Here is a 234,678-nt window from a genome sequence, read left to right as displayed (position 1 = left end):
TTCCCTGGTGGTCCAGTGGGTAAGACTCCACACTCCCAATGCAGGGGGCCCAGGTTCGATCCTGCATCTAGTTGGAGAACTAGATCCCACACGCATGCCGCAACTAAGTTCGCCTGCTGCAGCTAAGACCCGGCGCAGCCAAAATAAATAAATAAATGTTAAAAAAAAAAAAAAAAAGATTGGTGGTTTCTACTACATCTTCCTTCAACACACATATCTGGTTTGTGCAGGAGACAAATGGATTGTGGGAAATGACAGTGGATTATCATAAACTTAAGTGATGATACCAGTTGCAACTGCTGCTCCAGATGTGTGTGTTTTTGCTGGAACAAATCAACACATTCCCTGCCACCTGGTATAAAGCTACTGATATGGTGAACACTTTCTTTCTCTAGACCTGATAGTAAAGACTGTATGAAATAGTTGGTTTTCAGCAGGCAGGACCAGCAACACACTTTATTGGTCTGTGTCAGGGCTCTATCACCTCTCTAGCTGGTCTACAGAGACGGATCATCACTGAATTCTACAGGCTATCATCACTCTGGCCCACTACATTACAGCAGGATACGGCATCTACCTTGGATACTTTGGTAAAATTCAAGCATGCCAGAGGATAGGAAATAGATGCCACCAAAAAATCATGGACCTGCCCGCCCCAGTGAAATCCTAGGGGTCCAATAAACTGGGGCATGTTGCAATATCCCTTTCTAGGTAAAGGGCAGATTGCCACATCTGGCTCCTTCTACCACTAAGAAAGAGATACAATGCCTAGTGGGCCTCTTTGCATTTTGAAGGCAATATATACTTTATTTGGGTGTATTACTTCAAGTCGTTTGCTGAGAAATCTGAAGTTTTGTCTTTTTTAACAATGGCCCAGAACAAGAGAAGGCCCTGTGCAGTACAGTTTGCTCTGACACTGGGGCCTTACGATCCAGCAGATCCAATGATCTCAAAGTGTCTGTGGCAGATAGACTTGTACAGAGCTTTGGGCAGCCTCCTATAGGTGAATGACAGCACAGACGTTTAGGATTTTGAGAAAAGCTATGCTATCTTCTGCAGAAAACTATTCCCCTTTTGAAAAACAGCTTCTGTGGACTTCCCTGGTGGCACAGTGGTTAAGAAGCCACCTGCCAATGCAGGGGACACAGGTTCAATCCCTGGTCCGGGAAGATCCCACATGCCGCGGAGCAACTAAGCCCATGTGCCACGACTACTGAGCCTGCGCTCTAGAGTCCGCATGCCACAGCTACTGAGCCCACGTGCCTAGATCCCATGCTCTGCAACAAGAGAAGCCACAGCAATGAGAAGCCCGTGCACCGCAACAAAGAGTAGCCCCTGCTCGCCACAACTAGAGAAAAGCCTGCGCTCAGCAACGAAGACCCAATGCAGCCAAAAATAAATAAATTTATAGAAAACAAAACAAAAAAACAGCTTCTGGCTTGCTCTTGGGCCTTAGTAGAAACTGAACTCTTGACCACCAGGCATTACCAAGTCACCGTGCAACCTGAGTTACCCTTGGACATTGCCTGACTCATCAAGTCATAAGGCAACTTTGGGTTCTGCTGGCCCAGAGGTCTTAATTCCCAAGAGAGAAATGCTTCCTCCAGAGAACTCAGCAGAAGTTCTATTAAACTCTAAAGTGAGCCTGCCACACCAGGCTTCTGTCCACTTTGGGCTTCTCATGCTAACCAACCATTGGGCAGCTTTGTGACTATTGATCCTAATTTGAAAGGGGCAATTGGGTTGTGATTACACAAAGAGGTAAGTAAGACTTTGTCTGGAGTGCAGTAGATCTCCTGGGGCTGCTCTTAATACTACCATATAAAGTGATAAAAGTTAATGGAAAACTACAACAATTTAGTGCAGGCTGGATTAGTAATAGTCCAGACTCTTCAGGAATGAAGGTTTGGGTCATTCCATCAGGCAAGGAATCAGGACTCTCCAAGGTACTTGCAGAGGGCAAAGGAAATATGGAATGGGTAGTGGAAGAAGGAAGAAGGAATTTATAGATAACATTTATGGTCACATGACTAGTTGTAGAAATGAGGACTATAACAGTTATGAGTATTTCTTCCTTATTTTATTATAAATCTGTCAGGTATGTATCAACTAGTTCTTCTCTTTTTTTCTCATCTCATTCTCCTACTGTCTAAGATAAGATGTATTATAGATATCAAAGAGGGTTTTGACCCACTAGAAAAGGCTTGAACATCACCTGAAAATAAAGTGACATATAGGAATGTGTATCCTCTTTTGGGAGATGATTAGCATGCTTTTAATTTTTTGATGGACAGGAGTATGTTAATCAGATGCATGATTTTGCAGATTTTTTACTTTGGAAGTTAAATATGCTGTAAAAGAGGTGTGACTGAATGTCATATTAACATGGGATGAAATGTTGTGGGCTTTTTAATTGTCCATTTAGCTAATCTGGAGCTACATTTCCTAGAATCTCCTGTCTTGTTAAGTTGACTTTGGTAGATTTGTAGTGTATTAACTTGACTAAGCTAAAATTAAATTTCCCACAATCCCCTTCCCTGTTTGGCTCAGGATCAGAGTTGGCCACAAGAAAATTTGCACAAGATTTGGGAGGTGAAACTGAAGCAGCAGGCATTACAATCTGAAGGTCATCATGGTCAGAGGTGAGGAGAGACAGAGAGATGCCAGAAAGGTCCAGTTTTCCCTTGCTCTTTTTTTTGCTGCACATCCTTGTTCTTGCTCTATGTCCAGCTCTTTTTCTTTATTGCTAGCTCTGCTGACCAATAGCAGCCCAGACCTATTGCCAGACCACTCGGCTGTGAATTCACAGAGCGTAGCTATGAAGAGACAACAGCCTTCCATGGTCTTCTATCCCAGTTCCCTGTGTGATCCCGTTCAAGCAGCTGATGTGTCTCACTTCCAGACTTCCCTGAAAGCACTAACTAGTTCACCCAAACTAGTGATTAAGAAAGCCCAATTAGTGATTTTTCCCCTGGTTTTTTAACACCCTCATTTGGACCATTACTTCCCCAGTCTCTCCTCCAATTATGTTAAGCAGTGGCTCTCAAACTTCAACAGGCATCTCGATTACCTAGAGGGTTTACTGAAACCAACTTTCTGAGTCTTACCCCCAGAGCTTCTAGGTCTGTGGTGGGGCCTAGATATTTGCATTTCTAACAGATCCCCAGGTAATGCTGATGCTTGATGCAGTTGGTCCAGGGAGCATACACTGGGAACCACTGGAGTAAAGCCTAATTCCTCTAATAATTCGTCATTCTGTAATATCCATTGTAGTTCTGCTTCCTTGATTGAACTCTGGCTAATATAGGGCCATAGACCATATAGGGGAAGAAAAATTAAAAGCTATAAACATGCAATTAGGAACTTGCCAGTGGGGGTGGGAGAAGAGGACTTCTGCCTTTCACTTCCTGCCAATACAGAGTAATGGTGGCCAAATCTACTCCCTTTCCTAAAGCAGCCAACAATGGACAATATATGAAGCAACAGTTTAAGACACTAGACACCAGGCAATGAAAGACAGTGAAACCTGAAAATGAGAAAGACAAGATGAGCCCTATGATTACGATCACCCAACTTGCTGCCTTGAGAGAGTTTTCCAGCCACGATGCAGGGAAGGGAACCCAAGTGGAGCCCAGCAAACTACCTGAGTTGAGGAAACAGAGCTGAGATTCTGAGAAGAGCAAGAGGATGGAGACCACAGGACAGAGTGCCAGAGAGGAGAGAGCTGCACAGAAAGAGAACTCCAGGGATGTGCAGAGGGTCCCCCTCAAGTATTTAGCTGAGTATTGATTTGCCCAAGCATGCGCAGGAACTACTTGAGACCAGGGAAAGAACCACCCAAAAGGATTAGTGGGAACAGTGCCCAGAGCTCACACAGGGTTGGGAACACTGCCTGTGCCCACCAGGCAGACTGGAATACCTCATGATTCATGAGGTATTGGGTAGAGTACTCAGAAAGGTCTTGCCTCAGTAATGGGTAATAATTAGACTTAGAAATAGTACTGATATGCTCCCACGTAACACACCTTAAAAAACAAGACCCAAAAGGATCAAACTCTTTCCAAATAACTGCTTCCCAGAAAAAAAGTTCAATAATATTTATAAAATGTCGGGCTTCCCTGGTGGCACAGTGGTTGAGAGTCCGCCTGCCGAAGCAGGGGACGCGGGCTCGTGCCCCGGTCCAGGAAGATCCCACATGCCGTGGAGTGGCTGGGCCCGTGAGCCATGGCCGCTGAGCCTGCGCGTCCGGAGCCTGTGCTCCGCAACGGGAGAGGCCACAACAGTGAGAGGGCCGTGTACCACACACACACACACACACACACACACACTATATATATATATATATATATATATATATATATATATATATATATATATATATAAAATCCAGCACCCAAAGTAAAATTCATGTCTGGCAGCTTATTAATAACAAGAAAGCACGCAAAGAAGCAGGAAAAATAAGACCCATAATATAGAGAATAATCAATAAGTCAGAACTGACCCAGATATTAGAATTAGCTAGACAATAACATTTTTTAAAAATCAAATTAAACTTCTAGAGATGAAAACTACAATGACTGAGATGAAAAACATACTGGAGGGGATTGATGGCAGATTTGAAAGATTAATAAACTTGAAGATATAGCAATAGAAACTATCCAAAATGCAAAAATATTTTAATGAACAGAGTTTCAGTGAGCTCTAGGACAATTTCAAGTGACCTAATATCTGTGTAGCAGGTGTCTCCAAAGGAGATGAGGAGAGAGGGATGGAAAAATTTTTTGAAGAAATAATGGTCCCCAAACCTTTAATTTGATTAAAACTATAAACCCACAGATTCAAGAAGCTTAATGAACTCTGAGCACAAGAAATATGAAGAAAACTACAGGGTATATCATAATCAAATTGCTCAAAACCGATGATAAATAGAAAATCTTAAAAGCAACCAGAAAAAACGACACATTATGTACAGGGCAACAAAGCTAAAAATGATGTAGATTTCTTAGTAGAAAGAATTGTTAACAGAAGACAATAGGGCAACACCTTTAAAGCACTGAAAGAAAAAAAAACGTCAATCTAGAATTCTATACTCATTAAAATACATTTCAAAAATAAAGGCTTAAGAAATTTTCATACATAAAAAACTGAAAGAATTCATCACCATCAGACCCACATTGTAGGAAATGTTAAAGGGAAAAGCCAAAATGAAATGATATCATGTGGAAATATGGATCTACACAAAGGAAATAAAAAGTACTGAAAAGGGTAATTACATGGGTAAACATATAAGATATTTTAATTTGTATTTTAATACTTTTAAAAGGTAATTGATTGTTAAACAAAGATACTAAAAATGTAGTGTGGGATTTATAACACATGTAAAAGGAAAATATATGCTAATGATAGCAGAAAGTCAGAACAGAAGGAATGGAGGCATACTATTGTAAGATTCTTATTCAATACTTACAGTGGTATAATATCACTTGAAAGAAGACTGTGATCATTTTAATGATGCATGCTGTAAACACTAAAGCAGCCACTAAAATAACCAAAGCGTTATAGCTAATCAGCCAAAAAAAGAAATAAAATGGAATCATAAATAAGACTCAGTTCATTCAAAAGAAGGCTGAAAATTTTTTAAATGTACAAAAGTACAGATGGAACAATAGAAAATATGTAGCAAAATGACAGGTGTAAACCTAACATTTTCATTAATCACATTAAATGTGTTACTACTACACATCTATTAGAATGACTAATATTAATATCTAAAAGACAGTTAGAACTCTCTTACACTGCTTGTGGGAATGTATAGTTGTACAACTATTTAAGAAATTGCCAGTCTGTTTTCAAAAATAGTTAAACATACACCTACCATATGATCCAGCCATTTTACTCTTACATGTTTACACAAGGAAAACAAAAGTGTTTGTCCATATGAAGTCTTGTATGTGAATGTTCACAGCAGCTTTATTGGTAATAGCCAAAAAGTGGGAACAACCTAACTATTCATCGATGGGTAAATAGATAAACAAATTGTGATATACCCAAACAATGGAATACTTTTCAGCAATAAAAATGAATTATTGATACACAAAACAACCTGAACAAATCTCAAAATAGCAGTGATGAGTAAAAGTAGCTAGACAAAAAGAGTACATACTGTATCATCCATATAAAAAATAAAATTCTGAAGATACCACAATAAAGAAAATTACAGGCCAATATCACTGATGAACATAGATTCAAAAATTCTTCACAAAATATTAGCAAATCAAATTCAACAATACATTAAAAGGATCAAACACCATGATCAAGTGGGATTTATCCCAGGATGCAAGCATGGTTCAAAATCTGCAAATCGGGGGGAGGGATAAATTAGGAGTTTGAGATTAACATATACACACTATTATACATAAAATAGATAACCAACAAGGTCCTACTGTATAGCACAGGGAACTATACTCAATATTTTGTAATAACCTATAAGAGAAAAGAATCTGAAAAAGGATAGACATACATATATATGTGTAACTGAATCACTTTGCTGAACACCCGAAACTAATGCAACATTGTAAATCAACTATACTTCAGTTAAAAAAAACCCAAAATCTGCAGATCAATCCATGTGATACACCACATTAAGAAACTGAAGAATAAAAATCATACGATCATCTCAATAGGGCAGAAAAAGCTTTTGACAAAATTCAACATCTATTTATGATAAAAACCCTCAACAAAGTGGGTATAGAAGGAATACATCTCAACATAATAAATGCCATATATGACAAACCCACATCCAACGTCATACTTAATGGTCATTTCCTCTAAAATCAGTAACAAGACAAAGATGCCCACTCTCGCCAATTTTATTCAACATGGTATTGGAAGTCATAGCCACAGCAATCACACAAGAAATAAAAGGAATCCAAGTCAGAAAGGAAGAAGTAAAATTGTCACTGTTTGCAGGTGACAAGACATAGAAAATCCTCAAGATGCTATCAAAAAACTATTAGAACAAAAATGAATTTGGTAAAGTTGCAGGATACAAAATTATACAGAAAGCTGTTGTAGTTCTATACACTAATAATGTACTATCAGAAAGAGAAATTAAGGGACTTCCCCCGTGGTCCAGTGGTTAAGAATTCTCCTTCCAATGCAGGGGTTGCAGATTCAATCCCTAGTGGGGGAACTAGCTGCCCCGCAGCATGTGGGATATTAAGTCCATGCACTGCAATGAGAAGCCCACAGGCCACAACTAGAGAAGCCCATGCACCACAACTAGAGAGCAGCCCTCGTACTGCAACTAGAGAGAAGACTGCACGCCACAATGAAGACCCAGTGCGGCCAAAAAAAAAAGAAAGGAAGAGAAATTAAGAAAACAGCCCCATTTATAGTTGCATCATAAAGAATGAAGTACCTAGGAATAAATCTAACTCTGAAAACTGTAAGATGTTGATGAAAGAAAGTGAAGAGGATGCAAACAGAGGGAAAAATATACTTTGCTCGTGGATTGGAAGATTTAATACTGTTAAAATGATCATACTACACAAGGCAATCTACAGATTCAATGCAATCCCTATCAAATTACCAAAGACATTTTTCACAGAACTAGAATAATTCTAAAATTTGTATGGAAACACAAAAGATCCCTAATATCCAAATTAATCTTGAGAAAGAATAACAAAGCTAGAGGTATTATCTCTCTGATTTCAAACTATACTACTACAAAGCTACAGTAATCAAAACAGTATGGTACTGGCACAAAAGCAGATCAATGGAACAGAATAGAGAGCCTGGAAATAAACCCACGATTATATGGTCAATCTATGACAAAGGAGGTAAGAATATAGAGTGGGGGAAAAGCCTCTTTAATCAATGGTGTTGGGAAAACTGGACAGCTATATGCAAAAGAATCAAACTGGACTACTTTCTTAAGCCATATACAAAAATAAACTCAAAATGGATTAAAGACTTAAATGTAAGATCTGAAAGCATAAAAATCCTAGAAGGAAACACAGGTAGTATGCTTTTTGATGTAGGTCTTAACATTTTTTTGGATCTGTCTCCTCAGGCACGGGAAACAAAAACAAAAATAAGCAAATGACACTACATCATACTAGGGTTTTGCATAGCGAAGGAAACTATCAACAAAATGAAAAGGTCGCCTACTGAATGGGAGAAGATATTTGCAAATAATATATCTAATAAGGGGTTAATATCCAAACCATACAAAGAACCCAGACAACATCAAAAAGCAAACAACCTGATTAAAAAATGGGCATGGGGCTTCCCTGGTGGTGCAGTGGTTGAGAGTCTGCCTGCCGATGCAGGGGACACGGGTTCGTGCCCCGGTCCGGGAAGATCCCACATGCCGCAGAGCGGCTGGGCCCGTGAGCCATGGCCACTGAGCCTGCACGTCCGGAGCCTGTGCTCCGCAACGGGAGAGGCCACAACAGTGAGAGGCCCGCATACCGCAAAAAAAAAAAAAAAAAAGCATGGACTTCCTGGTGGTCCAGTGGTAAAGAATCCACCTTACAATGCAAGGGGTGTGGGTTCGATCCCTGGTCAGGGAACTAAGATCCCACATGCCACAGGGCAGCTAAGCCCACACGCCACAACTACTGATCTTGCGCGCCTCAACTAGAGAGCCTGCATGCCGCAAACTAGAGCCCTCGCACTTTGGAGCCTGCACACCACAACTAGAGAGAAAACCCGCACGCCACAACTAGAGAGAACCCCGTGCGCCACCATGAAGAGCCCACGCGCTGCAACAAAACATCCCTCACACTTCAATGAAGATCCCACGTGCCGCAACTAAGACCCCATGCAGCCAAAAATAAAAAATTTTTTTAAATTTTTAAATGAGCAGAGGACCTGAATAGACACTTCTCCAAAGAAGACACAGATGGCCAGAACAGACACCCAAAAAGATGCTCAACATCACTAATCACCAGGGAAATGCAAATCAAAACCACAATAAGACACCACCTCACACCTGCCAGAATGGCTATCATCAAAAAGACAACGAATAACAATTGTTGGCGAGGATGTGGAGAAAAGGGAACTTTTGTGCACTGTTGGTGGGATTTTAAATTGGTGCAGCCTCTGTGGAAAACAGTATGGGGTTTCCCCCCAAATTTTAAAACTAGAACCACCACATGATCCAGCAATTTCACTTCTGGATAATTTACCCAAAGAAAACAAAAACACTAATTCAAAACAATATATGCACACCAATGTTCATTGCCACATTATTTACAATAACCAAGATACGGAAGCAACTTAAGTGTCCGTCAATAGAAGAATGGATAAACATGTGGTGAATGGGATATTCCTCAACCAGAAAAACATCTTGCCATTTGTACAACATGGATGGATCTGGAGGATATTATGCTAACTGAAATAAGTCAGACAGAGAAAGACAAATACTGTATGATCTCACTTATATGTGGAATCTAAAAAACAAAACAAAATGGAAACAGACTCATAGGTACAGAGGACAAACTGGTGGTTGCCAGAGGGGAAGGTGGTAAGGGTGAAATAGGTGAAGGGAAGTAAGTGATACAACTCTTTACTTATAAAATAAATAAGCCATGGGATGGAATATACAGCATAAGGAATATGGTCAATAATATTGTAATTACATTGTATGGGGACAGATGGTTACTAGACACAATGGTGATCATTTCCTAATGTATGCAAATGTCAGATAATCATGTAGTATACATGAGACTAACAATATTGTACATCAACTATATTTTAATTTTTAAAAAATAATAAAATAAACAATAAAATTCTGGAAAATGCACTCTTACAGGGACAAGAAGCAGGTCAGTGGTTGCCTATTGGGGAAGAGGTGGGAAGGAGGGGAAGGTTATAAAGTTACATGAGGAAACTTCTGGGAGTGATAGATGTGTTCATTATCTTGATTGTGATGATGGTTTCACAGGTGTATACATGTTAAAATATTAAATTAAGCACCCTAAATATGTGCAATTTATTGTAGGTCAGTTATACCTAAGTAAAGCTCTTAAGAAAAAATAGAGCATGCAGAGAGAAGCAGAGGGCCTTAAGGGAAGCTTTGAAGGAGTCATATGTAGTCATAGGGCACAAACAGCTGAAGACCAAGACCTGGGTCTGACGGTAAGGATTATAGAGCCACAGCACCAGCTGGAATGTACAACCTACCAGGTCTCTCACATTACAGAAAACTGGTAGGGAGGGAGGAGCCCCTGAGATATGGGATGGGGCATTTGGGCATACATAAACCAGGCTAGAAACCTTGAACCTTCTCCACTCTTCTACGTGTGGGCTCTACATAGTGACTTCTTTCCAAAGAGGACATTATGGAAAGGGGAGAGGAAAAGAATCGCTTGATGGCAGAGAAACCTGACAAACATGACTCAGCCGGGTGATCCTGGTCAGGATCAACAGTAAAAAGCCATGATGACATATGTGTCCTTGATATGATGTAATGAGAACAGCACTTTACCTCTGTGGTCTTCCTCCTCCAAATCCACAACTCCAATATAACCATGAGAAGAACATCAGACACCCCAAATTGAGGGACATTCTAAAAATGTCTGGCCAATACGCCTCAAAACTACCAAGGGCCTCAAAAACAAGAAAAGTCTGAGAAACTGTCACAGCCAAGAGGAGCCTAAGGAGGTGTTACAACTAAATGCAATGTGGGCTCGTGGAACAAAGAAGGGCATAAGTGAAAAACTGAGGAAATCTTTTAGTAACTAAAGGGTGGACTTTAGTTACTAATAATGTATCAATGTTGGTTCATCAGTTACAAATGTATTGGGTTGGCCAAAAAGTTCGATTGGGTTTTTCTGCAAGGGGAAAACCCGAATGAACTTTTTGGCCAACACAATAAGCTATTAATTATAGGGGAAACTGGGTGTGGGGTGCATGAAAACTCTTTGTACTACCTTTGCAACTTTTCTGTAAATCTAAAACTATTCTAGGGAATTCCCTGGCAGTCCAGTGGTTAGGACTCCACGCTTCCACAGCAGAGGGCCTGGGTTCGATCCCTGGTCTGGGAACTAAGATCCTGCATGCCGTGCAGCATAGGTAAAGAACTAACTACATCTATTCTAAAGTAAAAAGTTTGTTTTATGGCCCGGCAGGATGGCTCCTGCAAAGAAGGGTGACAAGAAGAAGAAGGGCCGGTCCACCATCAACAAGGTGGTAACCAGAGAATACACTATCAACGTTCACAAGCACGTCCACGGAGTGGGTTTCAAGAAGGATGCCCCTCCGGCACTCAAAGAAATCTGGAAGGCGATGGGAACTCCACATGTACGCATTGACGTCAGGCTCAAAGCTGTCTGGACCAAAGGAATAAGGAATGTCCCATACCTTACCCGTGTGCGGTTGTCGAGAAAATGTAATGAAGATTCAAACAAGCTCTATACATTGGTACCTATGTACCTGTCACCACTTTCAAAAATCTACAGTTAATGTGGATGAGAACTAATTGCTGATTGTCCAATAAAATTATAGAATGGTAAAAACATTAGTTTCATTTATTGAAACTAATGTCTCTCTTGGAATTAGGTTGGGCTGGGGACATTTGCAGATTCTAATGTTGTAGGGTGAATAAAGTTTCTTCGTGTCTGAAGTAAACCTCTGAGGCTCCAAATTCCCCTCAATACATCACCTCCAACTTTCCCAACCCTGCTCAATCCCCCCTACCAAGGAGGAAACTTTTCTCTGTGTAAAGTCTGTAAGATGGCTGTATCCGCAATAGCTGATTGTCTCACAAGCTGTCTCTTCAGGCACCACCTCTCTTCGCCTCCAGGCCCAAGATGAGACCCTAAGGTAACCCACTCAGAGAGGAACAGCCCTATATACATCAAAGAGTTACAAGATCTTGCTAATCTATATTAGCAAGAACCTAGGGGGATACACATGGGAGTGAATTACCAACACGTAGGACTAGAAGGGATGGAATAGAAGGCTTGATCGAGTCAAACTCCACCACATGGGTGCGGTCACCTAATATTTTGGCTGAAACAAACTCGAGTAGCACTGATCGTTTGTTAAATTGCCTAATTAAAGCCTGGACTTATTGGTGACCTACAGCAGGGGTTCTTAAGAACTTCCCTGGAAGTTCTTAGAATTGCAGATTCTCAAACCCCAACTGAGACCTCCTGAATCAGAAACTAAGGGGGCAAGGGCCCAGCAATTTGTGTTTTACAAAACCTTCAGTTGATTGTGAGAACCACCTGCCTACAATTAATGAGGTCGAAATGCCAGGTCTTCCCCGGGCATAAGGTCATCAATAAAGGAATCCGAAGGATCCAGGAAATGAATGAATTAGAATGGATCTGTTAGATGCAACCTGCTCAGCCTTCCCTACCTGTACCACCTGTGAAGGCTAAAAGACACGCCTTTCACTAAGGTATTAAGAAATGAATTGGTGAGATGAGACAAGCATCCTTGAACTCCATCACAGCTGCTGGAGAAGACAGTGGGGGTGTTGGAATTGGGTTCCCTAAATTCAGTGGAAATAATGGAGACTGAGTGGCAAAGGACAGGTGTTTAACCTTCAGAGACAGGTAGGTGCAGTTACCACAGTGAGTCACAGAGCCTAAAAGTCATCCAGTGTTTCGAACCATGTGGATCTGGGGCCACAGCTAGATGATCACAGGGTCTCTACTAAGTTACTGCAACCTTTTAAAGTGCTGCCTACATAGACCTATGGCCTCAGGGAGTTCCTCATGACCTGGTAATGGAGGACTGTGCCTGTGTCGTAAAGGTCAATTCCAATAGGCCTGGAATCGGCCTGAGGTGTTTAGTGTCCTTTGCATGGCACTGATCCTTGGTCGAACCATGGAACAATGACTGCAGACAAAAATATTTTGCCTGCCATTTCAGTAAACAATGAACATTGCCCACCCACAAGCCATCAGCCACTATAGCTGGCCTGACCATGTGCCCTGAAGGGAATTCAGGGTGGAGAAAGACAGGATACTGGCCTGCTGGGCTGCACCCCACAGGCCTGCAAGGCTTGTAGTTGCCCAGCCTCGAGACCAAAGAAAGAACCTGGAGACAATGACAGAGACATCAATGGTTTATGGGATGGGGGCTCTTACACGTCTGAAGCAAAAGGTCCTTGAGCAACACTCCACTGCGAACCGCAGGCAGAGGGCGGAAAAGAGGCTACCATTTATAAGGGAAATTGACGTAATGTCGGCTAGTCAGTTACCAGGGAAACCAGCACCTGGGGCAGGCGGCAAGCATGTAGATAGTTGTTACTGATTAAGCCCTATGATTAAGAGAATTGGATAGTCACCTGAGTGAAGCAGGGCCTGGTTGAGCAGGGGATGTACAGAGAGCAAGAGAACAGCCATCCTGAATGGCCTGACCGTACATTCCACCCCTACACACCCTGGCTGACCCTTACGATCTTGGTTCCCCCTCTCCTGCGATGTTCCTGGGGTCAGGTATGTAGGGGGCACTGCAACCAGATACCACAAAGGCAGTACAGACACCAGCAGCTAAAGAGTACAAAGAGGAAGCCATGCACTTATTGGGTTAGTTTTTCATGGAAGTCCAAAAGCAGATGACAATGGCATCTTGCTGTAGACCCAGCAACCGAACTCATTTCTCAGTGAAGCCACTGTCACCCAGTCCATGAACAGATTCCCTCTGCTCAGACGAGGGACAAAATGTAAGATGTTTAACAGGCACAATACAGGGACGATCATGACCATTAAGCAAAATCCAAGCAGTAACAGCACCCTGAGATAACACCATCCCTGCCGGTGGTTTTCGTCCTGGCCTGCAGTACCACACCGCCTGTCCGCCCTCAGTCCCCACGGCCAGTGCCAAGTGGAGAGATGCTATAACAACAGACCCCAGGCTTACTGTAATGGTGCCTTTCTCCCTTAGGGGGCCCGGGTTAATTACCTTCGTAGCCTTAGGTGGGGCCAGGAAGAAGACAGGTGTAAGTGCCTTTCTAACCCTAGTCCCCACAGCGCAGCAAGTCCAAACTCCTAGGGACTTACCTGCCAGTTCCAGGGTCATTTTGTAATGTGTTCTCCTGGGGGTAGATCTTGTAGCAAGGACAAAAGGGAGTGATTGTCCTGATGCATGTTTGACAGCAGCCCTTCGGTGGTCAGCAGCTGAACCTGGGCTGTGCTGACTCGTTGCCTCCAGGTTAACATAGAGTAAGCACTGGGATGTCCAGTTGTAGTCTGTAGGGCTTGAGTTAGCCTCTGGTCCGCATGTTGAGAGTATGCATCTCAGTGGTTGACTAAGTAGTCCATTCGTCCTTTCAATTAGCCCGGCAACAGTGGGGTTGTAGGGCAGGTGGAAAAGCCAGTGTTCGGCATTTATATCAGCCCATTCCTGAACCTCATGGCCGGTAAAGTGGATTCCTTTGTCGCGATTGATGTCCATGGGGGTCCTGTATGTCGCACACAGCCATTCTAGAGCAGAATAGTGGTTTTCTGCATTGCTCGACAACTCGAGTAGCCTTTTGTAAGATCTTCTACCTGTTGTGCTGCACTGTAGACGGCCATCTCTGTTGTTCCATCACACTGTATCATTGCTCTGCCCCCGTCCATAGCTGGGACCAGAAGCCCAAGGGTACTCTTATTATTTTGCCATTGCAACAGGCCCCAGCCAAACCCTTCTGGGTAACTGGCCATGTCCAACTTACAAACCCGTACCTGAGCTAATATCACTAAAGCCTGTGTCTGTAATTGTTTAGGGGTGGTGGGTTGGGAGTATGCTTGTATTTTGTAAATAATCCGGGTCCTTGCCAGCCATCCACATGCAGTCAGATGAACCAGCAGCATGCGGCTGCTACTTTAAAACTAGAGTCTGAGCTTAACAGGATATCATCCATATAATGGAAGAGAAAGACATCTCCCATGGTAGTCAGCTGCCACAGGGCACCATGTACTAGTGGATGGGATTGTCCCTGCAACTTTCCGTTCCCCGTCCCTATTTCCTGACATCTCAGTGCTCAAGGGAGTTTCCTCGGCCTCCAGGCTGACTTGCCAATTGTTGGGCTCCACACTGCAGGCTTGCAAGCCTTGTAGTCGCCCAGCCTGGAGACCGAAGAAAGAACCCGGAGACAGCGACAGAGACATCAATGGTTTATTGGATAAGGGATCTTACACGTTTGAAGCAAAAGTCCTGGAGTGACACCCTACTGTGTACGGCAGGCAGGCAGGAGGCAGGCAGGAGGCAGGCAGGAGGCAGGCAGGAGGCAGGCAGGAGGCAGGCAGGAGGCAGGCAGGAGGCAGGCCATAGCTGTAATCCTCAACACTCGGGGGAGAAGGAGGCTACCATTTATAAGGGGAATTGACGTAAGATTGGCTCGTCAGTTACCAGGGAAACCAGAGGCTGGGGCAGGGGGCAAGCATGTAGACACTTACTGATTAAGCCCTATAATTAATAGGATTGGATAGTCATGTGAGTGAAGCAGGGACTGGTCGAGTAGGAGATGTACAGAGAGCAAGAGAAGAGCCATACATGAATGGCCTGACCCTACATGACCTTAGATAGTTAAGATGCATAAGTAAGGAATAATTTCCATGAGTCCAGACTCTTGCATCTTCCCATATAGAGAAAAGCACTAAAATCATTGAGATGGCTGTTTTCTGTGATTAACAGTAATATTTTGGGGGGTTTGTTTTGTTTTGTTTTGTTTTTTGCGGTACGCAGGCCTCTCACTGTTGTGGCCTCTCCCGTTGCGGAGCACAGGCTCTGGACGCGCAAGCTCAGCGGCCATGGCTCGCGGGCCCAGCCGCTCCGTGGCATGTGGGATCTTCCCGGACCAGGGCACGAACCCGTGTCTCCTGCATCGGCAGGCGGACTCTCAACCGCTGCGCCACCAGGGAAGCCCAACAGTAATATTTTTATATTCAACTACATGCTGTTGTTGTTGTCTTTTCAGCAAACATGCCTATATCTCCCTCATCTCTTCGGAGCAGCTCCTCCAAGCTATCTGAAAGGCTATAGCCCTCAATAAGGTCCCCGAATAAAACATATCTTGCAACTTTTGGGTTGTGCATTTTTCTTCCTTGACATGATTAATTGTGTTGCTTTATGACCATGGTTCTGATGACTTTCAGGAAGGTTTGCACTGACTGCCAGCCTTGTTTATTGATTACAGTGAGATTCATGATTTGCACCTGGTCTCATTGAGCACCCTGGAAGAGTCTGCCTTGATAAGATGGTGGAATTATCTGCTGAGAGACAGCATCCTCCAAGAGTAGGATGCCATCCTGCAAGATACAGTATATGCCTTAAACTTGTGGCCAATATATGGTGCCATTTCCCTGTAGGCAAGATGCGTGGGTCTAAGAACCAAGGGTGGATGTGAGAACGGCCCCTTCCACTATTATTTTTTTTGGCTTCACCGTGTGGCATGTGGGATCTTAGTTCCCCTACCAGGGGTCGAACCCATGCCCCCTGCATTGGGAGCATGGAGTCTTAACCACTGGACCGCCAGGGAATTCCCCCTTTTTTTTTCCCTTTCACTATTATTCCTAATAACCCACTAGAAAAATGTTTGCTTCCTGTCTCCCCACAACCTTGAGATTGGTGAGCCTGGTACCCAGAGAAGAAAAGCCATTACCAGGGAACACAGTCATGATTCTGATGAATCAGAGACTGAAACCACCCCATCTCATCTGGGGCTTCACATGCCACTGAACCAACAGGCAAGAAAGTGGTCACAGTACTGGGTGGAGTGATTGATCCTGGCTACTGGGGTGAAATGGAGTGGCTGCTACTGAATCGGGGCAGGGAGGACAGTGTCTGGAATGAGAGGCACCACTGAAGGACCCCTTCATCCAATAGTCCTAGTCAATGGAAAACTGTGGCAACCCCCAAAATAAGGTAGCCAGGGACTCAGAATCTGCAAGAATGAAGATTTCGGTCATCACATCAGGTAAAGAACCCTGTCAAGAAAGGTGCCAGCAGAGGTTAAGGAAAACAGAGAATGGAAGGTGTAAGAACGTAGCTAAGATTACCTTGGCCTTGGGGTCAGCTATAGAGATAGGGAGGTAGCAGGACATTTGATGAACCTCAATTGTTTCTTTTTCTTACCTTATCTGAAGAACACCAGTGATTTCAGCTACAGCATGACTAGCTGGCGTCATCCCATGATGATACAGTAGCTGGTGGGACTTTATGAGTCCCTTGTGTTGGAGAGACAAGCCTTTCCCATGAACAAAGGTCTAGAGTGGATGCTAAGGGCCAAAAGGGTGGACTGTGACATTTACCTTTTGTTTGCTCATCCAGAACCCCCTACCCACCCCCTGACATTGCCTCTGGCCCAGGAGGCTGACCTGTGTGGTCCACATCCTGTGTCTTGAGTGTCCTGGTGGAGGCCCACAGGAGATCAGAGAGAGAGAGAGAGGAGCTGAGGTCAGGTTATTTATTTCCTCTCTGTGAGCTGGCTGTGTTCCGCAACCAATGACCACGTCTCCTCTCCCCGGGGCCCTGAGGCACAGCTCTCTCCCTGTGGACGCCAGCAGCTATTCCCCCCCAACCTCCCTTCCAGTCTCGATGGCAATACTTGGCTGCCGCTAAACTTGGGTTACTGCCCTATCCTTGTGGTTCCCCAACACCCATGTCTTTTTTTTGTAAATAAACCCTCCTCAAATTATCCTATTTTGAATGTGCCATCTGTTTCCTGTTGGGAGACTGACTGGTGCAGTGGGTTTTATGCCAAAATTTCTCTGCTAACAGTTTCACGGTTGAACTTCAACTTGTGGTGTCCTGGCATCTTTTCCCTTTAAATAGGAGCTGCTCTGAGCCCCCTAGGAGTGTCTGCACCATGGCAGGCAAAAGGGTGAAATAAGACAATGTAATCACCTAGAACAGTGATTGGTACAGGCTCAATAAATGCTAGAAGAATCCCTCTCCCCTCCCACTGCCCCTTCACCCTCCCCATCACACCAGACTCTGCACTGCAAACAAGGCTAGTGGGGTTTGAAAAACTTTTGTGCTCCTGCCATGCATGTGAGTGATTTGAGCAGAGAAGGGTTAAACTAGAGAAATTTTGCCCCCAATGACTATTTTATTGAAGTCCTGCTCAATTCTTAAATTTCAATACACCTACAAAAGGCAAGAAAGAAACATGTCTCATTTAAGATGTTTGGAAATAAACAAAACTGGACTCCAGGCAGGGCAAACCTAGTCGTGGTCAGCAGCAGTAGATTTCCTGCCAAGTCAATGACATGTTACCCCAGGGCCCTTCAACAGCTCTGCACCTAGCTTTGTATTCATAATTTGATTTTTTTTCTTAAAGAAGGACTCCAAATTGTTTAAGCTTCAGGCCCCACAAAATCTGGGGACCCAGCCTGCTGGGAAGTTATTACATTTGGGCTCCTCTCTGGGACAGGTGGAATGCTCTTTGGGGCACCTTCCAGGTCAGCTCGCACCACTGGAAGTCACATGCATTCTGGGTGAATATAGACAAACCAGGGGCCTCGGGCAGATGTGAAGTGTGCTGGGGACAGTGGCGCAGCTGCAGCTGTTGCCACCAAGAGCTCTCAGTCTCAGCTTCGCCCACAATCAAGACATGTGAATGTGTGAGACCGTAGACACAAACCCTTCCCCAGCTTCTATGAGGCAGGTCGTGCAACCACAAGCACACACTTTCCAGAGCGTGGGCATTATTTGACTTTCAAGTGAGAACGAGTACCTCACCCAGGCCATTACCACCACTAACCACTGCTGCTTCACTTTACAGCATGGGAATTGTCCTCTGCTATACAGAAGGTGAGTTCATTGGTATCAAAAGCCTAACCTTTTGTGAATTCTTTGACCCTCCGATTCCATGTTGAGGAATTTATTCTGAGGAAAGAATACTACTGTTTATAAGGATATCAGTACAAAGGTGCTCTCTCTAGCATTGTTTGTTATAAAAAAAAAAAGAATGAATTTAAATGTTTATGTTTATTAAGTGTCTGGTGATAAAGCATTGGTTAAATAAGTTATGGTACATCCATATAATAGAATGTGGCGGGGCTGTTAACATAACTTGGAAGTAGAATACATAATGACATGGAAAGATAAACACATTGTGGTGGACAGACCCTAGGGTGGGCCTCATGATTCCTACCCCCTGATGTTCGCACCCTGTGTAATCCGCTCCCCTTGACTAGGTCCTGTGATTGTAGCCAATAGAATGTGACAAAGGTGAAGGGATTTTGCAGATGTAATTAAGGTCCCAAATCAGTTGGTTTTGAAGTAGTCCAAAGGGAAGTTATTGTGGATGGATGGGCCTGGCCAAACCAGTTGAAAGCCTTCGAAAGAGGGTCTAGGCCATCTCAGGGTTGGAGACTCTCTCTCTAGTGCTGGTTTTGAAGCTTCCATGTTGTGAAAGGGCCATGTGGCAAGGACTACCCGGACTCTCGAGGAGCTGACTGCCACCTGGCTGACAACCAGCAAAAAATGGGGACCCTACAACCATCAGCCAACAACCTGAGGGAGCTTAGAAGGGAATGTTTCTCCAGTTGAGCCTCTGATGGGACCACAGCCCCAGCCAACACCTGAAACAGAGAACCCGGGTAAGCTGTGTCCAAACTTATGACTTACAGAAACTATGAGCTAATGTGTGTTGTTTTAAGCCACGAACTTTGTGGTGCTTTATTACACAGCAGTAGAAAACTAACACATGTCACATGTTGTTACATGAAAAAAAAAGCAGATTATAAAATAATGAGATCTTGATATCTGCTTAGAAAAAAGCCTGAAAGAACAAATAACAAAACATTGCCTCAAGATAGAAGTATGATTATAGCATATTTTCATTTTGTTTATTTAAGTGTTTCTAAATTTCCTACAATGAACATGTAAGGAGTTATTTTTAAAGAGAAGAAGAATATCAGTAAATGAAATTAATATTTTTCATTACTTTTTAAAAATGGAATGATAGACAATGGAGTAAAAAACAATCTAGACTTCTGTTTCTGAAAATATCAAAAACACTCCCACAGGGCTTCCCTGGTGGCGCAGTGGTTGAGAGTCCGCCTGCCGATGCAGGGGACACGGGTTCATGCCCCGGTCTGGGAAGATCCCACATGCTGCGCAGCGGCTGGGCCCGTGAGCCATGGCCGCTGAGCCTGCGCGTCCGGAGCCTGTGCTCCACAACGGGAGAGGCCACAACAGTGAGAGGCCCGTGTACCGCAAAAAAAAAAAAAAAACTCCCACAACAATTGCCTAAAGCTTTGGATAAAATGTAACAAGGATCCTTTTTTTTTTCCTCTTGTGATGAGAACTTATAAGATCTACACTCTTAGCAACTTTTAGATATACAGTATTATTAACTATAGTCACTGTGCTATACATTACATCCCCATGACTTATTTATTTTATAACTGGAAGTTCGTACTTTTTTTTTTTTTTTTTTTTTTTTGCGGTACGCGCGCTTCTCACTGTTGTGGCCTCTCCCGTTGCGCAGCACAGGCTCCGGATGCGCAGGCTCAGCGGCCATGGCTCACGGGCAGAGCCGCTCCGTGGCATGTGGGATCCTCCCGGACTGGGTCACGAACCCGTGTCCCCTGCATCGGCAGGCGGACTCTCAACCACTGCGCCACCAGGGAAGCCCCCAGTTCGTACTTTTCTATCCCTTTCACTGATTCTGCCCAGTGCCCCTCATCAGATCCTACAGGTTAAGGGTTCAGTCCCACAAGACTGCCCCTACCACACACACACACACACACACACACACACACTTCAGAGGCAAGTGCTTCCAACCAACTGGCTATAGATATGAGGTTCCAATGACCACCCCCCTTGGGTTTAATTAATTTGCTAAAGAACCTCCCAGTGTGTCCACCAACTGGAAGCTCTCCAAGCCCCCTACTATTGGGATTTTATGGAGGAATACTCATGTAGGAATGATCAACTATTAACTTCATTTCCAGCCCCTGTCTCCTTTCTGGAGGATGATGGTGGGCCGAAAATTCCAAGCTTCTAATCATTGATTGGTCTTTCTGATGACCAACCCCCATCCAGGAGCTTCCAGGAACCCATCCAGAGGCATTTCAATAGAACAAAAGATGCTTCTAGTGCTGTTAGCACTTAGGAAATTACAAAGGTTTTAGGAGCCATGTGCCAAGAACTGGGGCAGAGATCAATATATAAATTTTCCATGATCTCACAGTGAGGTTTTTGTTTTTGTTTTTAGATTCCACATATAAATGCAAAGATCCTTTTAAATATATACCCGATCTCATGAGAAAGGAGGATTCACCAAGGGACAGAAACAAAATTATCCTGCAGGGTAGTAATCAATACTACCCAAGGGCTGTGAAGTAGAAAGGTGCAGGTGAGTCCTCACCTAGATCCAGAATCCTCAGAGAGTTACAGCCTCAGTGAAAAGGTGACCTAGGGAAGCATCTTTTCCCTAGCCCAGGAAAATTGCAAAGAAGTATGTCTCAGCTTGGGCTCTGGGTAGAAAACGAAATTCTCCCTTTTAGAATTTTGAAACACAGTTCTGTGCTTCATGTTTGGGACTTGAATTTACACTACTATCATCGTTATTTAAATGGGATCCAGCAGCAAGGGAATAACATAAAAAAACTTTTCATAGTGTGTGATACTGTTGGGGTCCTTGAAAGAAGCAATCACAAAATAACTTTGGAATATCATGCTCTCAACCCAGATCACATGGGATTCCAAAGGATAAAGCCCTACTGAACATAAGCTTGCCATCCATAGTTACAAAAAAATAAAGAAAAGGAGAAAGGGAGGAAAGAAAGGAAAGAAAGAAAGAAAGAAAGAAAGAAAGAAAAGAAGAAAGGAAGGAAGGAAGGAAGGAAGAAGGGAGGGAGGGAGGAAGGAAGGAAGGAAGGAAGGAAGAAAGAAAGAAAGAAAGAAAGAAAGAAAGAAAGAAAGAAAGAAAGAAAGAAAGATAGAAAGATAGAAAAGAAGAGGGAGGGAGGAAAAGAGAGAAAGAAAGGAAGGAAGAAAAGAAGGAGGGAGGGAGGGAGAGAGAGAGAGAGAAAGAAAGAAAGAAAGAAAGAAAGAGAAAGAAAGAAAGAAAAGAAAAGACAGACAGAAAGAAAGAAAGAAAAGGAGGGAGGAAGGAAGGAAGGAAGGAGGAAATAAGCCATCATTATGAGCAAGAGTTAGCAAACTTAACCTCAAAATTAGACTCCCTCCCAAGAACTTCAGATGTTATATGAAGACTCTAAAGATATTGTAGAATAGATATGATTAAAATGCCTGGATGGGGGCTTCCCTGGTGGCGCAGTGGTTGAGAGTCCGCCTGCCGATGCAGGGGACACCGGTTCGTGCCCCGGTCCGGGAAGATCCCACGTGCCGCGGAGCGGCTGGGCCCGTGAGCCATGGCCGCTGAGCCTGCGCGTCCGGAGACTGTGCTCCGCAACGGGAGAGGCCACAACAGTGAGAGGCCTGTGTACCGCAAAAAAAAAAAAAAAAAAGCCTGGATGCATGTAAGGCACTGAAAGCATAAGAAAAGAATAAAATACTATGAATAGACATGTGTGACATGTGAAAAAGACATGTGAAAAAGACATGTGAAAAAGAACCAAACAGAACTTCTAAAAATGAAAAAATGGTAACTGAAATGTAAAGTTCAAAAAAACAAAAGGCTAAACAGCAGATTCAACACAAATGAAGAGAGAAATAGTGAACTGGAACACTGATCTAAGAAAATTACCCAGAGAAAGAAGAAATAGAAATTACAAAAAACAGGTTAAGTGACACAAAGAATAAGATGAGAAGATCCACCATTTGTCTAACAGCAATTTCAGAAGAGAGAATGGCTGAGGCACTATTGAGAGATAACGGTTGAGAATTTTTCAAAATTAATGAAAGATATGCCTCTTCAGGTTTAAAGCATAGTAACACTTCTAAATTATGTTACTTTGTGTTTTATCCATCTTTGTAAATGGTCTTAAATCTTTTTTGGAACAAGATCAAATAGAAACAAAAAATTAAATGAATTAATTTTAAAATAAACTAAATGAAGGTATGAATGTAAAGTTTCACAGACATCTATGTCAGGCTGGGCTGGGATACATATCAGTTGGTACCATTTCACTTGTAAATGACATAAAAATCCATTTAAAACTGTCTTAAGAAACAAGGAGCAATCATTGCTAACATTACTGAAAATATAACGAGTAGGGTTGCTTTTAGGTGGGGCATGATGCAGGTTTCAGCCATGCATTCAGGATCTGCTTTTCCCGAAGCTCATCTCTGCTTTTCTGTATGCTAGCTTCATTCTCACGCTCTGTCCCTCACTTAAAAGGGGGACATAGCCTCCCCGTGAGGATAGAGTCTCTTTTTTGTTCACTGTTTAGTCCCCGACCCTTAGAATAGTATTTAGCACATAAGAGGCACTCAAAAAATATTTGTAGGAGTAAAAAGGAGGAGAAGGCAGAAGTAGTATCAGCACAATTTCTGAGCAGGAAAAAGAAAAAGGAACCTATACCAGATATGTTTTAGAGAAACTGCAGAACAGTAAAGACAAACAGATTATCTTAAAAGTTACCTGACAGATTACCTACAAAGGAAAACAATTCGTAGCTGACTTCTCACCAGCAGCCACAGAAGAAAGAAGTTAGAGGCATTCTACATTCAAAGTGCTGACAAAAAACTAACTCACCCTAGAGTTCAAACTCCCATAAAATACCACTCAGGAGGGCTCCAGTTACCTATTGCTGCGTAACAAACCTCTCCAAAATGTAGTGGCTTAAAGCAACCACCACCGTATATTTGCTCACAGTTCTGTAATTTGGCGGGGCTGAGTGGGGACAGCTCATTTACGTTCTGTGTGGTGTTGGCTGGGATGGCTCATCTGGGACTGGAGGAAACAAGGTAGCTTCACTCACATGCGTGATCCTCAGCAGAAAGGACGGGAATGGCAGGTGGCTGGTGGGCCTCTCTTGCCCTTGGTCATCTTTCATCCTCCAGGCCCCCTCTTCCTCTGTCCAGTGGGCAACTGAACTTAGTTTCACGGTGGCTGGACCCAACTGGGTGAAAGTGGAATCAGTCAGGCTTCTTAAGACCTAAGGCTGGACCTGGCACAGGGTCACTTCCACATTCTACAGATCAAAGCAAGTCACGAGGCCAGCCCGCATTTAAGGGAAGGGAAAATAAACTCCATCTCTATGGGAGGAGTGACATGTGCCTCACAGGGATGGACAGAACTGTTGGTGGCCACCTTTGCTGACAATCCAACACAACAAGTGAAAGTGAAATAAAGACCATTTCAGATGAAAACTGAAAAGAGCTCACCATAACATCACTGGCGTTAGAGCTGTTAACACATCTATTTTAAGAGAAAGGAAATTGAACTCAGACGGTGTGAGATGTGTGTGTGTGTGTGTGTGTGTGTGTGTGTGTGTGTATCTGAATCACTCTGGTGTACACTTGAAACTAACACAACATTATAAATTAACTATACTTCAATTTTTAAAAAAAGCAATGAAGAGCAAACACACTGGAAACCTGTGGGTAAATGGATATAAGCACCAACTGAGGAAAACTGCAACAGTGATGGTGATGAATTGGAGGCGTAGAAACTAAGGCAGACCCGCAATGCTGGATGGGATTATGGAAGGTGGAGGTAATCGGAGTTAAAGTATTCCAAAGGCCCTGCCTCCGTCAGGGGATAATCAGATTTCTGATTAATTTTAGAGTTGGTGTACATGTGAAAAGAAGGGGAGAGAAGCCCTTAAGAATAGGAATGAAATCTATAATTTACAAGAAAACAAATGAATGAAGGAAGGAATGAATACAAGTAGAAAAAATAATAAAAGAGGCTCGGACTTCCCTGGTGGTCCAGTGCTTAAGACTCCGTGCTTCCACTGCAGGGGGCATGGGTTCAATCCCTGGTCGGGGAACTGAGATCCCACATGTCACGCAGCATGGCTAAATAAATAAATAAATAAATAAATAAAAGAGGCTCACTAAATTTGATAAACATAGGAAACAAAAGAAAAAGTAAAAAGAAAAAACCATGAGGAAATTAAGGAGCACAGAATAAGATGGTAAAAATAGGTTCAAATAATGATAACACTTAAACTTGTAAGTTAAAAGATACAGATTCTCAGATTAGATCTATGTACTAACATGGTGGAATCTCAGAAACATACTAGCACCACAAAAAAAAAAAAAGCATCAAATTGCCAAATGATACAATACAAATACTCCCCATATACAGTACGTAAGATTTTAAAACATTCAGAGCAGTACAGGGGTTCCTGAAACAATTAAACATAGAATTCCCATATGCACCATATGATCCAGCAATTCCACTTTTGTGTACATCCCCAAAAGAACTGAAAGCACATACTTGAACGCATACTTACACACCCACGTTCACTGCAGCATCATTCACAAAAGCCAAAAGGTGGAAAGAACCCAAATGTCCATCAACGGATGAATGAATAAGGGAAACGTGGCGTACATATGCAGTGGAATATTATTCAGCCTTTAAAAGGAAAGAAATTCTGACAACAACATTGAGGAAATATGTTGTTAAACCAATTCAAGGAACCTTGAAGATACTATGCTAAGTGAGATAAATCAGACACAAAAGGACAAATATTCTATGACTCTATTTACACAAAGAACCATAAATTCAGAGAGATAGAAAGTACAATGGTGGTTTCCAGGAGTTGTGGGGTAGGATGGACTAGGGAAGTTATTGACTAATGAGCACAGAGTTTCAGTTTTGGAAGATTAAACGTTTCTAGAGATTGGCAGTGGTGATGGTTACGCAACAAGGTGAATGTACTCAGTGCCCCTGAACAGTACAATAAAAAATGGTGAAAACGTTAAATGGGAAATTTTATGTTATGTGTGTTTTACCACAATAAAAAAGAGCATGCAAAGCAATACTACACGTAGTTTGTAGATATATACAGCAAAAGTGAAGGCGCACATGAGAGTAGGAAACTGCAAATTCAGGAGAGCAGCTACGCCTCTGAGGGTCAGGAATACAAGCGGGGATCTGTTATGTTTCAGTACTAAAAACAAAATCTGAAGAAAATAGGACAAAGTCAGGTCGTAGGCATATGCATGCTTCTTACCATTACACTCTAAGCTTTTCAACACGCTTTGAGTTTCCCGTAATCTGAAGGACTAGGTACGAGGAACGCCTGCTAAGGAGGAGTCGTGACGCAGCCCCATCCCCTCTTCGGAGACTCAACCCTAAGAATAGGCTCCTCCCTCCTCGTGTCCAGAGCAGCCTCCACTGATTTGCCAAGTGTGGAGCAGAGCCTAGAACTTTCTTTTTTAATTGAAGTATAGTTGATTTACAATGCTGTGCCAATCTCTGCTGTGTTGCAAAGTGACTTATAGACTTATATACATTCTTTTCTAAATATTCTTTTCCATTATGGCTTATCCCAGGAGATTGGATATAGTTCCCTGTGCTGTACAGTAGGACCTTGTTGTTTACCCATGCTAAATGTGATAGTTTGCATCTAGCAACCCCAAATTCCCAGTTCATCCCTCTCCCTCCCTCCCTCCCCCTTGGTAACCACAAGTCCGATCTCTACGTCTGTGAGTCTGTTTCTGTTTTGTAGAGTTTCCTTTGTTCCATATTTTAGATTCCACATATAAGTGATATCATCTGGTATTTGTCTTTCTCTGACTTTCTTCACTTAGTATGATAATCTCTAGTTGCATGCATGTTGCTACAAATGGCATTATTTTGTTCTTTTTTATGGCTGAGTAGTATTCCATTGTATATATATGTACCACATCTTCTTTATCCATTCATCTGTCAGTGAACATTTAGCTTGTTTCCTTGTTTTGGCTATTGTGAATAGTGCTGCTATGAATATAGGAGTGCATGTATCTTTTTGAATTATAGTTTTGTCTGGGATGCCCAGGAGTGGGTGGGATTGCTGGGTCATATGGTAATTCTATTTTTAGTTTTCTGAGGAACCTCCATACTGTCTTCCATAGTGGTTGCACCCACTTACATTGCCACCAACAGTGCAGGAGGGTTCCCCTTTCTCCACACCCTCTCCAGCATTTGTTATTTGTAGACTTTTTGACCGGCCATTCTGACCGGTGTGAGGTGGTACCTCACTGTAGTTTTGATTTGCATTTCTCTAATAATTAGTGATGTTGAGCATCTTTTCATGTGCCTACTGGCCATCTGTATGTCTTCTTTGGTAGAGCCTGGAAACTTCGACGTCAGAAGATCCTTCCAGGCCCATCCTCTCCAGGCTGACCAAACCACGTCCTTCTTGCAGAAAACCCTAGGAGTGGAGGGGCAGAGAGATGGTCTGAGGAATGGAGCTATTAACAAGCCATGCACCTGGACTGTGGGTGTTGCAGGCGGCCTTCTGTAGGGAATCTGGAAGCTTTCCAGTCCCGGGTCTCCACTGCCCCGTGCTGAGCTGCAGGCCGCTGTGGATGGCTGGCTCTCAGCAGCCTCTCTCGCCCCGCTTCACTCCACCCAGACTGTGGCGAGGCCCCCAGGACAGTCCTCTTCTGTTGCCTGGAGGCCAGTCTTTGCTTGTCAGACCACCAGTTATTCTTGGAATAAGGCTCAGCTGGGCGTCTGCTACCCTCCCTCCAGCTGCAGATTTGTGTCATACAAGACACAAATCTCAGAGCAGGAGGGTCTGGAAGGACAGCCTCGTGGTGAGTGGCTGACAAGGAGGTCCTCCCAGGGAGGCCTGACGGTACCTTAACCAAGACCTCGGGGACGCTGTCATCCAAGTGGCGTGAGGCGGAGGGAACCGTCCTGCTCCAGCCCCCCAGCTGCTGGAATGGACTCAACCAGCGCGTCTCTACCCACTAGCAAAGCAGCCGCTGCCCTTAGCTGACTCTCTGTGTACCTTGAAACACACCACGTCTAATTTCTTACAACAAGCCTCCAGGAGAGATAATAGCCCCAACTTCACAAGTGAGGACACTGGGGCTCAAAGTGATCGCCTGACTTGCCTGTACTCGTGGAGACCGTGTACGACCGAGACTGCCCCCAGAGGCAGGCATGGACCCGCGGGCCTGGGAGCTGAGCGGGGCTGCAAGTCACAGGCGCGGTGCTCGGGCCCGAGCCCCGAGGCCCCACACGTATGAGCAGTACTGACTGAGGAAGGTGTGTGGGCCGTGACACACAGTGGCAGGCGACTCAGTGCAGCATGTTAGAGGAGAGCGTGCTCCTTGCCTGCCCTTTCATTTGTTTTTTCAACTTCTCACCACAATAGAAACTGCTGATCTGCAGGTGTGCAGCTATTCTAAGAGAATGAATGGCTCGTGTTAGAGTCCACGGACGGCACGGGGCCTGCCCCCCCCGCCCTGCCCGTCGCAGGTGCCATCATGCTCTGGCTCGTCAGGCTGCTGCGGCCGTCTGGCCTCCCCTCCTGTCCAAATGAGCCAAACCAAGCAGGCTGATGGACTCCGGAAACTTCAGATGATTTTATAATGAACGAGGGTGCAACACAGGAACGTCCATAAAATATGTATGACAGTTGAACAGATCATTGTAGAGCAAACACCTTGTAATGGATCATGCAATAGAACATCACCAGCACCCCAGGAGCTGCAAATGTCACCTTCCATCTACAGTCACTCACCATCCTGGCTTCACTGCCCGTGAGGATGCCAGGAGCTGTTGGCACAAGTGCTGATGGGGACTCTGGGGCTCTGGAGTTGGTTTCCAAAGCTGTGAGGAAGGTGGACCAGGCACCTGATCCAGATAGATGGGTCGATCTGCCTCTGACACCCAGAGCCGGACTGAGGTTAGGCCAGGATCACTGCAACATTGCTGGGACATTAGGACACTGTGCTGGGAATGAAGGAAAAGGTACTGACCAGAAGGCCTCAGAAGAAGGACCTGCCAGAGACTCCGTTCACCCAAAAGGGACAGAAATCTGAACACCAGTGGCTTAAACAACTAAGGGGTTTGTTTTTCTCATAAAAGGGGAGCCCAGGGCTGTGTGACTCACGGTACCATCGAGGGGCCAGTCTCTCTTTCTGCTCTGCCATCTTAAGCCTGTGGTTTTCAGCCTTGGGTTCATTGCTTTGTGGTTGCAAGGTGGCTTCTGCAGATCCAAGCACTTCATCTGTGCTCAAGGCAAGAAGGAGGGGGAAGGGCAAAGGGCCAAGAGCAAAGCCGGCTGAGTCCTCCCCCTCCTAAGGAGTTTTCCCAGGAGCCTCTTCCAGTGGCTTTCACTTATAGGTGTCAGAACTGGGTCCCCAGCTAACCCTGACTGCAGGGGAGCCTGGAAAATCAACCTTTTAAGAAAGCTGGTCATGGGCTTCCCTGGTGGCGCAGTGGTTGAGAGTCCGCCTGCCGATGCAGGGGACACGGGTTCGTGCCCCGGTCCGGGAAGATCCCACATGCCGCGGAGCGGCTGGGCCCGTGAGCCATGGCCGCTGAGCCTGCGCGTCCGGAGCCTGTGCTCCGCAACGGGAGAGGCCACAACAGTGAGAGGCCCGGGTACTGCAAAATAAATAAATAAATAAATAAAAATTAAAAATAAAAAAGCTGGTCACATTGCTACCCTGAGAACAGACGCTGAGAAGGAAACCAGTAGTTCTTCCTCAAAGAAATACTTTGGGTCAAGGCAAGGAGACCCCTCCTCCTCCCACTCAGCCCCATCCCCGCCAGCTACCTTCTAAGGATGGGGGATCCAGCAGGTCTTTTACCGAGGGTGTAAGTGCGGGCTAGAGCTGACTTACTGAGGACTAAGAGAAGGCTGGGCTGCCTCTCGGGGTCCCCCTCTCAGTCCTTCCCCCACAGAGCTGATTTCACAGCTTCACCACGAAACCAAAGCTGAATAAATATTTTAAAGTATTATTGAATATTTTTCCCACCAGTGACACATCTGCTTGTAAATGTGCTAAGAAAGACTAGGCAGACAAGCTAAGTGGTGAGACTTGGGTGAGAACATCTAAGAAAGTCGGGGCACAGACATCCTGAGGCAGGGGGAGCTGTGTCCTTGTGGGCTGAGGCCCAATCCAGATCCAGAAGAAGAACAAACAGAGCATTATATCTATCGACCATCCATAGTTAGCCTGTAGAGTTTTCCCAAGCATGACAATATGATTTTTCCTTTTTGATTTGTAAGAGATCTTTACATATTAAGGATCTCAATATGTACAGAGTATCTCACTGTAAAGGGCACCACGTGACTAGGAGTCAGCACCCAGGCTGAGGGCTCATTCAAGGGTGGGGCGCTGGACACTGTGGGGAGAAGGGGGCTCTGCAGTGGGGTCAGGTCTCCTCCTCCCCACTCCCCACTCATACACAGGCATCACTCCTAGATGTACATTCAGAATTTGGGACATTGAGACACTTAACAATTAGGATACTTCACGTAAAAATATGGATCTCTGCCTACGTTGAAAAGTTGGAAGATCTAGCAAACAAGGACCCCACATTCCCTTACATCAGCCAGCTTCTGCAGCAGAGACCCCAGTTCCACAAGAATGTGCTTCCCGGTCACCCCAGATCCCACCAAGCATCTTCCCCCTTGCATGGTTAGTTTCCTTATTCTCAACTACGTCCCTCAGTTGCGTCCTGGAATTTGAGTTTGCAACCCCTAACAGCCTGCAAAGCCTTCAACTGATAGACAGATTACCTGGAATGGCAGGGGGAGCTGCCCAGGAGCCCACGGCCTCTAATGGCCTCCATCAGTGGCTCCTGGGACCCAGTTCTGATTGAAATCCTCTCTCATGGAGATTTACAAACATTGCTAACGCCATTAATTACAGGGTCTGGATGGGAGAAAGGGTGTGTGACTTGAGTTGAGGTCACCTGGGAGCCTGTGACTTTTGCTGATCCTGGGCTGTGGCCCTGGAACTCCTGGCCAGGCAGGGAGATGCCCAGTCTCCTGGGTGTGGTGGAAACCCATGTTCTCACGGGGAGAGGAAGCCACCACAGTGGGTGAGGTGAGAACAAGAGGTTGGGCATCCTGGGTGGGCAGATGTGGCTACAGGTAGCTGCCGCAGGCTGGTGCCTGGCCCAGATGCATCCTCTACGCCCTTTCTGCAAAAACTGCTGTCATGTGCAGAAATGTGCAAAGTCTGAGAGTGGGTGCTCAGAAGTCCCCCCACCATGTGTGTGCAGGCAGTCCTCGAGTCTCAGCCCCAGGCCCAGCCATGTACATCTTTCAGGCAACTGAGGATTTTAAAAAAGAGGTGTTTTTGATCTCCAGGTGGCTGTGGTTTGAGCAGGGTGGCGGGAGGGGACTTGAGGCTCTCTTGTCTTGCTCCAGGCCTGGCCAGGGAGCTGGGCCTGTCTGGGAGGAAGGGACAGTGCTGTGGTGCGCAGGCTGGTGGCCAAGCTGCAAAGGAGCAAGTGCTACAGGGTCTGCCCTCCCGCTGCGGGTCCCTCCTCTCCTGCTGCCGGGACAGAGCTCCCCACATCTCCCCTCATAGCAGCCCCCATCCCCAACCTCAGTGGTGTTCTGCCTGTTCCCTTGGCCCTCTGGGGTGTCTCCTGCCCCAGGGATGGCCCAAAACAGGGCCTGGACCAGTAGGAGAGGAAGGTGCATGACGGGGCACCCTGGCCGATATGACACAGCCCCCGGAGCACAGACTGGCACCCCTGTCCTGGGAACACAGGCCCCCATGCCCTCAGGATCACCATCTGAGAGGTGGGGCTACGTCACTGGCACTCTTGGCAAGAGGACGAGAGGGGGCCTGGCACTGAGAGGCTCGAGGCCTGCCGTGACCAGGCAGGAGGCGGAGCCATGCTGGCTCAGCTGCCCTGGGGCCCACAGCGCTGGACTGCCCAGAGCTATCAGATCACTAACTGAGAGGTGGGACCCTCCTGCCCAGGGGAGTCCTGACACTCCCCATCAGAGCAAACACACAAGAGATTGAGAGGCTGGCCGGGCACGCCCTCACCTGGGTCCCCTGTAAAGGATATATCAATGCAGGACGTAGCTCTTTCCCCTGGAGCTCACAGAGATGTTCCTGTTCTTAGTCCAAAAGTCCAACTCCAAGGCCAGGGTCTCAATGTTGTCCCCGGGGTGGAGCCAAGCACCACCTCCCGCGCAGGCACCCTTCCCAAGCCCCGTCCTGGGAGGTCTCAGGAACGGGGATGCAGGGCAGCACGGGGAGGGGTGCCCACCGTAGGAAGGTGGTTCTGCAGCGTGCCCTTCAGCATCTGGGGCATCTCAGAGAGGAACAGACCCTCCATCAGCCAGTAGGAGTCCCTGGGAGAAGGACAGCTCAGGCATCACACCACCCCACGCAGGACGCCCCGCGGGCCCCGGGCTCCCCCCGCACATGCCCTGCTCCCTGCCCCGAAGCCCCCGGCCGCTCCCCAGTAGTAGAACTCAACAAAGCGCCCACCGGTCACAACGAAGGGGTGTCTTGAGTAGATCAGAGAGAAATGCTCAGGGTGGCTGAGGACCTCTGGCCTCACCTGGAGTCAGGGGAGAGGGCACAGGGAGCCTGGGACCCACGTGGAGTGGGGGCTGGAGGAGGCTGGGAAGCTGGAGGCCCTGGCAGCCGTGGGCTTTGGAGCCAGGCAGCCCGGGCTTGGGTTCTGGCTCTGGGGCTGCTCAGCCGTGTGGCCTTGGTCAAGGTCTGGGCCGTGGGGAGTCTGGTCTGCTGGTCCCCACATGCTGGCCTCTGGCATCCCAGCAAGAGCACGACGGTGTGCAGGAGCCTGGACCGCTCAGCCCAGTGCCCCCCGAATCTCGGTTGCCACTGTGAAGCCAGGCCCAGAGGATCAGGGCCCCCCAATTCTGGCCCAGGTGTGGATGAAACCCCAGTACCTTTTCCCAGTGAGGCGGATGTGGATGGACATGGCCAAGGGAGAGCACAGTAGGACCAGAGTGGGGCTTGCTGTGTCCACATCAGGTGTTTTCTCTGTCCATCCTCTCCCAGTTCTACACCCGTGAGGTGGCTTTAGTGGGAGAGAGTCAGCCCGTCAGGGATTTGGCGGGGAGGAGCAGAAGGGGCTCGGGTTTGCTCCCACTGGGTGAGGGGCTGGTGAGGAAGTGGGCCAAGCTGGCACACGACCCTGGGGCACTGCCCTGTGCCAGTGGGTGCCAGGGCCCTGGGGTCAGGCTGGAGGAGAGGTGCTGTGCAGCTAGGGGCAAATTGCTGCCCTCTCTGAGCCTCAGACAAAGGAGAGAAAGTGCGCGATAGTGTGCTGAGCACAGGGCTGGGCCAGGATCAGCAGTAGCAATTATCATTCCTGAGCAGAGGCCTCACCAGAGGAGCTCAGGGACCAGGGAGTCCCGCAGGGGAGTGAACAGTCACCGTGTGGTGTAAAGGGCAGGACGGGGCAGCCTGGGGGTGGAGGACAGGCTCGGTTTGCCTGGGGGAGGCTGGGGAGGGCAGAAGGTGAGGAGTTAGAAGTAGATGTTTCCGACCTCCCCCTCAGTTCTTTCTAGAGAGTCCTGTAGGGCCCGAGTAGGGGTTCTGGTTACTCCTAAACCCAGTGCCCCCTGGGAGAATGACTCCCAAGCTGTGAGGTACTAAAATTTGCAGAAACCAAGCTAGGCCGCGCTGAAGGCTGGCCTGTGAGACAAGGAGGAAGGTGGCTGGTCAAGTATGGCCTTCAGCATAAAAGATCTGGAAGTTCACCCCATTTACCACACTCCTCTTGGGGCCGTGACCCGGGCAACGTGGACAAGGCTCTGAAATACCTGGAGGCGAGGGGGCAGCAGGGCGGGCTGCTACACTGGGGACAGGGCCACCCGTCACTCCCTGACTCTGACCTGTGACCTCTGGCAAGTGGCAGCCACACCCCACTCCGCCCAGGGCCTTAGCCTGAGGGTCCCACTTCTGCCACCAGGGGGCAGCTGTGAGCCAAGGAGAGAAGGCCCCCAAAGGGGACATCTGGCTTCGGGAGGGCCCAGCCTCTTGGCTCCCTGTCCAGCCCCCACCTACACTCATGGTAACGTCTGGAACCTTCTAGGACAGCCAGATCCTCACCTACCAGAAGACAGGCCAGCAGTGGGACTTCTCCAATGCCTGGGCCCCCTGCAGGACCTGCTCATCAGAGGTGAGGAGGCAGGGATGGGGCCTCTCCCAGGGCCTCAGCCCACGGAGGTAGAGGGTCCGCCTGCCTGGTTCTGGGGAGGCATGAACAAATGAGGCAGAGGCCCTTCTCTGGCTCGTCTGCTCTCTTCGCCTCTCACTCAGCAAACACTTACACCTACCTCCACCTGTCAGGGTAATCGGCCCTCCTCTCTCCACACCCAGGCCTGGATGGGAGCAGGTTAGCCCCCGGCTCCAGGAGGGAGGCCTTAGCGCCCGGGGCCTCTTTCCCTCCTTGAGGAGAATAAGGCTCAGGCCTCTGCTCCCCCTGGGATGGGGGCTCTGGAGATTCAGGGTCCTACCTGGGGTGGGGTCCAGGTCTGGCCAAGTCTCCTTCAGCCAGAGCCCAGAAAGTAGCTTTCCAGCTGGCCCAGAATTGCATCCGAACCAACTGTGACATATACTCCAAAAAGTCAGCCATGTATGAGAAGGTGAGCCGCCCCTGAGCCCAGTCCCTCGAGGTCCTCCTCCCCACGGTGAGATGGAGGAATGGTCAGGCTGTGCAAAGCCCAGGTCCACACAGCTGGGGACAGTGGCGGCACCTGGTGGCCATTCTTGGGCACTGCAGGGGTCAGAGCTGCAGGCCAGAGCAGCTTCTCCCTAAGGGGCTCCCATTTCTGGCTTCCCTAGAGGCCTGGCGTTGCGGGGCTGGGGTAGGGCCTGACCTTAGAGCCCATCCTCCTGTCCCCAGTATGATGTCAGCAACAGTGGACAACCAGGTGGTGGAGGGGAGTATGAAGTTCAGGTGAGTGGGCCACAGCCTCCAGGGAACTTCGGGGCTCTGCCGTCCCTGCAACTGACCATGACCTCCCCTCTCCGGACCTGTTTTTTCCATGGAGGTGGGTCCCAGGGAAGGGCCTGACTGGTGCTCCCTGGTACCCCTGGGGCTATGCAGGGCCAGAGCCTCTAGGTGGGGACCCATATACCCCATAAAAGGACGTGGGGGCCTTCCCCAGAGATCTTGCCCCACTGACCTTACCTCTCTCCAGGAGGGGTTTGGCTGGACCACTATGGTGACCGGCTGAGCTCGGGGACCCACACAGCTTTCCTGGAGCCCCACTGCCTTGCAGCTGCCCTTCTGCTTAGCCTCCTGCCTCAGGGATGGGCCTTCACGCCCTCATCTGGCTCCAGCTCCTGCCAATTAAACCTCCACATGAGTCCCTGCGTTCTCCTGCCTCTCGATCCTTTATCCCTGGAGAGCCCACCCCCCACCCCCAGGCCGGTCCTTGGTCACAGTGGAGTGGAGGCAGGGTAGGGACCTGGAGGTCACGGTTGGGCCCTGGGTCCCTGGAACATCTAATAAGGTGGAAATGCTGCATTGTGGGGAGACCTAGCTTTCCTAACCCACGTATCCCAACCCCATGTCCCCCACCACCAGGCCTCCCAAAGACATAGTCCAAATGCTTTATTGTTCTGCTGAGATGCTTACAAATACTGAAAAACATCCAGCCTGGACCCAGCAACCATGGCCCAGGGCTGGGAAGGGGGACAGGGAGGTGGGCTTAGTGTTAAGGCGGAAAGGGCTGAGCACAGACAGCTGGAGGCCTGGTCCTCTGCTCTCCATTTCATCCCCCTTCTGAGGCTGCAGGGAGGGCAACCAGACCTCAGGGCACCCCCCTCTGCTGCTTCCTCTCCTGCTCAGGACTTCCATCAGGGAGAATCTGAACAACCCTGTGTCAGAAACTCAGCCCTATAACAGAACCCCAAAGACAGCCTTCTAGCTTCTTCTCCCATCCAATGGCTCCTCCTCTGGTCTATAGTTCCCAGCTTCACCCCTTCTGGCTCTCAGCAAGGCACGAGTGGAAGGGGGAGGGCTGGACAGGGGAGCCAGCAGGCTGTGTATCAGGGCCTGGAGACGCAGGCAGGGGGCAGGGAGAAGGTGTTCAGTCCCTTCCCCTCCGCAGGAGATGCCCAAGGGCCTGGGCTGGAGAGAACATGGCACATATCCTCAGACGGGCCCACCGCCGAAGCAGTGGGCTGAGCCACAGAGCCACGGCAATTAGTATGTAACCATGGCGATGAAGCCGTCACTGTGGTGACCATGGTGATGGGTCTGTAAAAAGGTGATAGAGCTGGGACCTCAAGGATGACACTTCCGGTCTCTGGCCCTTCAGCAAAGTAATAAAAAATATAAACGCAGGACAACAACGGGGTAGAGCGGGGTTTGAGAAGTACACCGCCTGAGCTGTTACCCCACTCTGAATGTGGCTCTGCTCAGCCCCCAAGGCCCCTGCAAAGGGGGCTGAGGCAAGAGGGGATCTTTGGCAGCTTCTGGTACCATAATTAGTCCTTTACAAAAGAGAACACAGGCTGGGGAGCACAGGTGCCAGGTCAGAGCGGAGGGGCCCCTCTGTGACAGCTCCTCAGCCTGGCTGGGCCTGGGGCAGGACCCTGAAGGGTTATTGCAAGTTCTGGGCTCCCAGGAGGCAGCAAAGCCCCCTCCCCAACTTTTATCTCCTGGCTGGTTCTTTAGGGGGCCGGAGCTCAGAAACTCACAGGACGAGCTCCTTACAGAACATTACAAAGTCACTTCTTGTACAAAACCCCAGTCATGCTCCGCCCTCCAGGGCCTCTGGGAGCACTTGTGTGAGGCCTGAGGCCCAGGGCGTGACTGTCTCCAGGGGCGAGTGGAGCAGCAGGCAGTTGGGCCTGGGTCCTGGGCCGGCCTGAGGGTCCACGAGGCCCATTCGGTCAGTTCATGAACTGGGTGTAGCCCTCCGCCCCGGTGACGATGACATCCATCCAGATGCGCATGGCCTCTGCGGACGGGGCCACCATGTAGTACAGCCGGTCGTGGGTCTTCACACAGAAGGTGAGGGCCGGGTTTGGGCTCTGCCGAGGGAGAGAGGAAGGTCTAAGCCAGGGCCCACCCCCAAAGGCCAGGAGCATCTTGCATCTGCCTCGCCGTCTGCCCTTCCTCTCTCTGGCTCCAGGATGCCCTGGAGCTCGAGGCTGAGTCCTAAATAGGCCCAGAGCCCAATCTCCACCACCAGGTGGGCCCCAAGCTGAGACAGTCCCCTCCTCTCAGCTGGGCAGTCCTTGGACCCTGGCAGGGACAGACGCTGCCAGGCGGGGGCCCTGCTCCTTGGTACCCGCAGGCACAAAAGGGAAAGACTCAGTCTCAAAGGGCTGCTCCAGTGAGGACCAGAGTCTCTTCTCAGCAAAAGAGGAACAGATGGAAAAAGCTACAAGTGGGATGCTGGGCCCCAGGACCCCAGAAGGGCAGAAGATCAGGGATAGAGTGGGCATCTGAGGCTTGGCGGGAGGGAGGCTGACCTGCATGAAGGCAGATGGTCCCAGCCTCAAACGTCTCCTGTTCACCAATCCTCTTGACCAGATCTAGTCTCTGGGGACTCCCTACTCCCCTTGTAGCCATCCCTTCTGCACTGCCCACCCCCACGGAGGGACACATCCTACCGTCACCCCAGGATTGGGAGGCAAGCAAGCGTACTCACGCCCACAGGGGCTTCCTGCTCTCTGCAACCCCCCTGGCTCCCCCCTCAGGCCTGGGGGAAGGGGGGGTACTTAGGGGAGAGTCAAGGGTCAGGGGCGAGAAGGGTACAGGAGGCATTAATATGCAGTAGTTCTGGTTACAGGCATATGGGGAGGGGTACCTCAGACACCATAGTGAAGCTGAGAAACCTCTTCTGGGAAAGGGAGAGGGAGAGAGGAAGAGAAAGTTTAGAAAGAGAACAAGAGATGGGTCCGAGCCTCTGAAGAGGGCAGGCTGGAGGCCTTTGCTCACAGGGCCCTGCTGGGCCCACCCCTTCCCCAGGGCTGTCCCTCTGCCCCTCACCTTGGCTGCACTGCGCAGGTGGTCATAGTACACTTCCTCGATGGCCTGGAAATAGATGACCCCTTTCAGCTTCGTCTCATGCTTGTCTGCAAAGGAATAAGGGCCAGGCTCGTGGACGTGGAGCGTCCTCACGTGGGAAATGGAGTGATTCCCAGGACTCCAAAACAGAGCCCAGCAGGGAGCCCGGAAGACATGGTCAGTGTTCAGCCTCACTCAGAATTATGGAGAATGCAAATTAGAACTCCACCGAGATACCACTTCTAACCTATCGGAACGGCAAAAATACACCCCAAGTACACAGCACACTTTTGGTAAGTCTGTGGAGAAACAGGCGGTGTAATAAATCTGACAGGTGGGAACTGGTAAACCCTTAGGAATGGTTTGGCTGCATCGACCAAAGTTAGAAAGGTGTTTGCCCCTCAAGCCAATTTTTACACTTCACGAAAATTTATCTTACACATTATTTACACATGTACAAAATAACAAATTTACAAGCTTCACCATAGCAGTACCTACAGTCATGAAAGATTAGAAACAAGCCAGGTATCCATCAAGTGGAGACGGCTAAGCAAATTAGAGTGTGCCACGTGAGGGAATACATCCAGCTGTTTAACAGAATGACAGAGAAATATCTGATATAGATACAGATTCAGAAATAAATCTAAGGACTTCCCTGGTGGCACAGTGGTCCGGGAAGATCCCACATGCCACGAAGCAACTAAGCCCGTGAGCCACAACTACTGAGCCTGCACTCTAGGGCCCGTGTGCCACAACTACTGAGCCCACGTGCTGCAACTACTGAAACCCACGTAGCTGGATCCCGTGCTTTGCAACGAGACAAGCCACCACAATAAGAAGCCCGCACACCGCAACAAAGAGTAGTCCCTGCTCACCACAAGAGAAAGCCCACTCACAGCAACAAAGACCCAATGCAGCCAAAAAATAAATAAAAGTAAAAAAATTTAAGAAAAAAAAAGTATCCGCCTGCCAATGCACGGGACACGGGTTCGAGCCCTGATCTCTGGTCCAGGAAGATCCCACATGCCGCGGAGCAACTAAGCCCATGTGCCACAACTACTGAGCCTGCGCTCTAGAGCCTGCGAGCCACAACTACCGAAGCCCACGCGCCTACAGCCCGTGCTCCGCAACAAGAGAAGCCCGCGCACCGCAAGAAAGAGTAGCCCCCGCTCGATGCAACTAGAGCCGCGTGCAGCAACGAAGACCCAATGCAGCCAAAAATAATTAATTAAAAAAAAAAGAAGTCTATAAAATATTCCCAGATATCAATATCTAGATATAGATATATTTGAGATAGAAAGATCTCTAAGATACATTAGCAGGAAAACAAGGAATGTATTGGGTGCTACCTTTTGTGTAAGAAAAGGGGTAAGAATACATGTTTGCATTTGTTTATATGCCCCTAAAGATACTCTAGAAGGATACACAAGAGATTTAAAGGTGGTTACCTGTAGTGAGAGGGGGCGTAATGCTCAATTTAAACCTTTTTATGTGTCTTGAGTTTTGAACTATATGAATGCATTTATCTATTGAACTCCAACAGTAAAAACTGGAAGGAAGCATACAGCATCTGGAGGCAGGGGTGGCAGGAAGGAGGTGGGCAAACCCGCAGAGCAGATGACTGCTCGGGTGGCAGGGACAGGGCGCTGGCAGGAGAAAGCACAGGGCCCGGGCCATCCCGTCTTGGGGCAGACACCGAGCAGGCACCTCCACTGACGTCCTGGGCACTGAGCCCAAGTCACAAAGGAAAGGCCACAAGATCACTAAACTCAGACTGTGATGGCTGGCACCTTCCCCCACCCCCAGTGTTGTTTCAGGCCCAGGTATCGATCCCAGATCATTGCTACAGCCTCCTAATGTGCCCCTGCCCCGCCCCCTGCCCCTCAACTCACTGGCCCTGATGCCGAGGGGGGAGCTTCCGGAAGCAAATCGAATCCTGCTGCCTCACTGGACATTGCTGCCTCCTTGGCTGGGCAAAGGTCCCTGACAGGCTGGTGCCTATGCGCCCCTCTGGCCTTGCCTCACATCCCTCCCCTGCACCAACTGCAAGTTCTCTCCGGCCAGATTGAGCTTCTCACGGTCCCCTAACAGTACGCTCTGCCGACACTGGAATGGTCTCCAGCCCATTCCCTTGGCAAACTCCTATGTCATCTTCAAGACCCATTGCAATTGTCACCACTGGCGTGCACGGTTGTGCTCTCCCGTGCCCCTACAGCACGGATGGTCCTCTGTTCAGATCTCACGGTGCTGAATCTGAACCCTCCTTTATCTGTTCGTAGGTCTAGCTCTCCAACACTGACTGCTATATCCTAGCACACGGCAGGTGCTCAATCAATGTTGAATAAATGAGCCCGAGGCACTGGGATCCAAAGAAGTCAGAGACCCTTCTCTTAGGAGCCCACAATTCGGGGGAAAGGAAAGCAGACACACGGCCGCTTATCAGCTGTGTGACCTGGGCATGGTTAGGACTCCAAGAGAACGCCTACAGGTCACTGGCAGTCACGAGTGCTGAGTGAGAGGACACACTCCGACTGTTCAGCACAGCGTCTGGCACAATGCACGTGGCATCTGTCATGACATCATTACGCCCCAGGGCTGGTACCACATGGCAGAGGGACCCTGTATAACACAGGAGTTAACAGCGGAGGGCAGGAACCGCTCCCAGTGACGCGGGACCAGGAAAGGCTTCCCCAGAGGTGGCTTCTGATCCGGACCCTGTAGAATGGAGGGGTTTCATGGAGTAGGTGGGAGGAGGGTCCAGACAAGGGCAGGGAGGATGTCAGCTTCGAGGAGCAGGCCAGGCACACCCAGGGCCCTGATCCAGCCACAGGCCCGCCTCCACCCGGCACTTCCTCCTCGGAACAGGGACCCAGCCCCATCCTGGCCCCTGGGCCTGGCCTTCCCTCCAGCCTCTGTTCTCTCCCATCTCTTCCTTTACTGGAAATAGTGCCGCATTCCTGCCTCTGCTTCCTTACCTCCCACCTACCCTTGACGGATCACGTGCAATCTGGCTCCCACCCCGGTACGTGGTGGAAACCATCCTCTAGTCAAGACCCAACCCCGAATCAAATGGCCTCTGGGTCCACACCACTCTTGGCCTTTCTGCAGCCTCCATCATCGCTGGTGACATCCCCTGCCTGCACATGTCTGCTCCCTTGGCTGGCTTCCTTCTCCATTTCCGCCCTGCCCTCCCCCTCCCCTGTCTGATTGGGTCTCCTTTTGTTTCACAGACATTAAGGAAGGTCACACGCGCCAGGCACCAGCCCAGCACCTGGCATGTGGCTTCCTGCCTCCTGCCCCTTTCGCTTTGCTGGTGCCTCCTTCCTCACAAGGGTGGACCTGCCCCAGAGTGCAGCTCTGTTTCTCCCTCTTCTCTGCTCTAAAGTCTAACTGCCCAAGATCAGTCTTAGCTCTGCCTCTTAGCAGCTGAGAGACCTTGGACAAGTTACTTAACCTCTCTGTGCCTGATTTTCCTCATCTGTAAAATGAGTGTAAAAACAGCGCTTACCTCACAAGACCACTGTGAAGATTAAATGAGATGAGGCACGTAGAGTGCTTAGCACGGCATCTGGCTCATACAAGTGTTCAGTAAGTGTGATCTGCTATCATTAGTATTATCGTTATTATTATCATTCCAACAGCTTCAACTTTCACTCTGCCTCTAACCCTGACCTTTCTCGTAACCCTAGATGCCCCAGGGGCACTTCAACCTCAACGTGCCTAAGATGGAGCTGTCCTCCCGGGCCTGTTCCTCTCAATCCTGACAAAGTCCCTTCCCAGCCTAGGTGGAAACATGGGGACACGCGTGTCTCTGCCTCCCCGTTCCCAGGGCCCAGGTGGCCAGGGAGGGCTTCTTGGAAGGGATGGCACTTGGTTGGGGACCAGGTCAGGGGGGAAGCAGGGTGCTCCAGGCCTGAGCGACTCCAGCACCAAACCCTCCGGCCCTCTCCTTCCAGGCTCCCAGCAGGACCGCTCCTCCCGGCTTTGTGGTTGGGTGGGGCCGGGTGACTGGCTGAACAGACCCCAGCTGGGGCATTTAACGCCAGTGCCAACCCAATCAGGCTTTTCTTTACCCTCTGCCGCTGCAGCCAGCAACATTCTAGAAAGGCATGTTCTGAAGCAAAGAGAACGCTGACGCAGAGCAGAGCCCCCGCCAACCCACGACGTACATGGACACGTACCAGGAGTAAGTAGGGAAACGCGGGTTTTGAGCCACTGGGATCTTAAGACAGGTCGCTTCCGCGGCACAGCCTAGGCTATCCTGACCAGGATGTGATACAGCGTCCCACGCTCCACGTGGGAGCTGTCCAGAGGGAGTTGCAGGGATGGGAAACTAAGCTGGAGGCTGGGTGCAGAGGGCGGAGGGAGCAGGATGGGCCAGGGGGCTGTCCTCAGGGCTGCCCTGAGCGTCCCGGGCACCGCTCGGCTGCTGGTGCTGGTGCCTTTGCAGGAACTTGCCCGAGGGGGAATCCACAGGACTCCACGCGCCCACAGCATCTGGGGCCCCCTACAGCACTCCCATCATTCTTTGCTCACTATCTGCCTCCCTGACAAAAGGCTCCAAGGGAGAGAGAGCTGTGGCCACCTTGCTTATCACCAGAGCCGAGAATAGTGCCTGTAACTTATTAGATGCTCAGTAATACTGCTGAAAAAATGAATGAGTGAACAAATCAATGGAGGTGAACCAGGTATACTCTGTACATTTTCAGAGAGGGGAGGACAAGACCCAGCCCAAGCCCCTGGACCCCACTTGGAAGCTTCCAGAAGACCCGCTGTCCTGGGTGACAGAGCTCAGGGGTCCTGGCTCTGGGGCAGTCTTGGGGGAACTCACCCACATAATAGGAAAGGGTGCGCTTGAGTCGATCGAAGACAAACCAGCGCTTCTTCCATGATTTAATCTTGCCACCCATCTTGACCAAGTAGCCACGGCAGACCTGGTGGAATGCAGGGGTGAGGAAAGACCCAAATGTGCAGCCCCTAAACCTTTATTCCCTGAGCAGCAATGTCAGTGCCATCGCCTGTGCCTGTATTTGTCGGGGGGCTGTCCCCAACATCTCTTCAGGCCAGCACACCCGGTCCTGGGACAGAGACCGCTGGTGTTAGGGCAGGAACTAAGGCCACTATTCCGAGGACCCAGGAGGTGCCTCTGAACGTGGGGTCCCCACCACGACACGCACCCCGTGCCCCGGGGCCATGCGTGCCTGTACCTTGCTGCTGAGCACCACATGCAGGCAGGTATCCACACCGTGGCCTGAGGACTCAATGTGGGTCTTCAGGTCAAAGTCCTCCTTCCGGATCGGCAGGTAGCGGGTCAGGGGTCGTGCCTGGGAGCAGAGGATAGGATCAGTAGGGGCCCCGCTCTTCCCCTGTCATTCCCTTGCCCGGGCCCCTTGGCTTCAGTCCCGAACCCCCGAAAGCCTGCCATCACTCCCTCCCCACCCTCCTGGCTGTCACTCTGGTTTCATGGGGCTTTGGCCAAAGCAGGGACCTGGCACGCCTGTGCTGACTCCACCCAGGTCTGGGCAAACTGCTGAACGGCTCTACGCCTCAGTTTCCCAGACACAGCTGTCCTTGTCCTGTTCCTGCCCCTCCTCTCCCTCCTGGGCTGAATGGAACAAAGCAAAGGACCAGATGTGAACATGCTCTTGGAAGAAAAGCCCAATAAGAAGCCTGGTCTTGGGGGCTTCCCTGGTGGCGCAGTGGTTGAGAGTCCGCCTGCCGATGCAGGGGACACAGGTTCGTGCCCCGGCCCGGGAAGATCCCACATGCCGCGGAGCAGCTAGACCCGTGAGCCGTGGCCGCTGAGCCTGCGCGTCCAGAGCCTGTGCTCCGCAACGGGAGAGGCCACAACAGTGAGAGGCCCGCGTACCGCAAAAAAAAAAAAGAAGCCTGGTCTCTAACTTCCTGTGGGGCCTTGTTTGGGTCACAGTCCCTCTCTGGGCCTCCGTCTCCTTATATGTAAACAAGGGCTTTGAACTAGAGAATCTCTAAGGTCTGTTCCACCTCAAAATTTCTGATACTTAACTAGAATTCTCAGTCAACTGGAATTTTTTTCTCCTCTTTATTTCAAGGAAGAATGTTAGAATGACATGAAAAGGAAACATTACAAATTATTTAAAGAAGAAACAGGGACTTCCCTGGTGGTGCAGTGGTTAGGAATCTGCCTGCCAATGCGGGGGACACGGGTTCGAGCCCTGGCCCGGGAGGATCCCACATGCTGTGGAGCAGCTAAGCCCCTGCACCACAACTGCTGAGCAACCCCCGCTCGCCACAACTAGAGAAAGCCCGCACACAGCAACGAAGACCCAATGCAGCCAAAAATAAATAAATAAAAATAAATTTATTTAAAAAAAAAGAAGAAACAAAACGCTCAACTTCCCGGAGGTGCCCCAAAGATGAGCTGACGCCATCCACCTCCTCAAAGCTGGTGGCCCCTGCAGCCATTCCTGAGCCCTGGCGCAGGGGGATAGAGAAGAGTCCCAAAGAGACCACTGACAGAGACAGGAAAGGGGAACTAGGCATTTAGCCAAAGATTCCAAGCACAGAGATAAAAGTCACACACAGAGTTTCTTAATCATTTCTAAATTCCCGAGCCAACCTACCCCTTAGAATCCATGTTGCAGCAACATCAGGAAATCATGGAGCTATGATCGCCAGTCACTGCTGGGTAGGACCTCCACGCTGGGGAGGCCTATGGAAACCCCCAGAGGAAGGGACAACCTGTCTGAATCTCACAGGTTCTCCCAGGGGCCCAGGGTCTGGGACCAGACACATGAGTCGATTTCCCTGCCCAACCTAATTTCTCCCTCTCCCTTCAACTGCTCTGCTCAAGTCTCCTGTAGAAGGAAAAAGCCCAGGGTTGGCTTTTGTGTAAGGATGGATTCTTGTCCCAAGGAGAAACTAGTACGTTCTCTTTTGGAGATGTAAACCGAAAGTCAGAGTGAGGCCAGCTGCTGGTGGTGGGGCCTAGAGCCAAAAGGTCTGGTGGAGTGAGGCTAGGACAGCCACAAAGCACCAGAAGCAGGAGGGCATCAGGGACCGGGAAGGAGGTGCAGTGCAGACTCGTGAGGCCCCTGCGAGAGGCCAAGGGTAGCCACCCTGATTCTGACTCAGCTCCCATCACTGGAAGGCCTGTCCAGACCCTCTTCTCTAAAAGGTGGCCTGCCGCAACCCCACAACCCAATCAACACACACACACACACACACACACACACACACACACACACAGAGCGGGTCCCTGTTCCTTGGGGCCAAACAAGTCCCAGGTAGAATTCTGCTTGTGCAATCCTTTCTGGAGAGAACAGGCTCTACAGCCCAGCAGGGGTAGTACCCTGGGATATCCCGACCCCTCGTCAGCCCTACCCTTAAGCCCACCACCCACTCACCTGCGAGAACTGCTTCTCCCGCATCTTGACCTCCTTCTCCACGAGCTGATGCCTCCGGGTGCTCTCGCCCTGCAGCCTCCGTTCCACCTGCTCCCGCCGCCTCCGCTCCTCCTCCAGGGCCTGCCGCCTCAGCTCCATCTCCCGCTCCTGTCCCCAAAGCCAAGGCTCAGTGCCCACCACTGCCCTCTTCCCCCCCAAGTCCCTGCCACCCCTCCTCAGGCCGGGGCAGAGCCACAGGAGGCACCCACCTCAGAGGGCAGCCTGGCATGAGGGGCCATCATCCTCCAAGCCCACCCTCTCTAAGGACCTGGCTGACAAGGGTAAATGCTTTAAAGTGAGACCAACCTGGCTTCAAATCCTGGCTCTACCACCACTCTGAGCTCTGGACCCTGACAAACTCCCTAAGCCTCAGTTGCCTAATCTGTAAAATGGGACCAACTCCAGCCTACTCCTGGGATTGTAGCGAAAATTAAATGAGATCATGTGAGTAAATGCCCATCACTAACTCTGGCAGGAAGGAAGCACTCAATAAAAAAATGGGGCTTTTATAATTTTATCTGAATTCCTAGGACATGGATTGTCTAAACAACCTAATCGATAAGTGAAGGCCCTCTGAAACTCCAAATGAGAAACATTTATGGTTGAACTTCAGATTTTATGGGAAAAAAATGAACTTATGAAAGCCATTATCAAAAGATTTTCAGTCATTAAAACAAATCATTAAATACACAGCATGTGGGTGATGTTTTGTATGTCTTCATCAATGATAACAACCTTCATATTATTAACTCCCATCCGTCATTTCTTCCCAGCTCAACACTCAGCAGAACCTCCTTTTTCTCCTTTTGTCAAGAGATGTTTGTAAATCGGCCCTCCTCTGAAGTAAATAAGACTAAGAGGCCTTCTTTTCTGGTTGATCTCCTGCTCCCCGGGTTCCACTCTTAACTCCAGACATGCAGAATGCCCGGATGATAGAGACAGACGAGCTTCTGCAGACTCTCTATTTCACCTCCTCCCCAGGCACAGTTTCCTCAGCCTGGCTGCGCCCACGATGAACCCCTGGCCCCTCTGCTATGTCCCAGGCCCATCGGTAGGCAACGTGAGGCCCCCGCAGCCAACACCTCTGCTCTGGCTTGGACATCTGCCTTCTCTCTGTCCCCATCCTTCAACCCCAGGTCCTAGCCATCCCCAAGAGGAGTGACCTGGCACTCAGGTAGACAGGAATCAAAATTTCTGTGGTGGCCAAACGTCCACAGAGGTGAACACACAAAGACTGGACGCTCCCATACGGGAAGTTCACCGTTGGACACTGGGTGCTGCCTCCCCTTTTCCTAAGAGATGTGAAACTGGTCATCTCGCCAAGCCTCCGCATCCCCCACTTGAGGAACACAGGCTTTGAAAGCACTCTTCCTCAAGGGACTGCTGTGAGGACAATGTGGGTGAAGGGGCCTGGGGAGGAGCGGAGGCCCTTGGCGGGCGGAGGGCAGCCCCGGGGCCTCGCACCTCCTCCCGCCTCCCATGGCCCAGATCTGCCTCACCCTCGACTCCATGAGCCGGCTCTTCTCCGCATGGGCTTCTTTCAGCATCTTCTCCATTTCTTCCGTCTTCCCCACATCCAGGCCGCTGGCACTGGGGAGGCAAGGGGAGGAGGCACACGGTGGAGGCGGCGGCCCTGGTGTGGGCAGGACGGCGGCGGGCCGTCGGGTGGCGGCCGGGGCACGGGTACCTGGACATGGTGTCGGGGGAGCAGGCCGAGTTGCCCCCCGTAGAGATGCTGGTCTCCATGCTGTCTGAGCTCTCCAGGCTCAGCGTGTCGTAGGCATGCTCGCCCTCCTCCCCTCGCTCCCTGGACACCGGCAGGTGGTGCAGGATGGAGTGATGCAGGAGCTGCGGGAAGCCCGAGGGTCCTGCCGGGAAGGGCGCGGCCCCGTGCAGGGCGTCCCACTGGCACTGCGCCTCGGCCGCCGCCTTCTGCTTCAGCTCAGCCAACCGCCGCCGCTGCTCCTCAATCACCTGCTGCCCTGCAGGAGCGACAGGCGGGAGTCACGGGGGGCACCCCACCTCCCCAGGGAGGATGCCGGCTGCATCACAGACGGAGGGAGGAGGCGAGCAGGGAGAAGGGAACACGGGGCAGCCCCCTTGCCCCCCACCAGCTTCCCTGAAGCCCCCGCAGCTCCAGGTCCGGCTGCCCTGGCAACGCTTTGTCACCTGCACAACTGGCCACAGCCATGCAGCCTGACTTCAGCGCTCCCACTGTGTCCTGAGCCCACACGCGGCACCGAACCTGCCCAGGTGGGGCCCCGGCAGCACGACGGCCAGGTGGCTCCAGCTCACAACCATGGCCTGAATAGGTGGGCAGGGCACATGCACCTACCCTGCTGCTGGGGAAGGGTGATGCAAGAGATGCTGGGAGCCCCATGAGCACCCACATCAATGCAGACCCCGCGGCGATGCAGAAGCAGGAGTGCCAGTGGCAGGAAAGGAGGAAGGGGAGACGAGGCGGAGCACAGCTGAGGCAGGAGAGAGCTCAGCTGGCGGGGTGAGGCCAGCCCAACACCCCAACCCAACTCAGCCTGGGAGTCTGCCTGCGGGCAGTGGGGGCCTGGGCAGAATACATCATGCGGATGCCCGGGCAGGGGCTGCCTGGCCAAAGCAATGCCCTCAATGACCAACGTTCTACCTGCTGGGTCGTCAGTTGGGAGGGGCTCGGCAGGAAGCGACTCGACTGGTAGGGGGGCCCCGGGTAGAGACACAGAGGGGATGAGAGGGGAGAAAGGCAAGGACTTGGACTTTCAAAACAAACAAAACGCACACGAGCAACCAGGACTCCTGGGTCCCTAGAGACAATATCTTAGGGAAGCATTTGTGGAGGTCATCAAGTCCAACCCCCTGCCTCCAGACAGGATAACATCTATCTCTACTCAGGTCAACAAGCATTTCCCTTATTTGCTGCGGTCTCTAGGAAAGATCGCACAGCCACCAACCCCCCACCCCCCCACCGCCCCCCCACCCCCCCACCGCCCCCCCCCACCCCGCCCTGCCGACCCTTAGTCCCCTGCCCTTAGTCTTTTGATGAATAGCCAGGAATCTCTTCTTTAGGTATCTAATCCAAATCCTTTTTGCTCTTGCCTAGATCCCAATTAAAGGAAAAACATCCTGGGAAAGGCGTGGGCATGGATGAAGTAGTGGTGGGGAGTGCGTGGCAGATGTCCAGGGCCCCCAGGAGAGCAGGTGGGCTGGCGTTGCAGCCACTCACCCTTCTGCTGGAGGGCCAGCTGGCGCTTGGTCTCAATGTCCTGCAGCGTGGCTGCCAGGTTGCGAGGAAGGCTGCTTGTGCCATTCTGGGCGAGTAGAGTGCTCTGCGGAGGGAAACGGAGCATTGGGACCCGAGGCTCACAAGGCACCTCCTCCCACCCTCAAGGCCCTCATGGGAGGCTGTGACCTCTCTCCAGTGTGGCTGTCTCCATCCCCCACCATCACCACCCTGCCACGCACACAGCCCTCCCACTGTCCTCAGACCTTTGGGGAGGGGCTACGGCCCAAGGTAGCCACGCTGAGCTGGGAGGAGGAGGAGGAAGAGCCAGAGGAAGAGGGGAGGGGGCCGCTGCGGGTCCGGGGCAAGGGGCTAGTGGCCTCACCATCCATCTTGGAGCGGTAAACCTGGAGGGAAGAGACACTGTCTGGTATCCCCAGCTCCCCCACTGGCCACCATCCCCATGGCATCTAGGTGGCTGTGATCCAAGGTGCTGCCCCAGCTCCCGAGGCCTCTGTCTCTAGCTGACATCAGCACTGAGCCTCCTGGGCCAGCCCAACGGACAGATGCTATTGGCGGCCGCCAAGCCTCGTTTCCAGGCCGCTCCTCCTTGGGCCAATCCCTGGTCCAACACTGCATCTTAGAAGGGACCTTGTAAATCAACCCATGTGAGGAGTTAACACCAACGGGCAGAGCTGTACGGGAGACTGACTGGAGGCCGGGGCTCCCTCTGGTCCCAGCTCTGCTGCTAAGGGGCTGTGACCTTGGGCCATGCACCTCCCCACTCTGGGCCTTGGCTTCCTTATCTGCAAAAGGAGGGGGTAGGGCTAGATAAAATAATCGCCAAGCTCCCTCACAGCACTAATGTTCGGTGAATATGGTCTTTGGAGTCAAGAACCCTGGCCCTCAGTGTAGCCTCTGCTACTTCCTAGTTGTGTGACCTCGGAGAGATTACTTATCTTCTTGGGGCGGGGTGGGGGGGGCGCGCAGTGTTTGATCTGTAAAACGAGAGTTATCGTTATCTATCTCAAAGGCCTGTGGTAGTGATTAAATGAATCAAAACATGTAAAAATCTCAAACCAGCTGGGCACAATATAGAAATGTCACACAAACTACTTCCAAAGGAAATACGGAATTTTAGCTGAGATCACAGTCTTAGAGATGCAATGTCTTCACTCAAAGAATGAATCTTGAATGGGGCGTTGGGGGGTTGGGGGGTTCAGGCCCTCCAGCCGGTCAGTGGAGCAACACTTGGGGCAGAAGGCTGCCCGAATACTCTTCCCCCACCCCGAGGGCAGCAGCTTGCCACAGGCTCGAGCACGGCCACGCCCCCAATGGCAACTAGGAGGAGTCTTGGGCATGTCCTCAGGGCTATCACTTCAGAGCCTTTGTCCCATTCTGTCCTGCCTCCAAGTGTCACCCCTGGGGAGACCAGGAGAACAAAATACTGGCAACTCTCCTAGGACACACAAGTTCCAGAGACAACAGGCTCAAGAGTGCGTCAGGACAAGACCGAGTGAGAAGCTCTGGGGGTGAGGGCCACCGAGGACAGCATGAGGCACCGCCGCTCCAGAGCCTCCTTGCGTTGGACAGCCAAGCACGTCGAGCCCCGGACTCAGGAGGCTGGCCCTCCACGCCCGGAGTGCCAGGATGGCTGCCCAAGAGGAGACCCTCACTCCCCTCTCAGGGTCCAGAGGCCCCTGTTGCCCCAGCTGGATTAACCCCCCACCACCTAAGGCAGCACTGTGGGGTTGATGGATCGGCAAGGAGGGGTTACCTGCAGCTGACGGGAAGCTTTGGCGGGCAGAGGCGGGGGGGAGGAACGAGGGGAGGCTGCAGCGGGGCCGGTCCCCAGCCCGGCCATCAGCTCCTGGTACCACTGCTCTAAGTCTACAGCAGGGAGCAGCAGCTTCTCCATCTGGAGGGGGCACGGGGAGGAGGACAGGGGACAGGAGGGGAAGGATGGAGAGGAAAGGTCAAGGAGTGAGGGGAAAGGAAAGGAAAGGGGAGGAAAAAGGAAGAAAAGGGCAAAGAAAGGGGAAGGTTGGAGGAAGGGTAAAGGAAGACCATTATCAGGGAAACAGACAGGAAGGGAAAACAGGAACGAAGGAAGGGAGAAAGGAGAGCGTAAAGAGAAGAAAACACAGTGAGAAAACAGTTGCTGCGAACGTGCTAAGGGCAAAGAGAAACAGGGCACAACTCCCAGACCACAGACACGTGCTGCGCCAACCACGATGCCGGCCAGCCGGAGCACCGCCCCCCCGGCAGGCAGCGCTCCCCCCCGGGGGCCGGCTGAGGGCTGAGACGCCACTGTGCACGGGCAAAGCACACACAGACAGAGCCACGCCACTAGTGGGCTGCGGGTGGCAGGAACACACAGACCACCAACCTGGGCTGAAGGCGGGATAGAAGCGAAGGAGGAGGAAGAGGGCAGCGCGGGAAGAAGGCAGGTGGTGGGAACCAGGTCCTGGGAGGCAGGGGCCCAGGGAGGCAGGCCTGGCGCGGGTGCTGCGGGCACAGGCGAGGTGCCCCACATGGCCTTTAGCTGCTCAAGCGTCACGTACTTGGGGGAAGGCCAGACACAGGAGGGAATACAAGAGGTTAATGGGACGGGAACCCAAGAGATGGCCCTGCCCACGGGCAAGGGGAGGGTAAGAGGAGGACACAGAGAGCAGAGTAGGCTTGTAGAGCCCGGGAAAGCCAGGGTCCTCTCCGCAGGCTGCCCTCACGCTGGAGCAGAAGGCCTTCCCTCCTTGAGCCATCAGGAGCTGAAGGAAGATCCCGAAGCCCCAGGCAAGAGAGGGAACCACTCCCAAGCCCCGTGACGCCAGCTGCCCTTCTCCCTCACTGCTGAAGACAGACCCTGCTGCCCCCCCAACCCAGGCCTGAGGGGCAATCGAGAGCATCCATGAGGAGGCCCTTGGGCATAGGTGGGCTCACTCGGTGGCTGGTACCTCACTGTCAGGCAGGGGCTGGGCGAGCGCGCTGGGGGAGGTGGCAGAAGCATAGGGGTCCAAGCAGGAGCACAGCTGGAGAACCTCTGCCAGGCTCACATACTCCTAGGGTGCCCGGTGGGAGGGGGAAGGGTGGGCAGAGAACAGGTTAACAGGATTCAACCAGGTACCTGACATCCACACTCCATGCCAAAGGGCCATCACTCCATTCAATACAAAATCCACAGCAGGGGTGCGTGGGGAACTCAGCTGCCCACGGTGGCCTCAGCTGGCTGCCGGGCAGTGGGGTGGGGGGCAGAAAAGGGCCGGCAGAACTGACTGTCTGAAGGCTCTTCTTAACCTTCACTCTTGAGGTTGCCTTGGCATCCGGGCCCTGCCACGGGCAGACCCTGAAAGCCCATTCCTGGGTTTGCCCTGGGCTAGGGGCAGGTGAAGGAGCCCGAGGAAGGTCTTCCAAGAGTCCACCAGGGACCAGGACCCACCTCCCAGAGAGCCTTTCTGTCTCCAACACCTTGGGCCTCCCCAGTGAGGCACACACAGGTATCACCAAGCGCCAGTCACAGCATTCCCACGGGTCCCCTCACACCCCATCTGCTGGAGCCGGAGCCGGAAGGAACAGGAACCGGAGGCACCACTAGGGCCTGAGCAACACAGGCCCTGAGAAAGAAGCCTTAGCAGGGAGTGGCCAAAAGCCCAGATAGAAAAACCAGCCCACTGCCCGAAGGTTAGGACTTGGAAAGATGCTCACACGCCAGATTGTGGGTTGGGAAATCAGGGACTGTTGTATTCTCTGAGCAAATCCTTAGAATTCTGAGCTTATCTAGGTGCTGGGGACATGGTAGGCATCCAAAATGCATGCAGAATCAAAGTACAGGATCCTAAGCCTGCCCTATCCAGGGGAGCCCACCCTGACCTAGCTCCAGAGGGGGACCCTCCTCAGGGGTCACAGAAAAGGAAAATGAGCTAGCAGGTCCAGTGTGTCGTGAGGACGGATGGATGGCATGCAGAATATATGCAAATTTATATGCAAATTAATGCTCTGATTTTGCATGGACTGCCCAGGCACCTATGGAACAAACTCTGGCCAGACAAAGGATTACTGCCACGCGCCCTTCAGCTGGGCCATTGGGAGGAGCTGAGCACAGCTCAGCAAGCAGGCAGACAGGCAGTGAGTACAGCAGAGCAGGCAGTTAGCTGCGATTACCTCTTGTGCTTTGGGGCAGAGCTGAGTGGAAGCAGGTGGGGTTAAGGGACCAGAGGAGGCCCCAGCCTGAGAAGACCCTGGGAAGGGACTCAGAGCCGCCATCCCCGGCCCCACCTCTGAGGACTCGGAGATGAGCAGTTCAGCCTACAGAGAGGGTACGTGTGAGGGGCCTCACCCCTCACACTCAGCCCAGCCACCCCACCCCAGGCCCAAATTGTTTGCACAATGAGGCAGGAAACTTGGCACGTCCTGGTTGGACCTCACACACCAGGCAGGCAGAGACTCAGGAAAGAATGAGCCCCAATGCCCACTTCTGAGCCTGTAGCCTAGTTGCAGACAGAAGCCCAGGGAGCTCCAAGATCAGGACCCCTAGATCCTTATGCTGCCCCTTGAGCTGAGTCCACCCAGCCCTAGCCCTTACCAAACCTCTGAGCTGCCATCCTCCCCACCCATGCCTCCTGAATCCCCCAGATGTATTCAGTCACCCGAAATGGTAAGATCGGTGGGCTCCTGGGGCCCAGAAAGGCAGCTGAAAAGAAGCAGCTGGTAGCCATAGAGCATCCAATCCCAGACCTCAGAGCCATCCCTACTCAAATTTCTCCGGTTCAGGAAAATGCCCCCATATTCAACCTCAGCTGTTGGGGTGAAGGCCCCATGTGTTGCTCCAGAGCCTCCCAGGAGACCCCTTGGGCCTGAGGCTGGGGCCCAAACCAACCATGTTACCTCTTTGAGGGTCGACGTGGTCTTCGGGAAAGCCCTGCCCCCTGTGAGAGAGTGGTATCTTCTTTCCAACATAGCCAGTTTCTCCTTCTCCTGCAAGCCCAAAGCGGCAGAATCAGAAAGGAGTGGGAGTGGGGCAAGGGGCCCCAAGTAAAGGGGGATCCCACCTGGCTGGCCAGTCTCCACCCCAGCCCTTCTGCACTCACCTCCCACTCGCCCAGCCCCTCGCCAGCCCTCATCCCCCGCCCAACCTGACTGGGGCTACCTTCTGCAGCAGCTGCAGGGAGGCATTCTTATCCCGGGCTAGGCGTTCTGACTCTTGCACAGCCTGGGACCGGATCTGCCCAGCCTGACTGTCCAGGACCGCCAGGCGCTCCTGGAGGAGATGGGGGGTAGTGGGTCAGACCCTGGAGAGACAGGGCTGAGCCCAAGGTGAGGCTTGGCCATCTCTGCTGCCCAGAGACCCTGGGCTTGGGTGAAGGGAATCAACTAGCCCTTCTGTTCGGCCTCATCTCACCCAAGGAAAACGCAGGCTGCTGTGGTCGGCTCCCTCACCCCTCCCTCGACCAGTGACCCCATGCCACCAGGCACACCAGCCAGAACTCAAGTTCCCAAATCTCTCTCCCCGCCCGCCCCAGTCAACGTGTCCGGAATCCCAGACATGCTGAAACATTCTCCACCTGCCCCCGTGCTTCCATCCCACTGCCACCACCCCAACCCAGGCCCTCTGTTTCCTGGCCTGGACTTCTTCACCAGCCTCCTGCTTCCACTCTCTCAACTTTCTGATCCACCCCTACACGGCCACAGATAGCTTCCTAAAATGGACTTTGAGGTTTGTTTTCGTTTGCTTGCTTGTTTGAATTTTCTCATCTTTTTAGAATGTATATTACTTGAATAATTTTTTTTTTAATCCACGAGTAAGGGTCATCAGTCCTCTTCTCAGCAACTCCTCATTATTCACAGGATAAAGCACAAATCCCTCAGCCAGCACTCAAGGGCTCCTGGAACTGGGCCTCCACTTTCCACCCTCCCTCCTACCCTGAGCCCTCGGCGGCGTGCACTCAGCTCGGCCCTATTGTAATGTCAGCGGTGCAGGTGTACACTCCCAGGCCTTTCTTATACGGTTCTCCTTGCCAGGAATGCTGCCCTGTCTTCTCCACCCATCAAGAGCTTATTTATCCTCCAAGACCAGACCCAATGCTATCTTCTCTCCAACATCTTCCTTGATCACCACTCAATTCCTTTGCTCCTTGCTCTGTGCTCAAATTATTCCATATCACCATTTGCCTTGTATTGCTGTTACTTGTGAATATATGTCTCCATCACCACCACCCCGCCCAAGCTGTCCGATCCAAGGGCCGGGCCAGTTTCTTTTTTGTCTCCATATCCCCAGTAGGGCTTAGCGCAATGCCTGGCTCAACAATCATGTGCTAAAAGGAAACGAAAAGATAATAAGTGAGAGAGAAGGAGAGGGGCTCCAGGAAAATGGGCTGGGTTTATCCAAGGAGGGCTTCCTGAAAGAGGAGGCCTTAAACTATCACCATGAAGAGCAAGACATAGGAGAGAAGGGAGGGAAGAAGGGAGCTGTACTAAATCTGGGGTCAGCCCAAGCAGACTGAAGCAGACCAGGTGGTAATCCTCACAACAAGATCTGCAATTTACTGAGAACCTGTCAGGACCCAAGAACTCTGCTAAATGCTTTGCACGTGTTACCTCACTTAACTCTCTTACGAGGCAGATGCCTTTATGCCCATTTCACTGATAGGCAGATGCATTTGTAAGGCAGAGCAGCTCAGGGAGAGAAGCAAGGGATCTGGACTCAGGGGGAAGTCCAGTGGCTCCCCACTTACCACCAAACTAGCCCCACTTTTTGATACCCCTCCCCAAGCTCACTGCCCTCACCTCCCACCCACTCACTCCAGCCTGGCAAAGTGCACATGCATGCATATGTGTGCACGGACACTCAACTCTCAGCCACAGGTGTGTGGGCCGCCTGGCTCCTCCCCCTTCTCCTCACCCACACCTTCCTAACCCTTGCTTAACACAAGGCTCCTCCCAACTTTACATCCCCGCCCCAATACCCTGTCCTGGTCTGGCTGAGATCAGGAGACATCAGAGCATCTGGAGCTCCAGAACCAGCCAGGATGCGATACCAAATCCCCTTGTTTTACGGCTCAGCTGAGCCAGGGCTGGGCCAAGGCTGGAACCCAGGTGATGCCTTTCTAGTACCCCTGGCAGGCTCTAATATCCAGATCTCTGGTCTTTGTATGTGTCCCAGCACTTCCATCAGAGAGCTCTACAAGGGCAGGAGCAAGTCTCCTCTTCAGCGCCCTCCTCCATCTCCGTTTCTCCCTGCCCTGCCCAGCCAGGGCCCAGCTCTGAATGTGAGCCCAATCCACTTTCCAAGGGAGGACTGGGGGGAGTCAGAGCTTAATAACAATAGTTATTGTTCACCGAGTGCTTACTATGATCATGTCCTATGCTGTCTTCACACACATCATCTCCTTTATCGCTCACAACAGCCTGTTATTGTTCTTGTTTTACAGATGAGGAAACCGAGGCTCAGCAAGGTGAAGTCAAGCCGGCACTGCGGGCCTCGCGGCAGGGATGGGGGCCGGGGGGGCGCACCTTCCTCTTGGCGATGCTCCGGAGCAGCTCGGCCTTGCTCCGGAGCAGCCCTTGGCCAGCCAGCTCGCGCTCCTCCTCCACGCGGCTCTCCCGCTCCAGCTGCTGGAACTCCAAGTCTTCAAAGAGCTTTGTCTCAGTCTCCAGGGCTTCTGCCTCCTTGAACGACAGTGACAAAGGGGATCGGGTGGTGCTCACGATACCACTCTGCGCCTGGAAGGCCAGTTCACAGAGGTGAGACTTCTGGGGGCTGGACCCGGGGAAACGGAGGAAGGGACCTGCCCCCACCCCGCCCCCTTTCCTCCGCTCGGCTCTGCCCCTTTGCCGCGCAGCGCTGCCTGCAGTAGCAGAAAGGAGAACCTCCACCCCCACCCCAACCCTTCCCTGTCCCCTCCAAGCCACAACACGGACCCTGTCGTCCGGCAGGTACTGCAGGGCCCAGGCGGTCCCGGCCCACCGCTCCTCTCTTCCGGGCGGGCGGCCCTCGGGGGCGGGGAGGGGGCGGGGGCTGGTGAAACTGACCCTTCTCAGCTGCTCCTGTAACTGTTCCCGCACTGACTCGGGGCAGTTATCGAGCTGCGTCTGGAGCTCGGCGTAGAGCGCCTGGCGGGCCTCCAGGTGCCTCCGTCCCGCGGCCAGCTCCGCCCTCTCCTGGTCGCCGGAGGGGGAGGGGGCGGGCACAGGGGAGAAACAGAACACACACTCCTCAACTCCGGCCCGGGGCAGCGGCGGCGCGGGGCGGGGCGCAGGGAAGGGGGGTGGGGTGCGGGGAAAAGAGAAAGAAGGCGGGGAATGAAAGGAGTTTAACCAGGAGAGGAGAGAGCAAACAGGAGAAAGTGAAATAAGGAGGAAGAGGTGCAGGGTGGGAAAGGCAAAGAGCTGGGGTGTGAGACAGGACTGGAGGTGCAGGCGATGGTGTCACAGGCAGGGGTGTGGGTCCCAGGCAGAAATGTTGGTCTCTTGGAGTCCCTTGAACTAGAAAGGTTTGGGCAAGTCCTAGGAAGAGGCCCTCTGTTTTCTCTCCAAACCAGTCAAAGACAAAGCTGGTTCCACATCACAAACACGGAGCCTCTAGCTGCTGTTCCTCCCCCTCTTCCGCTTCCCAGAGACCAAAATTTAACCCTGGGAAAAGGGTAGAGTTGGTGGGGATTAAATCCAGGGGTTGGGTGTGAATTGGGAGCCGAGGATGTTAAAGCTACAGCCGTGCAGTGGAGGGGACCCCAACCCAACCCCCTTGGCCTCCCCACCTCCTGCCCAGGATGGGGGTGGGGTGCTGGCACTGCAGGCTGAACTTCAGTAGGATGAGGGTTGCAATTAGTTCGGCCCGTTGCCATGGTAATAGGAGCCCCAGGAGTGGGTACAGAGAGGAGGTGGATGGCTCTGTCTGGGGCGAGATGACACCTCTGAGGGTGGGAAGGGGGGATGCAGGGAGGAGCTGGTGAGTCACCCCTCCGAAGGACAGGCAGAGGAGAAACTGTGATTACTGATCTCAAAGCCAGAATGGGGCCATGGGCTGGGCGCTGGGGAGGGAAGCTGAGGGAACCTTCCCCACTGCCACCACCACCGTGGCCACCACCATCACCACCTCCACCTCAAATAACTGGGCCCAGAGAGAAGGCAAAGTCCATGCCTCCAGGCAATGCCAGGTCAAGGAGAAATGAGGTTAGACAGGTTCCTGCTGAAATGCTGAGCTTCACCCTGGAGTCCCTGTGCTGAACCCTGCCTCTGTCCCCCCTCCACCCCACGCCCCCATCCTCATCCAGGAGAGGAGGACCTGATCAGTCCAGTTTCTGAGGTCCAAGCACTTCCCCATGCTTGGACTCAGCCTTTGCAATACCCTATGTTCTGAATGGATCAGGGGTGGGAGTGGGGAGAGACCTACCCCTTCCCACCCTCTGGTTGGAGTATCTGAAATTGGGAAGCCCCAGAGGAAAGCTAGGAAGGGTAGCCACTGTGTGGCAGAGAGCCCCTGTCCGTGCCCTCCCCAGGCCATGCCACCACCACTGGACCTCCTCGTCCCTCCACTCAGGAGGGAAGACAGGTGACGACAGCCCGCCTCTCCTCTGTGCAGGAAACTGCAAACAGTCTGTGGAGGCCGCACCCTGGCTTTTCCAAATGAGAGGAGCTCTTTGGACCGAGAGGCTCCTCGGCCAAGCATTTCCCCCAATTTTGTACCCCTCCTGCCAATGCCCCACTGAGCAAAGTGGAGCTGTGCCCCCTGCCCATTCCTTTCTGATCAAAACCCTGGGGTCCCACACCAAGAACGGAAGGAGGCAACATTAGAGGGGAGGGGCCAAGGGCACAGGGGTGCCCGTGGAGTTAGTGCAAAAGCAGGCACGGCTCAGCCCTGCCTGGGTGGCACTGGCAGTTAGGGACATGCAGAGAGCCCAGGACAGTGATTAGAGGGGGCGTTAGTGCAGGCCTGGTTGGTAAGCATGGAGTTAATTTGGCACAGAATTTGGGAGTGTGGTTTTGGGGTCCAGAGCCAAAGCTCCAAAAAACAGGGTGGGAGGGTCACAGAATTGTTAAGAGCTTCAAAACTGAGGGGCCGGAGGAAGACACTCTCAAAAAATCCAGAAGGAGAATTAATTCTTGGAAAAATACTGTCAAGTCCAGAAATAGGTGGCCCCTCTCCACTTCGGAGCTTTTGGCACGTTGTTGGACATCTTGGGCGTGGCTGACACGGCCCCTGTGGGATGGAGCGGCCCCAGCAGGCTGGCACGAAATCTGAAAGGGCCAGGGGCAGGAGCTGGGACCATCTGGGATGGGAGGCTGCAGATCCTGAAGGCTCAAGGGAAACAGAGACCTGAGGGCCATCTCCCAAAGACCACATCCTGAGCACCGGAGCCACGCTTGGAGGCGGATGTCCTCCAGATGCAGACACCCAGACCTGAATCACTCCCCAGCACCAGTGCCTTGGGCCGTGCTCACCGCCCAAGAAGGGGCTTCGGCACTTCCTAGAAGGGGCACGAAGGGCCTAGAATGGCAGGCACCCAGGCACCCAGATGTAGAACAGAGACCCAGGCAGAGGAGACCCCAGACACCAGCCCAGACCCTGGCAGCGCCCTCCAAGCTGGTACTTTCCACGGAGAATAAGGCCCCCTGCCCCAGAAGGGGCCCAGAGACCAGCCGGGCTGCAGGATGAACAATGAGGTAAGAGGTTAGGGGCCCCAGAGAAGGCATCTCTCCTCTTCTCCCAGGCCACAGGCGCCCGGCACTGAGCCAGGCCTGGGGTGGGTTACCTTGTCCCTCTCCTTTTGGATGCCCGTCTCCAAGGTCACCAGCTTCTCCTGCAGCTGGTCCAGCGCCTTCTGCTCCTTCTGCAGCAGCGCGCGCTCTGCTTCCCTCTCCCCCTGCAGCAGTGCCCGCTCCATTTCAGCCTGGAGGCAACAGCAGGGTCCACGTCAAGGCCACTCAAGGCAGCTGGACTCGGGCCACTCTGGGGCCATCACTGTGCCCGGGGAGGAGCCCAGCCAGGGCCCTCGCTCTCACCTCTCGGGCCGACTCCTGCAGCTGCTGCTCCAACTCCTTCACCCGGACTTTCAGCTGCCCCACTCGCCCCAGCACCTGAGCCCGCTCCTCTTCCAGGGCCAGCACCTCTCCCTGGAGCTTGGCACTGGGTGCATCTTCGTGCTGGAGGGGAGGGGAGCCATCAGCTAGGGAAGCCTCTAGAGCCTTCCAGGATGAGACTACGGAAACGGATCCGCATTTCTCAGGGTGCTTGGAAGGGGCAGCTGGACTGAGATAGGAGGAAGCTCCCCTCCCCGCACAGGGAGCAATACAGCTTGGCTGAAAGTAACAGACTCACCACCGGGTGCCAGGCCCGGGTGGGGCTCCAAGGAAAGCCAGGTCGTAAAGCATATTTATAGCTTGGGAAACTCATCAACACCTCCCCCTCTTCCTTGCCTCCTCTTTTTTTTTTGGCCCTGCTACTGGATACGCGGGACCTTAGTTTCCGGAGCAGAGATCGTGGAACCCACACGCCCTGCGCGGAGTCTTAACCAGTGGACTGCCAGGGGAGTCCCACCTCCTCATTTCTACACCCTGATGTCGGCCCAAACTTCATATACTTCCCCCTCGCTGGGCCTTGGCATCCACCACACACGCGTGCCTCCTCGGCCTGCGGCAGGCTGGCCTGCGGCAGGCCACCCCGCGTCCCACCTCCTGCTGGGTCCCACCTCCTGCTGGGTCCCACCTCCTGCTGGGTCCCTGCTGGGTCCCACCTCCTGCTGGGTGCTCTCCGTGCTACTGCACTCCTCCTTGAGATTCTCCTCATCCGAGCGCTCCACAGTCTCCCACAGGCGTTGGGTGGCACCTCCAGGCTCCTCGTTGCTCCGCGCAGAGGCCCCAGTGCCCCCCACAAGGCCTCGTGAGGGCCTCCGGCCGGCCAGAGCCAAGGCTGCGGCGGCCTCCCCGATGCTGGGCAGCTCCCCGGCCTCAGGTCCCCCGTCGGCCCGGCTGTACTCGGCGCATAAATTCAGGATGGTCTCCAGGCGCTGTCGTTCCTGGGGAGGGTGGACAGAGCAGGGCGTAAGGGGAGGAGGCTGGGTCCCAGGAGGGCTAGAGCCAGGCATGGTGTCCCGTCAGGAGAGAGGACTAGGACACTAGGGGCTCGGCGTCAGAATCAAGTCAGGAGAGCCCAGAGCCCAAGGTCTGGGGAGGCAGAGGGAAGGAGGGCGGGTGCCCCAGAGGCGGGCAGGAGGAACCGGGCTGTCGTGCCACCTGCCCACGCGGCCAGCCCCTCCCGTCTTCCTGTTTCCTCTCCCTTCTCATTCTGTCCCAGGGTGGGCTTCCTCGTGAACACACAGGGACACACCCAGACGCACCCAGAAACACATGCTGGTAGGCAGGTAAAGAACACAATGAGACACAGATAAACACGCAGGTGTTCATGCTGACATGGATACACGTAGATCCAAAGACACCTGGGCCCACAGAGACACCGCCGCATATCAGCACTGACACACAAAGACACAACACGTACCCCGGGCCTGTATTAACAGGCAGCTACGCACAAACACACCAGTCCTGACATGCACAAACGCACACTGGCACACACACAGATAAACACAGTCTAGCACACAGACAGGTGGGCACCGACCCACACAGGCAGGGCCGGAGCACAGACCCAGGGGCCCACAGGGACCTGACACAGGTTTACACAAAGATGTGCTTAGCATGTATACACCCTGCCCGAGAGGCCTGGGCCACAGCCCTCCTCATGCCCATCTCAGCTCCAGTCACCCTCTGGCAGCCCCTGGCTCCTTCCCAGCAGGCCGCGCAGCTGCCAGCACTTGAACGCCTGGGCCCAGGTGTCAGTGCTCTGTGGCCCGGCTGCTGCATCCGCCCCCTTCCCACACAGCCCACCCAGATACCTCCCAGGGGCCTAAGAAGGTGAAGGAGGGATAGTACTCCAGACTTGGGGCTTCCCCCAGACTCTCTCTGTGGTCCCTCAACCTCTGGTGTCTCTCACCAGTTTGGCCAGGACCCCCCAGACACTTACCCAGCTTCCCTCCTGCTGCTTACCCAGTTCCATAGCAAGAAAACCAGGAACAGAGTCTCAGCACCCAGGAGGCTGGGCCAGTGCCCCCGCCCCTGCCCCAGGACCAAGATAAGCAGCCAGCCCGGTGGAGGTGGGAGGGGCAGGGCAGGCAGCCTCCAAGATTTAAAGTGACAGGTGGGGCAGGTAAGGGCTGGGGAGGCACGTGGCGCGGGGCAGGGGAGGGGGCGGGAAGGCTGAATGGAGTTGAGGGAGGCTGGCCCCACCACTCTGCCTGTGCCAGGTTCACTGCCCCCTCTCCAGGATGAGACCCCAGCGGGGGGCAAGCACTCTTGTCCAGGCCAGGCAAAAACAGAAGATATAGTAACTTACAAGACTGGGGGTCCTGCCTCATCCCTCCCAGACCCAACACAGACACAAGGTCCCACACCCTCACCTCACCCAAAGCTGTCCCAACCTCTTCTGAAAGGGCTCCAGGCAAACCTCCTCAGTTCCGATTCTCCTCCTCAAACCAATCCCAGTGTCCCTGGGCCCCCAGGAACCCCGTTCTTCTGCTCGCAAGGGAAAGAGGGCAGAACCTATTTTCCTGTGCACGTGCTACAGCGTGGACACACCAGCCAGCGCCCCTCAAGCTCCCTGCTCTATCTGGGGAATCCCAGCCCCCACCCAGCTCAGATGCCATCTCCAGGACAGCTGCCCAGAACTACACCCAGCCCCCAAACGCACCCACATGTGTGCGTATGCACACACACACACCAGCACACAAAATCACTATCACACAGACTGACCTGGATCAGCCAGGGGCTGCCCATCCTGTTCTCTTCTTCTCCCCCTGCCACCCCCATTTCCAGATGATCCAGCATGGGCCAGGATGAGCAGCTCCCACCCATTTATAGAGGCCAAAGAGAAGCAAGAAAGAAGGACCAGAGGCTTTTCTAAAGAATAAGCCTTGGAGAGACAGGAGACGTGGGTTCCAATTCCAGCTCTGCCAGCACTTGCTGTGTGACCTTGCACAAACCCATTCCCCTCTCTGGGCTTCAGCCTTCTAATCACTGAGACCTGCTTCTCAAACTGAGACGTACAAAGCTTCATCATAAACGTGCTATGTTTTCCTAGAGCTTCATTGTGTTCAGGTACATAACGTGAAACTTCTTTTATACATGAAAACAAACACTGTGTTATGGAATAAATGCAAAGTGAGCTTGAATTTGAAATAAGGCCTTAGAGACGTCAAAGAAAGTTCTTGTTCAGGGCACCAGAGCCTTGAGATACTGGTCACTACGGTGTATCCCGGAAGTGGAGAAGCTTGGGAAGCCCAGGCCCTGTCCATGGGCCCCTCCCTCCCTGCCAGCTGGCCCGCCCACACCCTGGCAGAGCCCCTGTCATGGATGCCAGCGGCCTCCCTGGCATCCGCTCACCAGCCTCTCCATCTCCTGCTCCCGAAGCCGCTCTTGGCGCTGCCGCCGGTGGTACTCCAGGAGGTCATCCTCGTTGTCACTGATCTCTGTGATGCTATTTTTCCGCTCCCGAGTGACAGGCACCCGCAAGTCCCCGCTGGAGAGCTTCCTCTGGGCACGGGGGCTCTGGTGGGGTGAAGCCCCAGTCAACGAGCCCAGACTATAAGCCGGGCTCAGCCTGCCACTGAAGCTGCCCTTGCGGGGTGCCAGGGACTCCCCTAGTGTGGGTGAGGGGCTCCGTGTCCTACGGCCCCGCGCCCCCAGCGTCACAGAGAAGTCCTCTGGTGAAGCCCCATGGGCTGCCCAGCGCCGGGGTCGGGGACTCTCTGCCACTTCCCTGGTTAGTTTGGGATCTGGGGTGGTCCGAGCGGGCATGGGGGAGAGAGCCCTTCGGGACAGAGATGGACTCAAGGGAGGCAGTTCTCTCATACTGTCCAGGCCCCGCCGGCCTAGGCGGGGGCTCTCGGGAGGTTGCAGCGTGCGGGTAGCGGACCCATCGGAAAATGTTCGGCCCACCAGCTGGCGTGAGGGGCTGGTTGTCAACACCCGCTCAGTGCCCGGCAGCTCCCGGAAAGGGCTGGGAGGGCGGTCCTGGAGCGTGCCAATCTTGTTTCGAGGAGCAGGGACTGGTGGCTGGAATTTGGGGCTGCCAGGAATGCTGGTGGGTTGGCCACGGGCACCGGAAGCCTGGTATTCACTCAGGCCAATCGCCACCAGGGGCAACTGCCCCCCCGCCCGGGGGCTCTCGGTGGCTCTGCAGGCCACTGCCAAGACAGTGGCTGCAGGGCTGTCTGTCCGCAGACCTCGGAGGCCAGGGCTGGGCGGCCTCTCGTGACCCCCCTTCCTGCCCAGCCGGGGGCTCTCAGAGGGGCGAGCACCACTGGGTCGGGACTGTGAGGGCTGCAGGGCCAAATGGTAGCTAGAGGACCGGGCAGGCACCAGGGGGGGCATGGAAGGGGCTGGCTCCTGCCCACTGGGGGAGTGGCTGGCACAGCTCCCACTGCTGGCTGGTGAGGAGAGCGGAGAGAAGGCTGGAGAGGTGTTCTCATAGCTGGAGCCCACGGACATGGCGCCAGGGCTGGTCGGGGGGGACAGCAGGTAGCGGCCACCATTGGCCATCGGTGACAGTGGGGAAGTGGCGGCAGGCTTCTTGCCAGCAGCTCCAGGCTCCTCGAGCACCAGTGAGTCCATGATCTCCTGCAGGTCCTTCTCAATAGAGCTCACCAGGGAACTGTGGCTGCCACAGGCTGAGGGTCCCTGGGTTGCAGGCTGTGGGGTGTGGTTCCCGTTCACCAAGCTTTGTGATTCTGCTGAAGGAAAACGCAAAGAGGCCTCAGGACCTGGTCGGCGTCCCCTAGGCCCTAGGGAGCTGCATATGCACAAGAGCGAGCACTCCCACGTCCTGCCAGCAGAACAGGGCTAGAAAGGCTCTGGAGAAGCAGCCAGGAGATCTGGGTCCCAGCGCCAGCTCAGCCACTAACCTGCTGTGCAACTTCCCCAAGTCACTTGCCCTTGGTTTTGCCGTCTGTGAAGGAAGAGGGCTCTCCTGGCTCTGACATTTTATGACTTAGGATAGAGTCGGCAACACGGCCAGGCACTCACCCTAAGACTAGGTTCCTCCCTGCCTTGGTTTCCTCAACCTCCTCAAGCTCCACTTCAGGAAGGGCAGGTGGACCTTCTGCAAAGGGCATGGGGGCACGCTGGGGAGCGGGCCAGAAGTTCCGGGGAGGAGGTGGTCCCAGTCCAATAGGACATCAGGGCCTCCCAACACAGCAGCCGAGACCCAGGAAAACACACACACAGATCCTCCAGGGCTGGGCGAGGGGTGTGTGCAGCACCACTTTATCCAGTCAGAGGCAAGGGAGGGGCCTGGCCCTAAAGGCCAGTTCCTGGAAGCCAGGCTGGGCAGCAACTAGGTGCAGCTCAGTGCCTCCAATTAGCCCGTTAAGCCATGCCAGCAAGAGCCTGCCTTTGCCCTGCCCCAGCCCTTGTCAACCAACCAGGAGTCTCTGAAACCACTGCCCCAAACAGCTGAGGGAGTGGCGTGACAAGGCCAGGGTGGGAGCAGGGTAAAGCTACCCAGGGAGTGGACTGGGAACCCAAGCTTCTGAGCCTCCAAGGGCCTAGAAAGGAGAAGAAAAAGGCTTTGCAAGACTGAGTCTGGGTCCAAAATTATGGGGACTGTGTGGGACCAAAGGCAGAGGGGTTGCCGTGGATACTGGTGATCCTAGGGACCACCCATCTTTCCTCAGATCCCCAAATGATCCATTGAAGCCACTGATGCCACCCTGCTAGGTGCACCTGACATACATGTCCACCTGTCCCAGTAGCACGCTGACACCTGTCATCCTACAGCCATCTGAATACCCGTGAAAAGTCTGGGGTGGCAGGCCTATAGGCAGCCTCCTGATCTGCACCCAGCCCCCTAGGCAGCTGGGCTGAGGGGGGCTGTGCTGGCTCCCTGGGACAATCACCCAACTCTCCTCTGGGGATCAATAATTCACACACAAACTGCAGCTGCTCCACTGAGACATCAGCTGGCATGGCATGGCCTGGGGGTGGGGCAGGGCCCAAAGACATGATCACAAGCAGGTGGGACCCCCCCTCCCCGCCCCAGAGCTTACAGCAGCTCAATTGGATGCTTCCTTCTGCCCCCACAGGCCACCCTCAAGGGTGAGGCTCCCTGGTAGTGACATAAGAGGGTCAGGGTCCCAGACACCAAGGTGGCACCTTCCAGGGCAGTGGGACACAGGCCGGCACAGCCCCCCATCCCTCAGGCACATGATTCCCCAATTCCAGCCAAGCAGCACTTCTTGGATCTCTTCCAGTGGTCAGACTGCCTGGCACTCTCCACCAGTGGCCCATGGCAGGTGGCAGCAAGCCCAGATCATGGGTGTTGTCCTGCCCTGACACTGCAAGTGTGGCTGGAGGCTGGAATGGGCAAGAAGGAGGACTGTCCACGGGGTGCCGCCAAACTAGCCACGTGCCCCAAGTGGGTACCTACCCGGGCCAGGACTGTAGGTGGGTCCAGGGGCCCGGCCCCCTGCCGGAATCATGCTCTTCATCCACTTGGCTTCAGCCGGGTGGTTAAAGCGGAGGAAGGTGGACTGACCCAGGCACAACATGCAGCCTGCAGAGAAACCAAACGCTCGGAAGGGCAGGCAGAGCTGAGGCAGCCCTCACCCCGCAGCACAGCAGGCTCAGCCCGGGCTCCGAAGAGTCATCCCCACCTGCACTCAGCGGCACCCACTGGCTCCACACCTGACTCCCCCCGTGCCGGAGGCCCCAGCCCAGCTCCACAGCACAGGGCCGAGGGGAAAGAGCTCTGGTTTGTAAGTCCTAGTCCTAAATTTCCTTCATACTACCTGTGAGATCTTCAGGTAAAGTCACTTCACCTCCTGAGTCTAGTTCTCTCATCAGAAAAATGAGGACAAAACCACTGACCTTGCAGAGTTAGAAAGACAGTGCATGCCAGTGCTCTGTAAGCGGAGAAGGCTCTCCAGAGAACACAGACACCCATGTGCCTCCCATCAAGATCCACCTATCTGCCACCTGGGTGGAAGGGTCAGTTTGAGAGGCAGCAACTTCCAGGATCACACAAAAGCTCTGAGACAGGGGACAGGGAAACACCATGGATCGGTCAGATGCCCCTGCGGGGACCAGAATTCGCTTCCTTAAGAGAGCTGCCCCCCTTTCTGACAGCCAGGAGCGACCGCTACCCTCCTTCTCTCTGTCAAAGCGCTCTCTGGCCTGACATCGTCCTGCTCCTTGGTCTCCCCTGGAAGGCAGCCAAGCCTAGGCCAGTGGGCCCAGCCTCAACCAAGCACATTCCCAGGCAGTAGACACAAGCCCAGTCCTGCCCAGGAAGTGTGAGTGCATGGAGGGGGGAGGGCAGGTGGGAGCCAGAAAATGTAGCCAGGGGCACCGGGAGTGTGCACGGTGACAGGTGTGCGCACCGCGCCTAAGCCTGTCTGGCAGAACTCCTCCTCCCGGCCACACCAGGTGCTAGAGGGCTTCTGCACAAGATGCTCTGTTGGGAGAAGCCAGAGACCTGGTGGTCTCTACCACCCACTCTTCCAATTTGTCCATGTCCTTGGCCCCTGGCCCCAGGCTCCTCTGTACCCTATCTGGTGCCACTTGGCACCCCAAGCTTCATGCCAGTCTGAGCTAAGACTGGCAGGGAAGTCTACATTCCTGGACGCTGAGACAGTTCAGCTCAGGCAGGCCACAAGGGCATGGGGCATCCCAGACCACGTGGGTACCTTGGCCGCCCACTGAGGCGCTCAGGAGCCTGTTGGGGGGCCCTGGGCATTGCCACGGAGGGGGGGCTAGCAAGCTGAGAAGCCCATAGCAGACAACATAGTAGACAAAACCACCCACTTCTCTGGCAAACCCACGGGCCCTCCCAGGCAGGCACCAACAATTCTAAAGGCTGATGGGTGGTTAGGAAAGGAGGGAGCCTTCCCTGCCAAGCCACCAATCAGAGGCGCTGATCACAGAGTAATCATAACCGGAATAAATAAGAGCCAGCCACACTGTCCACCTAATTACAGCCACAGCTGTTTCAGAAAGAACCCTGCATTCCCCGCCCCCTCCTTTCAGCCATTTAACAAGCTAATTAATGATGAGTTTGCAGGGTCTAGACAGACCCACTCAACCCTAGGTTGATGGGGGGCAGGGAGGGGGGGCGGGGCAGATCGGGAGCCTGACCACATAGTCCAGACTGGGAAGGAGGTGGGGAGTCTGGGTGGATTCCAGCCCATCAGTGCCAGGCCCACCCAAGGAGGCTGTGGGCACCTACAGACCCCGGCCCTGGCCCCTATAGCTGTGAGTTCCCTGCCCCTCACCCTCCTCTATACAAGGGGTGTGGCTATGCTGCCTCTGGGGCTATAAATAGGTGATGCCAGGCAGCAGAGCTGGATCTGTATTAATAGAGCGGGCAGGAGGGCAGCGGGACTGACTGCAGCTCAGCTCCTGCCCAAATTAACTTTCTATTTGCACTCAGGGGCCCCAGGCATGGCCCCAACTCTGGTCCCATGCCCCCAGGGGCCTGGCAAGCCTGTTTCTGGGAAGAAACCTCCTCTCTGCCCACTCCTGCCCCACACCTCCAAAGGTCAGCCCACTCACGAAACCCAAGAACCCCTTCTCATCCAGGCAAAGTTGTGTTTGTGCCCCTCCTCCCCAAAGGGGCTCAGGGCCGAGCTGTGTGCAGGTGGGTGCACATCTGGAGGGAAAAAAACAAACGGGGCAAAAGAGAGGGTGGATCCTATCTCTGAGAGATGCAGGGGGGAAACACTACACACAAACACACTCTCATCCCGGCTCACACACATACACACTCAGAAACACACAGACACACAGATATAGGCAGACAGCCTCACACTCAGAGCGACAGTCACTGCCCTGCTGGCCACACAAATAGAATGAACTGGCCAAAAGGAGGCTGGGGCGAAGGGAAGATGGGAGGAGGGGCCTTGGCTCCTTCCATCCGAGACCCCTCTGAGCCGTAACACAGGCTCCGCTCATCCTAACCAGGACCCCTCAACCCCGTAGAGAGGCAGGTCCCACGAAGGGGACCGCCTAGTGCTGGGGAAAATGAAGTCTGCCCAGCTGAGGAGTGGCCCCAGCCCAGGCGCCCCACTTAGATATGTTCAGGGCTCACACACACGATCGAGCCTCACGGCCTCAAGCTCCCAAGCGGGGCCAGGGACCCGATCCCCCTCCTCGCATGCTTCCCCACCCCCTCCACGCCCCTCCCAGCCCGAGCTGCTCCGCGCCCTGCTGCCGGGGCTGCGGCCGCCGGGGGCTGAGGACTCACCACCGAATCCGGACCTCCGGACCGCTCGCCCCTGCTAGCTCGAGCCTTCCAGGTCCCCGGCCCGCCCCGGGCCTTTGGAGAGGCGGGCCGACCTCCCGCGCCGCCGGCTCCGGGCTCGGAGCAGCGAGCGGCGAGGCAGCGAGCAGCCACCAATGCCCGGGGAGGGGCGGGCCGGCCACTGGCGGCGGGGGAAGGGAGCCCGGGAGGGAGGGACAAAGGAGAGGAGGAGGGGAAGAGGAAGTGATGGAGGAGAGGAGAGGAGAGGAGAGGAGAGGAGAGGGGAGCGGGATGGAGAGGGCGGGGCGGGGCGGGGCGGGGCGGGGGAGATGCGGGGAGGGAGCCAGCTCAGAAGTCCTGAGCCCGGGTCAGGAGTAGAAGTGGGGCAAGGAGGAAAGGTTCCAGGGAGATGACAGAGAGAAGGACAGGTGAGAGGTAGATACAAAGGCCAGAGGGTGAAGAGCCAGGAGGCAGAAGTAAGGGGAACTGGGGTCTCACTGAGACCCCTCTGTGGCCAGAAGCCACCAGAGGCCTAGGAGGGGGCCGGCCCAGCCCCTGGCTGGTCACTTTGGGCCAGTCACACCCTCTGGCCTCGGGTTCCTTATCAACAGAGTGAGGAGGCTGGCTTGATGACAGCAGAGGTTAAGCTCTGACAGTCCATGGCTCCATATATTAGAGAGAAGAGTGAAACTCCTGGGAATCCAGCTAAGTCACTGGGTCCAGCTCTGGCCCTCAGTCTGCCACCCTGACAAGTGCAGGCCAAGGCAGTGCTGTGTGCAGTGTGCGCAGCACTGAGCCCGGCCCCTGTCTCCACCCTAAACACCTCCTCCTTTGCCCCCCTTACCCCCACCCTCCCAGCAGTTCACCTCGCCCCATGACCCACACTGGACCAAGGCCCTGCCTCTTCCAAGCCAGCCCACTTCCCTGGGGCTCCAGAAGCCAACCCACCTCCTTCCAACCACAACCACCGGTCGTGCTAGCCCCGTAAAGAGCTCTTTCACCCCAGGGAGGTACCCTTCCCATCTGCAAACAGTGCCAGCCGCCTCTGGAGCCCCCAGGACCAGGCTGAGGTTCTGGGCCAGCCAAGTACCTACCACCCAGCCTGGGTCCCAGAAAGTTCCTCTCATTCCAGGGACTGGCCTCTGGACACCAGAACCTTAAGGGACACACTGTGTTCTCTCAGACGTCTTCTGTATGCTCAGTGCTCACGTAGCCCCACACACTTTCTCCCAGGTACACACCAACACCTGCTCAGTCACACAGACACCACTCGGCCGTGCATACTCTAAATCACACAGACACCCCAGTTAAACACACATTTATTCTCAAACACACCACCCCTCAGGCACCAGCCCCTCTCTTGGTTATACCCTCACTCAGGCACAGATAACCTTTCACTCAGTCCCCAGAGAGACTCTGAAGTCAAAAGTCAGCCTCCTTAGAGGAACAGTCAAACAATTTTTCCACCCTCACTGAACTCCTACCCACCCAGCCATACTACACACACACACACACACACACACACACACACACACACACACACACGCACGCACGCACGCAAGCACGCACGCGCGCACGCCCCCGCGCACTCATATACTCACATACAGCTTACTCCCCTTCTGAAGGAAAAAGGAAAACCATATAGGGTCAAATGCAAAATAGGGGGAGGGTTTAAAAAAAAAAAATCTCCTCAGGAAATGTGATTCATCAGTCTGGAAACTGTGACGGCCAGCTGGACAGACCCAGACGGACACAGAGGATACTGCCAGGGAGAAATGGGGCAGGAGGCAGACACAAAGAAGTGGGGAGCTAGGAGCATTTGCTTTTTCTCTCCTTCCTTTGAGCTTTATTAGTCAAGATCTTTATCAGTCTTATAACAGAGGACAGTTGGAGGCGTCACTCCCATTTTACAGAAGGAATAACTGACAGCTGTGTGGAAGAGGAAGAGGCTCAGTGTCCTGGATCCCAGAGGGAGGCAGCTGGATAACTCAGGAATCCTGGCTCGCCAGCCACATTCCAGGGAGCCTCCCTGCTGGCCCTCAGAGAAGCCCCTGCCCACCAAGGAGGCGCCTGGGGAGTGAAGGAGACTCCAACGAAGGGCTGGCAGTGAATGCTGGGAGAGGATGAGGACCTTCTGTCTAGACAGCCTGGTCCCTGAGCTTCATGGCTTTCCGGGCCCTTCCCTACTTGGTCCCCTCCCAGATCTTTCATGTGGTCTGGCGATGTGGTCTCGGGGCGGGACAGCCTAGACCCAGATATGATATTCCTCCTCATTTCCTTGGTCCTCTTCCTAGCTCCACCTCTTGTTCTGTAGAGAGAGGGCAGCGTGGGATGTCCCGGGATACCCGGGGATAGGACTGAAAGCAGGATCTTCCTGGCCCCCATGTCCATAGCTCTAGCTAAAGGTTGGCATCTGTTTTCTGCCTGCTTCCCCCCACCCCCTGGCCAGGCATATTCCTGCTGGAAGAGCCTGTCACTGCCACCCTGCTCGTGATGACGTGTGCCTCTCCAATTGCCTATGGCTGGGCCCAGTGCCCAGAATGATGCATCCAAAGCCCGGCCCAGCCAGAGAGGGCTCCTTGTTATTTCTAGGGTAGCCCTCTGTTTTTCAAAGAGGGGGGTCCCCCCTACAAGGCTGGATCGGGGAAACAAGACAGGGAAAATGATCCTCTTGCATATACGCCCACAGATAGGCACGTGGCCAGTGAGTTCTCATATCCTCACAGGCGCACACACGGACTTCGTTACCATCAGCCCTGAGTTCACCCCTGCCCCCAACTTGAACACTCTGATCCATAAACACAAGGAAAGACACAAACACAAAGATACACAAGCCCAGAGGCACAAACACATCCGGAGATACATAAACACACTCCAGTTACACAGACACATAGAGATAGCACATGCACCCCCGAGCCACCCAGTTTCCAGGGAAACGCGCTCCCAAGAATGTCCGGAGTGGGGCCAGGCAGGGCTGGGCTTGGTGCCTTGCTCCAGAGATGAGACAAGGAAACCCTCAGCTCCTGGAGCCCAGGGGAGGGGTAGTGCTGGGGAGAAGAACACCCGTTCCTTTGTGCCTCTGCCTACCCCTCCCCAGGCTGCCAAGCTTCTGAGACAGGCGAGCCTAGACAAGGCAGCTATGGGGGTGGAAGGGAGCGAAAGGGAAGGGGGTTTAGGGTCAGGAGAGAGTGGGAGGGTACATAGTTGGCAGGGTGGGCTTTTGCCTGGGCAAGAGTTGGGGGTCACTTGGGCCACAGGAAATGCCTAAGAATTCCATCTTGGCCCAGGCCCTCCCTCTTCTCAGGGAGCTAAATGCTGCCCTGGGAAGACCAGGCAAGAGAGGCCTACAGAGCATCGGTTCCTCCACCCTGCTCACAACGCACAGGGGAAGAAAATTCTTGCTCATGAACGTGAGGGATTTGGGGCTGGGCTCTTTCTCCAGCCTTCTTTGAACTCTGCCTCTGCCTCTCCTTGCTGTTCTACTATCTCACTTCCACGTACCCAAATCTTGGGGAAGATGCTCTCTTTGAGATGGAAGAGTACGGTCAGGAGCCAGATGGCATCACAGCCAAAGCCTCAATTTATGGGGGTTCCTCCTCTATCTGGAGTCAGAGAAGCCCTGGAGGAGATGAGGGCCTGTCTGCTGCTGCTCCTGGCAGACCTGTCTCCCTGGAGTCAGTTGTCCCCCTGACACTCCCAAAGGCAGGAAGGTTGGGTCTCCTGGGTCAGCCCTGAAGGGAGAGACCCCAAGAGGTGTGAAGAGAAGGAGAGAGGGAAACAGTGGAGTGGGTGGGATTTCCACTACAAAGGAGCTTCCAGGCAGTAGGAGGTAAGAGTCCCAAGAAAACACTGCCAGGACACGGGTCCTCCTACTTAGAGCCAGGCTTAGTCCAAAGCTCCATCCTCTACCCCCCACCCAAATCCACTTTTGTCATCCCCCTAATACGGTGCTTCACTCTATACATTGATGTCCAGGGCAAACACACCTGGTTTATCAGAGTGCTACCTGGCCAACCCCTTACCTGCCTGGTCACCATAGTAACCGGAGGCCCAGTTTTTAGAGCTCCCTTACACAACAGAATGGCCTGTTGCTTTGGGAAACAGGGTGGTAACCATATTCATGACCCAAAAGCTACTGTCAACAGTGTTTTAACAGGAGTGAGCGTGTCCTCAGATTCTGCCATCAGATTTTGCCCTTGTCCCATCGCCATTGTCCTCAGCAGCTCCCCAGCCTCAACAGCCTTTCAGAACAACTCCCTCCTGGCACCATGGAGCCATGTGCCACTTTCCCCTCGCTGCTGCTCCAACTGCTCTCCCCTAACGACCACGAGTGACCACTGCACCACTCCCCATGCCCTCTGAGAGCAGGAAGCTGGCCCTCTTCTCTCCCCATGGTGGCAGGGTGGGGGTGACCAGAGAAAAGCAGGTTGAAGACAAGTCTGGATGCTGGAGGGGTTTCGAAATGCACCCGATCCAGATGCACCTGAGCACCCCACCCCCAACTTGGCCACTCAGGCGGTTACCATGGCAACCAACACAGCAGGCTTCCCCTGCACCTGTCATGCACAAGCTTTTAAACAGCTCCCTAGGTTCCGGGCTGTCAGAACTTACCCTGAGTGAGTCGGGTGGGCTGCCGGACCAGGAGCCCATCAATAGTGCAGGCATTGCCGCAGGGGTAGAGGGTGAGGGTGCCCCGCAGGTTCTCGATGTAGCAGTGCTCTGGAGCCAGGCCTGGACCCTGCAGTGAGATGTCCCTGGCTGCAGAGCCAATCACTGTCCTCCCTGAAGACAGGAGGCAAACTGAGTCAGAGGGGTAGTCCAGGCTGAGCTGGCAGAGAGGGGCAAGGAGGGCCACACTGGAAATCTACTGCCACCTCCTACTCCAGGGAGAATCACGGGCCACATCTTTGGGACCCCTGAGCCTGGTCGAGACAGTAAGGGGTAGAAGCTCTTCTCAGACCCAGAGATGAAGGCCCGAAGGGCACAGTGGATCCACAGATAGAGTAGGGAAGGGGGACTTTTCTGCAGACCTTCCCTTTGTCCACCCAGTCCTCCCTCCCTAAGACCTTTTTCTCCTTCCCCATTCTCCCCCATCTTTTCCTCAAACTCTCTCAGCGTCCTTCTTCTCTCCCTCCCTTCTGCCACCTGCAACCCTTGCCCTCCCTCACTCCCCTCTCTTCAGTTCAACTCTCCCCGGGCTTCCGCAGACACAGCCCCTCCCCCTGGCAGAGCCCCTGGGACCGGTATTTGGAGAATGTGGGGAATGTAGTATCACCCAGGCAACAAGTGCAACCTCGAGAGCAGAGAGGAAGGGCAGAAGCCGCAAGGTGGAAGGGGCTGTGCCAGGGCCTAACTAGGAGGTCTGCCCCCACTGCCATCTCTCCATCTCCACCAGCACCTTCTCCCATGTCAGGCACTGCCCTGGAGGGGGCCCCCTTTCTTCTTGGCCACAGCGGTTGCCAAGGGCCATGTGCTCTCCTGTTTCAGTGCCCTCCTCCTGATTTCTAAGCTGACCTTTAATCCCAGTCACGGAGCCAGATTAGTCTGGGCAGGCAGAGACAAGGGAAGCAAACTGGTGGGGTAGGTGGCACAGCCTCCCATCTGGGGGAGGTGAACACTGCCAGCAGGTATCAAGAGGGCCCCAGCACATGCCAGGATCCCAGGGCAGGAATGTCTACGGGGATGGAGGGGTGGCAGGTCAGATGCCCCCCAGACTCACCTTCCTCCAGCGGCAGAAGAGTGATGGCCGTGCTGAGCCGCCCACTGCCCAGGCTCACCAGATGGGGTTTGTCCGTTTGCACTTTCAGCCCTTTGCCTGTTTCGATCAGGTCCAAGGGTCCTTTCTGCAGGTAGTGGAGGTGGGGGAGGAGCATCCTGAGACTCCTGGCCGGCACCTTACCACCCTAGTCCCCGTCCTCACACCAGCACTCTCTCCAGCACCTGCGCTCTCCAAAGGGCTCTGAGGGTGTAGTGCAAAATCTTGCACAGAGCAGTATTCCACTAAATTGTAATTAGATCTGAATCTAGGCCACTAACTCGTCCCACTGGATTTATCTCAAGTCTTGGTTTAACTGCCCTTTTGTCTGTTAGGACAGAAACAGGAGAAAGGGGAGTGGGGAAGTGCTTGGTAAGAGGAGGGGGTACTGGTAGAGGGGACCGATCAAGACTTGTCCCTGTAGACCTGTCCGTGGCAATCCACTTGGCCATTGTTTGCCCCTGTTAAACTAAATTACAAGAGAGGGCAGGGCCTGGATCGAGGAGAGAGATACAGCTCAGGGTCAATCTGTAAAACACTTCCTGACTTTCAAAGGGTATTTTCTGGGTGAACCAATTAACCTAATTCAGCTAAAGACTTAGCTGTTAATAGGCTTGGGACCTGGGGAAGAGCAGAGGTAGTACCACTGTCATCCTTGGGCTGGGACCACAGGTAGGTAGAGGAGTCAGCTCATCCTCACCAACAGCCCGCTTGCCCCGCCCCCAACCACACTCACCTGCACCATAGCTGGGGTCTTGCTTCCAGGGCCCACTTGGTTCCTATTGATCGTGTCCATTGTCCTGGGGCTCCAGAGCTCCTGCGGACACAGCAGAAAACAGGTGAGGTGGGGAGGCCAGGGTAGAAAAGGGCAAGGAGTAGGCTCTGTAGCAAGGTTCTCAGGGAAGGCGCAGGCCCGTGTCACCGTGGTTTCCAGCATGCTCCTGCTGAGGGAGAAGTCGAGGCAGCTCAGGAGCTTCCTGGGGGAAGGCGATGCCACATCTTCAGCTGTGGCGTGGATACCACACCACACCGGTCCTGGCCCTTGCCACACACAGGAAGCCCAAAAAGTCCTATAGGGCCCAACCTGTACTGCTGTACTTTCTTGCCTCTGACACCCAGGGCTCAGGCCTTGACAGCTGAGGACCCTCACACAACTGGAGCCGTAAGCAGGGTGGGGGAAATCTACCTTAGCGGGAGAAGCAAGTCCAAGGAAGCCCCTCCAGGGACACTGGTAGACAGGGGGCCCCAGGTGGGTGGCAGGGCTGAGCAGGAGCTCCCTCCCACAGCCTTTCCCTCTCCTTCTTCTCCCTTTGTCTCTTTTCCCAGGGGTCTCAGAAGGATGTTTTCTTAAAGGAGATACACGGGAAAAACAACTATTCCTGCCATCTCTTTGTCTCAATTCCTGCACCCTCTCTTCCCCAGAAAGCAATCTTACCCCCAAACAGTCAGCAAAAAAATAGAAACCCTCCATGGTGACTAGCACTGGGAATATAGGACTCTGGGGATCTTCACCTGATTTGGTGCTGTAGGAAGCTGAGGTCCTTAGAACCAGAGGTAAAATACTGATAGATTCCAGAGCCAGAACCTGAACTCTTCCTCACTCAACCCTTTCTCCCTGGCTCACGGTTTTGGTACCTGCAAACTCTGAGGAAGGACCTTTGTGTACTAATATGTACCTACATGCCCATCCTTGGCCAACTTGCTAAGGTTCATCTGCTGCTGAACAATGTTTCTGGGGAAGCTGAAAAGAGTGTAACTGAATGTAGGGAGGGAGACATAGGAAAGCAGGGTGCCCCTCCACTTTCTCTTCCAGCCATCTTCCAAGGGACTTGGAGAAGAAGTCGGGGGAGGAGCCAGCATTCCAAGTAATGTCTGACCCTGGCAGTGGGGCCCAAAGGCCTTAGCCGTAGTTACTAATTTTACCCTCCCAGCTTCCACCCTTCCGGACCTGGACTGCATCGTCTCCGTCACCATTTCCACCCAAGCTGGCGGAAGAGAGGCTGGAACAGGGCCTGGGGCCCGCCCCAAGTCTGCCTGGGAAGAGGGAAGGCAAAGGCCATTAACCTACACCAAAGCTCAAGGTGGCCTGGCACCTCCCCAGGAGACCTGGCCAGGGGGAAGAATTTCCAGGGACAGAGACTGCTGTACTCAGGGAAATCCCTCAGCATTCTCTGAGGGAGGAGAGGCAAGAGAGTGGGTTGGGGATGGAGAGTTTATATAAAAGAGGGAGTAAGAAAAACAAAACGATAAACAATGGTGAAAGAAAGGCATCATCACTTAGTGGAAAGAGCTTTAGACTGGGGTACAAGAGCTTTAAATTTTATTTTATTTTATTTTATTTTTTAGAGCCTAAATTTTAATCCTGACTTTATTATTTATTAGCTGAGAGATCTTGGGCAAGTTACTTAACTTCTCTGAGTGTCAGATCATTCTCTATAAAACTGGAATAATGATTTAAAGAAAAAACACCCACTACTTGCCTGGGGCTAGGGGTGAAACAGGGAGTGACCATAAGTGGGCAGATTTGAGGGGGGTGATAGAAATGTTCTAAAACTTACTTGTGATGACGGTTGCACAGATCTGTAAATATACTAAAAATCACTGAATGTACATTGAAATTAAGTGAATTTTATGGTATGAACATCATACCTCAATAAAACTATTAGGTTTTTTTTTTTTTAAAGATGATTGTCTGGAGATTCAGGTATTATATGAAATGACACTGTGAAGTGCAAAGCACTATAAACATGCCAGTTATCAGTATGAGCTTCATGATCTCGAACAAGTCACTTCACCTATCTGGGCTTCAGTTTCTTCATCTGTCAAGTTGTCATTATCACTCTGTGAGGTGGCAGTGGGTGTGCTCTTTTATTTACACCAAGGATTTCAAGTGCAGATAAAGATTGTAAAGGAATGAGGTTGATGGGGAACAAGAGTGATTGGAGGGGAGGAGAGAAGGGAATAAGGAGGTGAAAGAAGAAGGAGAGATAAGGAGAGAGGTGTAGGGAGAGACAGAGAAGATAAGAAAAGATGTAGAGATTGGGAGGCGCGGGGCTGTGGCCCCAGCTCCGAAACCTAATCCAGGTGAAGTGGAAAGGTACACCAGACCGGCGCGTCCCAGCACGCGGGCGGCGCTCTGACCCAGGGGCTGCGCAGCGGCCGGGAGAGCAGCCACGGGGTGGGGGGCGTGGGGGACGGGTCGGGGCGGGGGCGCCTTCTCCTCCCACCCCACCCCCGGCAGGGAGTGCCAAGCGGGCTGCTCCGGGGCGCCTCCCACCGGCCGACCTGCTCCCGTCCCACCGGGCTGCCCACTACCCGGGGGCTGTAATTACCCACCCCGCTCGCCCAGCCCGGCCTCCGCGGCCGCTTTGGGAAACCCCGCCCCGCCCGCTGCCAAAAAAAGGCCCCTGCGGTGCGAGTCCAGCTCTCGGGAAGGAGGGACTGGGGGAAGCGCCGCGGTCTGCCTCGGCTCTCAGTAGCCCTCCTGCGCCGCGAGCAGAGATGCCCAAGCTCCTCCTCGGGCTCAGGGTGGCAGAGGCCTGGGTGTCTGGAGGGCCCCTTGTGGGGCGACGCCGGAGCTCCGGCAGGTGACCCCGCTCCGGCCCCTCCGGCCTCTCGGCCCAGCGCGAACGCCCGGGCATCCAGGCCACGGGGGATCAGCAGCCCTACCCGGTCCCCAGCTCTCTGCGCCTCGTGGGGCGCCCAGAGTCACCGCTTCGGGGGTCTCGGCACCTTAGCCAGGGCGGTGGGGGCCCAGGGAGCGGCCGGAAAGGTCTGGAACCGACAGGCACTGGAGGAAGTCCAGACTCCAAATTAGGCACCAGAAGAAAGGTCCGAGGCTGGCCCCGGAGCGAAAGCGGTCCCGGCGGAGCCCCCGCACGGGTGCTTCCGCTCCGGCCTCACCTGTGGCCCCGGCGGCCAGCCCAGGCCTCGTCCTGGGCGTCGCATGGCTGTGGCCCGAGGCCTCCGGGGTTAGAGCTGGGATCCTCTCGACCCGCCGCCACCGCCTTCGCCCGTCCGGCGCACATCCGCCCTCGAGGAAGGGCCGCCGGCGGAGGAAGGAGCCGGGAAGGGAAGGAAACTGAGGCTGGGAGCCCAGCGGGCGGGGCGCCGGAGCCGGGCGAGGGCGGGGGAGGGCGTGGGGGAAAGCCAGGGACGAAGGGAACTTCGGGAGAAGGAAAACGAGGGGTCTGCGGAGGGACGGGGCGGGTGGGAAGACGAAGGGATTTGGAGGGAAATAAAGAGGGAGACTGAGGGATGAGGGAAAAGGAGGGCTGGGGAGGGAAGACTGAGGGCAGAGGATGGGGAGGAGGGGAAGGAGGTGGGAAACCGGATAGAGTCCAGGGGACGCAGAGGTGGGGGGAGACGGGGACGGAAAGGTAGAGGGACTGGGGAACGAAGGAGATGGGGGAGACTGGGGACAGAGAAGTCCTCAAGGAAAGGGGGTGACGGACCGGGGGAGCAGTCGAAGGTACCCAGGGCCGTGGAGGGGGAGACCGGGGGTGTGGTGGGAGGCGGGGCCCTGGAGTAAAAGAGGGGGCCGGAGGGCAGGCCGGGGGACCCAGGAGTGGGGAGAGACCGTAGGCGGGCAGCCGGGGCTGGAGGAGGCGGCGGGACAAGGCGAGAGTGTAGTTCAGGGGTGTGATTTTACTTGTGTGCGGGGTGGAGGTGGGGTGCCGGAAAAGGGCGGCTCTCCGAGGCCGGGGAGGCCGGGGGACTGAGTTGGGTTTCCGCACGGAGGGCTCCCTGCTGCCCCTCGCCGCCCTCCCCAGGGCCGCCAGGTGGGACAAGGCCGCAGTGTTGGGCCGCCTGCCGGGCCGCCCCGCCCGCCGCTGACGCTGGACAAGCGGCCTTTCTTTGGCCGGGCGGGGAGAAGGGGCCGCTTGTTTGCCCGGCGGGCGAAAGGGGCGGCCCCCAGACACCGCCGGCTCCCCGCGGGCGGCGGCGGGAGGGGGGCCGCGTGTGCAGCATTTGTGTGTGTGTGTGGGGGGTGAGTGTGTAACAGTCGGCCTGTGTGAGGACTGAGTGCGTGATGGGTGTGTGTGAACGGCGGGGCCGCGTGTGTCGGGGTGCGTGGGCCCGGGGAAGGGCGTGAGCGCTAGGGGCCGCAGGTGTGAATGTGGGCTTCCTGGGAGGGCTGCGGGTGCTTGGCGTGTGTGTGGAGTCCTAGGTGTACGCTGGGTCCCACACTTGTCACGGCGGAGAGAGACGCAGCTGTCCGCGTGGCGTGTGCGGTGGGAAGGGTGCGTGGGTGACGCCGGGTGGGGCGCCGAGTGTGTCTGCGCGTGGGATGCCTGACGTGGTGGGGAGGTTGGCTTTGTGTGTGACCGGTTCGATGAGTCAGACTCCGGGACGGCTGAGCTAACGGGCCCAGTATGCAGCCCCGCCCCGGCGCCCTGGGTCCCCCGTCGGACCGCTCGGTCTCCCGGCCCAGGCTCCCCTCTTGCCCGCCTCGGCGGAAGCGTCCGCGGGCGCCTCGGCCACCCAGCTGCCCCAGCCCCCCGCCGCCCCCGGGCGCCCGCGCTTCCGTATCCCGGAGGAGCCCGGAGGACCTGGCTCAGCCCCGGCACCAGGGAACTCCGCAAGGGATTCGAATATGGACCGTGCGGGCGTGGCAAGAGCGGAGACTCACTGCCCCCAGCTTCCCCCCTCTGGCCTCCCAGACCCCTAAAGACGCGGGGTCTTGGAGAGGGCCGGGGAAGCCTCAGATGTGCCACCCATCTCCTGAACACACGCAAAAGTCCCTCCCGGACACCACTGCTTCCAAGCCGGACTCCGCAGCCCTTTCCTGTCCGCCAAGGCGGCCCGGCCCGGGACTGGAGCTGAGATGCCCCGGGAGACACCTCCGGTCCTGGTGCAGGGCTCTCAGTCCTTCTGTCGGCGAGAGAGGGGAGGTGTGGGGAGCAGGCGGACGAGACCTCCCGAGTGTCGCCCAGATGTCTGGGTGCCTGAAGGAGGGTCTTGGGACAAGGATCCGCGTTCCCCCCGGGGGGAGAGCGCAAGGGCCCCCTCTGGCGGCGGCGCGGGCGGCGGCTCGGGAGGGCAGGAGCAAGCAGCTCTCGGGAAAGCAGCGGAGCCCACTCCGCACAAAGCCTCTCGCGCCCCCACGCACTCACCTGTGGACCCCCTCCTCCCCTACCGGTTTCTTCCGGGCTCTTCCAGCCCAGAGCTGATCTGAGGGCTCCCTCCAGGTCCCTGGGACTTCCTCTTATCCAGTCCCAGCCGCGCAGCTAGCAGGACCCGCAGGCGTAGTGGGGGAGAGCGTTCTTACCTCGGGGGGAAAGGGGGACACTGGTTCCTTCGCCTGGCTCGGCCGCCGCGGCCCCAGGCTCAGAAGGACACTCTTGCTTTTCCCTGGGAGCCCGCTGAGTAGGAGGAGAGCGAGCGGGTCCCGCCTCCCTACCCCACCCCCCCGCTAGTCCCCGCCCCCGTCCCCCGTCCCGTCCGCCAGGCCAGCCGGAGGAGACGCCCTTGTGGGACCGGAGCCCAAGATCCCCCCACCCACCCTTTCCCATAGCAGCACCTCCCCCCCACCCCCGGCCTGCACAGCGCCCGCTTTGTTCATCTCTCTGCAGCTGGGCTCTCCACTACCACCACCACGTACACACCCCTATCCCCACTCACCCTCCCCTTCGGACTCTCCTAGACCACCCTCCACCCCTAGGCTTTAAGGCTCTTCTGAGAGGGTGTTTTTGACAGTTTTTCTCTAAACAACCCCCCCACCTTTTTTTTTTTCTCACTTTAGGTGCCTGAATCCTCCATGAGCTCCCAATGAACTTCATGGTCGCAGCCCTGCAACATATTCTCATCACCTCCAAATATCTGTTGAGGGTATCCAGGTCTACTCTCTGTTGCCCCTTCTCCTCATCCTACTCCAAGCCCCTCCACCATGACGACCTGTAAATGGGGTGGATAACTCTGCATATAGGGTGTCACAGGTTTTTCTAAGGATAGGTATACGGAGGCATGGTAAAGTGCCATGCAAACTGTAAAGCACAGGAAAGCTGAATGGAATTATCGTCTTACCCCGTGTAGCTCCACCCTCACCACAACCTGCAGGATTACACTCGGGAGACAAGCTGTAGGTTTACTGTTGAGCACACCATCCTACAGCAGTCTGGGTCTCTGTAGGAGCGAGCGAGGGGTTAATAAGGAAGAAGAGGGGGGCACCGAAAACCTAAGGTGAAGCCTAGAAACTGAGCCTGGTTGAAAGTCATTCTCGCCACCCGAAATCCAAGCTGACAGAGGATCCTTACCTTGCAAAGCCAGCTCTCGCCCCAGGAGACTGACAGGGGAGGCCCTAGGGAGCTGAACGCAGCTAGACTGGACCTCTTTAACCAGCACTGGAGGGACCCCTGAGACTCTTCCTCCCTGAAGGAGAGGAAGGAGAAATCCCCCAAGGCTGGCATAAATTCCAGTGAGGGAAGGATAGCAGAAAATAATTTGTCCTCTTTGGGATGGACAAATCTTGCTCTGATTCAGTGACTTTAGTATGTACCCTCCCTGCCTAACCCAGGAACAGCAGAAGGTTGAACTGCAGGAATCTTTGGTCACTCATTGACAGGGCCAGCATTAGCAGGGGGACCCCCCATGTCTGGAGGCTGGAGCTGACCGGACTAGAAGCAGGAGGGGGTGGGACGCTCTCTGCAGCTACCTGCTCTAGCTAATAGAGGTCAAACTATCAGGCTTCAGCATGTGCTGTGGGCACCAGGAAGCCCCAGGATTTGGCCTGGGGTGGAGGAGCGGTGTTGGGGGTGGAAGCCTCTTATTCTTTCTTTCTTCACACTGTTTGAGGCTCATAAAAGTATTTTAACTCTGACCACCTTTTTATGAGGCAGATCACAACAGTAATTTTCAGGCTATTCTGTTTAAAAAAGAAAAGAAAGAAAATGAAACAAACCCCAAACTTGTTGTATCTTATGTGCCAAGACCCAGAGTTTGAGGGAAGAGGCTCAGATTGGGGTACCGCAAAGACTTTTCACATAACTCTGTTTCACAATTCCAGCTCTTCCTTACCGTCTTGGTCAGGAGGAATTTCAGGGAATAATCAAGGCTGCCACGGAGGCGGCTGATGCTGAGGCAGGGGGTTGAAACATCACCCAACTGCTCTCTGTCCTCCCAGCCCAGCGGTCAGCTGACCCCATGATAAAGGTTCTGTGCAATGTGTCCTCGCTCCTGCTGTGTCGGGGCCCTATGTTCCCACACTTAGAGCACTCAGGGGACTTCAGACCTACCATCCCCACCCCGCTCCACATCTGGAGCCCATCAACAAACTCAGTGCTCTCTCACAGTTACGCAAGAGGTTGAGCAGCTGGGAGCTCAGAAAGGGGGAGGAAGAAAGAAGAAAGCAGAAAACAGCTTTCCAAGCATGCTTCAGACTTTCCGAAGTGGAAGCAGGGGGAGAGGGCAAAGGCTGGGTGTGGAAGGAAGAGTGGATTTTTTAAGGCCTTCTGCCTTGGCTATGAACGTCAGGAGTGGACTTCCACACCCAGCCTGCCTTTGCCACGGCACATTTCCCAGCTCTGTCCGTCCTCTGAAATTGTACACCCTCCAGCCCCAGAAAGAAGTGATTATTGCTCATTACAGCAAGCAATCCCTGTAGATGCACACCCTATCCCAGGAAGCTAACCTTTCTGGCCTCTTTGGATCCTGAACTCAGCATCATTAGTGTCGGTGTGGTGGCAGCAATGATGCCAAGTAACTCCTCACTGCATCCAACTTGAAGAAAAAGTTCAAACCTTTCTTCACTAGCTGCAAAAGAGCAGAAGCTGTCTTCTCAGTTTGTCTTTGAAGCTGCACAATTCACACTTCCACCCACAGGTACGTCCAAGCTGAGTGGGAAATTTGGGTAGGACAGAAGACTGGTCTTATTTACCTTCCGTGGCTCAGGACCTTCCTATGAGCTGAAAAGAACAAGCATTCATTCGGGCAAAAGAATGGGAAACAAGACCTATTTCCATTTCTCTCATTGCTTCGAATTGGTAACACTTCTTTTTCAAAAAGCCCGTTAACCTGATCTCAGATTTACATCTATGGGAACTTCCCAGAATTGGACTAAGCCTTAAATAACCACATAACCCCTGCCCTATGAACAGCAAGGCAAAAAACTTTCCTTTTTGACCACTGAGGGTAGAGGTAGGGGAGTGGCCCAAGCTTCTGAAAACCGCCTGGTTGCTTGACTCTTGTGTTTGAGAGGCGGCAACAGATCAGTTTGGAAAAGTAGTCTAAACTTCCTAAAGGCCTGCCTCCACATCAGTCACTAACTCCCCAGGGGGAGATGTGAAACTGACTCTTGTAGACATGCTGTCTGCTCTTGGGTCAGGAGCAATACACAGCAACCAACCTACTTGTGGATCTTCTAGGAGTTTCAAAGAAGCTCTACAGCTGCAAATATATTTACCAAATGGGGCAAAAAGAGGGAATGAAGGGAGAGGATGGTTACAGTGAGAGATGTGCATAGTACAAGGGAGTCAATTCTGAGTTTTTGCTTCCTTTTGAGCGATTCCTCTAAAACCTACCAGACCAAAGCTCTATTCCTCACCCTCATTGAGACCCATGTTGAGTATCACTAGTTGCAGTTGACCCCGACCTACCTTAGCAAGAAAGCTTTGTAAGGAGGTACAGCCGTTGCTTCCAGTTCGACTTCAATCTTCCTGAGGATGGGGACTCTTCCTATTTTCCTCCTCTCCTCCTCCAATGAGCCCTGCAGATGTAAACTTTTTTTTTGGCCCCGCCTCGCAGCATGCAGGATCTTAGTTCCCTGACCAGGGATCAAACGTGCACTCCCTGCAGTGGAAGCGCAGTCTTAACAACTGGACCTCCAGGGAAGTCCCATAAACTTTTAAGAAAAGCTATTCTCTATCAACCCTGGAAATCTCTGAGAGCCTACCCAGTGTGAACGTTAAATTAATTGGAGGGCAAAGTTTCCTGTAGAGATGCATGGGTTGATAGATTTGGGGTTTGATACTGTGAGTAGATGAATGACAGACCTTTTTTTTTAAAAAGGAACTCACCTACCTCCCTACCTCCTCTGTGTGGAATTAATTAACCCAGAGCAGGAACCACAGACCTCCTACATTAAACAGAATGCCCAGTCAGATCTAATTATTTTGTTAGTTTCCCTCACAAGAGGCCAACAAAAACTCCCCTTGATGCTGTGGAAGGATCAGCTGCCAGTCAGAGGGTGTGGCGTGGTTTTGGTGTGCTTCATTTCACTGGATTAACGTTACAGCCTCAGAGATCCAAGCCACACTTCAGCAACATTAAAGATACTTGCAATTTCTCTTGCAATTTCTCAAAATCTTGGCTTTCACCATTAAAATAAAAACTTATTCATTCCAGAAACTTACTATTCATCAGAGATTTGCCTTCCAAACAATTTGGTGACATTCAATAATTTTTCAAGTTAAATAAAAAGGAAGTAAGGAAGAAGCCTTTTCTGAGGGAGTTATCAACTTCCAAGGAAGGCCTTCATCACTCATGCCTGCATCACTTACTTCTTACCACTGTTTGTCTAATGGGGAAGAGAATGCTCCAAGATATCACCAACTATGGTTATTCTTTAAAGATGAAGCCTCATTTTTCTGACTCTACAACTGGCTCTGACAAAATTAAGATCAAAAGCCCATAAGTGGCATCAAATTCAAAAGCTACACTGTCAGGAGTGCATGTGTATGTGTATATGCTCAAATGTAGAAAAATACACAAGACACAATACCTGTAATAGGGAGAAAAGGCAATGAATACTCTCAGATAGAGATTATTTCCTCTTAAAGAAACATATCATTAATTTTTAATCTTAGATCCTGTTACAGCATTCTGAAGACACCAGAGAAGACACCAAAGTATGAGAGTCAACAGTCTAAAAAACATTCATTTTATAATACTTTTTATTTGATTAAAGAATTTGCCTTCTTTGTGTACAATGGAATGTTATATTCCCTATGTATTTTACAGGGTTACAAAACTTCTCTCATTTTAAATATTACCCCAAAAGTAATTTTAGAAAAAAAAGTTTTTGTGAAACTAAACTTCACTTTAAAAAAATCATATGGACAAGCAACTCTCAAACAAAACTGAATTAATAAGATTTCTTGTCTACTTAACTACATGACAGATTTTTTTGTTCCAGTCCCCTTCCTCAAAAAAACCTTATGTGGAAACCAAGCTAGAGATAAGGATTCTTCCCTGATGCAGTTAAGGGAAAGGGAAAGGCCAGAAATTTCTTTGGCAAACAATTCCATCCATGGCCATTCGTGTGTGACTGCTCTGCTTCAATTACAGTACACTCTTTGCAGGGAAGGTCAGATGTTGTTCAGAGTGGGAGTCGTACTCTCCAACCAGCTGAAAGTGCAGGAAGTCATCTACTGTCATCTGTCTCTTCCCCCTGTCTGTGGCTGCAGCCTGGCAGCAACTCCACCAACTCCCAGTGCAATACTGGGTTAAAAGCCAACGCTGGGCTGGCTGATGTAGTCTTCTCCATTGAAGAAGTAATGGATGAGATGGGGCTGAGAAACAAGGGCTGAGAAACAACCATTACATGATGACACTAAACAGAAAAGGCTTAGGGGAGAAAAAGGAAGGATTTCAGACACAGGAACAGAAAGGCTGCTGAAAAAATGCTGGGCAGGCTAGAATGGAATATATCGATGCCTACACAGCAATATAATCAGCTGAATCTTGAAATGCTAAAAACTTGGTGGTGAAAAGGGAGGCTCCTTGATAGTTCAGGACCAATGGGATTGGCACAAAGACTCACTGAACCTACAGCCTCCAAAATCATAACCTCATGTCTGATAGAAAGGAAAAAACTGATGACACAGAGAACATTCAGAAAGAGGGAGGTGGTGAATCTCAGGAATGTGAATGGATTACAAAGACCATTAGCTATCATGTTTTAGCTGAAGTACCCAAAATATGGAGAATGGAAGGCTGGGTAGCACCAGCAGCAGACATGATTACCTGTGGGTGTGAAATCCCTAACTGGACATGACCATTCTCCTCCCAGACACCTTGAAGTGGGGGCTATACCATTTGAAAGCTGCTTCTCAGCTGTCTTTAATATTGACACAAGTGGGATTCACACTAGTGTTCTAAACCAGAGCAACAAGACTGCAAGGAAAACAGCCTGGCAAAGGAATGGAGGGATGAATAGATATAGGAAAAGGATAAGACATCCTTATCTTTTAACTTCTAGACCCCCTACCCCTCAAGCAGTTCACCTGCATAGTCCAGAAATCAAGAATGGATTAGATCAACCTGTTCCCGGAGTGCCAAATACAGTGCCTATATGCAGATGATCTCAGTGCTGGATTGGATATATATAAAGAAAAAAAACTGAAGGTAAAGGAAAGGAGTATGAAAGATTAAAACCTTCTGCAGAGAAAACTTTTTAAAAACAAAGTATGAAATATATTTAGGCATTAAAATAAAAAACAACTTAGCTGATGGGGGACAAAGTGTTTAACTGGGGGCATTCTCTGGAGAGCTTGCTTTCCTGCTGGCCAGTAAAATCTGCCAAAGAAATCAGCAGCCTTTCCCTTTATGTTTGTGTCATTTCCTTGCCAGAGAATGTCTCTGTGACACTGAAACACTGAGGGTGAGTTGAGGGTCCTTGCGCTCAGAGAATCGTGCACTGTATTTGAAAAAAAGGGTCTCCAATGGCTTGCAGGTTTGGAAAAAATTCTTCAGCCACTGTTGGCTTCTTCTTTATTAATTTGAGAATTTTCCTTTTCGGTTCCCTCTTCTTGGTATTACAGAATTTCATACTTATCCACTAGGAAAGTGGTCTCTGTGGAAAACCTTACAGGGCTGTTTCCATCTACCTGGGTCACTTTGGTAACCTAGGAAAACAAACAGAGAGTAAGGTAAAGCAGAAGGACAGCGGGTCTTTAAGGTGCTGGCTAAATTCTCAGTACAGAACAGATCAAATCCCCTAAAGCAGTATTAAAAGTAACTCAGAAATACTAAAAAAGTTCAATTCACAACTGCAGCTCAAAGCATCACTCTTCCCCACCAACATGATTAATCTGCTCTCTAGATAGAAAAGACAACTGTTGGGATGACATGTAGAGTGGTATTAATATTAAGTAAAAGGTCCAGAATGAGTGGCCACTGCCCAGGCCCTGCCCTATAAAACCTATGAAAGTCATAGACATTCTATCAGGATAATCGATTAACATTTTGATCCAAAATGCAACATTCTAACAATTCAACATTATTTAATTTGCTCTCAGTCTCACTAAGTTGTTCTATCATATTCATTTTCTAGGTATGGCTGGGTCCTTCTCATGAGATTTCTTTTTATTTATTTTTTATTTAAACCTACTTTTTTTTTTTAGTATTTATTTATTTGGTTGCACTGGGTATTTAGTTGTGGCAGGCGGGCTCCTAGTTGTGGCATGCAAACTCTTAGTTGCGACATGCGTGTGGGATATAGCTCCCCGACCAGGGATCAAACCCAGGCCCCCTGCGTTGGGAGTTCGGAGTCCTAACCAGTGCACCACCAGGGAAGTCCTGAGATTTCTCTTTATTAATAATAATAGATGTCCAATTTAATGAACTACCTGTAACAATGGTGCGTGTAGTGGCACCAACACAAAACTTAAACCACTGATTCATATTTTCTAGTGAGGTTCTGACAGAGCAATTATACTGTCCTGTTCTTCAAATGGTCAGTAACAGGAAAATGTCTTGGGTTCAACAATGTGCTCCCAATACTGATGGGGTTAAGCCAATAACTGAGATGGGGGGAGGGAGGGAGAGGGGGAGGGAGGGAGAGGGGGAGGGAGGGAGAGGGGGAGAGAGGGAGGGAGGGAGGGAGGGAGGGAGGGAGAACTGCTCTTTGGAATCATCCAACAGATGAAACTATAACTTCCCAAGCACTTTCAGGAGAGACAGAGAACATCTGGGAAGATAACCAGAATGACAAGCAAATCAACAAGTCCGAGGGGAAGATAACAATATAAACTCAGTGCTTATAATGCAACTTGAACGCTGGAAGAACAAAGAGTTAAAAATAATGATCTGAAGGACAGTTCACAGGGAAATCCCTGGCAGTCCAGTAGTTAGCACTCAGTGCTTTCACTGCCATGGGCCTGGGTTCAATCCCTGGTCAGGAAACTAAGATCCCACAAGGTGCATGGCACGGAATGAATGAATGAATGCATGAATAAATAAATAAATAAATAAATAAACAGTTCACAGATTTCCCCTGCTTTGCCTGCCTACCTTAAGGACAAGGTTTACAACAGAATTGGCTTACGATTATCCGTATTAATGAAGGGAAGCTGTGACATAAAAGAACACAAAAACGGTATCTATTTGTATTAGAATCACCTTTTTTGGCAGTAATTTCGTCTTCCAAATAAACTTTCTTTCATTCCTTGGGATCAAACCAAGTGACAATATAGAAGGCATTACTAAGTCATGTGTTGAGTGTTTTGGCAAATGGATGTTAAGATACATGAGATTATTAAAAAAAGCAGGCAACTAAGAGATATGAGTCTTGCACAACCCATAAGTACTTTTATATGTAGTCATATTCAATTTCTTTACTTTGATCTAGAGAGGAAAACTGAGACAAAGCAGGTGAAGAACTGACCAAGATTACACAATGAGGCAGCAAAGGAATCCACGGGGGACATCAGCTTTTCTGATTTCTGCTCTGACCATGAAGTCATGTTGCCTATCAGGTATCCGTCCTACCACTTTCCCCATATAAGTTCTCTATTAAACAGGGGTACCTGTATGTTACAGTAATTTTTTTTGGAGATGAAGGAGACTTGAACAGGGAAGAAATCATTGGGCTGCCCAGCAATGCTGAACTCAAGGCTGCCACTCTTATTTTTGGCATCAATCACTGGCAGGCACCACTCCAAGGTATTTCGTCGACTGTCATGTCGATATTCGCCATCAATCTCACCAATCACCGGTGCGCCGACACCAGATCTGTCACAAGAAACATCCGTGTCAAGTTAGCTGTCCAGAGCTAGAAGAACTATGCCAAGGAAAACCAGCCCCAAATTTGATTATGCTCCTCAAATTCTGCCCACTTTTATATAGTCCTAGAAAAAATTAGACTCCCTGATAACTTCAAGGACCCTTAACCTTGGCCAAGGGTCTCATTAATTCCTTTTGTAGGTACAGATATATGCAACCATAAGTAATGGGCAAACATAGTCCTGGGCTGCTCCAACTTATGGACTAGATCTGGAGCTGGCAGGGGACTGAGACTGACAAATGTGTAAAGTGGGATGTATTTCCAAAAATACTGCACTAATGGTTTGCTGCCTTGTCATGATGGAAGTTTAACATAGTGTAGCTCTCTTCATAGATGCCAATGAGGGGAAAAACAGGTTGATAGTAACAGTGGGGGAGAACTTAAACACCATTATGTGGTTATTTAGAATGGAGATGAATTTGGACCTTTGAGAGGATGTTTTTAAAAGATTTTAGGGGCTTCCCTGGTGGCGCAGTGGTTGAGAGTCCACCTGCCGATGCAGGGGACATGGGTTCGTGCTCCAGTCCGGGAAGATCCCACATGCCGCGGAGCGGCTGGGCCCGTGAGCCATGGCCGCTGAGCCTGCGCGTCCGGAGCCTGTGCTCCGCAACGGGAGAGGCCACAACAGTGAGAGGCCCGCGTACCACAAAAAAAAAAAAAAAAAAGATTTTAGAAGGTTTTAAAACTTATTGTAGTTGATGCCAGTGGGTTTATTTGATTTGTAATCCAGTAACTGAACTTTTATTTGATAAGTGAAAGCACAATTACCCCTGGGCAAAATGTGAACGTGATGGGAAAGAGAGATATTACACAGTTGTCCTTAGTCTGCAAGAGAACCAGGGCTAGTCAGGACGCACTGTGCATCCCCGCACACGGCTGACAGGCAGTGCCAGCTACTCCTACACACTCTAAATTTACCATCTTTTAATTCACCAGTGACATCCAATGTTTGCATTAAAGGCAGGGTAAATAAGGGAGACAAAGAAAACTTTAAGGGTGATATAACACAATTAACTCTTCCCTATCAATTTTATGGTCCCAGTTGTATGTATGTTTCTTCCCTTTGCCCTTGTTCCAATTCTGATTCTGAGATCCTCTAATTTGATCAGTTCTAGACAATAGGGTAAAATGCTGTCTAAGGGTCTCTTCTGGAGACTATTGCAAAGTTGAACTAAGACACAGGAAACCACCATAACCACAATTATAGGGTAGATGGAGAGGCCTAAAACTTGTGGCATCCTAAAAATAGTCTAGTAAAATAAATCTTGACAAAATAAAACCCACACCTGTCACCAACGCCCAAGTCTCACAATGGTTCAAGGCAGCCATCTATTGTTCTGAAATAATAACCAAGCTGTGAAGAATAAGATGATTAGCCCATTAAAGGGGATACTGGTAATAAAGCATATTTTAAAAAATGGAAATAAGAATGACTAAAACCAGACCTGGCCATGTAAAGGCCTGAATCAAACTACAAATAAATTAGATTTAATTTTAATTCAAATTAAATTAAAATTAATTTGAACACAACTACAGATTAAATTAGAACCATTTTCTCTGTAATAATAACCAAGCAATTTAATAGTATAGACACACTAAGAATTCACTTACTGGGTATTCATAATTAAGCCCTGTACTTAATCATGGGGGTGCTGAAAGGCAGAGCAGAGAAGCAGGGATTCAATGGTGAAGCAATAATAGTTCAGTCACTAGAAATGCTAGTGAGGAGATAAAGTAGAGAGTATTTCCAGATGATCCTAGAAAGTAGGCCATTTAAGCACACATCAAAAACTTACAGAAAGTAAACTTCTCGGGGGGATGCATATTTTTGTTATCTTAATTGTGATGATGGTGCATACATGCCAAAACTTATCAAACTTTATAATTTAAATACGTGTAGTTTATCACGTCAACTATACCTCAATAAAGCTGTTAGAAAATTTACTGAAACTAATGTAGATATCTTGTTTCAGCAAGAATAGTACCCTTGAAAACATAATCTCATCTTTAGCTGAAAATTTAGAGAAGAAAGTGAAAAAGAAAACTTCAGTCTGTCAGACTCAATTCCTTTAAGAGTTGCAAAACAAAGCAGAGAAAGTCTGACTGAGAATTGGCTCCTCCTTCTGGAAACCTTCATTACTACATGAACAATCTGAAGACCAATATCTGAAAACACAGCCCTAGAACTATAACCAGCTTTGCTTGTTTGGCTTTAAAATCAGTAATATCCACTCCTTTAAAAGTGTACAGCTCAATGCATTGACAAATGTAGCCTGTAAGCACCATTACTATCAAGTCATAGAACATTTCCATCATCTCCAAAAGTTCCTTTGTGCTCCTCTGCAATCAAATGCTTGATTTCTGTTCCAAGAGTAATACCTTTTCAGAATGTCTTATAAGTGGCATCATATAGTAAGTATGCAGCCTTTTGTACCTGGTTTCTTTCACAATTGACCTTTATGAGAAACAAATATCTTAGAATGGATAGCCAGCTAAGTGCTGCCTCCAAAAGGAGTTCCAAAAGACTAGTTCTATAAGCTCGCTATAGAAAAAATGATTATGTGGGGTACTTACGGGAGTGGGATGGTGATAACCACATCATTCAGTTCTAAATTATCTTCTTGTAGCTCATATTCTATGTTGACATCACAACCATTTCCACTTTCTGAGGGCCAGCAATTAACTGAAGAGAAAAGCAAAGCAGGTATATTAGAACATTAGAAAAAGAATGGAGGAAAGTTAAGATGGCAAATCAAAACTGACAACTGCAGGCCTTAAACATCCTAGTGTAAACTACTAAAAATAATGGTTTCAAAATTAAAAGTGTTTAAAATTTAAGCTACTTATTACCACAATACACTAAATATAGCACTGAGTCCATTCTGAAAGGTCATTTTGTGAAAAAGAATTGTGGCAATGAAGAAGGTACAAGCCAAGGCTATTTCTAGTTCTCAGTACAGTCTAGCTTAGTAGGACTGGCCAGAGGCACTTACTTGTCAGTGGAATAAAAGACTCCTCTGTGGTTTGTAGTCTCCACTTCAGCACCCCAACGTCACTACTGACTGGAAATGACTTCTCTGGATTCTTCAAGCCAATTAGAGATTCTGCAGTGAAAAGTTTTTTATCCACATTTGGATGGGTCTGAAATGAGAAGGGAAAGAAAACTTCTGAGGTTCAGACATTATAAGACAGGAAATAAATTTCTTTTGGTCTTACATGGCCCATAATCTAAACATCTAGAACAGGGTGCCTAAAAAGTTCCAATTGTTTTTTATTTTGAAGAAAGATTTCCCTTCTTCAAAGACTTTTAAAGATTTAAGACATTTAAAAAATAGTAATAAAGTAATTTCAACTCTAAGCCGTTTTGTTTGTAAGTAACAAGTTAGTAACTTTGTAACTGAAAAAGTTAAAAGACCATTAACCAAGTCCTTTACAAAAATACTTCATAGGGAGCAGCCTGATGGTGAGGCCAAGCTTGCCAAATAGAAGACTAGGGTCAGACGTTGATCAGCTGGCTGGGTCACGTAGCAGTCCTGGCCTTATACTAAAGAGACAGAAGAGGGAAAAGCTCTGTGGAAAGTTTAGCTGCAATTTTGCCTAAAAGTTGTTCAAACTCAGGCCAACTAAGATGGACTGATCTTTTTAAAAGAAGTCACATTAGGAGAAAAAAGGAAAAAGAAGTAACTTGTGGATAGCAGACTACATAGACTTTATGAGCCAGCAAAGCTACTGTCAAATAATATAAGCACTACTTCCAAAAGACAACTGTGTGCTGGTTATGAGTGGAATAAAACGTAGACAAAACCACTTTCTTCGCTGAAAAGGCTTTGTTCTCGTGACAAGAGATGTAGGATCAACCATCTAAATAAACTGTTAACAAGAACTGTAATAATATAAAGAAAGTCTCTTACACAGCCAGGTAGGTGGAACATACATATTCATTTTAAGATTTTACGTACTTTTCAAATATACCATTAGATACTGCCCTTCAGCTAACAAAACAAGCACTGGCAGTTTATATAGCAGCAGAATGAGTAAGCTTAGTGTCATAACCTGCTTTAATAAAATACCTCCCGGGCTTCCCTGGTGGCGCAGTGGTTAAGAATCTGCCTGCCGGGACCTCCCTGGTGGCTCAGAAGATAGGAATCCGCCTGCCAATGCAGGGAACACAGGTTCGAGCCCCGGTCCGGGAAGATCCCACAGGCCGTGGAGCAGCTGGGCCCGTGAGCCATGGCCGCTGAGCCTGCACGTCCGGAGCCTGTGCTCCGCAATGGGAGAGGCCACAACAGTGAGACGCCCGCGTACCGCAAGAAAAAAAAAAAAGAATCCGCCTGCCAATGCAGGGGACACGGGTTTGAGCCCCGGTCCAGGAAGATCCCACATGCCGCGGAGCAACTAAGCCTGTGCGCCACAACTACTGAGCCTACGCCCTAGAGCCCATGAGCCACAACTACTGAGCCCGCATGCCACAACTACTGAAGTTCAGGCACCTAGAGCCTGTGCTCTGCAACAAGAGAAGCCACCTCAATGAGAACCCCGCGCACCACAACGAAGAATAGCCCCACTCACTGCAACTAGAGAAAGCCTGTGTGCAGCAACAAAGATTCAACGCAGCCAAAAATAAAATAAAATAAATAAATAAATTTAAAAATAAAATAAAATACCACCCTATTAAGTTTTAAAACTTTGTTTTTTAAATTATATTTCAAGCAATATCCTAAATGAATTTACTCTTTGCATAATAGTAACAAATATGCATCTCTTTGTACCTTTGTGAGTATGAAGTCATTTATTAGATTTCAAAATGACCTTTCACTCAATTCCAGTATTAAAAGGCCATACTAATACAGCTGCTGTCAGTCATTCCCAACTGTCTTGGGAAGGCATTTATCAATTCAAGGCTTCCACTGTAGGTAATAAATTAACTTCTCTCCTATGCATCTAGAATGGCACTAGTTATATAAGTTAAATAATCTTCTGTATTTAAATTAACTTCTTTCCTATGCATCTAGAATGGCACTAGTTATATAAGTTAAATAATCTTCTGTGTTCTATGGTTCATACAGGGAACTCCAGTTGAGAATGACTGTGTTAGGTAGACAAAAGCCTTAATACTCCCTTATCAAAAGCCTCTACACACCTGTAGCTGCACCCCTTTCTTGTCTTCATTTTCCACATGAAGACGAATTCGGCCAAATTTATCATCTGAGATCCTAAGCATGATCATGCCATGCAACTCCATATTCTGTAATCCTCCATCTCGTCCACAGGTTAGTGTGATCTTTTCCTCAATCTTCATGTGCACACTGTAGAGAAAGAATGATAAATCTGCTCAGACAGGTAAAAACCAGAACTCTCTTTCTCCGGGGTTTAATGGTGATTAGCCATAAGCAACTTATTTAAAGGTGCTGCAGCCATATGTATCAAAATTTAAAGCATTATATAAACTATCACATTTAGAATGGATAAACAACAAGGTCCTACTGTATAGCACAAGAAACTATATCCAATCTCCTGGGATAAACCATAATGGAAACGAATATTAAAAAATAATGTGGGGACTTCCCTGGTGGCGCAGTGGTTAAGAATCCACCTGCCAACGCAGGGGATACGTGTTCGAGCCCTGGTCCGGGAAGATCCCACATGCCGCAGAGCAACTAAGCCCGTGCACCACAACTACTGAGCCTGCACTCTAGAGCCCGCGAGCCACAACTACTGAGCCTGCATGCCACAACTACTGAAGCCTGCATGCCTAGAGCCGTGCTCTGCAACAAGAGAAGCCACTGCAATGAGAAGCCCGCACACCACAACGAAGAGTAGCCCCTGCTCGCCACAGCTAGAGAAAGCCCACGCGCAGCAATGAAGACCCAATGCAGACAAAAATAAACAAATAAAATTTAAAATAAACAAAAATTAAAAAGAATGTGTATATATTATATATATTATGCATAACTGAGTCACTTTGCTGTACAGCAGAAATTAGCATAACATTATAAATCAACTATACTTCAATTAAAAAAAGGAAAACAACCTTTATCCCTAAAAAATAAAATAAAATAAAATAAAAGCATTACACCCTTTGGTTCAGCAAATCCTCATCCTACAGATAAACTCTCACCTGTGCAAAACAATGTAGTAAGTTATTCACTGAAGAATTGTTTGTAATAGCAAAAGTTTAGAGACAAATGTCCGTCAATAGGGGGACTACTTAAATACATAAAAGTATATCCACAAAAATGAATACTGGGCAATTAGGAAAAAAAAGAGGAACAATTGAAAAAGCTTTTTATTTGAAAAAAATTTCTAAAATTATAACAGAAATACATTTATACCCTTTTTATCTATTGTTAACATTTTATCCCATTTGTTTTATCATTTGCACACTCTCTCTATATAAATATATTTTACTTTTTTCCTTGAACCATTTACAGGCAGAATATATATACATCATGGCCCTTTATCCCTAAACATTTTCAGAGTGTATTTTGTAAGAACAGGATATTCTTTCACATAACCACAGTACTGTTATTAACGTCGTAAATTTACATTGACACAATACTTTAATCTACCATTCATATGCCAATTTTGTCAGTTGACCTAATAATGCCCCTTATAGTAGTACAAGATCCAGTCTAGGGTAAGGTACTGCATTTCTCTATAGCTTCAAATAAGGAAATTCTTGTCTTCGAAATAAGTGAAAAAAGCAATTGGAAATGTGTCTAGTATGCCACCACTAATGTATAAAAAGGAGAAATACAGAAATTGTACCATGTTTTTATTCATCTATACATAGACTATCCCTCTTGGAAGATTCACACAAAAACTAGTTAATACTGAGATTTCCCTGGCATCCAAGTGGTTAAGACTCCGCACTTCCACCGCAGGTGTACGAGTTCAATCCCTGGTTGGGGAGCTGAGATCCTGCATGCCATGAGGCGTGGCCAAAAAATTTTAAATTTTAAAAAATTTTTTAAAAATTAAAAAAAAACAAAAAACTAGTTAATACTAGTTGCCTCCAAAAAGAGAAACCTGCGTGGCTTGGGGGGAGGAAGAAGTTTTAGTTCAATACCCTTTGAACCTTTTGAATTTTGAACTATATGAATGTATAATCTAGTTTTCAAAATAAGTAAAATAAAAGGTGCTACTGCTACGGGCAATTGTTAAGTACAATCTACCCATATTCCTTACTAAAACTATTTTTAGCTGGGTGAACTGCAGAGGCTTAAAAAGACTATTCTGGCATCCTACTTTGTTCTGTTCTAACCTCTAAGACTTCCCAGAAACAAAGGCATGAGACTCAAGACCACAGAGGAATGTATCTTAAGACAATGCAGGGTCTCATTTACCTTCACAAGCGTTTGCTCCATGCTCAAGAAGTATTTCATCATTCAGAAAAGAGTCTCAAGTCCTCTCTAGTACATGACAGTCTCCAACATCTTATTAAAATAGTGTCAAGCCTCTGTCTCCCTCAAAGCAACTACTAGGAATAGCACAGGAGCTTTAGTGATTTAAGAGACTTATCCCGACGTAACCCTGTTCATTTCATACAGAATAAGACATACAACATACTCCTCTTTTATGCACACCTGATAGAGGTATCCTCCCAGACTCATCTTTCACTTGACCTCAAAACCATCAGTAACAGTAGAAGGTCTGGGCTTCAAAACAAGAAATCTGAGTCATGAATATGTGAACTTGATAACTACCACTTAAAAATGTTACCAAACAGTACCACAGTCCTAAGATAAGAGACAAATCAAAATGTTCTATACTGGGTTCAAATACTTAAAAGGCAAAAGATAATACATTATTTGCTACTAAAGATATTTATAAATTTTGTCCTCCTTAAAACTTAATTAGAAGGACTTCCCTGGTGGCGCAGTGGTTGAGAATCCGCCTGCCAATGCAGGGGACACGGGTTCAAGCCCTAGTCCGGGAAGATCCCACATGCCACGGAGCAACTAAGCCCATGTGCCACAACTACTGAGCCTGCGATCTAGAGTCTGCAAGCCACAACTACTGAGCCCGTGTGCCACAAATACTGAAGCCCAGGCGCCTAGAGCTCACGCTCCACAACAAGAGAAGCCTCCGCAATGAGAAGCCCGTGCACACAAACGAAGAGTAGCCCCCGCTCGACGCAATTAGAGGAAGCCCACGCGCAGCAATGAAGACCCAATGCAACCAAAAATAAACTAATTAAAATTAAGGGCTTCCCTGGTGGCGCAGTGGTTGAGAATCTGCCTGCTAATGCAGGGGACACGGGTTCGAGCCCTGGTCTGGGAGGATCCCACATGCCGCGGAGCAACTGAGCCCGTGAGCCACAACTGCTGAGCCTGCGCGTCTGGAGCCTGTGCTCCGCAACAAGCGAGGCCGCGATAGTCAGAGGCCCGCGCACTGCAATGAAGAGTGGCCCCCGCTTGCCACAACTAGAGAAAGCCCGCGCACAGAAACGAAGATGCAACACAGCAAAAATAAATTAATTAATTAAAAAAAAAAGTAACCACTTTAAAAAAAATTAAAATTAAAAAAAATTAATTAGAAAAAGACATGCAAAAATATAGTATAGTGCTAATCATAACTCTAGCCCTCTAATTCCGCTCCATTTTAAGAGACAAAGTACACACTAGGCACAAAGAAAAGTTATTTTTGTTTAATTTAGCCACCACAGAGTTGATAGAAAGGTAAGTTCTAAACTTAATAGAAAACAGGTGGCTGAGAGCCCCCAATCATGTTTAAAGGGGGGAGGGGGGAAGACCTCATGTTAATACCTAGAATGTACTTTCTTAAAAAAAATTTTATTTAAGTATAGCTGATTTACAATGTTGTGCTTAACTGCTGTACAGCAAAGTGACTCAGTTATACATATATATATTCTTTTTCATATTCTTTTCCATTATGGTTTATCACAGGATATTGACTATAGTTCTCTGTGCTATACAGTAGGAAGTGTTTTAAATCTGGAAAAATTAAGACACAAAAAGAATTTACAGTGCATTGAGATAATTTTTTTTTAACACTATGTGGTCTGTTCTTACTGAAAGAGTTACTACTTACCTCTCCATATTAATGGGTGGAGCATGCACTTTGGTTGCTTCAGAGGTACGCTTGCCCATACTGGAGGACATGATAGTTTCACCTTCAGATTTCAATTTGTCAACAAAGTTATCTACTTCCTTTCCTTTGGCTCCCAGTTTCAAAGCCTTGCTAGGGCCTGAAGGCCTAAGTGGAAGAACACACACATACACACAAAAATACACACATGATTTAAAAAGTGAAAAACTAATTAATAATTCTCTATCACTGAAGCTTTCCTTGAAGCTGTTCTTTAAGAGGAATGTGAATACCTCAAGGAAAAAACACAAGCTTCCTAGTGTTTAGTGGACTAGACTATTCCCTGCTCGAACTGACAGCTGGGTCACAATTAGCATATAAGCTTCAGGAATTCCCTGGTGGTCCAGTAGTTAGGACTCTGTGCTTCCACTGCAGGGGCCACAGGTTCATCCCTGGTTGGGGACTAAGATCATGTATGCCACAGGGGCACGGCCAGAACAAAACAAAAAAACCCATATAAGCTTCAAGTACCCAAAGACCACAGGTATATACTTTCATAAGCATGTGTGATCTGATGAAAACTTTGTACCTTCTATCCAGATAAATATACCTGTGTACAAACGAACTTTTTCACATAATTTCAGGTAGTTCAGATTCTCCCTTAAATCCATTCATGAACACTAGATTAAAAATACATGTTCCTTAAACAGTTAAATATCCCCTCTTCTCCCAAAATAAGGCAACTCTCATAGGAAATTGAGATCATGTTATAATTTGTAAAAGAACTCTCTTTTACACAAAAGGAAAAAACACCACATTCAGATTTCTTCTTTATCCCCATATTATGCAGCCAAATTTAATATTATATCTTACTTCATCAAGTCACTTGTTATTTACAGTTTGCCTAAACATCAGATATCACTCTGAGATACACACATACAGCCTTCATCTGCCATTCTAGGATTGCATTCTGGGTGATACACTGGATTATACCTGGCTGGTGCAGGTGCCACTTTTGGTTTATCAGTTTCAATGATGGTCTCTGTGATCATAGCAGCTGTGCTACCTCCAGACACTGTGGAGCTTCCAAATCCCCCAAATCCTGGTGCTTTTTTGCCCTGTCTCTCTGCATCTCTTCGGGCCTGCTGTAATTCTTTTGCTTTACGCCGCATCTCAGCCTTGGCTTCACGTTCTTGAGTCTACAAGAAGATACATACTTGGATGTAGCTTTGAGTACAGACTAGACTAGCAAATAAAAAAGGGAAAATCAGATAATGAAGCCTAAAAGAAAGATATACAAACCAGCTGTCCCAGAGAAGACCCTATTTACCTCTCTGACTGCTCTGAACACCTTCTCCTCATGAGAATCCATTTCTGTGAAGGTTCTGATCTGTGCCAGGTTAACATTCTCCCGGTATCCCAGGGCAACAATTTCATCAAATGCAAAAATCAAATCAAAACAGTGCTCAGATATTTCATTCTCTTCTAAGGCTCGGCAATATTCAGGAATCTAATCATGGAGAGCAATAGAAAAGAAAGATTTAGAATTTATCAGCAGTTTTGTTTTCCAGTTATCATCCTTTAAAATACACAAATTTCAATAAGCCTAAATCCCTTTATTAGCTCCTTCTGCTACTCTGTATTTTAAGCAAGTCTGTGGCATAAAGTCTTTTATGTGTGTGGCTACATCAACAAATCTTACCTGAAGAATATTATCTAAAAATATGGCCAAACAAGTGTCAGAACCACAAAGGCAGGTTAGAGTAACTGCCAGAGAAATGGTAAACAAAAGGGCAGTTCTCATATTCTCCTTTGTAATACTTACAGTCTAGGATACCCAGTAAGTGTCTGCTGAATGAATAGGAGCTGTAGCAATAAGATGCTGGGATGAGGGCTGGGGGCATAGAACATGCAAACTGATAAGCATCAGCTGCTTTGGGGGAAAAACAGTTTTACACAAAAAATTTAAAAACAAAAACTGTAACCCAATATTACAGGACTCTTACCACTCTTGAGAAGAGCCTTAGGGTCTCCAGATCTTCTAAGATGTTGCTGTTTTTGGTAGTGATCAGTACCATGTATAGTTTCTCCATAGGCTGGTAAACATATCTGACACTCTCTGTTTCAACAAATGTGTGTTGTTTTCCAGTGTTCATGAGCTTTGGAAAAGCTGCTAACAAGCCCTCAATCCGAGTTCGGGTCATCTCTACAAACTGTCGAGAAACAATAGCCTTTCCTGCTTTTGTGCAGACTGCTGCTGCCAACAGCACCTGCCGGGAACATATAAATAAGTACTAATTAATTATTTCTTTACATGTGTTTTCTCAGCATCCTCACATCTTCTGTAGAATGGTACACTCAGTTATTTAGTGATGTGACTACTATTAGAATGCTGACTTTCAAACTCTACTTCATTGCTCTTTTAATTATAGTATGTCATTCATAAAACAAAGCTAAAGTAGAGGAAAATGAAGCTATTACTCCTGTTTTTCAATAACATACCTAGAGAAAAACTTAGTAAAGAAATAATTTTTTCTAGGTCTACAAATACATTATGAATGGATACCCTGTGACTCAAAACTGGGTTGCTCTCTGCTTTGGCAGACCCATAAAGAAGAGCTTAAACTTTTTCTAGGGAGAATAGAGATCTCCACAGCCAAAAGAGAGGTCTGATCAGGCAGACTGAAGATTTATACAAGGCCCCTGACCTTTCATTTCATTTTTACCTAGAATATGGAACCAATCTAGTGAGTCTAAATTTATCTTCTGCTCTTTGATTAACCTTCCCATCCCACACTATCTTACCTCCAGACATGCAAACAATCTGTAAAGTGAAAAACTAAATGACTCAATGTTTCATACAGGTTTTGACACTGGGCAATGATCAAGACTAACAGTCTTTTTTTCAGAGTCTGGCATTTCATTAAACAAAATGAATAAAGCATCAAAGAAGAGAAGACCAAATGCCATTAGCAGAGTAGTAAGAATATTAAGTGCAGTGTTAATAGTCTCTTCAGTACAGGAACCCAAAAGTTCACAAGGACAAGGAACAAAAAGACTATTTACACATTTTGGAAGCCTCAATCCTGGGATACAACCTCTGAAATATCAACATCCTACTGGTCAGGCTTCTCAGCTTTACAGAAACCTGTCCTCTACAGGTGAGCAGCTTGAAGAAAAAACAAGTTAGTCAATTTGAATAAATATTCTCATAGTTTCAAAACAGCAGAACAGTTTTATAATAATTATAGGAGAACACAATGTCCTTATTCATCAAGGATAGGTCATTAGGGTATTTGGGAGGTAATTACCATCACGCTTATTTCCAAGCAGCTAGGTAAAAACAATTTATATCGAAAAAGTGTTTGATCTATATCCTGCACAAATAATTTCCCTCTACCAAACAGATTTGTATTTTTACTGATTGAATTGCTTCCAATGAACATCAGGCAAATTTTCTCATGTGAAATCTCAAGAATAATGCTATCAACTGCTCTATTTCCCAAATAACAACTGCAAGTTTAGAAAGAAGCTCCTTTAAGGGAGTTATACAATTTTATGTTCCTGAGTCTATCAACTCTATATTGAAACTTACCTTAATTATTCCAGCATAAAGTTACGTTGTATAGAATTAAAAAGTTTAAAAATAGAAAGTAGTTCTACATCATAAATAAATACTCTAAGGAAGAATCTTGTTTTGTAAGTTATATCCTTTTAAAAAGATAAAATACTTCAGACATACAGAGAGGTATAGAGTATAAAATTAGTTGGTTACTTCAAGAGTGGCAAACAAGCTAGCTTAAAAGTCCCAAAACAGTCACTTTCCCCAAAATATTTATAATTTTTTAAATAAATAGTTTGGTTTTTTTTTTTAAAAAAATGAACAGTTTTGTACTTAAGAAATGTATCTTTCACCATCACCAGCTGCTTGGGAGGTTTCTGCTACCACCCAGGCATGAGGCAAGAAGATATACTGAGGGGAGTAAAGGATCCCAGAAAAAGAATAAAAATGCAACAAGGTTATGATCCATTCTTTTCAAAGGAAATCTCCCACCTCATGTCTTTAACTTTACTATTTTGTTGTTGTTGGCCACAGAATTTTATTTATTTCAGCTTTACTGAGGTAAAATTAACATATAAAAATGTGAGATATTTTAAGTGTACATCATGGTGATTCCATGTCTTTTTTTTTTTAAGTTTTTGGCCACACCCCACGGCATATGGGATCTTAGTTCCCCAACCAGGGACTGAACCCACGCCTTCTGCATTGGAAGGCAAAGTCTTAACCACTGGACCGCCAGGGAAGTCCCAGTGATTCCATGTCTTTAATTTCATTTTTTTCTTCTGGTTTTATTGAAATGTAATTGACATACAGCCCTGTAAAAGTTTAACATGTATAGCATAATGATTTGACTTACATACATCATGAAATTATTACCACATAAGTTTGGTGAACATCCATCATCTCATATAGATACAACATTAAAGAAATAGAAAAAAGGGAGCTCTCTGGCGGTCCAGTGGTTAGAGGACTCCATACTTTCACTGCCAAGGGCCTGGGTTCGATCGCTGGTCAGGGAACTAAGATCCCGCAAGCCACACGGTGCAGCCAAAAAGAAATAGAAAAAAAATTTTTTTTCCTTCTGATGAGAACTTGTGACGTTACTCTCTTAACAACTTTCATATATAAGATACAGCAGTATTAGCTATATTTATCATACTGTTCAATGCATGCCTAGTACTTATTTATCTTATGACTGGAAGTTAGCACTTTTTGACTACCTTCATCCAGTTCTCCCTCCCCCCACCCCCGCCTCTGGTAACCACAAATCTGATCTCTTTTCTGTTTGTTTGTTTGTTTATTTTTAGAGTATGACTGACCTACAACACAATGTTAGTTCTGGTATACAACATAGTTATTTGATATTTCTATACATTTCAAAATGATCACCATGATAATCTAGTTACCATCTGTTACCATATAAAGATATTATATATAGACTATATGCCCCACACTGTCCCCCATCCATGTCTTTAAATTAATAGTGTGAGATAAAGAAGATTTCTTCAAATAAGGGCAAGGACTCCTGTAATTTTTGGTACACACATAATGATAATACCTTAATCTCGAAAAAGAAGAAATTGACCTAAAATTATCACCAGGCAAGAGACTTAGAGACTTCTTTGAAGACTAAAACCAAATATACTCAAGAAATTTGATTTCACATTAATTTTTATCATATGATGTTCATGTTTCAACCAAACCATGCTTCAACCACTGCAAAAAAAGAAAGAAAAAGGTAGTTGCTGCTTTAGCTTATGAATGATAAGCAAGTATGTCTCTGTATTGGTTCACTAAAGCTTTGTATGACATGTACATCCAAATAAAGTAAGGTTTGCGGGATCTTAGTTCATCAACCAGGGATTGAACCCAGGCCCTCGACAATGAAAGCATGGAGTCCTAACCACTGGACCATCAGGGAATTCCCCAAAAATATTTCTTTTAAAATCAACTGTCATAATGTTATACCAATGGGTTAAAATTTCCAAAAGTATCAATATAATATATGAATTCAAAAAGTGTCAAATATCAAAAAACTCAACGTATAAAAGTTCTAAAAAACTGGTAATTCAAAAAGAAGACCTAGTGATGATGATGCTTGTGAAGAATTTGGATAAACTGTTTCATGAATATAAGAACAGAAAAAAGGAATTATTTCTCAATTAAAAATCTTATTTATGTAACTTTAACAATATGTATAAGTAAATTATTAAATACTTTAAGAACATATTTAACTATTTGTGCTATAGTCCTAAAAGTTTTATATTCTGAAAAGCTTTTCTTCTTAATATTCTCATCAGGTAAATGAGGAATTCCCTTATATTTGGGATCACCTCACATTGGTTTCTCCTTCTATGTGAATTAGACTATGTGAATTAGAAATAGTGTTCTAAATTTGTGAAGAACTAAGTTAATATACCAGGAAAATTAAATGACTGGAAGTGAGACAATTTGGATCCTACTTTTTGTTCTTCTATTTACTATCTGTCTGACTTAAGTTACGTTTCAACTTCTCTTAGCCTCAGTTTCCTCCCTGAGAATATGGAGCATCATCTGACTACCTCACAAGCTATTATGAGGATCAAATGAGTGTAATAAAAATGTAAGCCAAAGCTATACAACTTATGCCACAAAATATGTAAACGTAAAAGACACACACAATGTAAAACAGCACCATTATTAATAATAAACTTGCCAAGAAATGCATGTCATTAAAAAATTTGTCACTTCAAGGCAATGGACTTTTACTTTTATGGGTTTGGCAGTATTTTAATACTCAAATAATGCAAATGGACTCCCCACAAAATTTTACATATAATGTCAGAGAATTCATAGATCCTTTAGAGTAGTAATTCTCAAATGACCCATGGAGAATCACTTTATGCAGTGAGAAATATTACTAATAAATAGGAGCACATCATAAATTTAATACTTATAGAGCGCTCACTAAAAAAAAAAAAAAAAAAGGCCGAGAACCACAGTCCTAAGAAGTATGGTACCCCACCTTAGAATTTTATGAGGTTTTGAAGGAACAGAATAAGCCACAGTAAAGATACTAAGCACAGCACAATTTAAACATTTGAAGTCAAAAGTCTACTCAGAGGGGGCTTCCCTGGTGGCGCAGTGGTTGAGAGTCCGCCTGCCGATGCAGGGGATGCGGGTTCGTGCCCCAGTCTGGGAGGGTCCCACGTGCCGCGGAGCGGCTGGGCCCGTGAGCCATGGCTGCTGAGCCTGCGCGCCCGGAGTCTGTGCTCCACAACGGGAGAGGCCACAACAGTGAGAGGCCTGCGTACCGCAAAAATAAAAAAAAAGTCTACTCAGAGAAAGGACTGCTCAGACCAAACCTTCAGACCTATATAAATATGCTGATTTAATACAAAGCCCATGTCTAACATATCTAATAATAATAATAAGCCTGTTAGAAACAATGTTTGTATGTTTCAGGGTAGTTCTTAGGCAGCTGGAATTTAAAACACCTCCATACCACAGAGTTTAGGTAAAAATTAACATCAAGGCAACATGAAAGGGAAATTAAAGGCAACCTGGAACCAGAAAGATGTATGCAATGTAGAGGGGCAATTCACCCACTTTGCTTTATTGATTGGGCATGGTCAAAGGCTAATAGGCAGTGGCAATCTCCATTTTAGCAGTATTACTATAAGAATTAACTAAATAATTATTTATTGGACACCTACTACACACACTAGATGCCCTCTGGGAATACTATGAGGAAATCAGTAAGACTGGCATTCTTCTCTTAAGAGATCTAGTAAGATCTCAAAAGTTCGCATCCCCCAAAAACTAAATTTTTTTGTAATTATGTATAGTGATGAATGTTAACTGGACTTATTTTAGTGATCATTTCACAATACATACAAATATCAAATTACTGATATTGTTGTACACGTGAAAGTAATATGCTATATGTCGATTATAACTCAAAAAAAAAGGCAGCAGCAGGCTAATAGGGATAAGACACAAACATAAATAACTGTAATACTAGGCAGAATATGTTAAGTAATGCACTATAGGAATTCAGAGGAAGAAATTACTTCTAGCTCACAAGATCACTGATGACTTGATGGAAGAAAGAGCATTTAAATTATGCTTTGATGAATCAGGGAATTTGAGTATGTAAAGATGAAGAAACAGTAGGGTAAAATAGTAGGTACCAAGCAGAACTCTGGGACTCTCTTTGAGACATTCCACTATACAGATATAAGCAGAATAAGGCTCCCAAAGTAGGACCAAAGTGCCCAACACTAAGCATAACTCTAAACCTCAAGACACCACAATCGCAGGATCCACAAAGCTGACAAAGGTTTCTATTCACTGTTATCCATGTTAATAACACAGTTATTAACATGGCTGGAAGGTATGGTTAGCTCGAAACAAGATAAATTTAACCTACCCTAAATTAACATTCATCTTAAATGCCTTTAAATAATTAAGCTTCCCTTCACATAAGTGTTTACCAATTATTAAAAAATAGTATATACTAAAAGGTAGGTTAATTTTTCCTACTGTAATTTCATCTGATTTTCTTTGGGGAAGAGTGAATAAGTATGATTCTCTATACAGTTATTATACTTGTTTTTTACATTTTTGGAAAAGAGCATTTAGACCTAAAACAAACTTTCAAGAGCCCTTGATCGCTTTATAGATACAAAAACTGAGGGTCCAGAAGTTATGCAGATGATCTCTTCAGGACTGTTTAAAAAAACAAAATAAAATTTCCCATTAGGTTACACTTTGTCAGACAACTTTTCTCTAATACTTAAAATGCTTTGAATATATTGTCATTTGTTTTTGTATTAAATAACAACACTCTGCTACCCAGCTTTAACTACATGGATCAGAAAGTTCCTTGAGTAAAGAAACCTGGAGAATTAGGTTTCTGTTCTGCCTCTGCCACTAATTATGTTACCTTGGATGTCACTTAATTGTTTCTTGAAATATCCCTAAAATAGAGGTTAGGGACTTCCCTGGTGGTGCAGCGGTTAAGAATCTGCCTGCCAATGCAGGGGACAGAGGTTCAAGCCCTGGTCCGGGAAGATCCCACATGCCGTGGAGCAACTAAGCCTGTGCGCCACAACTACTGAGCCTGTGCTCTAGAGCCCGCAAGACACAACTACTGAGCCTGCGTGCCCGAAAGCCTGCGCTCCAGAACAAGAGAAGCCACCGCAATGAGAAACCCGTGCACTGCAATGAAGAGTAGCCCCTGCCTACCACAACTAGAGAAAGCTTGCGTGCTGCAACGAAGACCCAAGGCAGCCAAAAATAAATTAATAAATTAATTTCAAAAATAAATTAAAAAAGAGGTTAGTTTATGTGAAAATAGAGGTTAGTTTATGTGAAAGTGCCTTTGCACCTTTAAGATTCTGTAAGTGTAAGCATCTGAAAACTTTACAGCAACAGAAAATGTGCAATACCTCCATTTCACACCCACTGCTCCAGTGGTAACTATCAATATTTTGGGTTTTTTGGTTTTTTTATTGGTGCGCGGGCTTCTCTCTAGTTGTGGCATGTGGGTTTTCTCTCTCTAGTTGTGGCACGGGCTCCAGTGTGCCTGGGCTCTGTACTTGTGGCCCATGGGTTCCACGGCTCATGGGCTCTGTAATTTGTGGCACGCAGACTCTCTAGTTGAGGCGCATGAGGTCAGTAGTTGTGGCACATGGGCTTAGTTGCCCCGTGGCATGTGGGATCTTAGCTCCCTGACCAGGGATCAAACCCACGTCCCCTGCATTGGAAGGTGGATTCTTACCACTGGACCACCAAGGAAGTCCCACTATCAACACTTTGGAACCATACTTTACATTAATATTAAGCTGCCAGAAGGCAAACTGCCTAACCAAAACAAATCATGTGTGTGTATAGTATATGTGTGTCAGATAGCTGCCATATCATCCCTTCATCCTCACTAGTGATAGAGGTCCAAGCATAACAGGTAGTAATTCAGCGTAAATACGCATAATTCCCTAAAGAAAAAAAGTCAAGGACTTCCTTGAACCTCTAAATGCTTCAGTATTCCTCACTTCCAGAATTAGCCAGTCACTTTGTTCCTCGTAATTCACTGTAATGATGATATATATATAATTCATGATCATATTAAGGCCAGCTTCTACAACTGTCATAGAGGACCATTTCATCTTTCTTGTATGCATGAAGTGATTACAGATAAAATCAAATCGGGGGAAGATTACAATAAAATACAGAGTACATACAAAACCAAAACCTGAAGTTACTCAGTGAGAGTTTTAAGCTCATCACAAGTTTCTGTTCTAAAACAAAAACCTGTAGAGTATAAAAATAAAAGGACAGGGCTTCCCTGGTGGCACAGTGGATGAGAGTCCGCCTGCCGATGCAGGGGACACGGGTTCGAGCCCCGGTCCGGGAAGATCCCACATGCTGCGGAGCGGCTGGGCCCGTGAGCCATGGCCACTGAGCCTGAGCGTCCAGAGCCTGTGCTCCGCAACGGGAGAGGCCACAACAGTGAGAGGCCCGCGTACCGCAAAAAAAAAAAAAAATTTTTTTTAAATAAATAAATAAAAGGACATTGTTCTCAGTTTCTGCAGTGTACCTTCTATTTGGAGAATAAATAAGATGGTAAATCAAAAGAAACTCAAGAAAATCATTTTCACTCTCCTCTCAAACAACAATCAAAAAAATACATAAAGAATACAATAGCTGTGCAGCTGCTGTATTGTATATGAAAAAGAAAAAGAAAAAAGAAAAACCAAAACAATAATAACTCCCTAACTGGGAACTGTTATTACTGTGTAGGATTTCAGTCTCCCCCCGCCCCCATCATGTGTAGACCAGCCATACAAACCCAAATCTAGCTTTCTAATAACTAATGACTCTTGGAAACTGAACATATTGTGATCATTTACATTTAATGTGATCACTACAGTAAATTTACTCATTGCCTATACTTAGTAGATAAGAAGAGAACAGCACTCTGTAGATAAGTAAAGATTTTACAGATTAGGGCTACCATGAGACTTAATATCAAGTTCATTCAAATATAAGTTTACTAAAAAAAAGAACTGACTATAATGATATCTGACAAGTGTTAAGAAAATAAGAACATGTTCTCATTAATTTGCAGAAAGCTGGAAAAAAAGATCAAATCAAAAGATGCTTTTTTTGTACTTCATTTTATAACAAAGTCATCATAGGCCATTTGTTTTTCCATTTGTTCATTTATTTCTCTAGAAGGACTTTGTAGTGTAGGACATTTTGCACCAACTTCAGTAACTAAAGCTAAAGGAAATTTATTTTTCAAAAATCAACATTTACATACTGATATCTACAACTTACCCTAAAGCGCATTTTAAAAAAAAGATGGCTACAAGGATGAATGGATCATTAGATGCGTGATAAAGCAAGAATAGTGAAATGTTAATTACAGAATCTAGCTGGTGGTTACATGGGGTGTTCACTGTAAAGCTCTTTCAACTTTCCTACATGTTTGAAAATTTTATAATAAAATGTTGAGGAAAAATCAACTTTCAGAAGTTTGGATACAACTTTTAGATCCAAGAAATCTTACAAAATGTTACCCTATTTGGACCTTTCTTTGTCCAGGGATCTCTTTGTAAAGGAATAGAACCCAAAAACATTACACAGAAAAATACTTAATAATGTCTTACAGAATGTACTGAGATAAGTTGTTATCCAGAGTACACAAATCTGTAGGTATCTGGATCATGCCAAGTCCCAAGTAATTCAGAAACACATACATATTTAAACATGACACAACTGTATGTATATGCACACATGTCCAAATAACATGGAAAATTTATATTTTTATATTTACCACTCAACATCTAGGGCTCTACCATCCCTCTGGTTATCTATGAATTAAAAATCATACTAGGAAAAAAAATAGTATGAGGTTCCAAGAACTTTTCAACAAACAAGGTTTGTGTAAAGATTAATCTATATTTCGTTTATATAATACAAGACTTTAATTTTGCTTTTAATATTACAATATACTCTGAAATGCACTATAGGTACATCCAGGATGTATAAAGGAAGTAGTTTAAAAATCACTACCCAAATACTAAGCCTCCTAGTGGAAACGAAGAAAGGAGTTTTGGGAAATTTTACGTCCAACATAAAAGTTTTATGAGGTAAACCTACCTGATGCAATTTATATGCCTGAAGCTGAAGAAAACCTTTCAGTGGTTTAAAGCCCAAGCATGAATCCCCCCCCCACCAACCAAGTTCTCATCTAAAAAGGTCGTGAACAGAACTTAATGATTGGCACCAAATTATACTGTCATCTCTGAAGTGTGTAGGAAGATGCTTTAAATCAAATTAATAATCTATTGACAAAAATAGAATTAAAAAAAAAGACTGTCCTTCAAAAGACTGAAGGGCATAAAGTGCACTTAAAAAAATTACTAGCTTGTTTGGAACCAAAAAATTTCTCCTACTTCATAAATATCCACAAATCGACGTGAGAAAGAAAGAGGCAGTGGAGTGAGCACTGTTGTGTCCCATCTCGCACCCACGTTAATTTTAACAATAGATGAGAACACAAAGATAATGCAACTGAAGGCAAGTGACAGGTCCCAGAGTATAAACTCCTCCTCCCTCCTGTGAGATATCTGATTACAATATGCCACATTCACATTTCACTTCACCAGAACGACAAGCTCCCTGAAGGCAGAAAGCCTGTGATATCGATAACTCGGCTCACATTTTCCCAATGCTCTTATACACAGTGTACACTCAATCACACTGACAAATGGACCCACCTAAGATCTACAGAAGTAGGAGGCAGGTTTCTGGGACACTTGGGTCCTACAAATTAGGGACAAATTAGTGTCAGAAGTTATTCCTTCCTGTTCTATGCCTCCTTTCGAACTTTCCTCTATTTGTCCTTTTCAAACAAACTAAAGAAAAAGTCCTGAACGCTAATGGGTTTAGATTTCAAACTTCAACGGCCTACGGAACACCGGGGATGAGAGGTGAGCTTTTTACAAAAGGAAGAGAACCCTCGAGAGGCCCAGCTTGCTGCGCCTAGGTGCCCACGGAACCTGCTGGGCACTAGCGCCCACGTCCACAGCGTGGGGTCCAAGGGACATCACTAAGAGGTTCTTGCAGAGCAACAACCCTGGGCCCGTTTTCGGGCCCGGGTCCCGGCAGAGGAGGGTGCCCAGCTGGTTGCGGGGGAGGGGTGTGGGCGCGACCACAGAGGGACTGGAGTCAGGTCCCTCGGATCTCCCGGGAGGTCGAGCACAGGGTGCGGAAGGCCACCCTGCTCCCAGAGCCCGGGGGAAGCGCCTAGCTCCGGGCCCTCGGGGCGGGGCTCCTCTGGCCCCAGCACAGGCCGGCAGCAGGGAGAGCGGTCGAGCAAGGCCGGGACCCGGGAGTTAGGCCCGGCCCGGGTCTTACCATGGCGACGGCGGTGGTGGGTCGCACCCGAGCTCCGGCGCCACTGCAGCTAGGGCTGGGGTCGGGGGAAGGGGAGCACCGGCCGCTCCGGACCTACTGCCCCCCTGACAGGAGCACCGGGCGCTTCGCCTCTTGCCAAGATGGCGGCCTCGAGCCACGTCTCCAACCGGAAACGGCACGGGTCAAAGGGCGGGGGGCGGGGCGCCGTGGGGTGGGAAGACTGTGCGCGCAGGCTGAGACGCTGGCTGTGTCTGGCAGGCCACCGGACTCGACCACCAGCGTGGAACCGGTGGCTTCTGTACTTTCCCTGTTCGTCAGTGCCTTCGTTTAATTTGCGACGTCTCTTGCAGTTTATAAAGCTCTCACAGCCACTCTATTATTTGATATACAAAATAACTTGTTCATAAGGGACTAGTAGCCAGAATATATAAAGAACTCTTAAAATTCAACAATGGAAAGACAAAAAATCCAATTTTAAAATGGCCAAAATAGCCATTCTCTAAAGAAGATATACAAATGAATAATAAGCACATAAAAAGATGCTCAACATCTTTAATCCTTAAGGAACTGCAAATCAAAACCCTGCTTCATACCCACTAGGATGGCTGTAATAATAAGTGTTGATGAGAATGTGGAGAAATTAGAACCCTCATACACTGTTGGTGGGATCGTGAACTAGTGCAGCTGCTTTGGGAAGCAGTTTGGCAGTTCCTCAAAAAGTTAAACATGGAGTTACCATGTGACCCAGCAATTCCACTCCTAGGTGTATACGCAAGAGAATTAAAAGCATACATTCACACAGAGATTTGTACACTAATGTTCATACAAGCATTATTCATAATGGCCAAAAAATGGAAACATTCCAAGTGTCCATAACAAAATGTAGTATATCTACATAATGAACTATTAGTCACAAAAAGGAATAAAGTATTGATATATGATACAACATGGATGAACCTTGAAAATATTATGTTAAGTGAAAAATGCTGGTCACAGAAGACCACACTTTGTATGACTCCATTTATATGAAACATCTGGAGTAGACAAATCCATTGAGACAAGAAGTAGGGCTGCAAGGGACTGGGGGAGGGGAGAAATAAGGAATGAGTTTTGGTTTTTGGAGTGATGAAAATGTTCTGGAATTAGATAGAAGTGGTGGTTACACAACCTTGTGAAATACTAAAAACCACTGAATTGTACACTTTAAAAGGGTAGCTTTTTATGGTAAATTATATCTTTTTTTCAAAAAACTGTGTAGGAAGCAGGGCAGTTACTGTGCTTATGTCCATTTTGTAAATGAAGAAAATGATGACAAGTTTAAGAAATGTACCCAAACTTCTAGTTCTATAATGGAAACAAGATTCAAATCTGGTCTTCTGATTGTATGGGTAGTCTTCCATGCCAAACGTCAGACTTTTCAGATTATAAGTGATTCAGCAGTTCTTCCCCACATTATTTTATGCCATGTTAGTGGCTCAACTGTTTATCCATTATTGCTGCAATAATGGATAAACAGCAATCTTTTATTTAGTGTTTATTTTATGTCAGGTACTTTACACGTATTATCTCTAATCCTTATACACAACAATTCAGATAAGGACACTGAGGATCAAAAAAGTTAAGCATTTGCCCAAATTCATACAGCCAGCAAGTGGTAAAGCCAAGATGTAAACTCAGCTTTTCTCATTATGTCACACTGCCTCTCTATATCTCCTGTGTACTCCTTAATGTTTATTGAACACTTACAATGTACCAGGCATTACTTCAAATTCTTCACACAGATTATTTGACTTTTTTTTTTTTTGGTTGCACAGGGTCTTAGTTACAACAGGCATGTGGGATCTAGTTCCCTGACCAGGGGTCGAAGCCAGGCCCCCTGCATTGGGAGCACAGAGTCTTATCCACTGCGCCACCAGGGAAGTTCCCCAGATTATTTTACTTAATCCTCACAAGAATTCTCTAAGTACCATTAATACCTCCCTTTTGCAGGTGGGGAAACCAAGGTACAGAGAGGAAAACCATTTTACCACAGGTGTCAGGGCTAGAAAGTAGCAAAGCTAGGATTCAAACAAAGGCTGCTCAACTTCACAACCTGTACCCTTGAGCACTGCATTATAGAATTCTTTCTCTTACTCATTTCAATTCCATTTCCAATGGCTTTCTAGTAGAATCTTTACAAAGCTCGAAAACTTTTTTTTTCTATTTTAAAAAGAAAAGAAACAAAGACCAAATATCTTTTCTTTAAAACTTTGTTTAAAATGGGTATAAATTAGAAATTATAGTATTAATAAATCAAAGGCCCATAAAGAGCTTAGATGTTTGTATACTGATAGATGCCCAGAGATTTTTATGCCAATTGGGACAATTTAATTTGCATAGGAAGGTTACCAATCAGCAATTTTTCTATTGTAATAGGATATTTTCCTTTACACGTACCCAATTTTTTAACATTAAAAAACTGTGCAGGAAGATAAGAACTACTAAGTACCTTTGTAGTTTAAAAAGATTAAGGACTTAAGCAAAGGGTTGAATTAGAATTGTTATTTTCCCCAAAGTATCCCTTCATAAATATGAATAAACACAAAAGTACATACTGAGGAAGACCATATTCAGAGAATCATTTTCTTAAAAACTCTATACACTTTAGATAAAAGGAATCAAGATTTAACCGGTATTAAATGAAGTCCCCAAAACAATAACAGATGAAAAAAATTAAACCCACCATCGAAAACTTTTAAACTTCACATGTCTGGAAAGATATATATCAAACTGTATTGTTTATTTTTGTTATTAAAAACACACATTTTTTAAAAAGATGAACAAATTTTTTTTTTTTTTTTTTTTTTTTTGCGGTACGCGGGCCCCTCACCACTGTGGCCTCTACCATTGCGGAGCACAGGCTCCGGACGCCCAGGCTCAGCGGCCATGGCTCACGGGCCCAGCCGCTCTGTGGCATGTGGGATCTTCCCGGACCGGGGCACGAACCCGTGTCCCCTGCATCGGCAGGCGGACTCTCAACCACTGCGCCACCAGGGAACCCCCGAACAAATTATTTTTAAAATTTATTTTATTGAAGTATAGTTGACATACAATGTTGTGTTAGTTTCTGGTGTACAACAAAGTGATTCAGTTATATATATATACGTGTATATATATATATATATATATAATATATTCTTTTTCATATTCTTTTCTATTGTGGTTTATTACAAGATATTGAATATAGTTCCCTGTGCTGTAAGTAGGACCTTGTTGTTTCTTCATTCTATATATAATAGTTTGCATCTGCTAATCCCAAACTCCCAATCCATCCCTCCTCTACCCTCCTCCCCCTTGGCAACCACAAGTCTGTTCTCTATGTCTGTGAGTCTAAAAAAATGAAAAAATTCTTAATTTAAAAAAGTAAAAATTCTGTCTGGAATTATTGCTTTATTATGGCAACTTCCAGGGGCCTTCAATATGGACCACCAAAGTTCAGCAAGGACCAACTGATACTGATTCTTTGGAAATATGAAATTAGCTGAATTAAACTGCAGAAGAAAAGCACCTCTGCAAGCATGCTTCGTGAGGAGTACCTTAGAGGCAGTATGTCACAGTGGTTAAAAGCAGAGACTTGGGAATTAGACTGACCTGTGTGTGACTCCCATTTTCTGCACTTACTGCCTGGGTGACTTTAGGCGAGTTACTTTAACTCTCCTAAACCTCAATTACCTAATCTGTATATTGGCAGTAACATCTATCTCATAAAGTTACGAAGTTAGATTACATATTAATAAATAAGATTATCTACTCTAAGTGCTCCTACATACTAAATGCTCAACAATACATATCCATTATTGTTAGCAATAACATGACAAAATAGTTCTTAACGTTTTGCATTTCCCTTTTAACCAGAAGTGTCTCAGAAGAGGTGTCTCTGATTTCCCTTTTTAAAGCCAATTTTCGCTTTCCTCTGGCAGGTTTTCATGATCAAATTTCCAAAATTCTTTTGTTTCTCTCCCTCTGACTCCCCAAATTAAGTATGTCTGTAGTTTTGAAATATTTGTTCCTTATATCTTCATTCATTCATTCCTTCATTCATCCACACAATGAGCATTTTGAAAGTGCCTGATTCATGCAATGCACTGATCTGTGAAAAGCTTAAAAACTAATTAGACACAGACCCTGCCCTAAAGAAGCCCACAGTCTTCTTAAGCAAATAAAAATGCAGGAGAGGGCTTCCCTGGTGGCGCAGTGGTTGAGAGTCCGCCTGCCGATGCAGGGGACACGGGTTCGTGCCCCGGTCCGGGAAGATCCCACATGCCACAGAGCGGCTGGGCCCGTGAGCCATGGCCGCTGAGCCTGGGCGTCCAGAGCCTGTGCTCCGCAATGGTAGAGGCCACAGTGGTGAGGGGCCCGCGTACCGCAAAAAAAAAAAAAAAACGCAGGAGAAGGAAGCAACCACATAGCACAGGGAGATCAGCTCGGTGCTTTGTGACCACCTAGAGGGGTGGGATAGGGAGGGTGGGAGGGAGACTCAAGAGTGAGGAGATATGGGGGATATATGTATAGCTGATTCACTTTGTTATAAAGCAGAAATTAACACACCATTGTAAAGCAGCTATACTCCAATAAAGATGTTTTTAAAAAATTCAGGAGAATGGGTTAAACCTGAATCTCAGATAATGAATAATTTGATAGTACTGTAAGTTATGTCCCATGCAATGAGACACAGTGGAGGGAAGGACTATAATGTAATATAAATACTATAAAAGGTCGTACAAAGTGTCCTGGGAATTTAGCTAAACTTCCGAGTTTGCCTAAAGTCTGATTGGACTGACTTAGTAGGAATTGCATACCCAGTGCTCCTTGTCCTGGGGGAGACAGGCACACCATATTTCCGGATTGGAAGGCTAACTCTATGCGAACCGAAATTCATCCGTCAGCTTTGCCGCCCCCGGCCGCTAGATGCCGCCACAGACAAATTTATTGAAACCCTAGACAAACAGGATCCGAGGCCCTCTAGATCCTCCCTGGATCCTTCAATGCTGGAAGACACTTAACGCGCGAGTGGCGAAGGTCTCACGAGAGTGAAAGAAAGTATCGCGATTTTTTCTTTCTCTCCTTTTTTTTTTTGCTTAGCGACTGACAACAGGCCGGTTGCTCCGAGTAGAAGCCCTTGGCCTTCTTCCAAGTAGAAGTGGCCTGGCCTGAGATTGGAGTGAGACCCCAGCCCTAGGCTGGGGTTCTTTCCACAGAGGAGACGGATTCAGAGGGGCTACAGGTAATTCGTACTCACCCTAGCAGAAAGAGATCTCTCTTTCTCCCACCGTAGAGGAATAGAAAGGACTCCCCTTCCCTCTCCCCATCTCCCCTCCACCTCTTCCCATCTTCTTGACAACTGTTCTTTCCCTCCTTCCTTCACGCCATCACCAACCATCCTGCTTCCTTTACTCCCCAAGAAACTTAAGTGGGATCCGACATACAAGACGGGGGTGGTGTGGTGGGGGTGAGGGTGATGCTTTCGGGATTATTGGGTGGGACCAAGAGGCTGGAGTTTACCCTGTCTTCGGGGAACGCCCCTCCCTCCCAGGTAACCCCAGAGACAGAACTCTTTCTAGAGCCTCTACAGCCTCCCCTGAGAAGCTCCGGCCGCCTTGCGAAACTGATCGAACCGGAGGAGACAGCCATTATCTACAGACAAATACTGTTTTGCCCTTGCGCGGGTATCTTACAGCTTTGGGGAGCTGCTTCAGAAGTTGGCTGTCGTTTCTCTCCACGATTCCCTCGTTCCTCAGCCAGCCTGCCAGCAGTTCCTAAATAAGGGCTGCAGCAGAATGACTTAACTGCTTGACCTGGGGCAAAGAAGCCTTAAGGAAAGTTTGAATGGGGGGGGTATGGTGAAGGTTTCAGGCAAAACTGGTGTCTTGGGTAAGGAAGAGGAACCAATGCTGGTTTGGAATCCACCTCCCCACAGAGTGCTTAATGTCCCGTGATAGGAGCTCTGTTCATATTTCCTTTTGCTTAGACCAAGACCGTTGAAAACCAGACATATGATGAGCGTCTAGAGATTAACAACCCTGAAGATGTTGCGAGTATTTATGCTCCAACCACAAGACACAAAGGTAAGAGAGGCATGAAGAGGAAAGAAAGAAATGGTTGTCTTTTGTTTTTCTCTTTGTTTTGTTTGTTTTGCAATTGTAAGTCAGCGGTTACTAAAAACAAACCAAAATTTGTAAAAAAAAAAAAATCTCCAAATAAACCATGAGAATCAAAACTGTTTATCTCACATGAATGACATGTAGCTTAGAATGGCATGTAGCTTAGAACTTAGCCGTACTTTCTTAGAAACAGAAACAAAACAATTGTCTATTACCACATGGAGAATACGTTTGACCCTGGTAGGTACCGCCTTGAGGGTTGCAGGATGGATTCATGATTGTCCCCAAGAATTTTCTATTTTCTATTAGCAGATGTTGGCTTTCAGAGTCAAGTTACTTGCCATTGCTTCTGTTTTCCAAATAGTTAAGGGGGGAGAAAACACAGCCACCCAGATTGCAGGATCTTCCATCAACCTAACCAGTGTTCCCCATCGCCATTTACTTCATGATACTGTTCTGCCCACAGTCTGCCGGGGGTTCATGTTTGTTTAATTTATCAAAACTCTTTTGCTCAGTTCTGAAGATGCTTCAGTTACCTATCCTTAACCTGCAATTCCAATTGAAACCTCAACAGAATATTTTTAGAGGACTTGACACCATCATTTGTTCAACAAACATTTTTTGAATGCCTATTATCTGTCAGCCTTATGCTTGGCACTACGTATACAGTTTTTTGTTTGTTTCTTTGTTTTGGCCATGCCGCGTGGCTTGTGGGATTTGAGTTTCCCGACCAGGGATTGAACCCAGGTCTTCGGCAGGGAGAGCTCAGAGTCCTAACCACTGGGCCGCCAGGGAATTCCCAGGTATACAGTATTAAAAGAGACACTGACCCTGCCATCCTGATGCCTGTAATTATGGGAGACAGATGCCAAATGAATAAAGAAACACAATTACAAATGTGTTAAGTGCATTGATGGGAAGCAAAGAGTTTGATGTTATGGAGAATACTGGTGAGGAGTGGGATCTACTTTTGATGGAGGGGTCAGGGAAGACCTAAGGAGGTGATGGTTGAAACTGAAAGGTGAGAAGGATTTAGACACAGAGGAAAAGTAGGCCAGGAAGAGGGAGCCCCTAGTGAAATGTGAAAAGGACCTGAGGCCAGAAAGAACTTGGGTTACTTTGAGGACTTGAAAGAGACCAGCATATGGTAGGAGAGAGTAACCTCAGAGGTAGTCAGGAGGTATAACAAGCAGGGCTTTAGAAGCCATACTGATGTTATGCATGGCATGGATTGAAGGGTGCAAAGGTGAAAGCAAGGAGCCAGTTAGAAGGACTGTCGCCATGCTGAGTTGAGGTGTGACAGTGGCTTGGATGTGGGGAGGAAGTTGAGAATAGAGAGAGTTGGCAAATGCTAGAGGTATTGTTGTAGTAGAATCACTGAGACTTGCTGATGGATTGGATTTAGCTCTTGAGTTAGGAATCAAGGATGACATCCAGGGTTGTTTGTTTATTGTGGTAAACTTGCCTAATATAAAATTTACCATTTTAACCATGTCGAAGTGTACAATTCAGTAGCATTAAGTACATTCGTGTTGTTGCATAAGTATCTCTACTATTTCCAGAACTTTTTCATCATCCTGAACAGTTATTATTAAACAATAACTCTCCATTCCCCTCCCCTCCCCCCCGCCCCCCAGCTGCTGGTAACCTCTATTCTGCCTTGCCTCTATGAATTTACCTATTGTAGGTACTGCATAAGCAGAATCATACAGTGTTTGTCCTTTCCTGTCTGGCTTATTTCACGTAGCTTAATGTTTTCAAGGTTCATTCATGCTGTAGCATGTTAGAATTTCCTTCCTTTTTATGGCTGAATAATATTCCATTGTTTGTATAACCACATTTTGTTTATCCATTTGTCTGTCGATGGACACTTGGGTGGTTTTGGCAATTGTGAATATGCTGCTATGAACATTGGTGTACAAGTATCTGTTTGAGTCCCTGCTTTCAGTCTTTTGGTGTATGTATACCTAGACGCACAGGTGTTTTTTTTTTTTTAACCAGGTCATTGACCTACTTATTTTTTTGTTTTAAATTTTTAATTAATTTTAATTTTTTAATGCCTGTCATACATATTTATTTATTGAAGTATAGTTGATTTACAATGTTGTGTTACTTTCAGATGTATTGCACAGTAATTCAGTTATATTTATTTATTCATATATTCTTTTTCAGATTCTTTTCCCTTATAGGTTATTAGAAAATACTGAGTATAGTTCCCTGTGCTATATAGTAGGTCCTTGTTAGTTACCTGACACCCAGGTTTTTTTGGTTTTTTAATATTTATTTATTTATTTGTTTGGGCTGTGCTGGGTCTTAGTTGCAGCATGTGAACTTTTAGCTGCTGCACGCAGGCTTCTTAGTTGCAGCATGCGGGATCTAGTTCCCTGACCGGGCGTTGAACTGGAGCCCTGTGTACTGGGAGCTCGGAGTCTTCCCCATTGGACCACCAGGGGAGTCCCCTGACACCCAGGTTTTTGACTTGAGCACATTTATAATCTTGCCAGCCGTGGACATTATAATTTGCTTTCAGTTTAGGCAATTTAAAAGGAGAAAAATGGTGTTTAGTGGGCATTCACTTGACTTAGAAATCATTGAACATGTTTTCATGCCAGTTAATAATATCTTACATCTGGTTATGCTTTTAATTGTTCAGAATATTTTATTGCTTTTATCTTATAGACAGTGATTCAGATTCATATTTGTGACTACTATTTGCCAGGAAGTAGGTCATTTCCTTCCACATAAAATTGTTTTCAATTGATCCTTACAACAATCCTGACTGAGAAATATTACTGACCCCATTTAGAAGTGGGAATACCGAGACTCAGAGAGGTTAAGTCATTTTGTCCACCTGATAGAGTTGTCCTATAAACCCAGTCTTCTGACTATAAATCCAGCACTCCTTTTGCTTTACTAATTACTAACTAATTACTAACCTCATTTCACCATATGTAAACTAAGGGCAGATTTTATGCTATTTATGTAATGGCAGATAATCAGTTAGTATAATGTCTAACCTAATGCCTTAAGCATAGTAATACTTAGTAAGTATATCTCAAATTGAATTGACAGAGCCATGACTAGAATTCAGTTTCCTGTCTTTCAGCTAGATATTCTTATAAACCCTGTTTCATAAAATGGTTAGAGCATAAAATATTATAAATGAAAAATATCTGTCTTTGAAAATCATTTTAACAATAACCTAGGGACTTCCCTGGTGGCAGAGTGGTTAAGACTCCATGCTCCCAATGAAGGGGGCCTGGGTTCGAGCCCTGGTCAGGGAACTAGATCCCACATGCATGTTGCCACTAAGAGTTTGCGTGCCACAACTAAGGAGCCCCCCTGCCACAACTAAGACACAGCGCAACCAAATAAATATTTTTTAGAAACCCCAAAAAACAATAACCTAAAGGGAAAAATTTTCTTCCAAGGACTTCGTCGTTCCACCCATCTTCCTAACAAGACTATGGCTGACAACAGCAGTGATGAGTACGAAGAGGAAAATAACAAGGTGCAGTATAACCCACAGCTTCTTGTGAAATTTCTGCTTTGAATTTTTAGTAGTTAGTTTGAAATGACACTAGTTCAGTAGCAAACATTTCTTAAATACTCACCTCCAGTGATTGGGTTCCTTTGAGCTGGTGGAGGACAGTCACGAGGCAAGAGCATTAAGATTTTGACTCTCCTTCTGCAATAAAGCTTACTGTTATAGCTGATGTTTTGGTGAGAAATTTCATATAACACAGGCCAGTGTTTCACAAACTTTTCTAGTCATAATAATCAACTGGGGTACTTATTTAAAAAAAAAAACAGATAGGAATTCCCTGGTGGTCCAGTGGTTAGAACTCTGCTTCCACTGCAGGGGGCACGGGTTCGATCCCCTGGTCGGGGAACTAAGATCTCACATGCCACGTGGCATGGCCAATAAATAAATAAATAATTTTTTTAAAAAATTTAGAAAAACATTTCCAGTCCCCACCCAGAACTGCCTAAGCAGAATCTTGAAGGTAAAAGCCTGCAAATGTATATTTTGAGCAAGCACTCCAAGTCATTCTTATGATAAAGAAAGTTTGGAATGATTGATCGTGGCATTGGTTCACTGTCAACAGTTGTGATACTGCTAGTATTTTGTGAAAGACACTTTAGTTTTGAAGTCTTAAGGCCCAGATGTTTGGTGTTATTCTATGAACCAAGATAATCACCGTTTCTGAAAGTGGGATGAGAAGACGCCTTAAATTTGCACACGTGCACTGTCTAACAGCCCCTGTGTTTAGGCTTAGCACATGGTCCAATGGTTATGTTTTAATCGTCCTCCAAGAACAGGCGTTTTGAAAACTCAGGTGAAGGACAATATTTGAAGTAATGCAGAAAGCTGTAGCAACAGAGACGGATTTCATAGAAAGTCTAAAAGGTCATGTTTTAAGATAGCCCCACTTTGTGACTAGTGTGCTGTTTGACATCTTACCTACAAAGTCATTTTTTGGCATCTTGTCTGTGGTATATAAAGTCTTCTCCCATAGGTCAGAGATTTTGCAAAGCACTACTTTGAAGAAGCAGACAAAAGAAAAGTGAACAATTTTCCTAAATTGACCTCCTTATTTTGTATATTCACCCTAAATTTTTCTAGTTTTCATCATGATGTAGTCAATATTCAAGGCTCATTTATCTTTCCAATTTAATATGCACCCAGAATCAGCAGATAGGATCCACTTTTGAATAATCTTTGAGCTGACGATATTCTTAAAAATCTCTCCTTGCCAGACTGCTTCCCATGTGACCAAGAATAATTTGGGCAGATTCTGAATTAGGAAAGAACACTGTGGGAGATTCTTACCAATTGTATACCAATAAGGCATATTCTGCAACTGTGTCATCAGTCTCACATGTTACAGATTAGTTAAAATATATTTTTATCTATGTATAATAAATCTGTGTTATGCTTAGAGGAGAATGTAACCCAAAGAAGTTTTTGATGTCCTGTAATGTGTCACAGTTTTATATGTCAGTAGCTGCTTTAATGTAAAAGAAACATTAAATAATTCAAAAAACTAGAACCAATCATCTCTTAACCTCAGTGTAAGCCATATGGCATATGGAAACCAAGCTTGAAAAACCTATTTTTAAAGGGGGCCAATTGGCCACCCTTTAGGTCCTAAGTGAGGGCATGCCACAGGCTCCAGGCCCTAAAGTCAAAGACATGGACCCTGTCCCAACTGCCCCGGCAAGCCCAAGCACCACCTTACCCCTTCTCGTCAGCTTGAGGGTGGGGTGGTGCATCTAGAACCAGAAGCCCAGAAAGGTAGGTCGTAATGCCAAGGACAGAAGAGTCTCTTATCTTGAGATATAATGTACAGTCATTGCATTTAACTTACGGGGGAAGGGAGGGGAACCATGCATAGGTCAGATACCCATTGAATGGAAAGGGAAAACCACAGTCTCCGGAACTGCTGGTCAGAATCCAGGCCCGGGGTTGATTATGAACTTTCTTCTTTTGATAGTTACAAGCAGCTTACCCTGGGCAGTCTTGCAAATTAAATACTAGATTTCCTCCCTGTGATCTCTGTGAGTATTAAGATTGCCTAAAGTGTGTCTTCCCTACTTCATCTTCCCCCATTTCTTCCCAAAATAACTATTATATTTAGAGTTGCTTTCTTCTTCAGAAGTCCCTCAGTTTTAGAGTTGAAGCTGACTGGATAAAGTTTATGCAGAGTTCTCAGAATCTCCTAAGTAATAGGTAAAAGAGATACGTATTCGATAAAATTTATACCCAAGCCTCGAGCAGAGGAAGAGACCATGGTTATAGAAAGTGGGGACTCAGTAGCTAAGGAGGAGCAGAAGAAGGTTCTCGAGGCCCTTCTTGGGAGTGCTTCCTTCTCTTTCCAGTGAATTGGTGTCAGGCGGGAGGGTTCTGGTTAGAGCACTAGGAGAGAACTGGGTAAAGGTATACTAAATTTCTCCTTACCTGGACCTTTCTATCTCCTGCCCTATCTCAGGAGAAAAAGAAGACCTCGCAGCCCACTCCTCAGCGGGGCTTTAGTGAAAACGATGATGACGACGATGATGACTCATCTGAAACTGATTCTGATGATGACGATGATGATGATGAAGAGCATGGGGCCCCTCTTGAAGGGTGAGAAAAGCCCCCTTGCCAAGGAGGAAAACGCCTCCTTCAAAACACTGGACAGGAGGACGTCACTGAGAAGTGAAATTCCAGCAGCTCTTTTGATCTCCTCTATTTAGGATTATCAGATGCTCAGAAACCCAGTGTAATGAGTTTTCCTTCTTTTTCGGCTCTACTGCCCGAATCCTGTGATGTCACTTGCACTATCGGAAACACTTGTGGGCTCAGGGATTTCATGAGGATTTGCTGAGTCAGTTTAACTGATGGTCTCTGACTTCAAGGAGTTCACATTCTAGGGAAGAGAAGATAAATTTATACACATACCAAAGCATTTCTATTTAGCAAGGAAAACATGCATGCACAGGAACATTTCTATTTTAGGCTCAGACCCTTTTAGGACGGGTAGAGAATAGGTGCATCCGGAACCCTGTATTGAGGCAAAATGTTCCTGCATGATGCTTCAGTAAAAATTCTCCTCACCATATTCCAGCTCTGGTGCTAGATTAATCATGACCCACCCTTGTAGGTTTTAATCAAAGTAGATTCTAAAGCCCATTCATTTAAAATACACTTAACTGGTGTAGCCAATCAGTAGAATTCTTTCTAGCCATTAGAAAGTATGAGGCAGCACTCTATGCACTGTAAAGAACAATCTCCAAGGGACACTGTTACATTTTAAAAAGGTATAGAAGTCTTTAGGCTGTGCTATCACGTGTATAAAACAAATGTTACATAAGCTATCTCTAGGCTGCCCTAGGAACTAATAATACTGATTACTCTTGGGAGGGGAACTTGGTGGTAAGGGAACAGGGGTGGAAGGGGACATAACTTTCCACTGAATACATTTTGTACCTTTTATTTCCGATCATGTGCATGCATACTTTATTCAATGAAGTAGTTTAATAAAAATAAAAAGTTACCTTTGAATTATCCACCTGAAGGTAGACACTAAGTAAATTAGGCAAATGTTTAATACCAGACTGACTTTTCATGCTTCCCAGTTTACTTCATGATTCTACTTCCATAAATTATAATCTGGGGAAATATAAACTATTTAGTTTTTTTGTTAAGCAACTCTTCCCAGAAGAACCTTAAATAACTTTCCTAGTCACTTATATACTTTGTCAATTCATTACATTTTACTTAATTATAGTCATTAATATGTACTCTACTACTTTTTTACTGTATACGTTTCATGTATTAATACAAGTATTTTTAATAACTGCGGTATTCATCTTGACATATCTAACCATCTCTCAAGTGTTGGACATTTTGTTTCTAATTTTTTACTTTTATAAATAACACTGAAAAACATCTTTGTAAAAATTCCTTTTTTTCTTGGGGTAAACCATTTTCATGTCAGAAATTAAGACCTCATTCCATCTTTTCTCTTCATCCCCTTCATTCAAAAAAAAAGGGAAAACAATTTCTGCTACTTTCTAAAATTTTTTTAAATTATGTTTTGGATTTTCTGTAGCTCTGTTCTTCATTGTCAGAGATAGCTGAGAGCTAATTATAATCACTTTTAAAGTTACCTTGCAAGCTGCTCAGAAAACGCAGATGTGGGTGGAGCAGAAACTAGGTCCAGAGTCATATGCCCTGTGGCCAGAGTAACACCCGGGCTGAACCAGGGCTCAGCAACCCTTGCTCTTCTCTGGCTACCTTGAACCACATTTTCCTTTCCCCAGTGCCTATGATCCTGCAGATTATGAGCATTTGCCAGTTTCTGCTGAGATTAAGGAACTCTTCCAGTACATCAGTAGGTGAGTACCAGGCCCTCCCACCGTAATCCCCAGCCCTGCCTTGCCCTTTCCTTCCTCTAGTCTGAAACATGGCCATTCCCCTTAGGTTTTTTCAGCCTGAATAATAAAGTAAGTTTCTCTGACAGTTTCCACCTTCCCGTGGCAATATCTCCTAGGTATACACCTCAGTTGATTGACCTGGACCACAAACTGAAACCTTTCATTCCTGAGTTTATCCCAGCTGTCGGGGATATTGATGCATTCTTAAAGGTACAGTCAGAACATCCTAAAACTGACTCCTTAGGTGTTTCTTCTGACCCCTCTATCACTCTAACAGTTCCACTAATTTCCCTGACTACCAATAGCTACCTTAATATATATTCTTCATTTCACTGGAGTTCTTAACTTGCTCTCAACTCCAAATTATACTTATTGCTATTAGGTAATAATTATCTCACTAGGTGTTAAAAATTTGTCATGTATCTGCCTCCTGGTTATCCATGACTTAAGCTTTATACCTAAGGTCCTATAGATCATGTATTTTTTTCTAGGTAGTACTTTAGTACAGCATGATATACAGGCATGCTTTTTAATACTAGAAATAATGATGAACCAGAAGAGTTCTTCCTCTTCAGCTTATTGGAAGCAAGTGTACCTTTTTAGATCCCTCCCATGTTTTTTTCTCTGCTTTCTTACCTTTCTCCTAACCAGGTTCCACGTCCTGATGGAAAGCCTGACAGCCTTGGCCTACTGGTATTGGATGAGCCTTCTACAAAGCAGTCGGACCCTACAGTGCTCTCACTTTGGTTAACAGAGAATTCCAAACAGCACAACGTCACAGTAAGATACTAGCCTAGCACAGGCCCCAGCTCCAGGGGGCCGAGAGTAGAAGCCTTGCTAGTATTTGAACAGTTGACTTACTGCCTATTAAAAGGGATGGCTATGGTTTCAACCAGCCCTATTTTTTTCAGTAACAATTGTATTAAGATATTATTTACCTACCATGAAATTCACCCTTTTAACTTGTACAATTCAGTGACTTTTAGTATATTCACAGAGCTGTACAACCATCACCACTATTTAAGAACATTTTCATTATTCCAAAAAGAACCCCCTTGGGAATTCCCTGGTGGTCCAGTGGTTAGGACTCAGCACTTTCACAGTGGTGAGCCCGGGTTCAATCCCTGGTGGGGGAACTAAGATCCCACAAGCTGTGAGGTGGGGCCAAAAACCTAAACAAAACAAAGAGAAACCCCATGCCCATTAGTAGTCACTCCTCTCCTCATTTCCCCTGCTCTTAAACCCTGGTCACTACTTCATTCCTTTTTTATGGCTGAGTAATATTCCATTGTATGGACATACCATATTTTGTCTATCCATTTACCAGTTGTTTCCATTTCTATTAATTCTGCATCTATGAACGTATACAAGTTGTTGCATGCACATATATTGTTGTCTTGCGTATATAGGTAGCAGTGGGGTTGCTGAGCCATATGGAAACTGTTTAATATTTTGAGGAACTGCCAAACTGTTTTCCAGAGTGGCTGAATCATTTTACAATCCCACCAGCAATGAATTAAGAGTTCCAGTTTTTCCACATCCTCGCCAACACTTGGTATTGTCTGTCTTTTTTATTCTAGCCATCCTAGTAGGTGTGAAATGGTATCTTATTGTGGTCATTCCTGTCCTATTGACCTGCCCCCTTCCCCTGGCTCCAGAAGATTTTATCAGGTTTCCTATAATCTTCATTTGGCTCCTGGCAGGCTTCCCTTTTCAGCAGCTACCTTGAATACGAAATAGCAGCATATGATGAGGCACTCTGTAAAAACAAGAGTAAAAACATCCTTCAGGACTTCCCTGGTGGCGCAGTGGTTGAGAGTCCGCCTGCCGATGCAGGGGACACGGGTTCGTGCCCCGGTCTGGGAAGATCCCACATGCCGCGGAGCGGCTGGGCCCGTGAGCCATGGCCGCTGAGCCTGCGCATCCGGAGCCTACACATCCGGAGCCTGTGCTCCGCAACGGGAGAGACCACAATAGTGAGGGGCCCGCGTACTGCAAAAAAAAAAAACAACAACAACAGAAAAAACATCCTTCAGGGGCTTCCCTGGTGGCGCAGTGGTTAAGAATCCGCCTGCCAATGCAGGGGACACAGGCTCAAGCCCTGGTCCGGGAAGATCCCAGATGCCGCGGAGCAACTAAGCCCGTGTGCCACAACTACTGAGCCTGTCCTCTAGAACACATGAGCCACAACTGCTGAGCCCGTGTGCCACAACTACTAAAGCCCGCGTGCCTAGAGCCCATGCTCTGCAACAAGAGAAGCCAACGCAATGAGAAACCTGTGCACCGCAACAAAAGAGTAGCCTCCACTTGCCCCAACTAGAGAAAGCCCACGCACAGCAACAAAGACCCAACACAGCCAAAAATAAATAAATTTATTTTTAAAAAAATTCTAGAAAAACAAACAAAAGAACATTCTTCAGTGCCATCAGCCAGGCTTTCCCCTTATTTTTCTAGCAACATATGAAAGTAAAGAGCCTGGAAGATGCAGAAAAGAATCCCAAAGCCATTGACACATGGATAGAGAGCATCTCTGAATTACACCGCTCCAAGCCCCCTGCGACTGTGCACTACACCAGGTAAGAAATAGTACATTCTTCACTGTAGTAACCCATGGTAACTTTCACCACCTGTGAAGCCATTGCTTCTGAGAAGGGGGTCCCAAGGCTGGGACATATTTGAGATATATCAACCTGAGGATCTACGGATCCTGGCTGCTACTGGCTAAGAGTGTGGACATAAAGATTATGATTTATCTGGTATTATTACTTAGCCAGCTTCTCCAAACCCCAGGTCCTGGGTAAGTTTGGCCCACCCAGTCTATGTTCTCCTGAAATCCTAATGTGCCAGACTGAGAATCTCCCTTCAGTCTAGAATATCTTGATGCAGAGATTGCTGATACCTGCCCATGTTCTCTATTCACGTTTACTTGTAGGCCTATGCCCGATATTGACATGCTGATGCAGGAATGGTCTCCAGAGTTTGAAGAGCTTTTGGGAAAGGTGAGTGGAAGGTAGCAAGAGCTAAGAAAGTGTGGCATTCATTCTAGGGCCCAGTGTTTTCTCTCTTCTTTTATTACTATTATCATTAACTTTTAAATTGAAGTATAATACAAAATCAGAAACATACATATAAGTGTTGGTTAACTTTCACCAACTGAACACCTTTGTGTAACCAACACATCAGATCAAAAAAACAGAACATCTCTGGCATCCTGGAAGCCCCTCAGGCTTCCACCTCCCAACGTGACTATTTTCCTGACTTCTAATAGCACAGATTAGGTCTGCCTGGTTTTTTGTGGTTTTTTTTGTTTGTTTTTTGGCCATGCCACATGGCTTGCGGGATCTCAGTTCCCCGACCAGATATTGAACCTGGAATCAGTGAAAGCCGGAATCCTAACCACTAGGCCACCAGGAAACTCCCTAGGTTTGCCAGTTTTGTATTTTATCTAAATATAATCATGTTCCTTTGTGTCTTATTTGCTCATCTATATTGTTCATCCATATGGAGAGTCATCCATATTGTTCAGACATCATGGTTATATATTTGTTCTCACAACTGTATGGTATTCCATTGTTTGAATATATCCATTCTATGATAGCCATTTGGGTAGCTTCCAGTTTGGGGATATTACAAATTACTCTGTAATATTATTGTCCTACTACTATGAGTACATACCTTTTGATGAACATATGTACTTTTTGTGTTATCACTTTAGACTCCACCTTTTCCACAGAGGTGTATATGCTATTCTAAGAAGCTGAAGTCCTATTCATAATGATCCTAAATTTTTAAAAAGTGCCCAGGAATATATTTAATAAGAAATTGTCAAGACTCTTTTGAAAACCAATTATAAAACTTTAGTGAAGGGCAGACACAAGCTCTGAGTGAATGAGGAGTCAAGCCATGTTCCTGGAAGGGAGGGGTCAATCGCTCAGCACTGTCAGTCCTCCCCAGTTCACCGTGGAAATGGAAGGCCGTTTCAATTAGGATTTTAACTGCATTGTTTTAGAAACTGAAAATTCGGTAACAAAGTTTATCTGAGAGAATCAATTTTTAAGACTAATCATGAAAATTTTAGGGAAAAAATGAGGATTTGCCCTGTCAGACATTAGAAACACATTATAAAGCTGTAGTAAATAAAACAATAATGTACTGGTTAGGAATAGAAATAGATCAGCAGCACATAACAATCCAGAAACAAACCCATGTAAATGTAGAAATTTGTTGTATAAGAAAGATGGTTATTTTAAATGATTAGAGGGACTTCCCTGGCAGTCCAGTGGTTAAGATTCCGCACTTCCAATGCAGGGGGCGTGGCTTCGATCCCTGGTCGGGGAACTAATTATCCCACGTGCTGCGTGGCCAAAAGAAAAAAAAAAAACTAGTTTGGAATTAAATGATTAGAGATAGGATGGGTTGTGATGAGATGATTGACCAGCCATTTGAGAAAAATTAAATAGATCTAAGCCTCAACCATATGCATATAGGAATTCTAAATGAATTAAACAGTTAAAACAAAAATAAAACTATACAGGACTTGCCTGGCGGTCCAATGGTTAAGACTCCACGCTCTCAATGCAGGGGACACGGGTTCGAGCCCTGATCGTGGAACTAAGATCCCGCATGCCACGTGGTGCGGCCAAGAAGAAAAAAAGTTACTTACATATATATGTGACATTACTGTCCAAGCAAAAAGCTCTTACATATCAAGAAAAGAAAACTGAGCAAAGATGATAACAGGTCCTTCCTGGCCACGGTGCTTAAAATTGCTTCACCACGTTCCCCAAGCTCTTTCCCTGCTTTTTCTCCATGCTACTTACCTTCTAACATACTGTATACCTTACTAATTTTGTCTTTTGTTTCTCCCTACTAAAATATAAGCTCCATGAAGACAGAGTTTTCGGTACATGTTTATTGAGAAATTGTTGTAAAAGCAAAAAATTTGAAAACAATCTCTTTTCTCACAGCATTTTAAAGCTATAGCTGAAGAAAACTGTTTGATTAGGGAATTGAGTAGATGGATTGTAGTACATCCATTCAGTGAAATACACAATGGAGTATCATTTGGCCTTATTTTGCTCTGATACAGAGAAATACCAATGACATGTTGTTACATGGAAAAAGGAAATTGCAGAACCATCTACTCTGATTTTTGTAAAAAGAGAACAAAAAATTTTTCAGAAGCCAGTGGTTTTTAAACTTACAATATTAGTTTAGATCTGGAGCCTGCTGAGATGTCATGTCATTTTTTTCTGTTCCTGTGGTGTCCAAGGACCATTAGGCCTTCTAACACCAAGTAACTATAAATACTTGGCCATAACTTGGGTCCAGTTTCTTCTTCACAAATACACACAGGAAGACTGCATGGCAGTATATTTTACTTATAAAATATTTTGGTCCTGTTATATCATATGCTACTTTGGTGGTTAATGAGTATAACCATTTTACTGATCAGGGGGAAAAGAAAAGGCACGTTGTATTATTTGCTAGGGCTGCCATAACAAAGTGCCACAGACTGGGTGGCTTAAGCAACAGAAATTTATTTTTTCACACTCTGGAAGCTAGAAGTTGGAGATCAAATTGTCAGCAGAGTTGATTTCTTTTAGACCCTTTCTCCTTGGCTGTCTCCTCCCTGTGTCTTCACATGGTCTTCCCTCTGTATGTGTCTAGGTCCTAATTTCCTCTTCTTCTAAGGATTCCAGTCATACTGGATTAGGATTCACCCTAATGACCTCATTTTAACTTCTCTTTTTTACGACCATATCTGCAAATATAGGCACATGATCTGAGGCACTTAGAGGTTAGGACTTAAAACATATGAATTTTGGGGGAACACAATTCAGCCCATGTCACCCCTTATGCTCGGAGCTCTTTTGCTTCAGAGAGAGTGAGTGATGCTAGGACCACTGAAATTTCAGCCTTTTGACTCGGGTCCATCCCGTGCCCCTCCTAGGTGAGCCTGCCCACAGCAGAGACTGACTGCAGCCTGGCACAGTACATAGACATGATCTGTGGTGAGCCCTTCCATCCCTTCCTTGACCCCCATCTCTGGATAAAGTCATTGTGGGCTGTTGAAAAGGCCGGTTCACTCTGAGTTGCAGCCTTTACTTTAAGCCCGTTGTGCTATTTGGCAGCACGCGAGGGTGGTATTTGGGTTTATATGACTACCTGCTGGGTATTTAACCCCCAGAGTTATAGTCACACATCCCGTCTGGGAGGGGACTGGCCATCCTAAACAGAAATGCCCCATAGCTTCCGGATTTTTGTTTATTTCTGCTCACGGGAGTTCTTGATTTCAGCCATCCTAGACATCCCCATCTACAAGAGTCGGATTCAGTCCCTCCACCTGCTCTTTTCCCTCTACTCGGAATTCAAGAACTCACAGGTAAGACCAGCATTGGAGATTGACTTAAGCTGTAGTGAGGACTGCTGCTGTCGCCACTATTTTGGGTCTGCTGTGATTCTGTCCTGTGACAATGGAGAATGTCTCTGCCTGGAGTTACCATCACCCTTCCCCATAACGAAGGGAACTGCAAAGCAGGCAGGGGTGGGGCTTGTAAAGGAAGGGGAAGTAGAAGCAATGTGGGCCTTAGACAAGGCTAGGTAAGGATCTACAGTGGACACTCATTCTCACAGGAGAACCAAGTGGCCTAATGAATGGAAGCAGGAAGCAAGGTTAGTTCTTGCTAAAATGTAGTAACTAGTATGTCCTCAATCCTTCACATTCCCTCTCTCTCCTCACAGCATTTTAAAGCTCTAGCTGAAGGCAAGAAAGCATTCACCCCTCCATCCAACTCCACCTCCCAAGCAGGAGATGCAGAGACATTAACCTTCAGCTGAGACACCTCCCATGTCACTCTGTTTCACGGCTGAGCTGGCTTCTCTGCCCCATCTGAGAAGGAGGGATCACTGTCAGCCACTTGGCGGCCTTGCCTGCCTCACAGCTTGATTCGGAGACAGCGCACGTCTTACTGCCCTCTCTGCCAGAAAGCACTGCCATGGTCGTTAAATGGCTAATGCCTGTGTCAGAGTTCCTTCCCATGGAAATTAATTATGCATCTACGCTACTGTGGGGATGTGAGTTAGAATCTCTGGAATTCCTGGGATCCCAGGACGCTCAGGTTGGGAGGAAGGCTTAAAAGATGTTCTTTTGAGATAGCAATAGAATTATTTTCTTTCATTCTTAAAGTTGGTTGGCAAAGATTTTACAAATAAAATGCTCTTATCTTTCAGGTTATCCTGCTGTCCTTGAAATATGAAAGAGAGAAGGCAGACTGAGCATAGGCAGAGATAAGGAACTTGGCCTAGGAATAGGCATTAAGTGAATAGCAGTTTAAGCAAATCAACTTTGTGAAATAAAATCAAACCCCAGTCCTCCAAGGTTGGCAACAGAGGGGGAACTTTTTTCTCCCAGAACTTATTTTTTCTGGGGGTCTCCCACCAGGTAGTGCTATCTGCCTTACAGGCTACCTGCCTGTATAGCTCCAGACCTGTCTGGTTGTGGTCTCAGGGAGCCTAGCTATTGCAGTCACCCAGGTGAGAGATGATGGTGTCTTGGACTGGGTGGTAGTGGTAGAGATGGACAGATTCAGGAAATATTTTGGAGGTTTTATCAGCTAAGCTCCAGTCAGAAACCATACTAGTTATTTCTAACAAAGGATGTTAATTTAAGTATGGGCAGTTGGTTACAAAAGTGTTGGAAGGGCTGAAGAAACAAAAGGGAGAATGGAGAGTGCTGAAGGAACAAGAGGCTAAAGGGGAGTGTCCACTGCTGGAAACAGAAGAGCTGCCACAGTGGCTGGGATGGCTGAGCAGGTCCGAGACCCTCACCCCTACTACAGCCACCCTGGGCAAGCACTGCTGCCTCCTCTATCCCACCCTCTCCTAGCTTGCTGGTGCCTCCCACTGGCAGAAATTAACAGCTGGCAAGGGAATCTGGAAAATCGAGCAGCATAAAGTATAGAAGGGAAGGTGTGGGGTACGAGACAACAGATAAGCAACCAGGAGAGGTGGAACCAACAGAACTCAGTGATAGAGTGAATGTGGGGGAGGGAAGAGAAGAAAGGGCGACTCCCAGGTTCTCTGGCTTGAGCAGCTGGGCGGGTAATGGAGCCAAGTACTGATACACGGGGCAAGAACTGATCGGAGCGGAAAATTACAGTAAGATGCTACAGCCTAATACATACCTGAGAAACACGAGACAGGAGGGGCATCGTTTCCTACAGACCCTTAAGCCAACTCTGATGTTCATCTCATGCTTGAACTTGAGCAGGAACATCTGAGCTCAGGCCTCACTTTGACACCATGTTGGGACCAGGTGCTCTGCTCCCAGATGGATGCCATTAATGCTTACATTTCACTCAAGGAAAAAGAGAGGCAAAAACGTGATAGGAACTCAGATTCTCCATCAGGTTTTCAGGGAACAGTCAGACTGCCTTCTTTGGCTAGAACTGAGACTCAGCTCTAGTAAGTATAGTCGACTCTCGTTATCCACAGTAGCTATGTTCTATCAAGTCACCGCAGACACAATTAGCAAATACTGAACCACTGCTCCTGGGGGTATAAGGTAAGGTTCCTGTGTGCCTCTGTCATAACATTGGCGTCAGCAACCATTGATTCATTGAACTCACAGCCACCAGCACTGTAAGTCATGCCATAATGAAGCTTATCTAACGCACTCTCTCTGTAAGGCACATGACAGCCTTACTACACTTAGTTAACTCTAGCCAGCACCTCAGCACTATGCGGGTGGGGGCCATTTAATTTATTTATTTTCAAATATTTATTGTATTTATTTGGCTGCGCATGTCTTAGTTGTGGCACGGGGGATCTTTTTTTTTTTTTTTCAGTTGTGGCATGTGGGATCTAGTTCCCTGACCAGGGATCGAACCCAGGCCCCCTGCATCGGGAGCATGGAGTCTTAGCCACTGGACCATGAGGGAAGTCCAGGGGGGCCATTTTAAACACTGAAACCACCACCAACAAGCAAGAAATGAGGCATTAGGTACATCTTGGATAGGGCACTCATTTAGAGTGTGAGAGCCGAAACCAGGAGGCAGGATGTCGCCTTGTTCAGCCTCAGCTGGGAAGGTACGTGTCGGGCGACTCACATTTTTCACTGCTCTAAGCATGTTTGCAAACGATTGTAAAAACACTGCAAGTATCGATTTTAGGATTACAGATACATTTTAGTAAGTGAATTCGCAAATACAGAATCTGCAAATAATGAGGATCAGCTGCCTGAGTTACTGGCTGATGCGCAGGCCTGTAATGTTAGCCTGTCTCCCTACCCTAGCACGTCCACTGACCTGTCCGGTGAGCACTTCAGACACTGTTTCTATCGTGGGCTCCTCCTCCTCCACAATCTGAGGTTACTCTCTTTTGGCTACTTGATCTGTGGCCCTAGAAAAATAAGTTAATTTCTATGCCTCAGTTACTCTAGCTATGAAACAGTTATAATAAACACTAACTTAACTCCTAGGCTTGTCCTATGGGTGAAAATATGTGAAAAGATTAAATGCCACAAAATGTAAGATCTAATAATTATGTTACTAAGTACAAATTTTTCACTTGGCCTTTTAGACTTTCCATTTGGCTATTCTCTCCCTGCCCGAGATTCTCATTTTTCTAATTCCCCAGCGAAAACCACAAAACCAGCCTGCTTGCCATGCTCTACACATGATTCATGAGTTCCCTCTTCTAACTAAACCTTTATGCAGTCTATTTTCCTGGCTTGAAGTGTCCCTCCCTTCTGCTATCCCAGGCTCTCTACATTTCTAAATAAATAAAACTTGAACACAAGTATTTACATTTGCATTCCCTCCTTTAACCTTCCTAAAATGACAGTATAGGAATTTTTTTTTAAAGGTATAAACCAGCAAGGACAGATAATAGGAAAGAAAATGACTATAGACCAGAGAGCAATACAATTTTGAAAGATGGACAAGTGGTAACAGATTTAGTGGGCAGGGGGAGGGGAAAAAACCTGATACTTGATTTCCAGTAGAGGAGAGGGACAGAGAAACCAATAAGAAGTAAGCCATTTGACACTGCAGAGTCCTGGAAAGGATCAGGAATCGAAAATGTCAGATATTTCTGATGGCATGTGTGCAGGGAGGGGCTGCAGACAGGAGGATTGGCTGAAGGTTTGTAGAAAGATGGGATCCCCAGAACCTTCCCTATCTGTGCTGCCCACCTCCTTACCCTGGCAGAAGATAGTCCCCTTTAAACCAAGGCGCCTCTGGACATGAGAACACCAAGCAATTCTGAGGACAGGAATAAGGGGCCATATTTAAAATAAGAGGACAAAATAGAGGAATGAGCAATGAGACCCTCAGCCCTCTTCTGGCTTATCCCTCCAAAGCACAATATCGGAGGAGTCCTCCCTTGGGAAACTGATCAGCCAAAGAGAAAAGACCTAAAGATATTGACAGAGAGTCTTCAAGCTTATGGACTTACTTGGTCCCCCCTACCTACCATCAACTTCCATTCAGCTTGCGGGTATCTCATTCTTGTGCATGTGTGTGTGTGTATGTGTGCGCAGGCATGCTTGCAACTCTCATTCTTAAATGTGAATGTACCGTCACCAGGCATTTGAAGAAAGCCAGAAAAAGACAAAAACAGTACAAAGGATATCAGAGAAGCAAAGCAGGCAAGATATGAAAAAAATTTTTTTAACTATAATATTCATAGAGCAGTAGTTCTCAAGTTTGGTTGCATGTTAGAATCAACTGGATATATATATATATTATTATTTTTAATATTTATTTGGTGCACTGGGTCTTAGTTGCGGCACGTGGGATCTTTAGTTGCGGCATGTGAACTCTTAGTTGCGGCATGTGGGATCTAGTTCCCTGACCAGGGATCGAACCCAGGCCCCCGGAATTGGGAGTGCAGAGTTTTAGACACTGGACCACCAGGGAAGTCCCAACTGGAGATTTTTTTTTTTTTGCGGTACGCAGGCCTCTCACTGTTGCGGCCTCTCCCGTTGCGGAGCACAGGCTCCGGACGTGCAGGCTCAGCGGCCATGGCTCACGGGCCCAGCCGCTCCGCGGCATGTGGGATCTTCCCGGGCCGGGGCACGAACCCGCGTCCCCTGCATCGGCAGGCGGACTCTCAACCACTGCACCACCAGGGAAGCCCTGGAGATATTTTAAAGATAAGTTTCCTCTCCCAGACAACACACCAGACTAATGAAATCACAATCTCTGGAGGTAGGATACAAGAATCCATATTTTTTAACTTCCTCAGATTAGTTCAATATGCAGACAAATTTGAGAACCACTGTCAGAGATGAGAAGATTCCATATCCATGAAATATTGGGCTGGCCATTGGGCTGGCCAAAAAGTTCATTCGGTTAGTGAATACATTGTTCAATAAAATTCTTGGTGAAAATGAAAAATGTGTGGGACTTCCCTGGTGGCGCAGTGGTTAAGAATTTGCCTGCCAATGCAGGGGACCTGGGTTCAAGCCCTGGGCCAGGAAGATCCCACATGCCGTGGAGCAACAAAGGCCGTGCACCACAACTACTGAGCCTGAGCTCTATAGCCTGCAAGCCACAACTACTGAGCCCATGTGCCACAACTACTGAAGCCCACGTGCCTAAAGCCCGTGCTCCACAACGAGAAGCCACAGCAATGAGAAGCCTGCACACCACAACGAAGAGTAGCCCCCGCTCACCGCAACTAGAGAAAGCCCACGCGCAGCAATGAAGACCCAACGCAGCCAAAAATAAATACATACCTACATTTATTTTAAAATAAATACATACATGGGCTTCCCTGGTGGCGCAGTGGTTGAGAGTTCGCCTGCCGTTGCAGGGGACGCGGGTTCGTGCCCCGGTCCAGGAAGATCCCACATGCCGCGGAGCGGCTGGGCCCGTGAGCGATGGCTGCTGAGCCTGCGCGTCCGGAGCCTGTGCTCCGCAACGGGAGAGGCCACAACAGTGAGAGGCCCGCATACCGCAAAAAAAACACAAAAAAACACATACATTTATTTTAAAATAAATAAATAAAAAAAAATAAAAAGGTAAATAACAAAGTAATTTCTCAGACCACAATGGAATGAAGTTAGAAAACAATAAGGAGAACTGAAAAATTTTGTGTAAATTAAACAATACTCTCAACCAATGGGGCAAAGAAGAAATCACAAGGAAAATTAGAAAATACTTAGACATAAATGAAAACAAAAATACAGCATTCCAAAACTAATGGGCTACAGCAAAAGCAGTGCTCAGAGGCAATTTATAGCTGTAATTGCTTACATTAAAAAAGAAGGAAGATCTCAAATAAGCAATCTGACTTTGCAACCTGAGGAACTAGAAAAAGAACAAACTAAACTCAAAGCTAGCGGAAGGGGGACTTCCCTAGCAGTCCAGTGGTTAAGACTCCACGCTTCCAACGCAGGGGGCGTGGGTTCGATCCCTGGTCAGGGAACTAAGATCCTACTTGCCACATGGCGCAGCCAAAAAAAAAAAAAAAAGCTAGCAGAAGGAAGCAAATGATAAAGATTAGAGCAGAGATAAATGAAATAGAGAATAGAAAAACAATAGAGAAAATCAACAGAACCAAAAGCTGGTTCTTCAAAAAGATTAACAGAATTGAAAAGCCTTTAGCCAATTGTCTAAGAAAGAGACTCAAATAACTCCAACCAGAAATGGAAGTGGGGACATTACTACCAATCCTACAGAAGTGAAAAAGAGCAGAGGGTACTATGAACAGTTGTATGCCAACAAACTGGATAGCCTAGATGAAATGGACAAATTCCTAGAAACACAAAACTTACCAATACTGAAAAAGAAAATTTGTAAGACCTATAATTAGAAGATTGAATCAGTAATCAAAATTTTTTTAAAAATCAAAGTAAAATACACAAAACATGAAATTTACCATTTTAACTGTTTTTAAGTGTACAATCCAAGGGCATTCGCATTGTTGGGCAACCATCACCACTGTCCAGCTTATGAACTTTTTCATTATCGCCAACTGAAACTCTGGACCCATTAAACAACGATTCCTTCCTTTCCCTCCCTCAGTCCCCAGTAACTTCTATTTTCTGTCTCTATGGATTTGCCTAGTCCAGGTACCACATAAGTTGAATCATACACAATTTGTCCTTTTGTATCTGGCTTACTGCACGTAGCATAATGTTTTCAAGGTTCATCCATGTTGCAGCATGTGTCAGAATGGCCTTCCTTTTTAAAAAGCTGAATAATATTCCATCATGTGTATATACCACATTTCCTTTATCCATTCATCTGTTAATGGACATTTGCATTTCCACCTTTTGGCTGCTGCAAATAACACTGCTGTTAATATCGGTGTACAAATAACTGTTAGAGTCCCTGCTTTCAGTTCTTTGGGGAATAAACCTAGAAGTGGAATTGCTGAATCTATAGGGTAATTCTATATTTAACTTTTTTTTTTTTTTTTTTTGGCGGTACGCGGGCCTCTCACTGTGTGGCCTCTCCCGTTGCAGAGCGCAGGCTCCGGACGCGCAGGCTCAGCGGCCATGGCTCACAGGCCCAGCCGCTCCGCAGCATGTGGGATCTTCCCGGGCCGGGGCACGAACCCGCGTCCCCTGCATCGGCAGGCGGACTCTCAACCACTGCGCCACCAGGGAAGCCCTATATTTAACTTTTTGAGGAACTGCCATACTAGCTTCCATAGTGGCTGCACCATGTACATTCCCACCAGCAGTGCACAAAGTTGAACATTAATTTTTACAAGTCTTGATTAAATAGTCTATTGTGTCTGGAGAAATTCAGTAAAACATAGTCCAGGTGGGAAAATGCAGCCTGAGCTGTGCCTGCCCAAAATGTTGGACTGCTGTATGTTCCAGCTCAAGGTAACTAGTGACCTGCCTATTATTGGAGAGTAAAGATTAAAGATTAGGTGAGTAAAGTATATAAAAATTGGGGAATTCCCTGGCGGTCCAGTGGTTAGGACGCCACGCTTTCACTGCCGAGGGCCCGGGTTCAATCCCTGGTTGGGGAACTAAGATCCCGCAAGCTGTGCGGTGCAGCCAAAAATAAAAAATAAAAATTGGTCTTCTTTCCCAGGAAAGATTGAACTGTCATGTTAAGGGTATTAGTAATGCTTGAAAATTCCATGATCCTTAGATCAAAAAGATTTCAGAAATATCAGAGAAGTAACCAGATCAGGGATCCCCCCCCCCGATATTTTATTATGAAAACTGTTAAATAAAAGAACTTTGGAAGAATTGTACAGTGAATTCTAAATACTCACCAACTAAATCCTACAATTAACATTTTGCTTTATCACACGTCCATACCTCCCTATCCATTCGTCAGTCTATCTTACTTTTTGATACATTTCAAGTAAGTTGCAGACATCAGTACACTTCACCCTTAAACACTTCAGCATGCTGGAGAGGGTATAGAGAAAAAGGAACCCTCCTAGACTGTTGGTAGGAATGTAAATTGGTGCAGCCACTATGGAATACAGTATGGAGTTTCCTCAAAAAACTAAAAAGAGAGCTACTGTATGATCCAGCAGTCCCACTCCTGGGCACATATCCGGAAAAGACAAAAACTCTAATTCTAAAAGTTACATGCACCCCAGTGTTTATAGCAGCACAATTTACAATAGCCAAGACTTGAAAGTAACCTAAGTGTCCATCAACAGATGAATGGATAAAGAGGATGATACACACACACACACACACACACACACACACACACACACACACACAGTGGAGTATTTCTCATCCATAAAATAGAATTAGGAGTTGGGGATTAAAAGATACACACTGGGCTTCCCTGGTGGCGCAGTGGTTGGGAGTCCGCCTGCTGATGCAGGGGACGCGGGTTCGTGCCCCGGTCCGGGAGGATCCCACATGCCACGGAGCGGCTGGGCCCGTGGGCCGTAGCCGTTGAGCCTGCACATCCGGAGCCTGTGCTCCGCGGCGGGAGAGGCCACAACAGTGAGAGGCCCGCATACCGCAAAAAAAAAAAAAAAAAAAAGATACACACTGCTGTATATAGCGATAAGTAGTAATTCTTTCAATTAGAACAGACCACATGGTGTTAAAAAATGTTTACCTCGATGCACTATAAATTCTTTTTGTGTCTTTTAATTTTTCCAGATTTAAAAGACTTAAGAGTGGAATATCACACTGCTATATATAAAACAGATAAACAACAAGGACCTGCTGTATAGCACAGGGAACTATAGTCAATATTTTGTAATAACCTATAATGGGAAAGAATCTGAAAAAGAGTATGTGTGTGTGTGTGTGTGTGTGTGTGTGTGAATCACGCTGCTGTACACCTGAAACTAACACACCTTCGTAAATCAATTATACTGCAGTTAAAAAAAAAAACATATTTGAGGGAATGAAACAGATATACAGCATTCACTCAGTCAGGTTTATTGAGAATCTACCACATGCTCAGCACTGTCCTCGGCAGTAACGTGAGAAAAATTACAAAACAAGATATCAAGAAGGGAAAAATACACTTTGCACTCTGTTAATCTGCAATCTTTTCCACGTTGCTTTTCAAAAGTGTTCTTGGGTCGTTTTGGGATATGGGATCTCCCTGCTTTTTCCATGTTCCCCTAAGGTTTCCAGCACTGTCAAGTTATGTGCCACTATGGCCATCCCCTAAAGAACAGAGGATGGGACAGGAAGAACAGCTTCCTGCTGATGGGGTAGTCAGGGCTGGGGTCCCATAGCGGGGTGGATACTTTGAGCAGGAACCCGTCAACCTCGAGGGCTCAGGGCACTCACAGTGAACCATAAAAAGGCCAGACTTGGGGAAGCCCCAGACAGGGCCCTGGGGCCCTTGCTCACCCCCTCCCTGGAAGATGTGCTTAAAGTGCTAACACTGTAAGAAAACAAGGCATAGCTACATGCAGGCCTGGACGCACCAGACTTCTCACCTCCCATTCGTCCCCTTTCTTGTGCTAACACCAGGCGCTGGCACCACCAGGGCCCAGGCCAGAGGGGAAGTCTAGTGCCAAGTGAAGAAGTGGAGAAGGTCCAATGTATAACCTGTGATGCCCAAGAGGGGGCTGGGGCAGAGAGGTATGCAGCAAAGGGTACTGGTTTGTGCTTGGCCAGCGCTGCTGGGCCAGAGGTGAGTTCCTGTGCAAAGGGCAGGTTGGTTCTCTACAGCTAGCAGGGTCCTAAATTTTCCCTGAGGGAACAAAGCTGCATAGCATGGGAAGGAGATCCAGGACGTGCAGGGCCCTCCCAACCAGGCTTGCCCCATGCCTGCTGTACACGGTGCTGAGGAGCACCGGTGTGGGGCAGAGCTGCCCCAAGCCGACAGGATCATGCCATGCCACGCTTAGATGCTGCATGACCTCCAGGCGCACCTGGACAGACAGCCCCATCCGCCTGGGCACAGGCAATCATGCAGGCCCTCAACCAGAGTTGGAACAAGGGCTTAGGTCCACCTGGCAGCCTTGCCAAGGATACCAGTGACCCAGAGGACAAGCAAAAGTGGCAGTGGCATGGCCTCTTCCCGTTGGCAATGTGGCCAGGCCTTGGAGGAGGACCGGGAGGGTGCCCAGGGGCCAAGAATGCACCCTCTGTCTCGGCCTCAGCTCAGAGCCAGATCTCATCACTGCTCACACTGGACACCCGATAAATGTAGCCCAGCATTGGGAGACGGATGAAACCTGCGGGTCAGAGATCCCAGGAGACTCAGTCACCCTCATTCCTTGGAAGTTGGGAGACCACTCTCTGCCCCTTGGGGATTCAGAGGCCTTTGGCACAAGCAAAAGGGCCGGGGAGCCGGGCAGCAGGCCCCTTTCCCATACCTCGGCTGGTGAGGAGGCCGCCGGGCTCCGGATCCAGAAGTTCTGGCTGGCTGTTGTCCTGAGCCATCTGCTGGTCCGCTCGTTTCCCTGTGGGGTGACAAAGGGGATGGTGCCCGGGATGAGGTGTGTGCCCAGCGGGGTCTAGACCCTCTTAAGGCCCAGGGTCTCTCTTTTTCTCAGAAGCACCTCCACAGATAAAGCTGGGGCCAACAGAGGGTCCTGGACGTACCTCTGGAGTCCGGAGTGAGGTCGTTGAGCTGCAGGTGGGACGGGAGGGACATGTTCTCCCGCGGCAGGCGCACGTTGTTGAGTTTCAGGTTGTTGGAGTCACTACAGGGCAGAAAAAGGCTTGGATGGGCCCTGGCACCAGCGGGCACAGACTCCTGCTTGCGGCCCGTTCCCGAACTACCAGAAAGCCCAGGATCCCCCCTGTCCCCATGCTGCCTCTCCATTTGGCCCATCCACACAGCCCCAGGGAGAGTTACCTAGAGATCAGGGATGGGCGCCGGGAGGGGCCTGAGGAGAAAGAAACCACAGCAGTGTCTCAGTGTGCCCACCTGCTCTGGGCTCTGCCCCCTGCTCTCTTCAGGCCCAGAACCCTCAGGCAAAGGGTCTCTCAGATGCCCAGACTGGCTTCCCAGTGCCTGGCCCTGCTACCTGGGATGCACGTGGTCTAAATCATGGCCATGCCCAGGAAGACCTGTCCTACCACTTGTCAGAGACGTTCTGCCCATGGCCTTGCTGCCCACCCCCTGACCTCGCCTCCCCTTCCCCAGCCACCCTCTGCCCCCGCCCTGCTTTGGCCCTACCTTTGGTCTTCTTCGCTTTCCTGCAGACCAGACAGGCCACCAAGGTGCTGAACCCCACCAGGGTGCCCAAGGCAAGCCCTCCGGCCACAACGATCCCCAGCAGTGGCACTTCCACCCGGGTGGCCAGGAGCCCTGCAGGTCATTCTCTGGTTAGGTTCCACACGGGCAGGGCCCCCCAACTCTGAGATGCCACAGGTCACTACTCTGTCCTCCTTGCCCCAGGTGGCCAGGGACAGCTTTCACCAGACTCGCCCAAAAGGCAACAAGCCTTCCTGTTTCTGCACCACGATCCCACACCCATCCGAGGCTTTGCTGGGCCCGTGGCTGGCAGTGCTCACCTGGGGCCGGAAGCGAGGCGCTGGTGACACCCACGTCGTTGGTGGCCACCACGGACAGGTTCTGTGGCAGGCTGCGGAGCTGCAGTTGCACGGTGTGTTTGGTGAGCCAGGGGTAGTTCTGGGCATCCAGCACCAGGAAGTCAGAGGTGTTGACAGTCACCGGCCCATCCTTGTCGATCCAGGTCACGTTGGCAGGCGGGTTCGCACGCACCAGGGCAAAAAGGACGACCAGGAGGCCCGGGCCTTGAGCTTCCTGGTACTTAGCCCCAACCTGGGCAATCTCCGGCTTAACTGGTGCAAAGCAGAGAGAAGTATGTTCCCACCACAGCCCCTTGCACGCCTTCCCTTTCTTCCCAAACCCAGAAGGGAGCCAGGGGTCTGGACCTCTCCTTAGGGGGCACTGGGAAACAGGATGGCTGGGTCTGCCAGAGAGGCAGCATTTCGTACAAATGAAGATTAAGAGTATAAACACTAGAACCAAAATGTCAAGATTTGAATCCTGGCTCTGCTGCTTACCAGCTGTATGACCCTAGGCAGATTGCTTAACCTCTCTGTGCTTCAGTTTTGTCGTTTGTAAAATAGGGACAACAATAGTAATTACCTCATAGGATTTTTGTGAGGATAAAGTGAGTTAATATTTGCAGAGTGCTTAAGTGTTTTTTAAATGTCCTACCAGACCACTTGCCTGGTGGCTGCTGGGGGTCCCTGGGCAGAGAACCTCTGTCTCTGTCCACCTGAGGAGCACTCACATTGCACATTGAGGAGGACGGAGGCGTTGGCTGACCGGCCACTGTCTGGGTCTTGCAGGGAGCAGTTGAGCTCATGCTGGGCCCGCTGGGCAGTGACAGTGAAAGTGCTGGTGCCTCCAGAGAAGGCCTCCCTGCCCACGCTCAGCAGTCTTGAGGTGCTGGTCTTCTGTAGCTGTCCATCCAGGTACCAGGCCAATCGGGGGGTGCCAGGCCCCCCTGCCACCCAGCAGGTGAAGGCGTGGCGTTCATTCTCTCGAAGTGCCCGCTCTGCCCAGGTATGACCATCAATTTGTGGCGCCAACTCCCCCCAACCTGGAACACAGGGGATTCTGTGGAGAGCTGGTGGAGGCTTAGTACTGTTCTGTGGCCGGGATGAGGTCCAGTTACAGAAGGGCAGCAGGCCAAGAGACAGAGCACCTGGGTTCTCTAACCAGGGACGGCTGGACCTTGGGGAGGTGGATGAAGGGAACCCAACTCTGGTGCCTGGAATGGGTACCCAAACTGAAGGTGCAGGCAAGGAGGGGACAGAGGGGGACTTGACCGCACAAATGCATGGCCAAGGGATGAACAGGGGTGTACCTGAGCTCAGAAGGGCCGGCAGGAGCAGAAGTGTGTGCGGGAGGGTAGCTGGCCCTGGAGGCAGCGCCATGGTGGCCCCGGCCTGGGCCCCAGGCTGCCGAGAGAAGGGGGCAGGCCTCGATGTTAGCCAAGTGAGAGCAGACAAGCTTAATAACTGCTCCAGGAATTTACTCTCCAGAAACAAAAATAAACCATGCGCGGAAACACAAATGTAGAATGATCCACAGTAGTGAAGGCAAGGACGCAAATGGTCGAGCCCAAAGGTCCAAACCAGCCAGCACGTACCTGTACACCTTGCGGGCACAGAACTGAGCGCTGACTCCACGGGACAAACAGGCACACGCTCGCAGGTACACAGAAGCAACCTGCAACCGTGCAGCCCGCACCCGGCCCAGAAACACACGCGCGCGCGCGCGCGCGTAAACACTCGGGTACACGTGCCCCTCCTCCAAAGGGACCGTCCTTCTCCCGACCCCGGCTCTCTCCTGCCCGCTTCCCTCACCCACCTACGCCCCTTCTCCCCTCCTCCGGATTTGGGCCGAAGAGAAGAGGATCCGGGACGCGGGGGTCGCGAAGCATGCCCGCCCCCGCCTCGCCCCGCCTTCCGGTGCGCCTCACCTGGCTCAATCCCCGAGAGCAGCCGGAGCGACTGCTCAGGTCTGATGAGCACTGCAGTCATCCGCAGGGGCTGGGGCTGCGCCAGGCAGGGCCAATCGATGCCCGACCTCGGCCCGAAGGACCCCACCCCCCACCCCTCCCCCAGGGCGGCGGCTCCGGGGCCACGTCCCGGGCCTCGCAGACAGCCTGCCGCGCGGGGGATACTTGAGCGCCCTTCCCTGCGGGGACGGCGGAGGATGCAGACACAGGCGGTGGCTGGGAGAGCCGGCAGGTTTATTGGTTGCGGGCGCCCCCCCTTCCCTCACGCCCGCCCGCCGGCGGCTCAGCGCCGGTCGCGGGGCCCGCGCAGCTGCCCCATCATGTCGGCCAGCATGCGGTTGCACAGCGCCGCATACGGGTTGAGCAGCACCAGCTGGCGCCGAGCGAACGGGCTGCCCAGGCGCGCCGCCCGCTCGAAGTCCCCGCGGGCGTCGTCGTCCCGGCCCTGCAGTCGCGCCACGAGCCCGCGCTGCACGAAGCTCTGGCGGGCGGCGCGACCCCGGCCGCCGCTCAGCGCCAGCGCGCGCTCCAGGTCCTCCAGGGCACCTGCGGGACCGACGGACGGGCGGGGGTCAGGGCCGCGGCCAGCAAGCGATCCGGACCCGAGTGGAGGCTCTGGGGTTCGGCCGTTTACATCCCGCCTACACTTGACCCTAGAGATCGGTATTGTTATTCCCTTTACGCAGATGAAGACTGGAAGAGTTGGCAAGACTCGGCCTGGGCTGCACAGCAGTTAGTGGCAGAGCTGGGACTGAAGTCCAGGTCTCGCCTTGTCCGTGTTATTTTCCACCATCTGATACATCAAAACACGGACGGAGGGTCACTATGTTATGAATCTGGCCCTGTTGCCAGGCGCGCATACGTTATTAACCATCTACCATGTGCCAGGTGACTGACTCCGAATCCCAGAGTCCAAAAACATTAGAATTAACTGACAACCATGTCTTATACAATAAAGTCCTTTTTTTTTGCCGCACCGCGGGGCATGCGGAATCTTAATTCGCCGACCAGGGATTGAACCTGTGACCCTGCAGTGAAAGCGCAGATTCTTAACCACTGGACCCCCAAGGAAGTCCCTCTCTAACTTTTGAAGACATTTCTCTCCTCTTTTCCATTGATGCCTTAAAACCGCTTCTCTCACCTGTGTTCTCTACTGACTGCCTCTTCTCATTCTTTATTTCCATGGTCTTCATTATTTTGTATCTAATTTTCTTTGAAAGAGGTCTTGGAGCCAGAGCTGGCCTGCAGCATTTTTGTTTTTATCATCCTCATAAATACTTGGCTTATTAGGCATCAGAGCTGTGAACTCAACCTCAGGCAGCCAGCTGGTATCCACTGGAGGGTACCGAGCTGCATTTCTTCTGGGCTCTGCTTCAATTCACTCAAGTTCTCTAGTCTATAGCGCCTGTCAGGGCAGGGCGCTGGGGGAGCGCCAGCAGCATCCTCAGCGAGGCTGATCTTCCCTGCTCTCTCTCTGTGTGTTCTGGTCCCCGGAACCCAGCAGAGGCTCTGCTCCCCATCCTGACTGGTCGGTTGAGAAGCTTTCTAATCACAGCATTCCTTGGTTTCCCTCAGAGGAGCTGGTCAGGAGGAATTGAAGGCCTTCTCCAGGCAGAATCCCCTCTGATGCTGTCTGGGGTTTTGGTCTGCAGGCTGTCCCAGCAGCCTTTATGGCCCTGCTCTGCCAAAGCCAAGCGGCAGACAAGCCTGGGAAAGGCCCTCAGAGTCCCCCAATATTCCCAGAATGGAGTGCAAACTCCTCAGCCTGGCATTCCTGGCCCCAGGAACACCTCTACCACCACGGGTCTCGATAGTCTAGTAGTTCCCAACTAGGCTTCTGTGGTTTACCCTTTAGTTGAAACCCGTTAGTGATTCCCGGTGTTTTCGAGACAAAGTCCGATCTCGGCCTAACGTTCGCAGTTGTTCACTCTCTGGCCCCTGTTTACCTCTCCAGGCTCTGGAGAGGCTCCATTCTTCCGGCACTCCCTTTTCCAGCCAGATTCCCTGTACCTGTCCACGACTTCAGGACCTCTACAGGCCGTGCCTTCTCCCACTCCCTGCCCTCCGTCCAGCTAACGCCTACTCATCCTTCAAAACTCACCCCTCAGGAACAGATCCCATGCTGAGCCCTGTCAGCTTGTTATGCTGCTATTATGTTTATGTGTCTGTTCTACCCTCTAGGCTGTGAGCTTCTTGAGAAGCATTATCATGTGGGGATTAAGAGCACAGGCTCTGGAGCCCTGCCACCTGGACCAGATCCCAGCTCTGCCGCTTCTCAGCTGTGTGAGTAGGAAGCTACTTAACCTCCATGCTTCAGTTTCTTCATCTGTAAAATGGAGATAAGAATAGCACGTACCTTTTAGGGTTGTTGTGAGGATGATACGAATGACTACAACTCACATGTGAAGTGCTGAGTGCCTGGCACACAGTAATTGCTATAAGCACTATAATCGTCCACACCTAGCCCACTGCTAGAATGGTAGACTCTCATTAAATTTTTATCAATAAGTAAATGGAATGCAGTCCCCCTGACTCTCACAATATCCCCAAGAAATTAGCCGAGCCCACGGTATGTCTCTTATGGGTAGAGGCATACGTTCCAGAGGGGCTTAGTGACTTCCCACGCCCCATACCCAAGCCCCACAGACACACCGCCTCTGGTCTGTGCCCTCCCCGGCCCCTCTGCACAGGCTCCAGGGACTCTCCCCTCACCTGCCACGTCTCCCTGGAGTCGCCGGGCCTGGGCTCGGTTGCTGTAAGCCGAGGCCCTCTCAGGCAGCAGGTTGATGGCTTGGCCAAACTTCTCCAGGGCTGTGCTGAGGTCGCCAGCCTCTGCTGCCATCACCCCTTGCAGCTCCAGGGCCTTGGCCTGCTCCAGCTGTGCTCGAGGGAAAACTCCATCTGTGCCAGGGACGGAGCCAGGAGGGGACAGGTGTGCAGTTGGAAGCAGGAAGCAAAAGCCACCTGGGGCTTTGGAAACCTGGGACACGAGCCAAGGCTGACTGGGCAGGGGTGTAGGTCACAGCAGGAGTCAGATGCAGTGTTTGGGGCAGGGGGAACTGAGGTCAGCAAGGCAGAGAGCTAGCACTGCTTAAAGTTCCAAAGGGACCTGGGAAAGGGGCCTTGGTTGGCTCCCCACTGCCAAGAGAATGAAACCCAAACTCCTTAGCCTGTAGCTAAATGATTTGCTCAAGGTCACACCGCCCATAAGCTGCACCGCTTGGATTTGAACCCAGGTCTTTCTGGCTCTTCAGCCTGTCTGTTTTGTTCTACTCCACTGCTTCCAACAGGAAGGCCTCCATGACATACCCGGGTCATGAAAACCATTTCCAGTGTTTCTCTCAGCTTTTCAGCCTGAAGTTTCATTAAGGCTTAGGTTTCACTCCTTTAGAAACAAAGGGCATCAAAAACCCCTGACGCGGAAAGCAGGCCCCCTTAGGGGCTGGTGGAAAAGCCAGTGAGCGCACTCGCTCTGGAAGAATTAGCTCAGGGCTTGGCTTGTAAGGTGTGTGACACTGAATACTTGCTTAGGTTGGAGACGTTTAGCTGAGCCACCCCCTGCCCTGTTTCCCTCTTCCCTGCTGTGGAGGGTGACATACTCTGTAGTGACAAAGACGTGAGCGTTTCACGTGGCCCCTCTCCCCATCAGCACAGTTAAGCTTGGACCATGGGGTGAACTGAGCGGGGAGGTAAGTTCAGAGGGGGGTGGTGGAGGAGAAACCTGGCTTTCTCCTCTGGGCACAGTGACCCTTGCCAAGCCCCCGTCAGTGCACTGAGGATCAGCAATCGTCATCCAAGGGTCGTGGAACAAGGGCCCTCGTAAGACCACCTACCTCTGCCACCCCAGCGAGGCAGCAGACCAGCCAATGTGGAGAGCTATACTCCAAGGTCGAATACTGACCTTCATCTCCTTCTTCCTTCTCTGCTTCCTCTCCCAGGTCCAACCCAACAATGTCTCCAAACGGAGTGTCGGGGTTGAAGATGGCCTGCAACACTGCCTGATCATTTGGAGTCCCCATGGTACTCAACTCCAAAATCCAAAAAGGTGACTCCCCGTGAGAGGGAGGAAAAAGGGGTGAGGGCCGAGCCTCCACCCAGCTGATCCAGAGGGAGGAGGTCCGTTTGAGGACCAGCCCACATGAGGAGTGTTGACCACTCCTTGGCTGCAGTGTAAACTCGGCCCCCTTTAACCTGGGGATAGTGACCCTGGCTTGACAGAATATATTTACAAACATTTCTCAACTGCCTCCCTACCCCCACGCCAGTCCTAGGGAGAAACAAGAGTAAATAAATTGCATTTCAGCTTTAAGGTGGAGTGGAGCAAAGAGAGGGTACTGCCCAGGCTCTCCCTGAAATGCTTTCATTTTATTATATTCATAGATTGGGAGGAACTCGTTAGAAGCCAACGCTTGACCACCCGTGGATGAAGAAGGGGGATATGTACAAAGTAAAGGAACTATTCCTTTGTCTTCTTGACCCCTTCCTCATATCCAGAGTTCATTAGGTCCTGAACATACATCACTGATGAATAAGGGGAGAAAATATGGTTAAGAGAGACAGTGTAGAGTGGGGCCTGAGTGTAGAGTGGGAAATGATTTCACGATTCCCCCTTAAAAGAAAGGACTGTGGAAGGGACTTTGTAATCAGGTCACGGGCCACGCCCCTCCCATTAGGCCACCTCAGCCAAAGCCAAAAGAAAGTTCAACCATGTGCAGCAATAAACTTGACATGTTTATTAATTAAACTATCACTTAAATAAAAAAAAGTGCATAGAAAATAAACATGTTTAAAAACTCCTTTTTTTTTTTACAACTATGTACACTTTTTACTTTTACATTCAGTCTTTCGTAGACAGCTTTCAGCATTATTATTTTTTGAACTATTAAAGTATTTTCCTTCATCCCTGTCACAGGGAGTTAACACTGATGGACTTTAGACACATTTTTTTTCCTTTATTTTTCTCTTTTTCTCTAACCAGAAGCTTGGAAGAACACAAGGGAAAAAAAACCGAAAGATCTGTTATACATGATAAAGTTGTCAAGAAATGTCTTATTTCTAGAAAAGAAGCTTGTCATCTGTTGAGCTTTTGAAACAATTATTCAACTACCTGTATTTACTAAAGAGACTGTTAAAAGTTCAATAAAAGAAACACCACAAGTCTATTTTCTTGGTTGAAAGACAGAACTAGAGTACCTCGGAACAAGATACCAGGAAAGCACAGAACACAATTTTCCCCTAAATGCAGGTGGTAACCCCAACATTCATAACCAAAAATAGAGAAACAAGGAGTACAGGTACTGACTGGCAACATTCACAGGCAGAAAAAATCCAGGTGACACCATTTCTGCATTTCTCTCTGATCCCAGAAATGGACTGTTCCGCCATCCCCTTAGGATGGGTCCCCCTCCATTGGGCGGGGGGATCAGAGGAGCGCCAGACTGACATTTTCCTGCCACTACTAGCAACTGTAACACAATCCTTATCTATAGTGTTAAGAGAATTAAAAGCCATGGACTGAACTAGGCTTTGTTACATGGTGCATTACTATATTAGTTCCTATATATATCATATTTATATTTATTTGAAAACCAAAACAAAAAAGTTGCAAGTTTTCAGAGTGTGAGACTTGACTGGTATTCATGATTCGGCACAAAACCATCTGCTAGATAACCTTGTATTGCTTTAAAATGAAGGAAATGAAACATAAAATTACACCCAGCCCTTTGCAATGACCCGCTTTTCCTTTAAAAAAAAAAACCCAAAAAAACCACAACTTGATTTCTATTTTAAAAAATCCCAAATCAAACTTAACATCTGACAAGGTTTTGACCTTTAGTATTTTCAGATATTTGATTGAACGACAGTCCTTTAGAAAGATACATTCATTAAAAGGTTTTTTTTTTGTTTTTTTGTTGTTGTTTTTTTTTTTTTTTTTTTTTTTTCTTAAATCAAGGGAGCTGCATGGTGCTCACGGCATTGGCCGGGGGTTTGACAGAGGCAAGCGGGGTGGTGGAGTGGATCCCGGCAAAGGAGTCTGGTTGAAAACGTATATGTAGCTGCCAGGGCTTCCCCCTTGATTCTTGTCATTGGTCTAAAAACAGGAGGGGCCGGGCTGGAGGTGGCGGACGGTAATGGAGGGAGCCAAGGGACCAAGTTCCGGCCAAAGGGTCAGCGCCATGCAGCTATTCTGGTTACACAGTTGTCACTGGCCACCAGGAAATGCAGCCACGACAGGTTCTAGCAGCGAAGCTGTGAGCTGGCTCTGTCACTGAGAACTGACCAGGTTTGCAGCTGTTACTCCCTTCGGGATGCCCCTTAGGGGATTCTTGGGAATGACCCACCACAGTTCCTCAGTCTGCACTTTTGTGCGGAGATTCCCTTGGTCACTTTCAAAAGAAACTCGGAGGTGTTTTGGAGATAGCTATGCCATTTTTTTTTTTTTGCCTTCTTTCCCTCTTGTAGGGAAACCTTAGCTTATTCCCCAAGTTGCTGGCAGGTACGCTGAATTTTGGCAATGGACTCAAGGCTGAGCTCTAAGAGGAATTCCTCATTTCCGCGGTTGACAGGGAGTGGAAAGGCAAGGCAAACCATCTGCAGCTGGCAGGAGAAGGAGAGCTGGGGGTTCCTCCCCTGGCCTCAGGGTTTGGGACTGGTAGAAAGAGCTGAGGAGGGGCTCACAGTACAGCACGGCCTAGCAGGGCAGTAACTAGGTCTATTTAGCTGAGTTTCCCCCACCCCCGACTGGCCTTTGGGTCTTTCTCAAGGTGAATTCATGACCCATCAGTGCATTAATCATTTCAGTAACAAATGCAGCTTAAGGTATTTTTCTTTAAAAAAAATAGGAATAAAAGGATTTACAAAAAAACCTCACACAGTGCAATAATAAAGGAAACCAGACACTAGTGGAACCCCTTGGGCCACTGTATCTTGTCACGGGCAAAAGGAGGAAGGGAGGTGAGGTCTGGGTAGAGCGCTTTCCCCAGCCCCCTGCTGACACTTCTCCACGATGACAGGGAGTCTCTGCCTTCCTGGCCACAGTGCTGGGCTCCTTGCATGACAGTGAAAACAGTGACAATGTTCCAGCAGAGCCACCAAAGTTCTTAATTAAGGTCACGGAAGAACAGGGAGCCCAGGATGGAAGGCACAGCAGAGCCACGAGTCCCGGGGCAGAGAGCGCTGGGCTGAGTCGTATTGCTTCGCTAGACTTCCTTCCGTAGAAATGGGCTTCTCGAGGCGAGAAAAGGTGCCTCGCCCTCCACTGGACTACGCTGCTCTGAAACCTTGTAGCTGACAGAGGCAGAGGAGAATCTGCTTTATCGTGAGTGGTCAGACTGTGCTTCAGTTTCAACGGGCTGCCCCAAAAGAGGGCACAGGGGGATCCGGGGGGGTCTTTGCAGGCATGAGGACTTGGTGGGCAGAGGGAGAGGGAACGAGGTGACCTATGAGGCAGATGGTGATGGAAAATGTCAGGTTGCCATTCAGCTTGGTTGCTAACTCTGAAGGAGGAAAGACGAGGGAAGTGTAGGTTCCCACCTCTCAGCACTGAGCTGTGCCAGAAAGGAGAGAGACAGGGCAGAAAAGAAGAGAAGAAACTGCTGTGTCGAGATCCTACCGCAGCCTTTTCAGGAGCTTCGATTTGGGAAGGAGGGGAGTGGCCCGATGGAGTTGGGGGGACCTTCCTTTGCCATTTATTGTCAAAGAGCAAACCCAGGAAACGTTTATGTCAACAGGGCACAAACAAGCTACACATTAAACAACAAAAAGTACACCTTCCAGGGGGAAGTTGGGCAGGAAAAACCAGACTTTGTGTGTTCAGCTGAATATTTTCTCTAACTTCATCCTATGAAAATAAAAAATTATTAAAAACCGATCTTCTTTTAAATTAGGATAATACCGCGGTTTAAAAAATAGCCTTGTCATAAGTGCTTCTCCCTATGAAGTGCTTCTCATAGAAAAATATACAAAATATATTTACATTTATAAAACCTTAAATAGTAAACTGTAAACAGAACAGAGTAAAATCCAATGACTTAATTTAACAGGTTCAGGACACTGTCTTGGGGAAAGGAAGAGAAGAAACATTTGATGCTGTTTTGACCACATCCTAGGGAGTAATCAGGGCAGTAGTGTCATTTAATTTACTTTATCTATAGATTTTGTGCAGGTGGCAGAGTTCCCTCGATACAAGGTGGTCTAGTCCCCAAGTTTTGGGCCTTGAAATCTGATTAGTGTTCTGCCTTCAACTGGACACTGACCATTGAAAAATTAAGTCTTCCTATGTCTTAACAAGGGGAAAATAAAGTTATCACGTCCTAGGAATGGGGCCCAGGGGTTACCCTGGTTGTGATACTCTGGTTGTTGCATGATTCAACTCCTATTTAAATAATCTTCCTCTTCTAAAAAATCATGCTACATATATTTCTTTAAAACTCTCAGTGGAGTTTTATGAAAACGTCTCCAAATTCTGTCTGGTTATGGCCAATGGCTCCTGTCCACTTCCCCACTGGGAGTGCTTACAGGCTCAGGGAACGTTTTGTAGGCACATCCTATGCCCAACAGGGAGTGTCCTCGAGCAGGGAGTCACTCTCCCCTACCACCCAGAGAGCACGGGAAAGCAGTGGGATGCAGAACGGGGGACGAGAAAAGTGGAGTGAAGAGAAGGAATGAGAGGGAAGCCGCTCCTATTGTCTAGGAAGGTGACTGTCTGAGATAAGGCTCATGGGGGTAACACTCCCACTTACAGCCCACAGGCTCAACGTCTGGTAATGAACTGGCACAACCCCAAGACAGCCTTTGACACCAAAGGTGCTAAGAAATCCTGTCTCCCAACCAGAAGGGAACTCTCAAGTGGGAGCATCGTAGGGAAAACCACCAGACCGCCTTTGTTCAACACACGGCTACAGGCTGGGCCCGGCTGGCAACCAACCCCGCCCGCACTGGGGCTGTGCCTGACCCCTTGCTTACAGTGCTCTGGAAAGGCCAAGGCAAGGATGGCAACTTCTCTCTGAGGAGGTGCTCAGGCCCGATCTCCCAACATAACTAACCCTCTATAGGCTCCTTCCAGGCAAGTCTGCTAGGGACCCGTTTCCCGCTTTTTAACGGCACACAATCAGAGGGGCCCCAGCAGAAAGCCGATCGCGGATCTTTTCTTCGAGACCTCATCTCTCTCCAGGACTATGATCACATGTATAATGTGAATATGGGACCTAAGGGAGCCCAGCCATCACGGAGGCCCCTCAACTGTGCCCACTCAATCCTGGAACTCCTGGCTGCTGGCAAAGGCCTTCGGCACTGTTTTGGAGGCCCTGGGTCCTAGTGCTCCAACAGTGGGGAGAAGAGCAGCTTTAGTTTAGGAACTTCCGGCATTTCTTGGCACCACAGTTGCAGGGTAGCTTGTTGCTGGCATCCTCAATGGGGAACTTATAGTCGTAAGTGAGTTCCTCCCCTCGGTAGATTTTGCGCATGGCAAAGATGACAATGTGCTTCTGCCCGTCGATATTAATAACCCGAGAGTAGCAGTTAGGCTCACATGAGTGATTGATGAAGCGGGCAGCGTTTCCATGCATGGTGGCATCTACCACCTCGGAGTCATCGATCCGGAACATGTAGCAGCCAATGCCCTACAGGAAGGAGAGCGGAGAAGAACCTGTTATTTATTACAGCGCAGGCTTGACAACATTTCCCAACCTTTTTCTGATGTGACCTTAGCCACTGATGAACAGGTTCTTCTGGTAAAATTTCTGGATTTCTCCCATCTTTCAGGATGCTTCCATGACAAATTCCTAGATTACAGGCACTAGACTAGAGGTTTCTTAATGTCTCCACAGGCAAGAGAACTGTGTGCTTGTGATCCTGGGATCCATTCAGACAAACCTTCAAAGAGTATCTTTGTGTGCTAATCCCGAGAGTGGACTGGGCCCACTACAAATTCAGAGATGTTAAAATGTAAAAAAAAAAAAAAAAAAAAAAAAAAAAGTCTAATTAGAATATACTAATTCTTCTGCAATCTAGGGATCATCTTTATAGTTGATGGCCCCTTTCTATAACGAAAGAACTGGGGAATGAAAGTGTGGAACTCACCTTGCTGTCATAGTACTTCTCTCGCTTGTCAGTCTGTATGGAACGGATGACATTGCCAGCGTACTCAATCACCATCTCACCTGCATCGATGTTTCTCTTACAAAAAAGACCCCGGCCATGGATGGGAGACCTAGGACATAAAGACGGAAAAGACATCAGCTGCAGATTTTGCAAATAAGGTTAAATGTGTGAATACATGAATAAATGAATAAAATCTCCTGGTCTATTAGTTCCCCAGGAGAGACAGAGGCTTGGAAAGAATCTGGACCCACCTGATTTGAGTATATTAATCACTCTAACAAACAGCCCAGGATTAAAGATTTCTCCGTTCCAAAGCCCACCAGAAGCAGCAATACTTTAAAGCTTACTGTGTTACATTCCTCGTTCAACACAAGGAGCTGCAGGGTCCCAGGACATCAGGTTAGATTAGAAATATCGATAAAAACCTCACTTACTGAATGAGGGAGGTCACTCCAGCATTTGATCCACTTTGATTTTGGAAAACTTCATTAGTTTTCTATAATTCTTTCTACAATTTTAGCCATACCTGTAGACACCAACTGCCTCCTTAGAAGTCTTTTTTAAGTGCCGGAAACGCATGGGCATTGGCAGATCCATACTAGTTGCCCTCCTAAAGAGAGACGGTTCGTTATTAATGAATTCTCTTCAGGAAATCATCAGTTTTGAGTCTTGGATCAAAGGTTCCTAGAACGTATGACTACACTATTCTGTGTGTTCAATCCCAAGCATAACAAATGCCTTATAAAATTAGGCCTAAAATATAGTACGTTATATATGAAGTCTGTGGTGGTACATGCAAAGCTGACAGAGTACACTACAGTTAAAGAAAATAAAATATACATCTTACAGTTATTTGAATTTCTCCTCTAAAACACATTCCTCTCTCTTTGCCAGCCAGCTACTGTTACTTCAACACAAACTCTATTTCAGTCTTCTTAAATGTTATCTGGGAAATTGTGATCTAAGCAAAACTGCAACAGAGGGAAGCAAAGAGTATTTCTTTTTTTATTTTATTTTTAAATTTTTTATTGAAGTATAGTTGATTTACAATGTTGTGTTAGTTTCTGGTGTATAGCAAAGTGATTCAGTTATACGTATATTCTTTGCGGAGCACAGCCTCCGGACGCACAGGCCCAGTGGCCATGGCTCACGGGCCCAGCCGCTCCGCGGCATGTGGGCTCTTCCCGGACCGGGGCATGAACCCGTGTCCCCAGCATCGGCAGGCTGACTCTCAACCACTGCGCCACCAGGGATAGCCCTATACGTATATTGTTTTTCACATTCTTTTCCTTCATGGTTTATTACAGGATATTGAACATGGTTCCCTGTGCTATACAGTAGCACCTTGTTGTTTACCTATTTTATATACAGTAGTTTGTACCTGCTAATCCCAAACTCCTAATTTATCCCTATCACCTTTCCCCTTTGGTAACCAAAGTTTGTTTTCTGTGTCTGTGAGTCTGTTTTGTAAACAAGTTCATTTGTATCATATTTTTGATTCCACATATAAGTGATATGATATGGTATTTGTCTTTCTCTGACTCACTTCACTTAGTAGGATAATCTCTAGGTCCTTCCATGTTGCCGCAAATGGCATTTCACTCGTAGAGAGCGTTTCTTAGGACCGCTCTCCACTCCAGACTTACCGAGCTGACTTCAGCTGCACCTCCTCCTCTTCCTCATCATTGGGGTTGTATTCAGGAGGCTGCCGGTGCTTAGAAGCCAGGAAGTTAAACATGTCAAATGCTGACTTCCTGGAGCCAAAAGATGAAAATATACTTAGAGAAATACTTTAATAGAACCAGTGAAGGACAGTGTTAACACTGGAAATCTCAAAGGTTAAGTGGGAAAATAATTATATCGTTAGATCATAAAATCAAGACCTCAAACTGCTTATGGAAAGGAAGAGAACTTGCCTCAGGTGGACTTCAGCCCTGGCCGAGCCATGAGGGTTCAGTGGAGGCTCATTGGCCTCCTCTGGTTTGTGGAAACGGAATTTGTAATTCCTACAGTGCTTGGCACCAGACAGTTGCTCAATCAGGAACACAACTGCATCGTGGAGAATCCCCAGCATCCTCAAACCGTTCACACCTGCAGGATCAAAGGCACCAGGGTAGTGAGGAGCCCAGCCAATAGGAAGCCACATACAACCACAGAAATGCCTAAGCTAGGGAATCACTCTGCCAGAGGCTGCTCAAGGGTGAATTATACTAAAGACAAGCTAGAAATTAACATTAGATAGCCATTAAAATGATGCGGATACAGATCCATCAATATGGAAAACACTCATGATAGATTAAGTGAATAAAGCATGCCACCAATCTATGGACTATTTTCTATGTTCTCTATGTACACAGAAATGCTATATGTGTTATTTCATTTCATGGCATAATGACCACACCAGGCAGGAAGCGCCAGCTTCATCTCAAGGTAAGTAAACCTAGGCTAACACCCAAGGTCACATAGCTACTGTGACAGGATTTGAACCTTGGTCTGTATAACTCTAACTATGATCCCATTTTTGTTTACAGGTAATGGAGTACTAAGCTCACATGCACACAGGCACCTCACTAAAATTTATAAGGAATGTTAGTGAACCCCTAACACAGAACTCTCTTCCGTGCTGTTACAGTGAGCTTATGGAGAAATACACTCAATAGCCACTTTGTTTTACTCACTTAGTCTTATTCCATTAATGAGCATTTATTTCTTTTTACTTAAAAAAAGACATTTATGTAAGTTTGCTGGCATAGATGGTGAAAGGCTTTCTAAAATGATTGGCTTCAGGACTTCCCTGGTGGTGCAGTGGTTAAGACTCTGTGTTCCCAATGCAGGGGACCCAGGTTCAATCCCTGGTCAGGAAACTAGATTCAACATGCATGCCACAACTGAAAGTTTGCATGCCACAACTAAGGAGCCCGCCTGCTGCAACTAAGGAGCCCACGTGCTGTGACTAAGACCCGGCGCAACCAAATAAATAAATAAATATTTAAAAAAATAATAATAAAAAAATAAAATGATTGGCTTCTTTCCTTAAAGGATGGGACATAGTAGTAATTGCCATACCTCTTTTTAACACTAGCAAATAGCAAGTTAAATAAATAGTGTATCACTTACAATGATTGTTTTTGGTATTAACAGATACCAAAATAATAATGGCATCTATTGTGGACAAGATACTATTTCATAGGCATAACTGTGTTAGGATCACACATGCAGTTCCAACAGACACACCGTTTGTGTTATAAAGCATATGTATAGAGATGTAACCCCAGTGTAATCTGGAGCCATATGCTATGGCTGGAAGGATATCCGTGTTTAAATGTTAACAATTACTTCTAGGAGGTGGGACCCCGTCCACCAATTTGTTATTGTGGTGATTAGCTTCTCCAAATTTTAGAATTCTACATCTTGTATAATTTTTTAAAAGAGGGGTAAGTTATTATCAGGTGCCTAATTTCCACTTCACTTACAAGAAACTCTAAGGGATATAATTTGGTTTTAGTGGCAAGCAGAAAGTTAAGTCTCCAGATAAGCAACATTCTTATGATCACAATCGTTGTTCCGATTAGAACTCAACCTATAAAAGTATAAAACACAAGTCGACAATATAAGAGCTTGAAGTCATATAAGACAACGGCAAACATTTTTTTTTTTTCTATACAACACTGATTTTCCCTAAGAATTCCTTCCTAGGAGTTTCAGATTGCTGTGGATTCCTAGGTAGAAAAAGCCATTAAAAAACATACTTAAGTGTATTTTCACAAAATTCATTTTAATGTTTAGGCTGAGCGTTCAACTCTAGTGTTCAACCTTCACTGGAGGACTTACAATGAGATTGGACACTGTGTCAATAATGGGAAAAGAAAGATGAGTTACACACGGCCCCTGTTCTCAAGGAGCCCTTGGCAGAGTGAGGCAGATATGAACACAGACCTTGCAATGTGAAAGCAACCAGATAAAGGTGTAGTATGAAGTACTACAACAGGTAACAATCTATTCTCGTGTGGGCCATTCACTTGTTCATCCAACAAGTATTTACTGAGCACCTACTATATCTCCCGCATTCTTTCCATCTCTCCACTGTGCCGGACAGAATCTTGGGAAAACAAAGGTGAACAAGACAGGAAGGTACCCGAGACAGAAAGGTCTCAGATTTTTTTTTTTTTAAATAAATTTATGTATTTATTTTTGGCTGAGTTGGGTCTTTGTTGCTGTGCGCGGGCTTTCTCTAGTTGCAGTGAGCGGGGGCTACTCTTCGTTGCGGTGCACGGGTTTCTCATTGCGGTGGCTTCTCTTGTTGCGGAGCATGGGCTCTAGGCACATGGGCTTCAGTACCTGTGGCTCGTGGGCTCTAGTGCACAGGCTAAGTAGTTGTGGCACGTGGGCTCAGTAGTTGTGGCTCGCGGGCTCTAGAGCGCAGGCTCAGCAGTTGTGGTGCATGGGTTTAGTTGTTCTGCGGCATGTGGGATCTTCCCGGACCAGGGCTCAACCCATGTCCCCTGCATTGGCAGGCGGATTCTTAACCACTGCGCCACCAGGGAAGCCCAGGTCTCAGCTTTAATGTCACAGAACCCTTGGACCCTTACCTAATACCATACACAAAAATTAACTCAAAATGAGTCAAGGACCTAAATGTAAGACCTAAAACTATAAAACTCTTAGAAGAAAACATAGGACAAAATCTTCATGACACTGAATTTAGCAATGATTTCTCGGATATGACATCAAAGGCACAGGTAACAAAAGAAAAAACAAATTGGACTTCATGATGATTAAAAAAATTTTGTGCATCGATACTATTTAAAAAAGCTAGTATTCAGTGATTTCTCTGAATTCTATCTCAAATCCCTTCAGTCAGGATAATGATCTTAATTTGGCATATTAGGGTACTTAAATAAATCATGTCAGGTTCATTACTTTATTTTTTAATTTTTGGCTGCACCGGACGGCTTGTGGGATCTTAGTTCCCCGACGAGGGACTGAACCTGGGCCCTCGGCAGTAAGAACAGAGTCCTAACCACTGGACCGCCAGGGAATTCCCAGGTTCATTATTTTAATTAAACCTCACAACAAATTTTGAAGGTTGCATTAATATTCCCACTTAAGGACATTAAGCCTTGAAGAAGTAAATTAGCTTGCACCTGAAATAATACTGATAGCGAAAGGGCAGAAATGGGACTTGAACTCAGTTTCTGTCTCCAGAGTTCATGGTTTCTAACCACCATTCCACGTGGCAGCAAAAGACATGGATAAATGAAAGCAATCTTTGTGCCGTTGGCAAAAAGGGCTGAGCTACTCAAATTGAGACTGAGAACACTGAGCTTGGGATGCTGGTTTCCTCCAGGAGCAGAATCTTACACATATTATCAAATCATTTCAGAGTGACTCCTGGGAGAGGCCATGTACAAATTTAATTATAGTTCACCCAATGACTGCCACCGTTGGACAGAGCAGGACCTATGAACCATATTTTCCTGCCCCCAAAATATCTCCCTCACCAATCTAAAAAAAACAAAAAGCAAAAAAGACACTATCCAGAGTAAAAATGGAGGCAGCCCACAGAATAGCAGCAAATATTTGCAAATCATGTGTCTGATAAGGGATTAATATCCAGAATACATAGAACTTATAAAACTCAACAACAAAAAAACAACCTACCTGATGAAAATATAAACAAAGGACTTTGAATAAACATTTCTCTAAAGAAGATATATAAATGGCCAATAAGCACATGAAAAGACGCTCGACATCTCAAGTCATTAGGGATATGTATAGAAAACAATAAGTACTGGTGAGGATACGGAGAAATCGGAATTCTTGTGTACCATTCGTAGGAACGTAAAATGGTACAGCCACTGTAGAAAACAGTATGGTGGTTTCTCAAAAAATTAAAAATAGCATCACCATATGATCCAGCAATTCCACTTCTGGGTATATACCCAAAAGAATTGAAAGCAAAGTCTTAAAGAGATCTCTGTACAACCATGTTCACAGCAGAATTATTCAAAAAAAAAACAACAAAAATTTGGAAGCAAGCCAAGTGCCCACAGATGGATCAACTGATAAAGTAAATGTGATACATACATACAATGGAATATTATTCAGCCTGAAAAAGGAAGTAAGTTCTGCAACATGCTACAGCAAGGATGCACCTTGAGGACATTATGCTGAGTGTACTAAGCCAGTCACAAGACGACAAACACTGTATGATTCCACTTATATGAGGTACTTAAAATAGTTACAAATCACAAAGACAGAAAGAATAATGGTGGTTACCAGAAGCTGGGGGAAGAGGAGAATGGGGAGTCATCGTTTAATGGATACAGAGTTTCAGTTTTACAAGATGAAAAATTATGGGGATGGATGGTGGTGATGGCTGCACAACAAGGTGGATGTATTTAACACCTCTGAACTGTATACTCAAAAATAATTAAGATGAGATATGGGGATGTATGTATATGTATAGCTGATTCACTTTGTTATACAGCAGAAACTAACACACCATTGTAAAGCAATTATACTCCAATAAAGATGTTAAAAAAAATAAAAGAATAATTAAGACAGTAACTTTTATGTTATGTGTATTTTACCACAATAAAAAATATTCATCTGTAAAAGAAAAAAACGAATGAAGTACTGAGACAACGTTACAGTAGAGAGAAATCTTGAAAGCATCATGTTAAATGAAACAAGCCAGTCACAAAAGGCCACGTATTATATGATTCATTTCTGTAGGAAATGTACAGAACAGGTACATCCAGAGAGACAGAGAATAGACTAGTGGCTGCCAGGGGCTAGGGCTGAGGAATGACTGCTAGTGGGTATGGGGCTTCTTTTAGGGATGATGAAAATGTTCTGCAGTTACACAGTAGTGATGGTTTACACAACTCTGTGAGTACACTAACAGCCATCGATTTGTATGCTTTAAATGGGTAAACTGTGTAGTATCAGGTTTATATCTCAGTAAAGCTGTGAAAAATGATTTTTTTTTTTTAAAAAAAGGTTGATTTTTTTTTTTTTTTTTTGGTGAAATCAACCCTGTAGCTTAGACCCACAAGTTACCAGAGGATACTGAGACAGGAGTAAAATGACCGCTGCAGCATTACCTGCAAATGAAAGCTGCTTTAGGCGGGCGTTTGACCGAGCCTCCTGGACTTTGTCTGTCAATGACTTCCAGGCATCTGTGAGGAAATAAGATAATTCAGTCAAACATCTCTTAATACCAATGATGTGAAAAGATCCCCTGCTAGAACAGTTTTTTGTTGTTTTCTTAGTTTAAATCAGTTCAGTGAATAAGAAAGAAGCTGGGAAGGTGCCCCACCCAACAGTGTTCCTTTCTGTTACAAAGGATACAGAAGTGGTGAGGAGGTTCCCACCTTCTGAAAATGACCCCTGCATCCTCAAAGCACTCACTTCCCCTGAGGGTAGTCCAGGTCCCAAACCTGAATGTGTGGTATTAACTCTACTCCCTCTACTGCTAACCAAAACAATACCAGCACTAACGGTTAACCAGGACTGTGGGAAGGAGATCACAACCTCTCAGTTCCTTACAATTAAGGGGTGTAACTAGAAAACCTTTACAATCCCTTCCAGCTCTAACCTAAGAGTCTACGATCTCTTCCTATCTGTTGGATTTTTCCCACACTCCACACTCAAATACATCTTACGCAGAATGTGTACACTCAAACTAGTTATTTTTTTGTTCTCCTCACATATGTTTTTTTTTTTTCAGTCACCCAGGCCGGAATCTTCAGAGGCATCTTTGAGTCCTCTCTCTCAACCCTCTATATCCAAGCAATCATGAATGTGTCTGTTCTTCTCTCCTTTCCTTTCTTCTTCTACTGGAAGTGGGCTTTATTACCTGACATCTCTATTGCAATAATACTCTCACTAGTGGCCTCTTGCCTCCTAGTGTCTCCATTTCAATCTATCTCATATGCAGCTGCTCACATAAATGGTACTACTGCAGCCCTAGCTGAGCAGAGCCTGTGCTGTTGGGCTGACCTAATTTAATCCACTCACCTTCGATACTTTCCGCACAGATCTGAAAGCCATCATCACTTGAAATTTCAAAAACAAGTCCTTTTTTGGGCTTTTTCTCAGCAATGCTTTCCTTCCGCTTCTGTTCTTGCTGGAGCCAAAGCATCAGTGGAGAGCTGAAATTACTTTCTTCTTCTTCCGCTGTCTTAGGTTCTGTGAGGGAGAAAACAGACAGGGGCCACAGTGGATGCCACAGCAAACACTTACTGAGGACTTTATGCGCGTTTTGTCTCCAGGCCTAACAGCATCACACAGCTGGTTTTATTTACTCCCGTTTACAGGTAACAAACCTGAGGTGCAAAGAGGTGGAGCAGCTTGCCTGAGGTTAGAGCTAGGAAGTGACCAAAACTAGAATTTTTTTTTTTTTTTAACGTGAAGTTATGCTGTCTCTCTGGTAGTTTCTGGTATGACAATCTGACAGTTTTTCAATAAGTAATTGCCCTCAACAGAGTCAAAGCTAAAAAAATAACGATGGTTAACATGTATGAAACGCTACCTATGAGGCACTCTTCTAGGAACTTCCTGTATTAACTCAGATAAACCTCACAACAATCCAATGAGGTAGGTGAGAAATGATCTAAATTTTAAAGGTGAGAAAACGGAGGCAGAGAGAGGTTGAGCAGCCCATGTTCATAGAGCTAGTAAGTGGTAAAGCTGGGATTTCAACCTAGCTGACTGCAGAGTCTGTACTCTCAGCCACCACCCCACACACTGCCTTCTTACAGAGACGAATCAATCCTCTGCAGGAATCAGCAAATCAGCAGAATGTGACTGCATCCCAAATCGTATGGCTAAGCATTTTCTCTGCCTGGTTTTCTTCTGGGAATCCCCTCAACGGAAAAGGACAGAGTCTTATATCCAGAGTTCTCTAGTCTTGAAGCGACTAGTTGTTTACTGATGAAATGCATCAGGACAGAAGTGCTATGGAGATGTATCTGGAGCCATAACCTACCTCTGGCTATATTATATAATAAAAATGGTTCTTGGTCTTCACTAGTGACAACTAAAGGATGAAGACAGCTTATTGTGAGCTATTTCAGTCACACTGCTGTTACAGCAAACAGAGCAGAAGAGTATTTATAGGTTTTAGTTTCGTGTCCTTTGGCCAATCACTTAACATCTTTAGCGCTTTGACTTTTTTTTTTTTTTTTTTAAATCTAGAAAATCAGTAGGTAGAGAAGGTGACTTTTACAGTACTTCTGGCTTGGAAATTCTGATTCTAACCCGTTACCCACCCACATACCTGAATTTTCTTGTTCATCTGCTGGATTCTGTGTTGTCTGAATCTCAGGAAGAACAGCCACTTGCCTACATGAAAAGAAAACCAAATGTGAGATGTAACACCAGCTAGTTCTTCAATTCAAAGATAAAAACTGTCCACAATCTACCATACAGCTGTATCAGTTATACAAAACAACCACTAGACATGAACCACAGCATGCTTTGTGAACAACCTGTTGAATGAACACACCACCACACTACTGTAAGATACATAACATCAACTATCTTTTGTGAGATTCTCTCCCAAACATTTGACATGAATTTTCTGCTTTTGGAGTTGTAGACTGTGTCCTTAAAATTCTTCTCATACCCTTAACTGTTAGAAAAAAATAAAAGGACGCTTGTTAGAAGCAGTTCCGGAGTTCCTTAAGTGAATTAGCTGGTTTAATTAAAAACAAAAGCTGGGCTTCCCTGGTGGCGCAGTGGTTGAGAATCCGCCTGCTGATGCAGGGGAGGCGGGTTCGTGCCCTGGTCCGGGAAGATCCCACATGCTGCGGAGCGGCTGGGCCCGTGAGCCATGGCCGCTGAGCCTGCACGTCCGGAGCCTGTGCTCCCGCAACGGGAGAGGCCACAGCAGTGAGAGGCTCGCGTACCGCCAAAAAAAAAAAAAAAAAAAAAGCAGCCTGCATGATGAACCAGTAAATCATACCTATTTTCACCTTTTATAATTAAATAAATCCTGCAAACAATTCAGATGCAGATCAAGACGGAACTAGTTAAATAAATTACTGTAGGTCTACACAACAGAACTGGAGGCAGCCATTAAAAAATGAAGTGGCACAGAGATATGTGCACGATACAATAGCTGAAAAAAAACAAGTATAGAACGGTATGTACGGCATTATTTATTTTATGTAAAAGGTATATACGGGGGCTTCCCTGGTGGCGCAGTGGTTGGGAGTCTGCCTGCCGATGCAGGGGACGCGGGTTCATGCCCCGGTCCGGGAGGACCCCACATGCCGCGGAGCGGCTGGGCCTTTGAGCCACGGCCGCTGAGCCTGCGCTCCCCAACGTGAGAGGCCACAACAGTGAGAGGCCCGCGTACCGCAAAAAAAAAAAAAAAAGGTATATACAGATTCAAATGTACACCATGCATATCTGTAGGCACAGAAATGTTGGTATGAATGAAAACAAATTACAAGCAACAATTACCTCTAGGCAATAAACTGGGAACAGGGTAGGCAGGAAGAACATGGAACCGTTACCCATTATTTAAATAATTCTGTGTTTTGTTTTGTTTTTTTCTTTACAAGCATGTATTAATTCCATTAAAAAAACTTTGGCCAAAAAAAAAAAAAAAAACACAAATCAGGAAGGACTATTTTCTAAATGAGGTGGACAGAACTGAGTGCTTCACCTCAGGGAACTAAGTCTTACACTTACCCTGCAGGCTGCCCACACTCTTTCTGTGGCGACTGCTCCACGTTAGCTATATCCTGCTGCTCAGCCTCTGCTCCTGGAGCCCTGGAACAGAATCATTTGTATTTTTTCAAGAAAAACAACAGTAAATATGTACCCAACAAGGAGATCACTCTAAAGAAGAATCTAACAGGATCTGATAAAATTTATGAGCTGAGAAAAGTAACCCGTGGTGATACGGGTTAGATAGTGGTTACCTTGGGGGGTACTGACTAAGAGAGGGCACCAGGAGCCTTCTGGAAGACTAGAAATCTTTTATGTTATGATCTGAATGGCAGCTACATGGATGCATACCTAGATAAAAATTCACTTTGTGTACTTTACGTATATTTTAATGAAAATGTTTCAGTAAAGGACACCATGAGATCTACAACAGGTGGTTTTGCCCTCCAGACAGGAATAATCATCCCTTAGTATCCTAACTAAGCCTCAGCGAAAAAGAAACAGGCGCAAACAGCAGCACTGTTCTGAGTCAGAGCAAAGAGCAATGAAAGACATAGTCCTGGGCTTCCCTGGTGGCGCAGCGGTTGAGAGTCCGCCTGCTGATGCAGGGGACGCGGGTTCGTGCCCCGGTCCGGGAGGATCCCACATGCCGCGGAGCGGCTGGGCCCGTGAGCCACGGTTGCCGAGCCTGCGCTTCCGGAGCCTGTGCTCTGCAAGAGGAGAGGCCACGAGAGTGAGAGGCCCGCATACCAAAAAAAAAAGATGTGGTTCTATCCAAGGGACCAACTGCCAACGGATGGAACTAAATTTTACTCCATAAATCAGCACTGTGAGGGGGAAAAAAAAAAAAATCAAATCAAAGCCCAGAAAACCCAAGTAATGTAACGTGGGCCGAGGTGTGTCCCTCCCAGAAGACCACTTCAACAGCCTCTACTCCAGAGCATGAAACCCCTCAGACCCAGCAGAGCCAAGGTCTGCATCTCTCACCCTGTGACTGAGGTCAGGGGTGTCGTGCTGGCTTCTTGGTCTGGAATGTGTGCTTCAGAAGAACTGGTCCGCAAGTGGGAGACTTTGTGCTTCTTGCCACTCCCTTTGTCCAAGGGCAGCTGAATCCGTTTGATTTTTGGTTTGGGTTTCATGGGCCCCGGCACTGAGGGACTTGCTGACTGCTGTCCAGAGGACGGAGAGCCCCCAGGAGAGGTGGAGCTGGCTTGCATAGCTGAGGATAAAGCCTTATTCTGCTCCAGCCCCATGCTATTAGGAGCATCTACCGTCTGGGTAAAGTTGGAGCCCTGGGTCCCTGGAGCAGAATCAAGATCCCGCTGGGAAGAGAGAATCCCGGTTTTGCTGGCGAGGAGCTGGTTCACATGCTGGAGCTGATAGTGTTCTTCTGCTTCCCCTGAAGGTGAAGCAGCCGTTATGCCCGCAGTCTGAGTCGAGGGGAGCACACAGATGCTAGATGCTGCCGTCATTGCAGCAGTAGTGGGAGTCTGTGACGTCCCCAGTTGTGGAAACATTCCTGAACTTGGCGGTAAAGCCACAGGCTGGTCTTGAATCCCCAGGCTCTGCTGGCTGGCTTTGATTAAAAGATTGCTTATGGAGCCAATATCTGGGCTACCAAGCAACCTCGGGTTGGTTAACGCGACATGCCCTGGAACGGACGCGCTACTTGTAGGGGCGGTTGTAGTTTGCATGGATACAACGTTCAAGACGGAGGAACCGGAGGCCAAGCCAGACACAGGCCCTGACGTGAGGTGGCCGGTATCCTGGCTCATGGTGGCTGCACCCGCCGCCGGGGCAGCAGTTCCTCCCACACTCTGCGGTAACAGGGGCGCCTGTTCAAAATACATGATGCCGGACTTAGACCTTTTTATGATGTTGGGGACAGTTCGGTGAGATGAAGTATTAAGTGACCCCAAGTCTAACAGATTGGGATGATTTGGAAGCTGGGAGGGTGTGAAGTTAATCAATGTCATGTTGGAAACCACGTCGGAAGGGGCGATGTTTGAAGGGGTACTAGAGGGAGCGAGTTTTTTATTCTTTCGGGTCTGCAGGCGAGATATGGGTCTCTTCTTGAGTCCAGAGGATGGAGTGGCTACTGTGGTACTGAGATCTGTCCTCTGGCTGGCTTCTGAGACCAAAAGCTGGGGATCTGGAGGAGGCTGGACCCCGATAAGTAGGCCTGAAGGAGGACTGCTGATGTTTGGTGGGAAGCTACTCTGAGTAGCTGCAGGGAAGGAATGTAAGTGCTGGTGATGAGGCATGGGGAGCAATCCTTTGCTAGCAGGAGGGAATAAAGACTGGGAAGTCGGCAGGCTTGGACTGAGTCCTGTGGTTAGGGTGAGACCACTTCCCATGGGCCCCAATACTGACGTGTTTGTCTCCATCACACTGGGTGCAGAACTAACAGAAGAGGTCAGCTGGATTTTTTGGGTCACTCCATTCGGAAGAGTCTGGAGAACATAAAGTGGCTGCATGTTCTGGTTAACGACAATGAGTTTCTCGGTGGCTGGTTTCAGGTGGGGCGGAGTGGTCTGGACAGCGGCGTTAGAAATCTGAGACGGGCCAGGGCTATCGGTAGAGTTGGGCACGTATTTCTGGTTCTGGATAGGAACGGTAGGGGAAACAGGTACCTGAAGGCCAGGGGTGCTACTATTTCTAGTTAAATCCTGATTGTTGCCATGACCTTGCTCCACCGAACCACAAGGAGGGCTGGAGATGTGGTCTGCATCCATGTGACCTTGGATAAAGTGGTCAGGAGTCATGTGGCCTTCAGGGCTGGGATCTACTCCTGGACTCAGCAGGGAGGAGTCACCTTCAGAGGAGGCCACAGATTTTTCTGGGATGGCTCCTCTCTTCTCTCCTGAGTCTGAGATTACAGCTAGCCTACTGGGGTTCTGGCTCGGGACAGTGGGACTCCGGGTGGTCAGGACAGAGAGGTCTGACGGCAGCTCTAGCGGCAACTCGAACTGCTCCTCTGCTGAGATGGAGGAAGAGACACTGCTGTCCACGGCTTCCGTCGTCGGCAACTGCTGAGAAAACACTTCGAAAAGACCCATGTCTTTTTCACGATTACTATCAAGACCCAAACCTTCACCAAGATTCAGGAGTTCCGACGAAGAGGACTCTGGGCTCTCACCCAAAGCCTGCATGGACGGAGTATTCTTCAGTACAAAGTCCATAATGTCTGAGGGCAGGATGTTCCCACAGTCGTCACTGTTGTTGTTGTCTGAATCCGATTTCAGGAGCTCAGTATTATAGGTGTCCAGTAAGTTTTTGTCTGAGGGGGTGCTTGTGTGGACCCTGCGGCTTGACTCCAATGAGCTGAGCTGAGCTTCCAAGGAATCCTGTCCCTGTGTTTTCACTCTGCTCACAGCGTGGCAGTTATCCATCTTTGGCTCATTTTTGTGGCCCACAGAGCTCTTAATGACGTGCTCTTTCTCACCAGTGTCTTCAGGCCGATCCATCTTCAAGTTCTCTGTTCCGTTTTCTTTACTGTTTCTTTTTGGGATCTGGCTGCCTTTCCTCGTTGTGGCTGTGACGCTAGTATCACTCTCTGTCCCATCGTCAACACCATCCAACTGTGAGATTTTGGGGAGATCACATTGCTCCTCCTCCCGAAATAAATTATGGGGTGTCAGCCGTTCCTCTCCACCTGAAGAAATCACTGTCCTAGTGAAATTGTAATAGTATAAATCGTCTTCGTCGGAAGTGCTCAAGTCATCAGCCCCGTCCACCTGTCCTTCAGCGGATCTCTTGCCTCGCTTCTTCCCAGTTGAGCTGCTGTAAAACGGAATGTCTTCTTCGCCATAGGACCTTACTCCATAGAGTGGGGTGAGCCCAAAGAACATGTTAGAACGTGCCCGGGCACTGCGACGGGGATATCTCCTCTTGAAAGAGCCATCCTCCTGAGGTTTGGGGCCATCTGGAAGCATTAGGTTTCTGTCCTGTACTGGAAGATTCTGATAGTTATTACTTTGAGAATCCTGGGATGAGGTATTATTCGGGCTTGCTTGGGCGACTGGACCATCTCCTGGACCTTCGGAAGTGGAAATTGGTTCTGTTGGAGATGCTGACTCTATCTGCAAAGGGGAAAGAGGACTACTTTCTTTTAGGGTATTCTTGGACTGACTCTCACCCTCCATTTTCAGAGGTGTCAGTGTTACTTTGACTGTGCGTTTCCGGGGTGTCTGTAATTCCTTGGCAGACCCTTCTACTTGCATGGATGGAGCTTTGGGGACTCCTGGAATAGAATGGACTTTGTCCCCAATCTTATCAGAGGAAACATTATTACATGGTCGTTGCCCCATGAACTCAGGAGGCAAAACTTCATCAACAAACTCTGGCTTTAGGTTTCCTTCCTCACCAGTTGCCACCTGACCAGGTTCCAAAAAAGATTTACTGGAATGCTTTTCTTTGAACATTTCTTTACAAGATTTTTTCCCTTTCTGTCTCCTGTCTCTGGAGCTGGATCCCACATGTTCGTTGATGATGGACGATCTGTTGCTCACTCCAGATAGCTTCAAGGTTTTGACTTCAGTATCTTCATCGGGAGGGGAGTTTGCTGACTGGTTGGAATCTGTCTGTTGGTCTCGATCATTCCTCTGCCCTCTCAGATGGAGTGGCGGGAACGGGAGGGCCTCTTTAGAAGAAAATGGCACTGAAGACAGTTCAGCAAAAGTGCCCGTTTTACTAACATTTAATTCTCCAGCTGTTGCATTATGAACCTGTGGGGCCAGTTTCGGAAGGCCAGGGTAAGCCACATTATGTGCCGATCCCTCTGAGTTCTTGGAACTCGGCATTTTGGTCTTCTCTCCCTTCGAAGAGGAGCTCTTGGATGTTGAGTCTGAAGCACTGGAATGCTTCATTTCTGAAGATGAAGAGCCATCGAAGTGACTGGTTTTAGTGCCCATAGTAACTACCGTCCTTTGCAGATGTGAAGAGGTGGGAGTGTTCTGCCCTAAATTAGTGTTAGAATTCAGTGGCCCTAAGACATGATCAACCGCTTTGGCACTTGACTCGAGATCTGCAGCGGTCCCTATGGTGGCGACTGAGGAAACACTATTCCTGGAGTAAGCGCTCCCAGTTCTCATTGGAGACATTATCCGGAGTTTAGACCGCTGGGGTGACAGGGAAGAAGTACTGTGACGCCTGGAGCCAATGCTTCGAAGTCCAGAGGAGAGTAAAGGGTCACCCACTGTGACTATCTCATGAGTGGTTGGGGTAGGGCTTCCTAAACGAGAGAGAAAGTAATAAAGTCCATTACAGATCGGACACATGTGCTATACCACTGGTTTCAATGACTTGGCTAGATATGTTTACAGCTAACAGAAAATCAACGTTTTCCATTGGCAGAAGTCACCACGATAAAGGTGCCTGACAGTATTACAAACTAATCTTTGAGCTGACCTCCTTGGGTCAGGTAGGTCAGTGAAGTCTTTTACCTGCAGAAGGCAGTGGCCGACAGCCAGGGGATCTCTGTGTTGGAGAATAGCTGGGTGTTCGAATCCTAGGGACCTTTGAGATGACGTGATAGAAACAGGAACCAGAGGTTTGTGAATGAGGAGGTCGATCTGGTGATGGAGGATTTACAATTTCAGCTGTGTTTTGACTTTCTTTAGGTGAAATTTCTGTGGCAGGAAATAAAAACTCTTACTAAAAAAGTTTAATTAAGATATCAAACAAATGAACCAAGAAAAAGCCAGCTGTCAGGTAAGTACCAAAACAGAAGCAAATGTGACCTCCCAAAGCAATGCCTTTTTCCCACCCGTCAATCACAATATTCCCCCAAATCGAATTCAAGTCCCATCTTGATTAAAGACTAACCTGCAAAAGATGTTGGACTGTGAGCAATGGTCCTGTTTTCATCATGTTCAACAGTGCTGTTGATATCTGGCTCTACAACCGGAGGACGGCACTCCACTATCTTGCACGTGTACACGCAGCGTTTGCGAGCATCCGTGGTGCTCCAGTACACCCGAGAACACCTGCACGCAGATGGTAACGATCACCGTGAGTGCGAGGACAGAAGCAGAGACTGACATTTGTCAAAACCTCTTCTCAGCCTAGGTTCCCTGGCCTCCTTGATTTATAAAATTTAGCTTTATTTCATGGATTCTTATTAGAGGGTCTCCTGGTTAGGGTCTTCCAAGTTTTTTGAAGTCCTTGGTTTTTCCTGGCCTCTCAGAAAACAGCATCAAATCCTTTTTTATTGTGTTGTAAGCAGGGGACAAAATTAGTAAAACAGCCTAAAATGCAAAGAAAAAAAAACCAACTAACTATTGATACTATAAGAAATAGTTATTGGCCTTCAGGAAGGGATAACTGCCCCACCATGTGTACAAAGTGAGGAAAGAACAAACCTGGCATATTTCCTTTGGGAGAAAAGCCCCACGAGACAAGAGAAATGGAACTGCTTCAAGTCTGCTGGATGCTGACGGAGCCTAGCTCTTTAAGAGCTGCCAGCTAAATGTGGAGTAGAGACTGTGTTTTCACAATTGAAATGCAGAATAAATCAGAGTATATAGAACAAAAGGGAGACTCCAAAGGGGAAGAGAGAGGAAGCGAATTTTAAATTTATATCATCAGTTTGCTAGAAGTTTAAACAATTTGCTTCATGTGGGAAAGATTACAAATTCTTACTGGACTATTTGATTGTTATTGTAGGGGTTATTTTTAGAAAGACCTGGAAAATGTAAAATGAGGACAGAGGCATGAGGTGTTTGATCCCTGACAACAAACTGGACTTCTGAACTGAAGTGAACAGAATTTAGTGGAACCTTCAGAGACTGGCCTGGTGTTTTCTACCTAGGTTTTATTTGGAAATGTTTCTGAAATTATGTCAACAATACTTTCCTTCTACAACTGGATCTAGCTGACATAAAATGATACTTTAGTCCCAATCTACGAGAAGTAGCAAAAAAAATAAAAATAAAAAAATAAAAGGAATTAGTTAAAAGTCGCTAACAAGTATGGCTCTACATTTAATGACCTACTCACTGCTTCAGGGTGCTCAAGGGGTGGGGCTGCTGTCTTCTCTCTACAGAGCTACTTACTGATATCCAATAGGAAAGAGCTTATCCTCACAGTCAGAGAGATCGTTCAGAATCCCTAAGCAGTCAATTGTCATGGAGCCTGAGTAAGAAAAGAAGAACTGATCAGAGGCAATCATGAGAAGGCCCACTTTCTAACTGAACACTAGGAAGTACCCCAGTGCCACAGCCAGCCTTCCCCGACAACCAAGGCCCATGTCATACCAATCATCATGTGGATATTTTCTGGTTCTAAGCCATTGAGAAACTTCCTTCTCAAGCTGATTCCTTCAAAGTCCACAAACACTCTTCTAAAAACTTCAAATCCATTCTCAGGAACCACCTTAAACGAAAAGCCAGGGTAGCTATTAGGCTATCCCTTTTACATACCATACTCATGATACTGACTCAGAGGGAAAGTGCAGAGCATATCTCAAAATCACCCTTCTGTTTCACTAGCAGTGCCTCTGTTAGTGCTCCTCAGAGGAGGTGATTCTAGGAATACCTAGAATCACCTACTAGGAACACCTAGGAGGATGGTGAAATACAGTTTACCATCTTGCTATTTTCAGCCTCTTTTCCTAGAGAATTCAAGAAGCAGCTAAAGCTGTCTCACCTCGCCTTTGATCAAATCCCGATGTCGTTGGCAATATACTTTTTTATCATCCAGAAACACACAGTTCTTGGCTCGGGAACACATGAAATGATAGTTGCTGGTGCAGGATGTGAGGCAGCAACCCACAGTGGCTCCTGGCTTTTGGCAGAATTCACATCTCTAACAACCCAGAAAGAACAGAGTCCAAGTCAGACTTTCAGAAGTTTTAGCCATTTTCCATCTCCCCTAGAGAGTCACCCCATTCCGGCTTTCCCACAATTCATTTCGCTATTGCTAATCTGCTGAATTACAGAGAAGTGATATGAGCCATAAAACCTCCTCTACAAATCCTTTCTTTCCTATGGCCCATGCGGCCTATGATTATTAAATTTAAATATTACAATTTGATTTAGAACTTGAATCAAAACAGTTTTTTCTAGGATGCACAATTGATTTAGAGAAGATGAAACTTTTAAGATCGATGTTAAAAACATCATCTTGGTAGAAAGCTGTTATATCCGAAAGAACTCAGTTCTGGTAAGATTATACTAGTCAGAGACGTAACAGTTCTTAATCACTAGGCCTAACTGATGAATTTATGTGATTCAAAGATTTCCTTCAACTAGGCTGTATGTTACTACCTCATTCTGTCACAGTCACAGTCTGGGCTCCTCTCCAGGGAAGACTTTTTATTTGTGCTCTCCGCACATTTTACTTATGTTTCTTACGCATGTGCTATTTTTTGTTTCTTCCTGATAATCCTTCATTTTCTCCCCCCATCAAAATATAGCTTTAAAAATTTTACTCCTCCACAGCCTTTTCTGATTACTCTAAGCTGCTACCAATCACCTTCCACATCTTCGTGTGTGTATTTTGTGGGTTCATCCTATGGAGCCTCAGAGCGCTGATTCAACTGGAACCTCTGAGGTCATTTTGTCTAAATCACTTAATAAATTAATACCTTTCTTGGGCATCTGAATTATCTCCCCAACTGGATAAGACTTCGTTTTCTATTTCTTTTGTACCCATCCTCCAAGGGTCAGACTAGCAATCTGCCTACAGGGTACACCAATATTTGCCGCTGGCTAACCATTCTGAAGGAGCTATGAGAAACACCAGCGAGGCAGCGTTTAGCCCCAGAAAGAACATCTGGAAACTGAGAGGGAGTCTCTTCCATAACATTCACCCACAGGTTCTTACCAGCTGCTTGCCCCTGATCACAGCCATATGCACATTCTTCAGTGATCCATCATCATCTTCAAACACTTCTGCTGACCACAAAGCGCAATTTACATGTGTCCATTCGTTTTGGCCAATGTACAGCAAACGGCCAGCATCCTATGAAACAAGAGATTTCCTTTTTTCTTTGAAGAATATAATGTCAAATAGGGTTTTCCTTGGTATTAGCTTTACCTCATTCAGGATAACCTCAGTAAATCAAGCCTAATTCTTTAACTTAGGGGTGCACACAAAAATCACAATTCAAAGTTTCTTTGTTTTCACTTCTCACCTTTTTCCATTACCTTTTCCACAGGCTGGAAATATTTTATAATCATAAAGGATTAAAGAACAAGCAATATGTGTTACGTTTACAGAAGTGCCCACTGACTTCTTTAATACCATATTTCAAAGCCAGTTCTCTCAGCTTGCCTTAAAAACCTTTTTTTAAAAAAACTGTATGCTTACTATGTGCCAGGACCCAAATAAGGCTTTACATACATTATTTCCTTTAATCCTCATAACCATTCTGAGGCAAGATTATTATTATCCTCACTTTAAAAATGAAACTGAGGGTCAGAGAGGTTAAACTCTTTGCCAAGGTCAACAAGTAGGCGGCAAAGCACAGCAATGAATCCAGGCAAACCACCAGACCCGGGGACCTTAACCACACTGCTAACGACTACATGAAACACAAGCTATTTAATGCGCAACTTCTGTTTTATTCACTTTCATAGAATCTTTTTTTGAGGAACTGCCAATAGAAATTACAAGATATCAGCACGTTAATTTAAGGCAACTCATCTTTTAAATCAATTAAATCAGTTATAGAAAAATAACCCCCAAATGCCACAAACTAAGTGACAAATATTCACTGAATAAACGGCACTGGTCACCAAGTTTAGACACAAAGAGGTCACTATTGGCTAGTCTACTAAGCAGGACCCAGTGCACCAAGGTACTTACATTAGCACTGTCGTCACCGTACGTCAAACACAATGCACACTGTCTATTATCTTCTATGCCTGGGGGTGGGTTCAGTTCTGGACTGTCTTCTCGACTCCTATCAGTACCTTGGAACCCAGAAGACATACAGTTAAAATTGGCAATACTATGTCTGACATCCAGGAAAAAAGAAAACAATTCAGCTTAAATAGCCTAGAGCCTATGAAATCAACACTTTCAAAAAGTGTTCCAAGTTATGCTACCTTACTATCCATTACATTACTTGTATCAATTCTCTGTTAACATTCCAAGTGAAGCAAAAATAATGATTTTATTACATTTAAGGATCACCAGGAAATTTTTCCAATACGGAAGTACATTAAATTTAGAGTCACAAAGTCAATCATTTGCACCCAGAGAGAAATGGATAACAAGTCTTCATTTGGTGTCTTACTCAAAATTGGTGGTGTAGGAGGATGCAGAGGAGTTGGTGAGTCTGGCTCTCCAGGCCCTTTAGGTTTGGGAGCTGGAATGATTTTCTTCATTAAAGGAGGCTGCTCAGTGTGGCTGTTTTCCTCTCGCTCCTGCCACTGAGCATAATTATGGTCAAGTGAAGGTGGAAGCACTGCGTTTGGTAACATCCCACTGCTGGAAATAATTGATTCAACAAGTATTTATTGAACTCCTACAAGATACCCAGAACTGTACAAAACAGTCAAATTCTTGATATCATCAGGTCTCAGGCCTGGGCACAAGCCTTTCACAGACTGTAAGAACAAGTCACAGAATTCGAAAACTGCCTACACAGGACTTTATTATTTTTAAAAATATAATCCCGATGTATTGTGACTCTTGGTCAAACATCTAGAAACAAATGATAACCTTATCAATGTGTCAAAAGGATTTACTGGAATAAAAATTTAAGGTTAAACATGGAGAATCAAGAACTGTTGAGAACTACTGAGCCTGTGCGTCTGGAGCCTGTGCTCCACAACGAGGCCGCCATAGTGAGAGGCCCGCTCACCGCGATTAAGAGTGGCCCCCACTTGCCGCAACTAGAGAAAGCCCTCGCACAGAAACGAAGACGCAACACAGCAAAAGTAAATTAATTAATTAATAAACTCCTAAATAAGATAGAACCCAGTTATAACTGGGCTATATATATAGTACATGTATTGTACATATGCCACAAGTTCCCTAAAACAACAAATACATAAATAAAGAAAAAAAGGGCAGCAGACTGCAATAAACATTAAGTGTTGTCTCTAAACCAGCAATAAAAAGGCATTTCAGGGCTTCCCTGGTGGCGCGGTGGTTTAGAATCCGTCTGCCAATGCAGGGGACACGGGTTCGATCCCTGGCCCAGGAAGATTCCACATGCTGCAGAGCAACTAAGCCCATGCACCGCAACTACTGAGCCTGCGCTCTAGAGCCCAAGTGCCACAACTACTGAAGCCTGCGCGCCTAGAGCCCGCGCTCTGCAGCAAGAGAAGCCATGACAATGAGAAGCCCGCACACCACAATGAAGAGTAGCCCCCGCTCGCGCAACTAGTTGCTCATGCAACTAGAGAAAGCCCACACACAGCAACGAAGACCCAACACAGCCAAAAAACAAACAAATAAATAAATTAATTAATTTTTTTAAAAAAGGCATTTCAAATGATTAATCTTTAATATTAAAACCTAGTCTAAAAAAACCCCTCAATCTAAAAATATAAGAACGCTCAGATTTCTAGCTGATGAAGCGAAAAAAAGTAATACTGAATTTACTCACTTGCTTGATACTTTATTTGGCTCCCAAAACCTGGACTTTTTGACACTGAACCATGGAAAAACACGTTCCATTTGCTAACAGAAAAACAAACAAAATGTAAGCATGTGACCATTCATTTGGAAAGCACATAAAAACCAACAACTTCACACCAGCTTCTCTGTCAATATGAGGATGATTCAGGCCACCAAAGGAAAGATCCATCCACTCTGGAACCTCACTAATCTCCTCCCAAAGAATCAGAGGAACGAATTAAACGAAAAATGATTTATACACATGACAAAGCAAAACATAGATGAGAACAAGTCTGTTCTGTTCATGTGGTAACAACCCACGGATTAAGCATCAAAGACATGAAGTATTAATATCATTCACCCGAATAAAGAAGGACTTGACCATGCTGTTGGCTTTTTTAATCTCTGGCTGCCCTCCATCTGAGTTAATGGCTGCTTGAATGATCTTCACGATATCATCACTGAACTCCAACTGTATACAAAAACAAAGCATTAATTATTCATAGAACAGTGTGCTCTCAAAACCACTTCCTCTTCCCTCCTAAATCATCCAGCACAGAGAACCAATAGAAAACGGACACCCCATTTTAATACAGTGCAATTTCTCTTCAGTGGAGGCCTTTGGGATTCAGTTCATAATTAACTTGTGGCAGTCAAGACATGCCAGGCTAATAAGGTAAGAATGCAGATAAATTAGCTGTATCCTGGTAAGTTACCAAACAGGGCCACGATTTTTTACTTAGACTAAAATGAATAAACAACTGAATAGCAAACACGGACCATGAGATAACAGATGATCATTTCCTACATTTCCTTAAAATCATAAAATTAAAAGGCATCTATCTAGAAATGAACATCCATTATAAAAAGACATACTATTCAGATGCGATCTCAAAAGGGGCAAACCAATTAATTGCACATTAGTAATTTTCCATAAACAGTATTAATATAAAAATAATTTTAATATAAAGATAATTTTTGAAGAACTCAGGTGAAAGCCAAATAAAAAGACACTACCTTCCCTATCATAACCCATCTTCCAAAACACAGAACTAAAATGACTCACATATTTTTAGGTATTTAAAACCACATGACATTTCTAAATACAATACAACCATCCTTTAATGCTAACACCCAGCCTCATCCCCCAAAAGACCCAAGGAAGCTAAACTGGAGCTGGAAATTTGGGTAGTTTGCTGTATAGACATACCACAGATGTGTAGTTCCCTTGGTCCATTTTCCTCTTGACTCCTTCCAGATCTAAAGGCTGCTGATCTTCCTGTTTGCTGACCTCAGTAAGCACTGGTGGATCAGGCCCTTCTGGGGAGCTGCGGGAAGGTATACTCTCCTCTGTCTCAGGATTTAAGTCCGGAGGTTTGGCAGCCTGTCGTCAGGAAAGATATGTTTCTTTTATCTAACACTGAAAATGAGGCACCTATGTAGATTCTACTAAAATGAATAAAGATGGTACTGAATGATGTGTATTATAAAACCTAAAGAACTTGAAAATAATCAGAGATTTCTCAAATACTAAAAAAGGAAAGTTAAAACGAGCTGGCTATCTAATAGCTTGGCTAGGATCACTGAGGAGCTTTGCTTGATAACTCCCAACCTAGTATGAAGAAACAGAAACTGTCCAATTCCTTTTGAGTAAGATACAGATACAGCTAATTTTCCTATTCAAAAAACAGACTCTGTTAAAAGATAAAGCAGCAGCCTAGCTCTGAGTTAAAGCTATCCATGTGGTTCTTCCAACATTATACCTGTGTTCCCAATGACTACTTTATGTATATAGTTCATGACTTAAATGGACAAGAAGCAGAGATTTTCAATTTGTGTCCTGAGGAGCCCTGGAACTTTCCTGGAGCCGAAGGGTCTCTGGCCCCACTACCACCCTCGCAGATCAGGCCACCATCCTGCTCCCTCTTGCCTCGAGCACCACCACTGCCTCCTAACCACGGCTCCTGCCTGTAGGCTCAGTCCTCTCCAATCCTTCCTCTCACTCCACTCAGAATCATTTTTTTGTTTTCTTATTTTTTTCTAAGAAGCAACTCTGATCAGGTTACTCTTCTGGGTAAAGTCCTTCATTGGGCTCCCCATGGCCTTCAGAATACAAAGTCCAAATTTCATATTACAACAGCAAGACCTTTGAAAGAGATATGGCCCCTTCCTTCTTCTTACCCCAGAGAAGGGTTTTACTCTTGGTGCTAAAAATTTTCTTAATAGCCTAAGGCCAAAACAAGGAACTCTACAAAACTAAATAAAGAGTGAGGCAAAAGAAAATAAACTGAAAAGCACACACACACAAAAACGCACACATCCCATGATTAGGCACAAACCACCACTCGGAATACAAAATGAGACATGGGCCTACCTGTCGGTAGCGTAGCAAGTGGCTGGTGGTCCGAGAGTTCAACAAGGCTGTCAGTACTTGCTTCAGAGAGATCTGGAGCTCTTTTTCAAGGGCCAGTCGCCACTCCGCAGGGTGCCGCTCAGTACAGTTCACACAAGTGTAGGCCACACTTTCCGGAAGATTAGACAGAATCTCATACATCTCATCTGGGAAAACAAAAACCTACAATGATGAAGTGCTCTGAAGAGTGGGAGACAGGGAAAAGAGAAAGCTATTCCACTGAACTTAATATCAAGCTGCATGTTAGAACAGTATTAAGACTCTCACACCCCTGAAGAACTCATATGTATTGATCTCGGAAGGGACGTTATTAACACTAACTCAGGATTTAGTCACTGGAGAATCAATAGGTTATGGTATCCACAAAGGACAGCGAATAAATATCTTAAAGAATGTGTTCAAGATAAATGAGCACAAATTTAACACAATGTTCTTATTTTAGAGACTAAAAAATAAATTTAAAAAGACTTCAAGTAACAACACTACCATAATTTTATGTTTATAGTACTTTGGGGGCTGTAAATGCAGCTGTACCAAGAAAGAAGGAAACTGTAATAAAAAGACTCCAACCTTCTGTACCTGAAAGATTCTCACATTTGGAATGGACCCATCGATCACATTTCCCACACTGCATCATCTTACTCTCGTAGTCATCATCATCATAACACTTATCACAGAGAGGGCAGAAGTTTCCTGAAAGCAAAGCAAAGTTTTCAGCAGAGCTTTGGTTCACATAACCAACGCCTCTAAAGCCCTTGACCCACATATGCCAATGTGATGTAAAATGCCAGCCACCATATTCTGCTTCTGAAACTACTTACAAATGCCAGCATGCACCTACCACGGAATGTTTACACATCTGTAAAGTGTTAAGATTATTCTGAGCTCTCAGGACATGCCACTAGTTCTCTTCTGTAGACCCATTTTTAAAGGTCATAAGGTAGATTTTATAGATAACGTAACAGAATGGAAGAGAGAACTTTCTCTCTTAAACATTCCAAAGAAATGTTTAAATTTTTAAAAAAGAGGAGAGGGTAATGGGAGTAAAAACACAGTTAATTTACACTTTTCCCTTATTCCTAGTGCTTTTACATTAGAGCTTAGAGCAGTGCTTCCTAAAATTCGGAAAAATAGACACCCTTCATCAATTTGTTTTATCCACGTATCACCTCTTATTATTTTTTACTTAGTAGACTTAACATTGATTTGCTTATTTTAAATAACTTCAATAGTGAACTTTATATCGTTATCATCCTAAGTCAGTTTAATGTATTGGCTATAATTTTTTTCTAGCACAACTATTAAGATCAAATCTTTGACTCAGTACCACCTAAAGTCATTTCTGAAACAATCAAATGGATATATACCTCACTTTGGGAAATACTGGTTTAGAGCATTTCTTTGTGGTGAGTTACTATAAAAAGTCTCCTTGATTCATCCCCCCAAAGATAACAAAACCTTCCTAGTTGCTCTAAGCCTCTGTGTAAGGAAAAGAGCAAGACCAGAAACTTAGGAAATTTGTCTAAATGGCATCCTGGACAAGAATGGTAAGACCTTTTCATTCCACTGCAGTGTCCAGTTCACCTCCCAAACACTAAGTACAACCTCTAAAAGTTGACAAAACTGGCTTTTCTGAGGTACCTTTAGCAAAGAGTTTGGCACAATCATGGCAGAGTGAGAAATCGTGAGACCACTGTGCATCCCACCCTTTGCCGGGAGTCGTGGATCCACAGCTCTTGCAGCGAACACACTTGGTACAGATCTGGAAGACATGAAAGAAATTCAGTAGGAACTTCTTATTTTTAATATCTCTTCTTATTTAAGAAGGTCTCAAATGCAATCCATTTCTAGAGTTGACTTCTCTACTGGGACGGCTTTTCTTCCTCAAGCAGGATAGCCCTCTTACAGTTTGTGCACGCCTGACAGTCCCATGACAATTCTCTCTGAAACTGCCCATTGTGTGAGAAACTCACCCAAACTTTCTTTTTCTTTGTGGGTTTGGTGGGGTAATTTGGTCCCAGGCACTCAGGGTGATAGCTGTTTCGGCACTTATTACACTCCAGCAGCTGCTGTAAGAAAATAAGAAGGCAAAAAGGTGGGCATCACCTCACCTTCACTGGACACCTGTCACTTAGTACCCCATTTCATACTTATCTTCAAGTAAATACAGCACATCACTGTGACGGCTTAAATTTCCTCATAAATTATTTACTCTCAAGGCATAGGGATTTATGTCCTGCCAAAGGCACTCAGTGGTGAACATTCTGATAAAGGAGATTTGATTTATTTTGAGGATCTTATCCAATGCCACGTTTTCTGCTATACTCCCAAAATTAAATTAAAACACAACAATAGGCAATCGATTACACCCAGTTAAACAGTAAAAACAGGCTAAGCCAACAGAGGAAATACGTGCGTACGAAATCCTAGATTAAAAGGCAGAAATGGAGATACAGAGTAATACTGTAAGTGGCCCCATTACTCAGCGTCGTACCTTGGTGGCCTGGTGCTGCCTTCCACAAACATGACAGAACTTGCAGCGCCGACAACACCAGTTTTCCAGCTGGTCCTCCAGAGGGCGCTCGTGCTCCTCCAAACAAAACTTGTGGAAGGGCTCACAACAGACTTGGCAATACACAAACTAGGGTAAGAAGGGAACACAGAGGCGGTCAGATAGCACGTAGAAATATCAACCAAATCCTACCTGCTTACTTTGAGCTTTAGGAGTAGTGGTGTACATACTGTATTCAACATGTTCACTAAGCAATGACTATGTTAAAAAAGGAGAATACTGGGGAGTTTCAGGGGACTAAAGTAGTAATAATAGTAGAATTATAAAATAACTAAATAGATACAATCTAAGATTTCATAGAATGTGCTTAAGTGCCATAAAAGAGGTATCAACAAAGAGCTAAGGCAATGTAAAAGAGTGGGGTAACGGGAAATAGGGATGGTTTTAAAGGCTCTCTATAATCTACTAAATGACTGTAAGCTCTGGTTTGTCCTTCCCATCTCTAATTTTAGAAATAAGTTATTTTCATACTGATAAAGAGATTTTCAGAAATTCAAATGAGTGTGACTCATAATTTTCTTCTGCCATAAAAAAATCAGTGGGACAACTGGTCAAAACTAAAGTCTACTTAAATAATTGTAATATATCAACGTTAATTTCCTGATTTTGTTAATTATATTGTGGTTATATAAGAGGATGTCCTTGGTTTTAGGAAATACACAGTGTAAAATTTAGAGGTAAAAAGGCATATGTCTGCAACTTGCTCTCAAATTTTAAGAAAAAAAAGTCTACATATAAAATGTGTGTACATATTTTATTTCTTATTTTGTACGATACATATACAAAGAGAAAAGGATAAAGCAAATTAAAAATATTAACGCTAAAGCAATTTTACTCCAATAAAAGAAAATATTGGGCTTCCCTGGTGGCGCAGTGGTTGAGAGTCCGCCTGCCGATGCAGGGGACACGGGTTCATGTCCCGGTCTGGGAAGATCCTACATGCCGCGGAGCGGCTAGGCCCGTGAGTCACGGCCGCTGAGCCTGTGCGTCCGGAGCCTGTGCTCCACAACGGGAGAGGCCACAACAGTGAGAGGCCCGCGTACCGCCAAAAAAAAAAAAATTAATGCTTGGGGAATCCAGGTAAAGGGTGTATGGGAATTCTTTGTACCACTCTTGTAGCTTTTCTGTAAATCTGAAATCATGTCAACATAAAAAGTTTTAAAAAATTTGAATGGAGGGAAAATTCATCAAGCACTGGTTATGCTTTAGGAGTGCAATGTAGGCAGTGGGCTATTCATTTTCTAATTTCAGTTTTTAGGAATCCTGTGGGATTGCTGTCACAGCTACACAATTTAAATTACAGCAATTATACTCTGGAAAAAAAAAAACAAACCTGTTTTAACACAGAAGTTGAAGTACTGGTGTTACGAAAATAAGTTATTCCTGTGGGTAACATGTATATGGATGTAACGAAAGTTAAGATTATGTAGGAAAAGAGGTACAGCTAGACCTCTAGCACTTATATAGACTGAACAGTCTCAGTTTCAATGCTATCTAAAGCAACTCCAGCACTTAGAACAATATATTGTTCGTAACAGGAACTAAGAAAATATTTCCTTAACGAATACCAGGCAAAAATTTTGCTAATGTAATGTAATTTATTTTTTTAATGCCTTTATTTTATTTTATTAAATGTCTGAATCACTAAATTTTTTAAAAAAATACTGAACGTTTACAATGACAATTTTGCATTTCTCTGTATACTTTATCATATAATGATGTCATATATTTTCTAAATTTCTTAAATCTATATTTAAGATACAACCATATAATAAAAAACCCAAGGAAAACAAAACTTACACCTCCAAATTATTGTTTATCCCATTACTATTTAAGCTGCTAATTTTTGCCCATTAAAACTCCTTTTTTCTTCACATATTTAAAAATCCATATACTGGTATCATTTTCATTTAAAAAGTCACTCTTTAATATATAACTTTCAGCATACGGTTATTTGTGAATATAATTTTGCAGAAAAATTACTTTATGTCTGATAGTTTACTTTTGAAATTATTTAGAAAGCTTAAAGATGTAGAAGAAAAATAGCGTATCGGATTATATAATCTGCATACATAAAGGATTTGCATTGAACTAAATCACAGAGGCAGTTTTAGTGAACTCTTATTCAATATTGTCTGCACTTGCTAATGCGTAATTTAAAATAGCAAGTGGGCAGGACTGAATGTCTTAGTTAGTGAGTCTCAATGATTGCTCAACATCTGGATTACAACTTGGCTTTGGGTTTTCTTTATGACCTTAGAATACATATGTGACAAATAATAACCTAAGGAGGTATTTAGGAATTGAGAACTGTACGAATGACAAATTACTGCTTCCTAGTTAAAATTGTGCTACCTTTTTTTCCCCTTATGGTAAAGATGGCACATACTCACTGCAGGAAAACTCAAAAAGATAAAGAAAAAACAAAAGTCAACCACAATCCAACTACACTCTTAAGATTTTGGTGTAAATCCTTCAGAATTCTTTCTACATATATATTTCAAAAACATTTTTCCAAACCAAAATGGGATCATGCTTTTTACATACTATTTTGTGACCTGCTCTTTTAACTCAGTGATGTGTCATGGACATCTTTCCATGTCAATATGAATCTATATTATCATCTTTAGGACTTCATATGTGCCATTATACGCATGTCCTATAATTACTTTAACCGAAGTACCAGCCCCTTATTGATGACTTTTCGGGTTGTCTCCAATTTTTTATTATCATAAATACTGAAATAAACCCTTCTGTTTATTATATATATACAAATATTTATACATATAGAAGGGTTTATTATATACATACATGTATACAAACATACATACACATATAATTTATCTAATTATATCCTCAAGATAAATGCCTGGAGTGCAATTGCTGGGTTAGAGGGTATACCCATTTTAAAGATAAATACATACTTCCAAACAATCTTCTCAGAAAGACTGTAACTAATTTAGATTTCCAGAAACAGAAAGTCTCCATTTCCACTTGATCCTTTTTATCATGCTTTAATTTACAGTGTTTGGTAATCGGAAGGCTTCACGCTCCCCTCCCACCATGTATTTACTTCTCGTTTTGTGAATTATATACTCCTGCCCTTAGACTATTTTTTTTACTGAGTGTTTTCCTTTTTCTTATTAATTGCTAAGAGCTCTTTATAGACAAGGAAGTTTTGCTATTCAACATAAAACAACTATCAACAGCATATCTCTTTTTCTAGAAAAACATTATTTCTTCCATGTTTGGACATCTAGCAAAAAATCAGAACTCTACTAATGAGTGAATTTAAGAGATGAAACTATTAAACTTTTCACACTCAATAACTGCTACTCTGAAAAAAAAAAACCTGCTACTCTAATAAAAAGCAGACTCCTTCCTGAAATTTCTAAAAAACTTCAAAGCATTGCATTTGCAGGTTTCAACAGGATATAGTGCCTGCTATATACCAATAAAACAGAATAGAACGATTTCTTTCATCACAGCAAAATAATCTATCAGTATACTGTCTGGGTTACCAAGAAGCAGGATATCTTACCTCTACATGCCCACTACTGGCACAGAGAAAGCAAACCACCCTGGGTGTTATAGGAACAGAGGTCAAGATTCCTAAGCCTCCCATCTCCCACACATTTTCTGCTTCACAATCCTCCTGCGGAGAGAGAGGAAAAGATAATTTTGACAGTTTTACGACACAACGCTGCACTGAAAAAACGCTGCATTGAAAATAAGGACGAAAAGCATAAAATTAGAGTGACACCAGAATGTCGAGAATATTTCATCTCAATGAGTTCAAAATAACTGCCGCTTTAAAAATTTTAAATCTCAGACACAAACTCTTAAAAGGCTCACCTGTTAACTACAATGCAAAGATTTACTGGGATTGAATTTCCCTTAGAGTTTTGCTGATTCAAGCGATCATCATGGTTTGATAATACCTATGTGAAAGAAGCACTTCCTCAGATACTGTTCTCATCTAAAAGCACTTTACAGCTCAGGATGGGCAGGACTGGCTCCGTGCCTCTGTACTTCAGTCAGTTCACAGACTGACCTGGTAACACCGACCGGAGTTCTCACACACCTGAACCCATCTATTAATGGCAGCTCTTCATTCGTCCGCCCCGCCCCCTGAATGAATTTCCTCTCTTTCAACACCTTTGGTAACATCATTTTCTCGATTTAAAGTCCACAACACTCAATATACTCCGTGGTCACTGAACACTTTTACCTTAAAGTCCACTCTGATCCTGTGGACTCCATCTGCTGGGACTTTTTGCTTTGAACTATTGCCATTGTAAAGAGTGCTGAGGATGTTCAAAGTGCCTGCATTCTCCTGCTTATTGACTGGAGGTGGTTTTTCCTATGGGGATAGAAGATGGATAAAGAACAAATCCACACCCTGCCTGCCTTCACTCTTGCAACAGCAACAGATAATAATGCAAATGACAAATCTTAACAGATCTGGAAAACATGTTTCCAATATAAGTATCCTAGAGAAACAGACAAGTAATCTTCAGGAGAATTTTTTTTTCCATTGAAGCATTTTATTGGCACGTATGTATTTATACCCCTAGAAAACACATCCCAGGCTTTTCCCTCCTGCGTGTCTTCATCTTGCTTCCTCGTGGTCCACGATGCCAGCTGAGGTTGTCAGTACAATGAAACCACACTGACCAGATGGGAGCAGGTTATTCTGCCATTTTTCTAGATCTTGGAGTTGCACACATCAAATCTGGGGCTGATCACTCCACACTTGTGTAACCTGCCTATGAGATTCAAAACAATTTTCCCAGCTCTGTGATCGTCAATGATTTCAGATTTGCCAATGTAACCATGCTTCATCATCACAGTTTGAAACTGGATAGTAACTCTGGAACACGACTTAATAAGAACCTGGCATTTGTCTCTCTTTTCAGCATTGCTGATGCTCTCGAGAGCATCAGCCTGGACGTGCATGCACACCACTATGGGGGCACAGAAAGAACTGGAAAAGTCTTTAAGACCTCTCTCTCCACATAATAAAAATAGTGAGCGATTGTTATAGACAAATACTGCTAACGGACGTTGAGGGGGAAAAAATTATACTCATCAGCCTGCAGCATAAGCATAAGCATGTGGGGCTACAAAGAAGGGGAAAACAACAACGGGAAAAAAAAGAAAAAAAGGGAAGTGAGCTAAAGCCTAAACCTGAAGTTTGCTAATTTTAAGAAATTCCACTGCCATCTACACAGAAGCAGAAATGCAGTTTCACTCAATCACGTAAATGTCAAGGATAAGGCTATTTCCCTACAGAATAGAACACATCTTTGACAAATGGCAGGGAAACAAATCTTTCCTCACCTTTTCTTTAGGCTTTTGTTTTACAGGAATACTGGGGCGAGGAGCCACTTTTTTCTGCTTGCTTTGCTCTGGACCTAAAGAATTCAAAATAAACTGCCGTCAGATGCCACTAAATTGACAGTTAATGCTAAATAGCAATGATGACTCTAGCACTGATTGGCCTGCAAAGAAAGGGGCATTAGAAAAAACAAAAAACCATTTAAACTCTAGGCTTTGAATAGGAAATTAAGACAGTATCTCCAACTTAACTGGTTTTTGCTTCTATTTCTTTATTATTATATAACAGTTAAAAGAGAGCTAATTGGAACTTCCCTGGTGGTCCAGTGGTTAATACTCCACGCTCCCAATGCAGAGGGCCCGGGTTTGATCCGTAGTCAGGGAACTAGATCCCGCATGCATGCCGCAACTAAAAGATCCCTTGGGCCACAACTAAGACCCGGCGCAGCCAAAAAAAAAATTAAATAAATATTTAAAAGAGAGCTAGTTTTCTTGTATCAAAGACTTAACAATATACATTTCAGGTTTCCAAATGCTGTTTAAGATGTCAGTGTCCTGTGCTGGTACTTCCGGTTCAGCAGCTCTTCCTGCTGTCCTCACTCACCTGACTCTGGAGGTGGAGGCTGCTTTTTCTTGGGCTCACTAGGAGTGGTCTTGGGGACTTCTTTTCTCGGTGGTGCTGTGCTGGGGGGCTGTAGGGGGATGGCTGGTGCCGGCTGGGAGACCTGCTTGCTGGACTTCCTGGAAGAGGGCGTGGCCACTTGTTTGGCCTCAGCTCCTGGGGTGGAGGCATTCCCTTCCTCACTCTTGTCCTCCGGAGGCTTCCGCGGAGGTGGCTCACTGTTGCTTTTCTTGGGGGCGGGATCCTCTCTTGCTGACGGGGTAGACTTCTGACTAGAGTCCGCCAAGCTCTTCACAACACTGCTCTCTTTGCTCTCTTTCTTTTCACTGGTCTTAGACTTTTTCTCTTTCTTCTTCACAGCTGGGGGTGGGGGGGAAATGCAAGATTATTTTTCTGTGAGAAAATTTTATTTAAAATATAAGTATAGGAATGTAACAATCTTAGTCTCAGTTTCCTACAGCTAAAGTTGACACTGGAAGACTCAAGAAAGTTAATGCCAAGTTGGCAAGTGAAACAGGTATACTCTTATTACTCTAGGAAATGAAATATAATGTAATTTTTTGTATGAATTAAAAGAAATTTTTCTTATGGAAATATTCAAACATACTCCAAGGTGAAGGGAAGAGTAAAATGAACACTCATGTACCTATCACCCAGCTTCAACAACCAACAGCTCCCTGGGAAACAGCAGTACTTGAAAAAAGGCTAGTATTCTCTTTACACTAGATGTACACAACTATATGACATTAAAGCAGGAAGCATTTGGGGGAAGATCTTTTGACAACACTACCTTTTGCTTGCTTCTGAAGGTAGGCTTTGGAAGGCATCCATTGTAGATTCTGACATTTTCTCATCCTAGAATAATAAGGGATACCATAAAGTAAACTTCATTTAGGAGAGAAGCAATTGAAGCACGTATTAATTCGTCTGCAAGAATCCGTGAACCTTGGGCTTCCCTGGTGGCGCAGTGGTTAAGAACCCACCTGCCAATGCAGCGGACACACGTTAGAGCCCTGGTCCGGGAATATCCCACATGCCGCGGAGCAACTAAGCCCGAGCACCACAACTACTGAGCCCGCGCTCTAGAGCCCACAAGCCACAACTACTGAAGCCCGCGCGCCTAGAGCCTGTGCTCCTCAACAAGAGAAGCCACTGCAATGAGAAGCCCCTGCACCGTGACAGAGTAGCCCCCACTCACCACAGCTAGAGAATGCCTGCGCGCAGCAACAAAGACCCAACGCAGCCAAAAATAAATTAATTAATTAATTTAAAAAAATAAAAAAAGAATCCATGAACCTTTACTCAGGTTCATTTTGAGAGTTGAAAAAAGGACTGCTCATTATTTAAATTCAAGCCTTTAAATCCTTTGATCAACAATTTCACCTATCTTGAGGATCTAAAAGGAGCAAATATCAAATTATTTTTGAAATGGGACTCAAATGTCTTGCAACCCAGTACTGACTAGCGCCACACACAAAACGATCAGTCGTTACTTCTCGCAGTCAAATCAGTTCTGCTCCCTTATGAGATTATTATTCATATAGTAATCTGAATACAAAATGGACTAAAATTACCCGAGTCCTTTGTCTGCCACTACAATGCTACAGGTCTATCTCAGGGCTTTGAGAGATATTTCTATCCTCAGTTTATTGAAACTCAAAACTTAATTTGAAGTTTAATATTGAACTGAATCCACTGCAACCCCTAAATTTAGTGCCATTTTATCTTGCTATCATGTACATTTTTTTGCTGTTCTGTGAATTGTCTCACTTCTTTCCACTAATGGGACTGAGACAAGATTCTTGCTTAAGGCCAGACTAAACCAAAGCACAGAACTTCTCTGTCTCCTAGAAACTGTCTCCCCTTAAGTAAGTAATGCAGCATTTCTCCCAATTATGTTTTATTTAAGTCACTTTCATGTTATTCGTTCATTCAGCAAACATCTACGGATAATATCCATTCCTGGTGCCAGGCACTTGATGAGATACTCAACCACCAAAATTTATTTATGCAATTCTCTTGATCCACTTTAAACAAATTATCCCAGAGAGTAGAAAGTGCATCCACAAACTGACTAGAAAAAGGGAAAAAAGGTAGAGTAATCAAAACTTCCAGGGAATTCCCTGGCGGTCCAGTGGTTAGGACTCGGCGCTTTCACTGCCGTGGCCCGGGTTCGATTCCTGGTTGGGGAACTAAGATTCCGCAAGTAGCGTGCGGGGTGGGGGAAGACTTTCATAGGCATGAAAATATGCTGAGAGTTAGCGAGTGGAGAGACTTATATCACCAATATTTCCTGAATGCCATAAAGATAAAGGTAATTTCAGTTGACCTGATAAATAGCAGGCCTAAACTCATTGGTGATTAAGTAGAAACCCTCCAGAGTTGCACTGATATGGCAGCTCTAGACACACGTGGCTATGTGAATTCAAAATTACAGGGAGTTCCTCAGTCACACCAACCATGTTTCAGGTGCTAAACAGCCATATGGCTAACGGCTACCACACCGACCTGAGCAGATACAGAACATTCACAGCGCTGCACCTGAGGATTTCTGATTTAAGCACAGCCCAAACCCAGCACAGCCCAAAATCCAAGCGTACAACTCATCTTGCAACTTGAGGTGACTTGGTACAACCACACTGGGCATTCGGGCGCATTTTCTCTGTGACAAGCGGGACAGTGGCTGAGACCAGCCCCCCAGAGAGACGCGCACTCACTTGCAGCACTGCTTCTTTATGTTGCGGCCACCAAACTTGGGCTTGTCCAAGCAGTTAGTGCACACACCACAGTCCTCAGGCACCTGGCAGCCGGGACACTGTCCACACCGCCTTGACCGCCGTCCCTTCTTTACTGGAGGTTCCTGCGGCGCCTTGTTTCTGGTGACGGGTTTAATTGGTTTGATGGGCGGAGCAAGAGGTTCGGCGTCTTCTGAGCCAGCAATCGATGACTTGTCTGTTAAAGAAATGTGGCATTAGCTCTGACAGAGTATCTGGCTCCTTCCTGGGAGCAGAGGGGAGATTCTCAAAATCTACTGATGTTAGTATATACATTCAAACGTTGTTTTAATTGAAACTCCAAAAATCAAATTCATTACAATAAAAATATTCACATGCAGAACAGAGAGCCTGTTTTAAATAATTAAATGTTTAAAAATGCCTATAACTTGCAGTTTGATGAAAGCAGAAATCCAAACAATGAAAACAAAATACAGTGTAACCGAAAGTCAAGAACATGAATTGAGGGAGTTCCCTGGTGACCTAGTTGTTAGGATTTGGCACTTTCACTGCAGGGGCCCGGGTTCGATCCCTGGTTGGGGAACATCCTGAAAGCCACGCAGCGTGGCCAAAATACAAAAAATAATTAATTAATGTTTTTAAAAAAAGAAAATATGATTACAAAAAAGAAAGTAAAGAAAGCATTAAAAAAAAAAAAAAGAATATGAATTGAATGCTTCTGAAGACTCTCTAAACCTCTAAATTTCATCTGAGCAGTCACCCATGAGAACGTGCCTCACAGACCTGAAACCACAGGGCCCCCAGCTGCTGTGCTCTGAAATCCAGGGGTACAGAGGCCACAATTACCACAGAGGTTGCTCTCAGGCAGTGACAAGCATGGCAGGGATACTAGGGTAGGCCTGTTCCAGGGAGACACGAGACTCCTCTGACAGTCAATGTTTGCTCAAGGGCTCCCTGACAGCCTTGCCGAGCTTTCTCACACTGCACGGCATCCAGGAAGATTCTGCCCAGCCTTCCTTCCCACTCTCCTTCACTAGGATCAGACTTACAGAGCAGTCTGACAGCTCTCCCAGCCCTTCCTGACTCCCTCCCCATTTTCTCTCTCAGGCATTTCCTCTAATAACACCCTTACACATTTAATCCCCCCACCCTCCGCCATCTGGTTTTTGGAGGACCCAGCCTAACATATAATGCTATGAAGAGCCTACTGGGCACTCCCAGGATGATCAGCAAACAAACCCAGTGTCTGCTCAGACCTCAAGGTTGACATCCCCGACCTACCATCATTTCCCATGGAAGACAAAATCTTTTCTCGTTCTTCCCAAGGTAAGGCACTCAGGGTGGGCATGTCATCAGGAAACACAGCTCGTTTTCGGCCAAGGGCAACAGCAGCTCTTCTGCAGACGTGTTTAATCCGGGGTCCTCGCACAGAGGTCTCCGATGAGTCACTTTCTTGACCCTGAGGAGGAGGCAAGCCAAAAACAAACAATAAAAACCATATGCGTTGAAAATATAATTGAATGAAGCCAAGGTATAGTTGATTAACTTATAGATTCAACACATACAACTCTAGTTATTCCCAGCTGATAGGCCGTATCAATATATAGAAATCACCTACTTCTAAAATTGGCAGACAAGGATTCTAATCAAAAAACAGAAATCAGCTAAGCTTCTATTCCCAATTATACTACTTCTTTAAAATTTTCCTCAAAAAAAAAATCAAGCTGCCAGTCTGCATTATCAAGAAGCTCATTCTCGTGTAAACTGGGCTTACCGAGCCACAGACTATTTCTTGTATTTCCCTGATCAACAGAGAAGTAGGGGGAAATAACCTATACATGGAAGTATAAAAGGCCACGGCTCCAAACAGAAATGTCTCACACTTTGAAGAGCCACGGCTCCTACCACTAGGAGGTTAACCAAAAACATCCAAAATGGTGTCGGAAATAAGTCTCATCATATTCCTGCTAGACCTCTCAACTGGCAGAATTACTAAATGTAAATGTGGCCCTACGCTGAATAACATTAAAACCTAAGTTTGTGGTCATCTTAACCTAACTTGACATGTTGGTATAAACACGCATCTACTACATGACGATGTTTAAAAACAATCTAAAGATTGGCAGGTTTTCTCAGAAAAGACCAGTGCCTAGCTCGCTTTGTTAATTAAAAAAAAGAGGAAAAAAAAGCTCTTCTTTACAAAAATCTGTTTGTCATCATCTTAACTAACTGAATTGTACAGCTTTTCTGTATCACAACTTGAGGCTAAGTGCTTCTCATATGTATTCTGCAGATACCTATTTTCTATTGGTCTGATCACTCACAGCTCAGAGGAAGAGATTCCCCCCGTCCCTGTTTCCTATAGGAAACAACAGTAAAACAATCTGACTGCAAAAATGCATCTTCAAAATTAAGTCACAGATTCCATTACACCAAACCCATTAAGTACAAAACAACTCAGCGTTCAGGGTAATGTGGCCCCACGTACCTTTCAGTCTTGGTTCACCGCTTTCCTACACGTACCAGTCCAGCTATCCCCGTTCCTCAAGTATGCTTTATACTTTTCTATCTCTACCCTACACTGTTTCCTCTCCTTAAAAATTTCTCCCCTATCATTTTCTACCTATCAAAATCCTACCCGTCCGTAAAGGACCACTGCGAATGCCACCATCTTTTCCTGATTCCCATACCTGGATCTAACTGAAACACTCAGCCTAAAACTTGCTCCTAGACGGGGCTCGAGAAACTGTTGATTTTAATGGGCAAGATGGAAAAGAGTACCTGTGCTTTGGGCTGGTCAGTTTGTTTAAGACTCTTACTCTTCTCAATCTTGCAGAGCTGGGCTTTGGCCTTTTTTAGGAGGCTGGCAACCCTCTTGTCAGTCATTGGAAGCTTGTCTGCCTGAGCCAACATGGAGCCTATGGAGGAAGTGGAATGTTTAACAGTGCTAGATGAAGGAGTGGAAAGGCAGAGGGTTTTCTCCTTCTCCAGGGATGGGGCAGTTGGGCCGAGGTCCAAGTTGGTTTTTTCCAGATTTCCTCTCCCTTTCTTTATAAGTATTTTGGTTTTGACAGCTGTTGTATCCCCAAGAGTCACAGAAGCAATATCAGTCCCAGAATCAAGTGATGAAGACTTCTTCCGCCCGGTTGCTTTTTTGGCAGAAGATGAAGTGGCCACATCTTCACCAACAACCTTCTCTTTGGAAACCCTACCCACAGGATACAAAGCAGAGCTACTCTGAATTTCTGATCCCTTTTTCCTTTTCTCTTTCCTGGACTCCCGCTTATTCTCTTTCTCTCTCTCCCGGTCTCTCTCTCTACTCTTGTCCTTCTCCACGCTCTTGTCAGCATCTCGCTCTTTGGACAGCTCCTCAGGGGCTTTGTCTTTATTTCTCCCTCTCTCAGTCTGAGAGCCTGGGGTAAACCAAGGGAAGAGAGGAGTGGGACTACTGGACGAAAATGGCTCTGCCGGAGCACTAGTCTGCTTCCTTGGTCTCTGGTTTTTCTCTGCAGATTCCCCAGACTGAGTCAGGGAGTGAGAAGGAAAAGTAAAAGTTGGGTTTAAGGCACTAGTGGCAAGAGGACTAACAGAAATGCTTAACGAGGAAGAGACAGAAGACGGTGGGGTGAGAGGTGACAGCTCAGAAGTGCTAAGCCTTCCACTTCTTGTCCTCATGGAGTGAGAAGGAGATCTTGGTTCCGATCGAATAGGGCTAAACACTTTTCTTTTCCTTTTCCTGTTAGATACTCCTGAAGAAGATGTTCCAGCAGAAGTTCGATTACTAGGCAAGGTTACAGACTCAAATATCCTAGAGTGAGCCTCACTTGGAGTAAATCGTGGAGCTCTCAGAAGAGGGCTCCTTTTGTGCATATCAAACCTTGTTCCAGAATGGAGTGGCGAAAACAATCGGGCTGAAGCAGCAGTACCAGATGTAGAAAACCCGGACGCGAAGCCGACATCCTCAGGAGTCAGTGGAGGGGGGCGGAAATTATCAAATATTGGTTTGCGAATAAGACCTTCTTTGGCATACTTTGCTGAGGAAAAGTACTGTGGCTCTGACCTAGAGTGCTTTAAAGAAGTCCACCTAAATGTCGGTTCTCGCAAAATAGATTTTCGCTTCCCTTGCATGGGAGCGGCAGAAGTAGGCAAAAATGGTGATGCTAAAGGGATGGTTGGAGGCATGAGCCAAGGTGTGTGGTCAGAGATACTGGAGGCTGGCTGCAGCGGGGGCGGTGGAGTAAGCAGGGGTGGAGGTGGCGAGGAAGAGGTCTGCTGCTGGGGGGCACTTTGTAGGGTGGACAACTTTTTCGTCGTTCTAGATCCAAAACTTCTCTCTGACACTGAATACCTTCTGCTTCTCCTGTCATTACTATCGTTTTCTGGGGACTGGGAAATAGGCAGTGGAGTGTGAACTTCGGGGGTATCGCTCCGCTCTTCAGGAAGTACCTGAATCTCCTCAGAGGCCTGAGAATCTGTGGAGGTATCAACACTGGGGCTACTGGACCGGGAGGAGTCTGAAGACATCTGAGAGGAGTGCTGAGAAGCTGCACTTGATTTTTCGGAAGATCCACAGGACGTGGCACTGAATCTACTATTCGGTGTAGACTCTAGTCGGGCAATTTTAATTGGAGGGTCATAATCCTCATCCTCTATGAACCGCCGAGGAGTTTTAATGATCCTCGAGGAGATGGCACTGACAACAGGCATAATGAACTGTCGGATGTTTTTGACCTGTGTCTTCACCTTTCTTCCTTGCAGCTGAGCTGCTTCTTTCTCAATTTTCTTTTGAGCCCCCTTTTTTGCCCTCTGCAAGAGCTGCTTAGCAATTGTTGCATCTGTCCTTTTAGAAGAAGGAATAATCCTAACCGGCTTAATCCTTCGAGGGCTTTGTCTGACTACTGTCTTATCTTCTTTTGTGAGTGGAGGTGTTCCTTCCTTGTCTTTCCGGACCTTCTGGGGCTTTTCCAGTTCAGAGTTAATGAGGAGACCTGAAGGGGTCTTTATCCTTTCTGTTGATGGAGGCCTTCCTCGCCGGCGTACAATCTGTACCCCCTTCCTTCCTATTTGAAGCTTCCCTGTCTTAAACTTTGACTTGAGAGGAGAGAGTTTACCTGCTCTTAATTTTTTAATCTTTGTGGCTTGCTGAAATGTAGCAGAAGGTGTTCGTTTCATTTTCTTCAGGCTATCTTCTTTGTTTCCCTTTGGTAACTCTGAAATGTCCTTTCCATGCGTTATTTTGAGTTTTACTCCAGGGAAGGTGGGAGGTCTTCCTCTCTTCTTTTCTATACTTTTAGAATCTTTCTTCTTGATCTTATCTCCAGATTTGGTCTCTGATTTATTTAGAGGGGAGAACACAGATGGGTCTGAGAGGAGAGCTGAATTTCGGTCAGAGCCACTTCTAGGTCTCCCGCGAGGTTTTCGAGGACTAGTTTTAACTGTGTATAGAAATTAAACAATGAAGAGCATATATTTAGCTTTGTAGTTTAGGTCTTAACTAAGCTGAATATAATTTAGCACAAGCCATTCTGTACTGAACTCTACCTGGGTCTAATCAGTCAATAAAACATCTTAATTGTGCTTAGTTTCTTTTCACCAAAAACCTGCCTCAAAGAAATCAAGTAAATAACATCCTACCTAAAAGAACACTTAACTACCTTTTTGATAGAAAAACTAAGATAATAAGAGGTTTTCAACTGAGCAATTAATATATAAAACTAATTTTCCTACAACTTTGGGTGAACAAGAAGGTTTTTTCTGAATTAAAAAAAGGTGTGTTTTAAAAAAATCTGTATGAGCTTTTCCATATCGTAGCCACCAAGAGTTAATATCTGAGAACACATTTATAGTAAGTCATCCCATTTTTTAAACTCAGAATTTTGGCTTTAATAAATCTGAACAAGGTGCTCTTCAGTCAACAACATACCAACTCCTATAGGCTACAATAATATACCAACTCCTATAGGCAGCTCAGCTCCCTATATTTTCAATCTGCTTTGCCAAAGTAAGTTTAAAAAGTTTCACTGGGGCTTCCCTGGTGGCGCAGTGGTTGAGAGTCCGCCTGCCGATGCAGGGGACGCGGGTTCGTGCCCCGGTCCGGGAAGATCCCACATGCCGTGGAGCGGCTGGGCCCGTGAGCCATGGCCGCTGAGATTAAAACCTGCGCCTGTGCTCCGCAACGGGAGAGGCCACAACAGTGAGAGGCCCACGTACCGAAAAAAAAAAAAAAAAAGTTTCACTGAAAAGAAAAACATTCATTCATGAGACATCAGAATAAGATCACTGAACTCAGTGGTAGGTGAACTAATCAGTGAAATGACATGAGATGTCCATTAATCTATTCCCCTACCTACAGGTTCTTGAACTAGTTAGTCTCAAATTACAAAAAAGATTTAACCATAATTGATGTCAAGAGCAAGCTGACAATTTAAATCAGATTTCTTCCATTCTAAATAAAAGGAATTTGCCAACTTATAAATCAGCTCAATTTGCTGCTTATCAAGAGACTTCAGAAAAACCACTGTTTTCTAAAAGTCTCTTTTTTTGTTTTTCTTTTTTGGCCATGCTGCACAGCTTGTGGGATCTCAGTTCCCTGACCGGGGATTGAACCCAGGCCCCAGCACTGAAAGCAGTGAAAGCCTGGAATCCTAACCACTAGACCACCTGGGAACTCCCTAAAATTCTTTGTATAGTCTGTACTTTCTTTTCTTTTTAAAGATGTATTCTTTGTTATTGAAGTATAATTGACATACAATACCTATTAGTTCCAGGTGTACAACATAGTGATTTGATTTATATACACCACAGCTTGATCACCACATATAGTCTGTACTTTCTAAATGTATTATGAGTTGCCTCCTCTATCATATCATCTCTTCTCTCGTGACTTTTGAGTGCTTTATATGACTCAACATTCTTCTGAGATTAAAACCTCCCCTAAGAGGCACCAGAAGAGATTTATGCCATTATGATGAACATTTTAGACTATGGAACCAGCTTTCTAACAGAACAGAAATCAACAAAGGTCTTATTGTTGAGCTTTCTAAATATAAATGCTTTCCTCACCAATTAACTTGAAACCTCTCTTAACAGATTAAGATTCACAAATCTGTTCTCAATATATACTGATTACAACGAAAGTAATGGACTAGAAGACAGCAGAGAAACAGTTTCATTTCTTAATAAAGTATACACAGATGGTTTAAAAAAACAAACAAAAAACAACATTTAAGGTACACTGACAGCCAAGAAACAAACTTGAGGAAACCATCAAGAAAGGGTTGTGAATTAACAAAATAAACTCCTACCCAGAAGTACATCACAAGATTCCTTACAATCTTGGTAGACTTGAAGCTGGCTACTCATAGGTCTTTATTAATTCTGAAAACCTCTTCTATCCATCTTTTAAAAAAAGCTCTTGGTGGACAGGGAGAAAAAGCAGAATAGAGAAGAGTCCTGCTCTGCTAACTTCCATAATCCACAACACATTCAAAGAACTCACAAATCAGTCAGAAGTAAACTGCTCATCATGTCTTTTCTGGGCCTCATTTTATTATCTATAAATGAAGGGTTAGACCAGACAATCTCTAACATCACCTGATACGAAGTTTTAAGATTTCATCACATCTTAAAGAGAATATTGCTACTGTCTAAATGGCACAGATACTGGAATACTACTGGCTAAGTCCTCTCAGCTAGAATGGCAATACCACCACCACTTGGGAAAGGAAAAATTGTCAACTTATGTGTTTGAGTTAGATTACTATATAATATATGATGACTCAAATGAAATGCAAATGCTAACAAACATCACAAACTATGTCAAGGACCAAAAGCACAGCTAACAACATCATATTTAACTAGACTGTCTATGCACATAAAATCAAAGACAACCATACAAGAAGTCAGAATGGCAGCGCAGATGGGGAATGTTTTTTTCATCAAAAGATCTATAGCCCTCTCCTATACAGAACAATTCTGCAAGCCATTAAATGTTATTTCCACTGAGGATCATCTTGCAGGAAACTGCTGTTAAGTCTAGAATTTCAAGACATTCTAGATATATTCTTATTGAGAACAATGACAAATATTGCTAATAAATGGAAATACCCATGTCGTTTTTATTTTCTTTATTTTAACAGTTTTTCAAGGATCAGATAAAATAGTTTCATACAGTGCCAACATTTTGTTTTTAGTTCTTTGACAATAGTAGACCAAATTTCATCTGTAAAAAACAATGGCCAAATTATTTCCAAAGTCATATTTACTGCCACACAGTTCAAAATGTGTAAATGTGAGGATGCTGCTCTCAGTAGGTAACCTTCAATTTGCCTACCAGGTTTTGCAAGCATTCCATGGAAATCCAGCCCCCATGCCTCTGGTGGTTCCCATAGAGAAGCATTATCAAGGATAAACCAAAAGCGGCCTGACAGAGAGAGGTCCCTTAAAGAGGTCTAGCTCATAAGCCATTTCCTACTTAGTGTGAGGGAAAGGGAAGGAGGCACCCAAAAAACCCCAGTATTTAAGACCACCCTTTACATGCAGAGAAGGCAAGGGGAAGTCACCAGTCTCTTAACAAACAAAACGTAAAGATGCCATGCATTTAACTGGCCATACCTGAAGGAGACCTTGTGGGACTTCGTACTCTGACTTCTTCATCTGAGCCAAAACCTAAGAACTGCTCATCCTATAACAAAGGAAAATTATTTTAAAATCAGGAAAAAGACAACAAAAAAAACATGAATCTGAACATATCCCAGAGAAATGCCCAGAGGAGACACAAATGAATTTGGAAAATTTAGCCTCTATGTATTACTCATCATCATTCATATGGATATTATTATAAAATAACTTAATACTGAAATAAATGGACCCAGCCATATGGCTTCATTACAGACAATAGGAGCTGTGTAGTAATTGAACAATGCATTGATAAGTCACCTTTGGTGCACAGTACATAGGGGACAGTCCTAAATTTCAAACTATAGATACAGCCCAAAACAATTAAAGAATGACTTTAATTCAAGTAAGCAAATCAGTACAATGGCAGAAATATACAGCCCCAATAAAACAAATACCTTTTCAACAGGTAGTTAAGTCTACAGACACATAAGGAATAATCTACAATATCATAATCTCTTGTCTACTAAATATTAATAGAGACTGAAATTGCCATTATCGTCAGTTCCTTAACTCAGGAACTGACATTTAGATGTGATTTCTATACATTTGAGATCCAGAGATTCTCAACATGCATTTTATGGCATCATTTTTAAATGCCCTGTGATAAGAGACTTAATGGTGGGCAGCAGCATTTGTGAAAGGGATGATGAATTGACTACACCAATTCAAGAATGCATCCAAGAATAACTGAAGGAACCATCTTATTTTCAGTCATACTGAGAAAAGGCAAAAACTTCTCTTTACCTCTAACTTTTAACCTGCCTTTTGAGAAAATACTAAGGATTTAAACGATTTTGAACAAATTGTCAAGAAATATGGTCTATTTAAACAACCTGATTAATAGAAATTCACCGATTCAGAAGCTAAGAGTTTTCTACAAAGAGATAAGAATTTCAGATGCCAGAAACAAAATCCACATAAAATAAGAACAAAATAAGGAATTATAGACAGATTTTCTTGTACCTCCAATTTATACTGATAATCCCCAAACTAAGTTCCAACAGTTAAAGCCCCCCAATTGTAGAGGGGGCCACTTCATCCTCTCGTTTGTCGGCACGCGCCACCACTGAAGAGAGGGAAGGGCTTGTCTGAGGTCTCAATTCTTTTATTTATTGGAGCGTTTTAAGGAATAAATGGAATAATTTATGTAAGTTATGTAATTTATGTAAAATCATTCATAAAACTATAATGTGGTATCCATATTGTAGTTCTTATTATTGATGTGGTTTTAGAAGCTGAAGTTCTGAAGGGCCAAATGACTTGCCCAAGATCATACAGTTATTTGCAAATAATTTCCTACCATAATGGCTACAATCTAAAACTATAAATAAATATGTAAAGGAATCCAATAAGTCACCCAGAGTACAAAATACCCTATTCTTTCAGCTACTATTAAAGTAACATGACACCCATTTTCAAATCCTTAAAGTTTCTGATTTAATTCATTCTTTCCCTGCATTATCCTTATGGAACAACTGCTAATCTATGCATTTCACAAAGACATCTGAGGATTTCCTAACGCTTGCCAGGGGACTACATTGCTAAATGCGTAAGTTCTATGCTCCAAGTGTTGCAATGAGAGAGTTCTAGCAACTATACATACAATAGCCAACAGGTAAAGTAACCAACAGCTGAAGTAATGAAAAATGTTTAATCTTTAAAAGAAACATAAGAGATCCACATTGCTATGTTTATTATCAGCAACCTTAGTGAGTCACTTTTCTATATTTCTAACTTTCACAATATGTAGCTGTACAACCCTAATTCAGTGTGCTCCAAAAGAGTACTACTGAGCTGTCAAGCAGTAATTTAACTAACTCTGCCAATGTTTAAAGTTTCCAAGTACTTTCCAAAATGACAGAAGGCATTAACTCTTTCTTCGTGGTCTTGTAGTTGGAATAAGAAAAGAATGACTTGACTTCCACCCAAGAGCTTTCTTTTTACTTCAAATATAGACTGACTTCTCGAAGCATGCTTAAAAAAATAAGCACCCATTGTTTAAACAATCCAGACAGTTTAGCCAAAAACAAAAGCCATCATTGTTATGTTAAAGAGTTCTGGTCAGCTAACTCTGAACTTCCAATTCCACGTAAAAGTCCCCCAAAATCTAAGGAAAACCAAGCTGAGAAAGCACTGGGGGAAAAAATGCTGCAAGAAGGCGCTACAAATGAAGTCCTTTTTGCCTCTCCTGTCGCTCTCATCACCCCCTTTAAACACACGGGGTTCCTGGAAGATGCAGTAAACAAGGTAACAGTGCTTAGCTTCCCAGGGATTTAGGCTTGCGTAGAAATCAAAAGACTAAGTCAAAATGTCTACAAAAAAAGGTAACAAGAGAAGCTGCAATTAAATCCATGTTTGGCACTATGGCATCATAAGCCTGGACACTCGTGAAGAGAGGAAACAGAAGACCCCACGCTACACAGGATGAAGTATTCCTGGAAACTGGGCCCAAACAGCCATCCATACTTTTCCTTTCACTCTGGCTTCCTCTGATGAGCACAGCACTCCAAGACAAACTATAGGCAAGAGGCAACAAACCTATTCCTTCTGGATAATGATGTCACTAGATCGTCAAGATTTTACCCTTTTCTTACCTCCAAAGATAGAAAAATATCCTTGCCGAGTTGAGCACCATAAAATACTGTTGGACCATATTTAGCTTCCGGAGATTAGGAATGCAATGAAGCTAATGTTGTTTCCCAAGTGAAAGCTAATTCTAAAATAATACATGTGTGGAATTTCTTTATTATCCCTACCCCTACCTCTAGGGGTTATTTGAGAACTTCCAAACATACGTTTACTAGCAAATTCTACGTTACCCATAAATATCTTAACATTTGATTTTTATTTTAATGGCAGAATTTTAATCCTTTAGTGGCTATTATATTTGTGATGAAGCAACAGGAATATGTTTTCCACAAGTGAATCTAAGTGAACCCAAAGTATTACAGACAATGATGTTTACAGATAAAATGTAATGACGAAGGTATTTTAGAAAAATACATGAAGTTCTGTATTTCAAGGAATTATGTACTGCTAGGACAACTCTGCAAACAAAACACTATTTCTTTTACTTGTCCATTCATTCAAAAACCATTTATATGCTATCTGTTCCCAATGCAAAGGTAAGTAGTAAGACATGATCCTGCTCCCAAGAAGTAGCTAAAGCAGACAGGCAGGTGCACAATCTCAGCCTTCCTTTAGAAAGCCAAAATCCCTTAAAAAGTCGGTGAAGGAGGGCTTCCCTGGTGGCGCAGTGGTTGAGTGTCCGCCTGCCGATGCAGGGGACACGGGTTCGTGCCCCGGTCCGGGAAGATCCCACATGCCGCGGAGCGGCTGGGCCCGCGAGCCATGACCACTCAGCCTGCGCGTCCGGAGCCTGTGTTCCGCAACGGGAAAGGCCACAACAGTGAGAGGCCCGTGTACCGCAAAAAAAAAAAAAAAAAAAAAAAAAAGTCGGTGAAGGATAAATTACTACGTAATTCATATTCTGGAATAAAAAACTGGCTTAAATCTTGGAATAGTTCATTCTTCCACTTGTATTTGTATTAGGTTCATGGAGAAATAGTCAACAAATCTCAAAATTCTTCCAAAGGATGGCAATGTCTATCTCCATGCCTCAGTATTGTACTAGGCACCACTCCAGCATTAGAAATCTGAGAGAGTTTAAGTAATCGAGACCTAAATCATCTGCAGTGATTAGATGCGACACAGTTCCTAGTAATACCAGTGATCTGATAAACTTGCAACTGAGAAAGTCAATGCCTTTTCCTTCCTACCCCCAACTAAAATAGATTTTAGCTCCTCCCGTAAGTTCTTCCCAATTTAGTCAGAGCAGAAACCATTCACCTGGAGTTCTTCACCTCCCAATCTAATGTGGAGGTTCCAAAGCTATTTTGAAAACTCTTCTATTAAACAAGCTTGGCCACACCTGGCCTTTGATGAATAAGGCCTAGGATAACCTCTCATAACCTTCTTTCTTTTCTAGCAAGAGACTCAGCACTTCAGAGCACTGAATTAGATGGTAAGTACCTTAGCATTCTTCTGTCTCCAAAATGGTTAGTCTTTAGAGTTAAAAAAAAAAATCAAATTTCTTCACCTACAGAGGTTTATTGATGAAATCAACTGAAAATAACATCAAAAACCATAGACAGTATCAAAAGCACCCGATACGTAATTGTTTGAAATTCTTTGTTTTGAAGGCTTATAATTTTTGGTATCATCATATATGGTTCCATCATATGAGGAGGCCACAGAACTAAGAAAATTACTAAGAACAACTAAAGAAGACGAAGAAACGTCAAGGAGGCATATTGTGCATCTCAGTAGCTCTAGTTAAAGAAGAGTAACACTTCTCCTTTGGGAATTTATTCCAGTTAGCTACACTGCTGCTGGCACATTTCTCTGAGTGTCTATCGCTACAAGCTCTAAAATAACAAGGGCTTGGGAATTCCCTGGTGGTTCAGTGGTTAGGACTCTGTGCTTTCACTGCTAAGGGCCTGCATTCGATCTCTGGTTGGGGAACTAAGATCCCACAACCTGGGCAGTGTGGCCAAAAAGATAAATAAATTTAAAAAATAAAATACCAAGGTCTTAGCGCTGCATTTTAAAGACATACATAATCACCAGTACTTAATTAGCATAATGGATAAAGAATGTGTTTACAAGTTTGTCTCCTTCTCTAGAGCACTCACTCTTTAAAGACAGGGAAAGTTTACTTATTCATTGTTGTATTTTAGTATCTGGCACAAATTTAGAGTAATAAATGTTTGTAAAATGAAAATAAAGGAAATGCAGTACACTGTTTAAAAAACATTACGTGGTAATAGCACAGTAGCATAAAATACTGGTGCACTCGAAAGAATTAGACAATAAGATTCTTCTTTTAAGAATTCATAGGGAGGGGTCTTCCCTGGTGGCAGTGGTTAAGAATCCGCCTGCCAGTGCAGGGGACATGGATTTGAGCCCTGGTCCAGGAAGATCCCATGTGCTACGGAGCAACTAAGCCTGTGCACCACAACTACTGAGCCCACGTGCCACAACTACTGAAGCCAGCACGCCTAGAACCCGTGCTCCGCAACAAGAGAAGCCTGGCAATGAGAAGCCCACACACTGCAACCAAGAGTAGCCTCTGCTCGCAGCAACTAGAGAAAGCCCTGGCACAGCAACGAAGACCCAACACAGCCAAAAATAAATAAATTAATTAATTTAAAAAAAACACAAAAACTAATGGAATGCAGTGTGTTTCCTGCTATGCCAGAGGAATACACATGCCAGAGAAATGAATATGGAAGCACAGCAGAAAGGTGACTAACCCAGTCAAGGAGAAAGAGTCAGGAAAGCCACTGCAGAAAGGGTGAAAGCTTACTCAAACTTCTAAAGGATGGTAAATTAGGGTTGAAGGGAGATATTTCAGGCAGAGAGAATAACACATACAAAGGCACAGAGATACAAAAGAGCATGGCATGGAGTGAAATTACAGACAGTTCAGTAGGGCTGAGGCCCTAGCTGATGTGGGAAAGGAGCATAAGATATTTAGGAGGAAAAAAGGCAGAGGCAGATCATGAAAGGCCTTAAATGCCTTTCTGAGTTTGAAGTTTATCTTCAAGGAAGTGTGGGCCTCATCCTGAGGGCTACAGCTCATCAGTAACACTTTCGGGCAGGAGAGAAGCATGATTAGATTTATATTTTCAAAAGATCACTATGACAGCAGTGGGGAAGTAGAGACTGCCTTTAAAACCAGAGGCAGTAAGAACAGCTATAAAATGACTGCAGTGGCAATGGGGATTAAGGAAAAGGGCAGATTCCATAGACAGTTAGGAGGCAAAATGAACAAGGTTTCAATATAAAGGGTTCAGGGGATGGAAAGAATCAGTAAAGACTTGCAGGTGTTGGGCTTAGGTTGATTAGGTTTATGGTGATATATTTATAAGACTGGGAAAAAAGAAAGAAGAGAGGTTTCTAGGAGCAGGAGGGAAATCAGTTTAGACGCATGAATCTGAAATGTCTGTCCAAGTTGTAAGATACAATGATCTGGAGAAAACGCATCTGATTCAATGAATTTATGAATGCTGAAACTGTGTATATAAACAGTCACCCAGGGAGAGAATACAGAGAAAAAGAGGATACACGGCAGATCCCCAGGGAATACCCACACTTCACGTACAGGGGAAAGGGACGCTAAGGGGGGAGATAGAGATGGAATGGCCAAGGAGACAGATCATGTATCTAAGTACAGAACAGTCAAGGGAAGAATACGCATCAAGAGATGGCCAAGTTGGGGAGGGATACAAAAGGATTTTGTACAGAGGATACCAAAACTGGGAGGTCACCTATGACCTTACCAAGAGCAACTTCAAGGCAGTGTTAGAGGCAGGAGGAACCAAAGCACAGTGGGTCAAGGTGTGATTAAAAAGTGACAAAAATGGAAGTCAGTATTGACCACTTTTTTGGAAAAGCTCAATTACATGGGAAAGGACACGATGGGCACAACGTAAGAAAAGATTTGCCTGGGGGGATTACTTATTTGTTTGTTTGTTTGTTTATTGGCCGCACCGCACAGCATGTGGGATCTTAGTTTCCCCACAGTGTGGAGTCTTAACCACTGGACAGCCAGGGAAGTCCAGGACTTTTTTTTTTTTTGCGGTACGCGGGCCTCTCACTGTTGTGGCTTCTCCCATTGCGGAGCACAGGCTCCGGACGCGCAGGCTCAGCGGCCGTGGCTCACAGGCCCAGCCGCTCCGCGGCATGTGGGATCCTCCCGGACCGGGGCACGAACCCGTGTACCCTGCATCAGCAGGTGGACTCTCAACCACTGCGCCACCAGGGAAGCCCCAGGACTACTTTTTGAATTGAATGTGTTTACATGCTGAAAGAGAACACAGCAGCCAGGAAGAGACTGAAAATTCTCAACAGCAAATCGCTAATAAATGGGAAAGGGATGGGGAGGAGGGGTTGGCACTGAAAGAGAATGAAGACAAAGTGCAACGGAAGGGAGCTCTCTATCAGAAAAGGGGCTAAGCGTGCATTTAGTTGCAGACAAGCTGATAGGCAGGAGTTAAGCTTAGAGAGTTTGCTGAAATCACAGGCAAAACTCTGTTTATATGGGCATCTGCCAGACGAGAGACACAGATTTCTTCAGATTCTCAAAGAAAAAAAGCAGCTCACAACCTACAAAAGTTTTTTAGACCGTAGCTCTAAAGGAAATAAATCATGGACAATGGCTGATTAAGAATAAATGGGAGGGCTTCCCTGGTGGCGCGGTGGTTAAGAATCTGCCTGACAGTGCAGGGGACACAGGTTCGAGCCCTGGTCTGGGAAGATCCCACATGCCGCGGAGCAACTAAGCCCATGCACCACAACTACTGAGCCTGTGCTCTAGAGCCCGCGAGCCAAAACTACTGAGCCCACATGCCACAACTACTGAAGCCCGCGTGCCTAGAGCCCATGCTCCGCAACTAGAGAAGCCACCACACTGCAACAAAGAGTAGCCCCGCTCACCGCAACTAGAGAAAACCCGCGTGCAGCAACGAAGACCCAACGCAGCCAAAATAAATAAATTATTTATTTATTTAAAAAAAAAAGAATTTAAAAAAAAAAGAATAAATGGGGGGGGAACTTCCCTGGTGGTCCAGCGGTTAAGACTCCACGCTCCCAGTGTAGGGGGCCCAGGTTTGATCCCTGGTCAGGGAATTAGATCCCGCATGCCACAACTAAAGATCCCCACAGAGATCCCACATGCTGCAACAAAGATCCCCAGTGCCACAACTAAGACCCGGTGCAGCCAAATCAATCAATCAATCGATCAATATTTTTTTAAAAAAAGAATAAATGGGAGGGGGTAATGGGGAGAAGTGGGAAATCAGATGCAAAAATTGATAAAAATTGATTTGGTTGGAAAGGGGTAGCCACAGCAGGGCCAAGATCGAAGACAAATAAAGTATCAGAACCTTGTTAATTCTAGGATGGTATGGTCAAAGCTCATCCAATACACAGCAGGAGCTACCTTTGGGTCTCGAATGTAGACAAGGCATAACTCTGAAGTTTGAAGTTTATTCTAGATACATACATATGAAAGTAGAGTAGGAAAGAGACTGAATAACTGGAGAGCAGATAGCAGCCTACAGTCAAAATTCAAATGGGACTGGCATTCAATCACTCCAGCAAGTATTTACTGAGTGTTGCCAGGCACTGTTTTAGACTACACAGGTGAAGAACTGACAGAATTCCTGCCCCATGAGAAAATAACCATGTAACAAATAAAGAACGCAATGAGGGCGTGAAGGATTGATGGGGGTTACCTGTGAGGGCTGTTTTCACTAGGGTGGTCAGAAAAGGCTTCTGACCTTGGCAAACTGTGGGCCACAGGCCAAATCTGGACTGCCACCTGGTTTGTTCAGTCCATGAACTAAGAATGGTTTTTAACATTTTTAAATGGTTAAAAAAATCCAAAGAAGAATATTTTATGCACATGAAAGTTATAAGAAATTCAAATTTCAGTGTGCATAAATAAAGTTTTATTGGCACACAGCCCCATGTGTCATCATTTCTGTATTGTCTATGGCTGCTCCTGGACCACAACAGCAGGGGGGAGTCGTTGCGACAGAGACCATCTGGCCCTTTGCAGAAAAAAGTGGCTGAACCCAGATTTAGACCTAAATGATGAGAAAAAGACAGACATATAAAGATCTAGGTGGCATAGTATTCTAGCTAGATAGTAAGTGCAAAGGCCCAGAGACAGCAACGAGCATGGCATGTATGACAGACCAAAAGGCCAGTGTGGCCGTGCAGCAGAATGAGTGAGATGAGAAGAGGTGGTGCTGGAAGAAGCAGACCTGACCAGAGGCCAGATCATGTACGGCTTTGCCAGACAGGGTAAGAAATCTGGATTTATCCAAGCAGTGGGGAGAAGGGAGATGCGGGAGAGATACCAACATGTTTAAAGTGAGGGAATGGTAAGATCTGACTGATTTACACATGGAATCTACAGTTGCTCTGTGAAGAACAAACTTCACTGAGGTAAGAACACAAGCAGGGAGATAAGGGAATAGTCCAACCAAAAGATTATAATGGGCAAGTGTGGAGTTTTGGTAGGAGAATTAATAAGAGGAAGTTGGATTTAAGGTATTCTGGAGGTAGTACAGACAGAATTTGCTGATGGGTTATTTGGAATGTGAATATAGAGAGAAATCAAGGATAACTCTCAAATTTTAGGCCTGAGCTATTGGGTAAAGGGCAGAGTCATTCTGAAACAAGGAGAAAGGAGAAAATCAAGACTTTCTGGACATGGGAAGTGTAAGATACCTACTAAATATCCAAGTGCTTCAATGCATATCTGTTTCCTTGTCTGGGAATAGCAGTGGCTACCTCAGCAGGTGGGCAAGATTAGGTGAGATGATACATGAGAAGCACTGAGAATACTGCCTGACCCACAACACTCGATAAACACTCAACATGCTTATTATTATTACGCAAATGGAACGTCAAATAGGCAGCTGGAAATACAAGCCTGGGACTCAAAGAAGTAGTCAAGGTTTAGAGACAAAGATTTAGGAGTCCTCAGCGTACAGATGAGGCCTGGATGAGGTCACCGAGGACAAGTGCACAGATAGAGAAGGTGGCCAAAGGCAGACTCTTAGGTGACGCCAGCATTCAGGGGAGTTAAGCAGAGGAAGGAAGCCATACAGAATACTGAACATTAATAACCAATGAGTTAAGAAAAAAGCAGATGAGTGTAGTGTTACAGAATCCAAGAAAAGAGTGTTTCAAGAAGGGAGTGGTCACCTGGTTCAAATGCTGCCCAAAGGTTGAACAGGAGGAGGACTGAGAATTATCTATTCAATCTGGCAAGAGAGAGGCCCTTGAGGATTTTGATAAGAGCAATTTCCTAGAGTCGTGGGGATAAAAGCCCAATTGCAGGGGTTGAGGAGTGGCTGAGAGGTGAGAAAGTGGCACCTGCAATTACATACTGCACTTTCAAGGAGTTCTGTTGTGAAAGGGAGCAGAAAATTGGGTAGTAGCTGGGGGAGGACCTGGGGTCAAGGGTTTTTTAAAACAAGGATTATATTAAGACAGTTTTATATGTTGATGAGAGAGAAACTGGTGATGCAGGAGAGAGGGGGAATAACTGCAGGAATGACCCTGAGTAGATGAGAGGGGATGGAATCCAGAGTACAAGTGGAGAGTGGCACTTCTTCAGTTGTAGAAGGCAGTAAAGGATGTGCTAGTGCTTAAGTTCCCTTTTAACAGGAAGGGGAAAGCTATTAAATACCCTGGGAGTGGGCTTCCCTGGTGGCGCAGTGCTTGAGAGTCCGCCTGCCAATGCAGGGGACGCGGGTTCGTGCCCCGGTCCGGGAAGATCCCACATGCCGCGGAGCGGCTGGGCCCGTGAGCCATGGCCGCTGAGCCTGCGCATCCAGAGCCTGTGCTCCGCAACGGGAGAGGCCACAACCGTGAGAGGCCCGCATACCGCAAAAAAAAAAAAAAAATACCCTGGGCGTACTTTAAATATCTTGATTCATATCTTGATTCACATATTACACCTGGTATAACTGACTCTCAAGAATCAGTAAATCAGTAAATGAAGACTACTATTTGAATTGCTCCCAAGAACAGTTCTGTTAATATTAGTTTTGAGAGCTTTCTTTGGCCTTCAAATTACCAACTTCCAAAGTATCTTGCAAGGTATTATAATTTTAGTATTTATATTCATGCTATATTTTAAGCCGAGCTCAGTAAAGAGAAATCAGACAGTAAGTTCCATGAGGGAAGGGGGGAAGGGACCTGTTCAATGCTAATGCCCCAATACTTGGTCATCTGCCTGGTACATAAAAGATGTTCTTTGAAAAACAGATTAGATTTCCAGTCACCGTTTCTTACTCTGTAGAGTGCTATGTTTATGAATGCCATTTAGGAGGAAGATGAGCCTCTTTGCAAGCAGTTTTTCACCATTTGTAAAAGAAAAAAAGATAGTGACACCTGTAAATCATTTCCAAAAAGTGAATTTAACAATGGTGTTTTTGAATTTATAAGAAGGGAAAAGAATAAAATACTCAAGCATAGTCCATTACACAGATATCAGGAGACAAACTTCTTAAGCCAAGATGGTTTCTGAAATCCAAGCAGTCTAGAAATGTACACAGTTACTGAACTGACATCATAGTCTCTTGTCAACAGAATGGCAGGGACAGGGCCAAGGCCAGATTCTCTCTGGCTACTGGTGCCTCAAAGAGAACTGTGGCTGTTTGAATGCAAAACAGATAGGAAGAGATTTACACTGTTTTAAATATGATCTCTGCCTGATACTGAGAAATGTTAACCCCCAAAGCCACCTAGGATTAAAGAGTGCAAAGACAGTAACACAATGTTCTTCAATAACAATAGTTGGTAAAATTTTCACCCACACAAGAATGAAATTGTTTTCAAATATTTAATTCAATTCTACCTAGCAACTCTCACCTAAGAAATACAAATGATACCCACTTTGTAATTAAAGAAAGAAGTAGTTCCTCATCCTCACTCCATTATCAACAAGAGCAAGAAGCAAAGATGCTCAAAACAGCTAAACAAATGAGACAGGTGAACTCCACCCATCCTGCTCCGGAAAAAGAGGTCGACAAAAAGAAGCTCATTGTCTTAAAAAAAAAAAAAAAAAAAAAGGCAAAATGAATGCACTACATCAGATAGTAAGCTATACAGATTCTTGGCAATGCCCCAAATCACTTCACACGACCTTAAAAAACAAACAAACAAACAAAAATCAGGACTTCCAAACTCCTAGGTTCCAAGTCTGAACTGGTTTATCTACTTGCTGAAGCAAAAGAAATAAGCCCACTTATATACTGTAGAAATTAATCAGCACAATGACAGGGTTTATTCGTCTCTGTTTAACAGGAAAGTACCACAAAATGACCAGATCCACTTGAATAGGCTGGAAAAATTAAACAAACACCAACACTGTTTTCAGAGATGGTTCTTTTTATTACAAGAGGTTTTGGTCCTCCATATGCCAACTTTCAGCAGTTAACTTCATTTTGAGCTATATGTTCATTCAACTACAAGTTTCTATTATAAAATTTGTAGTTCTTTCTTCCAGCTTGTTCTGATCTTGCTGCAAAAGTCAGGTTGCATCTTTCCTTCTGGGCTGTCGAATGATCAACAGCAACTAAAGTAACATTGAGAAATTCACAACTTTCTTTCCTCTAAAGGTAAAAAGAGTTATCTCTCCAAAAAGCCAGTTTTCTGAAGGAGCAAAGTGAAGTTACATGACAAAAGTAAATAATCCCTTTGGCAAAACAACAAAGCTACTAAGTCAGCCAACACAATTTTGACCTAACATTTTTGAGGAATTAATGTACAATATATGAGTTGGGAAGTTGTGTTCTTACTAACTTAAAAAACCAACTGACTCTTCTGACTACTACATCATATTTGGAAGTTTCATCACCACATTCTGAGAAGCACACATTAGGTGGCATTAACTTACTTAAAAAAAAAAGTCCCTGGTATTTTATTAGTCAACACTGGAATCTCTCAAGTAGAATAAAGAATCAGGAGAGGGCTTCTCTGGTGGCGCGGTGGTTGGGAGTCTGCCTGCCGATGCGGGGGACGTGGGTTCGTGCCCCAGTCCGGGGGGATGCCGCGTGCCGCGGAGCGGCTGGGCCCGTGGACCGTGGCCGCTGGGCCTGCGTGTCCGGAGCCTGCGCCCCACAACGGGGGAGGCTGCGGCGGTGGGAGGCCCGCGTACCGAAAAAAAAAAAAAAAAAGAATCATGAGAATTATTCTTTGCCGTTTTATAATCTTTTGTTTTCTGAATTTCTACTTGTATGAGGAGCAATTGAAAGTTACGGGAAAAGGGGCTTCCCTGGTGGCGCAGTGGTTAAGAATCCACCTGCCAGGGCTTCCCTGGTGGCGCAGTGGTTAAGTATCCGCCTGCCAAAGCAGGGGACACGGGTTCGATCCCTGGTCCAGGAAGATCCCACATGCCGCGGAGCAACTAAGCCCATGTGCCACAACTACTGAGCCTGCATGCTGCAACTACTGAAACCCGCGCTCCTAGAGCCCGTACTCCACAACAAGGGAAGCCAACGCAATGAGAAGCCCGCGCACTGCAATGAACAGTAGCCCCCACTCAGCCCCTGCTCGCCACAACTAGAGAAAGCCTGCGCGCAGCAACAAAGACCCTACTCAGCCAATAAATAAATAAATAAATAAATTTATTTATTATTATTTTTTTTTAAAAAAAGAATCCAACTGCCAATGCAGGGGACACGGGTTCGAGCCCTGGCCCAGGAAGATCCCACATGCCGCGGAGCAACTAAGCCTGTGCACCACAACTACTGAGCCTGCGAGCCACAACTACTGAAGCCCAGGCGCCTAGAGCCTGTGCTCTGCAACAAGAGAAGCCACTGCAAGGAGAAGCCCGCTGCACCGCAATGAAGAGTAGTAGCCTGGCTCACTGCAAGTAGAGAAAGCCCGCGCACAGCAACAAAGACCCAATGCAGCCAAAAATAAATAAAGAAAATAAATAAAAATTAAAAAAAAAAAAGTTACGGGAAAAGTATGCCTCCCTTATATTTCCAATTCCCAGTTTCTCAAATGACACCAATTTTACAATTAGGGAATCAAGCTGCCCTTCACTTTACCACCACTTGCAGAATCCCTGCAACAATCCAGCTTCACCTTTGAACTCCAGTCATTTTATGAGATGATCTGGTTAACAGTAGACAGCATTTACTATACGAAACTTAGAAAATATTCATTATATTTTTAATATTTAAAGCCAAATAACCTTAAATAAGCCTAGTATCCATTTATCTACAAGAAGGAAATTATACACAATTCCAGTACTAAATTCCAAAGTCCTAAAGCTTCAATAACCCACTCAAGGTTTTGCGACTAAGAGCTAGTAGGAAAATGAGCTGGTGTTAATATCAGCTCTGCCCAGACTTTTGGTAATCTATATGAATAATCCCAATTCACAGTTTTCATTCTGACTGTACCGGAAATGCTTTTCGCAACCCAACATATCTAAAAAGGTTTCATTCTAAGTAATGTAAGCCCTCCTCATGGCCTCAAAAGCCAAGGGTCAGAGGCCTTTATAATCCTCATTCACATGAAGCCAACTTATTAGACTGGAAAGGATTTACAAAGCACTTGTTATAATGCATCCACAAGCAGTGATACCCTTAACAAGGGATATTCTGAAGCACAGCTCTTTAGACTACAACTGAAAATGGACATAAAAGCTACAAATATTTATTTGTTTCCTATATTGAGACCACATCTACTACTTTCCCTGGTTTCTCTTGATGTTTAAGGTTTCCCTCTTAGCTCCCTCTTAGCTCATTTTCTAAGTTTTTATTCTCCGATAAAACCACTATAAAATCATTTCACACACAAAAAAATCATTTCATAAAGACATTTCTTTGGAGCTTACTACTGAAAGTTAATTATTGCCATAAACTGACAATTCAAATACTTCTTAGGGACCCTAGGACCCCTTGGGGAATATTAAAAAGTATAAAACATGATCCATGCCCTCTAGGATCTAAATAGAAATATACTTATTGATTCAGAGAATGAGAAGGTAGCTTGAGAAGTCATTTTACACATACATAGGCAGGACTCCTGTCCTTTAAAATTCACCTCCAGAGAAGATCATAAAATTATTTCGGTAATCTTTTCGCCATCACTATAATGAAAACCATCATTAGCAACAAGTTCCTTACACAACTACCCTTTGCTTCAATTTAAACCTATTTTTCTCTTATTTTAGCATCAGTAGAGCTGGAAAACAGCTGGTTACCATTCCTAATAATGGATCCATTCATGTTTTTTGAAGAGTTATTAAGTTGCCTCTTAACTTTTCATTCTCCCAACCTTTCCTCATAGGTCTGACTTCCAATCATATAATCATCTTTTGAGTCTCCTCAGAAACCTCTCCAAGGTACCCTCATCCCCTCTAAGTTGAGGAACCTAGAAGTGGAAACAACACTCAAGTAAGTGGGTGATCAGTGCCAGCATTATCTATATAAAAGATGATGCCGGGCTTCCCTGGTGGCGCGGTGGTTGAGAGTCTGCCTGCTGATGCAGGGGACACGGGTTCGTGCCCCGGTCCGGGAAGATCCCACGTGCCGCGGAGCGGCTGGGCCCATGAGCCATGGCTGCTGAGCCTGTGCGTCCGGAGCCTGTGCTCTGCAACGGGAGAGGCCACAACAGTGAGAGGCCCGCGTACCGCAAAAAAAAAAGATGATGCCATCCCATCAGGATTCCTCAACACTTTTTTTTTTAACATCTTTATTAGAGTATAATTGCTTTACAATGGTGTGTTAGTTTCTGCTTTATAACACTCAACATCACTTTTAAAGCCCTAATCGGTACTTTTACAAAAATGTCCTTTGATGGCTCTTAAGACTTTCCTCTGCGGTACTTAAGTTAGCTTACTATTTCTCAAAATTACTCAAAATTATCCTGCTAATAGTCTTCAACAACATAATAGCTTATGCGATATGTCCTTGCAAAGTGTTCCTAGAAGTTGTATGTATACCAAATTTTCAGTTCAACAAACATTCACTGATCACCTTCTATATGAAAAGTCACCACTGTAAACAATATAAAACACAAATGATGACTCAGAAAGGGTCTGTGTCTTAAGGAAATCATAATCTATTGGGGGAAAGACAGACACAATCAAAAGTATTTACAACACAAAGTATTCTGGAGTAAATTCTTTAAGGGTAGGTAAAGTACAGTAAGAAAACAGGAAAGAAGTTGAATTTCAGCTAGTAGTGGTATCTTGAAAGCTTCACGGAAGAGTTGGGATCTGGGGATCTGAACTGAGCCATGAAAGATGAATAAGTCAGAGGCAGGTCAAGATGGGAAACATTTTAAGGCAAAGGAAAGGCATTAGCAAAGGTGTAAAGGCAGGTACACACAGACTGTGGAGAACATCTAATAGACTGGTAGTTCAATATGGTTGAAGCACTTTAAGTGAAAATGTGTGTTCAGGAGATAATGTTCAAAATGTAGAAATGTAGGCCAGCTAGATTATAAAGGGCTGGGAATTCTAAATCTTATTTTACATTCAGTGAGTAGTCAAAGGGTTTTAGGAATAAAGTGACAGAATCAGATCTGTATTTAAGAAAACCACTGGCACCACTATACAGTGAAAAGGAAGGCAGTGAGACCGGTTAGGAGCTTATGGTTTTAATCCATGCAAAGGTAATGGAAATTTAAAGTAGGATGGTAAAAACAGAAAAACAGGGACACATTAAAGAAACAATACAATAGTATCACAGACAAGCCTCAGAAATTTATTGGATGGGCTGAGAAGAGAAAGGGACTGAAGGTACCACAGTGCAGAGAGCGTGAACAAGCCTTCGAATAGTTACAGATTTGGATTTGAATTCTAGCTCTGCCACTTACTAGCCATATGACTTAAGGAAACCTATTTAACGTGTCTGTACCTCGGTTTCTTCATCTGTAAAAGGCAGTGTATTAAGTATTTCAGCAAACCTTTTTTTTTTTTTTTTTGCAGTACGCGGGCCTCTCACTGCCGCGGCCTCTCCCGCCGCGGAGCACAGGCCCCGGACGCGCAGGCTCAGCGGCCATGGCTCACGGGCCCAGCCGCTCCGCGGCATGCGGGATCCTTCCGGACCGGGGCCCGAACCCGCGTCCCCTGCATCGGCAGGCGGACTCCCAACCACTGCGCCACCAGGGAAGCCCAAACCCTTTTTTTTTTAAGTGAGATAAAAGAGAACTATATTTTTCCTCCTTAAGCATATTATCCTCTACTAGGTGAAGTTTAACTTGTTTTTGACTATTCTGCTCGTGGTTATTTTTATTTCTCAAGTTAAGTTCCAACCTACAACTTAGCATTTCTTCTGTAATTAAATTGTTAGCTGCATTGATCTCCACAGACCAACACTTACTCTCCACTCTCCCTAAGCTAAAACTTGAGAACAAATGTCAAATAGCTACCAAGTATAGACTAATGAATCTGAACTTGGGGGCCAAGAAGCCTGAAGAACCTCGGAGTTGTTTTAGGAAATCACCAAGTACTCATACTCAAAAAGATAAGGAACACTAGTTACAGGGACCAAGGGTAGCAACCCCAATATAGCTGTCTTGGCTTGACAGTTATGCAACTCATGAAGGCACTGCCTTCCTTGGTTACCTACCTGCCTATTTACTGTCCTGTTCTTTTTATTCCCTTTTATGCCTTATCGCTAATAACATTCTAGTTGGATACCAACGGTACCCACTGTTACCAAGATGTGTGACTGGCTTCAGTTTGGTTCCACCTAGCTTACTGATGAACTTGATACCCATACCAAAATCAAGAACATTCTAAAGTCAAGATTATAGCACTCGAATAGGTATATATGTGTACACATATATATGTATACCTCCAAGTAAAAAAAACCTGTTACCTCGGTGGGGGAAAAAAAAAAAAGATTAAGCACTCCTGTCCTTACAATCTGAGTCCTACTGAGTCCTAATAATAATTAGGGATCCCTCTGTACCAGGCAAAGTGCTAAGTACTTTGCATGCATAATTTCAATTAAGCCTCACAATAATCTTATGAAGCACAATTACCACTGATTTACAAATGAAGAAACTGAAGCACAGAGAGGTTAAGAAAGTTTTTCAAGGTCATTCAGCTAATAAATAGTAGAGCCAAGATTTGAACCCAGGCAGTCTGAACCCAGAGCCCATGGTCTTAATAAACTCTTAATTACTGTGCTGTACTATCTCACACTATTACAGATTACATAATGAGATTCTGTCCTTCCTTTGTAAAGGTATTTACATATGCACAAATAAAAAATCCTTGCTGGAGAGATTACAAAAGGATTTCCTCATTAACTAAGCTTAAAGAGATGTTATCCACATGGTTTTACTGCTTATAATTAAAGGCAATAATAATCTAGGGACAATGTTGTATGCTTGTGTTTGATCTAAAAATCAGTCAATACTCATGGATGGACAGAAGTTGAATACAAGCACGTGTAAATATTTATTCCTTTAGGTGTAGATATTTATTACAGATACGTGTGATTAACTACTCCCCAGTTTTTAGAACTGAGATAGTACAAAGGAGAGCTTAGTGAAAAAAAGTTTCTCCAAAAACACTCCTCACAAGTAATGTTACTCCCCTAATTCAAGACAGAAAGCCACAATTACTTTGATGCTGTAAAATGAGAATGAAACAATGATGCTTCAGCAAAGCGTGGACCATAAGGGTTGGATCTCTCTAAAACAATTCGAATGTTAGAAAGCTTCATAGCTCTCAATGATGAGAGACATCAAAACATCTACACCCAAACATTCCAACCAAACCCAAAACACAGAAATGCAAGAAAACAGATAAAATATATGGAAAAAACTCCAACTCCAGAAATAAATGGCAGTTGAATAGCTCCTACCCACTGGTGCCCCACAAGGCACTGCTGAAGCGATAATTAAAGGTAAAACAGCTGGGGAAATCCCTTTAGTCTATTTGTCCAACAGAAAAACAACTACTCATTTCAAAGAAAGGGGAATTTTCATACACTGCACAGAAAACTGCCAACTAACTCTTACATTTATATCCTTGTTTCCTTAAAACTAAAACTCATTAGAATAGTTGCATTCAAAATCTAAAAAGTTAAACCAAGTTTGAACTCTAAGAAGTTTCATACGAATCCTACAAGGGGATTTATATCATCCAAAACAACTGCAAGTCACACAGCAGCATTCTTCTTTCAAATGTCTTAGTCTTTAAAAGCAAACGCCTAGCAGCACCTCCAGCCTCCTGGTTGGCTTCCCCTGGTGTGTAACCTGACAAGGTACAAAGCTCATTGAAATATTTAACAGTGGTGGTATGGATTTCTTTGGATAGATCAAGAAAAGCAGCTCATCCTTTTTAAAAACATAAAGAACCATTTTATGGGATGCCATTCCCTCAGTCCAAGTGTCTCTGTATTTCCTCAGGGCTTTCTCAGAGAAGTTATTGAGGGGGAAAATGAAAAGGCTAACAAAAGGACCCCTTTTCTCTCCCTATTCCCAACATAATCCACCTCAGCCACAGGGCCAGTTGCATCCACACTGTCATAAATGCCAGCAATTAGAGAATTAGGCCATAAAACCACCCACTCAGGTATAAGAGCGCAGGCCTCCAGCTTTATTTCATGCATGCCATAAACTTCCTTCTTTCAGGCCTTCTTCACAACCAAGGAAATGACAATAACAACAACAAAAAAGTAGCCCTTTGTCCGCCTCATACTGATGTGATCAATGAAACCATCTGGGTCCAGGTGAAGGACTCAAGATTCCTTCTTCTTAATAAAGACTGCATTTCCTCTAGCATGGCACATATAGATCCGTTAAAGGACATGCTGTATTTTGAGCACTAACATAACGCGAACTAAAGTGAAGCTACATTTTCCAGAAAAATTACTTTCCCTGCTTCTGAAACTGCTCTAGAAACCTAGCCAATTCTTGATCTTCTCAGGAAATACTGGAGGCTACAAGAGTTTTCTTAATTAACTCAATAATTTCTAGATCCTCCTGCAGTCTTTTCTAATCAAAAAAGTTAATTCAAATATCAAAGTTAACTCTATGCTTTAAAATCTGATACAATTTAGGAACAATCAGTAATTTCATTTGATTGATTGTCTTCGCAACCACAAAACCCCGAAGTCTGTGATTTACTCCATAAGCTTTTATTTATCAAGCTTTAAATCAATCTAGATAAGACCCAAACAAACACTTTTTAATAGTAAACTCTTTAGCTTCCTTCTTCCTACTAGTGCCTATAGGGTTAAGAATCTGACTAAAATGTAGGTACCTCATGTCAGACTCATTAGTAATTTAACTTTTCTTAATTCCTGAAAATAACGTATGCAAACAAAAGAAGGTCCCATCCCAGCAATCCTAGAATAAATTCCTCCCAAAGTAGTGATAGTCACAAAGCTTCCCCCTTTCTCATAGGTCTATGCCACTGGGCTCTCCACCTTGGCAGAGGAAGAATGGAAAGAGACAAGATATTCACAAAAGGCCGGATTGAAGGCCTTCAGTTAAGTGCTAGAAGGAAGCTGAAGTTCTGTGCCAACACTAGTGGAATGTGGGCAGGCACAAAGAGATCTTAATTAGGAGACCTACAATTAAAACAGTGAGTCTCCAAAGGAGAGAGAGGCACTGCAGTCTGTTATGCCTCAGAGCAAGCGAAACAAGTGTTGGCCACCCCCCCTAGCCACAGGGCAAGGAAGGCAACGGGTATTAAGCCTGCACAGCTGCTCTATGGAAGGCCAGCTCCCAGGTGAGCAGAGATGGGAGGGGAGTCAAGATGGGAGTATTTTCTCTTCTCAACTTCCAATCAAAAGATCAATCACTATTTTGTGAACGATGATTTCCTACAAGAGCATGTGCCTTAAGATAATTAGATGGAAGGTAAAGATGGGGACAAGTGATATGCCTTTCAGCGAAAGATGAAGAAAAGTTCTAAAGACTGCACTTGTGATGATCAGTAGAAACTAAACTACGTTTTAGAGCGTATTAACAACTACTCCCTGCAATGTAGGTACCATCACTTTGGATTTGTAAATACATTAGTGTATTGGATTTTTTTCATTTAAAAGCTCACACATCTAAAGGAATATACCACCTAGACTGAAAATAACTTCCCTTTTGGAGAGTCAGGAATCTACAATATTGAAAACATGAAAACAAATTTAGCCAAACAAGAGGGCCTCTCAACACCAGATAATGAGTTATACTTAAAATTTTATCTTCACTTTTCTTATAAATGAAATTGGTCAACTTCAGCAAAGAACTTTTTCCATAAAATCCTTACATTTTTTTCCATACAATGAAAACTATCCCACCAAGTTCAAATTTCTCTTCCCAATAATAATGGCAGTTTAATGGCAAATGTACACTCTGACATTAAAAATTACCAAACAGGGCTTCCCTGGTGGCACAGTGGTTGAGAATCCACCTGCCAATGCAGGAGACGCGGGTTCCATCCCTGGTCCGGGAAGATCCCACATGCCGTGGAGCAACTAAGCCTGTGCGCCACAACGACCGAGCCTGCGCTCTAGAGCCCACAAGCCACAACTACTGAGCTCGCGTGCTACAACTACTGAAGCCCGCGCACCTAAAGCCCGTGCTCCGCGAGAAGAGAAGGAAGCCACCACAATGAGAAGACTGCGCACCACAACGAAGAGTAGCCCCCGTTCGCCACAACTAGAGAAAGCCCGCGCACAGCAACAAAGACCCAATGCAGCCAAAAAAGAAAAAAAAAAATTACCAAACAAGCTCACTGACTCTGACTTTTTAAATAAATTCAGAATAAGAAGTTCTGACCTGAGCAAATAATTAATATAACAGAGAGGAATCAGAATACTGGAGCAGAAAAGATTCCTGCGCTGACATTTAGCCCAACCTTTTCATTTTACTGATCGGAAATTTCAAGTTAAAAGTGAAACTGTCCAGACTGGTGAGTGACAGAGACGAGTGCGAGGAGAGCCCATGTCCATCGACTTTCACGCGGAGGGGCTTCTTCTAGTCTACTTGTGTTCTCTGCTTCACTTTCCTTCTGCCCAGCTCAGGATTAGCTGTGAAGGTAATGAAGGAGCAACTCCCACTCTTGGCACATATGCCCAACGAACATCCAAAAAAAAAAAAAAATCACAGACACTCTCCCACTCCAGGACCACCATCTTTTCTAAGCCCAACCCAAGAGCCCACCTTAGTCCACCCGAACTAAACTGCCATTTCAAATACAGACAAATACATACCAATGTTGTGATTCGGTTTCCATTTATATCTAATCAAAGTTCGCCATGTTATGATCAGGGTGGAAATTCTGCTTTTAACATTTTGTGAGGTGGTAGGAATGGTAACTGGATTATGAAAGTAATAAAGATTACTTGCTGATAAATAGACCACTTCTGGGGTTCACATTAAAACAGCCCAAATTCTAGTCAACAGAGAGGATGCTGTACTGTGTTTAATTAGATGGCAAAGTAGAGTCACATATATACCACCTGAAACAATCCTCAGAAAAGTGGGACCCTGACACCATGCAGGGGAAAGGGAAGGCGGAAAAGCAGACCTCCGTGATTTCTCACAGTGCTCAATCAAATAAAACTCTAATTCTACTTCATAATTGTCACACAGAAAGCCCAAATAGGAGTTCAGCAACATCTATATATTTTTTAAAATAATCCCATTCTGACAGACCTTGGTCATGAAGAACTCTTACATGTAGTTATTACTCAGAGAGATATCAATCCCGAGGGAAGTTCAGAACCTATGGCAGTAAAGGACAAATCTTCTACAGCTAAAGGAGTTTAAACAGGGAACTGATATGGAAGTTCTGTCACCTTTCAACCACCTTAGCTTAGTATTCAATAAGTATTAACTTACGTTTTGTTATGAAGTTATAGTCATTATTCACTGAAAGCGAACCAGAATTTAAAGAGGCTAGAATCCTTTTGGATCACAAACCATGTCTTCATGAATCCACACAAGCCTTGATACAGATCTGTGAGCAACTTCTGAGAAACAATCTTTAGAACTCTATGTCAGCCCGTGGGAACCCTAAACCTCCTTGTTGGAACTTTATCATTGATTTGTAAGACTCTGTAACAAAATGCTTGGTTTCCACCTTGAAAACAACCAGGTCAAAGGATATAATCACATGGTTTAGTAGTAAGCCATACCATGGGTTAGCACTCATGAATGCATACCATTAACCCATCCTAGATTAACTCAAACTACCACATAAAAGGCTTACCAATGGAACAACAGCTCATTCAAGCCTAATTCAGAAAAAATACTGAAGTTTAATGTAAGGAGTCAACCACTTTCCTCATGATGAAGTAGCAACTACTGTTCAGGCAAAAGTTTTAAAGAAAAAAGGTATTAATATGATCTTATTTGAAATTACTGCATTTCCTTGACAGGCTTTACACTACATACTACTGCTAAGCAAAATAATGCCAGTGGATAAGAAAATGTTAGCACCTGATTAAAACTTTAAAGGTGATTTGTCAAAGACCAACAGATAAAATATTCTGGTGCCCAGACATTAGGTCCCTGAATCCAGGTGGCTCTCTTTCTAACCAGTCTCTTGAAAAGCTATGATTGGAAGCTGTCAGCATAAAACTTTGCTTTTGAATATGTGATAACAACATTTGGAATGTGAACACTTGGTCCTTCAGTATAAAATAAATAAGCATGCTAAACAAGAAGAAAATGCTTCTCAGGATCCCCTTAAAAATAGACTAACTTCTCCTAATAGAGACTTTCTTATTATACTCAAATATACATGGGGCTAATATTCTACATATAACCAGGCAAGTCTCAATTTTGAAAACAAGCAGGTAAATGAAATGTCAGTAAGTCTATTTTTTTTTTTTGCTGCTGTATCTTTTAAAAAAGCAAAATCAACTCACATTTAAGCACCAACTCCATGCAAGTAACCTGAACGGTTCAGTCTTTTTGTCATGTATGAGGCCTTTGGTTCTCCAACTACATGGGATCTGTGTTGTTAGCTTAAAAAATACAGAATTGGCCTTTCAAAAAAAAAATAATAATCTACAGCAACCAATAAATAGTCTCAAACAACCCTGCTGACTGCAGCTGCCTTCTGAAGGCTGGGAAAAGGAGGTGGAGAGAGAGCAGAGAGAGGCAGGGAAAAGGGACGCTGCAGCTAGCTACATCGCAAGGAACACGCCCCCATCATGTCCTCCTTGCTCTGTCAGAAGGCGGGTTGTTGTCAGTCTCCTGATCAGGATGCCTTAGAAACGATTTAAAAAAGGAGGCAGGAAGACTAACAACTAAAAAATGCCAGCTCCTTGAAAGGAGGGGCCAGGGTCCCTGGGATCTCCTCCCTCCCCTTCTGCCCAGGATCTTTCTGTAGATCTAAAGGGGTGCGGGGCACAATAGGGGACGAGGGGTTTGCCCAGGATATTTTGTGTGCACCAACGGCAGAGCACGCAGGAAACGGCTGGTTGTTATCTTTCCCTTTCTGTTTCAATCAAGAGCACTCCAAAGCAGCAACCCCCTACCCCCCTCCGCTTCAGCCCCTAGCAGCTGCTCTTCCTCCTAGCATCCCCCATCCCATTCTCCCCCTTCCCCTACGATTCAAACTCCCCCTTCTGCATCCAATGTAAAACAAATGCGCAACGCCACTGGCTGAACCTGAACTCAACTTCCCTTCCCAGGGCAACTTTCCTTTTGGCTGAAGGGAGCTGAATAATGCCTATCAAAGCATCCCCATTCTCGCCCCAGTACTAAATGGGGAAGGGGCAAAGCTGGAGATCCTTCATCCACCTTGGGTCCCCCTCAAACAAATCAGAGAGAGAATGCTAACTCCTTCTAAGGAATAACTTTGCTTCATAACCTCTTCATAACCCTCTTTCTCTCAACCAGAAGCAGCCACCACCACCGCACTACAGTAAAACTGTCCCTTATCTACTCTCCTCACCCCAACCCTGCTTCCCCCACCCCTTCCAAGCCCCAGGATTGGCCTAGGAAAAGGTGGATCAATAATGAAATGACGGAGAAAAGGAGAAGGGCGGGAGGGAGCTAGGTTTGAAGACTGCGTGCTCTCAGGCGCAGTGGGTGGGGTAGGAGAGCAGCTGCTTCCCCTGGGAGGATGCTGCCCAAGTACCCCACAAACACCGCCCCTCACGGGGGCCCCCTTCCCCAGAGCTGGAGGGAAAACCTGCCTCCTCTCCAGGGGGAATGGTGGAAAGCTGCTCTTCTCTGAGCCTAGGGAACAGTGGACAATTTTCCCCTCGAAGATGCCACTAATCCTTCATTCTAAAGGAGGGAAAGGGTGGAGTGAAGGTAGAGTAATCCCCTGCTACCAATAGGCTAGAAACTGCAGCTCTGTAAAATGGGGGAAACAGACTGCTGTAGGAGGAGATCGCCGTTATCTTCAGAGGGAAAGAAGGCGAAGGGAGGCAAGGTGGAGAGGAAAGTAGCTTTTTCCTGGTGGGGAAGGGCGGGATGAGGGGAGAACCTCTCCGCTGGGGGTAGGGGGGGGTGCGGGTGGAGGTGAAGGAAGGGGGAGTGGCTGGTAGTGTAGGGACCTGGCCCGGGGACGGAGCGAGGGTTCATCAGGTTTTCGAAAGCAAGGTGCTAGAAGGGACATCGGTCCCCAAGGGTGGGAGAAGAACGTGGCTTTGGATGAGGCCATCCCCCGAGAGATGCCCAAGAGGAAAACTGCCCCAGGAGTAAAACATCTGCCCAGAGAGGGAGGCGAGGATGTGGCGGGATCAAGTCTCTAGGAGGGAGGGAGGGAGGAATCTCGCTCGGATGAGGTAATCTGTGAAAGGGAGGAGGGGTTCAGTCCCGGGATGGGAAACCCGGGCGAGGGGTCTGTGCCAGAGGATGTGGGGAAGGGTCAGGGGAAGGAGGGTGGGGGGTCAAACGCCCTCGGCCAGATGGGTCCGAACCCCGGGGTGGGGACGCCTGGGGGCCTGCACCCCTGGATGGGGGTCCCGAGATGGGAGGGCCATCTGCCCCGGGTCAGGGACCCCAGGATGGTCCCCGAATTGGGATGCTCCACAATCCCGGATGGGGGAGGGGAGGGGGCTCCGCAGAGGGTCGAGACCCCGGACCTGGGGGTTCCTCGCCCCCTTACCTCTCCGCTGCCGCCTCCCCCGCCGCTCTCCCCAAACACGGCCCGGAACCGGCGCAGGTTGGTGCCGATGGCGGCCGAGACCTGCAGCGCCGCGTCGAAGCCCGGGCCCACCCGGAGCAGGGCCGGCCCAGAGGAGGCTGAGGACGATGACGAAGACGAAGACGAAGCGGACGACGAGGAGGCTGCTGAGGCGGCGGCCGCTCCCCCTGGAACACCAACCCCGCCGCTTCCCGCCGCCGCCGCCGCCGCCGCCGCCGCCGCCGCCGCGGCCGCCACAGCCGGGGGGGAGGGGGGCGCCCCGGGGCCGCCGCCGCCGACCAGGGGCCCGGGGGGAAGCAGCAGGGCCGGGACGCGTTGCCGCGGGGCGCCCCCTAGGCCCCGGCGCCCCCCGCCGCCGCCGCCCCCGGTGGTCCCGGGTCGGGCGGGGAAGCGCCACCGACAGCTGTGCGCCATGTTCGCCCCGTGAAGTGAAGCAGCGAGAGGGAGAGGCGACAACACAGGGGGGCGGGGAGGCGGAGGGGGGGGGGGCCGCGGGCCCCGGAACCTGCCTGGCCCGCTCGGCGCCGCCCGGCCGCCTGCACCCCGTGGCCGCTATGCCGAGGGCCGGGCCGCGCCAGCCGGCCCAGCAAGCTGTATAGCGGGCTCGGGCCCGCGCTGCCGACGCCAGGCCGCTGCTACGCCATCCCGAGGCCCGGGCCGCAGCCTGCCGCCCGCCCGCCCGCCCCGCAACCTGGATAACTGCGTGCCCCGCCCTCCGGGAGCGGCATTACTCGGGAAAAGGAGGGGGGAAGGAAGCCCAGGAGCCCGACGCGGAGCGCGGGTTCCGGGGAGAGGGGGAGGGGCGAGGACTACGGAAAGGATGGAGGCGGAGGGAGGCCGGCCGCCTGCAGCCTCTAGAGCCGAGAGGCCGATTACACACGTTCCCGGGATGCGCTGGGAATCGAACCGCCCGGGAGAGCAGCTTCCAGTCTAACGCGGCTGCCGGGCCGGGGACGAGTGCGCCTTCTCCGCCTCGAGGCACGGATACGAGAGGGGTTAGCCCGGATTTAACGCTTCTAGAATAAAAGAGCCCTTATTGTGCTACAGGCAAGACGGAATTGTTGCCCAGTTTACTATATGCAACATAGAAAGGGCCTCAATGAATGCGCTTTAAAAAATAATAAGAAAAGAGCCCCTCCCATTTTCAGGCTGGAGCTCTCTCCAAAATGCACACACCGAGTGGTCGGCCTCTCGCCACCTCCTCGCCCTACTGTGCGCTCGGGGCTGAGAAACCTCTGGCTTTGGTGCCCTTCTGCAGAGTTGGGTTGTGTTTCTCCAGCCCGGGCACTGGGGCCGCGGCGTGCTCCGCTAATGAGGCGGCGTTACAACGAAGCTGAAACTGGGTGGCTAACGGGGCCTGGAGGGAAGAGGCGGGCAAAAGCGCCCCCGCCCCTTCTTCCTCAGTTCTCTGCCTGCCGCTGCATGCAAAGCAGACCCTAATGTATGCACGCAGAGCGGGGGGGCTCGCGACCACGTTTCTGATTAAGAGAGGGGGAGGAGAAGAGCGTTGGGCATTATGATACACTGGGTGGAAGGGGCCCGCCGGCGGCGAGCTCTGTGCGCGGGGTTAGTAGGCAGAGGGGGGAGGGGGAAGGGGAGGGTTAGGGCGGGGGATGCATACCCACCCGGTTCACTTTATTGCGGGAAAGAGAGGAGGGCGCCACAAGCTAGGCGTTAGAAGCCTGCAAGGCTGGGAAAGCACAGAAGGGAGGGAGGGGTTTGTACCGGGAGAACTTGTGTTGGCTGAGGCTGGGGGATCGATACACAGCCAGCAGGCCCCGGGGCAGCCTCCATCCCTCCCACCCCTGGCCGAGGTGGAGTTCGCTGGAAGGTCACGCAGCCTTCCTGGACTCCCGCACCGGTACAGCGCCCCGCCTGTAATATAACAGCCTGGGGCAGCGAATTTGGGGAGGAGGGGGAGGGTCGTGGTGAGCAGGTTGCAATCAGCTCTGGCCCTCTGGAGGGTGCACTGCAGCCTCCAGAGAAGGTCCACGGCCTCCTGGTGCTGAAAACCTACGTCCCTCCACCCGCGAACGTTTGTGCAGAGCGAACGATGGGGTGGGGGCTAGAGAGGAGCAGGGAGAGGAAGGAGACACAGGCAAGCTCCAACTCCCCCAACTCGTCCTGGATCGATCGTGGTTCCAACCGCGCAGGATGGAGCCCAGATGGTTTGCAAAGCTCACACTCCCACAGCGCACACACAGAACCAGATTCCGTTGTTACATCGCGTGGTTTACTAGGTGCAAAAAGGGTGGGAGTACGGGGAGAGTCTCTTAAACGGCAGCCCCAGGACTCTGCTAAGGACATAGACACCCCATTGTGGACGGTTTCTCCATTGCAATATATTTAGCGTTAGGCGTTGGGGGTTTTGCTTCAGTGTCGCTGCTCTGATCAGTTACAGATTGGCGACCACGTGGATTCCCTCAAGCATCCTGATTTGTTCCCTCTCTCACTCACTCTCGCTTATTTTTCTTTTGTATTTGCCGCCCCCCCCTTCTTAAATATGCATAACGGTCTGCAGAGGTAATAGGCAGGGGACTGAGTGACAGGCTTTACAAAACTGTGTCAACAGGATTTCTTCCCGACCTCCGCCCCTGAGAAAACATAAACCGGCTGGGTTCTGAGTAACCTCTTCCTTTCAAGCACTCTTCTTTGGGCACAGGTGGGAGGTCTGCAGGCTGAGTGGGGACAGCAGGAAGGAAGAATGTCTGTGAAGATTGTGTGAAGTCCTCAGACTCAAGCCTCTAAGTAGAAAACTCCTTGATAAAATCATCTAGTTTGTCTCTTTGCCTCCTGACTCGTCCAGAAGGAGCCAGAGCGAGTCGGAATTTGGTTTATTATTGGAGCTTTTAAGGTGGAAAGAATAATAACTGATATTTCTTGAGTGCTTTCTGTGAGCCTGAGTGCTTTATGCACATTCAATTCTCACCAACCCTCCGAGATAATTCTGATTTTACCAGTGGGGAAACTGGCGTAATGTCCAAGGTCACACAGCTGGTAAGTGGCAAGACCAAATCTCATTGGGGTCTGACACCACTATCAACTAACCATACTGCTGATTCCCCAAAAGATATACTATGCCACCTCACTCCCATTAGGAAAACAACAAGTGTTGGTGAAGATGTGGAGAAATTGGACCCTTTGTGCACAGTTGGCAGGAATATAAAATGGTGCAGCCATTGTGGAAAACAGTATGGTGGTTCCTTGAGGGAAAAAAAAAATTACTATATGATCCAGCAGTTCCGCTTCTGGGTATATACCCAAAAGAACTGAAAGCAGGATCTTGAGGAGATATTTGTATACCCATGTTCATGGCAGCATTATTCACAATGGCCAAAACATGGAAGCAAACCAAGTGTCCATCAACCAGTGAACAGATTACCAAAATGTGGCATACTCATACAATAGAATATTATTCAGCCTTAAAAAAAGGAACGAAATTCTGTAATATGTTACAACATGGATGAATCTTGAGGACATTATGCTAAGTGAAATAAGCCAGACACAAAAAGACAAATACTGTATGATTCCACTTATCTGAGGTCCTCAGAGTAGTCAAAATTGTAAAGACACAAAGTAATGGTGGTTGCCAGCGGACAGAGTGAGGGGAGAATGGGGCGTTATTGTTTAATAGGTATAGAGTTTCAGATTTATAAGATGAAAAGAGTTATGGGGATGGATGTAGAAATAACTTCACAGCAATGTGAATGTATTTTTGAAAAAAGGCATTCTATGCCTTACTCATAAGTTACCTTAAACTGCATGTGCTTTATTTAATCTTTTATTTTAAATTTTAATTCAGCTTATTTTTCCTGACTACATAATATATTAATATGGTTAAAAATTTAAAGAAATAAAGTTTTCACTCCACTCTTACTTTAACTACCCTCTCCCCCCACAGTCATACCTTATCCTTTCTTAGGGGCAACTAAGATTATCAGTCTCTTGTATATTCTTCCAGAGGTAGTCTGTACCTTTACAAGCAAATATGTATAGAAGTTTTTCCTCAAATGAAAAAATATCAAACCCATTTCCTGTATCTTGCTTAGAAATCTATATCTTGGAAATCATTCTGGTCAGTAGACAGCATTTCCTCATTCTTGGGGCTGCATGGAATAGATGTAGCATACTTTATTTAACCAGTTCTCTGTTAGTGGGCATTTATTTCCAAATTTTTGCTATTTCAAACAAGGCTGCAGTGCACAACCTTGAACATATGTTACTTTGCAAGCATGCAAATATATCTGTTGTATACATTTCCAGAAGTGGAATTTGCTAAGTCAAAAGGTATGTGCACCTATAATTTTGATAAATGTATGCCATGTTGTCCGCTGTAAAGATTGAGTGGCCGCCCGGTAAAGATTGTACTAATCATACTCCCGCCAGCAATGTCTGAGTGCTTTCTCCACACCCTTCCGAAAAGGATTTTTTAACTTCTTGATTTTTGCCAACTTAATAGGCACGCACATATTTAAAATTTTTTTCCAAATGATATAAGGAAATTTTTAAGAAGGGCACCCCAAATTTTGCCCCTTCCTGCAAACTCATGAATTGCTTCTGGTTTAAAGGGACCTCTAGATGTTCATTCCCTTTTCTCCTGTCTGGAAAGATTTCTAGTTGCAAACCAGTATTGTGGTGAAACTAACATGGACTCAGATACAGTCATTGTAACTATGTGATCTTGAACCAGGCACCTAGGCTCATGATGCCTCAGTTTCCTAATCTGCAAAAATAAGGATATTAATAGCAACTTCCCAGGATTATTATGAAGACTCAATGACCTAATCCAAGTAAAGTGCATTCTCTCGCATTCAGATAGAAACACTTCCTTAGTCATTGGTGAAGATACCCCCTCTCAAATAAGCAATTTCCTTTTTCCAAACAGGCCCCCAGTGGAAAACGTTGCATTAGTAGTCCCCAAAGTCCTGGAACTAAGAAAAGAATGGTGGCTGAGTCATTTAAGCTTGCCCATAGGAAGGCTTGATCATCACTGAACAGAGAGGACTGTTCAGAATCCTTAGATCCTGCTTTCTTCTGGAGAAGGAAGAGCCAAGTCCATTACTCTTCTGCGAAGGCACCCTTCCATTAAGGAAGCAATGGTTGCATTTTGCTACTGCCCCTTCCATGAGTTTCCATTCCAAAACAATTAGGTATAGCTATATCTGTGACTAAAAGGACTTTAAATAATCACCCCAGCATGAACAGCTGGCTTTCTGTAAAGGATTAGGTGTAGTCCTGGCCAAAGGCAAAGACTAGATAATTTGGGGGCCGTGAGCTCCTTGAGAACAGGAGCTGTATATTGCTTTCCTTTGTATCCCCTGTGCCAAGCAGTGTCTGTATCAGCTAAATTAATATTTGTGGAATAAATGACCCTTCCCAGCTGCACTGTTGGACCTTGGGATTTATACCCAAGGGGTCTTATTTTGTCAGAGGCAGTCGCATGTGCTGGGTTTAAAAAAAATACATTTTATTTAAAATCAGTTAAGTTGTCTCCATTTGAAACTGTACCGATGATCAAAGTTTATATCTCTCAAAGAGAAAAAATAATAGGAATAATTATTATTTGATTATTACTGCTTCACCTTGTAGAAGCTTGAAGGAAATGTTGAACGAAAGCATTTCCTTTCCCTCTCTTCCTGGTTACCTGTAAATTGTACTCATTTTTGTTTTTTTAAATAGTTATGGGACTTCCCTGGTGGCACAGTGGTTAAGAATCCGCCTGCCAATGCAGGGGACATAGGTTCGATCCCTGGTCCAGGAAGATCCCACATGCCCCGGAGCAACTAAGCCCGTGTGCCATAACTACTGAGCCCGCGCACTCTAGGCCCTGCGAGCCACAACTACTGAAGCCCGTGCACCTGGAGCCTGTGCTCTGCAACAAGAGAAGCCACCGCAATGAGAAGCTCATGCACCGCAGCGAAGAGTAGCCCCCGCTCGCCGCAACTAGAGAAAGCCCACGCGCAGCAACGAAGACGCAGCACAGCCAAAAAATAAATAAAATTTAAAAAAATTTTAAAAACAAATATTTATTTGGTTGCACCGGCTCTTCATTGCGGCAGGCAGGCTCCTTAGTTGTGGCTCCAGGGCTCCTTAGTTGTGGTGGCATGCAAACTCTTAGTTGTGGCATGCATGTGGGATCTAGTTCCCTGACCAGGGATTGAACCTGGGCCCCCTGCATTGGGAGTGTGGAGTCTTATCCACTGCACCACCAGGGAAGTCCCTAAATTGTACTCTTATAGTAAGTCTTCTGATTGGTGTTCTTACCTTCAACCTCTGTGCTTTCTGATTTTCTGTTCTTTCATTTATTCAACTAGCATTTATTGAACATCTACTTTGTACCAGGTATTATGTTAGATCTGGAGATACAAAGATGTTATGTCACAAAACTTCCATAGAAACATGAAAAGGAAAGAGGTCTTTGAAAAACAAAGAGTACTTCAGTATTGCTCGAACACTAGGTACACGAGGGAAAGTGTCAAAAAATGACTGGCCAGGGGATTCCCTGGTGGTCCAGTGGTTAGGACTCCATGCTTTCACTGCTGAGGGCCAGGGTTCAATCCTTAGTCAGGGAACTAAGATCCCACAAGCTGCGTAGCAGGGCAAAAAAAAAAAAAAAAGACTGGCCAGATCATATTAAGGAGTTTGGGATTTATTCTGGAAGGTTAGGGGGAAAGGACAGATTCCAAACAGAGACTGACATGAGGGAATTTGTGCCACACTACTGTAGCAACTGGTGTAAAGAAGCAGGCTGATGGTGAGCCTAGAAGCAGAAAATGCAGTGAGGATATTTCTGACCTCTTCCCACGCCTTCAGACTCACATGTCTGAAGTACACTGAAATACTACTACATGCAGTAGTCCAGATGATGGGAGCAGTGGCAGTGAAGATGTAGGAATGAGGACAGATTCCAGAGGTATTTAGCAGATAGAATGACTTTTGGTGTCCATTTAGATCTGGGGGATGAAAAAGAGGGGCTTGTCTCAGGTTGCCAGCTGCAGTCGATCAAGCAGATGGCAATACCACCAACTAAGATAAGGACAACAGGAGAAGGAAGGTGTTTTTGCTTGGAGATGATGAGCTTGGTTTTAGAACACTGGAGTTTAAGATCCTGTGAGATCTGCAGGTGGAGCTGTCTAATAGGCAGTTGGATGTCCTGGACTAGAGCTCAGGAGAAAAGGCTAAAAATACAGATCTGGGACTTGAAGCATGAAGATGGTCACTGAAACCATGGGCAGGGATGAGACCACACAGAAAGACTGTGTGTGGCACACAGAAGCAAATGCGTCAAGCATAGAACCAGAAGAAACTTATCTTTCTATCTAGTAGGCTAACAAAAAGTAGCCAGTGGAAGGAGACTGAGAAAGAACGCTCAGTGTGGGACTTCCCTGGCGGTCCAGTGGTTAAGACTCCGAGCTTCCACTGCAGGAGGCACGGGATCCCTGGACGGGGAACTAAGATCCCGCGTGCCACATGGCATGGCCCCCCCCCAAATTTTTTTAATGAATTATTTTTAAAAAATGCTCAGTGAGATAAAAGGGGGCAAGAAGGAAGCCAAAGGAAAAAGAGTTTCAACCAGAGGAGCTGTAAACAATGTCAAATGTAACAGAGAGTTCCAGAAGCAAAAAGGACTGAGGAGTGTTCCTCGTAGTCCCAGGGAAGTCGCAGGTGAGCCCTGTAAGTGCGGTGGCCGGGGAGACATGAAGTCTGGAGTCGGACTGTATTTGGTTGAGGAGGACAGGGAGAGAGCAAGAAGCCAGTGGAGGCAACTTTGGAGAGGCTCAGCCATAAAGGGAAAGAGGACTTTAGCTTGGGCCCCTTAACACGTGGTTAAGAGTTTTAGCTATTTTTTGGTTATTATACAAGTCACATATGCGAGGTAAAATTTTCCAAATTGTAGGGAAGAATATAAAATAAAAAGTCTAAATATCCCTTCCTTCCCTCAAAAGATAATCACTATTAAGTTTGTTGTCTATTATTTCAGAATATAAACACATTTATATTTATCTATCTATCTATCATCTATCTATATGGATGTACACACAGACACACACATACTTCTTTACTCAATGTGATTATACCATACAAACTACTATGCCTTATCCCTTAATCTTTTTCACTTAACAATATGTCCTGGAAGCCTTTCTGTACCTTTCTGACCTTATCTCCCGCCTCTCTCTCCCTAGTTCATTGTGCTCCTACCTCTTTGACCTCCTTGCAGTTCCTGGAACACACCTGCACACTCACACTTTAAGGCTTCTGCACTCACTGTTCCCTCTGCCTGGAATGTTCTTCCCCCAGATATCCTCTTGGCTCACTCTCTCACTTCCTCCAGATCTCTACTTCAACGTCATCTCTTCAGAGAGGCCACCACTGTCATTTGTGATACCTTACCCTGCTTCCGTTTTCCTTCATAGCACTTGTATCTGCATCTACGGACTTGTTTCATGTCAATCACCCCCACAAGGATATGCACTCCATGAAGGGAGGTACTTGGTCCACTTGGCCACTGAAGCCAGGCCCCAGTCCCTGCAGTGTGCTGTATCCAGAGGCTAGAACAGTACCTGACCTTAATAGCTCCTCAATAAAATAGGAAAATGCATATAGAGCTGGCATAGTATTGTATTAAGGATAACAACATAGTGTTTAAGAGTGCAAGCTCAAACTGTTTGGGTTCTAATCTTTATTTCTCAGTAGGTGGGTGCACTTGGGGTAAGTGAATCCATTTCCTCTCTGTAAAATGGGGCCATACTAGTGCCTAACTTCCTGTGTCATTGTGAGGTTTAATGTGTGAACATATG

General features: G+C 46.5%; 7 protein-coding genes and 3 pseudogenes across 30 annotated transcripts; 3 read left to right on the top strand and 7 right to left on the bottom strand.

Annotated features, from left to right (window-relative positions):
- Positions 1 to 11,139: 11,139 nt before the first annotated feature.
- LOC307190449 (large ribosomal subunit protein eL31-like) lies at positions 11,140 to 11,495 on the top strand (annotated as a pseudogene). Its single transcript has one exon. The product of its transcript is annotated as a large ribosomal subunit protein eL31-like (transcript).
- Positions 11,496 to 31,862: 20,367 nt separating this feature from the next.
- Positions 31,863 to 32,749, bottom strand: LOC307190448 (trehalase-like; annotated as a pseudogene). The gene is made up of 4 exons: positions 32,718 to 32,749; positions 32,562 to 32,649; positions 32,202 to 32,362; positions 31,863 to 32,150 (listed from the first exon to the last, which is right to left on the bottom strand). The product of its transcript is annotated as a trehalase-like (transcript).
- TREH (trehalase) lies at positions 32,748 to 35,245 on the top strand (the record flags this gene model as incomplete). Its single annotated transcript, XM_079929605.1, is given in 8 exon segments — positions 32,748 to 32,766; positions 33,439 to 33,602; positions 33,869 to 33,926; positions 33,929 to 33,955; positions 34,309 to 34,421; positions 34,682 to 34,735; positions 34,980 to 34,995; positions 34,998 to 35,245. Coding segments are annotated over 8 exon segments (699 nt in total).
- Positions 35,246 to 35,380: 135 nt separating this feature from the next.
- PHLDB1 (pleckstrin homology like domain family B member 1) lies at positions 35,381 to 80,823 on the bottom strand. 9 transcript variants are annotated; one of them, XM_079929478.1, is made up of 26 exons: positions 78,376 to 78,540; positions 75,209 to 75,289; positions 74,437 to 74,560; positions 73,329 to 73,499; positions 65,907 to 66,032; positions 62,864 to 64,212; positions 60,169 to 60,450; positions 59,438 to 59,578; positions 59,188 to 59,325; positions 56,468 to 56,596; positions 55,949 to 56,104; positions 53,586 to 53,696; positions 53,324 to 53,413; positions 52,601 to 52,744; positions 51,397 to 51,501; positions 50,832 to 51,005; positions 50,220 to 50,360; positions 48,709 to 48,849; positions 48,446 to 48,548; positions 46,916 to 47,210; positions 46,728 to 46,818; positions 45,190 to 45,336; positions 43,012 to 43,128; positions 42,636 to 42,738; positions 37,787 to 37,872; positions 35,381 to 36,822 (listed from the first exon to the last, which is right to left on the bottom strand). In XM_079929478.1, exons 1-26 carry the CDS (start codon positions 78,418 to 78,420, stop codon positions 36,682 to 36,684), a joined length of 4,731 nt encoding a protein of 1,576 aa, XP_079785604.1. In that variant the 5' UTR covers positions 78,421 to 78,540; the 3' UTR covers positions 35,381 to 36,681. The 9 variants fall into 9 exon arrangements, with proteins under 9 accessions (XP_079785604.1, XP_079785600.1, XP_079785599.1 ...); XM_079929474.1 differs by lacking the exons at positions 50,220 to 50,360; positions 50,832 to 51,005; positions 51,397 to 51,501; positions 52,601 to 52,744; positions 78,376 to 78,540 and adding an exon at positions 80,744 to 80,823 and having other exon boundaries at positions 56,357 to 56,596; XM_079929473.1 differs by lacking the exons at positions 50,220 to 50,360; positions 50,832 to 51,005; positions 51,397 to 51,501; positions 52,601 to 52,744; positions 78,376 to 78,540 and adding an exon at positions 80,589 to 80,802 and having other exon boundaries at positions 56,357 to 56,596.
- Positions 80,824 to 85,235: 4,412 nt separating this feature from the next.
- ARCN1 (archain 1) lies at positions 85,236 to 111,647 on the bottom strand. The gene is made up of 10 exons (XM_079930029.1): positions 111,495 to 111,647; positions 100,531 to 100,794; positions 99,855 to 100,034; positions 99,518 to 99,723; positions 98,528 to 98,692; positions 94,614 to 94,779; positions 92,467 to 92,614; positions 92,048 to 92,156; positions 89,217 to 89,421; positions 85,236 to 87,314 (listed from the first exon to the last, which is right to left on the bottom strand). Exons 1-10 carry the CDS (start codon positions 111,495 to 111,497, stop codon positions 87,225 to 87,227), a joined length of 1,536 nt encoding a protein of 511 aa, XP_079786155.1. The 5' UTR covers positions 111,498 to 111,647; the 3' UTR covers positions 85,236 to 87,224.
- Positions 111,648 to 116,556: 4,909 nt separating this feature from the next.
- Positions 116,557 to 132,794, top strand: IFT46 (intraflagellar transport 46). 2 transcript variants are annotated; one of them, XM_079930190.1, is made up of 12 exons: positions 116,714 to 116,757; positions 117,502 to 117,598; positions 121,066 to 121,145; positions 123,628 to 123,764; positions 125,444 to 125,518; positions 125,674 to 125,767; positions 126,209 to 126,337; positions 128,012 to 128,133; positions 128,490 to 128,556; positions 131,511 to 131,571; positions 131,857 to 131,942; positions 132,302 to 132,794. In XM_079930190.1, exons 3-12 carry the CDS (start codon positions 121,101 to 121,103, stop codon positions 132,395 to 132,397), a joined length of 912 nt encoding a protein of 303 aa, XP_079786316.1. In that variant the 5' UTR covers positions 116,714 to 116,757; positions 117,502 to 117,598; positions 121,066 to 121,100; the 3' UTR covers positions 132,398 to 132,794. The 2 variants fall into 2 exon arrangements, with proteins under 2 accessions (XP_079786315.1, XP_079786316.1); XM_079930189.1 differs by lacking the exon at positions 121,066 to 121,145 and having other exon boundaries at positions 116,557 to 116,757.
- TMEM25 (transmembrane protein 25) lies at positions 123,779 to 145,483 on the bottom strand. Of its 6 annotated transcripts, none has more exons than XM_079930183.1 (9): positions 145,439 to 145,483; positions 144,821 to 144,914; positions 144,242 to 144,553; positions 143,493 to 143,783; positions 143,155 to 143,286; positions 142,831 to 142,861; positions 142,575 to 142,675; positions 142,346 to 142,432; positions 140,915 to 142,204 (listed from the first exon to the last, which is right to left on the bottom strand). In XM_079930183.1, exons 2-9 carry the CDS (start codon positions 144,888 to 144,890, stop codon positions 142,131 to 142,133), a joined length of 1,098 nt encoding a protein of 365 aa, XP_079786309.1. In that variant the 5' UTR covers positions 144,891 to 144,914; positions 145,439 to 145,483; the 3' UTR covers positions 140,915 to 142,130. The 6 variants fall into 6 exon arrangements, with proteins under 6 accessions (XP_079786312.1, XP_079786309.1, XP_079786311.1 ...); XM_079930185.1 differs by lacking the exon at positions 145,439 to 145,483 and adding an exon at positions 145,327 to 145,343; XM_079930184.1 differs by lacking the exon at positions 145,439 to 145,483 and adding an exon at positions 145,106 to 145,180.
- A 101-nt stretch (positions 145,484 to 145,584) lies between these two features.
- Positions 145,585 to 149,496, bottom strand: TTC36 (tetratricopeptide repeat domain 36; the record flags this gene model as incomplete). The annotated part of the gene is given in 4 exon segments (XM_079929799.1): positions 145,585 to 146,023; positions 148,190 to 148,378; positions 149,311 to 149,331; positions 149,334 to 149,496. Coding segments are annotated over 4 exon segments (636 nt in total). The 3' UTR covers positions 145,585 to 145,760.
- Positions 149,497 to 150,193: 697 nt separating this feature from the next.
- KMT2A (lysine methyltransferase 2A) lies at positions 150,194 to 226,539 on the bottom strand. 7 transcript variants are annotated; one of them, XM_079929788.1, is made up of 37 exons: positions 225,842 to 226,539; positions 223,644 to 223,742; positions 200,134 to 200,203; positions 194,302 to 196,955; positions 192,802 to 192,979; positions 191,503 to 191,737; positions 189,576 to 189,640; positions 188,768 to 189,145; positions 188,167 to 188,240; positions 187,055 to 187,186; positions 186,365 to 186,478; positions 182,746 to 182,892; positions 182,225 to 182,320; positions 181,893 to 182,013; positions 180,822 to 180,944; positions 180,213 to 180,397; positions 179,049 to 179,222; positions 178,200 to 178,310; positions 177,828 to 177,901; positions 176,508 to 176,701; positions 176,075 to 176,181; positions 175,091 to 175,228; positions 173,912 to 174,070; positions 173,521 to 173,638; positions 173,320 to 173,398; positions 172,091 to 172,251; positions 171,709 to 171,894; positions 167,252 to 171,497; positions 166,286 to 166,366; positions 164,865 to 164,929; positions 163,604 to 163,774; positions 162,688 to 162,762; positions 157,491 to 157,669; positions 157,225 to 157,328; positions 156,105 to 156,188; positions 155,558 to 155,687; positions 150,194 to 155,097 (listed from the first exon to the last, which is right to left on the bottom strand). In XM_079929788.1, exons 1-37 carry the CDS (start codon positions 226,292 to 226,294, stop codon positions 154,822 to 154,824), a joined length of 12,036 nt encoding a protein of 4,011 aa, XP_079785914.1. In that variant the 5' UTR covers positions 226,295 to 226,539; the 3' UTR covers positions 150,194 to 154,821. The 7 variants fall into 7 exon arrangements, with proteins under 7 accessions (XP_079785914.1, XP_079785916.1, XP_079785917.1 ...); XM_079929790.1 differs by having other exon boundaries at positions 176,508 to 176,698; XM_079929791.1 differs by having other exon boundaries at positions 180,831 to 180,944.
- On the bottom strand, positions 187,094 to 188,103 carry LOC307190564 (small ribosomal subunit protein uS8-like; annotated as a pseudogene). Its single transcript has one exon. The product of its transcript is annotated as a small ribosomal subunit protein uS8-like (transcript).
- Positions 226,540 to 234,678: the final 8,139 nt, after the last annotated feature.

This window comes from Stenella coeruleoalba (assembly GCF_951394435.1).
Source record: "Stenella coeruleoalba genome assembly, chromosome: 8".
Taxonomy (NCBI): Eukaryota; Metazoa; Chordata; class Mammalia; order Artiodactyla; family Delphinidae; genus Stenella; species Stenella coeruleoalba.
This window is presented reverse-complemented; position numbering and strand designations above follow the sequence as displayed.

Coding starts and splice junctions, on each gene's coding strand:
- PHLDB1 (XM_079929478.1), bottom strand. CDS start 78,420: ATGCGACGCCCAGGACGAGGCCTGGGCTGGCCGCCGGGGCCACAG. Junction 43,129..45,189: donor GGGAGAAGCAGTTCTCGCAG/GTGAGTGGGTGG, acceptor CTCTGCTCCCAG/GCACGACCCCTGACCCGCTA. Junction 37,873..42,635: donor CACCCTTTCCTATTATGTGG/GTGAGTTCCCCC, acceptor ATTCCTTTGCAG/ACAAGCATGAGACGAAGCTG.
- ARCN1 (XM_079930029.1), bottom strand. Junction 94,780..98,527: donor CCACCCATTAATATGGAGAG/GTAAGTAGTAAC, acceptor CTTTCTCTACAG/TGTGCACATGAAGATTGAGG. Junction 92,615..94,613: donor AGAAAGGGGTGCAGCTACAG/GTGTGTAGAGGC, acceptor TTCTCATTTCAG/ACCCATCCAAATGTGGATAA.
- IFT46 (XM_079930190.1), top strand. CDS start 121,101: ATGGCTGACAACAGCAGTGATGAGTACGAAGAGGAAAATAACAAG. Junction 128,557..131,510: donor TTGAAGAGCTTTTGGGAAAG/GTGAGTGGAAGG, acceptor TGCCCCTCCTAG/GTGAGCCTGCCCACAGCAGA. Junction 131,572..131,856: donor GTACATAGACATGATCTGTG/GTGAGCCCTTCC, acceptor TCTTGATTTCAG/CCATCCTAGACATCCCCATC.
- TMEM25 (XM_079930183.1), bottom strand. CDS start 144,890: ATGGCGCTGCCTCCAGGGCCAGCTACCCTCCCGCACACACTTCTGCTC. Junction 142,676..142,830: donor CGCCCATCCCTGATCTCTAG/GTAACTCTCCCT, acceptor TCTGCCCTGTAG/TGACTCCAACAACCTGAAAC. Junction 142,205..142,345: donor CGGCCTCCTCACCAGCCGAG/GTATGGGAAAGG, acceptor TCTGACCCGCAG/GTTTCATCCGTCTCCCAATG.
- KMT2A (XM_079929788.1), bottom strand. CDS start 226,294: ATGGCGCACAGCTGTCGGTGGCGCTTCCCCGCCCGACCCGGGACCACC. Junction 196,956..200,133: donor TCCCACAAGGTCTCCTTCAG/GTATGGCCAGTT, acceptor TTCTATACACAG/TTAAAACTAGTCCTCGAAAA. Junction 171,498..171,708: donor TCGGCCACTGCCTTCTGCAG/GTAAAAGACTTC, acceptor TCTCTCGTTTAG/GAAGCCCTACCCCAACCACT.